At 46.4% G+C, this 282,549-nt stretch overlaps 4 protein-coding genes across 9 annotated transcripts; 2 read left to right on the top strand and 2 right to left on the bottom strand.

Moving 5' to 3' along the window:
* Positions 1 to 3,977: 3,977 nt before the first annotated feature.
* kcnh5b (potassium voltage-gated channel, subfamily H (eag-related), member 5b) lies at positions 3,978 to 63,786 on the top strand. Of its 2 annotated transcripts, XM_029258520.1 has the most exons (14): positions 3,978 to 4,212; positions 13,142 to 13,265; positions 17,329 to 17,435; positions 18,108 to 18,236; positions 19,540 to 19,655; positions 20,982 to 21,374; positions 24,485 to 24,496; positions 25,670 to 25,706; positions 27,539 to 27,582; positions 28,007 to 28,436; positions 40,292 to 40,491; positions 41,265 to 41,517; positions 43,162 to 43,358; positions 62,757 to 63,786. In XM_029258520.1, exons 1-14 carry the CDS (start codon positions 4,140 to 4,142, stop codon positions 63,720 to 63,722), a joined length of 3,081 nt encoding a protein of 1,026 aa, XP_029114353.1. In that variant the 5' UTR covers positions 3,978 to 4,139; the 3' UTR covers positions 63,723 to 63,786. The 2 variants fall into 2 exon arrangements, with proteins under 2 accessions (XP_029114353.1, XP_029114354.1); XM_029258521.1 differs by lacking the exons at positions 24,485 to 24,496; positions 25,670 to 25,706; positions 27,539 to 27,582.
* A 33,555-nt stretch (positions 63,787 to 97,341) lies between these two features.
* gphb5 (glycoprotein hormone subunit beta 5) lies at positions 97,342 to 99,728 on the bottom strand. Its single transcript, XM_018727391.1, has 3 exons — positions 99,700 to 99,728; positions 97,737 to 97,938; positions 97,342 to 97,533 (listed from the first exon to the last, which is right to left on the bottom strand). Exons 1-3 carry the CDS (start codon positions 99,726 to 99,728, stop codon positions 97,342 to 97,344), a joined length of 423 nt encoding a protein of 140 aa, XP_018582907.1.
* A 4,039-nt stretch (positions 99,729 to 103,767) lies between these two features.
* Positions 103,768 to 211,427, top strand: syne2b (spectrin repeat containing, nuclear envelope 2b). 2 transcript variants are annotated; one of them, XM_029258465.1, is made up of 127 exons: positions 103,768 to 103,859; positions 107,698 to 107,834; positions 112,160 to 112,221; positions 114,959 to 115,054; positions 115,159 to 115,236; positions 115,346 to 115,438; positions 115,793 to 115,980; positions 116,279 to 116,478; positions 116,620 to 116,720; positions 118,669 to 118,782; positions 118,897 to 119,034; positions 119,278 to 119,442; positions 119,559 to 119,671; positions 119,787 to 119,955; positions 120,308 to 120,404; positions 120,952 to 121,148; positions 122,021 to 122,185; positions 122,405 to 122,542; positions 122,872 to 122,973; positions 123,193 to 123,369; positions 123,649 to 123,807; positions 124,525 to 125,847; positions 126,019 to 126,153; positions 127,675 to 127,868; positions 128,585 to 128,663; positions 129,158 to 129,249; positions 130,222 to 130,345; positions 130,503 to 130,654; positions 130,743 to 130,893; positions 131,057 to 131,613; positions 131,907 to 132,074; positions 132,216 to 132,366; positions 132,605 to 132,763; positions 132,926 to 133,093; positions 133,392 to 133,493; positions 133,580 to 133,783; positions 133,877 to 134,084; positions 134,591 to 134,703; positions 135,091 to 135,293; positions 135,430 to 135,537; positions 135,668 to 135,947; positions 136,223 to 136,567; positions 136,741 to 137,085; positions 137,335 to 137,679; positions 138,150 to 138,494; positions 138,636 to 138,980; positions 139,235 to 139,579; positions 139,735 to 139,910; positions 140,032 to 140,347; positions 140,490 to 140,654; positions 140,881 to 141,228; positions 141,343 to 141,479; positions 141,599 to 141,740; positions 143,239 to 143,412; positions 143,684 to 143,746; positions 143,885 to 145,468; positions 146,704 to 146,883; positions 147,001 to 147,156; positions 147,371 to 147,612; positions 149,931 to 151,989; positions 152,247 to 152,581; positions 153,076 to 153,220; positions 154,203 to 154,403; positions 155,530 to 155,789; positions 156,321 to 156,492; positions 158,164 to 158,319; positions 159,342 to 159,482; positions 159,901 to 160,083; positions 160,350 to 160,487; positions 160,778 to 160,963; positions 161,066 to 161,371; positions 162,495 to 162,572; positions 162,662 to 162,808; positions 163,803 to 163,907; positions 164,347 to 164,445; positions 165,547 to 166,179; positions 167,117 to 167,278; positions 170,123 to 170,293; positions 171,095 to 171,205; positions 171,313 to 171,473; positions 172,239 to 172,344; positions 172,471 to 172,575; positions 172,800 to 172,955; positions 173,108 to 173,308; positions 173,724 to 173,825; positions 174,574 to 174,693; positions 174,825 to 175,025; positions 175,381 to 175,554; positions 175,897 to 176,028; positions 176,679 to 176,875; positions 177,258 to 177,390; positions 178,365 to 178,547; positions 179,215 to 179,364; positions 179,624 to 179,800; positions 179,965 to 180,120; positions 180,487 to 180,642; positions 182,024 to 182,194; positions 182,470 to 182,597; positions 183,424 to 183,628; positions 184,206 to 184,388; positions 184,482 to 184,601; positions 184,685 to 184,839; positions 185,077 to 185,224; positions 185,774 to 185,868; positions 186,268 to 186,499; positions 188,273 to 188,467; positions 190,913 to 191,038; positions 192,219 to 192,374; positions 195,035 to 195,193; positions 196,037 to 196,203; positions 201,855 to 202,017; positions 202,189 to 202,376; positions 202,489 to 202,639; positions 203,075 to 203,257; positions 204,143 to 204,280; positions 204,374 to 204,568; positions 204,806 to 205,076; positions 205,207 to 205,275; positions 205,883 to 206,013; positions 206,459 to 206,585; positions 206,731 to 206,942; positions 207,188 to 207,388; positions 207,806 to 207,934; positions 208,178 to 208,369; positions 208,578 to 208,661; positions 209,516 to 209,556; positions 209,898 to 211,427. In XM_029258465.1, the coding sequence occupies exons 2-127, from the start codon at positions 107,747 to 107,749 to the stop codon at positions 210,106 to 210,108; spliced, it is 26,388 nt and encodes an 8,795-aa protein (XP_029114298.1). In that variant the 5' UTR covers positions 103,768 to 103,859; positions 107,698 to 107,746; the 3' UTR covers positions 210,109 to 211,427. The 2 variants fall into 2 exon arrangements, with proteins under 2 accessions (XP_029114298.1, XP_029114299.1); XM_029258466.1 differs by lacking the exons at positions 103,768 to 103,859; positions 107,698 to 107,834; positions 112,160 to 112,221; ... (18 more) ...; positions 124,525 to 125,847; positions 126,019 to 126,153 and adding an exon at positions 126,881 to 126,936.
* A 6,312-nt stretch (positions 211,428 to 217,739) lies between these two features.
* On the bottom strand, positions 217,740 to 237,484 carry esr2a (estrogen receptor 2a). Of its 4 annotated transcripts, none has more exons than XM_018727563.2 (9): positions 237,185 to 237,476; positions 227,571 to 228,041; positions 227,016 to 227,194; positions 226,654 to 226,770; positions 226,104 to 226,418; positions 224,670 to 224,808; positions 221,978 to 222,111; positions 220,099 to 220,282; positions 217,740 to 218,935 (listed from the first exon to the last, which is right to left on the bottom strand). In XM_018727563.2, the coding sequence occupies exons 2-9, from the start codon at positions 227,987 to 227,989 to the stop codon at positions 218,743 to 218,745; spliced, it is 1,680 nt and encodes a 559-aa protein (XP_018583079.1). In that variant the 5' UTR covers positions 227,990 to 228,041; positions 237,185 to 237,476; the 3' UTR covers positions 217,740 to 218,742. The 4 variants fall into 4 exon arrangements, with proteins under 4 accessions (XP_018583079.1, XP_018583081.1, XP_018583080.1 ...); XM_018727565.2 differs by lacking the exon at positions 237,185 to 237,476 and adding an exon at positions 237,120 to 237,137; XM_018727564.2 differs by lacking the exon at positions 237,185 to 237,476 and adding an exon at positions 233,038 to 233,288.
* Between the last annotated feature and the right edge of the window lie 45,065 nt (positions 237,485 to 282,549).

Raw genomic sequence — 282,549 nt, forward strand, 5'->3', positions numbered from 1 at the left:
GTAAACAAAAAACCATCAAAGACCAGAACCGTAATGAGCATGAGCTGAAGCAGCAGGCTGTGCCCTGGTCTGAGCCGGCTTCTCGTGGCCAGGAGGTCCTGGGTTCGAGTCATGCTCCTGCTGTAACAGCTGTGAGGTCAATATGTGTTCTGAACTGATACAGGAGCAGTGTCCAGTAGTATATGTGTAAGAAATTACTGTTAGTTGTTCAGTAGACAGAAGCCAACCATTTGTAAGGTGGCTTGGTGTCAGATAAGTAGTACTAAACACTGTTGACATGCTGCTGCTCAGTGACCCCAGGCCCCCCTTGTTTGTGCGTGGCCTCCCCTATGCCATGCGGTTTGGACTCTCATACACAAGTGCGCCGTGTACTGCACACTTATGGCGTTCACTTCTCTTGCCTTAACTCTACCTGACCTGCTTTGCAACGCACTGTGGAAGCTCTCTGCCCTTCAGCTGCACGAAAGTAATTTCTTAATACATGATGACGTCCGTCATGGACCAGGGAAATAAACCACCCATATATGTATTATATGCTGTAAGTTATATGATATACACAAATTTTGACTTTGTACACATGTGGGCATGGATGTAGTCCCCAACACAAGTAGGCCAAGCCTCCTGTCAAGATGTCAGGATACAGAGTTTCCCAAGCTTACCAAAGTAATGCATTCCTAAAAAACCTTTTGTAAAATCAGTTCTCCCAACATGACATAATTACTGTTATCTTCAAATATTTAAAATCTGATGATCTTGAATCCCAAAAATGTCACCAAATTCCATTAAAATGAGCATAATTTCAACAGTTAACACTGGTTATCATAACACAATGTTACAACTACATGGCTGTCTTCCTGTGCTTGTTTGGCTCTTTTTGAGCTATTAAATGCTGTACACTTAACAATTGCTCGCACACAGAGTATGTATGATACTCAGCTGTTATATATTAATTTTATATTTAATGCAAAAACAAAACAATAAAGACAAAAGAAATCAATGAAAACAAGGCAAATTCAATCACACATACTGAACAAGCTGGTGTCACGGTGCCTAGGCTGTGTATTCAGATGTGGGATTAATCTCTGCTCAGCTGGCGTGGAGTTTGTATGTTCCTTCCATGTTCATGTTTCAGATGAATTGGTGACTGTAAACTGCCTTGAGTGTATGCGCACACACACGCAGCGCATTCAGACTTCCCTTTTTCAATGTTGCAGCCTTATGCTAAAATCTCACACTCACACAGTTTGAAACCACTTGTCCCGAGCCGGGCTGTGGCAGGCCGGAACCTAACCCAGCAACACAGGGCACAAGGCTGGAGGGGACATACCCAGGACGGGGTGCCAGTCCATTGTAAGGCACCCCAAACGGGACTAGAACCCCAGACCCACGGGAGAGCAGGACCCAGCCAAACCCACTGCGCTGCTGCACCCCCTCTATGCTAAAATCCTTTAAGTTAATTTTTTCATCAAGCTACCCTTAATACCCCATTTTGACAAAGCAAAAACAGGACATAAATTTTTTCTTATTGACATAAGTATTCAGACCCTTTATTTAGTACTTAGTTGAAACCCCATTGACAGCAATCATAGCTTCAAGTCTTCTTGGGTATGACGAGGCAAGCTTTCCACACCTGGAGTTGGGGATTTTCTACCATGCTTCTCTACAGATCCTCTCCAGGTCAGTCAGGTTAGATGGGGACCACTGGTAGACAGCTATTTTTGAGTCTATTTGGAGATGTTCGATTGGATTGAAGTCTGGGCTCTGGCTGGGCCACTCAAGGACATTCACAGAGTGCTTATGGTCATTGTGCTGCTGGAAGGTGAACCTTTGGCCCAGTGTGAGGTCCAAAGTGCTCTGGAGCAGGTTTTCATTCAGGATATCTTTGTACTTTGCTCCTTTCAGCCTTCCCTCAACCCCGACTAGTCTCCCAGCCCCTGCTGCTTAAAAACAACCCCACACCATGATACTGCTACCACTATGCTTCACCATTGGGATGGTATTGCACAGGTAATGAGCAGTGCCTGGTTTCCTCCAGACATGATGCTTAGAATTCAGTCTTGGTTTCATGAGACCAGAGAATCTTGTTTCTCAATGTCTGAGAGTCCTTTAGGTGCCTTTTTGCAAACTCCAGGCATGCATTCATGTGTCCTTAACTGAGGAAAGGCTTCTGTTTGCCCACTCTGCCATGAAACACAGATCAGAGGAGTATTGCAATGATGGTTGTCCTTATGGAAGTTTCTTCCATCTCCACATAGGATCACTGCAGATCAGCCAGAGTGACTGTTGGATTCTTAGTCACCTGTATTACAAAGGCCTTTCTCCCCAGTTAGGCCAGGCAGCCAGTTCCAGGAAAGAACCATGGTTGTTCCAAACTTCTTCCATTTAAGGATTATGGAAGCAACTGTCCTCTTGGGAACCTTCAATGCTGCAGAAGTTTTTTTGAAGCCTTCCCCAGATCTGTGCCTCAACAGAATCCTGTCTCTAGGCTAATTCCTTTGACCCTGTGGCTTGGCTTTTGCTCTGATACACGTTGTCAACTGTGGGACCTTTCCAAATCATGTCGAATCAATTGAATTTACCACAGGGGGACTCCAAACAATTTGTACAAACATCTTAAAAATGTTCAATTGAAATGGGGTGCATACTGGTTAATAATCATTGTATGTTGCTCTGCAAAATTACATCTACAAAATGAGAGGCCAGACACCAGAGGTGGGACCCAAGTGTAGGGCTATTTATGTTGGCGTTCAGGGGACCAAGTGATACTCGTGGTCAGGGACAGGCATGGATCCAGAATCCAGATGCGAATGTTGTTCCAAGGGATAATCCAAAGTTGTGAACGGTGAGGCAAGGAGAAGGCTGAAACCATAGGAAGCAGGGCTCAGGGACGAGGAGGTGAACAAGAAAGCAAGGAAGGGGGCTGTGCGGGTAAAGCTCAAGAACACAGGTGGGCCAGTTGTCTCAGACAAGATTCCACGAGTTGAGTGCGATGGAGTGACAGCCTTTATACCCAGTCCTGCTGATTACGACCAGGTGCTTGTGTTTGGGGTGTGGTTGCGGGCATGACAAGTGTTTCGCATGCAAATATCTTTACATTGTGTGTATGCTATACAGTTTTTAATTTTTTTTTAAATATATACAAGTTGGGGGTCTGGGGTTCAAGTCCCGCTTGGGGTGCCTTGCGGCGGACTGGCGTCCCGTCCTGGGTGTGTCCCCTTCCCCTCCGGCCTTACGCCCTGTGTTACCGGGTAGGCTCCGGTTCCCCGTGACCCCGTAAGGGACAAGCGGTTCTGAAAATGTGTGTGTGTGTGTGTGTATATACAAGTTACAGATATTAAATATTATATGAAGTTTTATACTGTATATACAATTGTACTTTGTGTTACAAATACATATAATTATCAAATAATACATAATTATATGTACATAATTATGTGTAGGGGGGTGTGGTGGCGCAGCAGGTTTGGCCAGGTCCCTCTCTCTGGTGGGCCTTGGGTTCGAGTCCTGCTTGGGGTGCCTTGTGATGGACTTGCATCCCATCCTGGGTGTGTCCCCTCCCCCTCCAACCCTGCGTCCTGTGTTGGCGGTTAGGCTCCGGTTTGCCACGACCCCCCTTGGGACAAGCGGTTTCAGACAGTCACAGTATGTGTGTAATTATATGTATCATGTAGTGAAAAGTCACCTTGGTGAAGGTGTGTGGGCTGATAACACTACATAGTATCCATTGGCAGTTGCTTTGGATACAAGCATCTGCTAAATAAGTAAATGTACTATATAATTTTCAAAAAGCTAGCCGTGACTAAGTAACAATGGATGTAAAAAGTGAAGCATTAGCCGAAGATACTGCGTTGACTGTGGGCCACAGGTGGGTTCCGAGCGCCGGACTGCGCGGAGAGGGACCCACAGCGCAACACCTCGGGTCGCGACAGAGACTCGCTCACTGCGCATGCGCGCCGAGCCGGCGAGCCGAGCTGATTGCGGTGCTTCGGAGCGCCGGTGGTTCGCAGACAGCGGAGCGGCCGCCGCGGCGACGTTACCATGAGCTTCATGCCGCCGAGAGACACCTATCCACACGGCTCCACTCTCAGATCCATCCGTAGGAGTGTCAGCGGCGCTGACCAACTCTGTACGACCGCACAATGCCCGGGGGAAAAAGAGGGCTGGTGGCACCGCAGAACACTTTTTTGGAAAATATTGTCAGGCGCTCAAGTGGTAAGAACGATCGCTTTTCACTTCGCGTACGCAAAAGAAAAAAAAAATAATGTGTGGAGAAAAAAACAAACTTTCACTTGGAAGTATTAGTCTAATTTTAGTATGTAGGGAGTAAATTCAGAAGGCAGGAGCAGGGGCAGGATGCGAGCCGCGCGAAGAAGCCCAGACTCACTCAGCTGTCTGAACATCATCATCACCTCGCCGGATGCTTGCAAAGACACAAAGTTGGCGTGCGTTATGAAATGATGAGTTTTGGGGCTTCCCATCGGCGGACTGTGCAGGTCAGTGGTGTGGCCGGTTCGAGAGGAGCGCCCGGACACTTTCCCGTCGCACGGCACGTCCTTCGGGTGTCAGTAGGGAGCGCAGCCCCGTCCAGCTGCGCTGTGACTGTCGCTCGAGACGAACACAGCTGTGCGTGCGCGCTGCGTGTAGATCGACTGCTAATCACCTGCTTCGTGTCTTCTGAGTACCATTGTTAAAAAAGATCAGATTTTATTGAACCAAATTATTTAAAATGGGGGCAGCTTGTAGTAGTGGTTGGAGCTGTTGTTTTTGGACCGAAAGGTCGCAGGTTCGAGCCCCCACCTGGCTGTAGTGTCCCTGGTACCCACCACGAAATAGCTCCAGTAACCTTACCCAGCTGTATAAAAGGGTAAATAATTGTAAGTAGACTAACATTGTAAGTCGCTTTGGAGAAAAGTGTCAGCGAAATGAATAAATGATCATGTTCTGTCAGTCAGTGTAGCTGTTTTTAACAACGTCAGCAAGAGAGGAGTAGAGTATATGCCGGACTCGTAGGCAGATATTTTATTTTAATAATCATACAGAGCAGACTAAGTTTGGCCTGATGAAGTGCAGTGTTTTCGAATATTAAAAAAGCGAAGTTTAGTGGTTCGCACTCATTTTGTAAGCGATGACTTCTTGAAAAAGGTGCGACGCTGCATTCCGGCTCGTCTCCTCATCCCGAGCGACCTGACGCGGACACGCGAAAACGCGCCACAGGCTCGTAACGTAACACGCTCACACACACAAGACCTCTTTTCTGCTTATTATTCTTTCACCACATTTTTTTTGGCCATGACTTCTAATTTATAGAGCAATTCTGAGTAGCATTTTCTTTCCACTCACAACATTTTTACCTGAAGTGCTCGGTGCGGTGACGAGTTAAAGCTCCTGCGCGGGTTTTTTGGGAAACAGCGCGAGCGCAGTAAGTGTCGTTCAGAACCGTAACCCACTGACCGCCAGTTTTTACTAAATAAAACTCTGAAGACACGACTTGGAGGGAAAACAGTCGGAAACAATGGCGCTAAATCGTCGCTATTTAACAGCAACTCGTACGTACACTTCAGCCACGGTTGTAAAGAGAACACAGACAGAGAGAGAGGACACTCGGACTTGTGCATTATGTTTCCTGAGAAAGACACTTTCTGCAGCAGCCTGGTGGCTAAACATGTCACGTTTCCGAAGGAAGAGACAATTAGGCGTTTCTCCCATTGAAGTCAACAAAGTGGTCATTTATTTTATGCTCTGCTTGTGTGAATATGTGTTCCGTTAACCCGAAGTCGGGCCGAAACGTCGTTGGAGAAACGGCTTTTCACTTCCAACACCATTCAATAAGTTTTACTCACGAGGCAGCAATAAAACGACTGCTTGTTATTAGAGTAGAGATAGTAAAATCAGTTGTTTTAGATGGTTTACTTTAGCGGTAAAGTAAGGGTCACTCAAAAAGCACACGTGGATGGCCGTATGTGTGCGACAAGCGGCCGTTACTCGGCCTTGCCGGAGCGGTATTGTGCTGTCGCAGTACCGCGGGGCCGCCACCAGGGGTCGGGTTTGCACAGAATCTTGGTAAAACAGCGCCGATAAAACTCTCTCGTGTACAGTGCATTGCTTTAATTTTTAATAGTATCGTTTCTTATGCAAACTAGAGTTTTTTTTTGTCGGAGCGTGGATCCAGATGGAATTCAAACAGCTTACAGTGCCTGAAAGTTATTGTACTTGTCTTTGTGTTAGCCTATTATAAAATCAGTTATTTAATTGATTGAAATCATGCATTCCCACGCACGCTTTTTTTTATCAATCCAAATTATCAACGCGAAAACCTTCTGGCTAGTTGTTACCTCAGTATATTTTAACAGTTCTTTACTTTGTGCTTTAATGAGGTTCCTGCTCTTTAAAAGTGTTATTGGGGTCTCGTTCAAGCGCGGGCCTCCTCTTGTGGCCAATTAACACGAGGGATCGTTCTCGCGCCGAAAAGAGCGGCCAGCACGCGCGGCTGGCGCCCGACTGGCGCGGGGCGGATATCGAGCTAAGCAGGGAAAATAAAAAACACAAAGAGGCGGAAGTGGATCATTACGTAACAGCTTGGCGCGCTCCCCCTCGGCCCGTGTAATGGCGCGAAGGAAAATACAGTCGGCCCGCCTTATCCGCGGGTTTGGCATCCGCGGTTCGAAAATATATATTAAAAAAATTCAGAATATTCTCGAAACAAAGAACACAATTTACGCATTTTAATTTTGTGTGTTACTAATTTTTTTCTTTTTCAGATGTTCTATTGTATGTCATTAATCATAATGTACTGTACATTTATGTGTATGTTGGTGTACAGTATTTTACAGCAGAGTAAATTGTATTCTTATGGTGGCATACAGTATGCTAGAATATATTGTAGTCAGTATGATTTATGTGGGTTTTAGCGGTTCTTAATAGTACACACACACACACACACATTTTCAGAGCCGCTTGTCCCATACGGGGTCACGGGGGAACCGGAGCCTACCCGGCAACACAGGGCGTAAGGCCGGAGGGGGAGGGGACACACCCAGGACGGGACGCCAGTCCGTCACAAGGCACCCCAAGCGGGACTCGAACCCCAGACCCACCGGACAGCAGGACCGTGGTCCAACCCACTGCGCCACTGCACCCCCTCTTAATAGTACATATAGGTGGATTTTCAAGTTATGAGCATGTATAAGGTAAAATTACATCATTTTGTATAACTGTCCTGAACATCTGTGGTTTTTCCACATCCGCAGGGGTCCTGGAGCCATATACTCGCGGATAAGGTGGGCTGACTGTATACTCGTGTTAGATGAGATTAAAGCACAAGCTACCAAGGGCCATTCAGTAGATAGATGTATTATACTGTGATGGGGACTTGGGACTCACACTTTGTGTACTTCCCATCATAGTGGCGCAGAATCCACTGGAGGGCTGCTCGAGCCCTAAGTGCTGCTTAGCATGTGACCAGTTATTCATTGCTGCCTCAGAGAATATAAAAGGAATATTACTGCTGTCAAAGTAGGAGTGTGATGAAAAATTACCGCAGTAGGCTACAGTAAAGGAAGTGTCACACTCACTATCAGTAACTGCTTATCCATGTTAGGCGCTGTGCTGGTCCAGAGCATATCCTGGGCAGAGGGCACCAGGCTAGTTAGGGTACACTCTGGATGGGACGCAGGTCCAGCGTAGGACTGGTACACCCCCATCCAGGCCCACTCCATACACACTCACACTACAGGCAACTGAGAGCCACCACCTGCAACGCAGGTGTTTTGGCGAAACACAGAAGCTCTGCTCTGACAGCTGGATTCACACCCCGCAGCTAAAGAGCACAGGTTCTGTGTGACTGCAATGCAACCCGCTGTGCAAACCTGCCCCCCAGCAAACCTCACTTAGTCCAAAAGCTCAATTGCAGAGAAAGGTGATGGCTTCACTTGTATTTGACCTTTCAGATCATTTTTATAATAACCTCAGACTAGCTGGCATAGTCTTCAGCATGTAATTTGCAATAGTGGGGTTCCAGTCAGAGCAGTCTAGAGTGCATGCTCTTATAATACAGACTATGGCGGGAGTCTCAGCACTGTAATCAGCCAGCAGTAAAGGGGCAATTTGCGATGCTGGAACGTAAATGGCATTGGGGTGGGTTTGGGTTTGGCTCTGCACCTCAGCGTGGTCCTGTGGCGTTCACTTCTGCAGCAACCCACCGTTGCAACGATACTTCAAACACGGTCGTAGGTGTCTGTTTCATCTTTTGTTATGGTTACAGTACGTTGACAACTTGAGATGACAGATTGGCAAGTGTGTGGAACTGCCCTTGTGAAATTAGTGACTGCTCTTTATCCTGTACGTTTATGACTGCTGAGCTCCTGTGCCTGAGTGATCAGGATCTCGCTGAGCGTAATAAGGTGAATTTTGCATTTTTGAAGAGCAAAAAAACTTTTTTTGCAGGGATATAAGAAAAATAATTTAAGAGAACTAAGTGAGTTGACATAGCACGTAGTTTCACAAAGCAGTTACAGTTACCAAACTGCAGTGCTATGCTGGGGCCTAAGAAGTGCTGATCAGAGCAAAAATTTTGGGAGCCAGTAGGATGGCAGACGTTACCCAAACAAAGTGTCCACTCTTGTGTGTGCCCTGATGTAGTCACAGTTGCGATGTCGTGTTTGTGCTGAGATCAAAAGTGCTGCATTGTGGGTAATCAGTTTCTGCTTCACTGCCAGCCTTTAGTGTGGACCTGCTTGCTGATTTCAGACTTAAACGAGAAGTGCGCTGGCCACAGACGACTGACTCCCAGCAAGTGAAATGGGCCTTTGAGTCGTACAACCTAGAACAAATAAAAAGGACAGGAAAGTTGGTACTCTGATTCCTACCTTTACAAAATTCCCATAATAAGCAGACCGATCATTCATTTCATGAATAATAAGAGTCAAAAGATGCGGAGGTCACTGACCATACAGGTCTGTTATGACAGTGCCGTCCCAGACTCAAGGCATCTTTTTGGTTTATGCTCAGCTAATTCTGCATCTTAGCAGGGAAGCTGTACAAGGTGTTTTTCAGACTGTGGTTTGTATTCTTTCTTCGCCCTCACTCCTTACCACATGCATTACAACATCCTGAACCGATACCATTGTTCAGTTACAGAGTTTAGGTTATGGAATTTGGACCTGCAACAATTTTGTACCTTGTCAAAACCCCTACTGAGCACTGCTGTCCATATCCATATTTCGCAATATGTGAAATCAGAGATTTTGATTGGACTTAATTGGATAGTGCATTTTTGCAGCATAAAGAGCATTTTACAAATTCCTGGCACCGGCACATTTTTCTGTCCGCTAATGCGTTGTTGGAAAGCGTGCTTTGTTTCTGTTGGTCAGAGAGACACTTCTGTCAATTGGATCAGCGTTGTGCACATTGAGAAGTGATGTATTTAACATAAATGCTGTTCAGACAAAAACTCGAAGTACAGAGAGCTTGTAATTGTCAAGTCACTTGAGTCAACAATGGCTAGTTCTCTCATGAACATCTCGCGCTGTTTTTGCTTTTAGTGTCATTGGGTGTCTGTGGAAAAATTATTGGAATATATGCGAGTTCTTGCTCAAAGTGTGTAAACCCTCTTATGTAAAGCCTTTTTACATGACAGTTGCAGTGACCTATCAGAAAAGTCTCCCTATGACCTTCTGGGATAGGATGGAAGTATGATTTTCCAGGTCTCAAGTTAAATATTTAAATTTAATAAATGTCAGGCTATTGAACATTTTATATGTACATGTATTCATTTAGCAGATGCTTTTCTCCAAAGTGACGTACATCTCATAGACAACACAACGTGTGCATTGCGTTAGGAGGAAGAGGGACTTAGATGAAGTACAGTTAGTTTGTTACTTTCCACCATATGATGAACAGGTAGATAACATTAAATAGGGTCTGCTGCAATCCCCATTTCATGCATTGTGTTAATCTGACAGTTTAACTAGCCGTCAGCCTTCAGATTATCAAAATCATCACTGCATGTAATCTTGTGCCTGTGCTGCCTGCACGGCAGTATGAACTGCGTATCCGTACGCCCTGCTTCTCACGTAGCGAGGCTTTCCAGTTCCAGCAAAGCCCTCGCCATGCTGATGGCTAATAGATTGCACTCATTGCCCATGAAAGCAGCAAGCCCCTGCCTAATGAAGCAGTCGAGGTACAAGTACGGCGCACATCAGGCTTCTGGCCACAGAAGGCAATTGGCTCTTTTAAGAGGAGAAAGGCCTAAACAGCAGGAACTGATGCCCAAGCACCATAGATGTTCTCCCTTTCTGGATTAATGGCTTTTAATGCTGACAGGAAGCAGGCCATGCTGTGCCACGCTGTAATGTTGAAAAGCCAGTCAAGGCAGTATTGAAATAGAGGACTGGCCTTTGCCAGCAGAGCATCCCAAAAAGCAGTGCTGGCTCACTATATCATGTTTGCCACTACAGATAATTACACTGCAAGTTTGCACGCCGTGGTTGAATCCCAGCCAGAGCCTGATCACCACTTTCCTTTAATGGCCACCTAAGCAATCGGTCTATTGTCAACATGTCACGTGCCGCAAGGAACACAAGGTGTTGTGGGGAATGTGATCTGTAAGATAACATACTCTTCTCAAAGTACTGGGGAGGGTATTTTTGACAAGAGAATGTTCTCTTACAGATCACATTCCCCACAGAACCTTGGCCCTTACACTGTGGCCACACACACACACACACACACACACACACACACACACACACACACACACACACACACACACACACACACACACGGTGTGCAACCACTTGTTCCGAGTGGGGTTGTGGCGAGCTGGAGCCTAACCCGGCAACACAGGGCGCAAGGCTAGAGGAGGAGGGGACACACCGAGGATGGGGCACCTGTCCACCGGAGGGCACCCCAAGCAGGATTCAAACGCCAGACCCCCCAGAGAGTGGGACCCAACCAAACCCCCCTATGCCACCGCGCCCCTCCATTGTGGTCACAGTGGAGCCATATTTTTATCAGTTTTTTTGTCCTCCCCATCCCATGTATCGCAACTTTGCTGCTTCAGCTTGGTCTGGTTTCATTGTCCTGTCATGTGCTGCACTTTGGGACACTTTGTCTTTCCTACCAGAGTGGCTAAAGGTTTACTGGGAGCATGGTGGAGAAAAGCATGGCCTGATTTTAGGATAGCTTTCTATCATGGAATCCATTTACATTTGGCTATTTTTTAATCTTTGGAAATTATCATTCAGGTCAGTTGTGAGTAATAAGAAATTCTGTCTTGGGTAAGGGTTATGTCAAAGGACACAGAGATGCTTTTGTGCCACTTTGACTCAGACAGGTCCACTAGACACTGGCTCTTACTATGATTCATCATGCTGGGGGTTAGGAGTCATGCCTTCTCGTGTCTGAGCTCGTGTATAAGCCCGAGACTCCAGGCATGGAACAAAAGTAGTGTGTTGGAGCTCACATTGACAGGTGGCTCTATGTGCTGGGCAGAAGTACGAAGTGGTGGTGATGTGTATGTAGCCGACAGGAGGTGGCAACACAGACAGCTGGTAGACACACCTATAACTGTCGAACAGATACCCACCCAAGACCACTGTGGAACTTGCAGAATGACATTAGCCTTAAGTGTGTGTGTGTGTGTGTGTGTGTGTGTGTGTGTGTGTGTGTGTGTGTGTGGGGTTTCTCCATCCCTCTGTTTTGGACAGCTTGTGCTTTGAAATCTAGTTCAAGGTAGCAGGTGTGACCTTGTGGCCATATCCATGGATTCTCGGGGTGACCAATTTGCTGTTCTCATTGTGAGTAAAGGAATGAGCATTTGACTCCTGATTTGTTGCCAAACAGCCTGATTTTCCCTTTTATACATATGCTCACTAATGAAGAATTCACTTATCTAGACTTAGGGAGAACAATGGCGGAGCAGGTTTGTCCTGGGCTTGCTTTCCGCTCAGTCTGTGGTTCAAGTCCTGCTTGGGGTGTTTTACAATGGACTGGCATCCTGTCCTGGGTGAGTCCCCACCCCTTCCAGCCTTACGCCCTGTGTTGCGGGGTTAGGCTCCAGCTCCCCGTGACCCCGCATAGGACAAGCGGTTCAGGCAGTATGTGTAAGTGATGTCTCATACACACACACAAATGTTTCTTAAAAATCTGAAAAGGAAGCTGCTAAAAATGCAAGCTGCTACAGTTTCCATGCAACAGAAAATTGTTGTGAAAATGTCACTGTACAGCGAGAATATCCATAACACACCTGATTCATTTACATCAATCTACGCTGATAGTGGAGCACTGTAAAATTTAACAAGCGGACACTTCTAGACGAGCAGAGCATTTTTGATGAAGATTAGAATAATGGTGTTAGTAGTTTTGCGTGTTTTATAGTGAACTTGTGTCGGTCCTTGGTGTGGATAATACACACACACACATTTTCAGAACCGCTTGTCCCTCACGGGGTCACGGGAAACCGGAGCCTACCCGGCAACACAGGGCGCAAGGCCGGAGGGGGAAGGGGACACACCCAGGACAGGACGCCAGTCCGTCGCAAGGCACCCCAAGCGGGACTCGAACCCCAGACCCACTGGACAGCAGGACTGCGGTCCAACCCACTGCGCCACCGCATCCCCCTGGTGTGGATAATAATTTTTCTCATATAAAATATTTAGGATGTCTTATTTCGGAATTGAAGGGGGTGCGGTGGCGCAGTGGGTTGGACCGCAGTCCTGCTCTCCGGTGGGTCTGGGGTTCGAGTCCCGCTTGGGGTGCCTTGTGATGGACTGGCGTCCCGTCCTGGGTATGTCCCCTCCCCCTCCAGCCTTACGCCCTGTGTTGCCGGGTAGGCTCCGGTTCCCCGTGACCCCGTATGGGACAAGCGGTTCTGAAAATGTGTGTGTGTGTGTGTGTGTATTTCGGAATTTGGTCCCCTTACAGTTAGATTTTCCAGAACAAATCAGGCTCAGGTGCTGGGGAATGGGTGTACACAGATTCAGGAATAACAATAATCATAAATTGTTCGTAGATAGTAGTCCGTTGGTGATTTTCTGTACAATGGAAATTTTGACCAGTCTGAGGTTTGCGTGCATGTGGGGTGGGCAGGGTGTTCCGATCACTCTGCCTTAACTCAGGTTTTAATTTTCTCCCTGTGTTGCAGAGACCAGCTTCATTCTGGGGAACGCCCAGATTGTGGAGTGGCCCATAGTTTACAGTAATGACGGTTTCTGCAAGCTGTCTGGGTACCATCGGGCTGAAGTGATGCAGAAGAGCAGCACGTGCAGGTAAGTAGGTCCTGAATCACATCCCTCTGTGCCCGTGCCCACCCAGCCAGTGCTTAATTGTTTAGAGCAGGATGTCGTCTGCTTTAACAGTGGGTGCTGTGCTGTCACTCTGTTAGTACACCAACATATTGCATTTGCAGTGAAGATGTATTTGGAGCTGATGGATGTACGGTACATCAAAGTGCATTAGACAAAAGGTTGGTCTTGGATAGCAGCAAAAATCTTGGTACGTAAATCCAATGGGATGTGCTCGGTTCTAAAGCTTCAGAGTGTAAAATAAAAAGGATCCACGTTATGAGCAGTGGCATCACTAGGGGGGTGCGGGGTGCGGGGAGGGGGGTGGACTGCACCAGGTGACACCATCAGAGGGGGGGGATACCAAAAGGACTCTCTATATCATTTTTGTGCAGTGTTTCAGCAAAATTCTTCTTTTTTTTAATGAAAATACCCCTGTAGTTAGTTATAAGAACAAAAACATGTATCAATATATCTACAAGGCTGAAACTCTACGCTCGTTTACTTTTTGAACCTTCTAATGCGCTCCGCTCAGAGCTCTCATTATTTCCCAATTACAGTGACGCTTCGAATCACGTGGTTTCGTCCGCACGCGCTCTTGTTTCCGTCACTGCTCCTGGTTTTGTCGTCGCTGGTTTTGTCCGATTTTCTGGTGTCTTAGCTACAGTATTGTGGTAATTAGTATTTGCGAACCTGTATCAATAACGTCAAAATAAACATAATTTTGATGTCGTTCTTAAACGTTTTTACTTTGAATTCTGTTGTTCTCTTATCCAATTTTCACTTTGACCACACGAAACTGTGTAAATGTAAATTCATTTTAGGTTGTGCGTATAATATTGTGATTTAAAGGTGTAATTTTAATTTTGCCAGTTGTTTATGTCGCTACTATTGCCATTACATTCAGTGATATAGGGGAATTACGATTTATGAGTAATATTAGTACAAAAAACATTACTAAGGATTCTGTATGGTCTGGTACGGGAAGAGGTCAGGGGTGACACCAGCCCTACTGATGCTACTGGTTATGAGAGGCATCTTGTAAGTCAGCCTTAAGGTGCAGCTTTCTAGATAACTGCTCCACAGCATTTATTGTCCTTTCCCACCCCTTTGAGCTGTGTTGTCGCTAATACTACACCTCCACCGCTCTTTCTCCCCTCGGAGATAACGATGAGTGTCTCGTTACGCACAATTTAATTGGCCCACAGAGCCGACACTCACACTTGCAAGAATAGTAACACCGCCCACCTGGGGACGCTGGCTGCTGGGCATTGCAGGGGTGAGGAATTATGGAGGCGCTGCATGCTTTGGGCTGTTGCTACAGGGGTGTTTTGCGAACAGTTACACCCCAGAATGTGAATGTTAAAAGCTAGAACAGAAGCACTCGATGTCCCCCCCACTCAAAGAATTGCACAGCTTTCTTGTGCTTCCTCAAGGCACCTCTTTACACAGTTAACAAAAATGACACATATGATAATATCTGATTTGGACAAACAAATGTAGAAGGCAAGAGAAGGGGAAGGGAAGGGACAAATGTAAAAAAAAAAAAAAAACATGAAAGATGTAGAGGGAAATTGTGTAAGATATGATGGCGTCATGGCTGTTAAGGAAGTAAACTTGTGACCGTGTGGTTGCAGGATCAGTTCCTCAGGGGGATTCCTGCTGTTTTACAGGGGCACAACCTTTCAGAGTGTTTAGAGCTGCTCCTCTAAGGGCCCAGGTTCAAATCCCATGCTATAGTAGCATTGGGCAAGGTACTTACCCTGTACAGCGCTAGTACAAATTACCCAGGTATATACATGGGTAAATAACTCTAAATACAGGTGGTCCAATTTACGATGGGGTTACGTTCCCCAAAACCCATCAAAAATCGAAAATATTGTAAGTCGAAAATGCATTTAATACACCTCATACACACCTCCTCGTGACAGACTGGGAGATGCGGATCGCTGCCGCTGCCCAGCATCACGAGAGAGTATCGCTCCGCATATCCCTTGCCCGGGAAAAAACAAAATTCGAAGTACGGTTTCTGCTCAATGTCTATCGCCAGCTCACAGTCATGAAGTCGAAAAAATCGCAAGTCGAACCATCGTAAATCGGGGACCACCTGTAGTTTAAATCACTGAAGAAAAGTGTCACCTAAATAAGGAAATGCAAACAACTCTGCTTAAGAATTAGAAGAGGGATTAGGTCTCAAATGATGTCACAGTTGGGTGGTTCAGATACTTCTGGTGGATTGTTGAAGTCAAGGGGGTGGGCAAACTCGGTGCCAGTTGTTTTTGCATCGGGTGCTGACTGCTCCTAGAATGGAATGGACCGCCTTTCTGTTGCCATGGGGATCCAGCCTGACAGTCTTGTGGGGGTTTTAATAAAAGAGTGAACTTTAAGAAGTACCTGCCACGTCTTAGTTCCTTACAGCATCCTGTCTTACTGCTTTGTCCCTGATGCTTGTTTTCCTATAAAGCGATTATTACGTTATTTTTGAAATAGGTTATTTAGTGTCGTGAAAAAGCATTTCCCCACTTTTGGATTTTTTCTGTTTTTGCATCATTTTGAAATTGAATTTGATCAGATCTTTTTGTTAGTTCTAGTGGTATGTGAAGGGAGCCCGCAAGACATAAAATGATGGCATTTTTAGTCTTTCATTTCTTTTTCATGCAAGGTAAGCAAATGTAAGGAGCGAAAATGTAGTAGAAATTATCTTTGTTTGTTGTGTTTACTGTTACATTAGTGAATTTGCGTTGAGACCTGGGGGATCCACCAAGTTTTGTGAGGCCTGAGATCGCTGCAAGGAAGATCCAAAACAGATTTTAATACATGTCCCGTTTCCATTGAAGGACTGACAACCTACTAAAGAAATTCATGCTTTGGGCATTTCGGTTACTGTTTCTAACTGTAACTTCCAGGCCCAAATCCTGTTCTTGTTCACAAAACTATTTTTTTTTGGACTTTGAGGGCTTTCATGAGGTATTGTTGACTGTGAAATCTCCCTGATTTGATTTGGCCTGGGCCTCACATGGCTGAACTATGGAAAAAATTGAAATTGGCCATTTGCATTGCCTTATGCTTCTCTATATTATTTTTTTGTATTAGTTTTTGTATTGTTTTGTACTATACAGTAATTCTGGCCTAATGTAGCTTCTTATGTTTTATAGCAGAAAATTTTCCACTGGGAAAGAACAATAGCTCCACGAAAACGGCCTGAATGAAAAGAAAATAATAAGAAATGGCTTCAAGCCATTCTTATGTCAGGATGATTTTCTCAGTCCGAGATGTTTCGAATGCGAAATAGAATTGGTTCTGCAGACTGACGTGCTCCTTTTGGCGTTGCAGGACAGATGTGTTCGGTATCACGTGAAAGCAGAAATAAGGCACATAGACTGAAATTACATCAAAAACATTTTCCAGTTCTGAGCCGTGCTTAAAATGCATAGTCTTCTGGAAGAGAGCATGTTGAAACTATATTTCTACCTCCTGGAAGCAGTTAATTATTTTAGCTGGAAGGTTCTTTCAGGAAGATTTTTGGATCCGACAGGTTCTATTTCTCACAATATCTGCTGCTGCCGTCACGGAGAGCTGGTGGGAGGCTGAGAACCAGGGCACTGTCATCTGGGGGTAGCTTTTAATTGGCGGATGCTAGTCTATAGGCAGCCGAGGGATTGTGTCGAGCACCTACTGTTTGTTCTGCGGTATTGTTCTGTAGGATTACCTGAAGCTTAGCATTACTGAAACTCAGCTGCCACTCAGTCGGAGGGGGAGAATGCAGCAGGGAGGGCTAGGCCCGTTGAGAGCGCAGCGATGGTCCCTTTCTCCAGCTGCTCATTTGAAAATGCCTGCTTCTACATGGGAATACCTGGCTCCACTGGAGGGACATGGCTGCACGAACTCACACTCTTTTTGTCTCTCCCCTCCACCCTTTCACACCTCCTGCCCCACACCACCTCCATCTGAAACCATCTCTATTCCTTTTGGCCTTTGCATGTGTTCTCTTCTCCCCTCCTACCCCTGCGGCCAACCACCCATCTCCATCCTGCTCATGTTCCCACAGTTTTATGTACGGAGAGCTGACTGACAAGAAGACAATAGACAAAGTCCGACAGACCTTTGATAACTATGAGTCCAATTGCTTTGAAGTTTTGCTGTACAGGAAGAACAGTGAGTATTTGAAAACATGTCGCTTTCAGCTGCTCAGCCTTAAAGGCTATTTCCTGGCTCGCCTTGCCACGTTTATGTCACCCTGTACTGTGGGCTGCTTTAAAAAAAGATCATTTTAAAACACATCACTGTTTAAGGGGGCGTGGTGGCACAGCGGGTTTGGCCTGTGCCTGCTCTCTGGTAGGTCTGGGGTTTGAGTCCCGCTTGGGGTGCTTTGTGATGAACTGGTGTCCTGTCCTGGGTGTGTCCCCTACCCCTCCAGCCTTACGCCCTGTGTTGCCGGGATAGGCTCTGGCTCGCTGCGACCCCACTTGGGACAAGTGCTTTCAGTCAGTGTGTGTGTCTGTCACTGCTTAAAAGTTATGTATGTATTTGTACATTTTTGTTTCATTAGGGTTTATGCTGAGAAATGTTCCACAGTGTCACATATAAATTAAAGTATACAATTATTGCACGCTACATTTATTTTCTTTGAGCCCCATACAGTGCAAGGTTTTGACCTGCATATGTTGGTTTGGAATTTTTGTTTTCATAGAAATTGTTATTGGAATACTCTTACCAGTGGTGGCTGCAATTTTAAAATGCTGTATTTAAATAAAATGACCGCAATTTACAGTACATAACACCCTGGTTCCCATGCTTTCTTCCTTCCTATATATCTTCTTTGTGCAGGGACACCTGTGTGGTTCTACATGCAGATTGCACCAATCAGGAATGAGAATGACAAGGTAGTCCTGTTCCTGTGCACATTCAAAGACATCACTGTATTCAAGCAGCCCATCGAGGACGAATCAACTAAGGGTGGGTCCCAGGATTTTCTGCTTCCCTGAAAGATAGCCCTATCTTTACAGGGCTTGGCTTAGCCAGGGAGCTCTGTGGATTAACTTGGGAAAGTGCAACTGTATTTTTTCAGGCTTCAAAAAATTGGTGACACACCACTAATAATGTCAGGAATACCAGCTGTCAGTTTTTATTTGGTAATGATCAATCCAGGCAGACAGAATTCTGATAAATATGCGTGTTATCCTCTCAAGTGTAATTGATGGGCAATGTCAGCCCTTTGCCCCAAAGGCCTCCGCTGCAACTCTGTCACTGTTGTGAGCTTGTGTGTTTGCCCTTTGACAATGGTTCTGATCGCAGAGCCGCCTGTAGGAAGGCACAGTGAATCTAAGTGCCTGGTGGGTGGGTGACCATTTACCTGTTTTTTGCTGACAGCTTCACCTTAGGGAGTATATTGCACATAAGGGGCAAATGAGGGGCTGGACCTCCTCCTTTCTGCTGAGGTGGGATGGCAGGAAAGCATATCCGAGACAGACAGTCGCATCATCTCAAGATATTCCCCGGGCGCTACCAGTCACAAAAGATTCAATCAGTGGAGAGAGACAAGAGCTTAACTGTGTCCCTGGTGCACAATCTTTTTGTTTACAAAACTGGCACTCCTGAAATGTGCCAAAGTGTCTTTACTGTCCTCACTGACTTACACATGCCTTGATTTGGGTGAGTGCTGACATGACAGTAAGTTTTTAAATCACATGAAACAGCACTGCTGAGGGTCATAGGCAGAGCTGTTATTACTCTACCCCATATAAAACACTCATCATCACTCACACTCAAACCTAGTCATGATATTCATAAAAGCTTGATTCTTCCAGAGTCGTTAGGTTAAAACTGTAAGCTGAGTTCCCAGAGAAAAATCTGAATTCCTCCTTCTGGTTTCTCTTACTTCAAGTAAAGACTTAATAGAAAGCCCCATGAGTGAGTGAGACAAACCAGTCTGCACAGGGGGTCCTTCTGCATAATCGGATTTCTCCTCGACTGCTGTTGCAGTAAATGGAAAATTACACTATTTTACTGAAAATGCCATTCATTTGTTTCTTCAAAATGGGCTCATTTGAAAAGTATGATCCTCGAGGATTAAAGAATGATGCCATCCGTGTCAACTATTAAACAGTGCTGGCTGGGTATGGTGAATGACACCATCTAACCCTTGGTCACTTAGTCCAAGTTAACCCATCCTTCAGTGTCATAATTTTTTCTGAATTTCAGTTCTCCATAATGACACTGTTTTCTGAGATGACAGTTATAAGTGGTTGGTCTGTGGCAGGATGGACCAAGTTTGCACGGCTGACGCGGGCACTCACCAACAGCCGCAGCACCATGCAGCAGCTGACAACCATGAGCAAGACCGAGGTCAGCCACAAGCAGTCACGACTGGCAGAGGTGAGCAATACATATGTCCGTTAATGTGAGGCACACATGAATACATGCATTTTCATACTTTATATTACAGAAAGTTACTGAAGCCTTGAGAAGCATCTAGATAAACCAATGAAAAGTCCCCTTGAGGTCCTTGAGCACAGGGTAGAATAAGAGAAGTGTCTGGTATGGGGTCAACCAGCAGTTGAGTGCCAAAGGGCATCACAGTGATGTAGTAGTGAAGATGTTCTGTTGGGTGGGCTTTATACTGCTCTGAAGATAGTGAGAAATTTCCTCAAGATGAAGGATGATGTGGGAGACTGTTCAAGGACAGGTAGAAGGTAGGGTGTCTGAGGACTTTGGCAGTGGATTTGGACATATTGCAAGAATATTACAATATGTAAGGCAAGAGGTCATAAAGCTCAGACCAAATATGCAGCATTGTTTGTATTAAGAAATGCTTGCGTTTGTCCAATGTTGCACATGTGGAAAAGCTTTTTTTAGTGAACAGGTCTATGTGGAGGTCAAAGCTGAGTGAAGGATCAAAGATGGCACGAAGTTTATAAATAGATTTAGAAGGTTTAACAAGAACACCTTTTATTTCAAGATAAACATTAGTATTTTTAGAAATCATAGTTCTTGGACCAGCTGTCAAGGTTTCAGTTTTGTCACTATTTGAGGAAATCTCTGATCAGAAGAACTCAGCAATCTGTGTTCAAACAGTAGAGTGAGCCCTAAGTGGAAAAAGAGTTAATGGTAACGACCTTTTCCTGCACTCGATTATAAAAGCACTCTGCTGTTTATTTTTATCTGGAATCAGACAGTAACACCAGTATAGACCCGTTGCCCTCAGTATTGTCTGTGGTTTGTGTGTAAGTATCAAATGTCTCATGTCAATAGGAATTAAAATCTTTTGTGCTGGTCTTCAAAAATCGATGCTTAAGAAGAAATGTAAAACAGCACCATCTAGCGTGGTGGTTACAAACCTAGGAATATGACTGAAAGGGCTTCTAGAGGAGCACTGCTGTTGTAGGGTAAATGCCACTGAGTCAAAGCTGACTCTTGTACCCACCTACATAGTTTTCAGAGTAGAAGAAGATACAGACAAGGTTTACCTTTGATTTCTTACTTGCATAATTTCTGGGACGAAGTCCTCGCAAATAGCTCCGCAATACTAAGCTCAATTTGAATTTGTAGCCAAGGAGCTGTACCAGGGTTACCCATAACTGCCAGTACTTGTGTTGTACCTCTGAGAAAGAAATATTTCACAATTACACATGTACAAGGCTCCAAAGCTAGTGAGGAAATGGTGGCTGACTTCCTTCTTTGTTTCTTTTTCCCGATCCTCAGGTTCTCCAGCTGAGTTCTGACATCCTCCCCCAGTATAAGCAAGAGGCTCCCAAGACACCACCTCACATTATCCTGCACTACTGTACCTTCAAAACAACCTGGGACTGGGTGATCCTCATTCTCACCTTTTACACAGCCATCATGGTGCCCTACAATGTGTCCTTCAAGACCAAGCAGAACAACATTGCCTGGTTGGTACTGGACAGTGTAGTGGATGTCATCTTCCTGGTGGACATTGTGTTGAACTTCCACACCACCTTTGTGGGCCCTGGCGGCGAGGTTATTTCGGACCCTAAACTCATCCGTATGAACTACCTGAAGACCTGGTTTGTGATTGACCTGCTGTCTTGCCTGCCCTATGACATCATCAATGCCTTTGAGAATGTGGATGAGGTAAAATTTTGAGCTCATTGCTTTTGCAATACTGTTACATGTTTTTTCTTAGCTCTACCTTTCACCTCAGGATTATACAATTGGTGTAGATGTGACTTCTAGCTGAACGACTTATAGAGGTCATGTCTGGATTTCAGTAATGAATAGACTTTTTGTGTTAAGACGTTTCATCTTGGCCTCCTTCTCAATGTTTTGGCTGGTATACACAACCTAGCAGCTTAATCATAGCCATTAAGGTCTTTGTCTTCTATTACTCATATAGTGACCATCAGCACATCACAGCACATTGTTCAGTATGTCTGTCAACCCACTCATACTTGCATTTACATTTATTCATTTAGCAGACGCATTTCTTGAAAGCAACGTACATCTCAGAGAAATACAATTTGTACATTACATTAGGAGAAGGAGAGACATAGTTGCAGACGTGTGATTCTTAAATAAACTTAGTTTGTTTCTTTCCACTTCATGCACCTACTTGTGTGATGAACATGGGTGCATGAAACTCAGAACAGACAAATATCCTGATCACCTTCCTACAATTTTTTTTAAAAGATAGACAAACATTTACGTATAGGAGTAGAGTAGCGGCTGTATAAAGGCTTATCTTGGCATGATCATTAAGTTATAGTGCATGAACATTTACACCATACATGAGCTTGAGAGATCATGGGTGAAGTGAGTTAATTAGAGTGAGATACTTAGTTAGCTAATGTGGCTGAGCCAAGGTCTCCTGACCCAGCGATTCAGGAATGATCTTATCTAAAGCCAACCAATCACCCCTCAGCCACCAAAAACATCACCTAAAGAAATGGTACAAGAATGGCTGTCCCCTCTGACCATGAATTTGGGTAGTTTGCTTGGATTAGCATGGTTTAAGGTATGGATGGATCTAATATGGTTCCTGCTGATGCGTCTCCACGGGGAAAGGGAGCTTAACGGAATGTCTCGTCAATGGCATTGAGGATGCACTTAATATTTTAGAATGAAAAGCAGGACAGGTTGATTGCCTTGTTGTACTATAGGCTTTTTTGGAAAGGATCTTGTTTTTATGTTGGATTTGATTTTCCTTTAAAAACTGACTTGACAGTTACTGATCTTGATTACAGGAAAAAGGGGAATATTCTTAAGAAAGTTTTAATCTTACCATATCTGTCATAACATGATAGGACATATTGTCATCTGGTTCAAAGGCAAGAGAAGTCTTTAAATCTGTCTTCTTGGGTAGGGAATGAAAATGCTAAATGGGACCTGTATAAGTCTTTACTAAGGGGGAATAAAGTTCTGAACTGTTTTATTCCTTTGTTCATTTTATTTGTAAGCATGAAAACTGCTGCCTTATTCCAGGCAGTGTTAGAGGATAATCTTTTTTTTTTCAGTCAGAGCTTTTTGAATGAGTCCTTCCAATTTTAAACCAAAACGACCCTTTAAAGCACGCATTCACTTGTAGTTCTTTATGTCGGGGAAAGAATCCCTCCGAGGATACTCGCGTACTGTACAGTGCGTTTAAAATAACGAAGTGTCATCGTGAGCGAGTGACTTTGGCAGTTTCCAAGGTTACACCGATTCGCCGCTCCACCACGCGCAGTCCCTGGCAACAAGGAAATCCAATAAGATGCTAATATTACACACTGGAAGGATTTCAATTATGTGATCTGCGGTTACGCAGAGCCCGATATATTGCTAAATCAATTTTGGTGTGCTGCGACTGCAGCATGTGTTAAAATATACACAGCAACCTGGTAAATGTCTGCCTGTGCTCAGTGGTGAATTTCTTGTTATTTTTGTAGAAATTACAGCCTCAGCAGGCAGGTAAAAAACACACTGGAATTAGAGAAAGGTGCACTGTTCCTTCTGGCAGGGTGTATTCAGGGCCGCTGTGTCCTGTAACCTCTTCTACCCTTGCTGGTGACTTATCTGATGCAGAATTCGGTGTCATACAAGCCCTTATTTTTAAGGGCTACACCTTGAAGTAAAATAGATTTTTTTCCTTTTTTTTCTCTCTTTTGTGCTTTTATAGTAAAAAAAAGCAAAATCTGTCACAGCAATGCAAATTGTAACGTATTGCATTACAATTTACATATTAAATATGTAAATATTCATATATGCACATATTGTAATGCAATAGAATATGAATTACCGCATCGTTTTTGTTAATTGTGTGGACGTAAACATAGTGATGTTTAAACTTTTTGTAAAAAGTTAAAGCAAACTTGGAGGAAATATTGCCGTGGCTTGCCGTGTGTGCACAATTCGGGAGCAACCGGGCGCGAGGCGGTAATGGGATGGACTTGCTGAATTTTAAACCGCAAACATAAAAGAAACAGTCGAACAAACACATGAAAGAACCATAAAATAGGAACGTCGGGTAGCATCTGCACGCACACCAGTACGAGCCCCGCGGTGTGAATGTTTCAGTCCTCCGTCTGTGCATTTAAATAGCATCACTGCACTTGACCCTCATCAGCTAGGTGTGGCTCATAATCCCAGAGGCGTGTGTGCTCGCGTGTGTGCCCGCGCTGCTGTGTGCCAGTGCCTTTTACCAGTCAGCACCTGTTTAGACACACACTAAAATACTAGGACAAGTGCTGTTAAATATTGAACATAAATAATAGCAAAGGCTCCTCAGATCGACCGTTCTGTCGATTGGAGTTCACCCTGTTATCTTATTAAGTTCTTGCATCTCCATAATCTCTATAAATGTACTGGCAGTGCAGGGATTCTGCGAATATGTAATTACTCAGGGAGGTGAGGTGCTTTCTGGAAACTGGCAGTGATGGAGTTAACATGCTGTCAGACACTGGCTACAGATTTAGAGGTGCGGGAGAATTCACAATTTTTCACCACCCTTCTATAAATGTGTCCCAGTAACCACCTTCCTAGGCTCTCTCGGGGGATACCCAGTGAGGTATTCGGGTGTTACGGTGTTCCCTTCTTTCAGGAGAAATCAGGGACAGGAATTTTGGTGAGACACCATCTTTGTCAAGGGGTGCGGTAAGGGTTCGGATTCCCACTGTTCTGAGATCTCAAAAAATCTGTAGAGAAGCGGAGAGGAGAATGTGGAGGTAAATGGCTGTATGTGAGTGTTGCCTTTCTGCCTCTATCCCCAGGACTCCTTTGTGGTGCAAGGTTTTGTCTAGTGGCATGAACCAATGTAAGGTGCAGGAGAGGCTCATGGGAAATCAATGCAGTCAAACTTTCAAGCACTCGAAATCTTTCAGCCCTGCAGCTTCCGGCTGGGGTTTCCCACAGAGCGGAGATTATAGGAAAGGGCAAGTGGGGCCTACGTGGTCACGCACACTTCCTCAGACCTGCTGTGCTAAAGCTTGGCCCTGTTTGGGGGTTGGAGGGGCAAAATGATTTATTAGGAATTTTTAAGAAATCTTCTCAAAAAGCAAGGGGGTGCGGGGGTGCGGGGGCGCGGTGGGTTGGACCGGGTCTTGCTCTCCAGTGGGTCTGGGGTTCGAGTCCCTCTTGGGGTGCCTTGCGCCAGACTGGCGTCCCGTCCTGGGTGTGTCCCCTCCCCCTCCGGCCTTACGCCCTGAGTTGCTGGGTTAGGCTCCGGTTCCCCACGACCCTGTATGGGACGAGCGGTTCAGACAGTGTGTGTGTGTGTGTGTGTGTCTTCTCAATAAGCTTCAGTTTCCTTCCAGTTTTTTCTTTATTTTTTTTATTTTATACTCACTGCTCCTACCTGGGGGGTGTGGTGGCACAGCAGGTTCAGCCAGTGCCCGCTGTGTGGCAGGTCTGCGGGTCAAGCTCTGCTTGAGGTGCCCTGCGACGGACTGGCATCCTGTCCTGGGTGTGTCCCCTCCCTCTTCGGCCTTGCGCCTTGTGCTGCCGGGTTAGGCTTCAGCTCGCTGCGACCCCGCTCGGGACGAGCGGTTTCAGACAGTGTGTGTGTATGTGTATGTGTATGTGTGCTCCTACCTGTGCTCATTGTTTGAAAGCGGATTTCTCAAACTGAGCTCTTGGAAGAGTTTCATGCCAGCTCACTCCTCTGGTTTCCCTCACTCAATGGCATTTATGTGTCAGCTTTCCCTTAAAACCACCGCAGTGAAATATATCACTTCCTTACTACAGGAGGGAAACATCTGCAGCGTCCACTTGTAATTAATTTGCAAAGACTGCGTGAACGATCAAAAGACCGCACTAATTGTCTTTGCTGAGTCAAGATGCTAAATTCCCATCATGCCAAGCAGACAGCCCATGCTGTGAACAGGATGCCTGGAGCCCAAGGAGCCTTCGCCCTCCAGTGGAGCAGTAAAGGTCACGGATTGAGCACAGCTTGTGAGGATGCTGAGGGAGTGGGTACAACAGCAGCAGGTGTGTGTTGGTGATCCAGGGTGTGTGTGTGTGTGAGCATGGGCCCATAGTGCTGTGAGGAGTAACACGAGAGCGCAGCCTTGGGGTGGTGAGTCAACCCGTTGTAATCGGATGCAACATTTCTGCTGCGCCGCATGCGGTGGTACATGGAAGAGCGGTCTGCGGCTGCTCCTAGACCTCGCACTTCCTCCCAGCTCAACCACAGAAGTTCAAGACGTCTTTGTCGGAGACACTTCATGTGAAGACCTATCACATGGGATAGATCTGTGTGTCTTTGGGGGAGGAGGTGTTACGACGCATTACGACAATAAAACACAACCTCGACCTTTTACAGTCCACGCAGACGCATCTAAACAGTCCTACAACCAGAGCAAGGACTGCTGTTATTTACGAGTATCGCTTAGACAGCTCGCTGTCTGCGGTGCTTACTGTGCGTTCTGTGCGTTTTGCTGTGGTTGTGGGGATTAAAAAAACAGCACCAAATCCACTTGCATAACTTCACAGCACTGCCTATTACCCATGGGGCAGTTTTGTTTACTTGCACTCAAGCGATGTGTTTTTCATGACTTGTGCAAGCAGGGCGCTCGCACATGGACACTTGTTTGCTCAGCGGCCTGTGATTTATGTGAGTGCCGTGTACCGCATTGCTGCTGGAGAAGCCTTTGATCCAGTCAGCAGTGAAGCAGCCGGTTAGATGATAGTCTTATAGCCCTTCAGCCATTTAGTCTCAGTGATATGGCATGATTGCATACGGTGCTGCGTAAGCCGTTTTTATGCGCTTTTTTTCGCACTTAAGCGTGGCAGTCGAGTCATTGTAGAGGCATGGTTATAACATTCATAACATTCACCACCGAGATCTTTTTCTAAGAGCCTCCAACCAGCGCCGTGCTCTCGCTAACGTGCTTCTCGGCCTTTGTCCGTGATTATTAATTAGTCATTAGCGCGGCGCTTTTTTGGAGAGCCTGAGCTTTGTTCGCTCGTCGATTTCACGTGGGACCTCGAGCGGCTTCTTTCAGGATCATGCGCTTTAAAATTTAAAGAATAAAAAGACCCTGGGAAGAAAGTGGGCTCTCGGTTACTTTGAGGGCAGGAATAAATGCATGGAAGGTAGAAGGTGGAGCTGGTGAGGATCCTCGTCCTTGCGCATGCGTAGGAGATGCTGCTGGAGTTTGCACCTCTTTGTGGTTTACCAGCATCTCAAATATTGTCAAAGGGACCAGCGTTATGCCCCGGTGGCTACCGAGGGTGCGTACTGTGAATTGAGCATGGCCACCATGCGGTGCTCTCTTACGGCTTGAGCAGCATCGCGGCGCGAGCAATAAAATTCGTCCAGAGTCGGGTTCAAATCCCAAGGGAGGTACCGATATTTTCACCCCCAGGCGGGGCACTGCAGCTTAATTGCTTCTGCAGTGTATCCAACTGTGTGTAGGGGCTGCGGTGGGTGGAGGGGAAGCTGTTACTCACCTGGGATAAAATCATCAGCAGAACAGTCTTCCCTTCATGATTATTTTGGCTGCGTGTGTTTCGACTCTAGTTTGCCAGACATCAGCACTTACTAAGAGGTGGTACATGCGCTTACTAGCCCACACAGTCAATAATAACAAAAAGCAGAGCTAAGACACAATGAGGGCACCTTGGGGATGGTTGCGGGGGGGGGCGCACTGTGCTTTCTTTGTGCTTTAGGTTATTTTAAGTTGACTTTATTCTATCGGGGACAATGGGAATTTCTGAGCTGTAATGATACCATTTCCATTCCATTTAGAGAAGCCCGGATCGCGCCTGTGCGTGCGAGTACGAGCGCGTGTGTGGGTTGCTGGTACGGCAGCATGTCTTAAGAGCGCCTGCATCAGCACGACAGCCCGGTGCCAGCATCCCGCTGCCAGCCAAGCAAAGGGTCTTTAAATGCTTCCAAAAGAGTGTGGGGCATGTTGGCACAACTAGCGGCAGTTCTGCCACACAGAAGAAATGCATGCAGGGTATTATGTTTTCAGATGCTTCGCTCTTTTCGACTGCCCCCCCTCCCCCAAACTTATTTTTAACAGTGTATTATTAGTGTATCTCTGAGTGTTTTTTTTTTAAACTTGTGCTTATGTTAAGTGCTCTTACACACGGGAAAGGCTATTATATAAAAATGCATTGAATTGGCATAGAGTGTAAACTGAATTTTCAGGTGTAATGTGAAAAGATGGAGGAGGTGTGGACTGTGGGCAATATGAGATGCATTCAGATATCCATGATGCGTGTTTATGTGTTGCCTTGTACGTGCAGCTGGCTTGTGTTCACCCTGTTCCTCCCCTCCCCCGCAGGGTATCAGCAGCCTCTTCAGTTCCCTGAAAGTGGTCCGGCTGTTGCGGCTGGGCCGCGTGGCCCGCAAGCTGGACCACTACCTGGAGTATGGTGCCGCCGTACTGGTGCTGCTGGTCTGCGTCTTCGGCCTGGTGGCTCACTGGCTGGCCTGTATCTGGTACAGTATTGGTGACTATGAGGTCATCGATGAGCTCACCAACACCATCAAGACAGACAGCTGGCTCTACCAGCTGGCCACTAGCATTGGCTCACCGTACCGCTACAATGCCAGTGGCTCCGGACAGTGGGAGGGCGGGCCCAGCAAAGACTCGCTCTACATCACCTCTCTGTACTTCACCATGACCAGCCTTACTACAATCGGCTTCGGCAACATCGCACCCACTACCGACGGCGAGAAGATCTTCTCAGTGGCCATGATGATGGTGGGCTGTGAGTGTCCTTATTTCTTCTTCCACTCACACCTGCTTGCAGTAGGTAGGGTTCAAGATGAATGGCAGGCAGGTTTGGCCAGAGGTATAGCCGATACAAGCTGCAAATGTGGAAGTGCACAGATAAGTCAACATCAGCTGTGAAGTTGGAGGCTTGGAGAACTGAAAGGCTAAGTGTTTGTCATGGTTTGATTAGGGTTTTGGGATGAAGGCGCCAGAAGGGGTGGGACACACATGCTCTAATGAGTCGAGCCATATGAGCTCTGCAGTTCCGAAGGACCCCTCAATTCCTCTGCCCTTTAAAGCACTGACCCTGAAACAACATTAAATGGACCTGATACGTTCTTCTAAACCACAGTCCTTCCTACACAGAATGATGATTGCGTAACATTAGACACACATAAAGCGGAGCGTTTTGGATAGCATTACTGAAATGAAACTATTATGTGGCCTTTTAAAACCTTTTTATTTTAATGGATTTCTGAGCAAAAGACTGGACAATTGATACTTGATTAGTTCTAACTGGATACAGAGCAATAGACCTCAATAGATGAACAATTATCACTGAATTACCTAAGCCTGACAATTACTTAAGCCTAATTAAGGAGTGTCCCTCAGGGCTGTTGGCTCGGGTTGAGTGGACTTTTTCTTGGAAAAGGCCTTTGGAGCAGTGCCATTTGAACACACCTTTGTTTATGTCTCCAAAATGCTCTTATCCCTGCTTATCATTCATGGATAGAAGGAGAGAGGGCGAATAATAATATTGAAGGCATAGCAGTCCTGTTGTGCTGTTCTCTGTGTGTTTGTGGTTCAGTGTGGGGATGCTGTAGACCCCCTCATTTCAGTGCAGTGCTCTTTGTTCCCCTGGCAGCCTTCCAGAGGAGCACTTCTGCTCATCAGTGAGGATTAAAGTTTAATTGAAACGAAAGTAAACGTGAAAGGGATTTGCGTGCGACTTGCTGTCTGCTTCGTTGAATGTGTGTGTGCGCGCGCATGTGTCGGTGTGTGTGTGTGTGTGTGTCCTTTGTGTTCCATGTGTTATCCATGTCCATGCCTTCTGGTGTGTTTGTGTCCTTGTGTCTTCGAACTGTGCTCCAGCCACTCTTTGCTGTGACTGAGCTGTATTATGACTTTATTGTTTAATCGGCATTGACTTGAGCAGGCTGTGCTGTGAACGAGCTGTGATTTGGCCTTGCTGTGACCAAGCAGTACGATGACCATACTGTGGCGGATCTGTGTAGAGTCTCTCCGACCTTCAGGCCCTTGGTGTCACTTGGCAAAGCTTCTTTCTTCTCACCCCATTGAAGGTGTCTTGTCTCCTCAGCCAGCAGGAGGCCGTTCACCGTCATTAGCAGTCTCCCCCAGAACGATGTACCTGTAATTTCCATCTCTGCCTCACAGCTGCTAGAGAGGAGCAAGAGCTGGACAGGAATGACTCAGCTACACAAATGAGCTCTATGTTATCTTACTTGTGTTCAAGCTGTCCCTTCTCAGGGAGGAGATTCTCATCCCTGGACTATCCCTGCATGCCCTTAGCACACAGGAGAGCTATCAAGAAGCTCTTGGGAAGCAGGATATCCTCTTATCGTGCTAGAATTGGCAATATTTACATTAGTCAAATACATTTATTTAGCAGATGTTTTTCTCCAAAGTAACTTCCACTGAACTCTCTGTAGTGTTATCAGCCCCCACACCTTATTCACCAAGGTGACTTGCACTGCTAGATAGACTACTTAAAATGGGTCACTCATCCGTGCAGCAGTGGAACACTCTCTCTCTCTGTGACACTCGCACACTATAGGGGAACCTGAACAGCATGTCTTTGGACTGTGAGAGGAAACCAGAGCACCTGGAAGAAACCCACACAGACTGAGCAGGGATCGAAACCACGTCCCCTCGCACCACCCAGGTGCTGTGAGACAGCAGTGCTACTCGCTGTACCACCAGACTATACACTAAGCCCTGCTATTACAGGGTCTGTGCAACAAAAAACCGCTATAATGGCTTATGAAAATATATAACCATTTTTCATACAATGGGTTTGTTATTCAATACAGTAGCATTTTTGTCCATTATGAGGTCATTTTATTTCCACAACAGGTATTTTATTTTGTTCAGCTACATTGTCACTTCTATTACGCATTTGTTGCGGACAAAGATACCACTTTTGTTCCTCTGTGGTGTCAATATTGCTACTTTTTGGATAAGTGTAGTGCATTAATCTCTATGTTACCGTGGAAACAATCACCAGCGTAGCTGTAGAATCTGAATAGTGGTTGAACTCTCTTTTAATATATACACGGTAGAGGCAAATATTCCTTCAAGCAGCTTATCAAAACAATTTCACTTGTTCATTAACAAAAATGACACACTTCTTGGTTACAACCAATAGGCGAATGCCGTATAAATCACAACTGAATTGGTACATTCAATACTATTAATTATACTGTCATTTTTCTCCAAAGCGATTTAATTGTACACTCATTTAGACATCTGGGTAATTTTTACTGGGACAATTTCAGTAAGTATCTTGCTCAAAGGTACTGTACTAGAGCAGGTGTATGATTCAAACCTGGATCCTTGCTATCCCTTACTGCTGACTTTATTAAAGTATAAATACTACTTTTCATTTAAAAGCCACATTTCATCCAGGAACCATTCGCCCCCCACCCCCCTTAAGAAATGATAGTAATTTATCTAATGGGGATTTCATGGAACAAATTAACCCTATTATGTGAGAAAGAGGTGTATTATAAATGGCAGTATTGCCAGATTATCAATAACAGCAGGTAAAAATGTTCAGGATGCACTGTTCACTTGTTTAAGCTGGAGACAGGTGAACAGAGGCCAAGGCATCGTTTGAATTTTTTTGTGGAACGTGGAATTAAAGTGGCCTCCTCTCTTCTCCAGTGTTCACGTGTAGGCCGTAGAAGACGCAAGGACCGTCCTTGGAGCTGGCCTTGTTAAGTGACCTCTCTGTTGTTTAGGCCACTTTTGACAGCAGAACCGGGGCACGCTCCTCCTTTCTGTTGGCGGAACAAATCCCCAGGGAATCGCTAAGAAATCATTTCAAAACCCACTTCATCCCGGTCCTGTATAATTATAACGCTTTACATTGCTGCTTTGCAAGACTGTGGTCCACGCTTTTGGGTCCACAGCAACTTCATACTGTATCTGAACAGGCAATAATGTGAAGTACAACATGTGAAACTGCAGCTGGGAATTCAGTTTCAATGAGGTTCTACAACTCAGTGGTTGCCTTTCATGCAATACATAACATTATTTTTTTTCCCCAGTTTTACAGCAGTATCCACTTTATGAAGGTTGTTTAAGGCACTTTGAGCAAGTGAGGTTCATGTCAGATACATACACAGGCAGAATCCCTGTGGTCTATATCGCAGATATACACCAATCAGATACAACATTAAAACCACTGACAGGTGAAGTGAATAACATTGATTATCTCATTACAGTGGCACCTGTCAATGGGTGGGATATATTAGGCAGCAAGTGAACAATCAGTTCTTCAATTTTATGTGTTGGAAGTAGTAAAAATAGGCAAGCATAAGGATCCGAGCGACTGCGACAAGGGTCAAATTGCGACGGCTAGACAACTGGGTCAGAGCATGTCCAAAACGGCGGGTCTTGTGGGGTGTTCTCGGTATGCAATGGTTAGTACCTACCAAATGTGGTCCAAGGAAGTACAACCGGTGAACCGATGACAGGGCCATGGGCACCCGAGGTTCGCTGATGCGCGTGGGGAGCGAAGGCTAGCCCGCCTGGTCCGATCCCACGGAAGAGCTACTGTAGCACAAAAATCCTGAAAACCTTAATGCTGGCCATGATAGAGAGGTGTTAGAACGCACAGTGCATCGCAGCTTGCTGCATATGGGGCCGCGTAGCCGCAGACCGGTCAGAGTGCCCGTTCTGACCCCTGTCCACCGTCAAAAGCACCTACAGGGGGCACCTGAGCGTCAGAACTGGACCGCGGGGCAACGGAAGAAGGTGGTCTGGTCTGATGAATCACGTTTTCTTTTAGATCGTGTGGAGGGCCGGGTCCGTGTGCGTCGTTTACCTGGGGAAGAGATGGCAGTAGGATGCACTATGGGAAGAAGGCAAGCCGGTGAAGGCAGTGTAACGCTCTGGCTGATGTTCTGCTGGGAAACCTTGGGTTCTGCCATTCCTGTGGACGTTACTTTGACACGTACCCCCTACCTAAAGATTGTTGCAGACCACGTACACCCCTTCGTGGCAACGGTATTCCCTGATGGCGGTGGCCTCTTTCAAAGCAGGACAATGTGCCCTGCCACACCGCAAAAAATTGTTCAGGAACGGTTTGAGGAACATGGCAAAGAGTTCGAGGTGTTGACTTGGCCTCCAGATTCCGCAGATCGCAATCTGATCAAGCATCTGTGGGATGTGCTAGAATAACAAGTCCGATCCATGGAGGCCCCACCTCTCAATTTATGGGGTTTAAAGGATCTGCTGCTAACGTCTTGGTGCCAGATGCCACAGGACACCTTCAGAGGTCTTGTGGACTCCCTGCCTCGATGGGTCAGAGCTGTTTTGGTGGCACGAGGGGGGACCTACGCAATATTAGGCAGGTGGCTTTAATGTTGTGGCTGATCACTATCAGCTCCATTTCTGGATCTGTTTGCTACCTGAAAGTATCCCAGAGTGAGACCTTCAAAACATTTTTGTGTTGCTTTTTATATCTTTTTGCATCTGCCACAGTGAAGCAAATTCATTTCTTTTCCTTGGAAAAGAACAGCAAGACAATAAGTGGCAAGCTTGTCATTACCATTTAGCACTGGGTGGACATGAGGAAATTGCTGTCCAATTGCAGACTCTGGCAAGGCCCGGGACTTCTCGTCTCAAAACCTCGGAGTGACTTTGGAGCTGTCCCAACCACCACCGAAACATTGCCCTCCTATCCTTCTTATAGTCATCCTGTCCCTGTGTTTTTCCCCACTTTCTCTGTGTCTATCATGTTGGTTCGGTTCAAATTGGCTGTAGGATACACTTCTGCCACTTTACTCCTGGACTGGTATTAGTTTTGACAGGGATGGACATAATGAGCACATTAGTGATCTAAAGCAACTAAAACAGTTACAATTGCTGTCCATTGTCTCTAAATTGTTTGACATTATAAAACTTTAAATTGCCATAATCGAAAGGATGGGTAGTGCAGTTGTTAGTGCTGCTGCCTTGCACTCAAAGAACCAAGGTCCATATTCCACGTCCTGCTGTAGTACCCTTGAGCAAGGTAAATTACCCTGAATGGCTCCAGTAAAAATTACTCAGCTGTTTGAATGAGTAAATCACTCTAAGCAGCTGAACAGTGTAAGCTGTTTCGGAGAAAAGCAACAAATACAGAAATGTAAATAGGAGGCAAGAGGTTGATTTTATTTGGATGTTTAAAGACATGACACTATTGTAGAGTGATGGGGATGCTGGGAAATTTGATAGGGATGTAGTTATGATGGCATGATGCCTGTTGGTTTGATAGGTGTTATATAGTGTGTATAACTGTCTATACTACCCATTACTGAAGTCTTGTCTTGCTATTCAGATGTTTAGAAAAATAAAAACAGCCCAATGACATGAACATGATTTGTTTTTGACTGACCAGTGTCTGCCCTTTGGATCTTAATTTACTTTTTCATTTAAATTTACATTCATTCACTTAGCACTAACACTTTTCTCCAAACTGACTTATAATGAATGGATACTATGTAGTGTTACCAGCCCACACACCTTATTCACCACAGTGACTTACACTGCTAGATACGCTATTTACACTGGGTCACTCATCCATACATGAGGGAAACACACTCTCTCTGTGTCACTCGTACACTATGGGGGAACCTGAACAGCATGTCTTTGGAGTGTGGGAGGAAACCAGAGCACCCGGAGGAAACCCATGCAGACAGAGAGAAAATACAAACTCCACACAGACTGAGCGAGGATGGAACCCACATGCTCTCGCACCACCCAGGCACTGAGACAGCAGCGCTACTTGCTGTGCCACCATGCCACCTTTCGTAGTGTTAGCCTTCAGTATAGTGTGGAGTGGTTCTAGTGTAGGTGGCAGGTGCACACGCAAGGCACTTTAATGACATTACCGCCTGGGTATGCATTTATGTGTACTCTGCATGTGCGGGCTGTGTGTGCGCACGTGTGTTAGCAGACTTCCCCTTGCCGCGCTCGATCTGGAGCAAACGGGGAGCACGTTAAAGTTTCTTTCCGTCTCCGCGAGGAGTCGGCCTCCTCCCACCCGTAGAGGGACCGGCTGCTGCCTCGCCTCGCCGCCACGCGAGCGCCGCACGGAGCCAACCTTGTCCGAGATGCGGCCGCGAAGCTTTGAAAAACATCTAAGGGGAGAAGTGTCTGATTGGGTATCAGACGAAACCGTTTTTGTCACAAACTAAAATGCTGGTCCGAGGGCCAAGGCGGCTGATGAGTCACGCCTCGCTTTCGCACGTCGGCAATTTATTCCGAACGGCCTGTTCGGCTCCGCTTAGCCGTTAGCTAATTAGCTTGAAGCAGCTGCTTCTTCGCGAGCTCCCCAGGCCTGCGCCCAACTAATGAGCCCTTCCTGTGCATCCGCACCTGCGGGGTGCCACCAGCGGAATGACCCTCGCGGTGCCGCGTTTAAAGCCGGGGATGCTGGTCGAAATTAGAAAGGGTGGATTTGTTCCGTTGAAGGCGCTACCTGTACGGAAGCTGCCGTATGACTAGAAAAGGGAGTTTCAGAAGAAAAGGCACAAGTTTTTTTTTTTTTTTTCTTTTTTTTCTTTCATACAAACGCTCGATTGCTGAGTCAAACTCAGATTTGCATAAGTTAACTTTGGTGAATCTAATTCTCAGGGTGTGTATTTGTTTCCCTGCCACAGATGACTAAGGGCGTTGGGGTACAGGGCAGCTCCTTGCAGTGGGATTCATGCCTGTTTTGTGTGTGTGTGTGTGTGTGTGTGTGTGTGTGTGTGCTGTCTCTCCAGCTCTTTACAGCTGAGTTTCCCTGCTGTCCCCGTGACGAAAGAGACCAAAACGCCGGCAGAATGGCAGTGCTTTGATTCGTTATACGAGTGCTGTTTTGCTTCTCTTCGGTGGGATTTGATTTGGCGGACTTCTTTCGATGACTGTCCCGTGCTTTCCGTCCAAGGCTCAAGGCCTGTCCTACTGTCCCCCCGCCCCTCGCTGGCCCTTCCCCAAACCTTTGTTCTTCTCCTGCTCGTGAGCAAATGTTTCTTCTAGATAAGGAGATTCTTTTCGCACGCGAGAGCGAAGCGGGATGGGGGTTAGCGGTCGTACACAAAGCGCCGTACCTAATCTGAGGAGCGGCTGAGAGCTCGAGTGTTTCGCAGACAATGCAGCAGCTTGCACATGCGGCCCACTGTCTGTTTGACAGTGGGGAGTAACTGCCGCAATCCAAATGTGCTGGAGCGATGAGCGAACGTATTATTTATGACCTTTGATAAATGAAGATCAATAACCTTGAAATTTTGCACTTATTACAAGCCGATATTACATTTAGTATCAGCAATATTGTGTGCAGGCATTGCTTGTTCGCCCTTATATTTTATGCTCTTAGGTTTAATGACTCAGGTGTTAGGTGATTGTAATTTATGGCTCTTTTTTTTTTTTTTTTTTTTTTTTTTGCCCTGTACAAAGCGATCCCTGCAAGTTGCCTTGGACAAAGGCGTCAGCATAGAATTGCAGAATTCTTTGAATTGCAGGTATTTTAGGCCCAAATGGTGGGGTAGGAATTTGCATAACGAAGACGGGACACGTTACAGCCGAGCCAAAATGGAATGGGATGCTTTAAGGGGATGATGAATGGCTGCTCTTTTCACTGCACAACTGGTCAGCTATCCATCCATCCATCCATCCATCTGTTCATATCAATCACTGTTTGTTCAGTGCAGGGTGGTAGTAATTAGGAGCCTATGCTAGAAGTGTAGGATGTGAGGCAGGGTGCAACCTGGGCGGGGCACCCAGTCCATTCCAGTGTATTAATTCACTAATCCATTCACAAATGTGTGTTTTAATCATGCAGTTCCTTGGATTATAATGTAAAGAATAGAGGAACACTGTTTACTTAACACGGGGGGGCGCGGTTGCGCGGACCGGGTCCTGCTCTCTGGTGGGTCTGGGGTTCGAGTCCCGCTTGGGGTGCCTTGCGACGGACTGGCGTCCTGTCCTGGGTGTGTCCCCTCCCCCTCCGGCCTTACGCCCTGAGTTGCCGGGTTAGGCTCCGGTTCCCCGCGACCCCATATGGGACAAGCGGTTCAGAAAATGTGTGTGTGTGTTTTTACTTAACACAAATATGTGAGTGTGATTTAAATTCAACTCCCAGCACACATTATTTGCATTTATTGTGTTATAGTGGCTCTGTTGCATTACAGCACCTGGGTTATTTGAGCATGGGTTCGAATCAAGGTCAGTCTGGTTTCCTCTCTCAGTTTCCCTTGGGTGCCCAGCAACTGGCTGGGTTCAGGGTTCGAGGTGTATGCCAACTAGCCTGACCACCAGGACCCAGACTTGGGCCATCAGTGACTGAAAGTGAGTGAATGTGTTACACACACACACACACACACACACACACACACACACACACACAAAGAGATAAGATTATAAAGAAGCACTCTCGTCGTCCAGGGGTTGGTGGAGATTGTAAAAGAAAAGGCTGCAACTGGAACAGAAGGTGGATATTACATAGTGCTTTGAAAGCACTGAAAATGTGAATCGTGTCAGATTTCATGTTCTTTGATTATGTTCATGTGCTGTAGCCTTTGTTTGTCGAAGTTTTTTTTTTTTTTTATTATCTTCTAATTAAATTTTTGGTGTACTAGGAGTTTTTTTTTTTGTAGGTGATGATTATTACATTTTATGTATTCTCCCCAACCCCATTCTCTCATTGAGTTTTATTGCTAAAATTACCATACTGCAATGTTTCATAGTAGCGCAACTGTCGCATTATAGCAGATCTGACCGTTGTATTGTTATTTCTGAACTGCATGAAAAGCATCGTTCAGTAAATATATGGCTTAGAAAAAATAATGATAAATTTCTTGATTTGACAAGTTACTTTTACTATGCGTACAGTCATGTTGGAAATGGCATAGTCCAAAATTTGGCCTTCGCTTGTAACCAGTGTCTTTTTTTTTTCTCCATTCCACAAGTTATGTTTCATAACAAAGCCAACTAATTTTCAGTCAGTTCCAGTTTTATAGATTTTTCTGAAGCAGAAATCTATCACCTGATACCGTAGTAACCGGAATGTCCAAATTTGATTAAGTTCAATCTCCTGAACTTGTGATCAGACTGGAAAAAGAGCTTTATATTTTTAGAAAAAGTAATCAAGACCATACAAATAAGTTTTGTGTTGGTGGAGCGCTGATGTCAGTTCTTATTAACTGCTCACTCCAGCCTGCCTGGAACATTCCGGCAACTATGTGGACATGTACTGTGTTTTTTATTTTCTTGTACTTTATTGTGTCCCAGGGACGTAACTCTGCTCATTTACAATGACCAGCTGCAGCTATGGTGTAGTTCATCTCAAAACCTTTAAGACCAGCTCACTAAAGTCCTGTTTGACAAGGGTAAAACCTCCCTGATGTCTATAGTCCACATTTGGACAAGAGATAACGCTGTGGAGGCTCGTGATCCGCTTGTATGTTCGTGGTTCGCAAAAGGTCACGTATGTCAAAGGTGTCTTGCGGTTCATAGTCGAGACCTGGCCACGGGATAGGTAGTTGGAGTTTGGCTCTGCAATTTCTTCCATGGTTTCATCATCTCTCCTCCCCACCACTTCTCATTGATATTCCAGAGTCCTTTGCCTCCCTATGAAGAGAGACACGGGTTGCCAGAAGAGCATCATTAAATGAAGCTCTGCTGGTAAATATTTAATGCGAGCTCAATATTTAGCTCCGCGTAATTACACGGGTATAGTTTTGTAGCGAGCTTTTCATTATTTTCATAATTATTACAGTTATTGTAATCGCCCTTTTCAATCTGCCTGACTCATTCGTCTGCGATCTTCTTCTATATCGACCCAATCCCTGTGTATGAAAAGCGATGAATTGCCGCTCCCTTTTCAATTCCTCTCTTGCAATTCCTGTGAACTTTCAAATCGGCAAATTCCCAGCGAGGATGACAGGGCCGGTAATTGAATTGAGCAGCAATGGGACTTGATGGATAGTTTCTCTGCATCCTTTCACCATTGACTATGTGATTCAGCACTTGGGTTGCGTGGGAGGGGTGGACGCCACGGCCCGGGGGCGCGCTGGCCGATGAGATTGCATAAGGACGAAGCGGGTGTTTCCAAAAATGAGAGGTGATGTTTCAGCCCCGTCGCAGTAAGGCTGTGATTTCTAGCATCCTAGTGGGAATGAGTGTGCCATTGTATGAGCTTTTAACTTGCTCCCTGTTTCTGCTTTAGCTTTGCTATTGTCAGCTGACCTTTGTGTAACAGGGCAGAGAGCATGCACTCCTTGTGACACACGCTCCGTTTGGCTGATGGGTGTCAGGCTGTTTCTTTAGAATACCGTGTTAAACTGATTTCACATGCTGATGTTTTGAACCTCATTAATTCCACATCCACCGCTTTTCGTTTACCCATTTTGACCTATAAATAGCGTAAAATTGCCTTTTAAATTGACCTGATGGAAAATGAATTCTTCAGTTGTAGAGTGGAAAGATGAAAATGATTGTCCTTCAGTACAAAGGTAACCAGCATGCAGCTATCCTTTTGAATTGATCAGTTTATGAAAGGCAGGGCAAGGACGTATCCAAGTCACGGTAATGCCGATGTCTGAACTGTAGGGGACGACGATACAGGGTTCGGAAGGTAGGGTCTGGTGTAGGGTTGGACTGCAGTGAAACTTCTGACTGGACAGTAGTGAGTGGATGGCGGCCTAGGTTGAGACCGCAAACTTGTTGCTCGGAGGACCCAAGGAGGGATGGCCACAGAAGGCTAGTGTGCTCATCATGGGGACTATGTTGTCCTTGCACATTCTGTCAATTAATGATCTTTAAAAGCAGCAGAGTCTTAATACGCCCACTGTTCTTGGGTTTATTGTCTCTATTAAACAGTATCCGCTTCCATGTCTAGTTGATATTTCCATGCACTCTTTCAGCGGAAGTTTTCACGGTACTGATTTCTTACTTTTTTAGATTTTTTTTGTTCTCCAATTTTTTCCTTTTTGCACAGGATAAGAGATTTTTATCTTTGAAAAAAAAAAAAACCAATTATAATTGTATATGATGTATGTATTATGTGTATTGCGTGTTTTCAATTAACGGAAACTTACTGTTTATGATTTGTAGCACTGCTTTGAAACATATTGCATTGCTGTGGAGGAATGTTTTTCTCCCAGCAGTCTTTTAGCAGATGATTAGATTTTAAACCAGCTATATGACTCAACTGTATGGCTAAGGCATTTCAGTGCAGCCTCTGGGAGTTACTCTTAAATTGTTAGTTTTCTTTTTTCCTCTGTTTGGTTGGAAGTGGACTGAATTATTTTGAGAACTATTTTGGGTCAGGTTTCCATGGTAATGTTTCATGGGGGAGCAGTGTCAGGCAGCCTGTCAGTAAACAGCACAGAGGAGGAATTAGTATCTCTTTTCCTGACTAAAGGAGGCGCTTGTAGCCACGGCTTTTCAGCTGTTGATGGAATGACTTCTTGCAAAGTTAGTAGTGCCCTTTTGTCTCTACCTGACCCATGCAATGACATTGAGCATTGCTTTTGCAATTGTAACACTTAAAACATCTCTGATTTTGATGTGCGCACCGGAATGCCTCTAAGAGTTGTAGCGAGAGGTTATCGGTATTCTTATGTGTTTTCATTCCAGCTCTCCTATATGCAACCATCTTTGGCAACGTGACCACCATATTCCAGCAGATGTATGCCAACACCAACCGCTACCACGAGATGCTCAACAACGTGCGTGACTTTCTCAAGCTCTACCAGGTACCCAAAGGCCTGAGCGAGAGGGTTATGGACTACATCGTCTCCACCTGGTCCATGACCAAGGGCATTGACACCGAGAAGGTGGGCATCACTGGAGAAACAGGTCAAGGTGTTTGACAACTTTCATGCAACATTTTTTAAATTAAAATAGAGAAAATTTTGTCTTTTTCAGTGTCCAAGTGTGTGCATTTGTATTTATGCAGCATGCTTATGTGCAATGGCATACGTGTGGAGATCTCATATCCACTGTAAAGCCTGTCCTCAATGCATTACCCATAAAAGCAGTTGGTATTTGACGGTATGGTCCGATTCATTGTTTCACAGAAGGCTGGTCTTCCGGAGGCCTGTAGGATTTCACATAGGGAAAAACAGGCTTGAGCGCGAGTGTGTTCGCAACATGAGGCCCTCCATGATTGCAGCATACCTAATGAGATTTGTGTACAGGGCTCTGCCAGATTTGGCATCCTTGGATCATTTTGAGTATCTTTGTTTGAAGCAGCATAGAAGGCTACCTGTGAAACCAACCAACCCCTCTTCAGAGAGCTGAAGGAACAGTAAACTTGTGCAAATTAGTGGTTTGTTGCTTATTTGTATTGAAGTGTGAATTGGTAAGGGATATCAACTGCAAATGTGCTACATTGGGTGTTCCCCCTTCATGAACCCCATCCCAACACTAGATGCCAATGCTACAGTAGATTTGATTGCAGTAGATGATGTTAAAATTTCAGTTTGCTGATTTTCTGTTTTTTCCTGTAGTGTACATGCTCCCAGGCAGGCATTTGTTGGGAGGGAGAGTTGTGCCATGTTTCTTTACCATCCCAACACCGGGCTAACTCTTCCCCACACCTCTCCAGGTGCTCTCAATCTGCCCCAAGGACATGCGGGCTGACATCTGCGTCCACTTGAACCGCAAGGTGTTCAACGAACACCCAGCCTTCCGGCTGGCTAGTGATGGCTGCCTCCGATCCCTTGCTGTGGAGTTCCAGACCATTCACTGCGCTCCAGGTGACCTCATCTTCCATGCTGGCGAGAGTGTGGACACGCTGTGCTTTGTGGTGTCAGGGTCCCTAGAGGTCATCCAGGACGACGAGGTCATTGCCATCCTAGGTAAGTGGCATGCTGGATCAAAAGTAAGGTGTTGATTGTTGCTATAGTTGCAGTTGTCATGGGTCCCAGTGTCCTTGGTAGGTTTTATGGACAGGGGGTTGTGCTCTTAGCCAACTATGACTTTCATTATTCCTTCATTAGATTCTCATATATCCAGTGCTTCTGTCTGCTAAGACATGTCCCTAAACCTGCTGCTGTTTTTGGGAACAGTTCTCCCACAAGGCAGGGAAAGTGACAGAAAGAGAGTGAAGGGCATGGAGAGTCTCTTTGTTAGACATGGGGCTCTGGGGTATTTATGAAGCGTTGTAGTTGTAATTTATTACACGCAGCTCTGCCAACAGTGACGTAATCGCGGCCATGTTAGCAACCGCATGGGAGGCAGACAGAATGGTACATTGATCAACAGTGCTAATGGCTACCAGCGAGGGGTCTGGCTCACTATGGGTGGCCTGCTAATGGATTAGGACATGTTGACCAGTGGGGGGAGACGGGCCATTCAGGGTCAGCAACTGTCATTTGTCTTGCATTAAAAGGCCATCGGGCATAAGGATGGCCTTTGGCTTGTTGATGTTGCCCATGTTACGTTCTGGGGGAGGGAGGAACGGAGGGGGGGCTTGTGAATTCATGGGAGATGTACAGTAGCCATCCAGGAAAGATCCTATTGTGTGCCTCAAGGTATCCTTGTCAATGGCTGCAACACTTCAGCTTCTGTAGCTGTTAAGTATTTTTGTGTTGCTCTGCCATTTAGTTTTTATTAAAAGCACATTTAAGTAACATGCTAACAGTCAGGTGTTACGTGTGTTATATCTGTCTGTAATTCATAATAACCAGTTTTGTAAAGTCCTTGCCCCCATAGGCATGCTGATGCTCTTGCCCAGTCACGTTCCACTTGAGCTGTGCTGTTTAGGCAGAGGTTCTGAATTGAATGCCAATGCAGCTGGCTGTGAAAGCCACCCTTACCTGCTTTCTTGGAGTTTCGTTAGCTCTTCGCCAGGGGTGGTAGCGAGGCATTTTTCAAGCTTCTAGATCTGACACCACCCTACTGAGTTACTCGCATTCTTAATTCTTGACTTGAGTGGCAGAGTTGCAGTCGTGTCAACTGGTGGAGAATAAGCGCCTCTGCACCTCAAAAATGTTACAGAACATGTTGAACTTCCACCCATCAGAGAGACGTCAGTCGCCGATCTTGGCTTTGTCTGAGATGGTTGTGTAGATGCCAGCACGTCTACCACTAAAACCAGAGGACTCATTTCTGCTGTCGATAGCACCAGCCCAGGGGGGTGCTGGACCCTGGCTCAGGTTGCAGTCATGCAGGTGATTTGTAGACTACAGACATCTGAAACATCCACAACTTTGAATGAGCCCCAGCAAGCCGCGGGCACCAGAAACAGGGCTGTCTTTCTCCTGCTGCGGTGTTATTCAGGACAGTTTTATTACCCACGTCGGCCATAAAGCATTTGCAAACCTAGCTGCAGAAAATGTGAAGTTGCATGCCTTGTCTTTTTCGCACTGGGAAATTAAATGTGTAGACTGAGAAGCTGTCATTAATGTCTGCTCTCAGGGCACTGATGGTGATAACATTTTAGCCTAGATCTCATTAGTTGATGAGCCTCTTCCTCCCCCATGTCTCGCCCTCTTCCCCAGGCAAGGGGGATGTGTTTGGGGATGTGTTCTGGAAGGAGACCACCCTGGCTCATGCTTGTGCCAACGTGCGGGCGCTTACCTACTGCGATCTGCACATCATCCACAGGGATGCGCTGCTCAAGGTGTTGGAGTTCTATACTGCCTTTGCCAACTCCTTCTCCCGCAACCTCATCCTCACCTGCAACCTGCGCAAACGGGTAGGCTAATCTGTTTCTTGCCTCCCCACACTGAAATGTTGATCCACCCCAGCAATGCATTTTTTGCATTGATCTGCTGGGGTTGTTGCGTGTCATTCTTGTAGCGTCAATGCATTTCGCTCCTTTTTTTTGTGCCGTTTTTGGTTTGTAGTCTGTAGAATGCAATTATACCGGCATGTCAGCACTTCATACCTAGTTCAAACCAGTGATAGGTCTATCTAATGTAATTACTGTCTTTTAAAGATGTATTCCAGGAGCCCTGTGTATCATACTCATCATAACTCAGGAGCTAGCTTACAAAAGCCTGAGTTGATGTCGGTTTTCCTTTGGAGTTTGAAAAAAGGCTCCCAGACAAGGCACAAGTCAGCCATCGTGAACAGGTCTGTAAATTGCAATTTTTAGGTGTGTCGGAGTGATTGAATCCCAAGCTTTGCCTTAATATTATTAGTTACACTTCTGGCTATAATAACTTGTCAAAAACTTCAGCCTGACTTATGAGCTGTGTTTAAGTCAGGAAAACACAAGCCAGCTGACTGTAGTAATGCAGGTGTAATTCAGACACTTTTTACAAGATTTAAGTGCTTCCTGAACATCATTCAGGGGGCGCGTTGGTGCGGCGGGTTTGGCCGGGTCCCTCGCTCTGGCGGGCCTGGGGTTTGAGTCCCGCTTGGGGTGTCTTGTGATGGACTGGTGTCCTGTCCGGGGTATCTCCCCTCCAGCCTTGCTTCCTGTGTTGCTGGGTGAGGCTCCGGTTTGTTGCGACCCCGCTCGGGACAAGTGGTTTCATCCAGTGTGTGTGTGTGAACATCATTCACATTGTGACTAAATGTGAATCTTACAGTAGGACTTGCCTGCCACACATTACATGTACAGAGAAACCCAAGCATGCTCACAGGTAAACTTTTCTCTCCGTCCACCTCTGTCATACACGGGGGGCCACTGAGCGCGTGCCCTCCCTGTCCCCCCAAAGCCCTGTCAAGGATGGTTAGCCGATGCGCTGAGACGTGCGGAGGTGTCTCCTTATTCTACGCAGGGAGGAGACACGGGGCTTGTCCGTGTGGAGCAAAGTGCATGAAGGATCCCTTTTGACAGGCCTTTGGGCAAACGTTTAGTGCAGGCTGAACGGGGGGTGTTTTTCATGCCTGGTTTGTATCCTGGAGTCGGGATAAACACCAACTCCACACCAATGCCTTCCTTTTTCACCCGGGACCCTGTCGCTACTTCCGTCTGACCCATTCTCCACCCACATACCACATAATGTCCCTCCAAGGCCCTGTAGTCCTTTTCATCTCATTAGACATTGTAATCAATGTCTTAGTTGGGCCAAGCAGAGCGTGAAGCAGGGCAGAAATGAAGCAGATTGTGACTTCTCAGCAGCGGCGCTAGAGCGGAGGGCTGATGCAGATTGGCGTGATTTGTGTCAATCAGTGTCCATCACACCGCGGGATTTCTGGGCGCAGGAGAACACGGTAATGACCTGTGCTTTGGCAGAGTTGCCATGCTTCTTAGAGAACTTGACTGAAGTTCCACTGTCACACATCTTTTTTTTTTTTTTTTTTTTTTTTTTTTTTTTTTTTTTTTTTTTTTCCCCCCCCAGTTGTTTGGGTCTCGTGTTAAGTTCTTCTGTCTGTCAGAAATGTCCTGCAGAGGAGGAGGGACCCCTTTGGAAGGCTCTGAAACCCCTAGCTTGTTAGAGCTCTTCAGAGTGGCACTTTGCATTCGTTTGCAGATTGACATTCACGTGATTTCTGAGCTCGGTTCCTGGGAGATCCATGGTAGCAGCTTCCAGCCCCGCTCATGGAAGGGAACGCTCCACACCTGCTGCGGACACTGAATTCTACAAATGAAATTATTCTTTTTGCCTAGTTTTTAATTCGGCTTTTGTCTTTTCCTATTTGCTATTGGACACTGTGCCAGTTATGTTTTTTCTTTGTGCAACTCACTCACAATCTGAAGGTGATGCATATTGTGATCTGAGCTACAGTCCTTTACTGCTCGCCCTCTTGGACGAAAACATTCTCATTATGGACAGGAATCCATGCGAAGGCTCCGGTTCTTAGACCTGGTGACCAAACAAAGCCCAGGTGAAGACAGCTTTTCCTGTGGCATGCCAGTTGTCCCAATATAAGTTAATACATACAGTAAATCAAAGTATTCATTAATGGTCTTGCCTGTCTGGTCAAATTTGCGATCCCCTTTAAGCACAGAATTTGATGATGGTGAGATTTGCTGAACATCAATCGCAATCAGGTTGAATAGTAATTGTGACTTTGTCCATCCTTCTCGAAAGTGGCAAGTGAGCATAATTTTTCTGAATGATAACGTGGGGCAGGACTGTGTTGCAACAGGGGGGGACTCCTGATCTGGCTGTTACATAAATCAGTCCTCAGTAGCTGCTAGTAAAACTGTGTGCTAAATAAGCCAATAATCCTGAGCGCAGAATCAGCAAACTGCAGTCGGTCCACCTCTCTCCTCTCTGCTTTTTAGCACTTGCCTGCTCTCTTTTTTTTCCTTTCTCTTTTCTTCTTCTTTACATTTATTCATTTAACTGATGCTTTTCTCCAAAGCAACTTACACTGTTCTTCTACTAACAATTATTTACCCATTTATTGCTGCTGGGTAATTTTTACTGGAGCAATTTAGGGTAAGTACCTTGCTGAAGGGTCCTACAACAAGACGTGGGATTCAAACCTGCAACCTTTGGGTCCGAACACTGCAGCTCTAACCGCTACGCTACCAGCCGTGCCTTTATTCCTTTCCTCTCTCCCTCTTGTGTCTGACTTTCAGGGCCTCCCTCTTTTCTTCTCTCCCTTGCTTTTTCATGGTCTCTCTCTGCCTTCTTTCTGCTTTCCTCCTTCCCCGATCCCTCTTTTTCTCTCCTGCTTCCTTTGTTTTCCTTGCTGACTTCAGCAGGGTGACCCTGTAAATAAGCCATGAGCCCATGCTGGTCCCTGCCATCTCTCTCTCTCACATTATAATGAACACAGATTAGTCAAATTCCCTACGACGCGTGAGAATCTATGCCCTCTCTAGTACCCATGCCACTGCTGCTACATTGTGTCCCATCCCTTCTGATTTGACCCCCCCCACCAAGTCATGAAATGGACTCGCTGTCTCCTGAAACTCTCTATAAAACCTCCATTTTGTGTTTCTGACCTCAGTTTGCGACCGACAGTGAAATTGCTCTTGTGAAAGCAGATGTTGGAGAGCACAGCAGAAGCCTTTAGACTGACCTTTTGCTAAGCATTCACTTATTCTTCCTCTTTATTGCGCTGCAGGAGTCGCTGTCAGTTATCCAGCTACTGAGGAAGTCTCCCAGGTACTTTACTTAGAGTGGAGCCTACAAGCTACAGATGCTTTGGACTCCAGTTAATGTTTCTGTTCCTGTGAGGTCCTCAGGTTGTCCACAAAGCTACAAGCATAAGTCAAAACACACACACACTCTGTTGGAAACCGCTTGTCCCAAGCAGGGTTGCGGCGAGCCGGTGCCTAACCCGGCAACACGGGGCGCAAGGCCGGAGGGGGAGGGGACGCACCCAGGACGGGACGCCAGTCTGTCGCAAGGCACCCCAAGCGGGACTCGAACCCCAGACCCACCGGAGAGCGGGACCCGGCCAAACCGGCTGCGCCGCCGCACCCCCCTAAATGAAAACGTATCCACAGTAATGTTTTAATTTAATTATTGCAGATGCTTTTTGTCTTACCCTCCTACTTTCCAAATGCTAATTTAAAAAAAGTCATCACCCATCAGTGGTTTCCTGGGGACTGAATTTACCCCTCTTCTGCTGATGTTCTTTGGTAGCTCATTTTGCAAACTTGGAGGTGTGATCGTGGTAAGCCATGTGGTGAAAAGGCTATAAGGGGCTAACTAGTAGTCCAGAGGGTACAGTGGAGCAGTGATTGATGGTGGAAGGGCACACAGTAGATGTGTCCTTTGCCTGTGTGATTTTCATACGTGACACTTGAGCTCCAGGTCCCCTGACCCTGATGGAAACACTCCATCCTTGGGTTTCAAGGTGAGGAAAGTGGTCTTTTTTTTTTTTGGCATTGTCTTTGCGGTCTGTGACAGCATGCACGCTGGAGATGCATAAGTTCCATATCCATAACTTCGTGGGTGCTCTATCCACCATCTCGCATTGCGTTTGTTCAAGCTATGTTCTCCAGTTGCCGTCAAGTAACAACTTCTTCCCCCAATTAAGGGGGATGATTCAGCTGCCACGCTCTTTCTGTGCTTGACGGCTCCTTAAGTGCATTAACGTAGTTGAAAAGAGAAAGTGCTTCTTCCCGGGCTCTTGTAATACTGTCATGGAGCAGCTCTGGTACCGTCATCATTACCTTGGCTACACACCAAGAGGAGTGGTGGTATGAGTAAATGTGTACTTTCCTGTATCGCATCACTAGATGGTGAATGTGAGGGTATGGACGACGGATGGAAGCAGCAGTGGAGAATTGAAATAGTGGACCAAAAGGTTTATTTTCCTTTACTAAAAAGTATTCTTCAAAACACATTACCCTCAACCAAGTACAAAACAAACATTAAGTTATAAAAAAAAAAAAAAAAAAAAAAACATGAGGCCAATGAGCCATGGGCTTAACCCCTTATATCAACATTAATGCATAACTCTCCTATTCACTGCATGAGAGTGTCTACATAAGTTTGCATCCAACTCCCTCACTAGTGCCCTAATACAAACCTATATAGTAATAGCTCCGCCCCCTGATTATACCATAACAGCCTCAATTTATTTCAAAATACATTTCCCCCAAAATTACATCTAAAATAAATACTAAAACATACAAACAATACTAAACATTTTTTACTATAAAAATCCCTACATACATCTTATAAAAACATTTCACACTACACAGTAAAACACCCCTGCCTAGTTGGTTGTGCCCAAGGACTCCCCCCTAGATATACCCCAAATAGTTCACTCCATCGGATTTCCAACACAAGGCACCAAACACAACAGAACACCAGACAGCTACATGGTAAGGAAAAAGTCTACAGAAATGTTCTTCTAAAAACAATAAATACATTCACTCTCCACAACAGTACATATACCTGCCATATCTTTATAAAAGAAATATTAATTAATGACAACCAGACAGATACCGGTAGGCCTTTCCCGGCACCCAATCTAGTTCAAACAAACAGTGTTAAATGGAATACAAAACCAGAACAAACAATATAACAATACAAGATAAAATACATGTGACAGGCGACAGCAACAAGGTTCAGCGTTACATTGACGGTACTTTGCCGGCATCTTGCTGATTCCTTGGAACCAACTTGCCTGTCACAGCTCAGTCTGTGACAGTGAATTTGTCTTTTATGTACACTCCATACATTGCATAAAAGACTAACCCCTTTAGGGAGTCCTGCTTCTTTTTCTTCTAGAAACTAAGCACAATGTTTTTGCCCCATTTGTGATTTTGGTTGTATTAATTACACAGTAGGATGCAGTTCACTGATTATTATACCCGCTGGAATTAGGCAAGGGAATACAGAGCTCCTTCTCCAAAAATCCCGATAAAAGCGCGGCACTCCCGCGGTACTGCTGCGCCGCGCTACGTTTCCGTGCGTGTGCCTTGAAGCTGGGTGATTGCAGTAGGGATGAACCGCAAGACGCGCTGCAGGCGGACCGTGTATTTGTAAGTGGGCCGAAAAAGACGAGAGAGAAAGAGGCGGACTCGGTAACGGAGGAACAGCCAGAAGGAGGGGATGAGGTGGGTAAATTCAGCGATGCAGAAAGACTAGTTTTCTCCACCGCTTTATTTTAAATAATGAATCGATGGAGCTGGAAGATAGCTGACCTAGTTTCTTGGTGAGGTTCCAGAACCGTAACGCGGCAGCGCTGGTTTCTTCAGGAGGTCCTAAAAGAGGTCAGTCATAAAATAAGGAAGCAACAAAGACAGCCTGCAGTATGTTAGCTCAGAGGGACTAGTTGTTCACTCCCTGGTCGTGCGATGTCCACACATCTGGTGGAAATACTACCGCTTTCGCGGGGAACAAGGGTTCTTGCAGGAAGGCAGTGCAGCTCCAAGTATGAAGCTCATGTAGGACCACCTCTTGGGCCAATGTGCCATTTCTTTTCCCTTTCTCCCCCCCAACAGCTCCATCAACTTCAGCACCGCGCTTGGTGTTACAGACCCTCGAGATTCTCCTCCGTTTTCACTGTCCACGATTTCTTCTGTAACCAACACGCAGGATTTTTCTCTACGTAATATTCTGGAAATGATTTCGTGTGGAGACGGACCGGGCTGTTACCCAGAGCGGTGACTGTAGCGTGGGAAACCGTGCAGAGAACAGATTTTTCGATCACGATGTTCCCGTCGGTGTCGAGTGCGTGGCTTCCCGGGGGACTCGTAACCTCGGAGACCACTCTCCGTTCTTCAGCTGCTTCCTGCGACCTTCCAAATGAATGAGCACTTTAATTGGAGGATTAGAGTTTTAAGTAAGTGAGACACAGCAGGACTTTTCTGCCTGTTCGAAGAATTGGACATAACAAATTACTGGAAAGTAAAACTAAGATTCAACTTGCAGCATCGTTTGCAAATAAAGGTATTTTACATTTCTTTAGCAGATGCTTTTCTCCAAAGCAACTTCCAATGAACTTTATGTAGTGTTACCAGCCCACACCCCTTATTCACCACGGTAAGTTACACTGCTAGATAGAATCCATACATCAGTGGAACACTCTCTCTCACTCGCACACTACGGGTGAACCGGGACAGCATGTCTTTGGACTGTGGGAGGAAACCAGAGCACCCGGAGGAAATACACACAGGGAGAACAGGCAAACTCCACACAGACTGAGCAGGGATCGAACCCACATCCTCGCACACCACCCAAGCACCGTGAGACAGCAGCGCTATTTGCTGTGCCACCGTAATTTTCTAAGGGAATTTTCACCTTTGCAGATCAGTCGGTGTGAAATAGCTTCTTGTTCGTTCTTTTGTGTGTCTTTCTTACAGTTAATTTAATGTATTCTTTTGATCAATCACAAATGCCAAAGAGGGGAAGAACAGATTTTTTTTTTTTTTTTTTTTTTTTTGAACAATAAATCCAAAGATTCACACATTTGGTATTGTGCTATCAGCTTTCGTTAGCAAGAATAAAAAATAATTTTTTTTGTTCTCTGCTCTACAAGGTTTTCAGGATCAATGGCTATTTGAATATTTAACACAAACGGCTTAATGCTTACAGTAACGGATGATTGTCTGTTTGATTGGGGTGGTTAACTTGCGGTGTTCCTTTCAAACGTTATACATTAGTTCTCTCAGCTGCGTGCTGCAATATTCCTCACGGAACTGCAGTCTGGAAGCATCTGCTCTTACGTCTATAACCCAACGCAGGAAGACAGGTGGCCGACTGTTTTTCCAGAGCAGGTGGATGAGGAGAGCGAGTTAATAACTTGCAGACAGACACACGGTCCCTTACGTGGTGCTAGCAGCAGCTGCCGTGCAGCACGGCTGACTTGCCGCCTTGAGAGGAGGTAGACATCTGCGTCTGCCGCAGAGAGTGAGCCGCAGCACTGCCCCATGGCCTCCCAGGATGTTCACGGTAATCCTATATCCCGTTTCTGTTAAACACACACGGCCAGGGACTGTTTGGCTTGCCCCTGGCGATGCAGTGAGCTCACAACAAAGTGGCTGGGTACATTAACAGATAATATTGTATTAATCATAATAAGAAAGGAGGTAATGGGTGTTCCCAAACTGAACAAATTGTATCATTGGGGTGGCACGGCGAGTAATGCTGCTGTCTCACAGCACCTGAGTAGTGTGAGAGGATGTGGGTTTGATCCCTGCTGGGTCTGTGTGGAGTTTGCATGTTCTCCCCGTGTCTGTGTGGGTTTCCTCCGGGTGCTCTGGTTTCCTCCCACACTCCAAAGACATGCTGTTCAGGTTCCCTGTAATGTGTGAGTGACAGAGAGAGTGTGTTCCACTGATGTATGGATGAGTGACCCATTGTAGGTAGTGTATCTAGCAGTGTAAGTCACCACGGTGAATAAGTTGTGTGGGCTGGTAACACTACGTAGAGTTCATTGGAAGTCGCTTTGGAGAAAAGTGTCTGCTAAGTGAATAAATGTACAACTGTGTATCAGACCTATATGGTAGGGCAGTAGTGTAGTGGTTAGAACATTGCCTGGCATTTGAATGACCTGTTTTTGAATCCCCCTCCTTCTGTAATGCCCTTGAGAAAGGGGCCCACCCATTTACAGTAGGGTAACACTTACTGGAGCAGTTTAAGGTAAGAGACTGTAAGTTGCTTTGGAGAAAAGTGTCAGCTAAATTATTAAATTGTGTTACGTATGAGACAACAATAGCTGTTTTCCTTCAGCTCTCTGCATGCCTTGTAATCATAAGGCCTTCCGAGAAGGAAAGGACCATTAGGCAGCCACATGGTAGCGAATCGGGGACTCTCTACCTGGCAGCAAACACCTGAGGGAGGGAAGCGACAGGCCTGATCACAGAGGCAGTCTGTGTGGTGGAGATGGTACTGAGGGCAGGGAGGATAATTTAGCAGATGGGGTCCCCAATGAGTAGCCTACTCTCTGGGGCCTCTGGACAAAGGCTGCCTGTACAGTTGGCCTGGGCCAGGGCATACAGACACGGGTTACAGTCTGCAGACCGTCGGCCAACTCTGTTCAGCCGATCGCCACCCTCCTCCGCAGCATACATGCACGGCCTGTGTTCTCACGAAGTTCTGCCCGGGGCCTGTTTCTCAGTGACGCAGCGGCCAGTGCAAGTATCTTGGGTCTATAAGAGGAAAGCAGTGGACCACAGCCAGGAGCAAATACGCAAACAGACAGAAATACAGATGGACATGTACGAAGTACATGACACAATACGATGTTAATGATCTCCATGGGGAAGCTTATTCAGTCCCATGGTGAATTTGCTTCTGACACTGAAGCTGTAGAAATATCCTGTATTACATTTATTCACTTAGCAGATGCTTTTCTCCAAAGCGACTTCCAGTGAACTCTATGTAGTGTTATGAGCCCACACACCTTATTCACCGCGGTGACTTACACTGCTAGATACAGTACTTACACTGGGTCACTCATCCATACCTCAGTGGAACACACTCTCTCTGTCACTCACACACGCTATGGGTGAACCAGAACAGCATGTCTTCGGACTGTGGGAAGAAACCAGAGCGCCCAGAGCAAACCCGCGCAGAAATGGAGAGAACATGCAAACTCTACACAGACCCAGCGGGGATCAAACCCACATTCTCTCACACCACCCAGCTGCTGTGAGACAGCAGCGCTACTCGCTGTGCCACCATGCTGCCACGTTTCTGTATTATGTATATATTTATGTATGGTGTATCTATAACATCTTGTTAATCATAGATTTAACTAATGTGTCTTAAAGCTAACAGTTATATAAAACACTGAATATGCATCTGCACGTGAGCATTACTGTGTATTACTTGCACTAATTACTGGGAAAGAACTGCTGATTTTATGCGTTTCATCAGTTTTGAAAATGAGCGCGAATGAGTTTGGTAGGGGGTATGGCACATTTTGTAAACACCCATGCCGTTTACAGTGGTAAGGCAAGCTGGTGTACCAAAGCGAAAGAGCTCAGGCGATTCCCAACTGTTTAAAGTTACATGGGAGACTCTCCAGGGAGGTGAGCAGCGACTGTTGCTCATTTGTAATCCCTTTCCCGGGTTACAAAGAAAAGCGGGAGGCTTTTGCTTGCCACTGTTTCTGGAGTCTTGCTGAAGCGTCTTCCAGGACTCTCGTAGCGTAGGGGGTACATTTACAGACTGGGTTCGGGATTGATAGAGATGCTGTTGATTTCCTCTTCTTGTTGCTTTTGCAGGTGGGGCTCAGTTTCAGGCCAGGTAACTGAGCATTTCCTAGGTGTAGCGATTTAATTTTATGGAAGTGGCTGAAGTCAGAATAGTTTGTAAAGCCAACAGACTTGGATACACCTTGGATGACGTGGAAGAGTGATGGGGGGGGAAAAAAAACCGATGGGAAAAGAGGCACGACAAACGATTTTTGTTCTAGGGAGCATGAAAGTGAATTATTTATGCATATAAGTAAGATGTAATTAAAATGCACCCTGGGGCATCTTGGGTCTTCGCTAATAATGTGTACAAGAGAAAACGCATTAGTTTTTCTGAGTAGCTTGCATGCCAAAGAAGCAACTGCGTTTTAGCAAACGGGGAAAAGGTAAGGATCGGCGCTCTTGCTGCAGAATTTTGGGTAACGGTGCTCTTTCTCCCATCCCTGGAGGTTGAATTGCCCCATCTGGGGTTGTGCTCCCCTTGTGCTCTCCGCATCACTGTACAAACCTCTACGAACTCCATTGATCCCATCAGAGCTGAGCTGTAAACGGCACAAGTGAGGATGTTTTCCTTCTCCTCCTCATTGCTTTTCTTCCTCTCGCTTTCATTATTACAACCTGGTGATCATCGCCAGGGATTCGCAGTCAAACTGTGTCTCAGACCAGTTTGAAAGCTCCGGCATGCATGGTGCGTGTGTTCACGATCGTGGGCATTCTGACAATTGCTCAGTGCCGTGTTCCGATCGCCGAACACAGAGGCTAAAGATTAAGCAGATACTTTCTGGGTACTGTTCTGACGTTCATTGTTTCTTCCCCATCCTCATGCATTCTGTTCAGTCTGACTCTACCCAGACTAGTTAAGAGGATTTCTTTCCGCGTTTTAATTTTTGTCAATACTGTCTTAAACTTTTTCTTTATTTGGACATGCAATGAGTTAAATCTCTCTGGACTGGCTCCCTATAGCTGCCCAAATCAAATTCAAGACCCTGGTAACTGTCTACAAATGCATCAATAGAACTGCTCCCAGCTATTTACAGGTCTTGATCAACCGCTACACCCCAGCTAGACCCCTTCGCTTGTCTACTTCTGCTCGCTTGGTGGTCTCACACATAAAAGGTAAAGCACGGAGGTTCTCGGTTCTGGCTCCATTGTGGTGGAACGACCTTCCCCTCTCGCTCAGAACTGCGGAAACTGTCTACATTCAAGAAGGGTCTGAAAACTCACCTTTTCCGGACCCATTTCGCCCAAGATCTCTCCAGCTCATGTACGGTGTAAATGTTCATGCACCGTAACTTCATGAGCATCACAAGACAAAGCCTTTTATCAGCCACTACTCCGGCATTGTATTTGCTTGTATATCTTAATATTATTTTTTAAAAAAAAAAGGGTAGGATGGTATCATGATTTGTCTATCCTGTGTTTTATGCACCTACTTGAACGATGAACCTCAGTGCAGCCAGTGGTAGGTAACAAACTAGGTTTACTTGAGTCACATCTCTGCAACTGTGTCTCTTTCTCTTAATGTAATGCATAAGTTGTTCTTTTACTGAGTTGTACGTTGCTTTGGACAAAAGCGTCTGCTAAATGAATAAATGTAAATCCAAATAAAGCAGAAAAATGAACAAATGAAAATAAGATGCACACAAGACCTAATGCAGTGTTTCACACAAACAGTAACGGAGATGGCATCTGCTCGGATTAGTAACTGCTCTGAGTGGATGTTCATTCAGTTCATCTGCTCAGAAGTTTTACCAATTTGGGAACACTTCAGAAATGAAAAGTATACGTAAGTGGGATGCTATCCTGGCATAGGAATGAAGGGAACAATCCTTGAAATCAGGATAAGTGAATGTTCGTGTAATGAATGCCCATGGAATGGGACTTGCCTGTAAAGTGAAGAACAGTTATCAGAGGTGGCAGTAACATCATGATGCTCATGTTAAACCACATATTGCACTGAGTCCTGATGGGTTATGCAGCTCAAATGAATTTTACCTTGTTTTTTTCCTATTTTCATTAATGTTCACACAGCTCTGTTTTTATGTCAAGCACAATATCCGTGTTTAAGAAGCTGGAAAGTAAATTATGTAATTTTTAGCCTTTAGTTATGTTTTGTGCTTGTTAAATGCAAAGGAAGAATTTTAGTAATTATATTTTTTCAATAAAACATAATTTGCACCTCTTGCGGTTTGAGCAGAAGCACAAAGTAAAATGGAGGTGTCACGCGGAACAGAGGACGTGGGGACGGATGGACCCGAGTGCAGGATCGTTTGTCAAGAACCGAGGGGTCAGAGTTCTCGTTTGTTGGGGACGGGCGAAGAGTCGGTCGATCGGCGGTCAGAGTGGGAACGAGGATCTGTGGACGTGGTCGGGAGACGAGGCGAATGGTCAGAAGCCGGGGAACAAAGAACTGGGACTAGGAATGAAGGAGACCAGCACATGACCGCAAAGGGGGCAGTTGTCTTACTTATTCCACGAGTGCAAAGAAGCTGAGGAGGGTCTTTAAAAGCCAGGTGCTCTAATTGTCATCGGGTGCTTGATCGGCGTCAGGTGCTGTCAATTGCGGTGCGGGTGTGGACATGACGAGGATGCAGTTCTCTCAGAAACTGTCATGCCAGTAATTCTTTTCCAGCTATATAAATGCACGTACAGATCTTCTGAAACCGCTTGTCCCAAGTGGGGTCGCGAAGAGCCGGAGCCTAACCCGGCAAAACAGGGCGAAGGGCTGGAGGGGGAGGGGACGCACCCAGGACGGGACACCAGTCCATCGCAAGGCACCCCAAGCGGGACTCAAACCCCAAAACCACCGGACAGCAGGACCCGCTCAAAACCCACTGCGCCCCCCCTGTAAATGTGTGCTATATAAATGTGTATTTTCTATTTATTTTTACATACTCATCTTTTTTCTTAGCATTTATTACAATGCATGTGCCCATCATATTGCATTGGCTTTTGAAAATCAAGGCGAGTAGAATGGAAGTCATGGGTGTTTATTCTCACTTAAAGCCCTCAGAATAGCATCTTAACATTTTCCTTAATGTGGGGACCTCACAAAGATGTGCTCACACCATTAGTTTCTGCTTCAGACAAACTAATTCATATCACACATGCAAACTTGATCAGATACTTTGAGCATATGAGCTCTTAATAAATGGTCATTCAAATGCCTCATCGAAATTGAAGAAATTACGTGTGATGAACATTGCTGCAAACGATGGAAAGGAACTATCTGTCCTTCAGAATCACACATCTCCATCCAAGTCTCTCTCTCTGGTAATGTAATGCACACATTGTATTCGTCTCTGAGATTTACATCGCTTTGGAGAAAAGCGTCTGCTGAATGAATAAATGTAAATAAATGACCTGCATTCATCTCAGCTTGAAGATCAACCAGAGGAAATAGTTGACAGTTTCAACGGTTGCACTGTGCACTCATCCCTCGCTTAACAGGGTTATTTCCTTCCCTGAAATGTCTTATTACTCTGGTGGACTGTCAGTGTGATCAGATGTTGTTCTCCCGTGTTCTCTTATGCTAAACATAGTTATAATTAAATGAATTTGTAGGCAAAAATGCTGCCGTTCTGAATTTGTAAGTCCTTTCTGCGGAAAAAGGTGTGCATTTCCCCAAGCCATTATAGTGATTTTATTTTCATTGTACTGGGAACCTGTTACATGGGTTGAAGGTGCTCTAGTTCTTTGAGAGGTAAATGAAGTTATGCTGACGGCATCCTACCATTTCCGAAAGGGCAAACCGGTTGTTTTGGATGAACCAGCTGGATGGAGTTTATGTTCAGAATGTCATTAAGCTTCCTGATATTCAACGTATCTGTGCGGTAAGGCAACCTCAAAGTGCAGTGCACAGGTAAACTTTCTCGACTAGTAAACATTGCTCATGAAATTTTAAGCGCTGGTGACCTTTAAAAAAGCTGCTAAGACAAAAGTGCTTCACAGTTATTAATGGCCTTTCACAGCAGTTGCACACATTCCTGAACTGCTCCCATCAAGATGACAGCTCAGAATGCCTTTGGCCTGAAACAAATATCAGATCATTTGTCCACATAATGCTTCTCGGTAAATCTAATTAATGTTATTACTTTATTAACCATGTGCCGTGATTATAGGATGGGCAGGGTTAATGTGTTAAGTGTGTATTTATATCTTGCAAGAAATTCATGGATGAATGGATGCAAAATTGTAATTAAATTCTTTTAATTACAATTAAAAGCAAGGGGTTTGGCCGGGGCCCGCTGTGTGGGAGGTCTGGGGTTCGAGCCCTGCTTGGGGTGCCTTGTGACAGACTGGAATCCCGTCCTGGGTGTGTCCCCTCCCCATCCAGCCTTGCGCCCTGTGTTGCCAGGTTAGGCTCCGGTTTGCCGCGACCCCGCTCGGGACAAGCAGTTGTAGGTAGGTGTGTGTGTGTGTGTGTGTGTGTGTGTGTGTGTGTGTGTGTGTCACGCCCACAACACAAGCAACAACACCTGACTCCGCACTAGCTCATGAGTAATCACTCATCCTATAAAGACCCTCTTCAGCTCCCGTACCGCTGCGGAATCTCGTTTGGGACAACCGCCCTTCCTCGCGTTACTTCGCACACACACTTGCTCTATTCTCTGTTCACGAGCTCCGGTTTTTTTTTGGCTCCTTGCTTCGTTCTCCGACCACGTCCACGGATCCTCGTTCCTGTCCCGTTCGCCGATCGACCGACCCTTCGCCTGTCCCTGGTTCCGAGACCTTGCCTCTTCCCTCAATGTCTAATGAACGACTCTGCACTTGGATTCCCTGTGTTCCGCGTGACTGCGTGTGTGCAGACTTCTATTTTATTTTTTTTTTTTTGAATGGCTGTGAACTTAAATGTAGATGGTGGTACCAAAGAAGTCTGCATTCTACAGACACTAAAGCGTGTTTCAGTCTGTTCTCTATTTTTTTTATGACACTGCAGTGATTCATAGGTTTTGTATTTTCATGACAAATTGATATTGTAGCGACCTGCATTACCGAAGGATGCTGTCTTTGAGCGGGAGCATTGTGAACAGTTGATTGTTCACAGGGGTTCCTGGGAAATGTAAACGTCTGCATCCATAGAGGGATCTATGTTGTACGGGAAGGGGGTGAGCACCAGATGGTTGATGTGACAACCTGGCTTGAGGTGCGGATCCTTAAGGAAAGAGGGTTCTTAAGACTGAGAGAAATCTTTCCTTGGGTACTTGCTTATACCTCTTGCTCTGTGTTGGTGTTTCAATAAACGTTACGTTAGATACAGCTTCCGCGTTTTTCCTTGCCCCGTCGGAGCCCAAACCTACCTTCGCTTCACCATGACTGCACCAGCGTATGAGATATGGCGCAATTAAGGAGCAATACCACTTGCACAAAAAATTAACTCGGTTGTTACTACAAAGTGGTGCAGATCGTAGTGGTCCAAGAAAATGTAATTTCATCAGATTGCGTGTTTGCTGGTTCTTTATGGGTTTTCAAGTAACTGTTGCTTTGGTATTGCAGTTGTGCGTTTTAAACTGTAGAATCACTCCAGTACAATCTTATTGACATGAAATAGGTAGTCATGTACATTCGTTCAGTTTATTTGTCAAACAGAAGTACAATGAGAGGGAAACCCTCAGAGATGCTGTTCAATACTGTTTGCATTCGTGTCCAGTGATGTGAAGTGCGAGAGACAAACGCAGGAGAGCCAAGACCACAAAGTGCAGAGTCCAGCAGTCCCAAAAAGCCTCTTGGGCTCAGGTTCTTATTTAAGGGCAGTAACCGCTGGTCCTTTACAAGCGTTGTAACCCACAGCAAAGGGGGAAGCGAAAACAGTCCCAACATCCTGAAGGGTCAAAACGCAACGAAAATCCGGTTAGGATGTGTGGCTGACGGCCTCCTTGCAGAGTCGGCTGGATCCCATCCTGTCTCAGTAACCCATCCATCCTTCGGTTGTTTTAGCGGGGCCTCTAGATGTGCCATTTTGCTGCATCCGACCCCCTGTTGCTGATCACTGACCAGCTACAACCGCTGTGATCTCTGCAGTTGTCCTGTGAAATCTGGCAAGGGGATTGAACAGAGGGTCTTAACTCCTCGAAGATTTAGCTCGGTCTCCCCTACCCTACCTTCCCTCGCTGCTCTTGGTTTGAGCTGAGGGGCCTGGAGCTAGGGAGCTGTCCTTGGTGCTGCCACCATATCTCCTCGCTCTGTGTCGCCCTACAAATGAAAGATAGATTTGTCATTGTTTCTGGAACTAAATTTAAGGTGCCCCCCCATGCTCACCAGGCACTGCAGCACACTTTCTAAATCAGTCAGGTGGCCCAGAGTCTATCCTGGAAAAACAGGGCACTTGGCTAGACAAGGGACCCCCAGGAAAGGACAGCAGTATAACAGAGAAAAGCTGAAGGTGGATCTGAGTGCTCTGTACAGAGCTCTGCTCACTCTACCTCACCCCCCTAGGGCCAGTCCTTTATATTTTTCTGTGATCTGTATTTTGGGAACTTGAGAATATCAGAAGGAGCTAATGAAGGAAGTCGAAAGCACACTTACCAACCTGAACTGCTTCATTAGACAGTCTAAAGTTGAATCTAAACCTGTTTCCAAAAATAGAAGTGAGCTATATGGAGTAAGTCACTGGATAAAAGCCTTTGCTTGGATAGTTGTGCATAATAATAACAAAGGTTACTTTCATCTTTATCCCTAGTTGCACAAAATACCGAGAAGGCCAATGAATTTGTCAAGTGATGTAATTCATTGAATGATCTGATTGAAGTTATTGATTAGGAAGTGGGAGGAGGGGCAAACCGGTCTGCCCATGTAAAGAATTTCGTTCGTGGTGCTCGGGTAATTTAGTGACCGATGGCCGAGTCTTCCTGTGGGTTCGGCGGAGCTGCTCTTTAAATGCGCAACAGGTCTCCTTTTGCAGCTGCTGTGATGACCCACAGCACTGGTGAGCTTCTCCTGCCCTGCGTATTACTGGTACAAAATGGGCACATGGGCCAGAGAAAGAAGTAACTGGGTCAGTGAGTAATTCCAATAACTGTCCCACTTTCCAGTCCGCTCCAGAACGTAGCACATGGACAAGTCCCCGGGACCCGTCCCCTGCCAAGCGATGGGCTGCGGGTAGCACGGACAGCTGCCTGCGCAGCCGAGGTGCCCGGTTGCCCGTGTTTCTGCGGCAAACGAGATGCCAAGAGGATGTCAGTGAGGCGAGAGCTAGCTGTGGCGTTGCATCCCACCCACTCGTGCCCATCTCTTATCCGTTCTCACCTCCCCCTCTGCTATTCTCTTTCCCGACGCATCCGGCATATGACAGTAATAGGTGCGGCCGCAAAAATAGGAACGTAATTGGAACATTTTGGACGAGCAAGCATTTTGTGTGTCCATCTGTGTTGCTTCAGCGTGCAGAGCGACACTCGGGTGGCAAGGTGCAGCGTCCCTCCAAGCTCCTTTAGAACCCATCCACTTAGAACCCAAGCTTATGCGCTGTGTCCATCCGAGCTAATGCTTCAAGAGACTCCTTGAATCAACGTCCCGCTGCTTGCGAGCAAAGTAACGGCAGATTTAAGTTCAGAATTATTCATCTGATTGACCTAATTTGAAATGTGTTACTTTAGCTCCTTCCCTCCATCTCCTGTAAAGACTCTATTTTATCTAAAAGTGCTTCTTGACCACATGCTGCAGGTCACTGCTTCACTAGAGTGCAGCGTTTCATGGCGCGTTTGAGAGCATGCAAGAGAGCTTGACCAGAGCCTGCAGCAGCACTTTGCACCGGGGCTCCTTCCAGGACGCGCGCGCCCACCTCGCAGGCTCGTCGGAAGACTGCGGAAGGAGCTCAGCTGCGTGGCGCTGTTGCAGAGCTTCTCGCCGTTTCCGAAAAGCAAATATCTGCAGAGCAGCGAACGGGGAGACGGCTGACGCCTGTTCCTCAAACAAGTGAGATATATCATTATGATACAATAGAGACTTCCACTGTTGAGAAATAGCAGCTGTAATCTACTCTGCCCAAACAATTAAATCAGTTTATTGGGTAAATGGGTTTCAGTATAACACAACCAGCTGGAGATGAGTAATTGCTTTTTAATGAGCAGCCGTTCCTTTTCATTAACCAAAGAAGTGCATTGTCTGTACAGTGGAGGCTCGATATAGGGGGTTGGGTCAGTCCTCTCCTCTGCCCTTGTTCTCCGAACGGGGTTCACATCTCTGTGATGTTAGCGGTTGTGGTCAGACACAGTGTTGGCAAAGGTACGGAGTCAAGAAATGGTCCTGACACCAGCTGATAGCCAGGTGGTGACAATGGAGCGCCGTGTCCCGCTCCGTCCGTTGCCGTTCCATGCAAGACTGATCTTCGTTCACCGGTGCTCGTTTGTTCAGGTGTCTTTGTTCCCTCCAAAGGTGTTAATAGAATGGTTCTCAGAGCATAATCAGAGGTAACTCATATATCTGCTGATGGCCAGGAGTGATGACTGATATTCCTCTGTAGCTATGATACAAGCGCGCACACAAAGCCGTGTTGTGGAGCTGTCAGATCCGGTTCCAGAAACGGGAAGCAGCACACTGGAGGCCCGCAAGGCACATCGTCAATAATGGAAGGAGGCGCAGGAGGGTGGGTGTCTAATGTAACGCTGCCCCCCCCTACAGGCAGTGCATGTGGGGAGATGCTTTGCCAGCATCACAGGCGTGTCACATGCTGATCCGTGAGTTATCAGCATCCCCACAGCCTGCCTGCGGTTAGAGGCGGAGCCTAATGGCTCAGTGTGGACAAGCGGTTACTTTCCACTTGCGTATCACGCTTGTGGATTTGGCACTGAAAGGTTGTGCATTTTCATCCCATCAGAGAATGTAGAACTTTGGAAGTGTATATGAAATATTTTGATCTCTAAAGGGAGGCAGTAACTGTACAGCATGGATCATTGTTGTTTTTTTTTTTTATATATATTTAGCTACCCTCTTTGTCCAAGGCATCGTACAATGTTATATGGACAACAGCAATTGCTAAGAATGTACGAGAAAATTTGTTCACTGAAAGTAATGTGAATTTACTGTGAACGTAGTGCGAAGGCAAAGTATTCCGTTAGGGTATACAATACGCGACCGAACTATCGATCAGGAGAGGAATTTGTGTGACGCAACCCGACTGCCCTCAAACTGCACGACGTGGACGTTGCGCAAAAGCTAATGCTGTTTCCAGCCCACTTGGGGACGACCCGGGGGCAAAACTAACTAATCCGACGACACCGTAACTGACATTCCGAAAACTATCGGAGAAAATATTCAGAAGTAGCAGAGAGAAGTTCATTCTTTAGAGCTCTGATCACTAGAACCTGGAAAGTTGTAGGTAATCCTGAAATAAGATGGGGGGGGGTGCGCTGTAAAAAGACATGCTCCCTTTTCAAACATGAATCACAGGTGTCTTTCATGAGCCGAAGCTTCTTCTAAATGAAGACGTATTGACCCTTGAGCTCCCTGGCTTCCGACTGAGGGTAAATATTTGAGCGGCCAGTACCCATCAGCTCCAGTGTCTGTCCTTTTTTTTTTTTTTGTGTGTGTGTCCTTTTCACACTGTTCAGTTTTTTTTCTCATTTCTTTTCTGCCCACTTCGAACAGATCATCTTCCGGAAGATCAGCGACGTGAAAAAGGAGGAGGAAGAACGTCAGCGGCAGAAGAACGAGGTGACGCTGACCATCCCCGTGGACCATCCGGTCAGAAAGCTCTTCCAGAAGTTTAAGCAGCAGAAAGAATTGCGTTCACAAGGCTGTACGTCACTGGAGCCAGAGAAGAACCAGCTGCACCCTCACCCTCACCCTCACCCACACCACCCACTGCAACATGGACACCACCCCATGCAGAATGGCGCCCCTCACAGCGGCGGCAGCAACAGCAGCAGCGTGGTCACCGTCTCGCAGATCACGCCCATACAGAACTCGCTGGCTTACATCAGGACGGGTGAGGCTGCCAAGCAGAGCAGCCGGGACATACTGGAGCTGAAGCCGAGCCTGAGCGCGGGCGAGCCAAGCTGCTTGAAGGCCCACAGCCCCACGCCTGGCAAGCCTGCCGGCAGCCGTGGCTGGATGCGCCTCCGCAACAACATGGCGCCGCCTGACGAAAGGACGGAGGGCTGGAGTAACGTGCCAAAGACTGGCTCCGCGGACCTGCCTTCAGAGGAGGCCAGGGGCTGCGAGGCGGAGAGCGGGGGCGGGAAGAAGAGCTCCCTCCGCAAGACAGACTCTTGCGACAGCGGCATCACCAAGAGCGACCTGCGGCTGGACAAGGCGGGCGAGGCGCGCAGCCCCGCTCCGCCCGAGGGCCGCCAAGCCTTTCAGCCGATCCCCGAGCAGGCCCTGCACGCCAGCCTGCAGGAAGCCAAGCTGGAGCTGAAAGCCGACATCCAGACGCTCGGCGGACGTTTGGCTGCCCTGGAAGCCCAGGTAGCCGAGATTCTCAGGCTGCTCTCGGAGCCCAGGCAGCTGCCCCCGGCCTTGGCCCCCCGAACCAAAACAAGCCGGCAGGACATTTTCACAGTCTCCCAGCCAGTCACGCCGGAGTCAGAGAAGGACGTGGGCCAGTTTTAAAGTGAAAACTTGATAAGTTATTTGCACATGTTCCTTCCACGAACAAATGAGAGGCGCGGGTTGGGGGGGGACGAAGCTATTTTACAGAAAAAAAATTGCGATGTAAATACTGTATTTGTCTGCATGTCCAGCTGGATTCTGGCCTGCCAAAGAAACATACAAACTCTAGTTATTGCTTGTACATGATGCAGTTGACTGCATGCAAAAGGAATTTATTGAATTTATTGATCTATACAGTATCGCTACAAATATGATTGTTTTAATGATTCACAAATCTACTTAAATCAAAGAAAATTCAGGGTTTCTGTACATGTTTTGCTAAACTTGGTCCTTTGAAATCCTTTGTCTGAGCCTAATGCTTTGCCTCTTCTTGTCTGCTATTTAGACAAAGTCATATCTGTATGACATGTTTTCCTGTAAGGATTTAAACACATATCATGTTACCTCTTTGTTGCATGGTCATGGTTCTGGGCATGAAATGGGGTCAGTCCTTTGGTCCTAAGGGGTTAGTAGCGGGTGATCGCTGCCCGATTGCTGGTGACGTGTGCATCGTTGTTCACGGACACGGCTACAGTAGGGAGGAAGGGTAGATGCACGTTGACCATTAAACCACACCGTTGGATGGGAAGATAAGGACTGACAAGAAGATAGATCTGCGTATTTCATATTCCCTCTCTGTAGTTAGGGGACTACTGATTGTCGTCTACGCAGCTGTTGTCCTTTAATGAGTAAACATATCATTCTTCATTAGTCCAAGGTCATGGCACCATGTGAAGCAAAACCAGGGGTAGAAAATGATTTTACTACTTCTGTTATGACTTCATTCACACAGCTGCGTAAACACATGTAGCCACAGATGTTTTGTAGTGTGTGTGTGGGGTCAACAGTACCCACCGCCCTCCGTTCATCCTCTTTTCTGATCCATCAAATAGGATGAATTTTCCAAGTATCTTCTGGAAATTTAGAAAAATGCACCTAACCAGCAAAGCTTAGGGAAACCATTGGACTGGTAACATCCAAGGAATTGTGACGCGAGTGAGCAGTTTGTTCGGGAAAGGTCTTCGGGACTGACCTTGCTGATCATTTTATTTCTTATGTCGCAAACTATGCAACTCCTTTTGATCTCCTGGAAGAGAAGTGATTGTATTCTCAGGCAAAGTGGGAGAGGCCCCCCCCCCCATGGAGACCGCGGTCGGCACCTGCTCGTATTTTTGTATAGAGGACAGCTGACGAAGTAAACCAGACTGTGCCAGACTCATTTGTAGCTCCCTAAAAGTTTCAACCAGAATTACGCAAGTGGAAAATAGCTGCTGCGTTCTGACCTGGTTCAAGTTTGCCTCGCACGCGGAAGACCCTCTCGCGCACTCCGCCCTGCATGTCCCCGGCTGTCGCTGCAGGACCCGCGTCGTTTCACAGTCCCTCGAATGTACGGTGTGGGACGCGAGCGAGACGCACTTGCAGTAGTGCAAGTGCGAACAACATGTGAACAATCATGTGAACGCGTGAACAATCCCCTTTGTCCAAAGCATGCAAACGTGCTCGGCGATGCCTCGCTAGGGCGCTACGGTGAGGCAGCCGCGAACAGCGTACTCCTACAGTGCCGGTCTTGTGGAAAGGGGGGCGATGTGCTCCTCTTTCCGTCGAAGTAGCATTTGCACCATGATCGTTGATGTGTCCCGCTGCAGCAGCACAGGCCTCGAGTCTGAGCACAATAAATTAATGTATGGGAGGAAAGTCTCTGTGGCTGGCTCTAATCCTTGTGTGGGCTGTGCTTTTGGAAGGGAAAACACATATCCCAAGTGCAACTGTTGATGTCCACTTTGTATCTGTGTTCTGCAATACAGTCAGAAGGGGAAAAAAAAAATGCTCCGATGTTCCTATTGCAATATATATAAGAAGGAGGATTTCCATCAAACTAACAGCGACTAATAGATAAGTAGGCCTTCTGTTTAATGTTGTATTCTGCTGCTCCCCTGTTTAATTTGTATTGTTGCTAAGGAAACTAAGTATCTAACGAATGACTCCATTTAGCTTTTTATTTGTCCTGTTACTATGGAAACAAAGAGGACATTTCATTGATGTGATGTGTGACTTGCTGATTCAGTGTGTGGTGGGATGGCTTTGTGACCCAAGAATCGACCTGCGGAGAGGGGTGCGAGGGGGTAGATTCTTGCCACAGCTCCGGTGTGGAAGGCAGCAGGTGGGGTATATACTGTCTGCGCACGCTGAGGCTAAGGGGCAAGAATGAACAGAATCCCGCATGAGTCACAGTTTCTCATTCGTGTGAAAGAGAAATGGTGACCTGTAGTCAGGCACAGGGATGCCCTTGCAGCTTTAGTGCTGTGAAAGCAGCAAGATCCACCTTCCAGACTGGTAAAACCAGGAGCATCAGAGGCAAGAGAAGCCTGGAGAAGAGCTTGTGTCTGAACTGGACACTCGCTCAGTGAGGTCAGTCGCAGAGTTGGCTGAAAATGAAATGAAGTCGGTAATATGGGTAAAAGGAACCATAGCACTTTAAACAATTGGCCCTATGAAACACACACACACACACACACACACAGAAACCACTCATCCAAAGCAGGGTCACGGCAGACCGGAGTCTAACCTGGCAACACAAGGCTGGAGGGGGGAGGGGACACACCCAGGACAGGATGCCAGTCCATGGCAAGGCACCCCAAGCAGGACTCGAACCCCAGGCCCACCAGAGAGCACCACCGCACCATCCTCCCTTTGAAATACCACTTTAACAGTGAAGATAAATACATTATTTTTGTTGAAAGCATATCAGCAGTTCACTTTGATTTCCAAAAATTCCATATATTTCCGTCAAACTGGACAAACCTGAAAAATGTCACCTTTATCTAAACATATATATTCTAACAGGTTAGAAGTGCAATCCATGTTTGGAAATGACACAACAACAGTGGAATCTCATAAAGTCTCACAGGAACAGGTGAATCCAAACAGTTTGGGGCACCGAATCCATACATGGGAAGTGTCACTGAAACAAAACTGTAATGCTTGAACGAAAAAGCAGCGTGTCCTGAAGACGATGCAAAAGAAGGCAGTTAAGGCAAGAAAGAAACGTAGGAAGAACACGAATGAGCCGTCTAGTTAGTGCCTTCTCAGAATTTGTTCTCAAGTTTTTCTATTATTACATAGAGAAATTTGTAAAATTTTTCATTTACATGTATTCATTCAGCAGACGCTTTTCTCCAAGGCGGTGTACATCTCGGCGAAAATACAGTTTGTCTATTACATTAGCAGGAAGAGAGACTTAGATGCACACGTGTGATTCGTAAGTGCAGTTAGTTTCTTTCCACCATATGAACCAATGTTCATGACATAATGCTGCATAAAACTTTATCTGAATATTGACGGTTCCTAATCTATTATATATTACTATATTTATATAAAGATTCAGCAGTTCTGAGTGAGAGGGGGAGGTCCTTCCACCACAACGGAGCCAGAACCGAGAACCTTCATGCTTTAATCATTAATATTGTTAATTCCCGATGGTTCTTCCCATTAACAGTGAGAGTCGTAAAAAGTGGTTAATGTAACTCCCGCAACTGTTTTCGTTAGTGACACATCAGGCTCTTCCCGAAGCAAAACAAAACCGCAGTCACTTTAACCGGACCTGTAAGAGAACCGAAAATCAGCCGAAGCGCTAAGAGAAGAAAGGAGACGCTCTGACAGAGACTGACCCCCCCCCCCCCTATTCCCCAGGCAGCACCAGTCGCCATCAGCACTGTCTGCCCATGACCTGCGGCAAACGCAGAAGTGGTGCCTGGTTTACATTGTGCTTTACCGCACTCAGATTCCTGCGAAAGATAGTGTACGTAGCTCTGTCGGACAGCTGAAAACAAATGAATCAGTGCCTGATACTGACCCGCACCGAGTACACGCCGAACCGGCAGCTCCGATTTAAAGTGACAAAAAAGCGCAGGCCGCAGGGTAGACCGAGCCTGCCTTCGACGCGCTCACGGGTCCAGACGATGGTGTCTCGCCGCACTTGCTCGGGCAGAAGTGAATTCCGTTGGCCCGAAATCGACAGGCTCCGAGCTCCCACCGCGCTCCGGAGTTTACGTAACCTCTAGAGGTATCGGCCCTGGTAACCAACGGTTACGTAACATCAAAAATGCATGTTCAGAGGAGCAGTCCTGCCCGGGGGTCTAGAATAACTTCCCACTTTGGCTTTGGGCAGGAACTGCACTTTGAAACTAGTTATAGCTCCGCTCCGCCGTCCTCTCCATTCGGGCGTCCGCAGATATTTCTGGAGAGGGGGTCTTGCGGTGTGCTGGTGTACTTACTGGTGGTGCGCTACAATTTTAGAGCTGCAAACGGCACCATGCGGTGTAACTACTACCCTAATCCAAAGTGGTCTTGTTGCCAGAATGTGTCCTCATATAAAGCTGGAGACTCTAAGATTTAAGGCTGAACGAGCGCTCTGCTCAATAGTGCAACAAAATTTGCTCCGGTATACATTCCAAGTGCCAAAAGGGGACACATTCATGTTGTGTATAACCAGGTATCTTTTATGCCATCTTTAAGTTCCTGGCAGTGATGTATTATTAATGGTACTGGAAATGTTGTTCGGCAACGATGAGGAGGAAATTTCTGCTGGTGCTGCAAGAGCGGTTGGAGTTCCTAATGCAAAGGACCAGCAGAAGTGAGCGAAGCAGCTACAGAACTGTGGGTTACCTTGTGGGATTACATAACGAGGGATTTACGATGCCGGGTGGTCCAAAGGTAAGCTCCAGTGGGTCTGCGACAGGCCTTAGGATAGAAGTGCGGAGGGCTGCCGTTACGTAACGCCCATCTTCCGCTCTCCGGGCCGCACCGCTGGGAGTGAGTAGCGTGCAGCTTTCGCATCGACGCCTAAGAATAGTGCCCCCCCCCACCCCATCACCACCAGCCTTTTCCCTCCCTCCACTGGACGCCTTGACAGGTTTCCCGGCCTTCAGCCGACACACGAAGCAGCAGCTGTCAGACGCGATTAGAGAAACCAGGAGCTAAGTAGCTGTTAACAGTAAGTACAGTAATGGTGCATTCGGCTCAGCCTCGGATCCCTGGGCTGCGGCTTTCGCTGCTAAACAATAAAATTCCCGCGTTGTCCAAACACTGGAAATGAAAAGTGCGATTTGGAAAAACGATCGACTTAAGTCCTCCGTCGGTGTAGCAGCGATTTTGTCCGTAAGCAGATCGTTGTGGGTTAGGAGCTCCTTTCTCTGTAAGCTGGCCTTTGGTTGCTTTTTGAGGACTTTCTATTAACTGCGTAGCGCTTGCAAGGACTTTCACAGAAGATGCGATACTCCATCGTGATACGAGTAACACCGGCAGCATGGTGGCACCGCAGGTAGCGCTGCTGTCTCACGGCACCTGGGTCGTTCGGACATGGGTTTGAATCCGGCTCAGGCTGTGCGGCATTTGCACGTGCTCCTGTGTTCTTGTGGGTTTCCCGTGGGTGCTCTCGTTTCCTCCCACAGTCCAACGACATGTGTTTCAGCTAGATTAGTGACTGTAAGGCATGTGTGCACCACTGGCACCCTGACCTAGACAAAGCGGTTAACGTGAGAGATAATAGGAACAGCCTTGTGACTGTCACGTCCACGCCCACAACTCAACCGACAGCACCTGACTCTGGTCCAGCACCTGACTAACTGCTCACCCTTTAAAAGACCCTCCTCAGCTCCCATACGTTCGCAGAATCTTGTCAGAGACAACCGCCCTCCTTCGTGACGTCCAGTGCACACTCGACACTTGTTCCCCGTTCTAGTCTTCCGGTTTCCGTCCCTTCACTTTGTTTCCCGACCACGTCCACGGATCTTCGATCCAACGCCGGCCGACCGACGTTTCGCTTCGTCCCCTGACCTCATCCATGGATCCTCGCTCTGACTCCGATCGACCGACCATTCGCCTGTCCCCGACTCCGAGAGCTTGCCTTATCTCCTGAATCCAGACGTACGACTCTACACTTGGGTCCTGTCGTCCCGGTTCTCTCGGCCCCGCGTGGCAGAGACCAATTCGATCACAATCCCCCGCAGATAGGCCGGTTTAATCTTTTCCCACTACGTGATAACAAGCAATGCGTTAATATTTCTGCGTTGCTGGGCTGTGCTGTGCAATAGATACAGGAAGGTTTTCGTTTTACTGCAGTAAACTATTCGATGGTGCTGTTGTGGGGATCTCAAGTTGAGCTTTGAGACTTTTCTACCTTGTGCTTACCGGTGCGTTTTCCAGGCCTTGCAGTTACACAGACCGTGTCGCTCACATCTATTTGGCCTCATGAATAAAACGCCACTAACGAGCGTGTGGGGACGTGGTGGAGGCAGTGACTGGGGCGACGGGGATATCGCAGAGAGATGATGACGCCGAGTGTAGGGTCGGCGTCTCAGACTCAGGCTAGTCGGCTGAACGATGCGAGCAGAGCGAGTGAGGATGTTGCTCTGTCCTCAGCGAGTACTGGAATTTCCACTTTAGACCGGAATATTTCTTTTTTTTTTTTTCCCCCAGATTCTCAGAGCACTTTTTCAAGCAAATGTTTATAGCTAGGAATTCCTCTGCCATCAGTGTGTTACACAGGCTCCTCTTCACACTCCTCTGAGGCACACTGAGCCCATGGCTCAGAACTGGTGAGTGAATCTTAACTTCAGAAGGTAGTCGAGATTCTCTTAGTGATGCAATATCTGGCTTTTAGAAAAGCTGATTCAGTTGGTAAAGAGTCACTGCTGCTTTAATCTCACTGTTAAGGCCTCTGCAAAATATGGCTCTCCTACAACATCTGCCTTTGTCATACACATGTAACTGGGGGCAAGATCACACAAATGTTGACTGAAACCACTTGTCCTGAGCAGGGGTTACAGCAAGCCAGAGCCTAACCCAACAACACAGGGCATGGGGCTGGAGGAGGAGGGAACGCACCCAGCAGGGGACGCCAGTCCATCACAAGGCACCCCAAGCGGGACTCGAACCCCAGACCCACCAAAGAGCAGGCACAGTCCAAACCCAGTGCACCACTGTGCTGGGGGCAAGATGAATTCCCCTAATCCTTGGGCTTTCTAGGAGAACCCTAGGGATGCCCCTGTTACTGCTCCTCAGAGCTCAGGTGCTGATACTGTTTGGGCACGATGGCCACTTCTTAAGGAATATCAAAAAACCTCCTTCAGATCAGCGACAGCCCATGGGAGCACGGGGTCATTGTCGCTGGCACTTCACCAAACGGGATTGCGTTCCGTAGGATACTATAAATCGTTTTTTTCAGCCCACCAATTTCCGAAGCGTTCGGTGCAGCCGACGGAGACGGTGAATCCCATCTGCTCCTGAGAGCACAGCATAGAGAAACAAACAATGATGATTTATTCAGGCGTGGATCTGTTTTACTCTAATTGCTTTGCTGTGAATATTGCATCCTCCCTGAGCCAAGAAATCTGGGCAGTTCATTTATTTACAGCCCACGAAGCAATGGCAGACAATATTTAGAGCAGGTCTGTGCACACATACATACAGATATAAATGTGTATCCGAAAATTATTTTCAGATCCTCAGATCACTTCGCTCGCATCTTATCTGGCAGCCAGTATTAATCGGCTCAGAAGAAGGCTGTTGCCATTTCTTCCTGCCTGCTGAGCCTCTGTGATGTTTGCCTTGAAAGATTTGTTCTCTCTGACAGGTGCATTCATTTTTTCAGCATGCAATGTCAAATTGTCATGAACAATTTACCCTGTTACAGGAGGTCACATTTGGCAGGAGGTTTGGAGGACTTGGAAGGCCCACAGTTCTCATAGTCAGTCTACTCCAGGCACCTAGTTTTTTTTTCCCCACAAGTCTCTCCTGGGGGTTTCCCCGGAAAAAGAGAGCTGTCATCCACCATTCGATCAACGTGAGACTAATGCTGCCATTGAAGAAGAAACTTTTCCCTGGAGAGCCTCTAAATGACTCTCATAAAAGATTCATTAGGCTCTGTGTTCCTCATCAAGTGGGTTTCCTCGTTAGGAAGAAGGTGTGAATTGGGATAGATGCTAAATGGGTTAGGAGCACGTGTCCCAATCTTTGGCTTTCCCGGTGGCACAGCAGTAGGCACTGATGGTTGACACAAGGGGACGCGTCCTGACGTGGCCAGGGTGACTGCGATGTGCTGGGGAAAACCAACTCCAAAGTGGTAAGTGGGGCAGGATACTCTCACTTTTAGCCATATATAATTAAGGAGATGCTCCTTTTAATGGATCACTGACGAACCCGAGCGATTGCTGCTGATGGGCACCTCACAGAACCCAGCTGTAAAAATTTTTCTGTTTTATGTGAAATCAGACAGGTTACGGTGTGTCCTTGGACCCTCTCGGTCATTTATCCACTTGACTTCAGGCTCTCCGCTGCTATGAAGACGTGCAGAATCTACCTTTTACTCTCTGTGGAGTAGAATCTCCCAAAACAGAGATTCTTCACCTCCCAGCTGGCCTGTCCTCCTGTCACGATCTATCGATCAAACTGGACAACTCACTCATTTCGCCTACCTCCTTGGCTAAGAGTCTGGGAGTAATGATTGACACGAGTCTGTCTATCGCTCAGCACATCGAAGCCACAACCCGGTCCTGCAGATACATCCTGCATAATTTTCATAGGATCCATCCCTACCTCACATTTGACTCTTCCCAACTACTTGTCCAGGCCACGGTGAATTCCCGTCTGGACTACTGCTCTCTCCTGTGTTGCCTTCCTACTACCGCCATCAAACCTCTGCAGCTGATACAGAATGCTGCTGCACAAGTTATGTGGGAACGCTTTGGCAAATCAAACCTCTCCTCTACTCATTTCTCTGCACTGGCTTCCAATAGCTACCCGAATCAAATTCAAGACCCTGGTTACTGTGTACAAATGCATCAATAGAACTGCTCCCACTTATTTACAAGACTTGATCAACCGCTACACCCCAACCAGACCCCTTCGCTCATCTACTTCTGCTCGCTTGGTGGTCCCACGCACAAAAGGTAAAGCATGGAGGTTCTCGGTTCTGGCTCCGTTGTGGTGAAATGACTTTCCCCTCCCACTCAGGACTGTAGACACTGTCTACATTCAAGAAGGGTCTGAAAGCTCACCTTTTCTGGACCCATTTCGCCCAAGATCTCTCCAGCTCACGTATGGTATAGATGTAAGCCTTTATACAGCTGCTACTAAGGCATTGTATGTGATTGTTTATCTTATTATAAAAAAATAAATTTTGATAGGAGGTTATCAGAATTCATCTATCCTGTGTTTTATGCACCTACTTGAGCGATGAACATCAGTGCATTAAGTGGAAAGTAACAAAGTAGGTTTACTTAAGAATCAAACGTCTGCAGCCATGTCTCTTTCTCTTAATGTAATGCACAAATTGTATTTTTTGCTGAGATGTACGTTGCTTTGGACAAAAGCATCTGCTAAATGAAAAAATGTAAATGTAGGTTTGCCACAACCTTGTTCACATGGTCATCTCCACTAGTACCAGTGCTGTCTTCCCCACTCTTACACCACAAGTCTTTGCTAACACCCCCTTTCGTTTACTGACCCCTCACAGTGCTTCTTTAAAGATTAGCAGTGTTACTTACTGGATCTCAGTAGCCTGTACGTGCTGAAAATCCACCTCTCTTACTGCTCTGAGAGCCGAGTGTTTGCGTGCATGAGGGGATTCTCACTCTAGGCCAAAGTGTGCAGCTGTCAAATGAGTGTTTCTCACCAGCAAGGTTGGTATCCCCACGAGCTGACCTAACAGATGCACTTAAACACTTGATCTTCTACTCCACCGGAGCATCACCAGCGCAACTGGTGGTGGTGCTCAACCTCCGCATTCCTGCCGTATGGCACCATGTGTTGTGACCCTACAGCCCAGATGCTCAACCCACGGTCATTGCTTTCTGTGTGGGAAAGTTCAGGTACAGATCTTTAAGGGCGTCACTTGCATGTCTCCCGGACAACCCTCCGAAAACCACTCTTGAGGTAGAAGTGTTTCTATCAGGTGTAATCAGTAGGCCTGCTGGCACAGTAGGGCAGCAGGTTTGCCTGGGTCCCACTCTCTGTTGGGTCTGGGGTTCGAGTCCTACTTAAGGTGCCTTGTGAGGAACTGGCATCCCGTCCTGAGTGTGTCCCCTCCCCCTCCAGCCTTGTGCCCTGTGTTGCTGGGTTAGGCTCCAGGTTGCTGCAACCCACCTTAAGACCAGCAGTTTCAGAGAGTGTGTGTAATCACTAGCCATGGTACCAAATGGATTGTGGGGAAAAAAATCTGCACTCAAAATTAGTCTTCTTCCTGCTTAAAAATGCAGAGTGGTAATACAATGAGCTGCTGGATATTGAGAAGCACAGTACAAGTTGGTGGGATGGTGGTGCAGCGAGTAGCTCTGTTTCGGAGTGCGAGAGGACGTGGGTTCGATCCCCTCTCGGCCTGCACGGTCTCCATGTTTGCGTGGGTTTCCTCCAGGTGCTCCAGTTTCCCCCCCCCCACAGTCCAAAAACATGCTTTCAAGTGAATGAGTGACTCTACATTGCCCATATTGTGTGTGTGAGAGAGAGTGTTTCTATTTGTATCTAGTGTATTCTAGCACTGTAAATCTCCTTGGTTGAAAAAAGGGGGCTTAAACACTACTACATAGCGTGCATTGAAAGTCGCTTTGGAGAAGAGTGTCTGCTAAATGAACTAAAATTAAATACAATTAGCGCTGCAGCGAATCAGGTCAGGGAGAGACGAGCGAGGGAGACGTTGTTGTTGTTGTTCTTACCCCACTCTCAGACAAAGGTGCCTGAGTGGGAGTGAACTAAAAAGTGACAAGGAGAACAGACGCAAGTTAGCATGTAACCGGTTCTGGCGGCGATATTAACTTTTTTTTTTTTTAGTTTCAGCATAAACAAGGCAAATCCAACAAAATAGTCATTAATTCGATAATGAACCCCGCACTTTCATTCAGCACAACCAACCTTTACCACTCCCATCTTCACTGTGCAGTTGCGCCGCTAAATTATTAATTTTAAAAAATTCACGCAAATCAACACATTTACCCACCAAGGCGTTCACACGAACACCAAAATAATTCCTAGTTTTTACACAACTGAAACATAACAGCACACTTCTGTGACTGATAATCACATCGGATTTATACTGCCTGCCTTACTATAGCATTCCAATCGAGCAACATTAGCCTAGCTAGCTTAAACTAATTTATAAAACAAATATTTTGGACAACCGATTGTCTCCCAAAACTTAAAATATGACGTACAACATTCAGTAAGTCACTTCTTACTCATTTCACGACATTTATGAGGTTTTAAACCGTTTTGCTAACCTGAAAAGTGACAAGGAGACCAGACGCGAGTTAGCATGCCACCCGTTCTGGCGGTGACTTATTTCTTTGACCTTTGACCCTTTTGCCAGAACCAGGGGTCTCGTTATCACTGCCAGCTCTACCTACAGGATCTATCGTTGAACAGCATTCACACACTGGTCAATCATGTACTGTTCTGCAACAACCGAGCGAAAGGCGGAAAGAAAGAAGAAAAAAATGTTTTCAGGCGCCGTCTCTTTCCTTTTTTTCCCCATTCAGTTTTGAACCCACTACATTGCCAACTCCCTTTCCTCAGCGTATGTGACTCCTGAGGAAAGAAGGGTTCCTCTTTTTTGCTCTCTCCGCGTCACTGCCTCTTACTCGAGGATGGGGCCGAGCTCAGCCGCTTGGCGGATATGGCATCTTAGAAGCCTCTAAGAGAAAGATGGCGCTCGGATGTTGGCGCCCTATCGTTTGTGAGCAGATACTTTTTACTCTCCAACGCAGCGTGTTATTAACTTCGGCAATTTGGGTGAAGTGCTTTGCTCCAGGGCACTTTAACATGGCTCTGCTAAGATTTGACGCTGCACTATTTCCACCAAATCCATTATTACTCAGCTGGTGTGCGAGACAAACTCGTTTTAGAGGTGAGGATGACTTTTAACATCCTATACTTTTGTTATCTTGCACGGCCGAAGACTTGGCCTGGACAGGAGAGTAAAGTCACTTTACGCAGCGGTTCCTGAGTCCATGGACAGGAGGTACTCCTCATCGTCCAACTCATCCACACGAGACTCTTCAACAAGGCCTCTGCCCAAGTGGCAAGAATCGGACCAGGAAACCACCGGTTTTACCATTCAGGCCTCTGATGTTGCGTATTAATAACAAAAGCGCTGACAAGAACCTCGGCAGGAGAGTTGGGTAGCGATGCGGGTGCTGCATGGAGAACCAGGAATGTCATATGTATGACAGTAGATTATTCCTGGCCACGGAGATTTACATTCATTCATTTAGCAGCAGATCTTCTCCTTAGGGTAGGTACCTTGCTCAAGGGTACTACAGCTGGAAATGAGACTTCAACCCGCAACCTTTGGGTCCAAAGGTACTACAGTACCAGCTTCTCAGCTTTCCTACTTACAGTGAGCCACTCATTTATACACCAATGTGTTCTCGCTTACTTACACACACACAAAAAACACAGGGAATTTAGCATCACCAATTCATTTGAAACACATGTCTTTGGGAGGAAACTCGTACAAACACAGGGAGAACATGTACGCTCCACACAGACCGAGCGGGGTTCAAACCACATTCTCTCGTACCACTCGGGCGCTGAGACAACAATGCTACCTGCTGTGCCGCCCCACACAAACCATCGACTCTTCCATCTGACACCCGTTCAAAAACCCACATCAGAACAATGAATGTGACCCCTGTGCTTGGGTCAGGGTGTTAACCCTTTGTCGGCTGACTATACACGGTAATTCCCTACACAATGCTGGTTGTTTAAAAGCAGCTGCATGTCTGGACTCTCGCTAGTATTTTACAGAAAATCTGATTCAGACGTAACACAGACAGCTATTAATAGCCCACAAATCAATATGCATGCAGTTTATAGACCATTATAGTCTGGCAGCTGAAGGAATGTGTTGCTTTTCTGTGCAAGAAGAACTAGATGGCAGAAAAACAAGCGAATGCGTCCATTTCCATTTAAGACACTGCGGCAAAGACCTAAATTAAATTTATGTGACATTTCACATCTTTATTCTGCTTCTTTTTCACGGGGCCAAGGATCACTTTAATAGAATGCCAGTGGGTATTGGGGCTGTAAACTCAGCTGGAGGAGAAGTCCAGATAAATGCACCAGAACTTGGGTGTTCCTGCAGATTTATTCAACAGCACCACTACTTTTGAATGTAACCTGCATCTGAAAGTAACTAAAATTGCAGACAAACAATTGTCGGCGGGGGGTGACGAAAATGCAAAGCTGCTGGGGAGTTTACTGTCCTCTTCAGATCTATTAACTGAACTGATTCAGTGTCAGTTTGGTACATGTGCACTTGTAACATACATCTTACCATATCTTTAAGAAGCCAAGAATCAATATGCAAAGCATCACGGCGGGGTTGTGGGGACATGTCCGCAGGGACAGGTCCACAGAACAATTCGTCGCTCTGCCTGTGCACTGCACCGCCCAACCTGTGTTACCACTTCTGTTTTTACCGCAGTGTCAGAAGGCGCCTATGCGAAGCCGTCCCTGGCTGTCAGAGACTCCGGCGCACATGAAGACCTGTCAAGAGGCTATAGGGACTCTTTGAAAGAGAGGAAGTCCAAATCCACCTCCTCAACCAAGCCCCCTGTCTTCCTCCAGAAGAGCTACCTCTGAAAGGTCTCCTGAGGAACAACCAGATGTCACTGAGACACAGCAACGCTGTTGTGATCCACCTGCAACTCTAGTGCCTCGTAAGCAGTAATTACACCATTCCTCCCTGCCGTCATGCATAGCTCTTTTACATTTTGCCCCAGCACACACACCTGTTTTTGGATCTTCCTCCCGCCAGTCACTTTTCAGTCCCACATTTTACAATGGGTGTGTGCGGAGGGGGATGCTAGCCCGTTTCCTTGGCAACAGAACAATGTCTACTAAAGAAAAAGACATCACTCAATTGAACTATGTCACCGTTCCCTCCAAGTGATGCATGCTGGGTCTCATGGAGAACACGGGATGAAAATGCATCTATCACAGCAAGTCATCTTGGACAAAGCCATAATTAATAATCATTAAAAGCAAGTGATATCAGTAATAGTTTTTCCCAGTTGCTTAGACAATTCCTGGAACATCTCACCATCTTCTCAAATGTTCACTCACAATTTTAAGAATTCACACCCAACGGTATGAACATCGAAGATCTCGGTCCAGTTCAAACTTTGCCCTCAGACAACACACACGGGCTGTCAAAAACATAGACTATATGACTGTTTGTTACACACTGGAGGGATTATTTCAAAACGCTGTTACCAAAATGTTTAGAATATGTTTCCAGAGAAATAATTCTGAACTTTGTAAAATCACAGCACTGACTATCCAGATTACCCTTTCAGGAGCATGCTGGCAAGAGAAAGTCAAACAGTACTGTAATACAGTAAATACCTCTTACATGAGTGGATCAGGGAATAATACTGTATATGCTGTTTTGCTCAATAACCTGACCTTTGCAATGTCATACTGACAACACATACGAGGAAGAGTCCATGCACAGTAAAATACCCAATTTCCAAAAGCTTTTATTTCCAAATGCAGTAAATGTCCTGGTTACTCGGCATCAGCATTCTCATCATCTCATCTCAGGTCTGGGTCATAATATCTTATCAACATCACACATTATGTTTTCTCTTGCCAGGCAGTGTGGGAAAAATGCCCTTGTGTGTCTTGTCCATCCTTGGATAGACTCCACAGACACATCACCACAGGCATCCTCCATTGCCTCCTGGAGGTTTTTTGCTGTGGATAGGGGTTGCGGTCCTACACTCTCCATACCATTCTGAGAAAAATTCCTCAATCAGATTCCAAAATGAGGAATATGCTGGCAAAAAAAGAACTGTGGACCTGGGGTGGTCATTGAACCAGATGCGAACCAGAGCAACCCAAAGGAAACTCATGTTATCCCAAATAACAACATATTGGGCGTGCTCTAGGTGCCCTGGCTTCCCTTCCTGCTGAAGAATGTTATTGTGCAGCTGATCTAGAAATTGAAGCAGTTGTGCCGTGTTGTATGAACCTACTTTGACGTGGTGGTGGTGGAGGACACCACAGTTACTGATGGCTACACATAGGGTGACATTGCCTCCCCTCTGGCCAGGAACTTGTATGATGGCACGGTTGACCAATGATGTTACGCCACCTTTTGTGCTTTTTTGTTAGGTTGAAGCCTGCCTTGTCGATGAAGATGTACTCATGTGGCTCAGCTATGGCATCCAGCTCAAAGAGTCATTACAAAAGTAAAAAAATAACACACATTTTACTACAAATACGATAAAAGAGTGTACCGTAATGCAAAGCACCAAAATGCAGTTACTGTAACACATTACAATATTGTGTTGATATGCAGCTACACTATACATAGTGTAAAAATTCTGTACAGTATAGCAATTACCTGCACATATTGGAATCGTTGCTCCTTAGCGCTGTTTGAATTCCTTTCAAAAGGCACACGATATAGCTGCTTTATCCTTATGTGGTTCTTCTGAAGGATCTGGTCAATGGTGGAAATGCTGATGCTGTCAGTTCCTTGGAAGACTACCTGCTCTTCAGCTGTTCGGGTTTGAATTTCACTCAAGCGGATTGTTAGCAATCACCATGTTCACCAGGGCAGTCTTCTGCTCAGCTGTGAGAAGTCTCCACCTATCTAGATGGCCACCTCTCAGTTCTGCAAAAATGAAACTTGACCATTACTGACTTATAGTCATCCATTACAGTACTGTGGTAAAAACTACACAGAGAACAAAGTGGAGATTCAGCCTATATGCACCACAACATCACATGTGTTAGAGTAACAACAAGGTAAATTACCTGTTTTTACTTCTGAGAGTACGGACAATAGAAGCAACCATAGAACGGCTTAGGTTGAGTTGCACTTGTCACGTCCACGCCCACAACTCAACTGACAACACCTGACTCTGCTCCAGAACCTGATTAACTGCTCGCTCTTAAAAAGACCCTCCTCAGCTCCCATACCTTTGTACAATCTCATCAGGGACAACTGTATTTCCTTGTGACTCCTTGCTCATATGCATCTCCAGTTCTCATTCTCTGGTTTTGACCCCTAGCTTTGTTTCTCGACCACGTCCATGGATCTTTGTTTCAACTTCCATTGCTGTTTGACCGCTTCATCTCTTGACCTCGCCCATGGATTCCCGCTCTGTCCCTGACCGCCGGTTGACTTCTTCATTGCCTCTGAGAATTATCTCCCTGACCAGTGTCACCTAAGAGATACAAACATGGGGGCATCTCTAACCACTTGTTTCCAGCCATAGCAGAACTGTTAAAACTTTTACTCTCCAGGAAACGACGGTGGATTTCTTTGCGATGCGGGTAAGCTCTCCCACCCCATGTGGGTTTACGCAGAATGGGGTCTTATAGTGCTTTGTCACACCGACCCAAGGCCTCTGCTCATGTGCTTTTCCAAGGCTACAGAGAAATGCCAAACATTTCAAACTTCACTTGTCAGTGCTGTGATGACTGGGGCCAAATTCTCCTCAAGGCTCACAGAGACACAGATCTGGCCAAATTATCTTTGTCACATGACATGTCTCTCTGTGGTTTCACAGTGAAACATCCTCGGCAGGAAAATGGTACCAGCCTCTCTCCCACCTCTGAAATACATTGTTTATTCTTAATGTGCACCTTTTCGGTGACATGCTCAAAGAACCGTGCAAAACTTCCTTTGCTCTGGGTCTGGCCACAGGTACAACCTTAGCATTACCAGTGGTATGGCTCATCATGACCTTGTGGGCAATGTTCTCCTGTTGGCCACCAGTTGTCTGTCTCGTCTCCTTAGGCGAACCTGTGACAAAGGGATTTGACATCGGCGTCAAGGATCAAACCTTGCAGACAGACAACCTTCAGACAGAAGGCAGAACCTATCTTAGGAATCCAGTGACTGTATTTCTGATGCTGCAAATGTTTGATCTCAATGCAAGCTTGTGTTCTGCTTGTGCAGTGAAATGTGATGCCGCCATGTCATTGTGGAGACAGCTACAGAGATCCAACTGGACTGGCGTGTTGGAATGTTCCACCTCAGGCAACGGTGTCCTCAGCTTAACTACAGAAAAAAACAGAGCTGTCAGCCTTGGGAAGGACAAAAGTTATGTAAGATGATGTGATCATGGCGAAAAGGCATGTCTTCCAGGGCACGGGTGCTTCTACCTGGAGTAGCCTATGGAAGCGGTTGTGTCCTTCTGAAGGCGGGAGAGATGTGCTCAGAGAGGCCAAGTTCTCATGAGTTTATTGGCAATTTTGGACTGGTCTGGAGGGGCCAGATTTGAAATGAAAGGAAGTGATTGCAGAATAACCAGGAATGACCAAGTAAATAAAGATTTAAAGCCCATCACTGGACTGAACAGCTTTCAATAACCCCATTATAATATAACTGAAATGTACCAAAGTAGCTCCTTTTCCTCGTTGTGGACGGATTTTTTTCGTGAACAGCAAGTTCTGCACTGACTATGATGTGTGTACAGTGAAGTTTAAGTAAAATACCTCTGAAAAGCAGAGCTGGGGAAATATACACACCTTAACGCCACATCAAATCACATTGCTTTTTACAGTCCCTTTAGTGTATTTTTGTCTACCATATTATTAAGTCTGAAACACACATTGACATTTGATCACTCCCTTTTGTCCCCCCGATCTGCTGGGAGAGAGCCCTTTCTTTCCTTTCATATTTGAACAGATCAATAAAGTTGCATAATAAACGGCCAGCGATTACAGAGGACGGGAACACACTGGCTTTTTAGTGAGTGGCATTTATCCACTGATGACTTGCAGGCCACAGGCAGCGGAGTGCACCCTGGTGTCCGTGCTCGCCGGGACACGGGGGACCATCTGGGGAGCGGGAGATAAAGGGTGAATTGAGCGATAACAGCCTGTCGTCCGTGAGCCAGTAAACTCCACAGGCAGCCGAGGATACGCAACATTCGGCTCTGCTGAAAAAAGTAGAGCGGCGGGTGGGAACTTCCAAATGTGAGGCTTAGCTAATGAGATCCCTGGAGTGTGTCTCACCCCCACCCCAACTGGTCTTTAGGACCATGCCCACAACGAGCACAGCAAGACCCCTGTTGGGCTACAGACATGGGCTGTAACGTCCAGTTGATCTCTGTGCTGCCTCTTGAGTTCCAGTGGTGTGCAGTGACCACGACTATGTTATGGTGAAACCACATATTTTTAAAATAAGTGTTTATACATAATTAATTTTAACAGATAATCTCGTCATAAAATCTGCCAAACATGAGGTTAGTGTGGCAGCACCTGCTGCTCAAAATGATTTGTCACACGACTAATCATCACTTATAAACATTGAATACCTCAGAATTTCTTGCTAAAAGCATTTGTGATGAAATCAAATAAATTCAGGTGATGAACATTAATTATTTCAAAGGTACACAGCTTGACCCTACCTTCCAACATTGTGATGGTCCCCCGTCATTGCTGCAGAGCCCCTAATTCCCAGCTCAATTCTAAAAGGATTGAGATGAACATATTGTCTGGACTTTGGGATGTTCTGAAAGTCTTTGTGCTTTCGCATAAACTTTGAGCTCCCAAATCCAGTTTGGTCTTCTATCTCATGAGCACCAGCGCTGCAGGGCGATGTGTCATCTGTGCAAGGGTATTAAGCACATTTGCCATCTCATGTAGCATAGAAACCCGTTGGATAGAAATTCTGCTGTGGATTTAAATTCACCACATTTTCCTTTTTAACATTATTTTGATAATGATGGATTAGAAGGAAAACAATACAGCATGGATGAGATTACATTAGGCTTTGTATCATGCATGGGATCCCTCACATAAGCACACTATGTTCCAAACTGCTGTTTGGCCAATTTGTAACTCCATTCATAGGGAGAAATACAACAAGGGGCAGCTCTGTGTTCAAAAGAGAGAGCTTCTCATAAAGGAGAGTAGATGAGGAGATATTAATTTAAATAAAAAAAATGCACTGATAGACAAGGCCTTATAGTTTTAGACACCATAGGTTAACCTCAATACAGCAGTGACCTATAGAGGGTTGGACAGTTTGGCTATCAAGACAAGAAGAATACATCCTTTCTAGGTCCCCTACTGCCTAAAAGTCTCTCTTACCAAAATAGCCCAGCTGCCTGTTTATACCTTCCCTGTTTTCCCTAATCGCAAACAGCTGGTCTTCATTCAGCAGAAGAAATGACATGAAATGGGGTAGGCACTGGGAAGCTGTCCATAATTTCAGCCTTGCCCCATGCTGTGATGCCACCCTCTGCCAGCTTAAAATTGCATTTATTACTTTAATCAAGACTAAGTGCTTATTGACTGCTCAATTGCATTAGACAAAATGATGAACAGCAGTTGATTTTTGCCAATTTCAGCCTCATTGTGACCTCACAATGCCTGGGCAGTGCATGGAGTTGTGCTCTAGTGTAGTAAGACATTCAAAAAGGCCTGCAGGTGGCCTGAGGAACACTACTTCCTTTTGTAGTCTTATAGTTAGGGTGTCATATGCTACCTACTACCACTAAAATCTTAATAAACAGCCTCAGAAATAATCTCCATCTGGAATACTAGCTCTCTTGCTTGTTTTGAGTCCTTAAGGTGAGTATTAAGCCTAGTTTTTTTTGACCTTCATGAGGGTTTTTTTTTTTTTTTTTTTTAAATTTAAAAAAAAAAAAAAAAAAAAAAGGCAATGGAGGTAATAATTATTGCTTTAAAACAAAGATTACATTTAAATGACTCATTTAAGTAACATTTTAAAACAGAAGTAAAACAATTAAGCCATTCAATTTTGAACCACAGGGAAAGGACTATGAGGAAGTAAACTTGGTTTTAAATGCAAAAAAAAAAAAAAATGGTTATTGGTTATTAAGCTAGTTTTTACATCAAAATAGAAAGAGAGAAATAAAAGAAACAAATGAGAAGGTCATGTTAAGAGGTTTCCTTGAGCTTCCTTTCTCCAGAGCAGTCTGTGTCAAAAGCAAGACCAAGGTAGGACTGCTTGTAGTCAGTGAAGTGTCATCAGAGCATACATGGTGTGAAAAGTTCAGTGGAATGTGAGGAGAACCTCAGGAAAATCAGAGAAAGGGCCCCTATGACCAAATGGCTGGAGCCCTGAGGCTCCCAAAGCTGCTGGAGTGGATGGATTTTGCACAAGTGAAATATCAAGAGTATCACAGATGAAGAGCACAGGGGAAGGAAGGTTGTACAGGCAGAAAAACACTTCAAAGTTGATCAGTATTCTATCAAACAAGAGGAAAGAAAATCATTCTGATGATAGTTGTCTGGGTGGGGAAGAACCACAACTGGAGATTTAAAAAGAGGCAAACAAATAAGACTGACGATAATGGAGGTGAGACTGGCGGAAAGATGAAGACACAGGGTTGTCTATCAGCAATATGCTGATATAAAATAATGTAGTGGAGGGCTGAGGTTACCAGAGAATGGGAAGATATTAGACTGAAGGTGATCTGGATCTGTTCCATCTCTTCCCAAAGGGTTATGAATTTTCTCATTTTGTAAGGAGCAGGAAGAATGACCACCTGGCAGGGGCTGGGGAGCAGAAGAGGTAGGATGTTGGATGAGTAATAGAGTCACCCTGTGATGAGATACTGTTGCGGGCAAGAAATCTATCCATATCTTTGCTTTAAAAACTACTTCTCTTGGTTAGGGTCACAGTGGCAACAGGCTGAGTTGGGGGTCCATACCTTAGTGTTCCTGAGGGATCACCAAGAGTTTCTAGATTTGACCAAGGGTATGATCTCTTTCTCTCTGTCTGCCAAGACATCTTCCAGTGGGATGTGCCCAGTAAACATCAAGGATTATGTTCTCTAGATGCCTGAATCACTTTAACCCTCCCAGAATAATCTAATTTTGGTAGTGGTAGAAAATGGGTAGTTCTGAGATGTCCAAGAAGATATGATAGAGAGGTGGAAACCTGAAGAGTGGCAATATTCCTGCAAGGTACCATCTAGATTGAATAGGAGTAAAATCACAAGTAGTTATTACGGATGACAAAGCTATGTTTGAATGAGTGATGTGAAAGACACATCCATAGGAAGGGGTGGTAATGAGAGGACTTGAGTGGCACAAGGCTCGTTCGCGCCATGTGGAGCAACGCCATCTAGAATACTCCATCGCTCGGTGAAGAGAAAGGCATTTTGCTTTGTGTCAATTGACTTCAGTCTCCATCTGATGGTGATGAGGAAGTACCACTGCTGTTCATCCTTAAAATAACTGCACAGTAGATTGGAAAAAGACTAAAATTGGGAAAACACCAATGAAAACAATGGTCTCTTTCTATAGTGAAGACTTTTTTCCTCCCCTTCTTGGGGTGCCATCCATTGCATAGGCAGTTAATGGCAATAATGTAGCACATACACTAGGATTAACTGTCATTACAGAAACTACTTGGAGGCAATTCTGCTGTTTGAGTGCCGCTTCTTTCTTTGTCATTAAAAGAGAGCAGCTGAGCCTCTGTTTCATTACTAGCGTCTGAGGTGAGACATGGCAAGAAGATGGCAAGAAACCTTGCAGCACCGGTCCAATACGTAGCACAGCCTGTAGGCTACAGTCACAGGGTGATGGGTCGTCCTGCCCTTGTGTCTCTGTGTCCATCCAAGATGGACAGAAAGCGTGCGCACACACATCCACACACTGGAGTTTTATCTCCCCACCTTATTAAGATAGTTGTCTCTGAGAGGTTGGAAGAGCCACTGGGGAACATTCCAGCAGGGCCTGTGCTCACTGCTTTTGGTGGCTTTTTATGCCATCTAGTGGTAATTTATTTAAACAATTAAATCTTTGTCCTCACCAGCTACTCTCTGTTGTCATAGCACTGATAGATTTGTAATATTAGTAGGGTTCATTCTATTCATGGATGATGACTGATGGGTAGTAAAGTGTTGTTACTCTGATGGTAATGCAGTAACAGCTTCCCAAAGCGCTGTGAGCACACACTCATTCGCTATGTCAGCAAAGTTCCTGGGATCGGCGGCCACGTGGTCACAACGTCTGCACTCCCTCTGTCGGGTGACGCGAAAGGCCCTGCCGTCCTGTTGCGGCAAAGACGCTCCATGCTGTTTGAAGGACAGTTGCTTCATGTTAGTGGTCCACATTGACCGCTTCCCACATTCCCTAATCGGTAATTGTCAGGACAGCTTTTATTTACTTTAGTTTTCAGTCTTAGACTTAGCGTATGATCTCCTGCCTTAGTGCAGGGGCTGCAGATCAACAGTCGTGCGCTTTACTGGCACAGGAGTGTAATGCTCGGAGTTCCGCGTGGTTTTCTTTTCAATGGGGACGATGCATAGTGAGGTGTCATCTGGCTGGTTGCGGGAAGGCGTCTGTCTCTAGCGACGAACAAAAACGGCTCCCGCTTCTTATTTACAGGTTCCACTGTGGAACTCAATCTGTGCAATCTTCCTTTTCTTACAAAAAAGTGCCTCCCCTGGGCTCTGGTAGGGCCCCCGGTCTCTGTTCCCAAGCAGAGATGCTCATCTCCTGGAAGGAGACCTTAACAAAGTGGTCCGGGCCACAGAAACCCTGAGTGAGGGCTGGTCGTCGCGAGACGAGGAGCTCCTACAGGTCCCACGGCTGCTGTGGGGCTCTAAGGAGACCTCCAGGACTAACCACAATGACATCCACCTCAGCCAGCTTCCGTAGGATACCTCCAGTGTCTCGGAGGAACGAGGGAAGCTGGTGGGTGTAGGTCCAGGGGGCCCAAGTACACTGGATGTCGTCAGGCTTTTCTGCACAGTGGGCTTCTGTTGCAGCGCCATGTGTCAGGGATTCGTCCGCAACAGCACGGAATACGATGCTTCATTTCAGTTCTCGGTTTACTGAATTAAAATCTATGTATAAAACATAAATCAAAGTTAGTGTGAACTTTCTAAAAAAAAAAAAAAAATAGTGCAGCGGAAGTGGGGGAGATGTGAGTCTCCCATGATGCATTGCAGATCAAGTTCCTGTACAGTTTTATACGTGTGTCTGTTTAATCGATGGTGTTTAGGGAGTTAATTGTCTGGTTAGGTTTTTAGTCACACTTTTGTTATGTTTTTCTGAGCCCTACGCTTTGTCTGGCCCCACATTCCAGCTCCATTTGGCATTTTATTTCCATTTAAAGGCAGGGTCACTTAGCTGTGCAGCAAACCATTGATGGAAATGGACAGTGGGAGGGAACACAACATTTTCAGTTCATATGTTTGTCTTCAGAAATCCTTAACTTGGGTATTTGTGACAAGGACAAAAGCATGCTGAGAATTCTTTTCAGATGGTATGATCCCCCCCCCCGAGTAAGTACTTGTAATTTTGCGTAATGTAAAATTCAGTCTACCTTTGTACACAGTCTTATGTTTTAAATTCTCATGAAAACCAGAAGAAAAATAAGCATGAACTGGGGGCGGGAACCCGTATTACAGCAGTCAGGCCGCGCTACTCGTCGTTGCAAAGTCTCAAGAGGTTTAATTTTTCCACTGCAGGGTGGCGCCACCTCGCGACTGAGATAAAACACTGTCTTTAGATATGAAACAGTCGGTGTTTTCAGGCAGTTGCAGTTCTAAACGTTGACCAGCAGGTGGTACAGAAGGGACGTGTGCAAGTGCTCCTCCGCTCCGAGGACTGAGGGGGAGAAGCAAAATTGCTCTGTAAAGTCACAGCGGTTCGCGGGTGATTCCTTCCTCGACGCGGTCTCTCTCTCTCGCTCTCTCTCTCTCTGGCGCAGTGATGCACTCTGGGAGGCACGCAGTGTGGCGAGGTCAAAGGTGACGCACTGTACGTGCCTACGCTCCTGTGCACCAGCGCCAGGGTCGTTCGGGGTTCAGTAATTTCGTAACTGGGGGGGAAAGGAGAGCTTTACTTTAAATGTGTGAAAACTGTTAAAAACATCCCTTTGTCGATTGTTTTAAGTGAAGTAACACTCTGATTAGTCTGCAACTTGGTGTAATAGGAGTGGCCACAGCTGTCAGGATAATGTTTTATGCCTTTCTTGTTGGAAATATGAGCTCTTTCCTGCTTCACTGGTTTTCTGACTGACGACATAAGTATGAAAAAATGTTAATTTTAATGCCCCAAGCTTTTTAAAATATTGTAACGGCGCTGGGGGGTTGTACATGTAAATCGTTGATAACCATCATATTGGTGTGTGTGTTGTGCTGATTGGTTGTCATTCTATTTATGTTCTGTATTGGAGAGGGGAATTCTGGGGAGTTCCGGGGGTAGCCCCTTAACCATGGGGCGCAGTAGGGGGACTGGGAGTGACGTGGGGGATTCTCCAGTATTCTGTACCATTTTGTTTCGTGTGAAGTGTGTTGGGGGGGGGGGGGGTTTTTTTTTTTTGGGACTGCTGATGGAAAACTTGTATGTGTTCAGTAAAGAGCAAGTTCCTTTTAACTGCATTCCTGAGGCAGTGTCTAGTAGCTCCTTCTGGAGATGCTACAATATTTTGGAAATTAAATATCTTTAATAGAGAAGAAAAATACTGTGAGCTCATTCCTACCTCTTTTTTGCAAATTGCCTGGTTTTTAAACAAGTCATTCCATTTTAGATTTACTGAATAGGACTGAAAGTATTTTACTTTGAAGTACTGTAAGTCTGAAAAGTCAGACTACATTATTATGGTAGTTTACCGTGAGAGCTGGTGGCCTATTATGCAAATGTAAACAAGAGATTTGAATGTAATGTAAAGAGTTAACTGAACAGAAGAGGAATGGAGGTGCCTTCATTTACAGCAGACAAAGCCCTTCCTTTTTCATGCAAGAAGTGAAAGTTTGCAGAAGCATGAGGAATTAGAAGCCATTAGCAATGACATGTGGATGATAAATTCTGAATCAAAGTTAACACAGCACATCATGGCAGATCTTGCCTATGAAGACCAGTCATGTGGCATTCCTGGCCATTAGCGTTCTAAAAATTTGAATCTGATTTAAAAAATGCAATTTCATGGGTTGATGGGTTGAAGACAAATGTATTCCTCTTCTGTTGTTCCGTGCTTATCGCTAACTGAGAGAAGGCCTTTGACATAGCTGAACCGCTTCACGATGAGCGTGTTGGGTAGCTTTTTTTTGAGCCCAAGTTGTTTATGCTCTGGCTCGTTTATATACAGAAATATGGGCACTTAGAGTTAATGGAGACCTGAATTATACTGTCCTGCAGCTTTCTGGTATTGAAGTTTCTCTTTGTTCCCATACCTATAATGTTTGTACAAATGTAAATTTAGCAGCTTCAATTTGTATATATCTAGGAATGGCTTCAGGTTACCTGGAAGAAGATTAAAGGTGGTTAATGGCTCCTAATAATATGTCACTTTATTTCTAGGATCTTATAGGTCTCTACAAATAGTCCTTGCTAAAGTGACGGATTTGGGAGAGGGGAAGCAGCTGGTGCAGTCCAAGGTATGTGTATATTTTGGCTATTGAATGAAATGAGATTGCTGAAGTAGGATTGACCCTCTCTTCATTCCTCTCTATGCTGGAAAGGAAGACTAATTTTTTTTTTTTGGACAAGCCTGCTTGGTATCCAAAAACAAGGAGGGTGTAGTCAAAATAATCCCCAGAGCCCTATCAACTCTGCTGTGTGGTTCAGACTGGGAAGCATCGCTACAACCCTGAAAGGGACAGCTGGTAGTGTAGTGGTTAGAGCTGCTGCCTTCAGACCCAGGAGGTCGCAGGTTTGAATGTAACCTCCAGCTGTAGTACCCTTGAGCAAGGTGTTTACCCTAAATTGCTCCAGTAAAATTACCCAGCTGTTTAAATGGGTAAATAATTGTAAATAGCTTAACATTGTAAGATGTTTTGATGAAAAGCATCTGCTAAATGAATCAATGGAAAGAAAGGGATTTCCTTTGGTACTCAGGGGGTTATTGGTTGGGAGAATGACTCTATGCCTGAGAAGGTCTTGGTGCTGCTCTGTCTCTCTTTACAGTTGCCAACCTGAGGGTAAACTATTGACATTATTCCCAGGGCTACCCTGCGCACATGGAATCTGTTGAGCTGTATCTTGTTCGCTAGAGATTGATGTTGATTTGTTTTACTGTATTGTACAGTGAGGAATCTTCTCTGATCAGAAGGTAAGCCTCCTTGTTGAACATTTGGTATAGCCTGGAGTGACCTGGGGAATATGGAATAAAGCTATTTGTCTACAATTATAAACAGCAGTAACATTTATTCATTTAGCAGAAATAACACAGATTAGACTCGGCATGACTGGAATCTTTTGCCAAGGTGACTGCTCAGTCATGACTGAACAAATGAAGGCATGTGTGGCCTCAATATGCTTCCTTTTTTCCTTAGAACACTAGTGTCTTTATCTCAGGCAGCCTTGTGCTCACTGCATCTCAGATATTTAGACATCCTGAGGCCATAATGGAATTTGCTGATGTGTGAAATTCACCTGAAAATACAGCCAGAATTTAGGATATAAATGTTCCCTGACTGATTTTAGAATTACCAAATGCCACTTTAACAGGCCAATGAACGCATTATGAAGTAGCAGACATAACATAGGCAATAATGTGAAACTAACCTTGTAGGTTCACGTTCATTAAAAAGGAAAGCCTCATTTTCTTTCATTGTTAATATTTATTGTCTAGTGAGCCACCCTACACTGTGATTTGTGCCATTATAATGGTAGTTGTGCTTCGCTAGGCAGAAGCTATGTAGAGTCAAAGCGTAATGTTGAGGCTGCTTCTTTTTTCAGTTTGCTGTGAACATGCATAATTATTCTGGCAGATATCCAACACTTTATGAATTTAACAGGTTTGGCAATATGTAGAATATGTCTGTATGCTCTTTCAGACACAACTTTAGACAGTCACATACATGATAGATCATCATTTCCTTTGGCCCTGGCTGAGGCCAAATGAGAGCTCTCCAGGCATCCCAGGTCTGAGCCAGTCTCTGGAGTTGTCTCCAGGTGTATCCCATCTCCTTCATGTCTGCCTCTATGTCGCGGTGCAAGCTGTTTTTTGGTCGGCCTTGATTTCTCTTCTCTTGTGGGTTCCAGGTGAGGGCTTGCTGTGTGATGCTGAAAGCAGGTTTTTGAAGGGTGTAGGGGATTCATCCCCAGCATCTTTGGAGTAATTTGTCCTCTACTGGTTGCTGCTTTGTTTGTAGCCAAAGTTCTTTATTGCTAACGGTCTCAGGCCAGCAAATCCAGAGCATTCTTCTGAGGCAAGTGTTGTTGAATGTCTGGATTCTCATCATGGTTATGGCAGAGGTTCTCTGGGTCTCCGCTTCATGATTGTGTTGAAGATCAACTGACCTGGACATCAACACCAAGATCATGATCTCCAGGCGGTCTTCAGTTGGAGGAAGGCTACCCTCATCTTGCTACTCTGTACTTTGTCAGTGTCCGCTTCACCTTTTATATCTACAGTGCTGCCAAGATATGAAGTTCTCCACCTCTTCTAGCACTTTGCCTTCTAGTGTGATAGGGCTTCTGTTGACAGTGGCATTGTTCTTAAGGATCTTGCTCTTCCCCTTGTGGATGTTGAGGCCCAGGTGTGCTGAGTCTTCTGCAACCGTGCTGATCTTCTGCATCTGTTGGGTGTGGGGAAAGAAGGGCCAGATTGTTGGCAAATTCCAAATCATCCAGCTGGATCCTGTTTCATTTTGGGCTATGGATGTCTTCATGACCCAGTCAATAGCAAACAAGATCAAGAAAGGTGACAGCAAACATCCTTGCCTCACTCCTGTCTATACCTGGAAGGCATCTGTAAGTTGACACCCATGGAGTGCTCTGCAGGTCATGCCTTTGTAGGAGTTCCTGATGATGTTGGTGATCTTCTCTGGCACTCCATAATGCCTCAGCAGTTTCTAGAGGATCTGCCTGTCCACACTGTCAAATGCTTTCTTGTAGTCAAAGTTGATGTAAAGAGGCAAGTTCCACTCAAGTGACTGTTCCACAACAATGCACAGTGTTGCAATCTGGTCAGTGCAAGCAAGACCTGTCTTTGTAAAAGTTTGCCTGCTGATCCCGCAACTGAGATCAATGGTGTGTTTTATGCTGCTGAGGAGAATCTGATTGAATATCTTGCCTGGGACAGAGCAGTGTTGTTCCTCTGTATTTAGAACAGGAACTGAGATCATCTTTCTTTGGAAGCTTAATGAGATGGCCTTCCTTCCATTCTGATGGAACTTGTTCTTCTTCCCAGGTCTTCCTGAAGAGGGGGTAGAGCATCTCGACACTAGTCTCGGCATCTGTTTTCAGAGCCTCTGCCGGGATTTTGTCTGGTCCTACAGACTCTCCATTCTTCAGTTGCTTAATGGCTTTGAGAATCTCTTCCTTGGTGAGCGCATTAGTCAGTCGGTGAGTCGCTGTTGGCAGGGAGGATATCTGCTGGGTCCTGTGGTGTTGGTCTGTTTTAATAGCTTGATGTCTCCCATGATGAAGATGATGATGTTGCGTCTTGGGAAACTCTGGATAATAATTGACAGGCTGCTGTAGAACTTTCTTGTCGTCCTTATCGCTGTCATTTGTCAGATAACACTGGATGACGTCCATGTTGATCCTTTGCTTCTTAGAACGGAAGGATGATCTGTGGTCCGTGCACCTCCCATCCAATGAGCTTTCCCTGGGCTGTTCTGGATAACATCAGGGCCGTTCACTGGGTGTGTGTTGTCGTCTTCGTGACCTGAAAACAGCAGCAGGTCTCCTGTGGTGAGTATCTTCTGGCTGGAACCTGTCCATCTTGACTCACTGATTCTGATTCTGGCAAGGTTGTAATTCCTCATTTCAGCAGCTACCTGTAAGGTCTTGCTAGTTTCAAACATGGTCCTGACATTCACTATCCCAACTGTGATAGTGGTGCTGGTTGAAATGATGGTCATCAGTTTGGTGGCTTCCATACTGATCTGGTTTTCACCACTGGGCTTCATACTATGTCCAGCTGGAGACCCATCTTCTCCCAGGGCAGAAAAGTCCTTTGAAATTCCCGTCAGCATTTCTGTAGCATTGCAGCTTTTTCCAGGGTGGAGCTGCTAACCTCATGCCCAACTCTCCTCCTTTTGCATCCGGGCTTGGGACTGGCATGGGCGGATTTGTACACAACAGACTTTGCAATTATTTTCAAGGATGTTTATACACACATCTAACATGAGCAGTCAAAATAGCATCAGTATTAGGTACCAATAGGTCTGTGATGGAGGACACTTAAATGTAACTATGGTGTGTACTACATTACAGATGAGTTAAGTGAAGTATGGCTAACAAAATAGGAGCAACTCACTGAATAACTGAGTTAAAATGTAATTTAGACCCGTATCTCCTACAAAATGAACTATTATGCTAGGGGAGTAAACTACTTAATGTGTTGAACTACAGAACCCATAAGTATCTTGTCAGGTGCTTTTGGGGGGGGGGAAAAAATTCTGATTATGGTATTGCATGCGCAAAACATAGAAAATCGCACATTTGACAAAGGTAACAAAATAATGTGCATAAAATACTGAAGTGTCCGTGTGCAAAAGCTTAAGCACATGCATAAGAAACCGAAAGGGTGTTGAAGAGAAAGCGGAACCTTTTAATACTTTGCACCCTCATTTTGAAAAAACTCCAATAAATTTACAACAGATATCATCTTTCTATACAAATGTACTCTGGTAAAGAATATCAATAGTAACTACTGTGAAAAGACAACTTCCCCAGAGTATCAATGTACAAGTAGAGGAATAAATGTAACTGTCTGCCTCTTGTTATACTGTATGTGCCTCTTGAACACTCCCCTTCATGAACACTGGGAGCGGTGTAGAATGACATCTTTTGTGCCAGTTAAAGGCGAAATGGTGTAGACCATGGTACAGTCACAGTGGAAAAATATGATGCCCTTACACTGAAGAAGACCCAACACCAGAAAGCGGTAACTGTCCATCTCTGTGTGTGAAAAGCTGGAGAACCAAGATGAGTCTCTCACCACTCCTGATCCCATGGGCAAGTGTCTGGTGCTAAGTGTGGTTCCTGTGGGCTCCGCTCCTCTCAGCTTCCTGAGAGATATTGTTAATTGGCATCATTTGCATTTATTCATTTAGCTGCCATTTGTCAATTCCCCGTTTCACAACAGTATTTTCAGTAAACATTTTCAACACCATCTGTGAGCTACTTAATAAAATCATTTCATGATAACATTGCTTTGTTGTGGTGATCTGGGGGGGGGGGAAAGCTGTTCAATAGGAGTGGTTAAAGCATTTAGCAGTTTCAAAAACTGAAAGGTTGAAATTAACCTTGTTCAAAGGTTTTATTGCCTTGTGCATTTAGACAGAATGTGGCCAGTGGCTCTGCTTGCACATCTCTTTGGTGTACTCTGCCATCAGTGAGAACCACCTGTGAGGCCTCTGAAGAGATCAGGTGAATTTAAGCCAAAGCATCGACTGTGACAGTAATTAATCAGCACAGCAGTCCATTCACTGATCAAAAAACTGTGGGCCTAACATTCACCCCCAGGCTCAAATGCAGTTTTTCCTGAGCCTTTGAAAGCTGATGACAGCTAAAGAAGATATGTTAGCTGTTGGTGAGTTCAGGCCTTGGGAAGCAAAGCATCCTGAGTGATGATTAAAACTGGCAACATGGCAAAGGATGACTAATCTGGATGTTTTCCTGAGGCTTCAGTGTTCCATCATCCCTTCTTGCTCTTGGGAGGCTGTTTGCACTTTACTTGATCAATATCTAATTCAAGCTTTCATCAGAACTGATGCACAGTTTGCTTGGGCCGTCTTACCCTGTGTTGTTCACTGTTATGCTGAAGTATCTTTGAAACGCAATATTTAGATTTTCAGCTTGCTGCTGTGCAACAAGAGCTTCAGTCCCAGGTGGTGGCATGGTGGCGCAGCAAGTAGCGCTGCTGTTTCACAGTGCCTGGGTAGTGTGAGAGAATGTGGGTTCGATCCCTGCTCAGTCTCTGGAGTTTGCATGTTCTCCCCATGTCTGCGTGGGTTTCCTCTGGATGCTCTGGTTTCCTCCCACAGTCCAAAGACACACTGTTCAGGTTCACCCGTAGTGTGTGAGTGACAGAGCGAGTGTGTTCCACTGATGTATGGATGAGGTGACCCATTGTAAGCAATGTATCTAGCAGTGTAAGTGACCTTTGTGAATTAGGTATGTGGGCTGGTAATGCTACATAGAGTTCACTGGAAGTTGCTTTGGAGAAAAATGTCTGCTGAATAAATGTAAATTTAGGTGTTGTTCAGCAAATATAAACAGCTGTCCTGTACTTCAGGCCATGAAGATTTTCATCTTCTGATGTTCAAGCACCAAATCAAAGAAAGAAAAAAAAAACTATACCAAAGATATTTAGCTTCAAAAATATGCTCTGGAAAACATGTCTAAGGGTTTCAAGGAACATGTGAGCAATTATTTTGACACTGAGCTTCAGTGAAGAGGAACCAGGAGAATTAAAGTTAATCAATAATGGAATTGTTGACTAAAAGCAAAAGAAACCTAATAGGAGGTCAGACCACACAATGCAAATCATCCAAAAGAGAAGCCAAAATCCAGTAGAGTAAGGACCTTTTGAAAGAACTGAGAGGCTGAATTTGAGGACTACCAGAAGAGACAAAAGGGAAGTTTCAACTGACAGATTTCACCATGTTTTTCTCCAAAGATGATATTGGCTTTAATGTTTTTATTCAACACCAAGTTTGGTAAGGTGCTAAGGAAGTAGTCAAGGAAACTGGGGGTTCAAAGTCTTTAAAAGTTGCTATGAATATATCCAAGTTCTAGCTTAAAAAAAAAACAAAAAAAACAATGGGCCTGTGCTGGGTGCCTCTCAAATTAAGAAGCCCATTGAGATTTGCTGTAGTAGAAGCAGAGTCCATGGAGGTGGAAGCTCACAACTAAGGTCTTTCCGGATAATGCATGTTGGATGAGAGATTGGTGCCATGGCCCCTCAGGATGATGGAAAGAGACCTTGGATACAATCAAGCCGGAGAACTCATTGGAAGCAAAAATAATGAGAGCGAGGCTATCGTACTTTTGGACATGTCTTTCAAACACTAGGTTTTCTTCTCACAAAGCTGAAAGTTTGTCAAGTATTGCCAGCAATTGTGTCAAAAGGGCTGACATACAACCCTTTGTGCTGAGACATATAGTAGCTGCGCTTCAGGTATATTAAAGTGCGTGCATTAAAATCTGGGCAATAAGGTTACTGGGCAAAACTCTATCGCAACATTTACTATAACAGCTCGCCAGGGTTGCACTAGCAACAAAACACACTGGATTGCTGCTTTCTGAACACGTTGTGGATATAGGGATGGACACATTTGATTACAGTAGAGAGCCTTAGGTGTGGAGGGTTGTGCTGGTTGGACTGGATTTCTGTGGGTTCTGCTGGTGTAAAATGTCAGATGTTATGAAACCTGTTAATCCTTTTGCGGATCTAAAAGCATGACCAAAACTTTCATCTTTTCAGCTCGGGTAATGAAACAGACCGGTTTTCTTCATCGTTTCAACTTATCCAGTACCCCCAACCATGACTACATTATCACAACAGGTAACACGCTTATGGAGAATCGCACTGTCTCAAATTCTCACAGCAATGTTGCACACTCTCTTAATTTTACTGTAGCTGAACATTTTGTTACATTTACCGATTCCCGGTGTGTCTTGCTCGTTTTCTAAACTGTTATGGGTATCCTGTTTAACAGTCCAGAACAGTATGCTGCCCTAATGCCTAAGTCTTTTTTCCTAGCATGTGATTTCTTAGTTCTAGGTCCAAATGTTCAACAATCTTGTATTGTTCCTGCTTAAATGTTATTGCGTTAGCAGTTAAACGAAGTGATGTGGACGTCAACGACATTATGCTTCCATCCATGGTCCCTGCTTCTCTACCAGAACTTGCAGCAGTCGTCCTGAAGACCGAAAGAGGGCTGCAGGTGGGCTGACTTCTGTTTATCACGGCCTTGGTGACCACATGCAACATAACACTTTGGAAAGTTCACCTTACCTTTACCAGTCTGAACTGTGGTACTGAGCCGACATAAAACCCAGACTACCGTACCCAGACAGCCTCATCCTGCAGGGCTACAGTGAGCCCAAGGAGACCAGCCCTCTGATGGCTTCTTTAGAACCAGGCCCAGGAGTCTGGGTCCTCTCACACTCAGATGCAGAATAAATGCGCAAGATGTTCTTTTCTTAAACACACCCGGACTGTTATGCTGTAAGAATGTGCCCATAAACTATTATACACAGTTTTAGCACATGTGATGAGGACTACAACGGGTATTCTTATCAGACTCAGGTTTATTGTCTCCCACTGTTGTTTGCACACTACAGAAAATCGGTTGAAAACATTTAACAGAACAGGCAATGTAGCGTAAATGAGACAAAATCCTGCCTTGATGCAGCTACTGGTAACTCATTCTGCAGGCAAGCTGTAACTACTGATGCATATATAGGGAAAAGTATTAAATTGTTTGTTTTAAAAGAACAAGGAAGAGAAACTGGAAAAGCAAATTTTCAAAAAAAAAAAAAAAAGCGACAAATGGAATGCACAATTACACATCTCAGCTGTTAAAGAAATACAAGCTGTGTCTATATTTGTGACAAAACTACTGCGACGTGATCCAGGTTGTTCTTGTCCAGCCAAAAGGAGGTGACGCCATCAGACGGAGGTGATGCACTCGGTAGTGCTGGTGACGCACATCCCGCAGTCGCAGCGCAGGGCCACTGGATAGGTGTAGAAGGGGCTGACCTTAGGCGAGCAGTTTGGAAGCTTGACGGTCACCAGGCGGGTCTCGTTGTATGTGCACACCCTCTGGTAGGACTCTATGAAGGGCGGGTCTAAAACTGGCTTCTGCATCAACGAGATGATTTTTTAAAAGTTTTAATAACCTAAATATATCAAAGCAAAATGAACGACCTTACTAAGAAATCACATTGGACACTATGGATTATATAATATGTTACTGTAATAACACAAACGAAAGGCTATCCAAGACTATATGGTTCTAACCTTTGATACAGAGATACTGCATCGCAGGTGAACCTTTTTCTCACCTCCCAGGTCTCGCAGCGCCCCCAGCAAGCATCGGTGGTGATATGCAGGCCTCCACAGCCAGGCTTCTTGGCCAGGAAGGTAAATTCTCTCACAGCACAGCCAATGAAGCGGTCCAAGTTGATGGTTGGGGCCTGACCGGTGACCCTGGGGCCCAAGATGGTCAGGAGCGCTGCACAGCACAGGAGACCCCATTTCCACCTCCTAACAGAGAAGGTAAGGAGCATAGGCAGAGTCTTGACTATTCCTAGCTACGCAGCACCCACCTGCCACGTGAACGGCCATTCTAATACACACTGTCACCTCTGCAATATGCGACATGTAAATACCACTCATTCAGTCACACCATTTAAATTTATTTAAGCAGATGCTTTTCTCCAAAGCAACTTCCAATCAACTATGTGTTGTGTCATCAGCCCACACACCTTATTCACTGCGGTGACTTGCACTGCTAGATACGCTACTTACACTGGGTGACTCACCCATACATTAGTGGAACACACTCTCTCTGTCCCTCACACACTAGGGGGGAACCTGAACAGCATGTCATTGGACTCTGGGAGGAAACCAGAGCACTCAGAGGAAACCCACGCAGACACAGGGAGAACGTCCAAACGCCACACAGACTGAGCAGGGTTCGCACCCATGTCCTTTTGCACCACGCAGGTGCTGTATGACAGCCGCACAACTTACTGTGCCACAGTGCTGCCCAGGTATGAGTACCATCTACTCAATCACAATAGAGGAACATCACTTATTCACATCACTTATTCACTCCTGTCCTGTATACAGCACCCACTGAAGCACCAACCTATGTCAGCAACCGCTTATCCTGAGGGAGGTCTCTGTAAGTCGGAGCCTATCCGGCAACGCCGGGTACAAGGCTGAAGGGGGAGGGGACACACCCAGGATAGAACATTAGTTTGCTGCAAGGTGCCCCATGTAAGGCTTGAACCCCAGACCCACCACATGGTGGGCACTGGACAAGCCCCCCCCCCCAAACCCCTGAGAAGCACACTATCTTAGTGCTAGTTCCAATACATTATACTGTATATAAACACCACCCACTTAAACCTGACTTTTAAACATCCCCCCCATCCTGACACTCCATGGAAACACCCAGACAATACTAGCTGGCACCTACTCAGCTACACAATATAAACACTACTCACTCATACATAACATATATAAATTCTAGCTACCCAGGCACGTCATATTCGAGTGGGTGATGTTTACATGACATCGAAACACCACAAACTCCGGTACACCATGTCCACATCATCCTTACTTGCCAGACATCATAATTGTTGATGAAACTTTACATTAAAAAAATGTTGCCATTTCAAAGGCATTAATGGCAATAATGCACTAAATCCACTATTTTTTCAAACCACGCTTGTTTGCTCCCACATAACCTGAGCGAAGCTGGAAATCAACTAACGTACGTCATCATCCCTTGTCTGTATTACTGATATCCCTGTATGGTGTATTAGTCTGCTACTTTGGGTGAATTAATATCTGCACTTTACATTTGATCGTGTCTGTAGAGAACTAGCTGCCTACCATTACTGTACAAATGAAAGAAAATTGGTGTAGAAATGAGAGGCAAAGGAACCCCAAATTTTGAAATGGCAGAAAAAATATGGGATTTCTAACATTGGTTTGAACGTGTTTTGCCTGTAGCTTATAATTGTTCCAGTGGATCTACAAACACATATATATGTCAGCTGGTGGTTTTTATACTTATATATTTATAATTCAGCTTGTACGGAAAGCGTTGCTGGCGTTAACTTGAGTCAGGTTTAAAAGAGATGCAATGTTTGTTGTACACCTGAGAAAGGAGCAGTTTACTTGAACAAATCTGTTTCACTGTATAACCAGTTTAAAATGTAAAAGAATAAACTATAAAATATGTGCAATGCCAGGTACCACATGGAAATGCTGTGGTTTCTTGGATGCACTCACCTGGCTGATCTTCTGCCCAGCACGTTCATCTCTGCTCTTTACCCCAGGGGAAGGCGCCGCTGGACTGGGGCTGTGTGCTGCACGTCTCTCCAGGAGCTGCTGAAGATGGGATGATGCGCCTCGCACCTTAACTCCTGAGTATGGCAGAGTGCGGTTATTTATGGGGGATGACTCTTGTCAATCAAGGCAAAGCTCAAGGTGGTGCTTCATGGACAATAATAGTTTTATTATTATCCAGAAAAACAGGTTGAGGTTGCAGGAACATGCCTGTGCCTGGGTGATCTGTTCACTAGCAGTAACCTCACTGCAGCAAACCACATCCGAGGCGTGAAAGACAGAAGGATGAAGTGTTGTGGTTCAAATGTTATGCATGGTGTGATACATCAATTTTACACTTCATTCCCTGAAGGAGTTTGTCCCAGTGAAGGTCCTGGGATTTAGACTTGCAACCTTTTGGTCGTAGCTCTCGGCCGTGCCCAATTGGAGAAACTGGGCTCAGCCTCAAGTCCTTGACCTTTCATTGATGAGTTTGTGTTCTTTTTTTGACACCAATCTTCTGTCAGTCAAGCAGCAGAAGAGATATAACTCAGAAGTTTAAAACTATATTCATCTGGGATGGTTTCAGAGGGGCATGTCCTAGTGTGCTTCATGTTTATCCAATGTGGAGCTGGAGCACCTGAACCCCAAGTGCATTCCATCTATTCCATCTAACATGAGCAGCCTCTGCATAGTCACTCATAACCAGGCTGGCCAGAACATGCCCCAGTACCCTTAGTGCCCCCAGATGTTCCCTAATTTCACTTAACCACCTAATCCCCCTGTCCTGGGCAAGGCCGTCTTCCCTGTCTAATCCTACCCTGCAGCTCTCCTGCCGCCAGGGTGGCTGTCCTCACCATGTTCCCTTCATAGCATCTCAGACACATAAGCTTTAATTGGGAAGAGGCAGTGCTTTTGTTCATAGCCAACCACATGGAATGGGTGCAGGGTAAGCGCAAACAACCAGACACATTCTGTCTGCAGCCCTACCGATTGGCGCCACCAATCCCAGAGATGAGGCTTGGTCCCTAGGGCAACTCCCTGCTATTTTTAGTGTTGTGTTGTGCACTCAGTGTTGGGTCACCTGGAGACGGCACAATGTGGGCAACCATTTGTTAGCACACATTCACGGTGAGGGGCAAGGCATTTGGGGAGAGATGAGCCAAGTTTCCCATTGGAGACATGATTTGAGTCATTTTCAGAGTGACGAAGGTCTTTTAGACCACAGAACGGCTCCAAAAGTACTTTGAATTGTTGATCGTTTGGATTCACCAACCAAAGTAAAGAACAGGAGGTTTAGAGTCACCAATTCACTTTTAAACACATATCTTTGGACTGTGAGAGGAAACCTGAGCACATGCAAGAACATACAAGCGGCAAAGACTAAACCAGATTCACTAACCCATACCTACCTAATTATTGCATTGTTACAGTCCAGTTGGAATCCTAATGCTCCTGGATAATGGCACCTTCCCTTAATTGCTCCAGTGGAAAAAATACCCTGTTCTATAAACGTCTATAAATTTGTGAGTCGGGGTAGAGCGGGGTTTCTTAATCACTGTTTAAGATAGGTAATAACTATTAGCCTAATTAAGCTTTAATATTCTAAGCCTTTGGCAAAAGTTACTACAAATTGTTTTCTGTCAGACATATTCCCTGCAGGAGGAGGTTCTCAATAAGGCTTTCCCCTTTTCTGTTTACACCTATGGCCAAACCTTTGGCAGAAGCTGTTAGAATCGAAAAGGACATATCTGGTAAAAGAGCAGAACAGGACCACAGTATTTCCTTGTACTCTGGTGCTGTATTCTTGTGCCTGAAAACACCAGAAACATTAGTCCCAGCAGTTAGAAAGGTGGTTTTCTATTATAATAAACTTTCATGTGATAAAATTAACCTCTCTAAAAGCTTTGGAAGTGTAATTATATAGTCCTCATTCTAAATGGGGCAACCTTTTCAACTAAAATCTGGTTTCAGGTCCAGCATGTGGGGAAATTTTGTCACTGCTGATCTTAATCACCTGCTAGAGACCAACAGTGCTCATTAAAAGGTCCGAGAGGATTTGGCTCTACTTTTAAAAATTTGGAAGGATCATTCTTCCAACTATTGAATCACTGCTGCTACAATGAATATTCTTCCTCATCTAGAATACCATACCAATATTTCAAAATTTACCTTACTTGTTGGCTGAATTCTTAATTATATTTTTAATATTTTATTTTTTTCACACATCTTGTGATGTGAGGTCATGGAGTATTTACAGCATTTCAGCATCTCTTTCTGTCTCTGTGCTGCTGAGACCCAGTGCTGTTCTGTTAATCTTTCACTCGCTGGCTGTTGTGAAGTTGTTTTAATAAGGCAGGGGTCCCTGTGGTCCAGAGCCTGTCCTGGAGCACAGGACATTAGGCTACACAAGGTACACCCAGGGTGAGGTTCCAGGCCATTGCAGAGTAGCCCACATTTCATACATTTGCTCAAGAGCCCACACTAAGGGCCATTTAGAGTCACTACTTCATCTGAGACAAGTCCTTGGATTGTGAGAGGAAACCCATGTAAGGCTGATAATCACGAAAAAATATCAGAGGACTTAACGAAGGGTGGGTGCAGAAGTTTTGAGTATAAAATGACCTTTGTATTGCTGAAAGTTAGTTAACCACCAAATACGTATTAAAGTTAATAATGTAATCAAATTAAAACCGACCAAAACTGTTGTTCCTCGTTCTGTTCGACAGGTGGTGCTGGTTTGGTGAAAGTGCGCAAAGCGCGAGAGTCCAGGAAATACAAGGAGTGCCCCCTTATCCGCAGGGGATATGCTCCAAGACCCGCAGCGGATCCCTGAAACTGCGGATAGTACTGAACCCTATATCTACTGTTTTTTCCTGTCCAGAAGAAGAAAGAAAACTAAGGACCAATGCCCAGGTCCACATAAGTATTGATTTTAAGTGGTTTTTTTTTTTTTTTTTTTAAAAATGAAGAAAAAGGGATACTTGAACACAAGTACTGCGATACTGCAACAGTCTGCTGACTGATAAGCGAGATGCTACTAGGTCACTAAGCCTTAGGGGCAGGTAGCTGATACAGCTTGGATAAGCTAGACAAAGGGCTGATTCACGTCCCGAGTGGACGGCGCAAAATTTCAACACGCTGCTCGGAAAGGCGCGCAATTTAAAAACTTGTGAATTGTTTATTTCTGGAATATCCCATTTAGTATTTTCGGATGCCGTTTGACCGCGGATAAGGGAGGACCACTGTAACTGCAAAGAACGACAGGTAGAATTCGCTTAAGGAGCATCGTACATGGTGACAAATGCGTATTTCCTAACTTGAGCTGCTGCAAGTGAAAATAGGGTTAGGGTAATTTGTGCTCAATAGTTGTGGTACTGAGACTACGGTAGCATTCCCCTACGGAGCTTCTGGAGAGGAGGTTCTGGAAAAGTGCACCCTATTGAGCGCATACATATCTTCTCCATAGCAGCCTTCACAAAGATGCTATAGACAGTAAGAGAGGGTCTGCTGAACCTTTTCAGCGAGCCCCTCCACCTGCACATAATGGTTAGGAGGTGGTCACCCCTTAGACCTCCCAGAATTCCCCAGTGGCAGACCGAGCGTCAGTAATGTGAGAGCCAATGAGAGAGGAGCACAGGACTACGTGCAGAAACAGACACCAACACCCACTATATACACACGAATCCACAGCAGCGCCCCTCAGCACCGCCACACGACTAAGTGCTCAGCCCGTCGTTTCGTCAAGCCTGGCGCTGCTGGTGGGGCTCCCTGCTCAGTGACGTCGACCTGTTGCGAAAAGCAGTTTGGCGACACACTTGCGAGTGTAAAGTGACCGAGGGTGCCCTGCATGTGTCGTCGAGGCAGCGCCGCTGGCCGCTATATTTAGCTGCAGCCTCCATTTGCAAAGTGACCCCGCGCGCCGTGCGATGTGGCCCCTCGAAGGTGTGGCCCCTCCGCGGACGGGGGCGGAGTCGGGCTCTCGGAACACACACACACACACACACACACACACACACGGTTCCCGTTCTGTCAGAGCCGCTCGGTTTGTTGTTGTCGGTCTGCAGTTGCGCGTGCGGGACACAGACACACACTTCCACACTTCCGACGCCCCCGAGTCTCCTGTAAGTACTACTGCGCGAGGAGAAGCGCGGTCCGCTTTGCGAGGCTCCGCTGCTCGTCGTATCCGAAAGTCCGAATGTTCTCGCGTTCGCCCGAGTTGCCGTAACGGTAGACGGCCACGTGCGCGGCGCGCGCTATTCCTGGAGTGACAGGTCCGCCGCGTCCGTGTCGCTCGCGCTGTCAGTCGGCCGGTGGGCAGCACTGACACAGATCGGGGCGCGTGATCCGAGCCGGTGCGTCGCAAAGAAAAGAAAAGAAACAGATTATGAACGGGACGAGAGTGCAGTGGTACGATCTCAGTAGGAGGGGGTGAGGCTGGCATTTGAGTTCAGTTGCTCCCCCCCCCCACCGGCGCGCGCACAGCCCCTACGAAAGGAAGGAGAGTCAGGGAGTGTGTGCTGGAGCTTTAAGCCACAAGGTGTGGTGTCTTTGTGAATATGCACTAAAGGACAAAGGAGAGTTCCCAGTGATTATGTGTGTGTGTGTGTGTGTGTGTGTGTGTGTGTGTGTGTGTGTGTAGTTTTGTGCCTGTTACACTGCTGTCAGCGTGCAGAGATTTGACACACAAGTGGAATGCTACATGGCACCTGTCTGAGATGTCAGAGTTCACGTGAAGGTAAGGTGTCCTCGCTGCAGCTCCGAAGCGCGTGCGACCCTGGAGCCCAGCGGCCGACTCCAGCCCGTGCCGTCTCTCGAGTGGCTCCAAGACAACTCCATTTATGGAGTCTTTAACTCACAAAGCAGGCAGCCGTTTATCTCAAGCGGCATGCTCTGATAGTGACTTTTACATTTCTGAGCTCTACAGCTGCTTTTGCTACTGCGTGTGAGATACACCACGTTCCTAAAGTGCTTTGTCTTTACGCCTTTCCACTCTGGTACGGTTGGCCTGTGTCGGGTTCTGGAGGAATCGCCCGAGCCCCGAGCTCGGCTGCGCTCGTTTACCGCACTTCACACCGGTATCTGTTGAGATTGGTTTCTCCACTAGTTCCACCCACAGCCTGTGGAGGCTGTTGGGCAAAGTTGAATGTGTTGGATTTAGAGCTTCTTTACTAAGGTCAGATCTCCTAGTCGAAGGGCGGGAATAGAACAAAGACGTTCTGGCTGGGACGGCGTTCGGCCTGCCGGAAAGAGAACCGGAATTATTTGCAGGCGCTTAAAGAAGTTCCACAGCCTTGGTTGCGCTGCGGTGTGACGTGCACATTTCTTAGATCTCTCTTTTCATTGCGGTAACATCCTCCTTTCTGAGAGAAAAGGGTCAATTAATTAAAACTGTGTCCACTGGAGCTGCAGGACCGGGACTGGTGACCCCAAGGTTGCAGGATCAGGTCTCAAAGGAGGATTTTTGTGTTTGTACCCATGAGGAAACACTAAGGATTCAATAAAACATCTAGCAGAGTAACTGGAAGTTTAAGGTAAAAAGCCTCGTTAAGTAATCGAATAAGGAGCGTACCATAGTACAGGCAGCTCTCCCAGGGTAACTGGGGGAAAGCCTTGCCCATCAACTACTGGGGGTGGCTGTCCTGCTCCGTGTTGCAGTGTGACCAAAGTCTCTGTGGGGGTCACACGCACTCCTCCAGGCCTTAGCACTCCGGCTATGTCCCAAGGGACCTTCAGGGTAAAAACAGTATTAAAGAGCGCGTTGCCAAGTCCGCCGAGTAACACTTTCACCGCCTGCATCGCGCTTTTAGACCAGCTGGTCTTTTATTAATGGGATCGCTTTGAGTAACGACTGGAGTGGCAGCATCCATCAGGAGGGTCTTCTGCACTCTCCACTCTGTGTACTGCTCCCCTAGCCTTTAAAAAAACACCATTGCATTGCTGTCTGTACTGAAAGGGTTTTGCCAGTGATGCATGCTGGTTTGTGGCATTTCCACCCATCGAACCCATGTCCAGCTAAGATCTCGCTTGTAGCTGATGTCAAACTGTTGTGGCAGCAGGAGTTTGTTTGGGTGAAACGTTTCTCTGAAAGATCGAGAGACTCAAGCAACTGTCACCCTCTTTGACCAATCAGATGGCTGAATATGCTCACCAAGACCAAAATTAACGCCGGAGAAAGTCGTGTTGTGTACCTGGTCATTCGGCGCCTGGTGGGCTTTGTGAGAAAGCTTGCATTGGCTTGGTTGAAAGGCTGATGGGGCCCGTTCTCCAGAAACCCCACGGCTCTTCAAGGGACTCCATGTGCTTACTTGCCCATGACATGGTCCAACTTCTGTTCTGCCAGCAATGCTGCTCTGGAATGGAGTGCTTTGTTTTCCAGTGTTTGTATTTCCAGTCCCTCATCCTGAGCACCAGGCCAGGCTCAGAGCGGTACTCTGTGACTTTCACGGTGCCAACGGACAGCCATAGCGCTGGGGATTAAACAGCTGACCTTGTGCTCAGGATGCCGTAGATTCCACACCATACCGGGATGTTGACTCAAGGTCACACGTCGCTGGAAAGCGTATTACTCTGCATATGTTGGTTGCCTATGATTATGCAATTTTGTTTTTCTCTAGGAGGTGCACTAGTTTTTTTTTTTGCTAGTTTGTGCATATCTCGTCCACTGGGTCCAAATAAGCGGTAGTGTTTGGAGTGGTCAGGTGTTATGTTTCTTTGGCTTCTTGTTTTATGCCATTATCGAAATCGTGATGTTGGAGTGCTTGTTATGACCTGTGTTTAACTCGGCTATTTTTGGGGTAGTGGGCTTAGGTAAGCTCTGCCGCTGAACTATTTCAGCGCGTGTGACTGGGCTGCACAAACGAGACGAACTCCTCCTGCTGTTTATTATCCTGGACCTTAATCCACAGCCTGAGTACAGGACACAGCACACATGTTGCTTGAAGATTGCGCTTAACTATGTCATATGCGTGAGGGCAAATCAAGACATGCACGTACCTCTGGTTTCGCAGCTACGGCTGACACGCCCACGTGTTCGGGAAGTTGTTGTAAAACAAAAGCATTGCAGGCTGAAACATCGCGAAAGAAACAGTTGAACCTGTATGAAGGCGTAACGGAGTGTGAAGGTTTTACAGTTAAAACCGTCCTTTATTTTTGGACAAAAACCCTTGCTGACTGGAGGAACCAAACTGGAAGCCAGAATCTCCGCCATCTTTCCTGCTCTGGCATTTTGTCGGTTTGAAGGTTCCTCTTCCTGGTAACACACACTTGTTCGGACACTTGCGAAGGGTCCAAACAAGGGTGTTACCAGGCAGGGGAGCGTGGACCTCTTTAGTATTAATTATCTTAACGGAGGTGATGGAGGTGTGGGGGGGTGTGGTGGCGCAGTGGGTTGGACCAGGTCCTGCTCTCCAGTGGGTCTGGGATTTGAGTCCTGCTTGGGGTGCCTTGCGATGGACTGGCGTCCCGTCCTGGGTGTGTCCCCTCCCCCTACAGCTCTACGCCCTGTGTTGCCGGGTTAGGCTCCGGCTCCCCGTGACCCCGTATGGGACAAGCAGCTTTAGACAATGTGTGTGTGTGTGTGTGAGAGATGATGGAGGTTTGTTTAACGAAGAGCAAGTGGATTCCATATAGTCCGCTCTACTGCAGCGTGTTTGGAGTCCTCGGCTGCTCTCCGCAATGTGTCCTTAGCAGTGTGTTTGTGTTGGAAATGTTTTCTCGTGATCAGCTGCTCGACATTCTGATCAGATTTCCCCTGTACAGTTGTAAAGCTGAGGAATGCTCAACAGGTTGCATTCAGATCAGACATCAAATGCTTAACTTTTGACTGCTGGACACACACACACACACACACACACACACACACACACACACACCCTTCAAAGCATTGTTTGTGTGTGATTTCTGAAGCAGCAGGACCGACTTTCTGCACCCTGATTACCGTCTATACCTCCCCATCCACAGCTCCACGATGCCGTCTGGACCCGTCCTGTGAGCCCCTCTCTCTGGAAGCATGGCATCAGGTAGCCAGTCAGGAGACGCCCCCACAGAGCCGGGGCACATGCCACTGGACATTGACAATGTTCACATGCTGCTTCAAGGTCAGTGTGTGTGACGCTAGTGAGGGGTGGAGTTACCGTGAGGGGCGGGACACTCCATGGCTGGGTCCACCTCCCTTATAATGGTTTTTCATGGCACCGCACTACTGCTACGGTCATACCATTGGCATGCTGTGTTTATTTACAAGAAAGTTCATTATACAGCCCTGTTTACTGTGCCAACATGAGTACTTTTACAGTTTCACTTGAGACCTGTGTAGCTTATTCTAGCACTTGATGTGGTCATTTTACTTCCACAACAGGCGTTTGACTTTCTACCACTTATTATGTCAGATGCTTTTGGCCAAAGGTAAAGACTTGGTGTCTCAGGCCCGAAAAGTTTTTGTCCCTTGGTGGTGTCAGTGTGGCTATTTTCCGATTAAATCTAGTATTAACCCTTTACTCGCTCTGGAAACGGCGATCGCTGGTGTACAAGTAGGATTTGAGCGGTCCTCGAGCAATTTTTACAGTACTTATTTACAATACATATTGTGGACCAAGATTGACAAATTAAGCTTTATATTAAAGCTGTATCTTAAAGGTTTTTGAGTCGTTAAATTAATATCTCTCCAGTAAGCGTGTAACCTGTCACATTCCAAGAAAAAAATGTATCAACACCCTTGCAGCAGCCTCGTCCTTTAACACTACTAAGGTGTCTAGGGAGATATCCTACGAAGATGAAGTGGAGTAAAGTAAATGCTGTAAATCAACTTTGAATACCCGGGTTATTCCTGTTAATTCAAACAGCACCACTCTGTTGTTGAAGCTAAAAGAAGTTAAGTAAACCCAGTCCCTTTTAAGTTTTGAATGTGCCGGTGAGCAGGCTAGGCATCCTTTCGTCCTAACAATATTTAAGTATATTCGAATCCTCCTGTTCTTAATTACACCGACATCCCAGGTGGTAAGTTTAAGGGAAAACTCAATTTTCATTTAAGAAATAATTGTGAGTAGATCTTTCCACAGCGGGAATTCACCTAAGGGAGTGATTTCATGCAACAAATTAACCCCGTTACGTGAGAAATGGGTGTATAGAGAAACAATCTTATTCACGTCCAGTCATGCACGCATAGTAAACAACAGCTGTGTGCCCTGTAAGCTGTTTCTCAAGGCAGACCCCCCCCCCGAGCTGTTAAAGTTTGACTCAGCTTAACTGCCCTCTTCCCTAACTTCAGTGAGTGGCCAGGCCTGCTTCTGGTTGCCGAAGTGGTTAAGGAATTCACAAAATATCCTAGTGTTCAGTGATCTAATATTGGCTTGATCAGAAAATTTGCCGAACCTCTGTCCCAGCTGTGCGGGCTTCGAATGTCTCCCTGTTGCTGTGTTGATAGATCACGAGTGGAGTTGCATATATGTCGAGCACGTTGTCCACGCATGGGCACCCATCCGTGCTGGGTTATCCCGGAGATATGACCTCGGCAGAAAATGGGGTGTAGCAGATTTTTGGAGAAAGTGGTCCCGTGTCCTTACCTCTGCCCCAGGCACAACAATGCGTGGCTAAATTGGGCAGAATAGCTGCTGATAGACCTGAAGAACCTGATTTAATGACATATCAGATTTCAAGTGCCAGCACGCACACATGAGGGGGAGGAGGAGGGTGTGGCTATTATAGATCAGTTATTCAACATGGGAGGATGGCGTGATGCCCTCAGACTTCAAGCACAGCACAGCTTTAAGGAAGACCTTCAATAACCGTGGTTACTCTACAACTGAGAATGTCTTCGCTTCTTCACTGAATAAGAGGAATAATAATTGCTTTCGCTCCTTAGCATTGCAGGCCACAGTGTGAGATGGTTTGGTGGTTAGCGTTAGAGGTGGCTGAGCAGCAGGGGAGCCAATAGTTAAGAACCTGAACAAATGACCAAAAGATTGTGGGTTCGGGGAGAAGGGTCCTGGTGCCATTTGATTTCACTGAATATTCAGTTGTTAAAATCAGCCAACCTTCTAAGTCTTTTTGGCGTTTTGTCTCATGTTCTCCAGTGTACTTTCAGGGAGTCCAAAAGACCCCCCCGCAAGGCCGGAAGTCTGCTATAACTCATTTCCCATTAAGCTCGTTCGTCTGGTACAGAAAGGGACGAGGTGTCTAGTTTCATGGCAGGACTGCATGAAAATAGCACCGACAGTGGTCCAGTACCGCACAGGTGGTGTGACTTATTGCACGAGGCAACAAGAGAGCTGAGGGTTGTGAGCGTGAAAGGTTTATAAGGCAAAAGGCAGCGGCGTGATGTTATAGCTACCGTTCTTCAGCGTTCAAAATTAAAAACCGTAATGTTATTAAAATGCTGTGCCTGCAGGCAGTTAAACAAAGCAAATCAAGTTCTCCCCTTTTTGTTGAACGTAATCTGTATTCAAGATTTTACCGTGTTCCCACAAAAATTTTTCATTTTTTTTTCATGGCATAGCAGATAGTCCTCTTTAAAGTGAAATACTTTTGTTCAACATCTGTATCGTAGTCTCATGACTCCGGCACAGCCCGCGGAGCATTTTTCATCTTAGGAATTGTAGTATGAACTTGCCTCGTGGTTTTTTTTTTTTTTTTTTTTTTTTTTTTTTTTAAACCGATGAATTTGGGTGTGATGGTGCCTGGGGGTAACGGTGCTGAGCAACTTGTATATTCTTGGAAAGGCGGGCCTATCCTAGCCTGTGAGGGTGGGGTGCTTCTCACCTTGTAATCTTTCTTGCAAATATGACAGCGTGCACCTGATCTCTGGGCTCTGGTTCATAGTGTCTTTTCTGGGTTTCACTATATGCGATTAGCGTTATATGTGCAGCGTTATTTGTTTTTTGATGCCAGACAATAATTCCCTATCTGTCTTGGCATTATGAGGTTGGAATCTATGTGTCAAACCCACACTGCATTACAAGCAGTAAAGCAACTGAGAGAATCAAACCCAGGGGACTGGACCCTGTTGAAAGCCACTCCAAAGGTTTTGGAGTTTGCAACCTAAATGCCAAGCTCGGCGAACAACCGAACACCTCAACCATCTACCCGAGCTACGAAGACCACCAGTATTCTGTGTTGTTATAGTATTCTACCTGAGACTTTATGGGTATCGACAAGAAACACCCAGTTCTGCATGTATGTGTGCCTTATACCTCTACAAAGTATGTTCAGACAATTTTCCAGCCTCATGTGCCTCTTGTAGCAGTGGACGTTTACATTCTACATATTTAGACTCTACGTCGTCATGTTCCTTGATTCACTAATGTCTGGGTGTTGTTGCATTTTTCATGTAATAAATCAGATCTTCTGATGCTCTTTGAATTTCAGGCACAGTCTAAGCTACCAAGTAAATAAAGACAATCAGTTCCGACTTGTTGCTGAAGTGTATCCAAGCTCTGTGCAGCTTTACGGCTGCAACAAGGGCTGTAATGGCAACGGTGTAAGCAGTGTTGTGTTTTTTTGTTTCACGGAATGGTTTTTTTTAAGCTTACCTCGGTTAAAAAAAAAAACGTTTTTGGCCTTGTTTAAATAAAATGTTCAAAAAGATGGAACCAAAGTGACCTTAAGCCACATTTGCAGGGGGCCTGAAGTGCCTGCAGCACCTCCTCAATCCCCCTGAGCTCCCTGGGGCCCCTTACTAAGTCTGAGTCAGACTCTTGGAGCAGGGCCTGCAGTTTAACATTAGCTGAAGCTCCAGCCTGCTGTAAAAAGCAGCCTGATGGGAGAATATTCTGGTCACCTACCCTCCCTCCCAAAAGAAAGCAGGGCTTGAAGAACCCTGCAAACGTGTCCTTCGCTTGCCTAGGTCCCGGGCTTGCCATGGTTCAGGTGCACAGGGTACAGGTCTGTCTCCCTTGGGTTGAACCGAGTACAGTACAAGAGTTTATTGGGGCAGTGAGTTCGGAAGTTGAGAAATGGATGTGGATGATCGGTCGTCACCAGATAGCCTTCATTCGCTCGCGGACGTTACAGACTTTTTCTGCTCTCACAGTGGTAAGTGAACTTGTTGAGGTGCTTATGGATCACACATATGGCAGGAGGAAGAGCGAAGGCAAAGCTCTTGGCTGTTTTAAGAACACAAAGGCTATTCTTAATAAAGATGCGCTTCAACTTTGAAATGAATGACAGAATCAGAAGTTTTTGTAAGGGTTTTCTGTGTTGTTTCCAGGTGCCAATGGAGGTTTTCAAAGAAAAGAATAAATGAATTTTAAATTTGTTAGAATAACCATAATGCAAAAAATGCACAGTATGTTCATTTTAATGCATTTCTGGGGTTTTTATCAGGTGTTGGAAAGCAATGATGAAGTTCCTCCTATGTGCTCTGGATGTTTTGCGTGTGGGTTGTTGTCTTGGAGATGCTTTACTCTCATGTTTGTGGCCTCCACAGTGGAGCAGGAGCAGATACAGAAGAGAACCTTCACCAACTGGATCAATGCACAGCTCTCCAAGGTGAGTCCTGCCCAGGGACAGGTAGGACGTAAGATACAGGGAGATGTACAACAACTAGCAATTGTATCAACAGTGAAAATGATTTTTTTTTTTTAAATCTAGTATTCTTAAGTACTAGAGAATACCACAGAAAAAGAAGTCAAAGAATAGGATTTGTGACCAAAAGGCTCCAGATTTAAATATACAAGCATAACCAGTGCTGTACCTTTGAGCAATGTATAATACCTGGATTGCTTTCAAGTCACACCCATAAACTGAACCAAACCCAGTTGTCCTAATGGATTAAAGTGCATACATTTCAAAAATACATTGTAACACTATAAAGATCTTTGACTCAGTGCTTGTGTATTTTAAAATACAAATCTTGCATTATGCCTCAGCTGATTCAGCTTGTCTATGAAATTGCATAAGTACCAACTCGCTGATAGACTCTTTAAATGCTTAGAGTTTTGCTGTGCAGACACTTACTCTTCCACTCGAGGCCAACGGAGCTGTTTCTAAAAGGCTGATTCATTGAGTAGAAGTGTGCTATCCAGCTTCGCTCCTGTGTTCACATGACTGGGGCAGGGATATTAATAGAGCACTGGGAGATGAACGTGCAGGTACACAGCAGTAACATTTCCATGTCGCTGTTGCCTAAACCCAGCTTGTCATGCCTTCTTCAAGTCCTCGGTTCTCTCTTCTGACCTTAGTCAAACCTGTAGCAACCATACTCTGTCCAGTTATAATCAAGTTCATCAGAGCCTAAATAATATACAGTGGATATCAAAAGTGCATATCCTTATTCAGATTTCAGCTTTTGTAGATCTATAGGCTGAAATCAAGGCAGATTGTGCCAAACCTTTTGTAATCAACAATTTTAAGCGAAAGTGAAATGGATAATTTTTAGGAAAAATAAAGATAAAAACTTAAATGCCTTGGTTGTGAGATCATACCCTTAATTTAATACTGCACGGATGTACCTTTCCTTTGATTACAGTAGTCTATTTACGGGGCTGTATTATTTTAGTGCACTTAGATTTTGAAGTTTTATCCCACATTTGCATAAGAGTTCAAGCTCTGTCAAACTATGGTGGGATCTTCTGTGCGAAGCCTCTTTAGGTCAGTCCACAGATTTTCAGTAGGGTTGAGGTCTGAGCTCTGACTGGATCACTGCAGGGCATCAACCTTTTTTCAGCTATTCTTCAGTTATGTTGGCTATGTGCTTTGAATCATGTTGAAAGGTGAAATTGTTCTTTACCTTCATAGCAGAAAACAACACGTTTTGTGCAAAAATATGCTGATATTTGGAGCGAATAATTTTTCCCTCTACCTGGACCTTATCTGCACTGAAGAGACACATCCTCATATCATGATGCTGCCACCACCATGCTTGACAGTAGATATTGTGTCTTTTCAGCCCAGACATTGATTTTGCACAAAACATGTCTTGCAATTAGGGTCTTAAAGTTCTTCCTTGGTCTTATTAGACCATAAGACATTTTTTCCACATGGTTTAGGAGATGAAATGTGCCTCCTTTTTACTTAGCTAGCTAATTAATTAATACAGGCTTGGATATTCTTTTTTTGGATGTACTTGCCACCGTACCTCACAGCTAAGACCTTTGGACAACATGCAAAATGGTTGTAATATCCAGTGAGCAACCAGGTATTATAATAAAGTCCTGCAGCTCCTTTAAGTTTGTCAGTAGCCTGTTTGTAGCCTACTTGGGGTGCCTTGCAATGGACTGGCGAACTTTTCCCTTACCTACACATCAGTTCTGGAATGATCTTTGCAGTGATCTTTTAATACTACACACACACTTTCTGAACCGCTTGTCCCATACGGGGTCACGGGGAACCGGAGCCTACCCGGCAACACAGGGCATAAGGCCGGAGGGGGAGGGGACACACCCAGGACGGGACGCCAGTCCGTCGCAAGGCACCCCAAGCGGGACTCGAACCCCAGACCCACTAGAGAGCAGGACCCGGTCCAACCCACTGCACCACCGCACCCCCTCTTTTAATACTACATTTTGTCTAATTTTTTTAGGATGGTTTTCAGGGTGTTTCATGGTACACACTATGTCTTCAGAATTCTTTTATATCCCTTTCTTGAATTGTTCTTTTCAACAGTAAGATGATAAAAATGGTAAATTTCTCTTAGCTTCCTGTGGACTATGGTTTTCTCTGCACTATGCTTCGGTAAAAATTCAAGGAAATCCTGCAGATGAGGGCTACTAAGAATCACTTTGCTTGATGTAATGTGAAGACAAATTTTACATGCTGTAGAATGCATCTGGTTAAATCTGAAGACAGTTAAAACCCCAGTTATAAAGAGTGAGCACACGTCTGAACCAGCTCATTGACAGTTTTTAAAATTTTTCTTGGAATTAATTGTTCATTTTCACTTCAATATTGTTAACAAGATCTATTAAAGGAGAAGAAACGTCTACTAAATTTCATAAACAAAACCTGAAATTTCAATAAGTGTGTTATCTTTTGAAATCCTCATAGAAGCACTCATCAGACTTTCTTTTGCTCGCTGTCAGTGCCAGATATTTGCTATCAGCTGGAATCCCTATTGTTTAGTGTATTTACTTATTAAAGCGATGATGTGTTCCTTCTTCAAGACAGTTGCATATTCTGTGAAGGGGCAGTCACTATGGTGTAGCATTTAATGCTGATGGATGTCTGATAGTGGCAGTGTAATGACTGTCTTTTCTCTTTCTGCATCATTTTCTCTACCACCATGCAGAAAAAACCACCCTGTGTGGTACTGGACCTGTTCAATGACATCCGGGATGGGTCACTGCTACTCGACTTGCTGGAGGTGATGAGTGGCCAGCAGATGGTGAGTCTCCACTACCAGTGTAGTGATCTCTCTGCAAGCTTCCCCTCCATTCTGGAGTTAAGGACTTTAAATTTCCAAAGTCAACCTCTGTGCCTCTTCCACAGAGTCGAGAGAAAGGCAGAGGCTTCTTCCAGCACAGGAGCAACATTGAGACGGCTTTGTCCTTCTTAAGGAGGAAATCAGTGAGTTTCTTTGTCAACTTGATGGTGTTTCTCAGAACTTTGACTCAGCTGGTGTGAGGACTCTTGTGCAGTTCATGGTTATTCATTGTGCTGTCTGGTGTGCACGTAGATCAAGTTGGTGAACATCAACGTTCCTGACATTATGGATGGCAAGCCCTCCATCATTCTGGGTCTAGTATGGATCATCATTCTCCACTTCCATGTGAGCATCATTCTTGAGCCTATTGCTGGCTTGCTTATTTTTTCCACTACTTTGTGTTCCCATAGTTCCTGTTCATTTGAGTAACTGTAGACAGTTTTCGAGACATGGACTATTCCCTGCCTTCTAATTTGATTCAGAATAAAATATCCCCCTCCAATCTAACAATACTCATTATAAGATAAATGAGATCTGGCAAACACTGAAGAACACTTAATTGTAATAATCGTTACGTATGTAGTTCAGAAGCTTTCAGTTCCCTGACGAAATCTTAATTGGTTTTTATCACTTGGAGGTCTGTATGTGAGTGTAGACAGTGCCCTGCTTTAGTTTTTTTTTTTTTTTTTCTTGCGACAGATCGAGGAGCTTGCCAGCACATTGTCCTTCAGCTCTCGCCAGTCTTCCATGGAATCCTTGACCAGCCTGGATTCACACTCCAGCACTTTTAGCAGTTCCACTCCCCGCCGGGGCTCGCCCCTCCATGCTCGCTTCCGAATCTCTGCCAAGAAGGCCTTACTGTTGTGGGTCCGGGAGCAGTGCCACAAGTGAGCCTCACCTTTGCCTTTCTTCATCATTAGTTGTCTCTTATTCTGAACTGTGGTGAACCATCCTGATGAGCCTCTTTTTCTCCTTCGGTCATTGTGTCTTGTCTCCAAGGTCACATAGACCTAGGGGCTGGACCACATGATGCGGGCAGTTCTCAAGCTGTGGTTCTTGTTAAAAAATGCAATATTGATGTCACTGTTCCTTCATTAACCAACACAAGCTCTGTTGCTTTCTCATTCATATATCCTATTTATATGTTTTTCTATATTTCTACTTTCTCTTCAATTTTCTCTGAAGAGCTGGTTGCACCCTTAATGTCAAAGACTTCAAGTCCAGCTGGCGGAGTGGTGTAGCTTTCCTTGCCGTCCTTCATTCCCTCCGTCCTGACATGGTAGATATGTCCAGAGCCAAAACCAGGACTAACAGGCAGAACTTGGAGGAGGCCTTCCGGATTGCTGAGCAGGAGCTGCAAATCCCAAGACTTCTGGAACCTGCGGGTGAGCTAGACAGCCAACACAGTGCTTGTTACATACTTCAGTCCTGGGGCTGATATTTGATCAAAAAGCCCTTCGCACTGTTCCTGATTTTTTTTTTTTTTTTTTTTTTCCCTCTCCTTCTTCTATTTATTTTCTTTGCAGATGTTGATGTCAGAGACCCAGATGAAAAGTCCATTATGACCTATGTGGCCCAGTTCCTGCAATACTCCAAGGACCTGCCAATGTCTGAGGAAGACATGCAGGTACACGTGGTGTCTCATGACAAGTACAGAATGTAATGAATGAAATATTGTCTTTACCTTCATTCACTGTTATGGGTCTGCTTATTCAGCCTCTTTGGGTCTTGTCCTTGCGCACTCATCTAACCTGATCTTTCTGCCTGTTGGTGCAGATGCACTACCTTTCTTCACCCAAGTGCTTATCTCCTGTCAACTTGCCTACTCACTTCACCCCTGCCATTGGTGCGTCTCCCTTTCGCCAGGTACAGCCTCTCCATGGATGCTGCTTTGTGACAGCAAGCATTAGCCTGCCCTCCTTATACCCCACAGAAACTGCTGTCATTCAGTAATTTTTTCACTGTGTTACCAGTTCCCCTTCCATTTGAATATTTCAGGTGCCATTATGTGCTGTAATTCTAGCTCTCTGTTAGTTTCTGCCAAACCTTGGTTTGTCTCCTTTCTTTGTGCTGGGAGAGGAGTCTGGGGTCTTGCTTTTGTATGGGTCATGCTGCTGTATAATGAGAAAGAAAAAAGAAAGTGCGAGGGGATCCGTTTGAAGCTTTGACATTTATGCTTGCATACCATTGCTCAAATGCCAAGATCATATGAACTATATGAAAAGAAGCCAGGGGTAATATCCTTGGTGGTCCAGTTTGCCCTGTTTTCTGTTCCAGCATTTAAGCTATACAGGTAGTATATCTCCAAGCTGGTAATGGTGCTCAGAACAGGTATGGTACCTTGCTTTTTTGGCTCAAGAATCAGTAGGCTGCACGGGAGCTGATATGTATATATGAACAACGCTACCAGCTCAGTGTGTCCCTCTCAGCTAGTCTCATATTACTGGGTGTGTTTCAGAAGGGTAATGTAATGCTGAGACATGTGGAAGCAAGACCCTAGCAAGGAACAGAATGCTGAGGTAGATGGTTAACCAGGGCAGAGAAGGTTTTTCAAGCTTCAGTAATTTGCACAGTCTCTTGGTGTCTATCCTAATTCCTTGCCTGACGCTAAAGGAGTCAAAAAGCATTACCTGACAGTGCATCCCATGACCAGGCCTGCCTGCTTCAATGTTCTCTCAGATTGTCCACTTGCCATAAAAGTGAGTCTTTGGATTCCAGACTTCCTGCTCGAGGGATAAACATTGTTTATACCCATTACTGCATCTGCAGCTCTTAACATGTCTTTCCCACCCATTACGATGTCTCCCTGCCTTACATTGTAATTCTCATACATGGATTTTCTGTAACCGCCTTGCCCAAGAATGTGGGTATACATTTGCTTTCACATTGCTTCAGAGTCACCAAGTCCTCCGTGGTAGTTTCTTGTAGGGGATGAGGGAGTGGGCCGCACCCACTGACACAAGTGTGTTGGTCTGTTTACTCAGTGTTTCACAATGTAAGTTAACCCCCTATAGTATACCTGCGTAGTGATAAAGGTAGAAACTTTGAATGTTTACTGTTTTTTTCATGCTCACAATTTATCAATATTATTTCTGCCATGTGCAGAGCAGATTCATTTCAATGTGACCACTTTATTAATTTAACTGCGGTCCGATTATGTCTCAGGTTCCAATCTTAGACATGAGATTGAGTAACACAGTATATAAAACATCACAAGAGTGCTAAATATTTGCTGAATGAAATTTATATACATATTTTGTTACATATTTTTTTGTAACATTCTTCATTTGTTTAAATGAGTTCAGTGTAGGATGTTGGGGATGTTCCATATTATGTACAGAATGGTTTCGGTTCAGCAGTAATTTAGGACAGTCTGCTATGTATATAGTCCATGGCCACACATAAAGCACTGAATATAGCTGCATTTGTGGTGACTCTCGTACTAAATTTAGTGGGGTTTCTCTGGTTAGTGGTAGTATGTTTTGAGACAAATGTATAGTCCTTGACAGTCCTCATCCCTGAGTTTTGTATGTACCATGGGCTCCTATTAACTTAATCTCTCCCCTTGACCCCAGGCATCCGCTGGTCAGAAGGCTCGGGAGGTTACCTGCTGGTTGGTGCAGGCTTACGATGAGCTGCTGGAGGGGTGGATCTCCACAGAGGGCGAGAGCTATGCTGAGAGATACCAGGTAAGCGCCATGTCTGCCACATACCGCGCATAGCTTACCTTCAGCAGCATCAGACCCAGATGCAATGCTACAATCCTGTCTTGTCAAGTTAACATTACGTATGTGTCGGCCCAGGTGTTCCAGACCTTCCTTGTGTCCTTCAATGAGCAGCGACGCCCAGTGATGCCCCTGCTCACCGCCATGCGCCGGACTCCCCAGCTGAGTGAAGAGCAGAAGGCTCTGAGGAAGGCGTGGGATGCTCTGGCTGAAAAGGTCTGCTTGCGGCTAATTCCAGCTGGGAGACTATAATCAATAATGACCAATTAATTACAGTAAAATCTATGTAATTAGAGGTATCATTGTCCTGTAAGTATTTCTTTAGATAGGAATTCGTTGTTTATGTGTGTATTTCATATTTGGCTGTATAGTATGTGCTTTGCATGTTTGTTTTGTTGTGCCTGCTTCAGTATTGTGTGTGTGTGACTGTTCTTCTGTCTACATTCCTTGTACCTACAGCTGCGGGAGTACAAAACGGAGTTGGATGTGAGCCTACCTGCACCCCTGGACTCTGTGGGCCGGTGGCTGTTACGTGTAGAGGGAGCCCTGGCCCAGGAAGAAAGGGAAACGGTCGATCATAGCCGAGCAGCCAAGGAGACTCATGACAAGCTGGACCTGCTGAAGGTCTTCCTCTTCTTCCCCTTAATACCATTTTCCTTTCAGTCATCCTGTCTAGGATGTTAAAGATGAGAAGTACATAATATAGCAGGAAAAAAAAGAGTAACGTTGCTCTTTAACAGACCTCCATGGAGGCGATGGGTGCCCACCTGAGAACTTTCCAGACGTTCAACAATATGGACGAATGTGGTGCCATCTTGGTGCCCACAGACAAGCTTGAAGAGATCAAAAGAAGGTTCTAACACAAGCCATTGTAGTCCTATAGACTATATATCTGTGCTTTATTCTGAATTCCTGAGTCCAGTCCCACAGCTGTGTATCCTTACGCTCCCCAAACGCATTACCTGCAGGTTCACCAGCATCCGGGTCACTGCCAAGTACCACAGCATTAAGCTGGAGTACCAGGAGCACCGGCACACAGTCCTGGACCTCCTGGGCCAGATCAACACTAAACTGCGCTTGTGGAGGAGGCCTTATAGCTCCCAGGAGGCTGTGCATGTTCTCCTTCAAGACTGGCAAGTGAGTAACCAGCCTTCACTGACCATCAGTCACCAAGACGTAGCAAGACAAATCACAATGACTTCTAATGCTGACCGTGTTTTCACCTATTTTGGGGTGACATTCTGTTACTATTCACTGGAAAAATTCTAAAGAACAAAAAAGGTTCACAGGCTGTCTTCCTGCTTCTCTTGTGTCGTGTTGGCTTTCTGATGGCTCTTGGGGGTCACTCCTCTTTGGCCACAGCAGTTGTCAGAAAGCAGAAATAAATAAAATGCCATGTCAGCATTTTGAGATGATGCATGATGAGAAGGTCTGTTTTTTTTTTTTTTTTTTTAAATTTTCTCTCTCTCTTCCCTTTTTTTTTCCCCAGGACACTGTGAATAAGAAAGACCTGGTTTCCCTGCTAGAGGCCACCCTTCTAAAGATGAAGCTGACAGCTGACAAATACACTAGCAAGTCTGCACTAGGTACCTTTGTGTGCACTTTTAGAAATTCATGATCATATATTCTTTCTAGCTTGTCTATCATGAAATTTCACTATTTGCAAAGTTACAGTTTATATCGATATTTGACAGACAAGAAAATTATGAGTTAGTTTTAAATGGTTTCTGTAATCCTGAAATCCTGATTATCTAACACATCAGGCTTTTCATACATAACGGTAACACAACTTGGGACCTAGACTGATGTTGTTGTAGATCTAGGCTGATTTAAAAGCTGGTGAAGTGTTTTCTTTTTTTTTTTTTTTTTTTTTTTTCTTCCCCCCTCCCCCCACCCTCTCCAGAGCATTGCATCTCATAGCTTGGTAGTTTGTATGGATATAATTGCAGAGATGGTGTATTTGGTATTTGGTCTGTGTTGCTCTCAATCAGGATACAATTATTAGAATGATATTCATTCACTGACCAGTGCTACCCAGTGCACTACTCCTATTGGAGTAACATTTTTTCTTTATTTTTGTTTTCTTCTGATGACATCCCTTGTCCCATGAACTCACACACTGCCACTTCCTAGCTGCAGACTCCAAGCACATCAGCCGGCAGGTGAAGGAGGCTGAGGCGGAGAGCGCCACGTGTCGTGAGGCCTTGTTAGCAATCAGGGTCTCCATGGGTCACGCGCTCTCAACGTGGGACTCGTACCAAGAGGATCTCACTTCCCTACGAGCCTGGCTGGAGCAGGAGGCCCAGTCCCACTCTCCTTCAAAATTAGAGGTAGCGCCCATATGCAAGTTTCCCTCATGTTAGATTGTTGCGCGTTAGAAAGCCACAACTCAAAAATCTAGGAGTAGTCTGGCAGATATCCAGTTAAAAAGATCCTAGTCCACTGAGTGCATTAAAAACAAGAAGGGAAAAAAAGCTTTTTAAATATAAGGGGGTGCCTATGTAATATAGCCAGAACAGGTATAATATGCTCTCTCTTTGGGTATTTAACATTCTCACTGTAGCATTTTGAACCACTGGTAATGTGTCGCTTGGAAGTCTCATAAAAAAGTATTTTATAATCTCAGCAGTTTTTCACTATGAGTCATTGTTAGGAAAATGTGACCTGTACAGTGCTTCTAAAGCAAAAGAAGAAAATTTTAGTCAGATAAATGATGTAGGAATTGAATCTCCAGTTACAGTTTTGAATAACCGTTAAATGCTATACTTACAGCAAATCCTGTAATCACTGCAGTGGCTCCTTTCTCCAGCAGTGGTCTTCTAAATCTTTTTATGCTTTTTTTTTTATGCTGACTAGGTTAAAGAAAGAAAAGATATATACTGTTTGCTAACGCATCTCCAGAACATTTCAAAAACAACATAAATAAAAGGACAACATGATCATCATTTAAAAGCTGGAAATTTCCGCCTTACATAATTTGCCACTTCATTACATCTTAAATTGTATAATCAAATATTTGTGCAGCTGTGGTTCCTAAGTATATAAACTGCATAAATATTTCTCACAAATTCCAATTTTGGTGAAAATTGACAGATCCTTTTAGAATTCCAGTCATGCAAGCCGTTTTGTTCAAAAATGCACCTTTTTTAAAATGAAATTAGCAGAGGTCCACCCTAATGCGTCCCCGCTGTTTGTTCCTTAGGTGACGCCTGAGACCATATCCGAGTGGTCCGCTGTCCAGACCCGTGTGAATGAGCTGGGCACTTTCTTGTCCAAAGTGACGGACGCACAGATGAGCCGCATTCTGTCAGATGAACTACGAAGGGTTAACTCCCAGTGGGCCGATTTCATCCAAAGAGCCAAACTTGTGAGTCTGGCCTTGTCCTTATCCTTGCATTACAGCCTTATCCTATGACCCCCCATGACTGATTTGCATACCTGGAGACACTGTTCATGTTTACTTTGCTGTGGAGTCATTAATCATAATCTTCTGGGTTTTTTTTTTTTTTTTTGGTAAACCAGTACCATTCCTAAGTTTGAAAGAAACTTTTTATTTATTTTTTATTTTTGGCCTCCTCTTGTCCAGAAAACTGTCTCACAGCCCAGCCATGGACTAATAAATCCTCAGGCTGTGCAGGCTCTGCTACGGGAGGCCGCCCAGCTGATAAAAGAACCTGTGGATGTGTTGTCAGGACCCCTGCGGACCTACAGAAAGAGGCTTCAGGTCTGTCTGGTGAACTTGAGAATGCAAGTTGCTGGTCTGTTTAGGACCATTTCTAGCTTTATATATCCTGGATCCTAGGACATTCTTTATCTGAGATGTGCGTTCCTTTGGAGAAAAGCGCATGCTACATGCATTAATGTAAATGTAGGATGAACCGTCAAGTATTTCTTTCCCCAAATCTTCTTGGTCAAGACATAAACCATGGGACTGATCTTTTCCTTATTGTAAACCACTAGCCATTCTCTTTCCTATCTACATGTTTGCTGGTATATAGCCATTTAATCTGAAATTGGTGAAGTAAACAGGGTAATTATCCTTCTGTGTTTCAGTTCATGATGAAGCGGATAGAGGAAGTGGACATGGATGCCCTTTCCCCATCCCCAGAATGCTCTGCTGAGCTGCTGCAGAGACTCACACTCTCAATCCCTGAGGTATAGTTCCTCTGGCAGTATTGGGAGTTTCTCTGTTTGCTTGTATCAGTCAAGGAACAGATAAGGTACCGAAGGACACATGTAGGAATGAACTGAGCTCATACACTTCTAAGTCTGAGATATTACATAGATATTTAAAAAAAAAAAAAAAAACCTACTCCTAAGGTGTTCATTCAGACACCAATCGCCCATGCGTGCCTTCTTACTCTGGATATGCAGGTAATGCACACCCTGCGGAGTGCAGAGAGTGTGTGCGAGGAGCTTCAGGTGAGCGTGTCTGGGCTGGACAGCCGACTGGCAGAGCTGCAACACTGGGAATGTGAGGCCAAGGAGCTGTACCATCTCCTGCGGGAAGAAGAGCACAGGCAGAGTCAAACTCAGGATCCAAGGGTTAGGGTGAGCATCCACATGTATCTTCATGTCTCATGAACCTCCAGTGATTTGCTGCTGGCAGCAGCGCAGGATATAAACTGCTACTCTGCTGTTACTCTATTTCACATTATTTTATCAACGAGTGCTTTTGTCCACAGCTAAACTGCTTAATATAGATCATATACAGTACTACATTTAACTGGAATAAACTTGGCAAACGTGGTGAATTGACCATAATTTAGACTGTTAACTGCAGGATCTCCTGGGGACCATACACATCACTGCTTCTGTGCTAACCCTTAGGAGCTGATCTCCCAAGCCCTGCAGTTGGAGGGCCAAGTGGTGACTGAGGAGCAGGACCTGCAGGTTATGGTGATGACAGCACAGAAGAGTTCACCACTGCAGTACCTGATTGCCACTGTGATGCAGGAAAGAGTGAGAGCAACAGTTGCTCAGTCTCAGGTGCTAGTGACAATCCCCCTCTGTCTGTGTTTGATATCTGCTTCGCTGTTGACACGTCAGTGTCTGCTTCAGTTACATTCATCCCCCGTTATTCGAACTCCTGATACACAGGCTTTCACGTATTGTATCCGCAATGACTAATTTTCCTTATAGTTAGTCTCTCTGGATTGTCATTTATATGATGTACAGCATCCAGTCTGGCCTGCAACATGATTGCCTTTGAAACTTGTGCCAAACAGCTGCATGAGAGACTGAAACGCATGGAGATGTGTAATTTTATTTTTAATAATTTTAAATGTTTTCATTTTATTGCTGTTTGAAATTATAATAAAACTGTTAGAAGGTGTGATTTTGGGATAGGCTCTGGATTCTGCAACTGTGCACTAGGTAAGAAGTTGTTGATGATGAATTAATACATAGAATTGTTGCAGTGTCTCTATTTGTTACAGTGTTATCTTTTATTTTTGCAAAACCTAACCTGTGAATATATGAAGGGATATCTATGTTGTCTGACTTTTATCGAATGTGACTTGATGGTAAATGTGATTTTGGAGGTATGAACAAATCAAGTTATTTCTAGTCTCTTATGTTTGTAAGATGAGGAACCAGTGTATTTGTGACATGCAGAGATTCTTTCTACCTCCATTGCTTCAGTTTGCCATACATGCAGGTATATCTGAATTGCTAGTCTACATAACTTGTAAACTTTTCCTCCAGGAGGCTGTAGGGATGCTCAGCTCTCTGGGTTCCAGACAAGCCCAAAGCCCCACTGGAGACCAAACTCTTGCCCAAGCTGTGCAACCCCAAGTTGAACCTCAACCTCCTTTTCTCCCTGAGGACCTCACTGAGCTTTGTACCCATGAAGAGGCTCAGCACCCACCCAAGATTAGCATAACAGAATATAAAGAGCTCCAGCCTCTGGTGCAGGTTTATAACAATGCACAGGATTTACCTCATGCCAGAGACAAGGCTGTCTTCCAGTCCCAGCCTCACCTTGATAGGCAGTCTGTTCACCAGCCCCCAGTTCAGGCCCATGCTCAGACCAAAGGCTACAGTCAAACGTCATCAGTACTCACTGAGCCTAATCCCCACTCTCAACCTCTTATACCTTCTCAAACTAAGGACCAGCGGCAGCCCCAAGCCCAATCTCAGATACAAGATCAACCTAAAAAGGCAAGAGTCAGCACAAGACCATGGGCAAATAAAAAATCCCAGGGCCAGGCCTCCTCTAAGCCTCATTATCAACCTGTACCCCAGACCCAAACTTCTATTCAAGACAAGGCTCAGCCTAAGGCTCCAGCCAAGACTTACAGTGAAAACAAGGTTCAACCTAAGCCCCAACCTAAAGCTCAGCCACAAATTAATAAGCATGCCAAGGTTCAGATGCAAGCTGTCATTAAGCCTAAAGATGAAAACCATCAGAAGGCCCAATCCCAGCCACAAATCTTGCCCCAGACTAGTGTAAGTATTAAGGTTGAGCCCACAGGCTACAGCCAGAACTTGTACCAGTCACAGACTTATAAACAGATTCAAAGTCCAACCATGATCCAGGTCCAGCCCCCACTATGGGTTAATACGCAAATTGATGCACCCTCTCAAGTGTCTTCAAAGACCCAAGTTCAGCCGCAGGGTCAGGGTTACCCTTGTTCAGGGGCTCAGAGCCAGTCCCAAATACAGTCTCCCTCTGGCACCCATAGTACAACTGAAACAGGAGCATCATCTTTCTTAAAGACCAAACATGATCCTAAAGCTGAATCTTTGCCACAGCCATGGATTCCAGCAAAGCCACAAGTTCAGTCCCAGGCCCAATCTCAGGTCCAGACTCAACTATTGGCCCAGCCTCTTATGATACCTCACACAAAGGTTCCTGTCCTTGCCCAGGCTCCGCTACAGGCCTATACAGAGGCCTACGCCAAAGCACAGGCTCTTGCCAGGGACAGGTTTGAAGAAGCCAAACACTGTCTGCAAGACCACATCCTAGAGACTATCATGGTGTTCAATGACAGAGGTATCTCTGAAGAGCAAGCCAATAAAAAGGAGGTAAGTATTAGACTTTTAGTAACTTTTATTCTTTTAAATACTGACAAACCTTTGATCATTTCAAAATGGCAAACTTTACAGCTAGTAGCTGAATACTGGAGCAACAAAACAGATCAAGTGCAACCTCTAAGGCAAAAAGGATTCAAACCCGAGTATGCTCTCGCCACCTAGGAAGCACTTAGGACACTGGATCCTGAGCTCCTGGATGAGTTTCTGAGGGCAGCAGAGGGCATGGAGGCCTTCTGTAGCCCAGCCCAACTTCGGGACATGGAGTTCTTCACCCAGTCGGTCCGAACACAGTGGGAGGTAAGAGAAGTTGTGAATCTCCTGCAATGCTAGTTTCATGGACATTAACAAGTAGCAATGCTTCTGAGAACTATCATGAATGAAACAGAGCACAACAATGTTTTGCTGATTGACCAGGAACCGTGGGGACATTTCTGTGTGCCTCTAAAATTGGAGGCTATGCATAAAAATGGTTCTAACTGCTACACAGTTCATACAGTATGTTTGAAAAAACCCTTAAATTAAAGCTGAAAGTCTACATTTACAGCACATGTTGGTCGTTTAATTTCAAATCCGTTTTGGTGACGTACAGCGCCAAAATGATGAAAATTTTGGCATTGTCCAAATACTTATGAACCTGACTGTATATGTTATATGCATGGGATCTCACATTTATCTGGTCTACAGTATGACTGTGATGTAAGTATAACCAGCTGCAGTGTTTTTTTTTTTTTTTTTTTTATTAAAGCTATGATAACACCCTCAAGATAGTTATTGAAAGATTTGTGACGCTGTGGCGTGTGCTTTTTATTTCAAATGTCACTAGAGTAAATGAATGAGAACAAAGTTTGTGTGAACATAGCCGTGCCTTGCAGTATCCCTTTGTGACATGTCCGTGTCTATGAAGGTTAAAGGTTTTTTTATTCTGTTATCCAGGCGGTGCGTTTAGAGGTAGCTGCATTTTTGCAGCACTTGAGGTTTGAGATTGAGCGAAGACACTTTAACAGAGCTTCTTCGCAGTGCGAGATGTGCATTAACACACACAGATCCTGCATGACCTCTAAATATGATCCCAAGCATCAGGTATAGTGGCCTCTTATAACTTGCTTGGATGCATGGGTGCATGGCTAGATGATATCATGCTTGTAATGGGTCTACATACAGAATGCCCTTTGAAGGTTACATTGTGTCTAATATGAATTAAATTGATTACTTTGAAATCATTAAGCGTTTTATTTGGTCAATCACCTAGTGTGTTAATGATCTAACACGATGCAGAGAGGATATTGTTTCTTAGCAGTCACAGTATTTTTGTATATTCTAATACCAACATTTCAGACTATTTGGTACAGTGTCCAACTGCTGTTACGTGATTAATTGCAAATTTAATTACCTTAGCCTGCAGTACATTTAAAGTGTCTTTAATCCTCAGCTTACAGCTGTCAGATGTGCTTTTAAAAAATTACATGATTTTTTTTTCTTTAAGGATGAGCTCACTCCAGGAGGCGAGTCCTATATGTGTCTCAACAGGTGTTTGAAACCTTTAAGGGATACAGTGAAATGATTTAGCTCTTTACCATAAGATTTTTGCAGGTGAACTCAACAGAAATATAACAGCCTCCAAATTGCAACTGGGGCTTTTTCTGGAAGGGAGAAAAACCAGCCACAAGGCATTCTTTGTGAAGGGGGCCTCTCAGGGTGTTTAGGGACGTGGCTTTGCTGGTGGAGGTTGGAGGAGAGCGGGTCTCACACATAGCTTGCCATGGGGTTCTCTCCCAGCCTCGTGGTGTCATGCTGCTTCTCTGATGTTCCTCTCTCTAGGCATGTTTCTCTGAGGAGGGCAGCCTGCTGCAGGCAGGACATCACCTGGAAGCCCTGAGGGAGCTGTGTGACACGTTGAGCCCTGAGGACGCACACCGCCTTGCGCAGGCCCAGCTTCGTGAGTGCGAAAGAAGGCTGGCGGCCATCCAGCGCCAGTTCAGCAGTGACAGGGACATACCGCCTTCGGACCTTGGGTGAGACCTCGTTTTGGGGAGAACCCATGGCTTTGGGAAAAGGGGCTTTGCGAGTAGGGTGGAGGGGAGGGTGTATTCTTTAGACTTCAAAGATTATGTCTTAATTATAGTACATGCGGGAAATCAGATCAGGGCCTATAGCGACTTTTGTCTGGAAGTGTCTACAGTTCAGTTGTTTTAAGCCTGCGGTGAATGAAGAATTGAACTTTTTGGTCAAAGGTTTCGGATGTAATGCAAGGATGTCCGCTGTGTTTGTTCCCTCAAGCGAGTCATTATCAGTCATGTGGATTAACTGGCTGCCAGGCAACACAGTAATTTAACATAAATAATGATTCATGTCCTCTCTTCAGCAATGCATCATTTTAGTTAAATTGTAAGTGCATGTTTTGATTTAGTATAATTTGGTCTAGCAAAAATAAGAGGCTCTCAGTTGCGTGACCTTGAGGAATTACAGTCATCTAAGAACTTGTGGAGTGGGTGATGCCAGAGATCAGCATAAGCTTGTTGAGATAAAGCATCAGTGATGCAAAACATGAGGCCTTTGCCTGCCCAGAGGCTTTGTGTGTCTAGGAGGATGCTGTGCAGTCTTCACGAGCAGTGTGAGGAGTTGTTCCTTTGTTACTATGGCCTTTCTCTTAATTATGGGATTCAAAAAGCTTTCGCTAGCCGCCTTTTAAACCTAGCATACTGCCATGAGTCTTGTTGTTTTTTCTCAGGTATTGCCCAGAACACGCAGAAAACGAGATGTATCAGAAAGAGTCTGACCTCCTCAGTGGTCCTCCATATGGCACAGAGGTACAGCAAGGCTGTCTTCAGGGAATTGTACATGTATAACATTGTTTAACTTTTTGCAGGTTTATTGTATTTGTCTTTATTATTTTAAACCTGTTACTGATCTCATTTTGACAAGCAGGGCAGACCTTGGGTCAATTGAACCTTTGTCACCCAATGGAGGGCCCCACACTAAGATTGCCATCTCCAGCTTTGAAAAAAGAACACTGAACAAAAGCATTGTTTTAACATGTTTTATTAAAATGTAAGATGATAAATGTTGTTTAGTTCTTAATACAGTGTAATTGCATATATTGATATCTAATCTGAAATGATCTTAAATCCAGGAAACCCCACCAAATGATCCAAATTGGGGCCTGCAGTTGCTAGGTGAAGGTCCTCTTCACGTGTGTTTGATCTGATTCATGATCTTTTTGTCAGCACAGAGATGTTTATGATTGGTTGTAAGTTATTTTGAAACATGTTCCTGATGCAATGCATGTTTATAAATTTTCCAGGTTACCTTCATGGAGGCTGGCTTAGAGAAGTCTCAGCTGAACGATCCAATAACAACTAAGGACATTTCCTCTAAAGAGGAAATGCTAAAAAGGTTGGGTCAATATTATTATTATTATTATTATTTATTTTTATAGAGCACTCTTCTCACGCAGTGACACAGAGCGCTTTAACACAGACATAAGGCAAGAAAAACAGATACAAACAAAGAAGACGGTCAACTAATGGCTACCATAATGAAGAACTTATTATAGAGCTATAAGTATACCTATTCTGCTAAAATGAAGCATGAGAAAAGAAGTTATTTTATCTCATGATAGTTCTGTATGAGAGGGGGTGCGGTGGCGCAGCTGGCTTGGCCGGGTCCTGCTCTCTGGCGGGTCTGGGGTTCGAGTCCTGCTTGGGGTGCCTGTGACGGACTGGCATCCCATCCTGGATGTGTCCCCTCCCCCCTCCAGCCTTCTGCCATGTGTTGCTGGGTTAGGTTCCGGTTCGCCGCAACCCTGTTTGGGACAAGCGGCATCAGCCAATGTGCATGTGTGTAGTTCTGTATGTTTATTCCCTGTTATCTGGTCATTATTTGTCCCTGAAAATGGTTGAAAATACAGATAATTAAATTACTTATTACATTATTTCTTATGGGGAAAAATTCCAGTTCGTTCCAATCTCAGTCAAAACTAACCAGAAAAAAAATTCCAATGTTTTTAATTAGTTTTTTGGACAGCACTTTATACAGGTAGAGACAATTCACTTGGAACTTCCTATTTTTGAATCCTCCTGCTGTAGTACCCTTGAGCAATATACTTACTTTGATTTGTTCTTGTGAAAATAATTCAGTTGGATAAGTAGCTGGACAATTGTAACTGGCTTAGTGTACACACCTAATATTTTAAGGTGCCTGGGACAAAACAGAAGCTAAAAGAATGAAGAAAATGAATGAATGAATGAATAAATAAAAAGTCAGAGTTTTCAGGATCAAGTTGTCAGGGGGAGTTTGAAGACCAGGGAAAAGGGAAGGTGGGACACGTGCTGCAGATATCAGTGATTGTGTGTTACTATTCTTCAGCTACCAAGACTCCAGGACTGCCCTTCAAGCCAAGCTGGCCAGTAATGAACAATGCATGCCTGTGCACCTTCCTTCAGACTCTGCCTCCTCTGCTGTTTTGCATGTCAAGTTACAGGAGTTGCAGGTGTGTCTTTAACCCCATCTACAGCTATTACTTCAATCCTCAGAAGCTTATTTTTAGCATATTGGGTGCAGGTTTCTTGGGGCTGATGTCTATGATAATGGCCAGCTTTCACAAACCTGTGACAGCAAATACATTTTACATTTTTTGTCTGCTGCAGCACCTGGAACAGGATACAGAAGTGCTGTGGCTAGATTTCAAACTTCAATGTTCTCAGTGCTCTCAGTTTAAAGATGAACAAAGAGGTGTGGAGGAGCACAAGGCTGAAATGGAGCAGAAGTGGGAGAAACAGAAGACCAGTCTTCAGGGAAGGTATGAAAGACCAAGTGCACTGCAACATCTTCTTCATTTGTGGGTCAACACAATGTGCTAAGAAGAGCTTTGCTGTATCTTTATCTAGTATAAAATCTCTCAAGGAGGCTTTGGAAGTTGTGGACTCAGTGGAGGACCACATCAGATGCATCTCGGAAAGATTTGAACACATCACTGGGAGACCCAGGGACATTAGCACATTCTCACCGAGTGACGCTAACACGCTACAAGATGTAAAGGTACCTAATTGGAACCTAATGTATCATAATATTGTGTGAAAAATTTGTTGAACCGTTTTCCGTGGTCTTTTTTGTATGCTTTCTGTAGTAGATCTAAAGTCCAAGTTTCCTGCTATGCCGTGCTGCTTGTTTTCAGTCAGAACTGCATTTTATGACTGAACAGGACTTGGACAAGAGCATCCAGCAAGAAATGGAAAAGCTGGTGGACAATCCATTGAGCTCCTTGGTGCAGGGCTGCAGAAAGTGTCTGGATGAACTGAGGCAGCGGGTGAGGAAGTGTGAGGCAGCCACTCAAGCCCTAGACCGCTTCCTGGTATCTTTGCATACCATGGAGCAGGAAATTGGCACTGCGTGGGCCAATCCCAGTGATGATGCCATCTCACTTCGAGACTGTCGCTCACGGTTGGCGTTGGTCCGGCAAAGTATACGAAGTGTGGCAGACAAAGCACCGCAGCTTGACCAGCTGTTGAAAGGAGCTGTTTTGGCCGTAACCCGTAATGGCATCCCGGCTTCCTGCGTGGATGTAGTAGTTGTGCTGGAGAAAAAGCTGGAGGAGACGGATGCTGGCCTGATTAAAAAGCAGCAGAGTTTTCAGAGAGAGCAGGAGGGCCGGGCTGTGGGGCTGAGGAGGAGGACTCTGCAAGGAGCTTTATGCGAGCTGCAAGCTGTTGCTGAGCGCCAGGGTTTGAAGGAGCCTACAATACCTGCTGTGCAGCAAAGGTATGATGGTTGGCTCTGAAGGTCCTAGAATCACTTACTGTTATACAATCTCATAATGTTCATATTCCATTACCTAATCACAATAAATATATGTATATCAATCTATAGTCCCAATGTGGGTCTACTGCTGCAATTATGTTGCTCTTTCTCAAATTATTTCTGAAATGACTCTTGAGACTGAAGATGCACAATCAAGAGAAAGGGGCTTCAACCAGGCAGTCACAACAAACTATACTACTGAGGGAGATTTGTCTGCTTCTTCTCATGTTCTGAGCCTCCCTCCTCATTTACAGGTTGCGTGCGCTGAATGACTTGCAGAACCGTTTGGATGCTCATCAGACAGAGCTACAGAATCTGCAGGATGCATCTATGCCGTTGACTCCTGAGGTCGGCCTGAGTTGCAACCCAATGGCTGAGCTTAATACCCAGTGGGAGGACTCTCAGAGAGCAGTGAAAGAGCGGTGAGAAAGGGCGTGGAGTGGGGTGGAAAAGCAGATACTTGAGGAATTTCAGAGCAAGGCTGATTAGAGTTCTGAAGTGATTGGCAAAAGTAGTGGTTGTCCACATAAATGACTAGAATCACTGGCTGCTTGTCGGCACAGGCTGGACCAGTGCTCTGTGCTGATGGAGCTTCTGAAGAAGTTCCAGAACTGTCGCAGTCATCTAAGCAACACTCTGCAGAGGGGGGAACAAACCATTGCCGAACAGGCCTCTTACATGGGCAAAGACAACCTGCAGAGACTCATAACAAAGGTATCGATTTTGAGTTCATGACGCAGTTGTACATTTTTTTTATACTAAACTCAAAAGAATCATGTAGCACTGATTAAAATGGTTGTGTTCATTCATCTTGGAGTCATGCCCAAAACTACTGAACTGTAGAACCAAAGCCTGGTTGATGATGACTTTGCAAAGTATAATTCTTATGGCCTTATTACGCCTATTGTAATTCATTCTCTCATATTATGTGTTTGGATGCCCATCAATCCAGGTGCAGGGGATCAAAGATGACCTGGCCAGCCTTGGGGATGGCGTGGAGGAGATCCGTGTGGTTTGCAGACAGCTGCAGTTGCAACTGAAGAAGATACCTGACTGTGTAGATGCTCCATTTGAGAGTGAGGCTAATGCCCTGGTGGACCGATGGCTGGATGTACGTTGCCTTCTTACTTCTGCAAATGTACAAGATGTGGATGTTGCTTTGCGCGACGGTGTTATGTATTGATAATACAAGGTTTCTTAGTTTACATTGCCAATTAGATGATGTGACAAATCGGAAGCCTAGTCTTAAATTGTTATGGCTCTGGGGCCACAGGTGTCAGAGAAGACAGACACCCATATGGACAATCTGCGGCTGGCATTGGAGGTGTGGGAGAAGCTCCTCCTGCTAGGTGGCGAGATTGAAAGCTGGGCAGGTCGTAAAATGGCCATTTTTGTAGAAAGTCACCCTTTCCAGAGTGAACAAGAGATCACCATCATGCAGGTAGAACATCAGCGTACCTACTTAAACATTGATGTCCACATGAACACCTTCTTTATTTGAAGTTTTCGTAAATAAGTAACTGTCCAGAAGAGCAAATCCAGATTTGTAATGTGAAAGCAATGTATGACAGCACAAAATGGTGGACTTTGTGAAAGTGCTACTTTCCCTGACTAGGAAGTCTTGTTATCTGCTTCTTTGATTAGGCTGTAACTGATTTCAGATGCATGTTTTCCATCTGACTCTAGTATTCTATGCAACTTCTTTTGGAATTGTTTTGGATGTCTTTTTCTGTCATTAGGGCGAAATCAAAAGTCAGGAAGAGAATATTGAGCACTTCCATAGGAAATCGACTGCGATCCAGGACGTTCTTCAAAGCAAGGAGTCTCCTCTGGAGCTGCAGGTTAGCACGGGGGGGTGTCAGATCTGGAAAAAAAATCCTTTCCACAAACGGCTTTGTTGCGTAACACCTTCCAACTCTTCCAACAGGTGATGGAAACTCAGCTGAGGAAGAAGATGGAACAAGTTAAAGAGCTCTTCTCTGACAGCAGTGAAGTTTTCCAGGAGCTAATCCTGGTGAAGGAGAGCATTTCAGAGAGAATGTCTGAATGCCAGGCATCTCTGCGGGTCATCCAGTACTCACTAAATATGCTTCATGCCTCGGACGAACCGCAGTTTCTAAGCCAACTAGAGGTACTGTTCTTTCAAAAATTGCAGCTAAACGACAAATGTGCTGTATTGATAGTTATGATAGACCTTACTTTCACATTTCCTGTTCCTTTACAGGTATTGTCAGCCCAACTGCAGGCACAGGCGGAGCATGCGGATGGTCTGCTGCAGGAGGTCAGCCTTCTGTCCAGTGTAGCTAGTCCTCAGGCTCTGGAGGCCCTGGCCGCGGATGGGGTTCGACTAAAAGAGACTGTGCATGCTACCCGTGAGCTGATTGGTCAAAAGAGAGAGCAGGCAAAAACAGGCTTCCGCAAGGGTATTCATGGTAAGCAAGATCCTGTATGTCAACAACAAAAAAAAAAGCTTGTTTAGAAAGTTTATGAAGGTTTCAATTACTAAACAGTATGTGATAAATAGTGATTAATAGTGCTTATCTGATATCTAGCAAACTGAAGCCTTCCATTTGTTTTGTATTTATATGGTTCGTCTGATAGATATATTTTATGCTTTCATTTAGTTTATTGAAAACATGTATTTCTGTAGATCCATATGTATTTCAGTGAGTTAAAACTTTGTATTTAAGCTGCCAACACTGCTAGGTCTCCATTGAAAACCTTAATTTGAATAAAAGTAACTTGATACTTGAGTAGTTTTTAGGTCTGGCCAGTCTTCCCACCTCTACTGAATTTGTGGTAGCAAATGTGCTGAAGTGTACACTAGCAGGACCTTTCCTAGGACCTGAATCCACCATCTGTTCCAACATTTAAATATCGTAACTAATAGCAACTGAACCCATGTACAAAGTTTGAGCATCAAGCTGTACTCTTCCAGAGGAGTGCCAGGCCTTTGAAGAGTGGTTCCAGGATCTGCAGTTGTCAGTGAACGAGTGTTTTGAGAACCCAGAACGGTGTCAAGACTTGCAAGTCTCCCTGGAAAGGTTGGCGGTGAGTCATGGGGCCTCCCATGTGTTGGAGTGAACATGCTGATTTTGCAGTTGTCTCTCATTTAATTTAATAAAATATTAGAAAACTACTTCTTTATACAAAGTGTAACTGCACTAGGCCTGACTTGGCATAGGTCTTTATCTGTGGGTTCCTGTGCTGGCTTATAACGGAATAAAAATACATGAATAGTGTCACCCTTTGTTTTGTATCTATCTGCAGAAGGGAAAGGCAAAGCAAAACTGAAAGTTGCATTTTCTGGAATATTCTTAAGAAAAGTTTACGCTTGCACAAATGATTTCACATGGATTGAATAGGTACTTTTATATTTTTTCCCACAGCAGTGTTGTATCTTAAGTAAGACTTCATTGCTTATCCTCTGTCTACAAGGCCTTTTTGTCATATCAAGAGGGAGAGACGAGGCTGGGTTGCCTGAAGGAGAAGGTTACAGTGGTACAGGAGCAGCTGTCACCACACCAGGCTGCTGAGCTTCACTCTTGGCTGGAGGAGCAAGAGCAGGAGTTGGCTACCTTCAGAACCCACTGCCGAGACCGACATAGTCAGCTCGAGGCCTTAGTACACACCCTAGACAGGTTTGTTCACGTGCCTTGTGAGGTGTAGAAGCACCAACAAGTGTCCTTAAGGCTTTTATAATGTGCAGGGTATAACATAATGGGTAGGGCAGGCTATGAGTACTTTAGCAACGGCATGGGTGTCTATGTGTTTCAGTCTTCAGGCAGAATTCAACCGTCTTGATACCTGGATAAAGGCCAGGGAGCATAAATTACAACAAGAAGAAGAATTTGACCATTTACATGAAGAAGTTCTCAAACAAAGGTAATAAATTCAATTTCAGCATTGAGATTTTAGATTGGTGAAAGTCATGATATTGATGATAATGAACATGATCATGGTGATGATAGCAGTGATGAGGATAGTAATGTGAATGGTCCCCCCTGTGGTGTAGTGAATGTCTGAATCATCTTCGAGGCCTGGTGGAATCTGTGCGAAAGCAAGGCCTGAGGAGTGAAGGCCTTCTACAAGACACTGATGTCCTACTGGAACGGTACAGCAAACTGCAGGAAACACTGCATAGCCAAAGAGAGGCCCAAAGACTTTCCAGAGAGACTCAAGCCTTTCAGACCCTTGCAGACAGCATCCAGGCCTGGGTCAAAGATCTGCAGCAGCAGACACAAGCTTTGGGAAGAGGTAGTGAAGACTGGCAAACCCAGATTGAGAAAGTCCAGGTGAGAAAATGTCCAGCCGCAGGGGTTCTTCCACACAAGATTTTAGGACCTATTTAAAGGGCATTAATACCAAATGGATACTTCATTTAGTGTGCTTTCTCACAGTTAAAAACATACAGAATTTGTATCATAACTAAAATCTTACACAAGTTTGTGTATTGCTTTGAATGAATTTGAGAGAGAGAATTTGAATGAAAAAACTTTACTAAGTTGCTATTTAAATGATCAGGGACAGGAACTGAGTAGTGTTTAATTTCAGTTCTTTTTCTCCTTAGGATCTCCTTAGTATCGTCAGTGGAGGAGATGCCAAGCTACAGGACCTGAGGAGAACTGGGGAGAAACTGTTGGAGCAGCGAGGCCTGGAGGACAGCAGGAGAAGAGAGGTCCTGCAGCTGATGCATGACATTGAGCAGGAATGGAAAGCTCTTGTGCAGTCTGCAGAGGATCTGTATAGCCAGGCAGAGGCAAAGAGTATCCTAGCCAAAGACAACCACAACTTTCAGAATCTGGCAGATAGCACCCTGTTCTGGATCCGAGATCTGCAGCAGCAGGCACAGGCACTGGAGAGAGGTAATGGGCACAGTGAGGCCCTGATTGAAGAGCGACTGCAGAAAGTTCAGGTGAGGGAGGCTCAACTACAGTAGTTTCTGCCTTAGAGTGGACTGTAGTACTTGTTTCATGCACATTAAACTGAAGATTTTATCCATTGTCTGCTGTGTTTGGAAATCTAACAGGCAAGATGTACAGTGTAGCACCTAACAGTGAAATATTGCCCTTTTCTTTGTCACTGTAGACCCTCCTTGGAGTCAGAACTGACGGAGACACAAGGCTACAGAACCTGAGGAGGAGTGGGCAGGAGCTGTCAGAGCAGCAGGTCCTGGAGGAAGGCAGGAGGGAGGTAGTCCTGCAAACAGTGTGTGAGGTACAGCAAGAGTGGAGGGCATTTGTGGAGTTTGCAGAGGAACTGCACAAACAGGTAAAGGCCCAGAACATCTTGGCCCAAGAGAGCCAGACATTCCAAGCTGTAGCAGATAACACACAGGTTTGGGTCAGAGATCTGCAGCAACAAGCGCAAGCCCTGAGCAGAGAGATTCAGGACAGTCAGACCCTGACGGAGGAGCTGCTGAGGAAAATTCAGGTGAGAGATCCTGTGTTCCAGCCTCCAGGATTCTTCAACATAAGGCTCATAGCTCATGTCTGAAGTGAAATACTAAAGTACAACTCAAAACTGTATCTGCTTTCTTCTTCAGTGTCTATACAGCTTAGACTTTCGAATGTATGAATCTTCATAGGGTTGCTGGTTATCACAAAGAAGTACTGAGTGATGTTTTCAGGTTAGTCACACATTGTGGGTGACCATCTCTAAACAATGTTCTTCCTTTTGCAGGTTTTCCTTAATGTGAAGGAAGAAGGAGATGTCAAGCTGCAAGATCTGATGAAAAGTGGGGAGCAGTTGTTGAAGCAGCAGGGTCTGGAGGATAGTAGAAGGAGTGAGGTCTTGCAGCTGGTGCATGATATTGAGAAGGAATGGAAAGCTTGCATGCAGTCTGCAGAGGATTTGCACAACCAGGCAGAGGTACAGAGCGCCTTCGTCAGACAGAACCAGGATTTCCAGAACCTGGCAGACACAACCCAAGTCTGGGTTAGAGACCTACAGAAGCAGGCACGGGCTCTGGGCAAAGGTGGCGAGGAGAGTAAGATCCCAAATGAAGAGCTGCTGAAGAAAATCCAGGTGAAGAAACTTCAATTCTTTTGATCGAAGTTTACTTCTGCCTGAACTACTTCTTTCCTTGAAGGAAAAAGACACAACATCCACATTCTAAAAAGATGATTGCCGTTCAGCTACAGGATAAAGCATGCATCAGACTTCCAAAATAAAAAGGCTACTCTAGAGACGGAGACTAAATATTTCTGTGCAATGCAGAAATGCAGAATACTTAACTAAAGTAGATAACTTGAATGATACCTAACTAGCTTTCAGTATTTCAGTTTGCTGAAATATATTGGCCAACCTCTCCTATCAGACTCAGTAGTTTTGAAACTGCTTTAATTAAGTGGCTTTAATCGAAACTAGTAATGCTGCTACAGGTTCAGTCAGTGAGAAAGACTTGTTTCCTGTGTGAACTCTTTTTCCAGTTCTGAAAAGTATTTATGAACACGAGGGCTATGTCAAAAATATACCTTCTTTGTTTGTCTCCATAGGTTCTTCTCCGTGTCAGGGTTGAAGGGAATGCAAAGCTACAGGACCTGAAAAGCTGTGGGAAGGAGCTGTCCGAGCAGCAGAACCTGCAGGAAAGCAGGAAGGAGGAGGTCCTGCAGGTGGTGCATGACATCGATGAGGAATGGAGTGCAGTTTTGCAGTCTGCAGAAGAGCTTTACAGACAGGCAGAAGCCAGATGCCTCTTGGCACAGGAGGTTGAGGCCTTCCAAGCCCTAGCAGATAGAATGCGGATCTGGGTGAGAGACCTACAGCAGCAGGCAGAAGCTCTGGACAGAGGTACCAAGGACAGCCAGGTGCAGATTGAGGAAGGCATACAGAAAGTCCAGGTGAATGTTCCACATACAGATTTAGCACATATTTGAAGTATCCTATTATCATGAAGTATTCAGAGTTTGAATTAGATAAAGGCTTGTTGTTGATAACATGCACATGGAGAGCATTTTGCCATTTATCGTGTTTCTTCTCAGGCTTTCTGTGATCTCAGGGATGAAGGAGAGGCCAAGCTGCAGGACATGATGAAGAGATGGAAAGAGCTGTCAGAGCATCAAGACCTGCAGGAAAGCAATAGGAGTGAAGTTCTGCAAACAGTGCATGATGTGGAGCAAGAATGGAATACCATTTTGCAGTCTGCAAAAGACCTGCGCAACAAGATAGAAGCCCAGAATCGTTTATTCCAAGACATCAGTGCCTTTGAAACCCTGGTGGATAGCACTGGAGCCTGGATCAGAGACCTTCAGCAGCAGGTGCAAGCCCTGGACGAAGGAGGTGAACGCAGCCAGGCTGAGACTGAACAACGGCTACAGGAAGTCCAGGTGGGTTAACCTCCATTTCAGCCACTTAGCAATTTATTTATTTTGACATGCCATAAAATAAAAATGGCTTCTCATTTTTTATCTCCACTGTGTTGTGGCTTAAAGCATGCAGACCAATAGTTACCGTACATGGACAAAAATAGGATTGCCGGACTGCTCGTCAGTTCTCACAGACAGACATTTAGGACACAGAGTTGTTTGTTTGACAAGCCTTTCTGGATGACCATCTCTTAGGGGATCTTTTTCTTTTCCAGGCTCTGCTTGATTTCAGAGATGATGGAGATGCTAAACTGAGAGACCTGAGGAAGCAAGGGCAGGAGTTGTCAGAACAGCAGGACCTGCAGGAAAGCAAAAGGAAGGAGGTGCTGCAAATGGTACGTGATGCGGAGCAGGAATGGAACACGGTTTTGCAGTATTCCCAGGATCTACAAAGCAAGGTGGAGGCCCAGAATCTTTTGGCCCAGGAGAGCCATGCCTTTCAGAACCTGGTGGACAGCACTCGAGCTTGGATCAGAGGCCTGCAGCAGGAGGCAAAAGCTCTGGACAAAGGCAGCGAGGGCAGCCAGGCCCAGCTGGAGGAACGACTTCAGAAAGCACAGGTGGGGGAGGCTGAAGTTCAAACCCAAGGATTTTTCCTCACTGGGATATGACACTTTTAAATAAAGCTCAAGTTGAGATCAATATTTTAATAGCTGGTATGAAGTGTCCCTGACTAGGCTGGTGCCAATACTTCTTCTCGTCTTGGTCTCCAAAGGTTATCCTCGGTGTCAGGGCTGAAGGAGACACCCAGTTGCAGAACCTGAGGAGAAGTGGAGAGCAGCTGTTGGAGCAGCACAGGCAGGAGGAGAATAGGAAGCTGATTCTGCAGACGGTGTGCGATGCTGAGCAGGAGTGGAATACAGTTTTACAGGCGGCAGAGCAGCTGTGTGGGTAAGTTGGCACATATTGCCATTTTTACGTCTTGAGAGTTCGATCAAGATTTTTGAAATGGAGTCTGAGACTTGTATAGAAACGTATTTCTCCGGTTAAAAAGTCTTCTCTGAATTGTCAGTGTCTTGCAGGGTGTGGTTGAGCGCTCCGTTGGCTGTCTGTGCCAGAAAGAGCAGGCTCGGGCTTGTGTGGAGCAGCTTCGGCACCAGACAGCCGAACTCCCCCTGTTGTTTCCGTGGCCTGGTCTAGGGGACCGGCGCCAAACTACGGAACAGGCCCAATGCTTGTTGGACCGTACTGCAGCCCTGGCTCCCACCCTCTCTGCTCTCAGGACGCAGGCAACAGAGCTGTTCCAGCTCACAAAGGACCCCAGTTGGATGGACCCCTGCTGGGCTTCCTTGGAAGAAAATGCCAAAGCTCTGCTGGATGACCTTGAGGTGAACACTCTCACACATCTGTTAATTAGAGCAGCTTCTGACTTCTGAATTTGCCGCATGGACTGCGGCAAAGCTGAAACGATCAAACATATCATGACATTAATTAATGGAATGAAAACATGCTTGTGCGCGCGTTGCCCAGGTGGTCTGTCGGCAGCTGGAGGAGGGCATCCAGATGGAGCGTCAGTGTGCCCAGCTGGTAGAGCAGCACAGCCTTGCTCAAGACTGGCTGCGGGACCAGGTGCACGGTATTGACCCACTGCCTGACAGCAGGCAAGATCTGCAAAACATTGTCAACACCCTCAAGGTAAGCAAACGCGTTCAGTGTTTCCGAAAGGCACGGACATGCCTGCAAGACCATACTCGGTATATGGCATGCGAAATGTCTAATAGAAAAAATATTTGTGAAGGCTACGAACAAACTGTTTCCAACAGGCAGCTGAGTTCTCATTGCAAGTTTTTATCTAAGTCTGTGTCTTTAAGTCATTATCTAGCTGTAACAGTGGACTCCTACACGGGGATGCCCCTTACAGGCCTTAATGCAGACTGCAGCTAGGGAGGAGAGAGAGATGAGGCAGCTGGTGGCAGCAAAGGACTTCCTGTGGAACCAATGCACGCACAGTGGCCAGACTGCTTTGGCTGCAGAGGTTGATCGCCTGCTCAAGCTGCAGGCCTCTTCAGACAGGGAGGTACGGGACCAGCTTCGGGAATGCGAGCTCCGCCTGCAGGAGCTGGATGAACGCCTAGCCAACAAAGCTCAGACCTTGAGGGAGGAGGCTGGAGGCCTTCAGAGAAGGCTTCTCCAGCTGAGTGAACGCCTGGCTTACAGGAGAGAGCGTGGGGACCTCAACCAACTCCAGCAGTACTGGGAAAGCCTCAAGGTACCCGTTTTAAATGTGACACTTGGAAATGCTGGTGCAGGTGAGAGAGCGTACCGGTGTGCACAGTTGTCTGGTTATGCGGTAGTCTATAGTGCTGTGTGGTTTGTCTTCCAGGAGTGTGAAGGCATGCTGACAGAGCTGGGAGTGCAAGTGGACAATCTGCAGCTGGCCGTGAGGACAGAGGGAACAGACGGAGAGCTCCCTACGGACATTATTTCAGCCACAACCACACTGGCTCTGGAGCGAAGCAGGTAGGTGGAGGCAGACGCATCGAAACAGCTGTAACTGAACGCGCAACACTGGACGTGTAACTCCCGTAGTCTGTTGCGCTGATGATGTGTTGTTGCTCCTCTGTGTGCTCTCCTGTCAGGCTGAGTTCCGTGCTCTCGGAGCTGCTGGGTGAGTGCGCCAAAGACGCTGTCCATACTCTGAGAGAGGCTCTCCAGGCCCTTCAACAGTGGATCCAGTCCACCCGCGTGCTGCAGCCCACCGAGTCGGCATATACTGTTGGGGTAACAGCCTTGAGACCCATCATTATCCTAATTATTTGGCATTTGTATACAAGTTGGGTAGTGGTTAAGGAACTTGAGGATTTCTGAGCGTGACTAAAGTTTCCAAGATATACACCTGACTGAGACATATAAGTTATTTTCAGACTTTAAAAGAACCATTGTAAAAGTTAAGAAATTAAAATTAGTAAGTGTCTTTGGATAAAATGACCTATGAAGCTGAGTAATGTTTTTTTGCATTTTTGCATGTTTTTTGCAAATTTTGTTGCATCTCAATAATTGCATTAGTGAGGCCAGTAGTTTAACAGGGTTTAACAGGATTACAGAGTGAGTTTTTTAACCCAAGAGAGGACTTCACTAAGCTATCGTTGCTATGGTGTTCCTGGTCAGTGAAAGGTAGGGAGTGCAAACAGGCATAGAGATCAGTACCAGGACTGAATACACTTTTCTGAATAAGTTGCCTCGATTGAGACAATTTTATTCTCTGTCATCGCTGTCTCTGGACAGACGTGACCTTGACGAGGACAAGCAGTTAACTTGAGTGAGTTAGTAAACGTGGACTCTTTGAAAAGAGCTAAGAACTCACAAAGAGCTAAGAAACTTTTTCCTTCAGTGTTTCCTCTCACGAGTGTTGAAGCAACACTTGCTCAGTTCAGAAACATAACACCTTTGATGGCTGCTGAGATAGGGTCCTCCGAGTCCAACTGTTTTAAATCGCTGAAAGGGAGTGCTTAATAATCAGACAAAATACAGCATGCGCCACACTTGCTGCACAAAAGGAGCCTTTTGGTAGCGATGTGTTTTGAAATCAGCAAGGGGAAGTCGGAACACTCACTGGTGAAGCACTTCAAAACGAGAACTGGACCATTTAAAGCACAAGCTGTACAGCAGTTGATTAAAACAGCAGCTTTCTTGAGTCAGAAACAAAAAGACAATATATATTCCATCAGAGTACATGAGACAGCGGATAGGGTGTGAGCCAGCGGGAACACAGCACTCTCAGAACAAATACACATGTACAATATACATTAAAAAACAATATACAAACAAACAATATTTTTTGGTAGAGAATATGTGTTAATTTCATGCATATTACATGTTATAATATGTTACATGTCATAATACGTGTTATTTTCATGCATAAGAAATACTTTTAATTTTACGTGACATTTTTTATCTGGAAATCAAATTTGTTCGTAAGAAACTACAGTAGTTCCAGTAGAAATCTGCAGTAGGAATTCACTTAATGGGGGATGTTATGGAACTAATTACCCCTGTTTGAGGAATGAGTGTATTCAAATTAATTGCTCTAATTACCAGAAAACATGTAATAGGAGGAGCATCATATAAACTGTGCAGTTCTGTCAAAAGCTGTCAATCCTAAATCTGTGCAGAAAAAGTAGTATGTGTGACATCAGTGCGCTAAATGTGATGTTTGGGTGATTGTTGGGGTGGAGCATTGTCTTTGGGGATTGACTGGCATAACACACCTCTACTACAGGTCTGCATTGAGGAGGGCAAGCAGCTCCAAGTTGCATTAAAAAAAGTCCAGTCACATTGCCCATTCTTGAGGGACAGTCTAGGAGTGGACCAGATGGACAGGATGGAGAAAGACTGTGAAGACGTCCTGAGTGAAGGGACAGCTCGGATTTGTGCTCTGACTCAGAGCCTGCAGGTGAGCTACTAGAGAAGTGTAACTTACTGGGTTCCCCAGTATCTTACCAACACTCCATGATGAGAGACTTGCAGCTGGTACAAAAGACATTTAATGAGAAATGAATTGTTTGTTAGGTGATATCAGTTTAAGTATCGGATATAATTCAATGTGTTCTCGTATGTCTGAGATACGTAAATCTGAGTTTAACTTCAGTTAACACAGGTACTACTAAAGTATCTTAAAGGCTTGATCTGTCGCAGTCTGTTCAAATGGTCATCTTGTCCCTTAGGACCTTGCTGAGAAGGACAAACAGGAACTTAAGAAAACTACATCTCCACCTCTGAAATCCGAGGTATGGTAACCTCCCCGTATAGTTCATTCCAGATACTCTAATCTCACTGAGAGAAAGCCATCTACCTTCCCTGAAATTTGTCTCCATTAGTAATGCAGTGCAGTAAGTGTAATTCTCTTGTTTTTGTGCCTCTTGTAGCTCATTGTTGATGAGGAAACGCATGGGGAGGCCGTAAAGGACCGGGTATCCCCTGCTGAAGCTATGGGAGATCCTCTGACACACCTCATTGCTTCAGTCACTTCACAAGCCACGGAGGTGGTCCCAGGAACCTATGAGCTCACTGAGTCACATCCACTTGACGCTTGCAGAGTCACGGATGACGTTGAGTTCTTACGCAAGACATCCAAGGTGTCAGACAAGTGTACTGTGGAGCTGCCTCACATTACTGTTGAAGAAACTGATGCTCATCACCTGGTGCCTGACGCTGTACCAACTCCTGTCATTTTAAATGCAAATGTACGAGAAGCCGATGTTCAGCGCACCCATGCTGCCGTTCCAGAGAAATGTGATAGCACGATACACCTCGCCAAGGTCCTAGAGCCTGAGGCTCTGAATACTGAGCAGCAAAGTCGAGGCACTGATCCTCTGAGTGCAGGCCATACAAGAGAAACTGATCAGGACGTAGATCTAAAGAAGCCTCCGTTTAGTGAGATGCAACCTAGTAGCACACATGAAAGCTTTGACACTGGTACCTCTCTCAGTAGCAATGAGATGGAGCAAAGTCTTGTTCCTGCAGCTGATACTTTTGTAACAGGTGAGAAGGACAACCAGAATCTGGAGTCAAAGAAAGTCACTGGGCTTGTTCTCGACATTGGTATGCTATACGTTCAGACACCAGAGACTTTGCAGCCAGTAAATAGCGAGACCATGCGCATTGTTTCTTGTGGAATGACAGGCTTAGACACCATTTGGAGTCAGTCAGAAAAGGAGGAGGAGACTAAGGGACAAGATGCTGACATTCCTGGACTAACTGATGCATGGGATGTAGATGCTGCAAAGCAACAGCTCTGCATTCAAAGCACTTCTGTACAGCACACTCAACCTATGGACACTACAGCAGTGACCAAGGATCAGATGCCACATGCAGAGAAAATGTCCAGTAGTGCCCCTCTTGAGGATACTGAGATGCTGCAGGGAAATATCCCACTCTCTGAACCAATCTTTGTCCAACCAGTAGAACAACAGCAGGAAGAGCATTTACTGGATCTGCCCACAGAGACAGAGAAAACTGACATTTCTCACTTTTGCAAAAGTGAGAGCATCGAGGAGACGGGGAGCATTTTGCCCCTGGATGTTCAACAAAGTTGCATTTTACTGGATTTAAAGGAATGTGATAGAGAGACTGGTATGTCTGAGGCCCTACATTTAGACACACCCAAGGCCGCCATCCAATGTTATGAACAAGAGAATGACAACATCTTCCCTAACAGTGATTCAGAGCCAACAGATGGAGGTCCTGTTGTCAGTGGGCCACCAACCAATGGGGTACAAGCTGACACAAAACAAGAATCGAAGCCGCAGTTGTTCGTAGAAGATACTGCACCAGAAAACATGAGACAGCAGACAAAGTGTGAGGCAGCAGGAATGCAAGACTCTCAGAACAAACTGATGAAGGAGCCAGACCCAGGGCCTGTGGCTCCACCTAGACGCCGACCTAAAGATCGGAAGGCCCAAGCAGAGTCCAGACAGAATGGAAATCAGGAAAGTCCTCATGTTCAGCAGGTAATATTGCCGGTTTAGAGTGGGACTAGTCTCTGGTAAATCTAGGGGTACACAATTTACTGTTGTATTTCTCTTCCAATGATGGTATGTTTACTGTATTGGTCTATCTGTATTACCCTATTCTCCTACTGTAGGCTATCATACTTATCAGAAGCACTTGTTTTCCTTCAAAGATGTAAACAGTGTATCAATCAACTGAGATCATGCCTTAAGGGAGAATAATTCCTCATGAGAGACCAATTTTTCCTTTAAGTACAGATTTTTGCTTTTGCTCAAATGATGTCATTCAGGGCAGAAAGGTGAGCCCTCTGAGTTTGGAGCTCCCTCCCTCTGTCTGGTCAGCGCACTTGAAAGATGCTTCAGGGAAATGGTTTTCTCCACAAGTTGATTGGTACTTTTGGAGAGAATATGATGGGGGAGGTTAACATTGGCCGTGGCCTGAGATACTCGGTTAATTCATGGACATCTACTGCATCCCATTAAGGCTGAGAGCTCAACGCTTTTGTAGCGATTATTTTGGGTTGTTTTTTGTGCTGCCATTTGCTTCTGATCAAGCATGAGAGCATGTGTAAAATAACTTGAGACACATTAACTTGAGCCTAATGTTCATAAAAGCAAGCACTGTCTCTGTGGACCATAAACAATTATTAAACTTTTCAGTGTCCTAAAAACTGATTAGGGGGTTTTACTTTAGTCAAATACTCGGGCGTGTGATTAGAGGAGTTATCTCGATTTTTAAAAGGGTTTACCTGCTTTTCTAGGCTTCATCGCAGTATCCAGGTTCAGCTGGAGTTTAGTGAACTTTCCAAAAAACCCTTACATATTTTTCATTAATTGTGGAGGTACAATGGCACAGCATATAGCGCTGGTAATTCACAGCTCCTGACCTGTGGGTTTGAGTATATGTTACAATGTGGCTCATCTGTGTGAAGTTTAGATGTTCTTGTGGGGTTCCTTTGGGTGTTCCAGCTTTCTTTCAGAGAAAAGGTGTTTTAAAATTGTTCTTAGAGTGTGTTTGTGAGTTCATCAATATGTGATTGTTGTATAATCGACTGACATCCTGTCCAGGGTTTTCCCTGTTTCATGCTCCATGTTTCTAGAGTAGGTTCTGGACCACCATGGCCCTACATTGATAGTTATTAGTACTGGGTGGGCAGATGGTTGTGTTGTTCTAGTTTGGATACAAGCGAAACCTTGAATGTGAGTATATTTACTTTTATCCTGTTTTTCTACAGTCAGGTGAAGTCTCCACAGAGAGCCCGTCAGCGAGCAGGGAGGAGGATGCAACAGAAGCCATGAGTGATGTGAGAAGTACAAATCTGCAGCAGGAAACATCAGATAAGTCTGCCATCCAGGAATTTTTCACTGGAATTCAAAGACAGGTGGAAATTGGACCCAGCCGCATTCTTATCTGGGTGGGTGTGCAGGCTATTGTTTTGACCGGTTAACCTGTGCCTTAATGCTATCTGCACTCATTACCACTACTGTTACCACAGCCTCTTTTTGTGATGAAATTCTCTGTGGAATTCCAGGGAGATGCACCCAAGGAATCTACTGATGGTCTGGGTGCTTCATGGAGAGACCTTGAGGCACGGCTGAGCCGAGCAATGCTCAGAGTCCTGCGCTGCCAGAACCGACCAGCTGAGGTCGATGCTGATGCTATGTCTCAGCAAGTAGAGGAGGCTGAGGTGACAGACACCCACTCTTTCATTTGTTTGTCCCAAAAGTTCATGTTGCATGTTGTAGTCCCTGATGCTGCTTTTTTTTTGCTCTCGCCAATATTTAACTGCTTATAAAAGGTGTTGATTCTGGAAACACTCCCAGTTGAGTGATGCCCTGAATATGCTAGAGTCAGATTTACAGGCTGATTTCCATTCATTATGTGCATTTCTGATGTTGCAGGCCTCTAGGTTATCTGTACAGGAGCAGGTAGTCTTGTTGAAAAACCATCAGGCGGCTGAAGGGTGGGCCAGCAAGACCAAGCAGTTGGCTGAAACTCAGTGGGATGTATTCTTATTGGATGCAGAAGCCATCATGAGCACCAAGGAGCGTCATTTGCAGCTCATAGCCCAGTACCAACAGCAGACCCAGGCTGTCAAGGCCACACTACAGAGACTACCAGCAGATCTAGATGCCCTGAAAGCGTAAGTCATAAAACCTGTGACAATGGTATTCAGTCTTGGTCTTGGAGAAACTCATCTGTATCCTCGATTTTCAAATTATAATTTTGCTTTACTTAGTGTTATAATTGAATGTATTGTGAATCAGTGAAACTCCATGCTTTTTCTGCTCTTGATAGTGTCATGTTAATTTACGTTCAACAAAACTGTGCTTTCACCTCCAGCAGTGAAAATATCAATAAAGATTTTCTTGAATAATTTTAGTAATTACATCAGTTAAACAGCTGTTAACAATGATTACATAACATCATTCTTTCTTAGCTGTTCAATAATTGAATTGAAAGGAAAATCAAAGTCAGTACTAATTGACTGTTTTGTCTGTTTTACAGACCAATATGAACAAAATATTCTTCATTTACTGTCACATATTCCACTTTTTTTTCTTTTAAAACCAACACAAAATTAATTGCACACTTTTGAAAAGGTGTAACAGTTTGGTTCGGCAAGGTTTGAGTTGTGTGATTCACTCCGTTGAAAGTTATAACAAATTAATCAAAAGCCTGGCTGCAACAATAAGTTGCTTACACAGGGAATCTGTCAGGACCAAGGTTGAATACCACTGGTGTGTGCAGAAGATTCTCTGTTTTAATTCTTTTTATACACATCTGTGCTTAATTTATTTTGTTGTTGTTGTTGTTGTTTTTAAAAAGGGCTTAGGGTTTAAATTGCAAATACCTCAAGGGGATTTGAGCACCCAAGTCCTTCATTACCTATTTTATTAATAGGTTGAGTGTGGGAGGCGTGGTGGCGCAGTGGGTTGGACCGGGTCCTGCTCTCCGGTGGGTCTGGGGTTCAAGTCCTGCTTGGGGTGCCTTGCGATGGACTGGCGTCCCGTCCTGGGTGTGTCCCCTCCCCCTCCAGCCCTACGCCCTGAGTTGCCGGGTTAGGCTCCGGTTCCTCGCGACCCCGTATGGGACAAGTGGTTCAGAAAGTGTGTGTGTGTGTGTGGGTTGAGTGTGTTTTTTCTGTTTTTAAGAGTCCATTGTACCTTCTTGAAAATTGTGCACTTGGATGCCTATTAACATTTAACTTTACTAAGGATTAACCAGAGTAACCCTGTAATTAAGTGCACCTAGATAGTGTGTGAGACCCTCTTTCATCTCTAGAATAGCATGAATTCAGCAGCCAGGTGCTGGACACATTTCACAGGGTTCTTGTTCCAAGCTGGCTTGACAGCTTCACTCACTTTTGCAGATTTTATGGTAGCACAGTCATTCCACTAACACCACATTGCACCATTGCATGGTCTAGTCCCTTGAGAGGTGGAGACTCTGCAGATCTCTGAAGTACATTAAAGGCACTGTCATATTTGTGGACATGGCACATTGTTCTACAGGAAGTGTCAGTACAAGAAAAGCAAGACTGGCCATGAAGGGATGCAAACTGTCAGGAATAATCTTTGGCACTTTTTGCGACTGAAACAGTTTGTACTAGCAACCATAACAAATGCCAAGAAAACTCTCTCTACACCATTATACCACCATCACTAATCTGTACCTTAACACCTAGGAGGGTGGGTCAGTGGATTCATCCTTTTTATCCCAGTTTCTGAGTTTGCCATCAGCATGTCGCAAAAGAACTGGGATTTGACAAACCAGGCTATATTTTTCCACTCTTCAGTCATCCAGCCATCAGTACCCACTGAAATCTTACATTCAGAGATGCCTTTCTGAACACTTGTATTGAGATCTTATTGCTGCACTTGTGTATTGTTAGCTTAATGGCTCTGGTCATTTTTCTTGGACCTCTCTTATTAACAAGGCATATCTACCCACAGAAGTATCACTGAATAGATGTTTTTCATGGGCCATTTACTGTAAACGCTAGATACTTTAGTACACAAAAATCACAGCAGTGTAGCTGTGTCCGAGATGCTAGATGCTACGACTGACATCAACAATCGTACCTTGTTCAGATTGCTTTGATCACACATCTTGCCTGTACTAATGCGTAATCCCACAGTTACTGAACCTCTCCACCCTGCATGCTTGCTTTAAATATATTGAGTTGCAGCCACATGGTTTGCTGTTTGCATTAATAAGCAGATGTACTGAATACATTCGTCAGTAAGTTTTTAAAGCATATTGAAATACATTGTGTACATTTCCTGGTCTTAAGTTAGTCCATGAATAACTATATATACCAAAGTATATACCTATGTGAAAGGTCATTTTGATGTTACCGTATGCCTGTGTACATATGTCTACTTTTTCTCTGCAGATGCAAAGTCCTGAATATCACGATGTCAGTGACTTAATCACCTTTTCTGTGTCTGTGTTCAGTAGGGAGATGGAGAGCAGCTCTTCAAAAGCAGAGGAACTGCAGCTGTTTTTGCGTAATATGGAGCAGGAGAGAATCATACTGGGAGATCTCCTGCAGACCCAGGTTCAGATCTTGCCCCATTTGAGCCATCCAGACCGAGTAGTGGTTCAGATACAATTGATAAGCCTGCAGAAGGAGTGGAAGACCATAGAGATGTCTGTAGAAGCCTCTTTGCACCGTTTCTCTGTTCTCAACCAAGCAGTCAACAGCCTTCTCTTGGAGACTCAGGATCTTCAACACCAGATGAAGACACTGAAGAAGTCACTGGAGCCTGGCCAGTCTGCTTCTAGCAAGTGGAACAGCAAGCAGGCTGGGGAGCTATTGATTGTGGGTGCTGACCTCACTGCTGTTAACCAACATTATCTTCACCTGCAGCAAATTGCTGAGGCTCTTGTCCAGGATTCTCTGGGTGAGCAGGAGATGAGGAGCATCTCCCTAGCCCTCCAGGGTGTGAAAGATGAACTAGACCAATTGCAGCTTTCGACACAAATGCCTATTAGCAGCAATACAACACTAGTTAAGATTATGAAGGTGATCCAAGAGGCGTTCACCTGGGCGAAGCAGATAGAGAGTAACATCGAGGCGGAGAAAAAAGTGGCCCTTCTTCCTGAGGAAGTCCACCGACAGATCAAAGGATTGAAGAAACTACAGGCAGACATAACTGCCAAACAGATTCAACTAGAATCCCTGTCTGAGGAGGTAAAGGAGCTAACTCCTGAGCTGGAAGAGGAAGATATTCCTATGGTGCAGTCCTTGCTCAAATCCTTGCAGAGCTTGTCCTGTTCAACTGTGGAGAAGTTAGCTCAAGCACTACAGGATGTGGAGTCAGGCTTGCAACTGAGAGAAAAGATGTCAGAGCAAATTGCTGATGTAGATTCCTGGGTGCTGGCTCATGTACGGTCAGAGGCCACCAGAGAAGACATGAGTGAAAAATGTGCAGCAGACTTGGAGCACAGGCTCCGACAGATACAGGAAACCCTCAGAGAAGCGGATAAACAGGTTGCTGTAACTGAAGCACTGATGATGAAGAGCAAAGACATTGCTCTGGAACTCAGCATTGATGAAAACTGCTACCTCAACATCAAACTCATGGGTCTCCAGAAAGAAATAAAAAGTATTATTTGCCGTGAGAAGGCAAACTGCATGGAGTTGGAGGATCTACTACAAGAAAAAGTCTCTTCATTGAGGAAATTGACATCCATTGAAAATAGTCTGACAAAAATGTTGGTTGACTTAAAGAAGTGTGAATTTCCAGTGACTAAAGACAGTCTTGTGAAGATGCAGCCTTTAAAACAAATGCTTTTGGAACAGAGGTGCCAAGTGGACCAACTGCATGGCTGCTCCGAGGACAAAAGGAGAGAACTCCTGTGCACCATGGTTGAGCTGCAGGACAAAATGGATGGCATGGCAGCAAAGTCTTCAGAGCAGGTAGGGTATCTGAGCTACAGGAGACGCATTGAGGAGCTGAGAAATGCCATCGAGACACAGGTCCTGCATATGAAGGATGAGAATATTGGACAGGTAGAGCGGTATAGTGCCTGCCAAGCTCTTTTAATCCAGTTCCCACTGATAAAGAGGCTCTGCCAGGAAGCAATGGACCAGCTCCAAGGAATTGCACTGGACTTGTACCCATCTCAGCTAAACTCAGAAAAACAGTGGATTCTGCAGGTCACAGAGGTATTCTCCACTTGGGAGCTGACCCTCTACAATAATGTCCAGATCCTGGAGTGGGCACTGCTGAAGGGGCTCCACTACCCAACTGAGCACAGGGCTGCACTGGTTTTCCTGGAGCAGGTTGACGGGAAAGTGCAGCAGCCCCCTCTGGTCTGTTGCAGTGTGCATACCATTGACTGGGAGCTGAGGAGGTGCACGGTCCTTCAGAGCAGTGTGGAGTCTAGGATGCGGGTGCTAGAGGCCCTGAAACACAAGAGTGGGGCTGGTCAGAAGGGGCCATGGCAGAGCTCTGGAGACCTGGATGCATTGAGGGGAAGGATTTTGAAGGCCTGTCATCAGCGAGTGGTATGTAAGCCACTGAGACATGATCCTGATTTCCTTAGCTCCTGATGGGGCTGGCACTGCACGTTGTCCACTGATTTCCGTCTCTTACTGGACTTCTGGTACTGTTTTATTGCCCTTAAGGTGCTTGTTCTTGTTGGGAGCACCCAACATATGAGGGAAACATAAAACGTAATCATTCCTGCAATTTTGTTCCATCATTATTCTTGATCAGTTTTACCTTGGACAGGGTGTGCCAAATAAGGGATTGTGTCTTCTAGGAGAGTCTACTGCAGGCACGGGAAGTGTTGAAGGAGTATGGTGCTGCTACCAAGGCCATTGTTGGCCTTCTACAGGATGCTGAGCGTGCTCTTCTGCCAGGTCTCTGCCATGCTGGGCCTTGTGCGGACAGACTTCAGGCTATCCAGGGGGCTATAGCCTGCCTTAATGAGGAATTCATTGGTCACATGACTCAGCTGCAGTCCCTGGCCCCCCGACAAGCGTGTCTCTGTCCTATCAAGGCTGAGGAACTTCACCGTGAGGTCCTCAGTCAGCTCCTTGTGTGGATTGCTATACTTCAGGCTCAGGGCAACCTTCACTTGGAGACCCTCCAGAGGTACAGTGTCACGTTAAGGACAGATATGACTCCCCCAGTACTGATGTTCCCCTCTTCCTCTTTTGTCTCTTTGTGTGTCCCTGATTCTGTTTCATGAAGTTTCACGAAATATGTTTCGCTGATAAACATAATTTTCCAGAGTTTGACGTTGTTTTCTTGTGTATTAAATTGTGGGTTTTTTGCTTTATGAAGGTAGCGTAATTAGGTGAGTTGGTGTTTGGTCAGTTGACTTGTGTTGCTATACTTTCCTGCTTGAGAACATTAACACAAGTGGCACATCAAAGTCTCTGGAGTCATTAAAACCCCACAGCAAGGCACGGCCTGTGGCCGTAGGTTGCCCTGTTGGCTCACTTGGCTCTGATTAACTCTTAGGTGGTGCATCAGCATGACCCTCAAGCCTCATTATTTTCTACCAGGGCAGACAGCGGTAGTATCAAAAGCGAGCGCTCAGGAAGAAACGGACTCGCAGCTTCTCTTCGGTTTGTCTCTTTCAGGTGTGCTGAGAAGCAGGGAGTCTTCAGAAAGCGCTACGAAGACATACTGCAGAAGCTGAAGCTCTCCGAGGCCAGTCTTTCAGAGAGAATGTGTGAAAAAGTGAATTCATTTCATGACTGCTTAGAGCAGCAGAGGAAGTTGCAGGTTTGTTCAGGAGTTTGCTGTATACCTGAATTCCCATTGACTTGCTGTTCCTGAAATCTCCACTGGGGGACTCTCTTCATACACAGGTCCAATTAATTCATTTGTAGCTGTCCAATTACCTGAAATTAATCTAACCTACTGTATAATTATTCAAAATTCCTAGGGCAATACCATAGGGAACCCTGGGGCAGAAATGTGTAACATACAGTATTCTAAGTATGACTGTTTATTTTATTGCTCAAAAGTATGGAAACTAGAGCTCACAAACTGCAAGGTTCACCAGTCTTCATTCCAGTTCTTCATTACTCAGATTTCATTATAATTTTGACTAAATTCAACACATTATTTCACATCCAGTTAATCTCAATTAATTTGACAATCTTTTTTGTTTTTCTAAACTTTGGGAAATTTACATGTTCATTTTTGCCGGTGGCACATTCCATTTATTTACAAAATTTAAAAAGAACCAAAAAAAAAAAAAAAAAAGTTTTTTGAATATTCATTTTATTATATTAAGTTTCTTTCAATTAATAAAAATTAACATTCATTTGGGGGAGAGAAAAATTTTCTATATTTCTGTCATTAGGGTACAGTGACTTATGATTAACACTAAATTGCTCAGCTAACATATGAGACTGAACTCAGTGAGTCTCAACTTTATCATTTACTGTATTTTAACCAGGGTAAACAGGTCTGATTTGAAGGAGGCTAAACTGCAGCTCTCATTCCTCCTTATTTGTTCAATGAAGCGCCCAAGGAATCTCATGGTTGAACCAGTCGCTGGTGGCTACGGCAAAAAGTTCTTTTGTGGTTAGATGGGGTTCTTTCTGTACAGTAAACCCACTATTGTTTGTACTTGTTTGCAAGCCTCTTGTCCAGGTTCAATGTTACTGGTTCCTTTTGAGGTACACAGTGTAATGTGTAAATCCATCGCTACCAGCAGAACGTGTCTCACAATGATCTCTTCACCTGCTTGCTGAAGGCTCTGGAGCAGGAGGTGGACTCACTGGAGGGCATGCTGGTAGGGCTCCGGGAGTGGTGTTCAGAGCAGGGCTGTGCTGGGGGCAGGAAGGAACTCATAAGCACCACGTGGAGGCGCTGGACCCGACTGCAGTGCTGCATCCGCAACCTGAGGGCACGCTCAGAACAGAGGAGCCAGGAGTGGAAGGATGTTGACAAGAGTGTGAGTGTCATGATTGTTCTTTGACAGGGTGTGGTGTCAGGTGTGCTTGAAGGCAGATGCAGTACAAGTAATGAGCAACTATGGTAGTTAGGACAGAACAAACTTAAAAAGTTCCCGCGATGCCTTCCTACGGCGGAACAGTTTTACGCTTCCAAACCAAACATCCTCCGCGTTCTGTTACGTGGACCTGCTACGGTATTTTAGTTCACTGGGTCAGATAAGTGAACCATTGAAAAATGTCTTGCGCCTTAATTTTTCTTTGTATAGCTTTTATGAATATTTAGAATTTGCCTCTAAGAAGATAGGCTTGTGTAGGGTCTTCAGCTAAAAACTTGGCAAATGCTGAAAAGGGAGAGGCTCAGTAACTGCCAGAAATGGAGAGCTGAGTCTCTCTGTGAAAGAGCTCTTTTCTGAAAAGGAAACCCTAGACTAGATGCCAGTCCTAATTATATGAGAGTAATCCTGAAACTTGGTAACACAAGGGATACACACATGCACGTGTGTACACACACACATTCTCAATATATGGGGCAAATGACATTGGCTGAAGTTTGTAAAAACAAAATCTTGGGCGAGAAATATTAGAAGTAGGTTATTGAGCCCCACCCCTGTTTTTTGTACAGTTTGTATCTCAGATGGAGGGTGGGGCTCAATAACCTTGCTCAACCTCGGGTGCGAGCCTTCCAGCAGACTAAGCCCACATCGAAAGTACACCAAGCGTCCGCTCAAGCACACAATTCCAGAAATAATGGTTACGTCAATGTCATATTTCCTTCTCTTCTTTTGTAGGGTCATTAGTTGTTGGGGATGGGCTTAGAAAGGATAAGAATCACCTGGGGATCACTTAAGCCAAATGAATACCACTGATTCTGCATAATATTCATGTTAACAAGTTTTGAGCCTGTTTCTTGTGTTTTCCTTTCTTTTCTTGTGTTTTTCTTTCCTTACGTCCTTATAATTATGTCATAGGCTGCTGAGAGAATTCACAGAGTAAGAATTTCATTGTATGGTGTAACGAACTGTTTACTGTACACATGACAAACTCTTGAATCTTCTGTGTTAGGACTCAGAGATGAAAGTGTATGTTCGCCTGTCTCTGTGTGTCTGCGCATGCCTGCTTCATCAGGTGGAGAGGGCCACCGTTGTGCTGGAACAACTCCAAGGGGAGTTCCCTGGCCCACCAGGGGATGCTGCTTCTCAGGAGGACCTGCAGGAACAGCTGGTACAGACAGAGCAGTACTTGGTGCAGCTGGACTGTGAGCACCGGGCCCTGGCAGCACTGGAGCTTCGAGTGGCACGTCTCCTGGGAGTCCCTGCCCACCAGGAACAGACCCCACCCATCCCTTTGTGCCAGAAGTTGCAGGCGATGCAGGATCGTTACAGAACGTAAGCGTCTCCAACGGATGCAAATAGTTTTTGCGTTGAACTTGATGCCTGCATTAGGCACGGTCTCAACAGTTTCAAAGTTGTCATCTTTGTAGGCTGTTCCCTAGGTAACCAGTTCAATAATCAGTTATGTTGTCATTGTGTAGATTTGTCGCTGTAATGGACACAGTCCATGAATAGTAGTGAACATCTTATACGCTTGTCACAGTACAATGGTTGAAGACAGAAAGGAGTTGGCTCGTGTTTATAATTCCGTCTCCCAGCTGCTCTGCCCCTCCTGGAAAAGTGGGTGGGTGCAGGACTTCGGTGGCCCACAGTGTGGACACACAATGAGCCTGTGCTACTGGGGACAGTGAGTGCTGGACACCACTGTAGGAACGGGCCTCCTCCTCCTCCTCCTCCCTGTGGCTGCACTTAGCTTAGTCTGCTCCCGCATTTCTCCACCTGGAGTTTTTTCCTCAGGGATTGTACTGTGTAGTCGGCACTCGTGCCTCATCTCTCTGACCCCATGACCCCACCTACTACCTGCAGCCTGAAGGAGCGCAGCATGCGGAGCCGTCGAGCGGCGCATATGGAATTGCAGGAGCGGGAGCGACTGAAGGAGGAGATCCAAGGCATCCACGAGTGGCTGCTGGAAGCACTGTCCCAGCTCTCGGTGGTGGACCAGACCCAGGACCAGACCCCCAGCAAGCAGGACCTGCAGGTGAGTAACCTTAAACTCTGTCACCCCTGCTGAATGAACAAAAGCACTGGCCGTCGATGACATACGTGTGTGTGTGTGTGTGTGTGTGTGTGTGTGTGTGTGTGTGTGTGTGTGTGTGTGTGTGTGTGTGTGTGTGAGAGTAACACAGGCTTCTGTCTGTTGATAGAAAGAGTGCAGTTCTTATAATAACAAAACCACATGCTTTGTAGTTTCAGCATCAAGAGACGCCAAGGGCATCCTTGCCCTTTTGTTTGAAACTTTGGTTCTTGTGCTGGCTCAGGAATGCTTTCTTATTACTGTAATCACTCTTTCTGTCACGCCACAATACACTGTGGCATTAATGTACTATCTTACGTCTTTGTGTTTTATTACCCACATGTGAAAGACTTGTCTCAGCACACTTCCAAGTCTGTATCGAAAGAATCTGGATATTGTTTAAGGAGAGACGCATAACTTGGGCTTGCTTTTACCAATTATCATGTGGTTCCCCCACCCCCTGTGTGGAGCGATGCATAAATAATGTCATTTTAATGAGGGTCGGGCCAGATCATCCCTTCTTGCGGCACAAAGCGCCATTTGTACCGTGTGTAACCGGTAGGGATAATCTCGGTCCCAGATCTCGCAAGGGACACTTACCAGCCCCCCACCCCTGTCTGTTGCTTGTGTCATTTGCCTACTTTGGAGAACTAAAAGAGGGTGGCAAAACTTTCAAGCCACACACTAGACTGCTCCCAACGTCTCGGGTGTCACACTGCACCACGTCGTCTTTGTTTAATGACAAGCATGTACAGCTAAAAATGACATCTGCTTTGAAGATGCCATGTTGGCTTTTAGCCCCGTGTTTTCCTTTGGTTAATTCCCCCCAATATCCACCCCCCTGCCATTGTACTACCTTCTGTATGAGAGATTTCTTACTGTATCCACAAGCTTCGAGTCCCGTCCAACATCGGCCATCACCCTTTCATCCTCTAGTAATGCCCCCCTGTCCTGAAAGAGCCCTGGAGCGCCTCCTTTTGTGTACCGATGTGTAAGTGGATACTCCAGGTTCTGGATCTCTTGCCCCCTACTAATGTCACACCCCACCTGGTCCCCTAGGGGAAAAAAAAAAAAAAAAAGCAGTCCATTTTTCTCTCCCCCCCGGTTCACAGCACACCTCGTACAATGTTTGCGTTGTGGGGCTCCAGTATCCCACAGCATAGTTCCTAACTTTTCAGAATCTGTGTTTCCAGCTCATGACTGTGTTGCTGTATTTGCTGTTGAAGAAGAGGGTGAATAAGAAGGGCAGTTCGTTAGCTCTTTGTTCTTAGCCAAGAGGTGGAGAGGATGGATGCTAAACAGCTGTGTCAATGAAAGCCTTGTTTGCTTGTGCGGTTGGAGCTTTGCCTGCTGGGCTAATAACCCAACCATGAGAGAAGGCAAAGTGAGACTTTCAGAAGTGCTACCTGTTGTTGTTTGGTAAGAAGTGTAGTCTGCTGCAGTTGATTGTGGTTGAGGGATGTACACAAACTGCTCACCATGTTGTGTAAGCCTTGACCACCCCTGTGCCAGAATGAGTGCTGAGTGGATGAATCATGAATTGTTCAGCATGTGCATGTGTGTGTGCGCGTGTGCGCATGTTTGTGTGATCTGAAAACAGTAACCAACACACTTAAGACCCTGTTCCTTTGGCAGGAGGTCCAGGCCAAGCTGGGCACCCAAAAAGCTCTGCTGCACGGCATCATGGATGGCTTGCGGATGAAGTACTCGGAGATGTACACTCTGGTTCCCTTGGAGATTGGAGGGGAGCTCCAGGAAGTCTCACACACTCTGCAGGAGGTGGAGAAGAAGGTTGTATGGCTGATACACAAGCATGCTTATTAAGCTTTCGTGCTCTTGGGAAAGTTACTTGAACAGAATTGCTTCTTTAATTTGTCTGGTTAAAGTCATAGGTTGGATATATGGTTTGGACTAAGTGGAGTGATAACGTAGAGCCATTAGAGTTAGTTAATTAAACACTGTTACGCTATGCAGTCGCACATTGTATTTTCTATGAGATGTACGTCGTTTTGGAGAAAAGCGTCTACGAAATGAATAAATGTAAATGCAATATCCGTGGCAAATTATGTTCATGCGAAGCACAGATTGTGCTGCCAAGCATCATATACCTGTGTATGTATCTATGTATCTAGTCTCCATCTTGCCAGCTCTGAGATCTTTCATAATGGAAGTCCCACTCACCTTGTTTTTAATGCTTGCTCAGTTGTCATGGCAACGCAAGAATCGCAAATTGTCATCATGTGATCTTCGTAAGGGTGGTGGCCTGCTCAATTCTGGATCGAAGGAAAAGATGATGGAAAGGGCAGTGAAAGCAGCGTGGGAAGTTTTTGCCGTTGGCTTGCTTTGTACCTTTGCTTTGGCAAACCCAGGCTGTAGAATTCTTTCGCAAAACTGATGACGTCAAAATTAAAGTTCCTGGGACTGTTGTGTTGATTGTTTAATTTGCAGGTTCAGTAATATGCACTGGGTCCTTTGTAGAACCCACACCAACAGAAACAATTTGAAAGGACACAAGTTACGTCAATTGTTCATTTGTTCAAAAGGGCTGTATGACCATTCCTGCTTACTACTGTAACACTTCGCCTTTGAGCTCTGTTATGTAGTTGTATCTGTTTGCATTGTCTTACTATATTGATTATGTCTTTATGTTGTTGTGTCACTGTTCTTTTCCTAAAAAAATATGAGGCATGTCAAAAATTCTTCTCAGAGAGTAGTTACTCGGCCCCAGGACTAAACAGCGTGGTACAGCTGAGTATTGACTGTGATCCTTTGCTGTTGATATTGAACGGGGGCTCCTTTCCTCCCTGCCGCAGGTGGAGGAGGCGGTGGAGAGAAACAGCCCCCTCCGCAGGCTGACCGACAGAAGGGCAGAGGTGCAGACGGGGCTTCAGTCGGTGCTGGGCCTCCTGGAGCAGAGGTGCCCCACAGTGGCAGAGGCTGAGAGCCTGCAGAAGGTACAGCTCATACACCAGTCTGTTGGACAGTGCTGGTAGAAGAGCCTTGTTGCTGCTGTTTGTGCTTATTACCGCCACTCTGCCTCCTGTCATCTAGTATTGTTAACATTGTTTTAGACTCGCAGCAAATACCACTTTAAGTGCCATTTACATGCTTCACGGCAAAGCTTCCTTGAGACAAGTGATACAGATCATGAAATCTGTTGCGTATGTTCAGCAGGAGTAGAGCAGAACACTTGATTTCGTTAACAATGCTTTGTGAAAGAGACATTGTTTGGATGACCTGGTCTTGAAGAGCAGTAATCCTAGTTTCAGCGGTAAAATATCACAGCTGTGTGTGTGTGTGTCCATTCTGGATATTTGTGTGTCTGTGCATCCTCACACATATTTCCACGCTCGTCCCCGTGTGCATGCGTAGCGCGTGTGGGACAAGCTGGACCACTGGCACACGTGCTTGGCAGCGCTGGAGGCGGAGGCACAGGACCTGTCGGAGGAGCAGCCTGAAGAGGCCCGGCAGCTGACGGAGAAGCTGATGGAGACACTGCAGCTCTACCAGCGCATCGCCCAGCAAGCGGAGCAGAGGACCTCCTTACTCAGCAAGGTGAGCGTGACTGCATTTTGCAGCATCCCTGAGCCACATCACCTGCTTGGTTTTGGTCTCCTCGAAAGCTGAATTGACCAGTTTGTGGAATGTGGAAAATGAACTCCTTTCTCATCTCAGGAGGCTGAAGTGTTTCTTCTGTTTCACATCATAGTTGCATTACTAATCGTTAGAACGGGGGTGTTTGTGTTTACGAGTAACTATGCCTGTGCATATCCATGAATGTGTTTATGAACTATCATGTGGCTCTCATGTTGGCCTTATAGATCCACACCTCCCTGAAAGAGCATGAGGAGATGATCCAGAGCTCCAACACGTGGTTGAGTGAGGCACAGTCCTGGATGGTTGCACCCTCCACCTACACCACTGCTAAGTGCCTTAGTAGCCATGTGTCTGCCCTACAGGTTAGTCTGATGCTCCCAGTCACCTGCTTCCCATTGGAGATGATCTCGGTATGGCCACCTTTGGAAGGTCTCTCATAGCTTCCGTTTTGGAAGGCAATTATTTTCTTCAAACGAAAGAAAAGAGGAATATGAATTATTGGCCCAGCATCAATGCTGTACTTGGTTTGTATACCACTGTGTCTGTCAGACTCTGTGGCGTAATGCGATTCTTCAGGGTGGATGATGCCCAGCCTGACAGGTCTAGTTTGGTGCAGTTACAGCCCTGAACACTGTATTTCCATGCCACACAGATGATTCTCAATGACTCGGAGCAGATGAGGAGGACTTTGCATGGCTTCTTGCCAGTACTGGAGGAGATGTCTGCTGTGTGTGATACGGCTGCTCTGGTGGAGCAGCTCACTGAGGCTGACCAACGTGTTGCTGCCATGCAGCAAAGAATTTTGGGTCCACTGTCGCAGCTGGAGCGCACTGTAGTAGTGAGTCACTCACCTGGAATCCGCGCACGCAGTAAGACTGTGACACCCGCAGCAGTGGTCCGGTTCATCTTGATCTTTTCTCTGGCATTTCTTTCTCTTTAGGAGGTGGAGACCTTTGAGAGTGTGGTGAAGAAGATGGAGAAAAGCCTGAATGAGATCAGGTCCACTGTGTCCACCCGGGATGTGGCCATCCTCTCCCCAGGGGAACAACTTGGGGATCTGCAGGCAGCCCTGAGCAGCCTCCAATCGATGAGGAGCACCATTGTGCGGATTCAAAGCGGCCGACAGGGTCTGTTCCTTCCGGTTGGTGCTGAGGAGACCCTGGGTGTCTTCCACGCAGCCAACCAGCTCCAAACACAGATCCAGAGCCTAGAGCTGGAAGTTAAAGAGCGAAGTGCTGCGCTGCAGGTACACGCAAACAAGAAAACCCAAACTCTGGTTCCAAAAGCAAACATACATACGGCGTGATGGTGAGAGCAAAAAGTCCATTCGCAACACTTTTAATCTTAGTTTAACCTGAACGATGAATCTGTAATCAAACATGTTGATATGTAGTGGGAGTTAGTGGTTAAATGACACTTGTGTCACGGTTCAGCATTGGCTGTGATGTTCGTGTGCCTTCATTTTGGCACTGGGGATGGGAAATTGCTGTCTAGTGTTAGGCAGCGCAAAAGAAGGCTTCATTAGTCTCAATCCTCAGTTTGGAGTTTTTTGGAGTTTGTACCTTTTTTGGTAAGTTCATGCGGTATGCCCGTGGCCCTTCATCAACGGAGCCTGCCGATAGCCGACAAGCTTGTGCTGTCACATTGAAAGCAGGGTCCAACCCTGGCGGAAGAACCGCCTGCCGAAGGAGAGGTTCGTCCCCGACGGGCCCTTACGAGCCGATGAAATCCTGTAAATTTCTCCCTTCTTGCTATACCAGCACTCCACCACTGTGCTCGCTCTCCCCAGCCTTCTTGTACCACATTTCCCATTGCCAAACCAGCTGGCTCCCAAACCCCAGCCCATCCTGGTTTCTCTTTTTAATTATAATACTGGCCTCCTGCACTTTGATCGTCCGGCGTGTTCCCTCTTACGATGCACTTGGGAGAAGGAGTTTTTCCTCCTTCGCATCCGCCTCGTCCTGCTGCTTTCATGTTGCCGGGGAGGCAGATCGCTCCGTACTGGGGAGAGGCTGGGCCTTTGTCTCTGTCCCGGTGAAGGTCAGGCCACCGGTTCGTGGGAGTAACAAATGGAATGCGCCAGGGCCTTGGATGGGAAGTGGAGAGAGTCTGATTTGAGCCCCAAGTGCTTCGGCCTTGTTCGCAGGGCCAGATTCACATGGAGGCGGTTGGGGGGGGGGGGGTCGGGGGGGTCATTTTGTTCTGCACATGACATCATCAGACCCGCATGTGTAGACTCATCCACTATCCTCAGCTTATTTCTAAGGGTGGTTAATCGAACGTAGAGGTTGTCTGTGACCTTGGCCCGCTCGGGATACAGCGGTAAAGCTTCCAGTCACGTAAGTTGTGTTGCTGCTCCCCCTCATAAGGCCACTGGACCACTGGAGAAGAAGAGCGAGCCAGCAGTGACTCCCAGTCAAACCCCTCCCATTGCTGAGCAAGTACTGGTGAGCTCCACAGCTAACATCAGCTGTACAGCATGGCTTATACCTGAGTTCAGGCAGAGAAGTTCAGATGGGGCCTTGCTCTGTTGCAGGCCGGCGACGCCGAGGAGGGCGAGATCCACGTAGTCCACGTAGAGGAGGACGCGCTGAAGAAAAGTGGGGCTACGCTGAGGACCGTGGAGGAGTCCACCCCCCAGCAGCGGCAGAGCCGGTTGGCTGAGCGGAGCACTCCGTTGCAGGTACCTAGTCCCCATAGCGGCTCATACGAACATACATCAGTAGAACAACAAGCACTTGATTCAGATTTGCTTTGCATGTGAATGATCACTAAAAAAAACACGTGACTAAAAACAGACTCGCTCCTAAATGTTTTCAGGACCTAGGTCTCCCGGTTGTCAGATTGCTGTATGAAGGCAGCCTGATTCCTGTAGGCCTGACATACTAAGTATCGTCACCTTTCCTGGTTAGAAAGAGCTCCCTTGCAGAGCTCTTCTTCACCTTCCTCTGCATCTTTCCCGCTAAAACGGTGTCTCTGGTTCTCACTGCACTCACCGTGGTTCTTTATCGCAGTACGCAAGTGCTCGCTGCTCTGCCAACAGATTTTACAATCATTTGTATGACGTTCGGATTTCAGTGCCCCCCCCCCCCCCCTTTGTGCCAAACCACAATAAAGCTCATTTTCTTCTGTTGTATTTTTCTCTTGATCTTAAATCTTGTGTGTTTTTTTTCTCCTCCCCCTTTTGTTGATAGTGCTCTCTTGTTTTGTTTTTGAAATTCATGTCATCGTTTTTCTTTCTGGCCATCTGCAGTCACCGTTCTGTTCCTGCGCTAAGTCCCTAAGTCCTGCAGGGGGCAACATATAGTTAAATTTTCAGCTGTGTTGCACAACAGGGCATGAAGTCATAGAACCCCCTTGATTTTCCCATAAAACTTCTTTAGTATAAAGCTGTCCACCTTTATGGAAGACTCGAAATTTGATTCCACAAGCAATGCGTGCAAAGTAAAAACATGATTTACTATTTCATGAGTCTGATACATTAAAGGAACTTAAGTTTTTCTTTGTTTCTTCAGTTCCTTCCTGTTTTTTGTTACTTAAAAATCCTTTTGAGGCTTGAATTCAGTAGTTGCCCGTTTCCAGCGTTGCCCAAACAGTGATCGCCTGCTAGAAGGTGTGGAAGGTGGGTAAGATGCAGGGACGTGGCCTATGATTCACCCCTTTTTACCCTGATCCAGGACATCCTGACATCGGCCTCCAGCGAGGAGCAGGCTGAGGTATCAGTGGAAGCTGTGGAAGATGGCAGCGGTGGGTTTGAACCCGTATCTGAGGGACATGGAAAGGTAGGAGTCAGACCCGTACCCTCATGTTGGCACATGCCTGACTTCTTTTCGTTAATACTGGAAAAAAAAAAATCATTTACATTTTACTTCCCTTGAGGGGGGTACGGTGGCGCAGCGGGTTTGGCCTGTGCCTGCTCTCCGGTGGGTGTGGGGTTCAAGTCCCGCTTGGGGTGCCTTGCGACGGACGGGCGTCCCGTCCTGGGTGTGTCCCCTCCCCCTCCAGCCTTGCACCCTGAGTTGCCGGGTTAGGCTCCAGTTCCCGCGACCCCGTATGGGACAAGCGGTTTCACACAGTGTGTGTGTTTACATCCCTTTTAATGGAGCGTTTCAGAATGTCAAGTCTTTATGTGTGTCATTAGGATTAAACTGTTCCTCCATTTCTCTGTGGCCTCAGCGTGGAGTCGGACGTTGTGCCCAAGGCTTTCTTTCCCTTCTTCAGGCCATGGTGGGTCTCTCTGTCCCAGAAGGAGTGGGCCAGGCAGAGGCACCGTCAGAGCCTGTAGCCCCAGACAGAGAAGAGCCCCCCCGTCAAACCCTGGTAAAGAATCCCTCCTTGGTAGCACTGTCCAAAGCATCCCCCAAACCGCAGCAGAGATGCGTACTCTCCTAGCGATAGTGCGTTTACATGGCAACAGAATTCTGACGGGTTAAACACTGCGACTCACCCAGACATGTTGTCTGTGTCCTGTTTACATGTATTGGAATCCCCTCATTCCGGTAACGTTCTGAGTTACGGTGTTAGACAACGGAACGCGCTCATGCTGTTTTAATTGCTTTTCTAAAGAGTAGTTTGAATCTGGTTTACTTTTCGAGATAAACCTTGTAATGTGGAATCTGTAATATGGATTTGAAAGCTCCACCAACGCAAACAAAGGGAAGGATTTATAGCATTTATAGTGTTTATAGTGTTTGGTGATATAGATACTGATTTTATTCATTTAAAATTAAGGGGAAATATTTGACATGTATTTTTTCAACCATAGAGCTATACAATATTTCAGTAATATTTGATCCAGCCAGTTAAAATCTTAATATAATACTAGTGTTATGTTTTATAGCATGTTTTAAGAACAAGTTGCAATACTATGCGTCCTGTTTCACAACTAGTATTATCATTTGAGCGTAAGGAATTTTGCTGTATGACAAAAAGTTTGTTTAATGTTACTAAGAACTTCAGTTTCTGACACATTGTTTACTGTTGAGCTGTTCTTTTTGTGTTTGCTTGTATCTGGGTGTTTTAATATACCAAATGTGATTTTTTTTTTAAAATGTGTATATACAGTAACTTGCTACTGTTCCGCTGCCTTGGGCCGGTTAACCAGGGAATATTTCACTCCCATTGCTTTCGATCAGAATATTTCTCTCTCTGGTCTGAATATGATTCATTGCTCATGGATTATACGTTCTGAATGAATGATATTCAGTGGTCTTACTGGTTGACCTTGTAAACGCGCTTGGCCGTGCAACAGATGTTAATGTAGCGACTACGTCCTGATTCCTTCTCCTAACCGTTTTGCATGCCAACTTTCCTGTTTTTCTCTCTGTGAATATTTCTGATTTTGTTCTTTTCGTCTGAAGGGAAATAAAATAAATCCATGGAGTGATCAACCTTTCCCGTCTCTCTCTCTTTCTGCGTCAGGAGCTCTTGGGACAGAGTGGGCTTGCATGGAGGGGGGAGGAATACCAGCCAACGGGGCTGAAGACGCGCAACTCGGGTGCACGTGCTGCCAACGAGTGCACGAGCGCCGCGCCCGCTACACGCACACACACAGGGGCCCCTCTTGTGGCTGGGAATATCCATGGCTCAGTCACATCGTTGGGCAATAGTGAACCCGAAGGCGAGGAGCTGCGTGTCGCACTCGGCCCTCCAAGAATAGTGCATGCGTTGCCTTGGGACATGGAAACGGACCCTAGACAGCATGCGCCATCCCTAGTGACACACAGACAGAACTCCATCGTACTGCCTACAGATCACATCTCCAAGCCCCAGGACACACCCAGCATGCATACGCTGCTTAGAGACACCTTGGACAATGCGTTCAGCATGTACGTGCCACCCAGTGACAAATATCATCACGCAGAGACCCCGCCTAGTGACACACTTCACACTCGCATGCTCCTCAGCAACATGCCCAGCACACACATCTTGCCCACAAACACACCTCACCCAAATTCACTGCCCAGCAACACACCCCAAACACATACCCAGGACAGTGGCGCACACAGTCTCTCCCGGGATGAAACTGATGGCATGCCTCCTACCGTCTCCCTGGTAAGAACCCCCTGTCGCACAGCCGTGAGGCCACCCTGGTCCCTCACCGCCGGTCCTGCTTTTGGGAATGAAACTCTGACTGCCCAGGGCAGCTGGTGCTTAGCCGCAGGAGCTGAATTCAGGGTTGGGCGGGGAACCTTTGACTGTTTGTTTTCGTGCTTCACTGTGCACCGTATCAGTCCGTAGTCCCCCCTGACGGCACAATCTACTGCCTTTGCATCAACGTTTCATCTGGCTCTTGGTGCAGCCTGGAGAAAAAAAAAAAAAACGTGATTAACTGTCAACGTCTGCAGTCCAAAGAGTACGTGGCTCCCATTTCAGCCCTGTCCTCGCTGCTCCCGTGTGCTGTGTTCCTCCCTGTCCGCTGCGTTTCCACGGCGCAGGTTTGCCGCACCAGAGACAGTGAGATCGGCGTTTGCCGGTGGGAAAATAACATAGAGGCAATGGTCTTTACTGACCAACACAAAGCCAGTTCACCGTCAGTTTCTCTCGTCTCCTTTTCATAGCATAGAAAACACATGTAAGTCGGTTGTTGGCTCCATTTTGACACGTTTCTATGAAATGAAATGGAACGGACATAGGAGACTGAGACAGGCGGAAGTGCGGGAGGACTGTGGGACCAGCTGCTGCGTGGACTCCTCACCCAGCCTGCTCCTCGGTCATCCCTGGCAGCCGTGGGCCTCCGCTGAGCGTAATTCCCTGTCACTTGAACTTAGCAACCTGGCGGCCATTTTCAGGAAGTTGTTGCAAGTGGGTGGGGCAGGTGGCGAGTGTAGCGGCGGGCGAGCGAGAGAGAGAGAGAGAGAGAGAGAGGAAAGGTGAAGAGGTTGATTTTCAGGTCCTGCCTTCCTGCTTAGGTGCACCTCGTAGTTGCCTGAATAGTCGGTGTCCAGGTCATTGTCTGTACTCTCTGAGTGTTGGCCTCTTCGTGACCCAGGGCCCAGCGGAGCGCTGCCCTACCCTAGAGGAGCTGCAAGCCTACCGCCACCAGGCCGCCCAGCTGGAGTGTTGGCTGGAGGGGGCCCGCCGCAGCTTGGGTGCCCTTCCGCCGGTTGCTGGCATGCAGGACAGCATTGATCAGCAGCTCCTCACTTGCCAGGTAAGCAAACTGGGGTCAGAGATAATCTAGTGAAAGCAGGGCACTGATAGGGAGCAAAGTTCGTTTCAACAGGGAGGCGTGACGCGGAAAAGAAAGGAGTGACGGTGTCGTGGAGATCGTCGACTATGTGTGCTTTCAGCCATGTCTGCTTGAACATCTTCGGTATGGTTCCGCCCACAGCGGTATCTGATTACATCCTCGCACCCGTGTCGCTTTCAAGGCATGTCTGTTTACTGGGTCAGCCTAGCCGGTCTGTGCCCAGTCACACCCTGCTCCATTATCTCGTCCCTTTAGTGAGCGGAGTCCCGGCCGCAGGCGCACGGAGGCCACCCCCTCGTTCCCTCGGGCCGCGGACGGGCTCGCTGGGCTCCGCACAGCAGGTTCCGTCACGTCCTTTCCATCGGCTCCTTTAAAGCGCCTGCTTGGCTGATCCGCGTGCTGCCGACGGTTGCAGTTTTGCGAAACGTTTGTGCTGCGAGTCGCCTTGTCGCTCTCTTTGAGCTGTCATGTTGGAGCGCTGCCCGGCGAACCTCCGGGAGACACGGCACGGTTGGGTAAACACAGGGCGACTTGCTCTGCTGCTGCTGCTGCTGTTTGTTCAAAGGGCTCGAGGGGGGCGGGGAAGCAAATTAGCAGCGGCGCAGCGATGCGTCTCTCCGAAAGCAAACCGCACATCGGCGCCAATACGTGCCGCACCTGCTGCTGTCACTGGCTAACTAGCTGTGATTGACACTTTGAAGCAGAACGCCTTCCTTCCAGAGACGATCGGGATGCTTCCTTTACCTGAATGTTCATATTGCCGCAAGACAAGTCTGGCTCATACGCACAGGAGCAGAAGGGAGCAAGCGAACAAGGAGAACGGATAGTGTGGTTGTTCGAACCCATGGGCCTTGCACTCCAAGGGCCCATGTTTGAATCCCACCCGCTGCTGTAGTACCCTTTAGCAAGGTACTTAACCTGAATTGCTCCAGTCAAAATCATCCTGCTGTGTAAATGGGGAAATGATTGCAAGTTGCTATGGAGAAGAGCGTCTAGACTCATTAAATAACTAAGCGTAAACAGAGATTTCCCTGCCGAGGGGGGCTGAGACTCCAGTGAGCGGTGACTAGTCAGTCGCAGGTCAGAGGGAGCGTACTCGTGAAAGGAGCTCAGTCGTCAGTTACGCGCCATTTTTATGCCTCTACGATGAGGCCGGTAGTAAAATATCCATCATAATGTTCTTGGTGTCAGAAGAGGCAGTGTTGTGCTCTATGACTCTTTACAGAAAGCACATTATTTTGGGAGCGCTTCCATGCTGAAGCTTCGGCAACGAATGAAACTACAAAGGTTCTGGTCAAGTTCTTGGCGCTTTTGTTTAATTTCATCATTGGCTAGGGTACAAGGGAAGTTAATATTTTCGTCACAGTCCAGTGTTGGGTGCCCTTCAGTACCGTTGAAGTCCATTGAGTGACGTTTAAAGCATGGACCTTGACCATCTGAACCCAGGGGAGCGCCGCGCACACCCAGCGCTGCTCTGGTTGTTTACAGCCGAAGGGTTGCAGGTTCCAGCCGCAGCCAGTGCCGTGCTGTCTGGAGCGAAATGGGAGAATCGGTGAACTCGGACTAGGTGTGTGGTTTAATGTTGGAGCTGAAACACTTTAAATACAGTGTTTACAATCTCCATATACTGCACACCTACAAAGAATGAAAGAAATATGGGGGCGGCTCTAGAGGGTATAGCCTGGAGGAGATGGCAGTCCATCTCGGTGTTGCCACACACATTTTTTCTGAACCGCTTGTCCCATACATGCATAGTTTAAAAAGCAATGGCACATTAGAGTTAGCCGTTTGCCTCGATCATGTGTCTTCCGGCTGTGGGAGGAAAGCAGAGCACTTAGTGGGAACCCATGTGAAAGTGAGGAGAGGAAATAAACTCCACACAGAGCAAATTGAGATTGAACCTATACCCAACTGCACTGTCCAGACACTGAGAAGCACCAGTGCTACCCGCTGCACTACTGTGCTGCCCAGTTACTCACACAGCATTTCTAATTTTAACATAAAATATATTTGTTGAAATATTTTTCGAACAGACTTCAATATCCTTGATGTTCAAACGTTTTAGCACTTTTTTAAAGCACCGTTTCTCAAACCAATAAACATCAATTTTATAACAAAAGTGGGCAGCGAGGAAGAAAGAAGTTAAAATAATGAGGTTGAGTACTGGGCTGGCCCACCTTTGGCCCACTTTAGCCAACTTCTGACACATACTGTTTACCATGTTTTGGATGGTTTCAGCAATCATTTGCTCAATGGGATTGGAAGGGCTATTTTAGTACTCTGACTGGTGAAGGGCAAAGATCTTCACCAGATGTGCAGTGTATTGAGATCATTGTCTTTCTGAAAAAGAGGTATTCATTCCGAACACAACTTCTTCCACTAATGGTATCAGATTTCTTTGCAAGATTCCTTTGTGTACTTTTTGTCATTAGTCCCTCAATAAATCCTCGGTTCCCAGCTCCATTCACCGTCACGCATCCCTGGACAACAGCAGAAAATCCCCGATGCTTCAGTTGGTCCGTTAGGAGAAGCTCCTCCATGCCTCGCGGTGCAGACTCTTTCCCCTTTCTGGCTCATTTCAGTTTGGTCAGCCTCTTTAAAGCATCATCGTCCCAACAACTGAATTAGGAAATTTATCTGTATGCTGCTATCTTGTTGCAATATTGGACAATTCAGTTAAACAGTTGAGATTCTCTGCCCGAGCTTTGCTTTGGAGTTCATGCTCTGTGTGTGTTTGTGTGTGTTTCTGTGAACATTTGTCTTGTCACATGATTGACTCTTAGCTCTGCATGTATGTGTCTCCAGGAGATGTTCCAGGAAATGGAGCAGAGAGTGGCCTGTTTGTCAACCCTTGGCCAGACCTCCCTGGCCAAAGACCGCAAGGAGGTCCTAGAAATCTCCTCCAAGCTGAAGCTGCTTAAGACCAACCTGGTCACCTTCCAGCTGCAGCTGTTGGAGAGACAGAGCCAGGAGCCGGTAGACCACACGTTTGAGTCATGTTCATAAACTCCCACACACACATGCGCATCATAGACACAACAGCCACATACGCTTAAAACTCTTTCCACACAAACACATTCTTTTAAAAATTTAGAAAGACGTACACCCAAACATCCAGAACTCCTTCGGTTTTCACCACGTTCGAAATGTACACGCGCAAACAAAATCACAACTCCGCTCCATCAACACTGAAAGTTCGTATCTGTGAAATGTGTATATCCATTATATATAGAAGCTTGCTTAAAGCTTTGAGTCTTTGCCCCGTGTTAGCGGGTCATCGGGTCACTAGGTTCTCAACATTTGGACTCAAGATGCTGAACAAGATGATTCCCTTATAGGTGTTTATTTTTGTGTCACTCTGACAGTTTGTAGGTGGAAAAACTATGTGCTTGACTGTATTGATGAATACCTGCTGCTGACACTGAAGGAACAGCTAAGCCACCATTGCATAAATTGAGATTACAACACTAATATCTGGCATGATTTGATTCGCTACAGTTTTTCAGGTCAGCACAGTCATTTCAACTCACACACACATAGTCTAAAGCCGCTTGTCCCATATTGGGTCACGGGGAGCCGGAGCCTAACCCGGCAACACAGGGCGAAAGGCTGGAGGGGGAGGGAACGCACCCAGGACGGGATGCCAGTCCATCACAAGGCACCCCAAGTGGGACTCGAACCCCCAACCCACCGTAGAGCAGGACCCGGTCAAACCCACTGCGCCACCGCTCCCCCCGTCGTTGCAACTGAGTACTGTTATTCTAACCTTCTCTGCAGGAGCAACTTCAGCATACAGAGGAGGACCTGAAGTGTAGTACCAGTCTGCAGGAGTTGTTGACCTCTCCCAAGAGCAAGCTTATACGACAGAGCAGCCTGCAGCAGCAGAAGGTACATCGTCTTCTGCGGAAGGAACTGAGGACCTTGCTTGTACCAGGGCTGGTTATGGAGTGAAGACAGGTTATCTCGCTTTGTCTTTTTGTGTGCCCTCCCCGAAGGAGCTGGAGTTTGAGCTGAGTGAGCAGAGACACCTGACCAGAGCCATCGCCCGCCACGGGAGCAGAACAGGCCTGCAGAGCCCAACACGGGAGACCCAAGTGCAGGAGACCCCGGCACAGGCTCTGCGACACGCACCGGCGCAGGAACCGGCACGGGCAGCGTAAGGATTTGAGTGGACCGACCACTCTTCTGCTGTGACTAGCTTGAAACATCAGTTGCCTCCAAATCTATGAAGATACATCTTAGCGTGCCAACAAAAAAAGAAAAACTCTGCACGTTTTGTGCAAATTTAGTAAGGCACGTGTACAGGCGGGGTTTGAATGCCGGTGGTTGGACTCCCCTCTTTTAATAGAGGCGTTGAATGGTGACAGAAACTTCAAGCAGTTTAATAACACACTTACACTTTTCCCCCATAATCATTACTACTTCCTCTTCATTATTTTGTCTGTCTCAACAAATCACAACAGTTGATTGAGGTAAATCTTAAAAGTAAGCTATTATCAACTATTACACACACACACACACACACACACACACACACAGAGAGTCTGAAACCACTTGTCCCAAGTGGGGTCGCAGCGAACCGGAGCCTAACCCGGCAACACAGGACGCAAGGCTGGAGGGGGAGGGGACACACCCAGGATGGGACGCCAGTCCGTCGCAGGGCACCTCAAGCAGGACTCGAACCCCAGACCTGCAAGGAGCACGTGGCCAAACCCGCTGCACCACCGCATCCCCCTATTATCAGCTATTATCATAACTGAAATAGTGAATTCTACTTATATTTACTTTGAAACGCAAAATATTAACACACACACAGTGATTTAAATCATACAAACAACATGAATACTCAGTAGGGTCCCCTTGTATCTTGCAAAGCAAACTTGTAAACTTGATCTGGTGGGAGTCAATATGTTTCTTTCAGAGTGACCGCTAAGGTGGTGGACCAGGACAAGTGGACACATCTTCACACCCGTCTGGCTGCCACTCTTCAGTCCCTGGAAGAAGTTGTGCAAGAGTCTGTCCCCCATGTAAGTCTGTCATAGGAACCGCTAGCAGCCAAGAACGGTCCTCGATTCAACCAGAAGTGGGCGTGTTCTCAGGGGAAAACGGTGTAGAAGGTTTTTAGGTGAACAGAATATATGTCCTGTCTGCAGAGGATGACCGTGGCAGTGGACAGCACCCAGAGTCCACCGCAGATGCAGGAACACATTGCCCAGATCCGGCAGCTTGGTCACACCGCTAGCACTTCTCTGGCACAGGTTATTAATGGTCTCGCTGTTGTCTCTTGCCTCCCGTTGTTCTTGTACATTTACATTGTGTTCATTCAACCGCCACGTTTGAACATGGTGACTTGTTAAAATCGATAAGCAGAAAAAAAAACACATGAGGAGCATGGGCACATATAAATACATTAGTACGTATAAATGCATGATGAGGTTGCTGTAGAGTCTCATATACTCACCACTGTGAAACACTTGTGCAGGCAAGCAAGGGAGCGGGGCTTGGTCCTCAGCAGGAGGGCGACCTCTTTGAAGCCCTGTGTGGGCTGGACCTGTCCCTCTGCGGAATTGCTGATATGCTGTACTGCCAACACGGACTGTCGTGGGAGGACCGTCAGTTCCAGCTGCTGCAGCTCCAGGTGAGGCTCCAACAGAAGTGGAGCTGTCAGCGTTCTTGTCGTTTTCAAATGCTCAGGTGCTCAGAGCCGCGCAGCGCGAAGGTACGGGTTCACATTTACCGAAGGTGCCGTAATCGAGGCTGGCTGCAGCAGCGCTTCTGTGTGATCGGCAGAGTTTGTACGAGGAGCTGGCCAGCCTTGCCGGAGAGTTGCATGGCTTCGGGTCTGGGGGCAGCCGCGCCCTGGCTTCAGGAGCACCTGGAACATCGCTCTGCCTGGAGAGTCTCCAAGACCGGCTGCCCTCCATCCAGGCCGCCCTCCTCTCCAAGCAGATCCTGCTACGAGCCCAGATGGATTGCACGAATCAATGCGAGGTCAGAAGCCCTATGAAATGTCATCTCTAGCATTTTTTCAGTCATTTTTCAGAGTTTCAGTCCATGAAACTCTTAGTGTTCTCCCAACACGCTAACCAGCGCGCTGCCGCTCTCTCGGAGGCAATCCTGCCGAAAGGCAACCGTAATGTGTGTGATGCTGACGCTCGTTCCGCTGAAGAACTCCGTACTTGACAGCTTTGACTTGATCGTCGCTTTCATCGATGCAGCTCGTCATAAAAACGTAAAACCTAGAGCTTGCTCGTGTGAAATTTCAGTAGTCGCTCGCTGGAGTTTTCGTACCTTGTTTGTAGCGCCGGACCGCATTAGCGGGCAAACCTTTCAATGGATAACCCCTCAACGGGCTGCATCTAAGACGGTCACGATCACTTGTGCTTCTGCTTCTCTAACTTCACAGAGAGACCTAAGCGCACTGCATGCTTCTGTGCTGGATAAGATGTCGGTTTTGCACGAGACGGTTAAGGAAGCCGCAAGCCACGACATTCACAAACAGCTCCAGGTACGCCGTTTCTCGCCCTTCGGGCCCGACCGGACACCTCGGTCGCCGGCATCAGAGAGCAGGAGACCATAGCGCTTGCCCAGGTCCTGTTTCATAAGCATGGGAGACGCTCTCCCTCCCACCTCCGTTCCCAACAACTGGTCTCAGACAGGGGACAAAGAGAACGAACACATCCTTCCCCATGTCCTTGAAATGTACCAAAATTACATTCGCTCAGTTCGTTTGAGAGGTTCGACTGGCAGACACCCTGCAAACTAATTGGATTTCTCTGTGAAATGAGCTTTTCCCTATTGTCGTGCTGGTGAGATTACCTGAATTAAACCAAACTCTGACTCAAATGGCTGTTAACCACACGTTATAGTGAGCGTCTAATATCGGCATCACTTTTGCTTGGGAAAAAAAAACCTCTGGAGAAAAGTCTGTGGGCTTCTAGTGTGTTACTAAAAGCGGTCTCTGAAAATTTTATTTCAATCCGGTAATATCATCATACCGTATTCTGCATTTACTTATTTAGCTGATTGTTTTTACTTAAGCTTTTTTTTTTTTACCCATTTATATAGTGTAATTTTCACTGCATCAATTCAGGATCAATACCTTCCTTAATGGTACTACAGAAGAAGGTGAGATTCAAACCAATGTCCTTCAAGTCCAGAGTTGGCAGCCATGATGTCAGGCAGGTTCTCATCAGTATTGTGGATTATTCCGCAATGGACTTGACCTTCTCAGTGTGGGTTAACTGTGTTTGTAGGTAACTGCGCAGCTGCAGTCAGAGCTACAGCTGCAAGAATGCGAAACATCTGCACTGAGAGAGAAGGCGGAGAGCTGTAATGTGACAGCTGGGCTGCTGAAGAAGGTGTTTAGGATGGAGGTACGGTCTTCCCGTCCTGCACACGTGCTCTGACTTGTCAACCCCTTGCCAACATGTGCCAATACTTGCTAACACTTGGTGACCTTCGCCAACACGTATGTGCTTTCATCTATGCATGGATCTGTCTGCAGGACATGCTGGAGGTGGCTCAGGTCTCGCTGCACGAGCACAAGGAGCAGTTGAGGGGTCGTTGGGCTCTGCAGCAACACCGGCAGAGGCTCCTCCGAGGCCTGTCCCGCCTCCTGGAGCTGGCCTCAGAGCACCTGGCCTGGGAGCGCAGGCTGGAGCTGCAAAGCCGTGCGGCACTGCAAACCCGCCTGGACCAGCACAAGGTGTCCTCCTTTTGCTGAGCTGACTTTGAAAGTCTGTTATGATCCAATTCGTCATGTTTGTTCTTAAAAACAAGGAAAATAATTGCTGCCATTGCTGGCAAAGAGTGATGATTGACAGACGTTTATAATTATTATTAATCTTTGTTTACCGAACCCCTTTCTTACAGTGTTATATAATCAGCTTTACACTGATTTGACCGTTTATACGGCTAGGTAATTTTTTTGATAGGCCATCTCAACCACACAACCCATTTAAATTTAACGTTTCCTGGCCTCAGCTTGGATCTGGAGGTCAAATGGCCCACTTGGCTTATTAATATCGCTTTGCGTTGGACCTCCTTCCTGTCATTCGCAGAAACTTTTCAAGGTCTTGGATTCCCACCTGATGGTGCTGCAGCAGCTCTTCTCAAGGCTTCCGGAAAGTGAGAGGTCAGGGCTGGAGGGTGCGAAGGCAGGGCTGGAGGAGGAGTTCGGCAGTGTGCAGCGGCAGGCCCTCAAGCAGGGAGCTCAGCTACAGGCCATGCTGCAGGTACCACAGACCCCATTCATCTCCCTCCCTTGAATCAGTGCAAGGATGTACTTTGCAGAAGAAGAATTTCACCCCGTATTCAGCCACCCAGCATACAATCCATGTGAAAATCACTCACTTTACAGTGCCATTTACATTTCATTTAGCTTTTCTCCAAAGCAGTTTATAATGTTAAGCTACTTATGGTTATTTACCCGTTTATGCTGCTGGGTAACTTTACTGTTTATTGTTGCAGTTTAGGGTAAGTACCCTGTTTAAGGGTCCTGCAGCTGGAGATGGGGTTGAAGCCCATGACCTCTGGATTCGAAGGCCGTACTAACCCATCCTCCTGCTTGGTTGTAGACCTGGTCACAGTGGGACGAGAGCTGTGACTGGCTGCAGAAGCTGCTCCAGGACATAGAGGCACAGCTGCCAAGAGTGCCCCTAGTGCAGGAGACGGAAGAGGAGCTCCGCGAGAGGCTTGCTCTCCTCCAGGTGCTCTGTGCCGTACCCAACGTCACCATTAAGGGGTAGAAGTCAGCAGCTGGAGATGACGTTTCCGAACCCTGCACCCCAACTCAAGCCACGTCTAGAAACTGCTTTCTGACCCGTTCTCTGCTCCTAGACTCAGAGAACAGTGCTTACACTTAACGGCGCTGCTGCTGCCGCTCTCTGTGCGGTTTACAAAGACTCCGGGTTATTGTGTTAATTCATATACATATGAGCTTTTAAGATGTTCTGCTAGACAGAGATAGAAGAGTGGAGACGGTTATCTAGGCTGGCTGGTTTTTGGAATTCATCGTTGGATCTTTTGCTCTCCGTACACTCCATTTCAAATGAAATTACTCCCAAAAATGGAGGAGATTAGGCAAGCACCGCGTGTTCCGCCTTTTGATGTGTGTTATCAGAACCTGCAGCAGGCCGTCATTTCTGCTCGCATTTCTCCCGCTCCGCAATTATTTCTCCTCCAAAGAGCGGGCTGGGAGCGGCAGCTCACCTGCTCCTGGGGTGAGCTCTTAGAAGATGCATGTTCTTCTCGTTCGGGAGGAGCGCCACGCTGGGGGCCTGTTGCCATAGCGCTGGAAGGGCTGTGGGGGAGTGTGTGGGAAGTTGGGGGCTAATTAGACCCCCTCTATTCATGGCAGCAATTGAAAGGGGTCCTGGACGAGAGCGGCCCGCAGCTGCACCTGGCTCTCGAGGTGGGGAGTCGACTGGCGGCCGGGGGGCGCTGCGGAGCTGTGGGTGTGAGCGCGCGGGATCTGGAGGCACGTTGGCGGGACGTGCTGGGAAGGGTGGAGCGTGAGGCGCAGCGCATCCTCGAGATCAGCACGCTGCGGAGCAGGTGGGGACCGCGCGCACGCAAACGCACAGAAACGCTCGAAGAAACCCGCCGCGCGCGAATCGATGGGAGCACGAATGGATCCGTGAAGCCGTACATCCGCGAGTGCGACGCGTGAGAGGACGCAAATGCACACTTTCATAAACGCATAAATATCTCTTGCTTTAACATCATGCCAAGAACTGCTGTTGCACTTCATATGCTTTCCTTCGGTAGAAATGGAGACTAGGAGTTGTTGTTAAGACATTTTCCCGACTCCTGACTTAACAGTGGTACTGTATGCTGCCCACACAGAGGAATAGGAAAGATGCTCAGAGACAGGTGAAACGCGTCTCTTAGCTGGGTCGGAAATGAGCTGCTGGGTGACCGCGCTCTGTGCGCGCAGGTTCGGCCGTGACTCGACGGCGCTGAGCGAGTGGATGGGCGAGGCCTCGGACCGCCTACGGCTGTGGAGACAGGAGTCGGTCTCTGTGCTGCAGGACCCCCGACTCACCCGGGCCCACCTGGCCCAGGTCCTGGTGAGTCCAGGTTTCGCCCTGTTAAAAGCACAGATTCATTTTCCCATCCGCTCTCAGAGTAGATACACGCAGCAGGTGCTGGACTGTGGAATATTCTTCTCGTTCTGCTGGACCACACCCCGTTAAGGGCAGAAAAATAGACTTTTGTTTAACTCAATTTCTAATATTTTATAAAAGTCATAACAATACGGTAGTGAATTGCAGACTATCAAAATAGATCAATTATAAACAAAGAGGAAAAGTATCTTAAGTATATTGTTAGAGTACCTTTATTTATTTATTTATTGGCATGTTTGTCCAAGGCAATTTACAGTATTAGGACTGTACAATAGTCATGATGGCAGTCCCCTCATATTTCAGACAGTGTGTCTTTCACATAAATTACAAGTAACTGAGGTTGTCAGGCTGTTAAAGGAATCCACTTCGTCTCAATTTTACAAGCACAACACTGACCCATCAGACAAGCAGTTATCGACAGTGAGTGAGAGTCACCGCAATCAGTCTTAACTTGTGATGAAAAATTCAGTGCTAAGGCAGCATTCTTTAGACTGCGGAACATTTTGATACCCAAGAAGAGCCTGCAACTTGTATGTAAGCTGCCAGGAATACCTCTTTCACAGGGTAGCTTTCACTACAGGCAATGTAGACTTATAATTCAGCTTCATTTGTAAGACTTTGGAGTGTGGGAGGAAACCAGAGCACCCAAAGGAAACTCATGCAGATGCAGGGAGAACATGCAAACTCGGCACAAACTGAGCTGGATACAAACTTATGCCTGAGCAGCCCAGGTGCTGTGAGACGGCACAAGTACCTGCTGCACCGTTGAATATATCCGTCGATACTGTCCTGTGTAGGCTTAAATAGAAATACTTTATTTTTGTACTGACTTATTATGATTAATAAAGACTTAATAGCATAGGCTAAATGTGAAAATGAACCTGCCTTGGTTTGTGCATGTATAAATTTGCCTATAGGAGTTGTCTAAGGAGGCAGAGGGCAGGTCCTCCCTGAAGGTATCTGTACTGAGTGCTGGAGAGCGGCTCCTGGAGCTGAAGGAGACTGACACCGCAGCCCTCCAGTTGCGCCTGTCACAGCTGGAGCAGTCATGGGCCCAGGTGCTCTGCGGCCTGCCGGCCGTCCAGGAAAAACTGCATCAGGTGAGGGTGAGCACATCGTGTGCATATACACTCTGATCTTCTGCATATTGGATTCGAGCCACCGATTTCATCCTTGCCATTATTGGTTTCATTTGTAGTTCAAAAACATGTCTGAGTTAATATATAGCAGGAAGAATTGAGAGATATGCCTTGTTGTAACTCATCTTAGGAATTCATCACTGGTGAATCATATTCAAATCAAAGGAAGGATTGCTCAGGGCCGGCCAGCTTGTCGCACCAAACGTCCAATGATGGAAACCACTAGCCGCGTTTGACCACCCATGTGTTTTTAATTTCACGGCAAGGAGAGTGGAAGCCTCCCACTTCCTGGCAGAGACTACAGGGCTGCGTCCCTGCCTTGGCTTGATCCACGCTTCCTGGTGCGCTCCTCCGTGCTTGGGGGCGATCGTTCCAGAAGGGGTCCATCCTCAGTCAGAGAAGGCGAAGTCCCATAAGATCTTGCTTCTTGCTTCATCTGTTCGGTGCCTCGTAGGCACTTTCAATCACAGCTGTTAGAAAACACCTTCCAGGATACATGGCTTTACCAAGAGATCTGACCATGGAGGCAGCATGGCCTAAAGCCTTTCTCTCAGGGCTCTCCGTGCCTCACTGATTCACAGGGTCTCAGTCAGTCGTGTTTTTATTTTCTCCTTTTTCTGTCTCTCAGCTACTGATGGAGAGGCTTCCATCACAGGAGGCCATGAAGGAGCTTCACGGCTGGATCGCAGAGATGGAAGCTAGGCTGAAGGAGATGCACGTTAGAGTCCAGGGGGCCAGCTCTGCAGCCAGCTTTGCACAGCTTCTGCAGAAGTATAAGGTGCAGCATCAACCACTTTCTCCCACTTACATATGTGAGGGCAGGACTTCTGGAAGAAGATGAGCATTCATCAGAGCTACAGTCCAGCTTGTCTGCTCAGCACTGATGGATGTGAAAAGTGTTTCTGGTGCTGTTGTGCGTGTTTATTGTTCCCAGAACTGGCTGTTTGTGTGAGCCTTTAATTTCTTAATGCTGTTTATAACGGGGATGACAGCATGAGATATACTGTTGCTCTTGAGGAAGCCTCTGTAATCCACAGGAGATGAAGATAGAGATGGCCTTTCACCAGCTCACTGTGGACTTTGTCAGCCAGTCAATGCTGCAGATGAGCTGCCCAGACAACCAGGGCAAACGATATGAGTGCATAAGCTTCGCTGAGCAGCTGGGTGCCTTGAGCCACCGCTGGATCCACATCCAGGGGGAGCTGGAGAGCCAGGTCAGCCTACTTTTAAATCATCTTTCATATATGTTGCAGCAGATTAATGGATAAATCGTAATCAGCATGTAGTTAAATCTGCAGTAGGTCTGAACGATTGCCTTCTAAGACGTGGACAAGCTTGCTGGAACCCACTACTCGTTATCATTTTGAATTTTCTGCAGATCCGTCAGGCAGAGCAACTGGAGCAGGTCTGCAAGAAGAGGGAGACCAAGCTACGGCTCCTGTGCAGTTGGGTCAGAGGTCACATGAAGAGACTGCCACTGTTGGAGGAGCCTGAGAATCTCTCTGCTGTGCTAAGGGCACTGAAGGAGTGTGAGGTGTGTGACTTTGACAATGACAAGTAAAAGTCACTGTAAAAAAACAAAAAGTTAATTAAAACCCACAGAATTCATTTAAAATAGTCTGATTGGGTTTCTTAGTAACTTTCTTGTTTACACATGAAAATTGATCTAATTTTATCATTTGCATGTCTTTTACGATGGAAATGTGAACATGAGATATACTGAGTTAATATACAGTAGGAAGAATTGAGAGAGATGCCTTGTAACTCGTTTTAGGAATTCATCACTGGTGAATCATACTGAAATCAAAGGAAGGGCTTCCCCTTGGTGCAGAAACTCGCATCGATCCCTGCTTTTCTGCTTGTTTGTGACTGTGTTGCGTGTTTGTGTCTTGTACCCCAGGAGATTGAGAAGAAGATAAAAGTGAAGTCTGCTGAGCTGCAGGATCTGAGGGCGATCCACATACCCCGAGGTGGCACTGAGCATTTGCAGCTTGATGGTGACTTTGTGGCACAGACGGATGATGCTGGCAAGGAGCTCCTTGTGCTGAGTCAGCAGGTAGCCTCCAAACCCTGTCTAATAATGGTATCTACACCCTGCTGCCATTCTGTCACCCAGTTTGTGTAGACTTCCCTTCGTGAAGCAGGTTATTACCGAGTATATTTTTTCCCAACAACAGCATCACCGGGTCACAGCAACATGCGCGCTAGATCATAGTGGTTGCACATTTTCCCAGGCAAACTGGACAGTGAGAAAAGATACTGTATTACTGGCAGAGATGAATTAATATTGACTGAATGATGCTAAGGGGGGTGTGGTGGCGCAGTGGGTTGGACCACAGTCCTGCTCTCTGGTGGGTCTGGGGTTTGAGTCCTGCTTGGGGTGCCTTGCGATGGACTGGCATCCCGTCCTGGGTGTGTCCCCTCCCCCTCCGGCCTTACGCCCTGTGTTGCCGGGTTGGCTCCGGTTCCCCGCGACCCCGTATGGGACAAACGGTTCTGAAAATGTGTGTGTGTGAACGATGCTAAGTAAAATTAAAATAACACAAGTTCTAATAAGTTTTAAATTTCAGAAAAGGTAAGAAAGAATTCAATGTGAAATGTGAACATGAGATATACTGAGTTAATATACAGTAGGAAGAATTGAGAGAGAAGTAATTAATTTCAGCATAATTGCTAACCCATACTTTAAATTATGTTAGCATCACGAGTAGTAATTCTAAGCAGAAGCACAATAATTTAGCCATAAGACAGTAAATTAAGGATGTAACCCTACTAATACAGTCTGACATATTATCCGGTTAAGAACACATGTCCCGGCGAAGTAGAAAGCAGAAGAAAAAAAGAAACCAAGACCCGATATCCAAAACCAAGCTATAAACGGAGAACAAAAAACTTTGTCATCTCCCACACCCTCCCTCAGAGGACGCTGTCAACCATCACTTTATTTACAGGTGCCAGGCAGGAAATGGACCTCTTTACTCCTAAATCTCTGACTGCACCTTCCCCTAGCATCCGCCACAGATAAAATATAAAGAATAGAGGGTAAACCATCAAACCGGTGAAATATCAAGCAGGAAACCAGGAAAGAAACGGAATAAGAACCGAGCAGAACGAAACTGAGCTCTACCAAATACCAGTAAATCAGTCTCGGTCTTTCAGGTTTGGCAGAGGCGCAGCAGTTGACGAAGGGTCCCCGACCTGGAGGATCTTCTCCCGTTCTCCCGTCCCTAGTTTTAAGGACATGTCTTTGTACTGTTAGTGTGCACGCTCTACGTTGGACCTTTTTGATGCTGTGTTATAGAAAAACATTTAATAGCCACACTAGACAGTTGCGCGCACAGCCGCTTAGTGCTTAGCTGCATCCCTCTGTATGTGTGAATTGCGTGACTGTGTTTACCTCTAACCCTTGAGCTGTCCTCCTACGTTTCATCCGTCAGCTCTGCAGTCTGAGAAAGGCCCTAGAGCAGCTCCGACAGCAATGGGGTCTGTTCCGAGACCAACTGGAAGAGGTACTGCTCAGCACAGCAAAATGCCAGTATGTCCTGGACTGCAAGCGTGGCTCCACAATAACCCTCCATGGCCTCCAGAACCACGCTAAGCACCTTGAGGTGTGTTCTCTCTCTCTCTCCCCCTCCATTCCACATCTTGGCACACAGAGGCAGTACGGAGGACGATATTTAAGAGTCTAAACGTCCCAAAACTTAACTATCTTAGTGGTTCAGATGCTAGTAGGACCTCTGCTCCTGTATGCTTGACCAAAGTCACTTCTCTTTACCTGAAGCTCTCCAGTAAAGCAAGGGTAAAACTGTAAGACGAGTGGCTTCTTTGAGTAGGAACATGAGCTAAACACAGGAGTAAACGATTATGTGATCTCAATGGGCAGGTTCTGCAGCATGAGATGGAGATGCGTGAGGCGCTGTTGGACACCCTGGCCGCGAACCTCTCGACGTTGAAGGTCAGCCCTCCCGTTGCCCTCCTCCTGTGCCAGCAGCTGGAGAGCGGGAGAAAGCGGTCGGTATCATCAACCTGCAGACAATGCAGTACACATCCTCATCGCCGGGGCCGGTGGAGCGCTCTTTTTTCCACATCTCTCAAAAAATAATGATTGTGTAAAGCCAGCTCACTGTAGGTGGTCTACAGGAAATTAAAAATGATCAACGCTAATAGCAGTAATTCACTCTGAGACTTTCTATAATACTTACTGCTGTGACTGAATTTAAGAAATAAGTATCTCCAGCTGAATGAACTCGTTTAAGGAAGCTCTCAGTGTAGGGGCTGGAATGTGTCAAAATATCATTTAGCCGTCATGACTTCCATAACGGATTAAAAAAAAAACAGATTTGGCGGTAGCTCTACACGTCTATTTAATCACAGATTTATATGAATATTCCAGACGAGGGGTGCGGTGGCGCAGTGGGTTGGACCGCAGTTCTGCTCTCCGGTGGGTCTGGGGTTCGAGTCCCGCTTGGGGTGCCTTGTGACGGACTGGCGTCCCGTCCTGGGTGTGTCCCCTCCCTCTCTCCAGCCTTACGCCCTGTGTTGCCGGGTAGGCTCCGTGACCCCGTATGGGACAAGCGGTTCTGAAAATGTGTGTGTGTGTGTGTGTGTGTGTGTGTGTATTCCAGACGATGTATTTTTTCCGCGTTAACTTTTTCACCATAGTTTTTATAGTTTGCAGTGTTCTTTTTCTGGACTTCTATCCTTGCATGTCAGCAAGGGATGGAAAGAAGGCAGAAGGAAGTTGTAGACCGTGCGTTGTTCCTTTTTACTGCTGAAAGATAACAGTCCTCTGTGCGTGTGCATGTCTGTGTTTGTGGATGTGTGTGGGTCCTGCCAGGTGGGTAGAGCTTGGGCAAGAGTTGGCAGAGGAGCAGCGGAGGGTCCGGGATGTGCTGCGCCGCTGGCGGGAATTTTCCCGCCTCTTGAGTGCCTGCTCACAGCGCCTGCAGCGCCACCAGGAGGACAGCAAACAGCTGCTGGGTGAACTGGGAGGCAGCATCGAAGGTGCCGCAGCACTTCAGGAGCTGATGGAGGCCGTCACTGTGAGTACCGCCCATGGGCTGCTCTCTCCTGGTAGCCCATTTAGCTGCCACTCCACTCCCGATGAGCTCTCTCCGCTTTAAACAATGCAGCGCTCCGAGACGGGAACATTCTGTTCCCATGCTGGATGAGAGGGTGGTATAGAGTACACTTTATAAGGACTAAAAATACCTCCATGCGACGTAGAACTGAACCTGCTCATCCACATCTGAGGCTCAGTGCTGACGAATGTTCCTCCGGCCTTCTGATGAAAAACAGTCTCGAGCTTTCTGATCCGTGATCTCGTCCCTTTTAAAGGTTTCGGCAGCGGAGGACGCAACAATCTTTATGCCTAGCATCTCCCTTAGGAATATTATGAATTAGAAAACAATAAATATTTACAGAGCCAGTGCCTCTATGTTGACTTCATTCTATATTCTGTGCATTTCCCCAAAAAACTGGAAAGACTGATTGCTTTCACCACTAACTGAATGGCTGTTCCTGTGCAATGATAAGCTGCACTGGGTAATACAGTTCCGCCGTGCACCCGGAGATGGTCTTGTATGAAGTTTGCTCTGAATCATCATATTTCCGTCCTAGGTTCTCCAGAAGAGCGTCAAAGACTTGCAGAGCAGTGTGGAGGAGGTCCTGGAAGCTGCTAAGGAGCTCACTAAAGACATGGATCCCCAAGCCGCTATCTTCATTCACACAGACACCCATGTGCTGTTGCGAGGTGCGATGAAACTGAGCGGCACCCTGTCTAGGAAGCGGGCAGAGCTACAGGTCAGGGAAAACAATCTTGCTATGAGCGTCTCTGTGCGTTGTACTACTGCGCTATTTACGCTCATATGTCTGTGCATTTGTGTTTGTGTGTAGGAAGAGCTGGAGCAGCTGCAGGGGTTCAGCAGCAGCTTGGAGAGCCTGGAGCAGCACCTGCAGGACTGCGAGCGTCGACTGGCAGCCACCGAACACTCGGGCTGCTCAGGCGTGTCCCAGGTGAGAAACTGCTCCTCCCAGCATTACGAGCCCCATTGAGAGTCCCAGGGGATAACCAGTCCCTCCCCCTCTTCCACCTGCAGCCTAAGCAGCTTGAGCTGAGCACCCTATCCCCTGACTTGGATGCCCTGAACGAGCTGAGCCACAGGGTGGCACTGAGCGAACAGGCAGCCCGCAGGCTGCAGAGCCTCAACAGGAAGTGGGCGAGGGCCTCCTTACAAGCTGTGGAGAAGTGCAGGTGAGGATATCTGCCCCAGCATCAGTGGGATGCCAGAGTCAGCTTCCTGCCAGTGAGCAGGAACTCCAGAGATGACCTGTAATTCTACCATGAAGGAAATAGTGCTGCAAGGACCCGTGTTCTTATGAACGTTGAGTGAAGTGCGGTGGGATTTGTACAAAACCATACCTGCGAGACATGGTGGTGTCGGTGCTTCATGAATGAGCAAGTTCAGTGCGGCTTGTCTTTGTGCTGCAGTGAGCTGCAGGCTGAGGTGCTGCGCTTTCAGAGCTTTGAGCAGAAGTGCAAGAGCTGGATGGACTTCCTGCAGAGCATGGAGGACAGCTTAGCGGTGCCCATCGCCGGCTCCTTTCCAAGTCTGCAGGCACAACTTCGTGTACACCAGGTAAACTCTCTCATGTCCCAGCATCCTTCTGTCTGCCTCTTGCTGTCCCAGTCCTTCCATGGCTATCGGCTCACATTCTCTGATGTCCTCTGTCTCTTACGGTACCCATGACACAATACACTCACTCTGTCACACACACTGTGGGGGAACCTGAACTGCATGTCTTTGGACTGTGGGAGGAAACCAGAGCACCCGGAGGAAATCCATGCAGACACGGGGAGAACATGCAAACTCCGCACAGACTGAGCGGGGATCGAACCCACGTTCTCTCACAGCGCCTCGCAGCGCTACTCGCTGTGCCGCCGTGCCACAATTAAACTGGGAAAAAAGAGCCATCAAACTGAACAACGAGTACCAGAAATGAAAGTAACTGACCGATTTTTAAGAAACGCTAAGAAATACTTTCAGGGTGCAACTGGTGTTGCCAAGTTAAATTTTTAACGAATTTTAACAAGTTTCTGAATTTGTAAACTGTCAGTACAAGATGTCCTCATAGACATTTGTGAACAGCAGTTCTGAACTTTGTCCATCTGTGTGATTGTATGACAGAGGTTTCAGGTGGAGGTTTCCATTGGTCACCAGATCCTGCACTCCGTCATCAGTGAGGCACTGCAGATGTTTGAGAGAGGAGAAGTGGAGGACAGGTGAGGGTTTGTCCCATCCTCGGCTTGGTCAGATGCGTGTGGTTGTAAGGCTGTGTTCCCAGGTTAGGTGCAGTAGGGGAACTCAGGTGTCGCTCTGCTGAAGGATGGAGTTGCTCTTTAAGCGGAAACTTCCTGGCTGCGGTCACCTTGTGGATTAGCGCGCTAGATCACTAGAGCAGCTTCGCTTCAGGCACCAAGTCAATCGAGAGAGCCAAGCACCCAGCAGCCACGGCTTGGGAAGACCGGTCTCAGGCTTAGAATGGAAACACTGAGACTTTTGTACCACCTTGTTGTGCTGCGTTTTCCAGCCCAGCTTCTCAAGAAAGCAGTGCATTGTGGGTGGAGGTGTTTGTGGAGCATGGCTGACTGGCGTGCGCCACCCTCTCTGGCTGTCTGCAGGAGCGACTTCCTCCTAAAGCTGTCCCAGCTACGCGGTCAGTTTCAGGCTGCAGTGCGTCGGGCGCAGCAGCGTGGCGGCTTGGTGGCGATGCTGGTGGCCCACTGGCATCTCTACACCCGCAGCCTGGCAAGGCTGAAAGGCCTGTTGACCAACGCTCATGACCTTCTGCCCCCGGTCAGTCCCGCCCATTGGAGCGTGCAGCAGCTCAGCCGCTCCCAGGAGGAACTCAAGGTAAGTACAGTCAGCGGTAGCAAGGAGTGTAGTGGTTAAGCGCTTCGAACTAAAAGTGAAGTAGGATTTTGCACTGATATTGCACACTCGATTCTACCAGAGGGGGGCGCGGTGGCGCAGCGGGTTTGACCGTGTCCTGCTGTCTGGCGGGTCTGGGGTTCAAGTCCCGCTTGGGGTGCCTTGCGATGGACTGGTGTCCCGCCCTGGGTGTGTCCCCTCCTTCTCCAGCCTTTCGCCCTGTGCTGCCTGATTAGGCTCCAGTTCGTCTTGAACCCACTTGGGACAATCATTTTCAGTGTGTTTGTGTGTGTGTGTGACCTACCCTGAATTTCCTCAATAAAATATCCAGTTGTATAAACAGGCAAAGGTGTACATTTATCTACGTCAGTCTCTTCAGATAAAATTTTGTGACGGATTAATTTTGGTGATATTAACATTACTATTGTTTTGCATTATTATTTATTAAGATTAATAATTAGAAATACAGATTTTTACACACACGTTAACCAGTCTGAATTTGTCCCTGAGAACTGGCTAAATATTGGAAACACCTTGCTTCGTATAAGGAACTTGTGTGATGCATTAAAACAGAAAGAATAACAATTAATAACAACATTATATATAGAATAAATGTACAAACAATGGCTTGGTGAAGTAACCTTATAATAGTAGGCCAGGGCTGGCTTGAGGAAGACAAAGGCGGTGGTGTTTTGCAGTTGAAAGCGAAGCTGGAAGAGGCTGCGATGAAGAGAGTGACATCGTTCAGATTTTTAAATTTGATGTCGTACAGAATAGTCTGTGGTTTCAGACAAAGCTAATGCAAGAAAAGTATCTTTCTTTCGCCGCACACTAAACTTTTTTTTTAAACATTTAGCTGACACTTTTCTGCAAAGCAACTTACACTGTTAAGGTTACAATTATTTACCCATTTATACACCTGGGTAATTTTACTGGAGCAATTTGGGGTAAGTACCTTGCTTAATCGTAGTACAGTTGGAGGTGAGGCTCGAACCTGCAACCTTTGGGTCCAAAGGCTCTAACCACTACACTACCAGCTGTTCTATTTTTCTCAAGCTATGAACCACTCACAGAAGTTTTGCCTTCTTCGCCGCTTTAGCTAACACTTTTATAAACTTATTTTTATATCACTTTTCTGGAATTCAGCTCTCTAATAAATAAATGAATAATTATAAATTGAAGCCACAGTGGTGCAAAGGAGGATACAAGCGCAAATAGGTGGATATGCAAACCAGACCGCAGATTGGCATCTCGTAGACTGTAACTGAGAGCACGGGTACGCAGTTCCCACAATGCAGTGTGTCGCAGTCTCTCTCACGCACCCGCTCGGTGCAACTTTCAAATGCCGTCTCACTTTATTGCGCCAGACCAAATGTCGCAGGCCAGAAGAATGAAAATCTGCCGGATTAATGATAAAAAGTAATACTTAAGAATCACATGTCTGCAACTATGTCTCTTTCTCCTAATGTAATACACAAATTGTATTTTTACTGAGATGTACGTCGCTTTCGAGAAAAGAGTCTGCTAAATGAATAAATGTAAATGTAATAAGAGCGGATTGGATATGTGATGAATGGTTATTGGCGAGACCAAACACCAGGGGATGAGTGTATATGTGAATAACATATTTTTGCTAGCAGTAACAAAAACTGTAGTATCTATAACAATATGTTGGAGGTCTGGAACTGCAGTGCCTCACAAAGTGTCTCCTGCACTAGCTTTGAGTTCTTCCACAACCTTCTCTGTGATTTGTAGCGAATGGAGACGCTCTTCCAACGCCACCAGAGCACCTATATGCAGACCCTGGAGGTGGGCCGGCAGCTGTTCTCCATGGGCGATGCGGAGACACAGGCGCAGCTCCAGACAGAGCTGGGATCCCTGCAGGAGGACTGGGAGAAGACCTGCGCCCTGCTGCAGAAAAGGAGGAACCTCGCTGACACCGTGCTGCAGGTCAAGGGTCAAGTGTTTGACATCAACACAGTACCTCTAGATCAGTTCCCATATATGCTTCTTCTAAGGGTCTACAGAATATATAACCAAGAAAGAGCCTTGAATCTGAATGCCCATCATGCATCAGTGGTTGTTTGGGTTGGCACTGAGTTAGATGTGAAAACTGACCTGATTGAGAGTGGGCAGGTCTGCAGAAGTCATTGCGGCAATATTCGTAAGGATTAACCTTCGTACTGGAGAGAGATTATCTCATGGGAAGGCTGGTTGTGGGCTTGTGTTTGATAATAGCATTTTGCTGTAACAGAAAAGTTTTGCCATGCCACACGGACTTAACCCTGACACAGTTTTGGGGAAAGATCTTTCTGAAATGTCAGTAGGGCATTGTGTTGGGTGGGTGATTATTTTTATGGCCTGCTAGTGGCCCCGGCGAGGATTGGAATTGGCTTCATTCTGGCGCACCTGCTCATATCCTTGACCCACATTCCCCAGTCTAGTTTTGATGAAGTAATAGGCAGAAAAAGGATCACAGAACTTTCGTAATCTTGTGGTGGTCCACATTTTGATCACAATAAAAACTTGCAGGCTAAATGGTCTTAGTCAGTGTAGAGGTCAAAGGGACAAAAAGAGGGAAGGTGTGTGACGCTCAAAATCCGGAGCCCAGATGCTTTCCGAGCTCAGAAAAAGCCTCCATAGGTCAAGGAAAACTTTAATGAGCTGCTTGTTGTGGACACAGCATACTCATCATTTCTTCTATATATCTCACTATGAAATTGTACCATAACCCTATCATATTAGGAACAGGGCATGGTATTGGTGTCTCATACTGCCTGACCTGCAAATCTGGATGTCAGGTTGATCCCTACTCAGTCTGTAAGCATGTTCTCGCTGTGTTTGTATGGCTTTCCTCCGTATGCTCTGGTTTCTTCCCACAGTCCACAGACATGTGTTTCAGGTGACACTACACTGCACATAGTGTGTTTATTTCTGTGCATGTTCTGATGTATAAATGGATGACTGATTGTAGGGACTTCAAGGTAATGCATCCAGTATTGTTACCTTGGGTAAAGGTGTTGGCTTAGTACTAGTAATAATTGTACTTTGTGGAGAAAAGTGTCTGCTAAATATAACGCAAATGCAAGTTACAGTCCTATGCATGTCTTTGGACAGTAACACTGGAGGTGGTTAACACTTGGTTCAGTCCTGTAGCCCTCCAGTCTCACACACACACACCCACACATTGTCTGAAATCGCTTGTCCCAAGCGGGGTTGCGGCGAACCGGAGCCTAACCCGGCAACACAGGGCGCAAGGCTGGAGGGGGAGGGGACACACCCAGGAGGGGACACCAGTCCATTGCAGGGCACCCCAAGCGGAACTCAAACCCCAGACCCACTAGAGAGCAGGCACAGGCCAAACCCACTGCACCCCCCTTGACCTCCAGTTGGCTTCTTCTTTAACTTACGGAGGCTTCATCCGCCGCCCTGTCAGGACTCTAGCGTTTGCCTCAAGGCAGCCAAAGTCCACGGCATCTCATTGCTGGAGGCAGAGCAGTCCGAACCACTGATGTCAGCGCCACAGGAAATCCATAGAGGAAACAGTGTGATCAGGACTAAGATAAGAGCAGGATCTTGTGATGACGGGCCTCTCACAATAGCAGCAATGTGGGAGTTGTCACTGCTAATTCCCAGGGCGTTTGGGAGGTGCGGCTGGTGATGTTGGTTTTAGGGCTCAGAGGCATGATACTGAATCTTAGCTTCATTCTCGCACTGTGATGAACAAGAACAAGCGGGTAAGCATTGCTGGGCTGGGCTGCTATGCTTCTTTCGACAAATATTTTGTCAAATATACCTGCTTGAGGTACATGTCCTCAGGACAGCTATGGGTAAGTCCCAACACTTTGCCCACCCACACACTAGATGAAATGCAGGCCTAATGTGATTTGGCTGAGGTATCCAGGGGCAAATCTGCCTGGGGTCAGACTATTATGAATCTACCCTACCCCTTACAGTTGCCTGATGATGACAAAGAAGTGTGAGAGTCCCTTCAACCCTAAAGCCGTGTGTTGGAGCTATCTCCACCTGTGAGAGGAGCAAGCATTGTATGGGGGAGGATAACGGTATCGGTAGATTTTTACAGAGTTCTTCAGATGGGGTTAAATGACATCTAAGAAATAAGTGGCGTAGCGGTTAGCGCTGCTCTCTTTGGACTTCAAGGACCCAAGTTTGAATCTGTCCTCTTCTTGCTGTTGTAGCTTGAGCAAGGTAATAACCCTGAAATTATGCAGTAAATTGTTGTACCCAGCTGTATAAATGGGTAAATCTGTGTAGTTCTCCCAGTGGAAGAAATTTGAAACGGAGGGCCTTCCGAAACATACGAGGAAGGAGCGGTGGGTGTGAAGGAGTGCGAGGAGGTTTTAAAACCGATGGTGCCCTTCATCTCTCCCACAGACCTGGGACCGCAGCGAGGCCGGGCTAGCCGATGGCGAGCGTGGTCTGGAGGAGGTGAAGCGCAGGCTGAAGCAAGCACCGCCGGAGCGTCTGGATGAGCTGCAGACTGAGGAGCGTCTCATCAAGGTGCCCCCCTGTTTCACACACTCTCTCATGCACACAATAGTACTCTGAAAAGCACCCAGTGCTGGTGCCAAGCCATTTACTCATCACCGTTGTGTAACTGATGCACACGCAATGACTGTGATTGCAGTAAGTAGTGCAGATTATTGCAGTTCATAACAGGATGTACCTTGGTACACAATACCGTGACATAGTTTAATCACGTTTTGAACTTAATAGCACATTTGGCACAATATGGGTAATTCAGAGGCTAGATTGAACCTCGCTGGGCATTAATGGGGCTAACAGGATTAATCCAGCAAAAAATATAAGGTTTCTGGGCCTCGTCAGTGTTCAGCAATCCCCTTAAACACACACCGGTTTACCTTCACCCTGACCTTTGTGAACTGGACTTCATCCCTGGTGTGCAGCGTCCATTTCAGGTCACCCCTGTTCACTGTACAAGCAGTTTGTCAGAGTTGAGTTGAGTTATGTTGAGGTGCCTAGGGGAAGGATGCGCTGCGAGATGGTGGATTTGTGGGAGGATTAAAACTGGTTCTTGAATATAGCTCTGTGTGGTGTGTTTTGGTTTATGCGTTTAGTAGAATAAATCACTGCAATTGCTGCGGTTTTGAAACAGTCCTTTGAAGATGGTAAGGGCCTGAGGTTTTGGGTACAACCACGGTGCCCACACTTGTTTGACATCACACTTTATGTAAAAAAAAAAAAAAAGAAAGCAACGTTATGTTGAAAGTTTACACAAGTTCAGTAGGAACACAGCAGTTTGAGCAGGCCAGGTGGTTTTTGTGTTCATAGGGTGACTGGATTTCTCAAAGGCTTCGCTGCTCGCTGCACTCTTGCATTATGTAGTGGCCAAGGGCACTCTTTTTGTTCTTGTGGGAGAGGACCGTTATCTGCTCCTCTGTCCCTCTGCCCCAGCCATGAGGAAGCTAAGGCACTGAAGTGGCAGTTAGGTACACAGTAGGGCCAAGCTGCTAACACGTTGGGTTTTCACACCACCCCCACCCCAACCCTTCAGAGCTCATTATAGGTTTATCCCCCTCCCTGCCCCCTCTAGCCCTCCCCTTCCCCTCCCCTGCTCCGTCCCACAGGCCTTAATCCTGCCGGCTGGAGCGGGGCCCAGGGAGAAAGAGGCGGGCGAGTGGCGGGGGCCGGCTGACTACTTGTGCTGTGTGATATGCAGGAGTGCGAGGGTGAGCTCGAGGACTGGGCTTGCAGGCTGACGGAGCTAGCCACCATGAAGACGGACCTGTCCCAGTACATCATGGGCGAGGACACGGTGCTGCTGGGCGAGCAGGTGGAAGGCTTGCACCAGCAGTGGGAAGAGCTGTGCCTGAAGGTAAGATCTCTGTTCAGGAACACAGTAGGAACTGTCTAAGCTGTCATGTATACTTCACCACTACAACATCTGACACCTTTCAGAGCTTGGACTGCATTCTTGTAATTCTGTAACGATTGCTGTTACGTGTGTAAATGCAGCTGCTTTACAGTAGGAGAAGACTGGCAGGCTGTCCGGGGGAAGGATGCGCTGCAAGGTTTTGGATTTATGGGAGGATTAAAGCTGGTTCCTTACTATAGCTCCATATGGTGTGTTTTGGTTTATGCTTTCTGTAGAATAAATCACTGCAATCGCTGCGATTCTTAAACAGTCCTTTGAAGATGGTAAGGGGAAAAAATTACTTGTCTACCTGAGTGCTTAGACAGTTGTCAGAAGGGTGTTCATTTTTCTTTTGACGGCAGACTCTCAGCTACAAAAAATTAGGGTCCGATTTCCCACAATTCACTAATGGAATGTAAATCCGAGGATTATTTCTGTTGAGTTGTTGTCAGAGAAGGAGTAAGATGGGGAAATAGATGCTGTGTTGTTTTTTGATACATAAACATAACAATTAATACATAAACATAAAGAAACATTATGCTAAGTGATGACCCTACATGTTAGGAATCTTTGCAGCTTAGTGAACAGTGTCAGCTGAGAGGAAATTGTACTGGAGAGACTGGGGGCAGTGGGTATGATCTAATCCTAAAGCCTGGTGAACAGCTTGGCCCTAATCTCATTTGGTAGAGGAGCTGCCTGTCATTTCTGAAGCCTGCTGGGAGATGCTGGGCTGTCGCTGGCATTCCCCGTGACTGCGTGAGCTTTTATGGACCCCCAGCCATTCGTTTGAGGGGTAGGGGTGGGAGTCGGCTGGTGCTCAACAGGTTGCAGAGCGAGACTGGCTCTGGAATGGGGGAGCAGATGGTGTAGCAACTGCCCTTTGTTTTTTTTTTGAGATGGAGGTGTCACGTTGGGGGTCACTTCACGATCACAATAGCTCGCAAAATTGCCGGAGCTCGATGCCTGCCGGAGAACACTCCAGTTTGGTGTGAATGGCCTCAGCAGTTACTACACTCTTATTTAGAAGCCAAGCTCATGCTTTCATTTCAAGTTACAACGTACGGTTGCAAACTTTGCTCAGTCATGTAGTGTGTTCTTTATTGGAACTGATCTAATGAAGTGTCCTGTTTGAAGAGCTTGCAATTTTTTTTTTGGTCAGAAATAATCAAAGACCTTTCGCTGAAAGGTTTGTTTTCCTGAGAACATAATAATGCAAATGTGCTGGTGTTAAATGCATTTGGGCTGGAACTTCTTGCTGGTTTCTGTTGTCATCTGATTTTTGGAAATTAACAGATAAATGAAGGCAGTGATGCTGATTAGAGTTTCACAAAGTACTTGAGTATTCCAAAAGAGAGACCATGTCCCAGTTTGTTGTATATGGTTATCATTTGACTTGTTCTCATCACGACATATTTCCTGTCATTTTAATAAGGACTCTTCGCCCTATGTCGTTTCGTGTTGCGTCGATTTCGACTTTCCGTCGGTTTTTTCTTAAATATAATGGAAACATACAATTTGTCTTCAGCCGGCTGACGCAACTTTACGTCGGTCAGCCTAAAACATTAAAAATCAAAAAGTATAAAATCAAATAAAAATAAATGTTAAAATATAGAAAATATATCTTAAAAATAAAAAAAGGTCTTATTTACCTGTCATTTTTTTGGATTTTTTTTTTTGTTTGTTTTTTCTTTACTTCAGCGTTAATTGAAGCGTATACACTTAAGGGGAATGCTTATTAGGGGTTTATAGGGGATCTAAATCGGTTTTTTAGGGGTTATTTCGTTTTCCAACGTTTTTCGACTTAAGTCGCGCCCTTTGGAACCAATGAACGACGTAGGGCGAGGTATTACTGTATACTATTTTTGCTGAAGCAGTTTAGGATAAGTGCCTTGATCAAGGGTACTACAGCAGGAGGTGAGGTTCGAACCTGTTTCCTTTAAGTGTAAGGTGGTAGCGTTAACCACCATGTTACCCACTGGCCCTTTGCTCATTGTCACATTTCACCTGAGCAAAACCAGGCTGCCAGTGTAAGAATTTTGATTCTTTTTCCCATATATTACGTTATTTACTAACAGTGGCTGATGTAGGTCACTCTATCAAGTAAGACCTCCTTTGCAATGTTATGCAACACATAAACAGGACTGATATGTGTTACTTGGGTTTGCATGGACTTTCTGAGCTTTAGTTTGCGAGAAAAAATTTCGCCACTCCGTTTTTGTTAAAGCTCAGTCCATTGAGTACTATTTCTAATATTTTTGTTCCCACAACACCTGACAAGTTATGCCACTGCTGTAAATTAAATTAGGTAGTGAAGACGCTGCATTTGGAAATAGTAGCGAGTCCTGCTTGCATTTACCTCCTCAGTAAGGTGGCCTTCAAGAGCAATATTCTCTGTGAGATTCACTCATGAAATCCCCACCTGTGGAAGCGAACAGTTACTGCTGTGTCACGAATTTCTCTCCTTGCCATGTCTTTAGCGCTTTGTGTTTGTACCATAACGCCACTGTGATCTTGTTGCAGTGGAGGAGTGGGCTTTCTTCAGTAGCGCTGGCTCCAGTGCTCAAGATCTTCCTCTCCCATCCCATCCCACCCCACCCCTACCCCTCCACCTGCATACCTAGGTGTCGCTGCGCAAACAGGAGATCGCGGACCGGCTCAACGCCTGGGTCATCTTTAACGAGAAGAACAAGGAGCTTTGCGAATGGCTGACGCAGATGGAAAACAAGGTGGCTCACAGTGCCAACCTCAGCATCGAGGAGATGGTGGAGAAGCTGAAGAAGGTGAGATGGTGTGATGCCCTGGCCATAATGAAGCGTCAGTCACCTGCTTAAGACACCATGTGTTTTAGACCCAAACAAAACAAGAGTAATAATTATTATTTGTATGAAATTTAAAAAAATCACTCTGGAAAAGTTACGAGTTGGTACTAATTTCATACGCTTGCTTCTACTTGCATATGAAAATATTTTTTCCTTTCTTAATGAAGGAATTGCCGTTGATGATCCAGCTCAGTGTTGATTGTCATTAGTGATCAACCCATATGAGTCCATTGTGCTTTTCCAAAGGAACGATCAAAAGCCAGTCTTGCAAAATAATCTTATCTTTTTCTTGAGCTCCGTGGATAATCTGCTGCACCGGTGTATCAGCACTCCTGTCACTCTGTGGGGTGGGGGGTGGAGGCGATTCAGTAAGTGGAAGCTTCAATGTGGAAGTTTACAGCTAAAGGTTGTTATTGTGGCTGATGTCACAAAGCACCGTTCCAGCTGATCAAAGTCTGTTTTAGAGAGAAAAGCAAACAGAGACGCTCCTGCACTGAATATTCAATAAATGGCAAACTGGCTGGTTCAGATGAGCGAGTGCAGGGGGAAAATCAGTGATTCTGTGTTCACGAAGGGGGAAATGGGGAAGGCAGGTCAACGAGCCCCAGTAGCCGCTTACCAGCTGTAAGATTTCCCGTGAATAGGGTGGCAGCTGTTTCATAGGAACTCTGCCTCATTGTTCGGAAAGTGTCTCTTTGTTTGTGCTACTGGCAGCTGGGTGTGCGGTGGGGTGGGGTCGCTGTGTCTGTGTGTGCTCAAGGTGACTTCTGACAGAATGGACCTGTCCTGCCCCTACTTCTGCAGGACTGCATGGAGGAGATAAACCTCTTCAGCGAGAACAAGACCCACCTAAAGCAACTAGGTGAGCAACTCATCAGCGCCAGTGACCGGACCAAGGGAGCTGAGGTCAATAATAAGCTGATGGATGTCAATGACCGCTGGCAACATCTATTTGACCACATTGAGGCCAGGTGAGACTGGGGGGGTGGGATGCTCATGCCACCACCTACAAAGCATGTATAAATGTCACTGGGGTTAACAAAGTCAAACCACGGGGATCACAACAAATCCCCCTAACTGCTACCAGCTTAAACATCCACCTTGCACTGTCAATGTTTGGACCACCCTATGAAGATGGAGGAGTTTGGTTACACAGACCCCTCCTTCCCCACTTGAGGTGATGATTTTTCACCTCACCTGGACTTTTCCGTGCTTGCCTGCTCGTGTCCAAGCGAGCGTCTTAAGATGCTATGTGTTAGCAGTATGTTGGGTGTGATCAGACAAGTGGAAATGCTTACAACTGTAACACATGGCGAACTACCTTCTCCACAGTCTGATAGCACCCCCGCAGCTCTCAGCTCAAGCTTTGTTTGTATCATGCCCCATAAGCAAAAGTGCAGTGGCTCCACTTTTTCTTTGCACTTCTCTGTTGCTAATGGAATTCAGCGGTGCTCTACCTTCGACAGAAAAGATCATTCAACAGCCATGACAGCCTGAGTGTGGTTTCTAAGCAAGATTTCTATTATTTTTTAGGCCTATTGTCATGTAAAAGTGAAAGGCCACGCTTGAGGTCCTTAACTAGATTTTTTGACTCACTATGCAGCTGTGAGCTGAAGGAAGCATGGTAGCTTGAGGGTCACAGTTGATTACGGAAGCATACTTCAGCTTGGGCCATATGGACAACAAGGCTGAAGCCCAAGACTTTTCAGACGCTGCCCTGTTCTCGTTAACGCGGTGTCTCACACTGGCCATATGGCTTGCTCACACACGGCTCAGCTACTCTTTGTGGCTGACACGAGGAGGGGTCAACCCCGCTGACATTAGAGCTAAGAGGCCAGAGAGTCTCAACGAAGGTGACGCCCTGGGCTGGATACTCACCGACCACAGACCCTCTACCTGCATAGTCTGTTGTCTGGTTCCCTAGAACATAGAGCACATTTTTGGTGAGACCATACAAGGAGGTCAGTGTAAATCCACCAGTGGTTCACCAGGGATTGGTGCAGTTCATACTGACACATACAAACCGCCTTCCTTTGTCCCAGTACAAGCTGGAGATTTATGCAACAAGCTTGGACTCCAGGATTGAGTTCTGCATGCAGCTGCAGCCTGCTTTCAGGCCATTGTGGTGGCCGCCTGCAACCCCTACTGACCCCCCAGTGTGGGGCAGATGTGCCCTTTATTGTTGCCTTTCTCTTCCAATGGAGCTGACTGAAGGGGTGTGGAATGGGGGGCTTCTCCAACACTCTCTGTAGTTTCGAATCTCAGCAGGTGTAGAACGAGCACCGACCCCTTCGATGCAAACAGACCAGGTTTGAGTTTCTTGTCACCGAGGATCTGTCGAGGACTCACAAAATCTCTTCTGGCTTGGCGTGTGCCAGCGATCTGTTTCTTATGTTACTGCTTAAGATTGTAAATCAAGGATTAGTTTTTGTTTCACGGTCGTCTTGTGTTCTGTTTAAGCTTTCACAACTTCGAATTTAAACAGTATGCCTTTCTATATTCTATATACAGCTGTATCAAATGTGAAGCATCAAAAGTTAAGCCCCTTTTGTTCATGAGTTCATGTAACCATAGTGATACTCTTGCGCCGGGAGAACTTGGGCATCCTGTTGATTGCTTGGTTACCATGGTGATTTGCGGAGCTTGGCGCAGGGGCCCCGGCGTGCGACGCCGCAGTGAGAGACGGAGGTTGTCGTCAAGAGTGGGGGAGTGTTTCGAGGCCCGGCCGGAGAGCGTTTCGTTGGACTGTGTCCAAAACATGTTTCATTATCCCAGCTACTCTCTGCCACATGGCCCGAGTCTGTGTGGGAATGCTGGACAGAAATTATAGGACAGATGTGCAGCAGGTTTTGGCTTTTTTCCGCACATTCTCATGGTGATTGTGCTGTGGTTGAATCCCCAAAAGGAGTAGCTCTTAGCAGATGCCCTCAGGACTGCTTTGGAATGAATAAATTTTACAGTGTTAGCATTTACTGTGTGTGTGTGTGTGTGTGTGTGTGTGTGTGTGTGTGTGGCCAGTAGTAGTATAACTTTTTTGAGAACCTTTTTCCCATTTCATCGCCAAAGGCAACAGACCTCAAGCCCCAGAGTCTTCTTTTTTCACCCTTTTCGATCGTATTATTTGGTGTGCGCTGATTTTCCTTCGATCAATGTTAATTCACACCATGAAATCACCATTAGACAAATTCTTTATATTACTTGTTGTCGGACAAAAAAATCCCAATCACCAAAAATTTAAAATTAACCACAATATGGGTTTTTTTTGTGTGACAACAACATATGAGCCAAATTATTAAAACTGGTATCATGAATTGTGTAGGAGAGTGAATCGAAAATTCTAGTGATGTTCATTCAGATAATATAGCTAAATTCTCAAAGTTAGTACTTTTTAGTTGTGAGTTAGGTTTACTGTATTCGTTGTGGTTCGGACTGGTGATAGGAGGTAAACTGTATAGTCGTTTGTTTTCTTGTGGGGGGAAAAAGCATCGGTGTGCTTTGATAAGAAAAGGCAGAGTAAGCAGTGAATGAAATCCGTGCTGTGGGTGTAGAATTGCTGTTATCAGGAAAAAATGCTGCTGTACTGAATAATTCTGTTGTATGAAAAATCGTGTATATTTTCTTAAGCCATTGTAGCAGTTTTTTCTTTTAATGTAGTATGAATCTTCCTCCTTGTTGTTGACAGTACTGTGATGTTCTACAGGCATCTCCTTCCTCTTATTGGCAGTAGGGCTGTTGGGTCCACCTGTCACTACGCTACATGTGCAGGTCCTAAAAGCAGCTTTTAGAGTCAAGTAATCCTCCTTACCTTGGACTGACTTTAACGGACTTAACCCTTGTCTAATCCAAGCTCTGTAGCTGCCTGTCAGAATCAGTTCTTAATATCATCTTCTTGCGCCACGTTCGTAGCCCCTCTGCCCACTGGCTGTGGCACGTGAGCTCCGTCTGACCTCCTCCTCCCGGACGAACGTCAGTTCGTTCTTGACTTGATCCAATGCGGGTCCTGAACGTGGTTTTGAGCCGCAACAGTCGTCATCACAAAGAACAGGCTCTCACAATAGCTGGACACCTCTAAAGAGAGTTGTGGTTGTTTCTGGACTTCGCAGTGGCTGGTATGCGGTATTTTGGAGGCATTTAATCCTTTTTAAATGGATGTGTTACTGACTTAATATCTGTTGACTGGATGCTGGCTCTCTCCCTTTGATTCTAGGTCTGCAATGTACAAACACCATGCTACACACACCTCTGTGTGCCTCCAGCAAAGTTCCTACTGTGCTGTGCCCTTTTGGCTGGGTTAACCCATTGTGGGCTGCAGCGACAGCCAATTGGGGGGGAGAAGAACACCCTGGTTTTTATTGTGTCAATTATTTCCTGCCCATGAGCAATGTGCTCCTGCTCAGATGGAAACCAATGTTGTTTTTGCTTTTGTCATTTATAAATTCTCAGTGCAAAGTGCAGAGTTTTAAGTAGGTGTTGCCCATGGCAACATTGTACACCTCGTTTAATTAAGTCTCGCGGACAACAATAAAGGTATATTTCTAATATGAAATGAAGTTAAAAGTTTCAAGTTTATTGTCATAGATACACAAGTACCATGTACGCGTATCATGAAAATCTTCCTGAATGCTTCTCCACAGACTATGGACAAAGACAGTAGAAGTACCGCACAAACCAAACAATGACAACGACAGTGAGTAGTGCAACAGCAATAGCAATAAATAATGGTAACAGTAGTAACAACAATGCCAGTTGACAGTCAGAGGACTTGGAACGAGGGAATGAGAATGAGAATGCTTAGAGTGGCAGTGGCAGTGTAATGTACCAATGTTCGTGGGAGGAGCAGTCCAACTCTAGCTACTAAAGGTGGCACATTGGTTAAAACTGGTGTAAAAATTCAGATGTGATGACATTTAATGATTGATAAGATATTAAAGTGGTGTTAAATTACTGGAAAATAACAACTGATGATTTGTTCTTATAATAAAATAAGATAGGATTTTGACAAAGGAAAATTTGCACTGTATCTAGATGGGGTTTGTGCAATGTCAGTTTCAAGCTTTAAAAAGCTTTCTTCTCTTGCATTATACAGTATAATAGCGTAATGCTGCATGATGAAGACTCAGCCGCTATAAGAATGTATAAGACACGCACATTGTCTTACTGAACTACTCATGGTGAGTGCTGCAGAGCCACTTCCCCCAGTACTGCCACCCCCCTCCAGAGGAATCCCCAGCTCTATTGTACGTGCGTGTAGGCTAATAAGAGCCACTGGACCAGCATGATGGAAGTAGGAGGAGGGGGGCTGTCAGGGGCAGGGGGAGGAGGGGGCACGCAGATCTCGGAGCCGGGGAAGAGGCGGACACAGATGGGCAGCACGGACTAGTCTCGCAAGGAGTAAGTACCGCTATGCCCTCGATCCTGCTTCCGACACGCTGCCTCTAGGGTCTGGGCATCAGAATGGCTAGCAGGGTTTGAGGAACGTGAAACATGTTTGTATTGAGAGAGCATGAGCAAGACAGGGACAGGGAGAGGGATATAAATGGAGAGAAGGGCAGAGGGAGGGGGGTTGGGCTGCGTTTTGTCGGCGTGCGTCTCTGCTGCTGATGCTCCGCATCCTCGGCTTATAAGCTGGGCTGTTCTCCTTCAGAAGCAACCTCTGGCCGGTGCACGGACTGCTCACCGCCGTCCCCGCTTCCTGGTAGCGCGTTCGCTGCGGGGACAGCAGGACCTCAGGCAGAGCCAAGATGGCTGTGCTGTTGCCGTGGATTCCTGATATCTGATCTGCGCTGAGCAGCTCCTGTAGGGTGTTGTGCTGTGTTCCTGCATCTCTTTGTCAGATGGTGGTTCTGTGTTTGTAGGCTCAAGAATCAAGGGAACATTAATGCCTCCGGTACAGAGTAACGTCGCATCGTGTTGTCTCACCTGGAGGGTGCTTTTAATAGCATCAGGTGACGGAGTATGGCTGGAGTAAGGTTCACCGTTCAGCTGGGCTTTGGCTAACATCTCGGACCTCAGATGGGAAATAAGATGGGCAATAAAAGATGGATTTTTGGCTTTATCCCCTTTATGTTATGCACCCAAAGCAAGAATCTGGTTTAAGAGTGTGTCATTAGGTCAGAGGTCAAATCCGCACAGTAGACTGGAGTAAAGAGGCTGCAGACTGAGGCTCAGAGTCTTTTAGGAAGATCGTGAACAAGGATGAGAGGATGCATCTTGGATCCATTTTTATTAAAGATCGGACGATAGTGTGTAGTTAGACGATAGTAGGACTTTGTGAGGTGACACAGCCTTTCATGATGTTCTCATGATGGTCTTTATGTAGATTACTACAAGCCTGGCCTCTGTGTGTGTGTGTGTGTGTGTGTGTGTGTGTGTGTGTGTGTGTGTGTGTGTGTGTGTGTACAATATGGTAATACAGCTGCATCCTCGCTGTGTGTTTCTCTGTGGTAACACGACCTTCTCCTTGTTTTATGTATGTTTCTCAGTGTGGCAACTGATTCTTCCCTATTATGTTTCTTTCTCTCTGTGTGGTAACATGCCTTCTTCTCTTTTCTATACGTGTCTTTGTGTAGCTCTCTATCTTTGTGTTAACGAGGCCTCTACCCCGTTCTGTGCGTTCATGCAGAGTAAGGAAGCTGAAGGACACGCTGGTGACGGTGCAGCAGCTGGATAAGAACATGAGTAACCTGCGGACCTGGCTGTCCCGAATTGAGGCTGAGCTGGCCAAGCCTGTGGTCTATAGCGTCTGCCACAATGACGAGATCCAACGAAAGCTGGCCGAGCAGCAGGTGAGCTTCCGACGGCCCGCGTCGGTCCAGGCACAAGGTTTTTGAGATGATGGATGTTTCTTAGCTCAAGTGTTTGAAGGTATGGAGAGGCCTTCTGTCAGTGATGGAGTTCTCAGCCAAGGATATGTGGGGAAAGCGCTGTTCTCAACTTGTTTTCACGTCCCTGGTCAGGATCTGCAGCGGGACATCGAGCAGCACACAGAGGGCGTGGCCTCCGTGCTGTCGCTGTGCGAGGTGCTGCTGCGGGATGGCGATGCATGCAGCAACGAAGCAGAGAGCGAGTCCATCCAGGAGACAACACGTAGTCTGGACCGCCGCTGGAGGAACATCTGCGCCATGTCCATGGAGAGGAGGATGAGGTGGGCTCCGTGCCATGGTTCTCTTCAGCTGGGCTTTACCTCACTTACGTACAGTATCACAGTACTTTCACAGTTCGCACTCAGCATTCCTCTCATCCATGTGCTGCTGCAGGATTGAGGAGACGTGGAGACTGTGGTGTAAATTCCTGGAGGACTACTCCCGCTTTGAGGACTGGCTGAAGACGGCAGAGATCACCGCGGCTAACCCCAACTCTGCTGACGTCTTGTACACCAGTGCCAAAGAGGAGCTAAAGAAGTTTGAGGTCAGTCTTGATGCCCGCACCCACCAATTGCTCCATCCGCTAAAACAGCGTGAAGATACTTAGTCTTAGTGTACAGTTCGTCACAAGTTTGAGTTCACCTGAGCAAACGGCAACACTTGTATGGGTTAAATTGGACAGAAGAGTGGAAGGAAGACGATCCACAGGTGTCCAACACCTTTGTGGATTGCTGTGGAAGACCTTGGATGGCACGTCAATTCATTTCCTGCTCGAACTTGTTAAACTAAAAGTAGAGAAAACCTCGCTCCCTGCATGTGCGCTCCAACTTTTGACTCGTAGCGTACCGCACACCGTGTTGTGGTTCTCTGTATAGCATTAGGAGAGGAGATCTACCCCTATCCTGTTTCCCACAAGTGCAAACCAAAAAGTCACTCTGAGGTCAGATGTTTAATGTTCTGTGTACCTGCTCTCCTCTAGGCCTTTCAAAGGCAGGTCCACGAGCGACTTACTCAGCTGGAGCTGGTGAACAAGCAGTATCGGCGGCTGGCCCGGGAGAACCGCACCGATTCTGCCAGTCGGCTCAAGCACATGGTCCAGGAGGGGAACCAGCGCTGGGATGTGCTGCAGAGGCGTGTGACCGCCATACTGCGCCGACTCAAGGTGAGGATCAGCGAGGATTATAAAGTCTGGGTGAGCCTTTCGTGTTCTGCAAGCATTCTGGCATGTGAACCATGCAAATATAGCTAATGTAGGAGGAAAACATTTGATCAAACAATCATTTTGTTGAGTATGTATTGTGTATTTTATCTAGTAGATTATTTTTTGCCATTCTCGTAGACTTCTGTTGGCTATGTTTGTGGTCTGTATTACGATACGCTCGGTATGATGGGGGAGCCGAATTCTTACTTGGGTCCGGCTCAGAGGAGAGGTTTTAGCCTGGTTGGCTGTAAGCCTCCAGGATGTAGGTCAAAGCACAACACCAAGGGGAGGGGGTGCTTGTGTCTCCGGCTGAGCGGTTATCGCTATTGTTACACACATCATGCCCAGATGGATGGCATTCGCACCCCTCGTCTTGCCATTTACGGAGAACTACATGGATCGCTTGGTTCGGCGGACTTATATGTTGAAACGGTCTTCCCACCAGTGTGACAATATGTTTGACCAGTGCGGAGAGCTAGACGACGTAACGTCCCGGTGACTGGATGTGCAATTCTGGATATCGTGTTAAAATAGCGTCGTTTCCCATCGGTTGACCTGGACTGGTTAATATTATTTCAGATGATTACTAATTCTCCAAAGCGTCAGTGTTGTTTACTCTGCAGAATAAGAACTGCATATAATTACTTCTTACCAAGTTCACTAATGAGCAGAAAAACAACTACATTATGATTACCTGTGTCTCACACCCTCTTCCAGTGCCTCATGCTCATTCTCCACCTCCCTCTTTTTCCTGTTTCTGTGCATCTCCCCGTTTCTCTTCCTCTACTTTTTTTCCACTTCTCCAATTCTCCTCTTCGACTCCCTAACCGATTGCTTCCTCTGCAGCATTTCACGTCCCAGCGGGAGGAGTTTGAAGGGACGCGGGAGGCCCTCCTGGTGTGGCTCACAGAGATGGACCTGCAGCTCACCAATGTGGAACACTTCTCTGAGAGCGACGTGCACGACAAGATGCGGCAGCTCGACGTGAGCCCTCCGCCCTTTCCACCGACATCCCACAAGGTACAGCCCCGCGCCACCTCCGCCCCCTGACCGCTCACCCATCTGTTCCTCTCACAGGCCTTCCAGCAGGAAATCACCCTCAATACTAACAGGATCGACCAGCTGATTGTGTTTGGGGAGAACCTGATCCAAAAGTCGGCCCCGCTGGATGCCGTGCTCATCGAGGACGAGTTGGAGGAGTTGCACTCCTACTGCCAGGAGGTCTTTGGCCGAGTGGCCCGCTTTCACCACCGCCTTACAAGCCGCCGGCCGGTCAGTGCTTCATGTTCTGTGTGTGTCTCTCAGAGCCTCTCTTGTTAGCTGCTGCGTGAATGTCTCCTCCTCTTGTTGTTTTTTTTTTTTTTTTTTTTATTACTAGACACTTTCACGAAAGGTCAGTTATGTGATGTAATTGCTTTTCTCAAGGGTACAGCATACAGTTGCTTGCTGTTGTGATCTGAAAGCTTCTGGTGTGCAGTCCAGTTCTCAAACTACGGTCCTCTCGTGCAGGTGCTGGATGAGGAGAGAGACCTGTCGGACCGAGACACAGATGTGGAGGACTCCGGGGAACTGGTTGAGGGAACCTGGAGGGATGAAGGTGGGGGTTTGGCAGGCCGCCAGGCCACGTGTCACCTGCTTCCCCCACCTCTTGAGAGATCAGGTCGTGAAACACCTGCAAGTGTGGATTCCATCCCCCTCGAGTGGGACCACACAGGGGATGTCGGTGGCTCCTCTTCACCAGAGGATGAGGATGATGTCACCTTCTACAGTGCCCTGTCAGGTAATTGCTCAAATGCTGCTGTTCCTTAGGGAGGTTGGTCACCTGTGGATGGCACTGCAGTTGCCCTCCCACCCTCCCTCACTATGGCCTTTACCCTCCAAGGCCAGATGCCTCCCTTCTTCTCTTGCAGATGTAGAAATCACTGAAAACCCAGAGTCCTTTGTAAAGGCGACTGCCAAAACGCTGCAGGCAGCCTTGGGTATGCACTATGCATGTGTCTGTGCCGTCTTGGTTATGGTCTGGCATGACACAAACCACCCACTCATATAACCATCGCAGCATCAGTGTCCCCCCTTAATCCTTCCTCACTTCCCTCCCACAGCCAATCCCCAGTCCTTTTTTCCTCACTGTGTCCACCTCCCCAAACCTGAAAAGGCAGTGAAGGGAACCAGGTCTCACCTTGCCTCTTGGCCATTTACATCCAAAGCCAAGAGTCACCAGAAGCTTTTTTCTGAACTCTGATCTTTTGAACTCTGGTGTCTAGGTGTGAAGGCTGTATTGACGTTAGGGCTCTCACCCCCAGGCGAGCAGGGGAATGCGGGTGCATCCTTTGCTGGGCACCTGGCGAATCTCAAGTGTCACTGTTTAGATGTTGCATGAATATACAGCAGAATAAGCACGTTTGTCTTTGATTCTAAAATTTGATGTGGTTTATCCTGCATGTGTTAACATCCAAGTTGAACATATCTGTGTATTAATCGTTCATCTGTGGCTAGAGGCAACACCTTTTTTGAAGTGTTGGAGTCAGTGTTGGACCACTAGTCGGGTCCACGGCTGGCTCTGATTGTCGGTTACTTTGGTTTCAGGGAAATCCATATCAGATCCTTCCATGTGGCATTCACCAGAGCCCCAGGACAGGAAGCATCCGCCCAGCGACAAGATTCATAGCCTTGGCTCATCACCTATGAATACCAGCACCCCTTACCAGCAGGGCTATGTAAGTCTGCTTGCCCCGCCTGTCTGGTTAAGTGATGAATCCCTGAATCTCATACTCTTCCCATCATCTGGATGCTGCTGGTCTCACAACGTAAAAGATCATGAAAAACAGAGAGTGACATCCTAAGGTACAATCTGTCTGATCCAATGATTGACCAGGTATGACACAGCAACAGTCTTACTCTTTGATTTACAGCTATTTGATATTTTTGTGATACAAGATGCAAAAAAAAGCTTGAAATACCTTGGGAAGATTCTGAAGAACACCAGCCTCTGTTCAACTCTGGTCTCCTTTTGCAGAGTCCACCGTAGACTTTCACTGGTCATATCTATTGCTCATCTCTTCATTTGGGGAGATGGCAGTTCCCCATGTGCTACTGCCTGCTGCGCAGACTTAGCCAGGCTGTGAGCTGAACTGTTCGTGATCTCGGTGCTTCCCCCTGTAGGCCAAGCTGATGATGGAGTGCAGTGGGAGCATTGACAGAGTGAAGCGGGTGAAGCTAATCCTGAACGATGAAGAGCAATCCGATGAGCAGGGGCTCACCGGCCTGGGCAATGCAGACAAGCAGTCAGGTACGTGTACTCCGTGCCCCAGGTCTCACCCAGGAGACAGTTAGCTGGTCATTTATCAGCTAATAGTCATAGATCACTAATGTAAAGCAGCATGGTGTGTCTGCATAGCCCATGTCAAATGTGCTGTGGCACCCTGGCCCCGCAGGTGTGATCGAGCGCTGGGAGCTGCTGGAGGCCCAGGCACTGAGTGACCAGCTGCGCATCAAACACAACCTGCAGAAGTTTCAGCAGCTCACCTCTGACCTGAGTGACATCATGGCCTGGCTGGACCACGTGCTTCCTCAGCTGGAAAGACGGCAGAGGCTGGAGGCGTGCACCAGCATCCAGGACGTGGAAGCCAGTGTCAGGGAGCTCAAGGTAAGGTCCTCACTGTCCAGTTTAAGATTATGCTAATTATGCTTCTGAGATCCTAATAGTTCATGGTCTGTTCAATTTATCTGGACAGACAATGAGTCTGATTAAAAAATCAAAATTACGCAGTGTTGTCCTAGTCGAGCATTTTGAAATCTTGACAGCCCGACAGCATCTGTACTTGTGTTTGTAAATTAAGACATCCCAGGGAAATGCTATTTCCTTCCTCTTCGTGGCTTCCTCAATCCCAGGAGATGCAGAAGTCCTTTGACCGATACAAGGTGGTAATGATCTCTGTGAACCTGAGTGGGCGTCAGCTCCAGCAAGGTGGTGCTCTGGAGGCAGGAGAGCTGCAGGAAGGCCTACACAAGATGAACCAGGGCTGGGCGCAGGCCTGCGCGGGCCTGGACAGCTGGGAGCAGCACCTGTATGCCGCACTCATGCAGTGCCAGGTGAGCTGTGTTGTGACTCAATAAGGCGCAGGAAAGCTGGAGAAAATAAAAAATGACAATTTTACACAAAGTGACCTAAATTGCTTGCAACTTGACCCAGTAATGCAGTGGGATGTTGCCCTGAAGCAGTTGAGTCTACATTCCTGCCTCCAGCAGCTGTTCCCTTCTAGGAGTTATTTTGGCAGCCCTCTAGTCATATGTTGCAGTCACTAACTGCCTGATTTGGGGCTGTTATACAAAAAGGACTGAACTCAGTTGAAAGATGATAATTCCAGGGGGTTGGTTTCAAAGATTAGGAGAGATTGGTAAGGCTGGTAGTGGGTTTTAGAACATTATCTGATTGTAAGCACACAAACGGCTTAAACACTAAGCACCGAAAGTGACTCTTAACCTTTGACCTCACCTCTCCCTTGCCAGGACTTCCACGAGACCCTGCATTCCTTGCTTCTATTGCTGGCCCGCGTGGAGAGCAAGCGCTACGCTGTGAACGTCCACAAGCCCTCCCTGGACCGCTCTGTGCTCGTGGAGCAACAGGCCACCCTTAGGGTGAGGGAAGCCTACTGGTTCCAAGTTGATGCTCTTTCACCCAGACATGCTGCCGCGGCTCCGCTTTAAAGAATTCCTTACAGCCATTTTTCTAAACCAAAGAATGGTGTGCATACTTCAGTATTTTCACTTTCACCACGGTAATGAGGTGCCCTCATACTCCGTGCAGTTCTAACCAGAAAAGACTCATTTTATGCTCCTCGGTGTGTGCGCTAACAGGTCTGTTGTGCCCCTTCCTGGCAGGGCCTGGAGGAGGAGTTGCTGGGGCGGCGGCAGCAAGTACGCTCCCTACAGGAGATCTCCTCCCAGCTCCTGCTGGAGGCGTCGGGCGAAGACAGCGTGGAGGCTAAGGAGAAGGTGCACGTCATCGCCAACAAACTCCGGCTGCTGCTGCGCCAGGTGGCCCATGACCTGCGAGTGTTGGAGGGGCGGCTGGTATGTTTTGTTTTCCAACATCGCTTTCCTACATTTCATACAGTATCTCTTCTCTTCTTCCAGAGATTAGCTCTTAATTTGTTTCATACCACCAGTTGGCACCAAGCGGCACATTTTTAGCCTAGAGAGATGGTGTTTTTAAGTGGTCGCGTGTGAGGTGCTGAAGCGTTTGGAGCCGTTTTAAACACGGTTGCACACCGTGTTGCAGAATTCCTGGTCTCCGGCAGCAGGAACGGTGGACGGGAATAATAGAGACCCAGAGTCGGAAAGCACCCAGCTTTTGCACCCTAAGGTACGCACCACCCGCATATCGGAGAAGCACGCGGCTGCATTTATTTGTGGACCTGGATGTATGTACTTTCTCTGTTACTAGGTCTTTCGATATCTAATGTCGATAACAATCTCACTCGTTCGATCCACAATTACTAATTTCCTCATATCATTAAGTGGTTGGGGTTCATTTATCTGGTGTGCGACATCCAGTCCAGCCCACGATGTTCGGTCTAACGTGAGACCGCATTTGCAATTTGCACCAAGATGTGCGAGAGAGACTGTGAGACGTGTTGCATTGTGGGAACTGCGTACCTTTGCTCTCAGTTGCATTCTGCAGCTCTACAGTCCTACTCACGTGTTTTTTTTTTTCTTTTTTTGCATCCTCATTTTTTTAATGTTAATTTTCTAATTATTAATATATGTAAGTGTGACATATTACCTTCATCTTCCTCAAGTCAGTCCATGCACACTATCACCATAAGTTTAATTTATAGAATCATTATATTTTTAAATTTATTTTATGTATCATGTTTTTATTCATTTTTATGTATTCTGTTTTAGTGAGTTACTCAACTTTCTTATTATTTTAGGCATCGTTTATGGCGATTTTGGGGTGAAATAGTAGAATAAATAATTTCATCATCCACAATTTCAACATTCTGTCTCTTTTAGGAGCCAATTAAGACTGAAAAACGTTCTGTCCATACTGGTTTAGTTGTGAGAATACCACAGTGTCCTCTAGGCCACAGCCCCAGTCTGAGAACCACCGTGGGGTCCGCTGTTCAGTTAAGAGGCTGAGATGCGACGGCCAAAAGCGTCTTTATATGTGATGCTGAAGGAAGGCGGCTACAGTGTTCTCGGCTTTGTTTGCAGGAGGCGTCCGAGGAGACAGGTGCTGAGGCGAGACCCCTGAGGTATGTTCTGCTTTTCTCTTTAGTATCACATCAAACCTGCCATCTGTTAGCTCAGCGTTTCTAAACATTGCGTGTGCTTATTATACTGCGGCAAACGCGGAATGGTAGAGGAGTTGAAAACTCATTAAAAATCGATGACGTTTGAGCTTCATCAGGATTTTTCTAGACTTTCCTCACGTTGAAACTGCGGCTCGTTGTTAAACGGATCAAAATTTTGCAGCGTCTTACTCACGTTGTGTATTTTATTGAGGATGACACACCGAAATAAAAATTCTCGGGAAAAATAAAGTGAGGTGCAGTGGGGCTTTGACCTTATGGTGGCTAACTTCCTGTGCGCGCAGGGTAGCGAAGAGGGACCCGTCGCCGCCGCGGTCCTTCTTCTGCCGCGTGCTGCGAGCCGCCTTCCCCCTCCACCTGCTCTTCCTGCTGCTGCTTGTGCTGACCTGCCTGGTGCCGCTGTCTGAGGACGATTACCGCTGCGCTCTCTCCAACAACTTTGCGAGGTCTTTCTACCCCATGCTGCACTACACCAATGGCCCACCGCCCACCTGAGCTCTGTCCCTCCACCACTGCTGCCCTCATATGGACCGCAAGCCATAAGTACCCCACCACGTGCTCTCTAAACCAACGAGAATGTGGACGTTGTCTCAAAAGGTCTATTGTTTCTAATTATGCATATTAGGCGATCAGGGGAAATATTCAGGCAGTCTAACAAACCTGTTTTTTAATCCAGACCCATACACAAGTCCACATATTTTTCTGCTGTTGATTTTTTTAAAGTGTATATTGAAGTGAAAATGATATTTTTATTCCTGTTCCTGTTTTATGCTCCTACTTTATATATGAGTCAATGACATCATTCATCATCATCATTGAATCCAGACATATCAATAGTTCTCTGTTGCCATTTCTCTTTTTACTACTTTTTGAATTTTTACATATTTTAAAGTTTTGGTATCCGGTTTGATTTAGTATTTTGCTGACCGTGAATTGTGGTTTTTATTGGAAAAAGGTATCGCGAGAACAACAAAATGAGTCAATGACTGCTCAAAATGAGTCAATGACTGCTCAATGAGTCAAACAAGACACGGCCAAGTGTTACAGAATAACTGAGAGGTCAAAGAGCAGTTTAAGCTAATAATTTATGAAACAAATCGTTTATTGATACAACAGTGTGTTCTATTTATGAGCGTAATTTTTAAATAATTGCAAAGATGCTGAGAGGAACATGGTCGGTTAGATCTAAGAAATATGGGAGAAGACACCTTGCTGACATACACATGCAGGCACATGTCACTGTACTGCTTGTGAGAGTGTGACGCCCTGCTGACTCCTGGAACACCTCCATGGATGAGGTGTGTCCACACACACATTGGAACACCTACGCTTTCCGTTCAGATTCAAGAGAACAAATGCAGAGCGACGCAGAACACAAACGACTCGATATGGTTTGCTATAGATTTACATGAAAAACCCAGCTTGTTTAGTGTAAATTTCCGTGGCGGTTTCTGCACTGATTAAGGAACAAGAAGCAAACTGGAAACAATTGTGTGTACAGTATGTGATTTATTTTTTAATTATTTATGAGATGTACAGTGTAAATCCTTTTTATTCAACAATAAATATTGCCGTGTTCACCGAAGTTGCACCAGTCTGATTTATGCCAAGGACTGCTAGGATATCTTCTTTACCTGCAAAACTCATTTAAAACAAAAAAACTTTCAAGTCCAAGTACTGTATGTCAGGTTCAAACTCTTGTTTAACACCATGGCAAAATAGATTTTGAAATTACCAAAATTTTTAAAAAAGATTGTGTTTTATATACATATTTTCCTGCCTTGACTTTTGGTCTGGAGTTCTTTGTTCTTTTCCTCTGTAGCCACTTAGCTCACTTACAGCTTTAATAATTACATAGTTACTGTAGTATTATGTGTAGCCAACGTTTTATTTGTGAAAAGTCCTCTATAAAAGTAGCTTGAACATATATATAATATTTACAATATAATTATGCAATTTATATATATGTATTGAATGCCATTGAAAGCTATGGTAAAAGTTAAAGCTTAATATTTTGCAGCTCTTACCCACTGATTTTGTTCCTTTTCACATGAAGGTTAACTGGATGTTTCTTTCTACCTGATGTTTAATGCCTGATGGTTGCTCAGTAACAACACATTCTATAACTAATATCTACAGTATTTATATTCATTCAGAATAAACAATATACAGTATCCTTCACAACTGACTTGGTTTATTACTTTTTCTTGCCTATTATGTTGTTATCAGAAAACTTTGGCTGCTTTTGTTGTTCCATGTTGTCTGAAATTTTGCTGTGCAACAGATAATTGTTTAAAATGTGTGGATTTTCTCAAGCACAGCACCTGCTGTCGGTGTCACTGCAGCACTGAACTCAACTCCCTACATTAGGTGAGTTTGAAATTTCATTTGATAACATTCGGCAGAATGACTTGATCGCTTATGGAACAGGGGCACTTCTATTCTTATAAAGTTGTTTGCATCAGCTGTGTGCAAGTGAAATACTTCACGAATGTTGTGAATCGGAAAAAGTACTAGGGCTTCTTGCCGAGCAGCTCAGCGTTCACTATTCAGTCGTGCTTTTATGTATTAGAACAATGTGTTAGAACAATGGCAAATTTGAAAAGAATACAATTAAGAAAATTCCATGCGCTATCGGTAAATATATATTTTCAATTGGTAAATGTAACTCTCACACACACCCACTCATCATCTGAAACTGCTTGTCCCATATGGGATCGTGGCAAACCAGAGCCTAACCCAGCAACACAGGGCGCAGGGCTGGAAGGGGAGGGGGGACACTCAGGACGGGACACCAGTCCATCGCAAGGCACCCCAGGCAGGACTTGAACCCCAGACCCACCGGAGAACAGGACCCAGTCCAACTCACTGTGCCACTGTGCCCCCCGTAAATATAACTTTATTGCAATAACATTTTTACTGGTTAAATACTGTGTCAAAAGAAACAATTTGTAGATGTAAATTTGAAATTTTGCATTTCACTGGAACCCTAAAACACGTACGTAGACATATCAAAAGAGCATTTTATCCATGATAATACCAACACATTTTATAACATTTGTAACAAAAAGATATTTATAACTTTTCTTTAAAAGTTATGTTTTCATTCATTCATTCATTCATTCGTTTATTATCAATAAGCACTTGTTGAATGTAGGGTTGCTGTGTTTCAGAGTCTATCCCAGAAGCACAGGGCTGATGATGTTTTCTAAAAATTGGATCACCATAACAGTGATGTTCCTTCACAGTTTGCTGACGTATCATAAATCCTCAAAGTTTAGTTATGATTATTATAGCTAATGAATTAGGATGATCTCAATCCCCTTGTTAGACAAGCCTTAGATTTAGTAGCTCTTATAAAAACTAAGGTAATCAGAACTGCTAGATTCTCTCCTTGGTTTATTAATACAACACACTTCCTAAATTTGGACTATTGTACATTAGGGAGCAAATGGAAATCTCCTAAAATGCAAATCTTCAAGTCAGCGTGGGCTTGACAGCATTGCAGATGACAAAAAAGCTTTCTGCACAGCACACCGCCGCTATTACGCCGAGATGTTAAGAAATAACAGGAACGGCCGTGGTCTCCTTTTCAGAACTGCGGCTGAACTCCCTGACAGGAAAATAGATATGAAAGTTAGTATTTCGCTTAATATCAGAAGCAATGATTTCATGGATTACTTTAACAATGAAATGGATTGTATTACGGCTCAGGTCCATCATCCATTCGCACTGTCCAGAGAGGCAGACAAGAGCAATTTTTGGACAGTTAAAGAGCAAGAAGTTGAAACGATCGTTTAAAACAAACCCGCCTGCTGCAGCCCATTCCAAATAAACTGTTCGACACTTTTCTGCTACTTATTATGTCTCTTCTGGACACGGCCTGGAGACTTGCTTTGCCCATGCTTAAGGAGTTTGCAACTTATTTGTATTAGCAGTGCAAACATCCTATTGTGGTACCCCGTTATCAGTGCATCTGATTAAACATGGGGTTCCCCAAGGTTCAGTGCTGGGACCAGTACCAGGGAGACTCACAGAGAGGTATAAAATTAATTATCACTTAATGAGACACAAATAAGGTAGACAGGTAAACGATAGTTTATTATCAGCCTGATCGTTTTAATCAGTGTTTGCATTGAGAATCTGGGCATTTTTGTCCAGGACCTTTCATTTAATGTCATGAATTCTCCAGCAGATTCTTTCTGTTGCATTACAATATTGAGAAATCAAAGAGATTTCTGCTGGCTTCATGTGCAGAAATGTTCTACAGATAAGTCTGGCTGACTGTAGTGCCTTGTCTTTATGGATTTTAAATATTACTGTTACTATATTACATGGAGTTAAGAATGCTGCAGGAAGGATTATAACAAGAACCAGAAAACATGATGTTTTACTTTCAGTAAAATTTAGAGCTGACTTTAATGTTTTATTACCTCCTTACAAGGCTCTTAAGGGGTTTTACCCCTACTTGCTCATCAAAACACATTCGTGTGTATGTGCCAGATGTAGATGTAGGCTTTTTGTAGTTCCCACAATGAATAAATCACCTGCTGCCACTAAAACGGACAGATTTGCAGAGTGCTGGGGTCCATGCTGTTGGCTGCTCATCCCTGCCTTTTTGTGCTGTTGCTTTTATGATTATGTCATAACCTTAAACTGTCCCTTCTCCAATTTCTCTGAGGCTTTTTGGCCCCATAGTACCCTGGGAGTTACATTTAATCCTCTGTTTCCTTCTGGCTTTTTCCCTGCATGCTTTCAACTGCACAACTTTGATATGATATTTGCTGCGTGTTTCTTTTAAGCCTTTTTCATGAGTCTTTCTGAAGGCAACCAAGTAGGAAGGGCACGGTACAAAATGAATTGGTCTGAGAAGAAATGTATTGCGCTGATCTGTATGTGTAGCAAGGTCGTACAAGAGCATTAAACAAAGTGGAAAGAAACTAAAGTATGACATGTCTTCATTTAAAAAACAGTTGCAAAACCACCAGAAAAAAGGAAAAAAAAAAGGGGGGGAAAGGCTGCCTCATATGAACCTGCTGCTTCCAGAAATTTGAGGGTATTTGGATAAGGTTGCCATTATTATTTCACAACTGATAGGATCGGCATCAATTGTTTAATAGTGCTTTACTTTGAAATGAGAAGATTGTATAACCTGTTGGGAACTATCCTTCTTGCGCAAATAGCTGCAAAATGTAATATGCATAAATGTGCTTCTTATAGCAGTACACTTAATGTGGCGCATGCTTTCAACTGCACAACTTGTACAGTTGCAAGGTGGCACGGCAGCCCAGTGAGCAGTGCTGCGGTCTCACAGTGCCTAGATGGTGTGAGAGGAGGTGGGTTCGATCCCTGCTCAGTCTGTGTGGAGTTTGCATGTTCTTCCGGTGTCTGCATGGGTTTCCTCCAAGTGCTCTGGTTTACACCCACAGTCCAAAGACATGCTTTTCAGGTTCCCCCATTGTGTGTGAGTGCCAGAGAGAGTGTGTGTGTTCTACTGATGTATGGATGAGTGACCCAATGTATCTAGCAGTGTAAGTTACCTTGGTGAATAAGGTGTGTGAGCTGATAGCACTACATAGAGTTCATTGAAAGTTGCTTTGGAGAAAAGTGTCTGCTAAATGAATAGATGTAATGTCTTTACAATGAGCACAACTGGAGCACCTCCAGCAGGGTGGTGACCATGGCATAAGGGATATAGACCCTTTCTGGGTATGCAGAGAGGCCTGTGGAACTGAGCCACTGCCTGTGTTTCCACATTTACCTGCTGTAAGGTGCCAGTTAGTGTAGTTCTAGATTCACTTAGAGACATTATGTGAAATTTCAACACTATATCAGTAATGCCTCTGATTCTGTAGTTCACACTTGCAAAACCCTCAGTATTTCCCTTAATGTCTAGAAGATATGGCCGTACTTTCAGCTGGCTCACTGTAACTCATCCTGCTTTAATAAAGGTCACATGTAGTCTTAGAAGATGCATCTATTGATCGAGGTCATTTTGCTGCTGTGTAAATTTTCCTTTTTTAATTTTTAGGTTTACTTGTAAGTTTACTTCCTTGATAGCCACAAGTCTTCTGACAAAGGACTAAGAGTGAATGTGTTTTTCAGCATCTTTACCGTGATGCTATGAAAAGGGTTCCCAAAGTGAGACTTGGGCTATCCCAACGCCGTTGTAAAGAAGTGGCTGTGTAGCATCAATTACTCTTCCCTGTTAGAAAAACCCGGCAAGTGGTAGGACCTCATGTGGTAATTCATGAATTACTGCCTCTTACTGATGAAACAGCTACCTGCTTTTTCCAGTAAATGAGGTATTGTTGTGGAGCTGAGGCTGGAAGAAGCTACAAGATGGAACATCGCTTCACTTGAGCATCTATGCCTTTCATAAAGAAAGAACATTAAGAGAAAAAGCTTATAAGATCCTTGTAAGAATCTTAATGTTATTTATGGTGCATCTGAGGAAGGACATGATCAACTTAACCCGCTTAGCTCCTGCTAGCGTCGGAGAACATTAGCTTGCATGAGCTAAACATTAGCTTGCTAGCGCATTAATGTTTACCTGTGAGATAGACCTGTATGACAATATTACTTTCTTCAGACACTGGTCAGAGAAGTGTAACTTCAACTTCAAAGTATACCACCAAGCCAAACCTTGGATTCAACCGGGGAAACACATTAACTGCCAAGGTGTTTTTGCTAAGCAAAGAGACTCGACAGGTCAGTCTCCCTCCTCCCTTTTCTGTCTAAAACTCTAGAATGTACTCACTTTGCCCATGATCTCTTAGGTTCATGTAAGGTGTAAATGTTCATGCTCTATAACTTTAAGATCATGCCTGGATAAACCTTTATGCAGCTACTCCTGTAATGTAATGTAAATGTTTTTTATCGTATGTGTGTAATATATATATGTGAGGGGGGTGCGGTGGTGCGGTGGGTTTGGCCTGTGCCTGTTCTCTAGTGGGTCTGGGGTTCGAGTCCCACTTGGGGTGCCCTGCGATGGACTGGTGTCCCATGCTGGGTGTGTCCCCTCCACCTCCAGCCTTATGCCCTGTGTTGCCAGGTTAGCCTCCGGTTTGCCACGACCCCATACAGGGCAAGTGGCTTCAGCCAACGTGTGTGTGTGTAAATATATATATTTATATGTATATATTACTGCCGTGGTTTTGTCCGGAAAGGAGAAGGCGGACTCAATCGCGGAGTGCACAGGAGTTTATTCATGGGCTGGACAGGAACCATAGTGAGGGACAGGCTTGGGTCTTCGGACTGCAAACATCCGTTTACCAGGAAATCCAGAATCGAGGTCGGTGAACACAGGCAACAGGTCAAACACGAGAACGCTGATCAGATCGCAGGAAGGGAAGAGGTTTCGGGAGACGGACTCGGGCGGTGGGACTAGGAACAGGGCACAAGGAGCAGAAGCGATAGGTAGGCTGACTCGGAATGAGTGAGCTGTCGGCGAACAAGGTTCCGCATCCTTCTACGTTTGCGTCTACCTTATAGCCTGCCGGGTCCCAGGTGTGTCTGATTATGCCGATGGTGGGGGTGTGGCAATTACTAGGTGATTTGGAACTGTGGATATTCAGATAAAGTTTTATGCAGCCACTCGTGTGATGAACATTAATCCATATGGTGGAAACAAAATTACTGCGCTTAATCACACATCTGCATCCAAGTCTCTCTTTCTACTAATGTAATACACATATTTTCTATGAGATGAATGTTTCTTTGGAGAAAAGTGCCTGCTAAATGAATACATGTAAATGTAAGCATTAATGGAAGGGTAATAGTTATAGACAGAAACCCTAATACCATATTACACCTTGCCATCAATGTAAAGAAAGTAGACACAAGCAACCAGTTAAACGTCCTCATTTTTTTAATGTGCAAACCAGTACTAAACACTGCTCACTGTTCTTCCAAACAAGCAGGCAGGCACATAAAACAGAACCATATAAACGAAGCACATAAAAATATTCACAATGTTCCAGAAAACGGCCACCGGTTTTTAAAAGTACACCAAGACACAGTGATGACGACACCCTGCTGTACTGCTGGATCGCCAGTCTAAAGTGGGCTTCGGGCATTTCTGAGGCATGGTGGCACCCACGAGCCTTATCAGTGACTGTGGTCTCTTTTGGTTCCGGACAGCAATGCTGGTGAGGCACATGGAAAAAAATCATTTTCTTAGAAGTGCAAAAACAACATTGACACCTGTCAGAAGCAAGTACTGTCTGCTGGTGGCACCTTCGATATGTGCAGTAAACTTGAAGCAAAAATTATGGTATCGCTCATCAGCACTGTTAGTGTGGTGTTTTTTTTTTTTTGTTTTTTTTTTTTTTTTTTTTTAACAGAATGTCATTGTGAAAAACACTTCATTGAAAAAAGTCACACGTGGTTGTACTGCTGCATGTATAAATGATATTTTCCTTGACCAGAAGCTGAATGACATTATGTCAACAGAGGGAAAAAAAATTGTTCCCAGGGTAATGAATTGCAGTTTTGTCCAAGACTTCCAGTCCTGCTGCCAATCTTCATGTGAAGAACAGTCACGCTGAAGGCCACCATGGCATGTGTTGCTAATCACTGCAGTCCCAGTCCACGGGTCTCTGGCTATGTTGACACTGGGGCTATCGGCAATGTCGCTCTTCCGCTGAAGAGCTGAAAACCCCTGACGCTGAGAAGAAGCATGCTGGTAAGGTTTGCGCAAATCCAAAATGGATGCAGACACAAAGACGGTAGTAGCAGAATCAGGGAGGATAAAGAAGCCGTGCCCTCTCTGGGGGGCAGTATTTTTCCAGACGACGAGTAGGTAGGTACTGCCGAGCCCAGCCTCTGAATGAATAAAGCAAGCCTTGCTGGAAAGGAACCTTCATCAGTCCCAGGAGGAAATTAGTTTGAGCTCATAAATCAGCTCAAAAGTTTAAAACGCACGCAGCCATCCGTGGGGCATTGATCCCTTTATGTCCATCCAACACCCATCTTGCGCAAACAACCATCTGCAGCTCTGGAATCTACAATAGAGTTGACGAGAATGCTGGAGCGCAGGGGTGTAAAGGGCGGGGGGAGGGGGGCGGTCACGATCTTTAAGGATGTCCCACTGCAGTTCACTGAGGGCCACAGCCCTGTCACTCGAGGCTACTGCTTCAAGGGCTTGTTTTCAGCCGTGGAGGAGGGCGAGGGCTCCTGGGGACTGGCTTCCCCCGGCTGGGGGCGGTTGTGCAGGCGGGAGCTGTGCATGGTGTTGGCGTCCAGCATCTCCAGGAGCAGGTCGTAAAGTGGCACAACATTCTTCATCTTCATGGTGGAGAGGTGCTCCATTCCCTTGTTACTGCAAGTAGGACAGCGTCACGGGGGTCAGCACATGGGTATCACCTGCCCGGATAAGCCCCGCCCCCAATGACATTGTCTGCATTTGCGCTTGAAGAATTTTTCATGGAAACGATCTCTACCAAGAAATCCGGATTCATGTGTGACGTTTCAATTTTCCCTCATAAAAGTTTTTTTTTTAAAATGAGGAAAAATTCAAATTCATTCCAACCCCATCCAAAGTTCACCCCAAAATCACCGTAAGTGATGTCTTGTGGCATAAGGAAAAACTAGTAGTTTCTACAAATGAGTTTTTTTCTCATTACATTCTATGCTTATCTTTTTTCCTACCTTAAATTAAACATAAGTAAAAGTTGTTGAACTGCATGTTTTACAGTTGCTATTTTTTTTGTTGGCCCCTTCACATCTGCTGAGGATGCCAGGACCCCCCCCCAGAACACACATGGGGTCACACGCTGAGGCTACAGAGTAATGATGAGCTATTTGTGGAAATTTCATTCAAGGTCCTAGGGTATGTGATTTCTTTAAAATGATGGTTTCATAAACTTAATTCACTGTGATGGTGTTCGTGACCTGGAAGCCTTCGCAGAGCGGGGCTTTTTGGCCCTGTTTTGATAATTACCTTTGTTACTTATTACAGTGGTGCATGTAGGATGTCAGTTCTATGTTAAACTAATATGGAAACTAAAATAAACAGCAAATAGCATATTTTCTAATTTCAGAAATTAAAACATAACATTTAATGCATGGGGGCGTGGTGGCACAGCGCACTTGGCCGGGTCTCATTGTGTGGGGGGGCTGGGGTTCGAGTCCCGCTTGGGGTGCCTTGCGACAGACTGGTGTCCCATGCTGGGTGTGTCCCCTCCCCCTCCAGCTTTGCTCCCTGTGTTGCCGGGTTAGGCTCTGGTTTGCCTTGGGACAAACGGTTTTGGCCAGTGTGTGTGTGTGTGTGTGTGTATTTAATGCATTAAAATTTAAAATAACTCTCTAACATGAAAGGAATATATGAAGGCACTGGCCAGACCTGCCACACAACCCCCTTACAGTAATCGAAGATATTTGATTTTCCTAAATAAATGTTAAGAAGCCTCAGATCAGGATTGCTCTTTCATTTGCAGCATGGGAACAGTGTATGGGTGCTGAGGACTGGACAGTAAGGGCTACCTGAGATGGCGGATGTGCGACAGCAGCATCAGTAGGTGAGCGAGGCGAGCGGACTGCTGCTGGAAGGTCAGGCCTTTCCTGGCGATGGCCCACACCAGGGCGTCCGTCACGGCATCCAGCAACCGCAGCAGTTTGGCGCGGCTCTCCAGCTCCTCGGGCGTTTCTGGGGCGCTCACACACATGTCTGCAAAGGAACACGGGCTGGTTAGGCTCAATGAGCTACGCGATCAAGCGTATTCACGTAATACCTCCCAGACAGCTGCGCTTGCTTCTTTACTTATTGTTTTATATGCAGCCTTATGGGTCATGTGATGGCACGGTGGGTAGCACTGGTGCCTCAAGGCTCCTCTGTTGGCGTTTAGACATTTTGCCTGTGTTTGTGTGGGCTTCCTCCCACAATCCAAATGTTTTTCAAAACCCTGGTTACTGTGTACAAATGCATCAATAGAACTGCTCCCAGCTATTTACAAGACTTAATCAACCGGTACACCCCAGCCAGGCCCCTTCGCTCGTCTACTTCTGCTCGCTTGGTGGCACGGAGGTTCTTGGTTCTGGCTCCGTTGTGGTGGAACGACCTTCCCCTCTCACTCAGAACTGCGGAAACTCTGTCTACGTTCAAGAAGGGTCTGAAAACTCACCTTTTCCGGATCCACTTCGCCCAAGATCTCTCCAGCTCATTTATGGTGTAACTGTTCACGCATCGTAATTCCATAAGCATCCCCAGATACAACCTTTAACCTTAACCTTTGGAAAAAAGCATCTGCTAAATGAATAAATGTAATGTAAATGTTGTCTATGTCTAAATTGCCAGTGTTGTCTATGCGCAAGTGAATGAGCGTGTGTGTCCATCCCATCCACGGTGTACCCTGCCTCGTGTCCAGCATGCTGCATTTCCCCACACCTGCAGGCCAATTCAAACCGCAAACTCTGCAATGTCATGGTATGAAACCATAATGGAAAAAATGCAGGCTGTTGTTCAAGGGATTAAAAAAGGCTGTTTGTGGGGAACAGACAGACACGGCCACAGCGGTACACCTGTATAACCTCCGTGTTGGTAAAAACGGCTGTCGCAAAGGAGACTTAACAGAATTCGTACCTTTCTAGCAGCCACTGTGTTTGGCTTGACCCTCACGAAACGCAACCTAAAGGCGCGTAAATGGGGAGGGTCTCTGTGTATCAGCAACACATACATCACATGTTGTTAAGACCTTCTCCAGGATGCTGAATTATAACCACATAATCCAGTTGCACAATCTGGCCTTCTCTGCCAGATGCTGAAGCTGGAAAAGGGTGAGAAGAAGGAAGCACACGACCAGAGTGTTGGCTGCATCGCTGCAGCTGAAGGATATCTCAACTGACAGTGAGTTCAGTCACCTCAGAGCAAAGGCAAAAGCTCCCAAGCCCAGACAGTGGGACTTGGGAATCGCTTTGGTTCAAAGTTTGCACGGCAGGATCTGGAGCAACAAAGGACTGTCTTCAGGACCAGTAAAAACAATATCAAAATCAAGAGGAGACTAACGTGTTTAAGCCCTTGTTACCGTGTTTTTTAAATTGCACTTCACGGTATCTATCTTCTCGCCGTAGTTTAATGGGGCAGCAAGCAGCATAGTGCTTCGAGCTGCTGCCTTTAAACCTAAAGGAGCCAGGTTTGAATCCCTCCTCCTCCTTTTGATCTTTGTATTTACCCTGATCTGATACAGTGAAAATTACCCAGCTGTGTAAATGGTAAATCATTACAAGTTGCTTAACAATGGAGGTTACTTTGAGGACAAGTGTCAGACAAATGTAAAAGTAACGTAAACGGCCAAGGGTCCTCAGAGCAGAGGGTCGCCGTTGGTGTCTGGGGGCGTTCGCAAAGCACAGGAGAAGTACGGCTTACTGGAGTTCAGCAGGATCAGCGCCTTGAGACAGACGTATTCTTCTCTCTGCAGCTTCAGCTCTCGGAAGCGGGCGGTGGCGGCCAGTAACATGTCAAAAATCTCCATGATCCCCTCGACACACCTGCCCTCCTCCCTGCCAGAGGAAAAGGTCCACATGACACACGTTCAACCTTGATGCGGCAGCATGTCCCACTCCTCCTTCTGTTATAAAGGGTCATTAGTGAGCCTCCTTCGGAGAACTTCCCCGTGCAACCGATCAGCATCTCCCTGGGGGAGCGCCGCAGCCACAGGTCAGAAGCAGCAGCAGGACTTCCATTTAAAACCCATGGTTATGATTACGTGCAAATTAATAGCTGCTGAGCTCTTAAGCAGGACTACAGATTTTCTCTGCAGTTTCATTTGGGCAGCCACGGGGTGTCAAGGACACACTGGTACACCAATGGATGGGTTAGACAAAATGATTCCTGATAAAACGCCAAACAATTCAGATGGTATGTGCGTGCTTTATTTTTCTAAATAGTCATTTGACTGAAAACACTGAAAATATGTCATTCCTCCAGGATTACACATGAGGCAGGTATTGGTGTGAGCTGGAGATGGACATTAATTATCTTAGGTTTGTTTTTAAGAGCCAGGAAGTGGAACTTCTCCACAGATAGTATACATGCATACCTTGGGCTGCCTCCTGGAAAAATACATCCATGTTATGAGTACATGCCAAGGTTAGTTAAGCCCATGGAGATAATCACCCTGGCTGTAGCGGGTGTGAAAGCTGATCGCTCCCCACTGGTACCCTCTACACAATAAGACAGGGTCACCCGCTTCCACAGCTCCCCGCTCCAGCAAGGCAGAGTCTGAAACGGCTACGCTGCCAGTTACTAACGGATCACTGCCATTAATCATTAACAAGAGGTACAGCTAATTCCCACAATCCCCGACTCCTACTCGCTCAAGGGTCCGCGTATCTTTGGCAAGGTCGTTAGATCCTTTGGCCACTAAAGTACCTCATAGTTACAGTAAACAGAAGGGAAAAAAAAAAAAAAAAAAAAAAACGATTCAAATGCACCACAAACCAGTCAACCAAAGCAGTCACAAAATTGTAGAAAATTACCCCTTGTCCTCAGGTTATTATTATAATACACAAATTGTTCCTAAGTGTCAGACAGCACTACTCAGTTTTTTGAAAGTAAATCGTTTTATGAGTAACCGCTCTAAGGATACCTTTGAATTAAAAGAACACTTTTAGATATTTCAGATACAAATGTAACGGAGGCAAGTGGTTTATAAAAAAAAATAAATGATTTGCTGCACGCACAATTTTATCCATCTCCCAATGAAGCTATGGCAAGTGTCTTCGAGATCAAACAGATTTCATAACTAAGCACACGGTAAAGTCCATCTCTCTATGTACAGACTATCTGAGCTCAGTACCCGCTGCCAAAAAAGTACGCAGACATTAGCAGAACATTAATTTTGCTTTCACCAGTTGGTACCTTTGGTAATGGATTGTTTCCTACCCAGAAAGCATGCAGTGTGTGTTGTCTGGAGCTCCAAAAAGCGATAAACACTGTGCTGAAAAAAACCGCGTGCTCATGCACCACTACAGCCTAAATACAGATGCACCAGGGAAAACAAAACACCTCTGTCAGTCTTATAGTTATGCACACATCTGTGAAGGGTGAGCGCATTCTTATAAAACTACGTGCAGTATTCTTCTTCGTCTTGTGATTTTTAGAAGAGGTCAAGGTATGAGCACGGGAACATTGTGTGACCAATAAAAAGTACATTCCTCCTAGGATGCAGAGGGGGGTAACACAAGTCTTGCCAAGTATGTCATTGGAAAAGAAAAAGCTTGCGGCTGTGGGAGTCTTCTGTGATGAGGACAGAGCTTGAGATTCTAAATCATGGGGCCTGTCCATTACAAATACTTCCGCATGGGCCCAGGACGGACCCTTGATGCACCCCTTTGAGCTGTAGGCTAATGTGATGAGGAGATGCTGAAGGTGGTGAATGTGTCAGTCACATCTCCTCCTTAGGAGCCCAACAAGCTGCTTGAAAATTAATATGTACGCAGTAGAGAAAATCAGCACTCCCCAATGTGTTCTTTACATTAAAAGTATTAATAGATAACTGAGTTTTACCAGGGATTTACCATCTTTTTTGCAAATGACACATATGATAACGACTGTCTGGGAAAAAACAAACTAGAATCATTAAAATATATAGCTTCTCTGTGGAGAATGAGGACTACGCCGTTCCGTCTAACTCCTTCATCAATTGTTGCTTTCAAATGTGGAACTTAAACCTTCTACGAGCACTGAAGTGAGGTTCCCTTTGCCAAAGAGAAATCCTGAGTGAGGGGGGAAAAAGAAAAAAATTCAAGAAACTTAAAAGTAAAAAGTTTCCATCCAAATGTCAGATTCAAATGACAGGCGAAGAAATAGCCGAACATTTCGCTCTGTGAATGCCCTCTCTAGGACTTTACAACTCCGAATTCAGAACTGACAAAAGCAATCTAGAGCACTACTTTAAGCCCTGCACAATGGCTTGAACCACCCGCAGAATTTAAAGGGAAAGTTGAGAGCAGACCCCACTTAGGCTCGAAACACCAGCCTTGGAGGAGTCCGTGGAACTCCACCGCTGAGAGATGGGCAGGAGGAGGGGAAGTGCCGCCAAGGAGCAGGGCCATACCTGTTGATCTTGAGGTCAGGGGAGAAGATGAGCTTCCCAGGGTGGTCAACGGACCTCCACATGAGACCCAGCATGAGCACCTCCAGCCAGCAGCACTCCAGCAGATGCACCTGATCCGACAGGCTGAGCTCCACAAACCCTGGAGAAACAGGCATTGGTTCTCATCCAGTGACACCAGCACACGGGGACTGACAAACGGACACGCTGAGATGGGTGTCCTGAAACACTCACTGGACTGCATTGCACAATGAACGCAATGTAACACACAGACAAAACGACAGTGAAATAATAAGACAGATACTGACACTACAAAACCGGACACCGTCCCCCAACGTCAACGTCCATCGCGCATCGATCTCAACGTAACTACTTACAGTTTTCTCCAACACAGTGTGCTCGGACTCTTTGAGAAACCAGGCCAAACATCGCGCAATTGTTTTAGTAAGCAGCACGATGCTGACGTGTTCGGCTTGCAGGCCGACGGCCATAAACGTGTTTGTAACCAGCGGGCAGCAGCCCTCTGCACCGCCAAGGTCTCAATCGGAGCCGCTGTAATATAACTAGCGAAGTTGCGCGTTCATTATCGGTCAATGAAAGTTCATTTTCACATCATCCAGCCTTGCTGACAGGAAGAGCTCCTCTGCAATTTGCAAGGTTTTCAGGGAGGCCGTCCCCTGGGGCTCCGAGACAAGAACCGTCATTTTTGTTACTCGCACCTGCATGTAATGGGCACTCGCCAGGCTCACTTTCCAGGATGTGCCAGGCGCGCTTTGTTATGCTCAATGGGGCTGGAACAATAGAGGCAGCAAGACGGAGTACGCCGTACATCCCCCGAATGCCACATTCACACTGGGTAACAAGCCCTTTGGTTGGCACTGAGGACTAACCCCCTGCTGCCCTCCCTGCACCACAGTACGAACACGGGCCTGACAGGCCTGCGGTCCAGTTACAGTTACACGCGTTTCATGAACGCAAAGTGGCCGTAATGCTTTGGACCGAGTGACGAATCCCGTTCGTAAAATGCGTTGCCTAACGTACAATTTCATCACGTCGTTTCACGGAGGAACACAGATTTAGAGCAGGAGATTGTCTGCATCGCCACCGAACGCTCCGTGTGCTTCGCTGGGAAGAGCTTCTTGAGAGGTTTTCCACAATTCCGTGCAGATTTGACATGGATTTGAACTGCGCTGTCCTTTGTGTTAGGGCAAATTCGTTTCGATTTTGAGTACTATTTTTGTTTCCCCCTCTTATTTTTACTGGACGATTATCTACAGAATAAGTTCTCACGGGAATACAACTATCGCATCAATAGTAGAGGTGGCTACGCTGCAGAGCCCGCCGTGCTCACTTAAGGAAAACCATGTCACACTCATGCCCGTGCAAACACGTATCTACATCGGCACGACACACACTTGGAAACGCAGGAGGATTCACCTGGGATCTTCTTGGCCCAGCTGATCATGAGGACCAGCTCCTTGTCGGCCAGGTTAGTGAGGGACATCATCATGGTGCTTTCGGTGAAAGGTTTCTTTGTGTCCTTCATCAAGTAGATCTCTGGGGGCTCCGCGTCCATAATGCGCGAGACCAACTGTTCGGGGGTTAGAGCCAGAGGTTGGAAGTTCTTCATGGGGGACAGGCTGCTTTCCAGTCGCCTCTGGGCCCTGGGGCACGGGCCCATGGCTGTGTCCCGGATCTGTGGCACACGCCGGTGTCGCACACCCCGGTAGCTGCAGCGCTCGCGTCTCACGCCTGAGGGTAGCGGGTGAAAAGGTCTCTGGTTCTAGCCCCAGGTTCGAGCAAAGACAATGGTATTATCCTGTAGTGCCTTTCATAACCGTACTGAGCTGTGGTATAAATGGGTAATACCTGCTTAAGCTTTGCAAGTTGCTGTGAACAAAATTTTAGCTGCTAAATAACAACACGATAATGAATCAGGGCTCTGAAAAACCACAAAAGAGCCCTATTAAACACAAGAGGTTCCTACCGCACTTCATCATGCCCACTTCGTAGCACTTTCGCAGGCGACAGGCCTGGCAGCTCTTGCGGCGGTTCTTGTCGATGGTGCACTGGTTGGTCGCTGGACAGATGTAGTCATTGTGTCCTGATGGGGGAAAGACCAGACAGGAGACTGTGTGGGATTTTTCTGATCCAAAAAATGCTCAGAAGGTAAAATAATGTTAAACGTTAGAACAGGACACAGGACACATCAGGGGTGATCTTTTACAAGCTAAAGAGTCACGATGCAAATGACGAATGGGCCTAGGAAGCAGTAATCGGACCCTCGTGACACCTGTGGGGACTCTGCTTTCAGGGGTGTATTGTAAATACCACACGGACGGAAAATACCTTGGATGCTCCTTTTAAAGAAGGCCTTGCAGCCCTCACAGGACCAGACGCCATAGTGATAGCCCGAGGCGTAGTCGTGGCAGACGGCGCAGAAATGCATGTCACTCTTCCCTGTTAAGCAGGCTGCAGAAGAGCTCAGCGCCTCGTCTCCTTCCAGCAGCCGCCGCCCCGTCAGTTTGCTGGGGGCGCAAGGGAGCAGGCACAAGCTGAAGTCTTCCAGTTTCAACGGTGAGTCGAAACTGCTCTGCAGAGATTTATGAAACCAACCTACTGCCACCGTTGAACGTTTTGAAGGATTCCTTCAACGCACAAAAGAAAGCGATCAATGAACCCATTAACCTAATCTTGGCAAAGTCACCGTTTTACCGGTTCCATGGTGGAAGATGCCAGGCCCCAAGGACTGCAGGGTCTGTATGTACTTAACTGTCAGTTAGTGACAAATGAACACGTGGGACAGCATGAGGCCACCCAGTGGGATGTGAGCAAGGGAAACCAGCTGACCCTGTGGCCTCTTGCTAAACGGTGGTCACACCCATTACGTCTTGGCTGTAGTACCTGCTCTCGACCAACGCGTGGTCCTGGGCCTTGGGCTCCACCCACGGGGTCCGAGGGGGCTCACCATACACCAGAGGCTGCTGACAGTGCAGGGTGAGCGGGGGGAGCTGGCCAGGATGACCGTGCGGTGACCAGTAGATAGCAGGGCTAAGAGGTGGCCTCACGGAGGGGCTGTCGGGGATGGAGGAGCCTGGGTAGTCCAGCACGGAGGGGTTGTAGAAGCTGAGGGTTGCGTAGTCACGGCTGCTGTCCGCATAGGGTGAAGGGATACATACTGCCCGGCTGTCCATGGCCAGGCCTGGTAGGGCGCCGGTGTAGACACCAGGAAGGGATACCGGGGAGCAACGGTCCCCCGTCTTGTTGGAGCCCACCTGCTGGAACTGTACAAGTGGCAGGTCACCTCCCGGGGAACCAGCCATGGAATCAGTGCGAAAGGCAGCTGCAGCGCATCCTTCACAGCTGAGCGAGGTCCTGCAGGAGGAGAGAGTAACGGCGGCGACGGGAGTTACACACGCAGCACCTTGCCGATACAGAGCGTAACACAGAAACACCGACAGCAGTCACACACACGCACGCTGCGTAATGACAACGATACAGAAACACACACGTAATCACTACCAGACCTTCAAAACTGCCAATATCCCTGCAGGAATTATTCACGTATCATCCTATCCAGTCCAAAGAACTATGCAGCGCATACACACACACAGGGACATACAGTATTTACATGTATAAATATTATTCACACAGCAACATGAACACTTAACTTCATTCGGCTGAGCAGGAACAAACCACGTGGGGTTCATATTTCTAAATCGGACATCATGGTACTTTCGTGACTGTCTCAGCCAAAGTGCTGCAGGGGATGGGATGGCCTTGAATAATGCTACCATGACTGCTCGCTGTAACCTTTGACATGTGCTTGTTTTCAACACTGAAATATAACCTATTTAAGAAAACTGAGGAAAAATTTTAATCGGTTATCCGATAAAAAAAAGCACGGTGTGAACGAAGAATATGAAGGCAAGCTGTAAAAGGCGGCTCTTCCCTTAAGAGCACAAACCCGTCGGGTTAGACAGTCTTAACCACCACTTCCGGCAGGTGTTCCGCAAAGCGAGTTCAATTAATTCAAAGCAGCTCGTCTCAGGTAGGATCATGAACGAGCTCCAGCGAGTTTCATTTTTGCTTCTTCTTCAAGGGCCTGAGCCAACTTTAATTAAGTGTACGAAAGCAGATCATTTTCTTCTGCAGGGATATTCTTAAAAGGCAGGTCAAAGTATGTCTCCACAGTGACGAACACGAGCGCTCACTTCCTGTGAGCAGAAATTTGTTCTTCAGTTACTTAAAAAAACAACAACAGAGTATTCACATAATGGGGGTGTGGCGGCGCAGCGGGTTTGGCCAGGTCCTGCTCTCTGGTGGGTCTGGGGTTCAAATCTTGCTTGGGATGCCTTGCAATGGACTGGTGTCCCGTCCTGGGTGTGTCCCCTCCCCCTCCAGCCTTGCGCCCTGTGTTGCTAGGTTAGGCTCCGGCTTGCCACGACCCCGCTTGGGATGAGCGGTTTCAGAAAATGTGCGTGAGTGTGAGTATTCACGTAGAAAGACCACCCAGTCAAAGTAGGCCAACCAGACCGAAGACGTGGCAGAAAAGTGCTAACTCTTGCATAATTCTCACACCATACGGTGATTCCATTACTTTTGTCAGGACTACCTTTGAGACATGTATCATCTAAGACAATAGAGGACAGCAGAAAGAGCAGCCCAGTGCACAGCTTCTCCATACCAGGACATGTTATGGTCCAGAGAACTGGACCCACTGGCGAGTGTGATTTTATACCCCTCCAATTAAGATCGTGAACATCGCTTATGTACATCTTTTAGCTTTTCTCTTCATTGAGGCTAGGGTTGCCTCCTTCATACGTTGAGCTTTAAAATATTTTATTTCAAAGCATATTTCATATTTTTTAAGTGATTTTCGTCAACTTTACGCTGTTTGGATTATAACTGAAGGAGCTGGTCATGAAATTAATTGCCTGGACATAATTTGCACATACAATGTTATGCTGGACTTAGTTGCTTCTCTGAGTCGGTTAGTCTAGTTGGGTTTGTTGCCTTCAGAGGCGAAGCTTGATTTGCATCGATCTCTCAGCAAAGCATAATTCTGATCAAAACCCAGTTTATTTCACAAGTTGTAAAGTTCATCCAGTAACCCAGCATAGTGGAATCCCTGTTCTAAACTTTTAAATCAACCTTGGCGACAAAGTCCTTTGCTAGAAATGTTTAAATGTTACAAAGCCAAAAGCTTCATCTGCAATCACTGCTCCGCTACCCGAGACAACAAACAGATTTAAAACAAAATGTGTGCAGGCAAAAATGATGAGCGAAACGATACGCTTTTTGAGCTGGTGAGAAGTATATGATGTTTCAGGAACGGCGTTCGCACTACGAGAGAAACCTGTGCGGTTGCCAAGGGAGTTAAGTGACGGTCATCTCCACACTCGCTACGAACTACACTTCAAAAAGCACATCCGCAGCATCGCTGCAGGACAACGGTAAAAATTGAAGTAGCGAGAGGTTTTCACTGTCGTCACGAGTTCCTACCACCAATCGTATTTATCTGGCCCACGAGTTGCTTAGCAACCGTGGCTCAAGTTGCAGGGGGTATAGCGGCTCTGTCAAGTTGGCGACAGCTTTCAAACACCCAAAATATCTGTTCCTAGAAAACGACCACTTTAAATACAACTGCACTGGTGTGAACGTTTATTTAATGATAATACGTCCCCCATTTTTCTCCCTTTCGAAAGGCTCCGAAGACATTTTTGAACGGGAGCAGGACGGAGCGAGGAACTATAGCAGCTGCCAACGCAAACGCATGGTCTATTCGGAACCACTTGCACCCCTCTGCCCTTGCTGCCTTCCAGCAGCACCAAATCAAGCGTTTCGATTCATCGAGTGGAAGAGTTCGCACATAAACACCTGGAAACCTAAAACTAAAATGACTTGTGGACTTAATGCTGGAGACACATAATGCATTCTGTCCCATTACATTTCCTTCGGGTCCATAATACCAACACTAATCTCAATGATTTTGTACTAAAGTACAAAAGTGCTTCCATTGCTCTACAAGAAGGTGATTCATAGCGGTAAGACAGCTGAGGACATGGGATTTGCAGAAGACTAGGTATAAAGATTCAGTTGTATAACTGAATAAACTTGTATAATGCGCAGATGGATTAAATATGCAGTTAAATGTCTTGCGCAACGGCTATTTCGGATTCCTGCCATTTCAAAAAGAACACGAGCGCAGTCTGCAGTTATTTTATCTGTGCCCAGCGGTAAAGGTTTCTCATTGCATGGCATCTTCTACCAAACCAACAGCACAAACCCAAGGAAGGAAAAAAGCACAGGATATCCAGATATACTAAAGCTTACATGTTAATGTCTATTTTTTAACATACAAATAGAAATAATACAGCGATTTTACTCAGCTCAAGAGAAAAAAAAACTGCATCAGAGGTGCTTGAGGTCTGACACTCCTCCTTAAGATCTCAGGCACGTTCAGCTTTGTGGACGGAAGCCTTCATTAGGGTACAAACTGCAATTAACAGGTTCAGAATCAGTGGCCCTGCATAACCCGATTCCAACAGTCGATAAGTTAATGATTCACAGAATCACTAAAGTAGCTGTGCACAATAAAGACGGGCTGAGGTAAATTACCGCGCAACTGAGCATTCCCAGAAAAGAGCTTTAAAGCATTTCCCGCCGAGTAAATGGACAGCTGCAGTGACGACTTGAGCGTTCAGAACGTAATCTAAGTTGATCTGAAGTTGCAGGGAGCGTGAGAATCATCGAGGTGCGGCGAAGGAAACTTTCTCGCACATGTTGGTACACTGGGTTGGAAGAACGCGTCCCTCTCTCCTCTGATCCCAAGAGCCCAGAAACACTCCTCTCTATCCACACCAGTGCCTTCTACAAGGCGAGGTTACGATTTTAGAAGAACAAAAATGGAGACAGATCAAACTTTTCGTTAAAGGTTTTCATTTTATTTTTAACTTGGGTGGCGTCATTTGAAAAGCGTGGTGCTGGACAGATGAGACCTGCATTCCCATACCTGCCTAGATGTGATCAGACCCCGACCCTTAACCCTGGGGGATGGCAGCTGTGCTTCAGCAGGTTTGTCAGGTTTGAACATCTAACCAGCAGCCACAAAGGAACCTCCAGCAACAGATAACGAAACACCAAAACCAACACCACCTGACCCCTGCCATGCATTTCCGGACAGTCATCTTCAAGCCAGAACGGTTAGATATTGAGCTCAGAAAAAAAGACTCAGATTAAATTCACATTTATTCATTTAGGAGAAGCTTTTCTCCAAAGTGACATACATCAATGTGTGCATCACATTAGGAGAAAGAGACATAGTTGCAGACGCGTGATTAAGTACAGTTTACTTTCCACCATATGAACCAATGTTCCACACGAGCAGCTGCATAAAACTTTATCTGAATATCGACAATTGCTAATCTTGTTCCTGATAATTTTTTTTTTTTAAAATAGACATTTACATTACATTAGACATTAACGTAAATCTGGACACGCTGGCCAAAGATTCAACTTAATCATGTTTACTCTCTCATGGTTTCAAAGGTCAAATCCTCCCCTAAACTATTGCCAGGACATTTAGGAATTACTGAATCCAGCGAATGAAATTATGTTCCGTGTGACGCTTTTTCATCCGTTTACACTAATACGGTAGAGACCCGTCGCAAGATTTATTAGTACCGATTTGAGGTTTGTTGTGAACCCGAACAAGCCGCTCAGGTCAATCTAACAAACTGCCACATGTCGTGATGACACAGTCTGGAATAGAAAAAAGGCAAAGTGAGGCAGGGTGCTCATGTGATGGCCCTATGCTGTGGTGTCTGGGTAACACCAGGGGCTGGGCACAAAGTCTGCGTACCGCCATACGTGTGCAACGGGTCACACTATACAAGGGCTGACGTAAGATCTGCTGCGAATCTAAAGAGAAAGAAGTCACTTGATGTCACAACTTGTAACTTGAGGGTCTCGGGATGAACGGAACGTTGACCTGAAAGTGAGCAGTATGTTGTACAGTGATCCGCGCTCATCTCGCACGAAGCACGGAGGCATGACACAGCCCCCAGACACCCTAACCTTTACTTTGCGGATCCTTAATGAAATCTCCAGCCTGGGGAATTCACTGCTATTTTCACACCTCTCTTCTAAAACACCTGTTGCTCCTCCTTGAAGCTTAAATGAAAATTAAAGATTTTATTGTGTACACCAGCAGTACCTTGAATCTACAACGACAGCATGGAGTTGTACATTGACACTCGAGGTCAATCCTGTAATAAACCCTCATATATATTCCGGATAACTCAACAAACAGATTGCACTGAAATATTACTCCACGGTACAACATAGCACAAAATGTCCATCTACTTACTTTTTCGATGCCAGGAGCTACTGATAGCAAATGCGATCGCCTTGATGAGTGGGAAGAGATGAGGCCAAAGAGCTTGTTCTTTGGACAGAAGGACACCTTTAGAACCGGCCGCCTGGCAGACATCCACAGCGAACTCCCACTGGCAGGTGAGAGACTCGTACGAGGCCTGGTAACGAGGCCATTGTGTCCTCATCAAGAACAACAACAGAGCAACCCGTAGGGCGGGGGGGGGGAGGGCAGTGGACTGGTGTGTAAAATGTCACATTACATGCATTCATTCAGCTGATGCTTTTCTCCAAAGCAACTTACAATGTTAAGGGTACAAGTACCACAAGTTTACAGTTATTTACCCATTTATACAGCTGGGTAAATTTACCGGAGCAATTTTGGGTAAGTACCTTGCTCAAGGGTACTGCAGTCGGAGGTGGGGATCGAACTTGTAACCTTTATATCCAAAGGCAGCAGCTCTAGCCGCTATAATACCAGCTGTACTGTGGTAAGCGTAAATGTTAGGACAACGTGTCTAGTTACTGTCTCCGGAAACGGGGCGTGAGGACCGTCTGCATCCTGACGTGTGCGGAAGGAACGAAAGGGTATGAGAAGCACACCGACTGATGAGAGACTCCCGATGAGCCTTCCTGCGATATTTTTCCATCTTGATCAAGCAGAACTTCCGCGGGGTCACATTCTGTGAGCTTCAAGTCGTAATCGATAAGGTCCTTCGTATCCTCACTTCTCGGTCGGCGGGAGCCTTTTTTGGCCTCGCTCACACAGCAGCTCATCCCAGAGCTGCCCGCCGCTCGCTCTGCATGTGCAGCTGACCCTTTGACACACTGCTCAATGCAGCAAAATCTCACCGCAGCCACCGGCAACACCGCGCATCTCGGAGCATCCCCAATTACTGCAACGAGTTACCGAAATACCAGAAGTGTGCCGGGTGCAGCGTGGACTCGTGCTCTGTTTTATTGGACAGTCCGCTTTTTTGTAGTCCTTATTCCCAGCGCTGCTAGAGATTGAGCAGGAAGATCTCGTGCTGCCCCCTAGCTGCCACACGAAGCAGTGGCCACGCGCCAGCTGCACATTCCTCCGAACAAAGGGCCAAGGCCGTGGCACGACTTCCCATCTGGTCTTTCCCTGGTTCCTTCAGCTTGGTCGGAAACGGATAAGAAAAGTCTCTTGCAGTCAGAGTGAGGAAAAGCACGCCCGGCGTGGGCGGTGGGGCGGTGGGACGGTGGGTGGGTTTAAGGCTTGGGGCTTGAAGGATCTTTCTGGAGCCCACAAGGAGACCCGATTATGGCAAATGGAACTGATGGCAAATGACTCGTCGTCAACGTTGGTCCACGGTGACGTGTGTCCACTTCCTGCATGGTCCGCTGACGCCGGAGATGCAAAGGTGAACCTTTTAAAGCGAGTACAAATTAATACAGATAAAAATAAAGCACGGTCCATTAGCTGTGTCCATGCAGACTGTACATTAAAAAGTTGAACAACAGGGGGAAAAAAAAAGAAAAAAAAAAATACTGCTTTCTCCTTGCTTGTCAAGCAATTTCTCTTTTGGTAGGTTACAGAATAAAATTTTCAATAATTTACGGTGTATAACTGAAGAAATGGCTTCTCTTTAATTACTGTAATTTCAGTAATTTGGATGACTATTTCGGGTGCAAATGCTGAGTGAATGCTTAATGCCATTTAATTTATTGACTAAAAGGTGGCTACATTTTCCACAGAATTGTGCAAAAACTTGTTTTCAGTTGGTGTCTAAATGCAGGAGATTGCCCAGCAGGATGGATTCGAATTTAAGTTTTGTATCAACAAAGGCATTTTTATGCCTAAGAATGAAATTCAGAGCTTAAAGTCAAAATCAATTGTTTTCCAGAAGCAACGAATTATATATTCACGACACAAACGGAGTGACTATAAAAAATGTCCGGTGAGATCGAAACGGCACATTTTCTCGCCATCATCAGAGTTCTTTCAGATGTTTTTTTTGGGACCGCAAGAGCAAAGTCCTACATCTGGAGCACTGCCACAAAGATCACATACAAGTAACAAGGGCCAGAATTCATCAGTCACCAGTCAGACAGGCTGACCGCTTCGTGGAAGACGTAGATCCAGCATCTGGAGCTCTTTCTCGTGAGAATCCTGGGTTTTCTTATGAATGACAAGAAAGAGCCTCAACTCCATACTGTACTAGTAATCCGTGGATCCGTCCCAGTGACCTGCAACGAGCTCACAACGCTCTTCCAGTCGGGCTGTTATGGTCCCTTTCCAGGTCATGACCTAGCGCGTAAGAAACTCATTGCATGACCAGAAACATGGTTGTAGGTTCTGCCACGGTGAGAAATACTGCATCTCATCCTGAATTATTCAATCGGCAGCACAGAAAGAGTAATGAATAATATTCCTGGCTCCTTGGTATCCCAAAACCATATCCAGCATCTCTACATTCTGAAATGCATATAGACAGCATGCCAACTGAAAGGTTTTATGCAATTGGATTTATTTCTGAAGGCTTGTTTTAGTTACATGGTGTACAGTTTTTGGATAATGGAATTGCGGAACAGCCGTTACGAAACCCTGACCTTGGCGTATTTGGGACTTCAAAAAAAACATACTGTGGTGCACAGACATGGACCATAGACTGGGGGAGGGACGGGGTGCGGTCTCCTGGCTATTTTCTATCAAATCGGCCATACGACCATTCCGAAACAGCTCTCCGAAAAGAAGGGCGCACACAACAGTAGCATAAATTTCGAAAACGTACGCAGTGAAACGCGGACGCTCACCGCGGACGTTCTCTGAGAACAGCTTTGAACATGAAATCTCACGCTATTCAAGTATGCAGACAGCCATGTGAGAGTATGACCAGCAGCTCCGACCCCAGAAAAACAAAGAGGAATAAACAGGAAACAAGAAGCTTGCCCCAAACTCCCATCCAGTGACTGTTGTGTGTGTGAGAAACCCAGTACACTCGGTCTACAGCCCAAGTGGTGCGTCCATAAACCCCTTCACACTGTCGCTCCATGTGTCACACCCTGAGGTCTACAAACTGCAACACAGGACACTGTCCTCTCATTTCAACACTGAACCGATCCTGCGACTAAAACGCCAAAGACACTCTTAGACCCTTCGTAGGAGGTCCCCGCAAGTGCAGCAGGACCTGATAATCATGCAGAGCTCCGCGAGGAAATGCATGAGCAGAGCCCATAAAGAGGGGCTACAGGGTGGGTGGTCTGCAAAGTGCTACATCGTACATCATTTGTCCTCTCCGACCGCTGCACTGTGTCCATTCCATGTGGTTAAGGAGCACACAGCAGCCCTGAGGTCACAGGGAGCAGCGGAGATGGACTGATGGGCACGAACTCGTACATCCAAGGATGGCGAAAGGAGAAGAAATGACTAGTGTTTCAGCAGGCAGAGAGAACGAAAGCAAAAGGCTCTGAAATAAAAAGACGCGCCGCAGACTAAGCTCCACTATGCTGAGTGGAGCGCAAAACGGCGAGGCGTTTTTTTTTAAACAAACCCCTGAGTCTCGAACCTAAAAGGCAGAACAAGAGGAAAGGATAACGGCGCATTAGCTGAGCCGTCCTAAGAGATTTCTCGTGAAATGCCAGAAAAAGCGGCGACGCCGCGTCCGTTCCGAAGCTACAAACTTTGAGCGCGATAATAATAACCACCTGCTGTCTGCTCAGTCCGATGCGAAAAGTAGAAAACAGGAATTCGAAGGCGCGAGTTACTGAAAATCAGAAATACTAACTAGTCTAGTAGTAGATTTATTTTTGAACGGGAGAAATGCAGAAACTAGAAAGAAAGAAAGACCCGACTAAGCAGGCTCGCAGTCCCAGGAATGCAAGAAGATCTTGAGATTCTCATTCTCAGCCCGAGCAACAAGTTGAAACTAAGGGGGGGGGCCGCCGTAACTCCAGCGGCCGGCGGCGCTCCTCCTCGAGACGCGCAACCGCAACGGCGCGGTCGGACGGACGGACGGACGGACCCGCGACCCTCTGCTCTGCCTCTGGGAGACGCCGGGGAGCGATCGAGCCCATCCATCCGATCGAGTGCGTCCAGCGGCGCAAACTGACCTGCCGCCTCGTTTCCCGGGAGCCCGCAGCCGGCGCAGCCGGACGGGGACGGAACAGAATAGTACCTGGCTGTGGCTGTGGCTGTGTGCGGCACAAACGCGCAGGTCCCCCGATCAGCAACGCTCACGCCGGCTGCCAGGCGGGCGCTGACAGCACCTGGAAACGAGACACCGACTAACAACTGCCCGCGCTGTGCGGCGACCGGGACGTGACGCGCATCTGGTACGAGCGCCCGGTAATTGTCCGACTCTACTGTAAATGAGTAACGGGGAGGGCGCGTGCCCGGGAGGCGCTCTCACGCGTCCGCTTCTGGATCTGCTCGCTTCTCTGGCTTCGCCCTCCCTCCGCTCCTGCGAAATATCATACTTAACGGACAGCGGCAGCCCACGTCAGCGACCCCTCCCTCCTGCTCGCCCCCCGCTTCGGACACACACGCCACGGTGACACTCGACTCGTCTGCTCGCTTTTTTTTTTTTTTTTTTACTGCGCTCGCGCTTCGTCTTTCATGTTCTCTGAGTTCGTTCGCAGTTTGGAGCGATTGACCAATAAACTTCCGTCTCTGGAACGTTTATTCCAACGGTCAGATCATATTATTAATAAGGTCGGTCGGTCAGTTTCCTTCCGCTTTTCGCGCCGCGGTTGTTATTGTTGTTTTCCCCTAGTAATTATTTGCAATTCTAATACCCCGACTGAAATGTGAAGTTTTATTTCATTAAGCGCTAAAAATGCACAAAGAAAGGCGCACTCACTGACTGGACTGGACAGCGGTGCAGTTTTGCGCCGTCGATCTGAACGAGATTCGAAAATCTCAGTTCCAAGTATATTAAAATCTTAAAAACATAAAGGGAAAATACTGCAATATTTTAAGAAAAAAAAATGTAATTATTCCTCCGTATGATTCTGCGCCGTTTTCATTTGTGCGCGTGACGTGGATGTTTTGCCAATATTTTTTGTTCAGGTTTGAGGTTAGCTAAAAATAATTTATTCAGTCTTTTATATTCTCGACATTTCGGCCAGTGCTATGATAGCTGTATGAAGCGTGCAAGTCGAACAGAATGAGTAAGTGCTGTTAATTCATTCTATTAATTCATCGTTTTCGTCGCCTTTTTAGATGATAATGTGCGGCCGTGGAGTGACGGGCACGCGCGCCTCGCTTCAGTGACCCTCCCACGTCAGTGAGGACAGTGACTGTGGACCCTCGGGGTCAGAGGTCTCCGACCTTCAATCTGGTCACACACTGATCAACATAAGGCCTTTACGCAAAGAGAAAAATTAACTTGTCTGCTCCCCCCCCCCCCAACCCCCCACACACTGCGTTTTAACACTGGAAGGTGTCGGACAAACTTTCCCAGCAGTTCCGGCCAAGATATGAGGGATGGAGGGTTTGTAAATCACGCCGGCAGAAAATACCAGTACAGGTAGTGTAATTTTACCACTGGAAAAGTACAGAGTGAAAAGAGGCTGATGTGAGATGATGTCGGATTACAGCGGAACACTGTACGTACGTACACTGTAACGCAGCGTACGCCGCACAGCGCCAAAAAGCAGAGCTCGGGAAGGCCGGCGCGCTCCATTGGCACGTCCGCTTCTCGTTAGCGCCCGTAAGCATTTCTCTCTAAGGACCTCGGGCAGCACTTGCATTCCTTCTTCGTGCACTTCTCTCAAAGGAATTCATCGCCTCCACCCCAAACCCGCAGAGATAAGTAGCTTTCTTCCAGTTTAGTTCCAAAATTGCTGTCTTTTACTGCTCGATACCTGTGCAAGTAGCATCAGCGGTGCCGCCGTCACCGGCGAGTCGTGGATCTTTGGACGGTAGCGGGCAGGAGGTATTATATCTCATCTCATTTCATCTCTTTACAGGGCCTAGTCCACCAGCGACAATATACCATCACTAGTGGAATGGATCTCATTTAGATTCGAGGGGGCAGTGGTCGGAGAGATAGACCTGCAGATCCAAAAAACAGTTCTGCGCAGATGACAGTTCTCATGCACAGACTTTTACTGCATCTTAATTGTCCACTTACCGAAAGGTCAGTTTGGCCGCAGTTGTGGGAGTGCTCAGACGCTTATGGCTCGTGCAAAATATTACTTGAATTGAGTTTTAAATTAATTCAATTACTTCTAAACTGCGCTGATCGCTAACTGATTCCCATGGCAAAAATTTCTCCCAACTGTTCAAAAATGCAGCACGATCTGCAGCTTTCAGAGAACGACGCGGTTAATAGAAATGAGGTTGCTCAATGTTTTTTCCCAGTTCAGTCTGAAATAAGTAAATCATCGACACAGAGCAAGCTGCCAAATATAACTGGCTTTTCTTTTCTCAAATAGTCCACAACATTCTAAGCTGAACTGACCTTATTGAAATAAATGAGCTGGCTGAGGGGTGTTCTACAATGACTGACGAGTTATTCGTAGAATCCACAAAGCAAGCAGGGCAAAGTCTCTTTTATACTGGACATCTAACGACGTTTCTATGGTAATCAGAAATGACAGACGGGATCAGACCTCGATTGGGGAGGTGGAGTCAGTGCCCGTGGTTGAGGGTCCGTGGCATAGTCTGCCATTGCCATTATTTATCAGGAAAATATAATTAGCCATTGCTGTTGGTTCTTACCTATTTTGCCAACAATTAAACCAAAGACAAAGATATTATGGATATTTATTTTACAGTAAAATAAGTTCTGATTATGTATTTATTTAGAGATGTCCAATATTTGTAGAAGTCCAAACTATTGGGGATATTTATTTAGCGTAACTCCGAAGTTGTGTTAATGTCCAATATGCTGTTGACACACATGTGTAACGTCAGTTTTTTGTGTTTTACTTTCACTGACTCACTAGCTGACCAACCAACCGACTCGCTCACTCACTCAGTCTTGTTAACTGGTCAGAGTTGAACAGGTCTAGAGCCTATCCTGGAATCAATGGGTGAAAAGGGGGATGGTACACCGGACAGGATGCCAGTCCATCACAAGTTTTACTTATAATGTACACTGGACATAGTGTAATAATTTTTATCAAACCTTCCCTCTCTTGGACATTATCTACTGCCCAAACTATAGACGTTCTGCTCCAGAGAAGTTGGGATGCACTCCTTTGGTCTTCTTTTGGGAGTTTATTTGATTCCTTTGGTTGATTTGTTTTCTATCTGGCCAAATGAGCAAAGCAACATGTCACATTGTGAGTCCTCACTTCCACCACTTCACAGCAGGTTGTTTCTGGAACATTCCCTAAGAAGCTGACTTATAGCCTATCTGTAACTCATAAGACTTCTGCAGACTGTATGAACAAAAATATTATTCTGCTCCATTAAATAAATCATAGAATATGATGCAAAAATATTTATTTACATTAGTTTATTTGCACTTTGTGCTGAAATTGGTTGTCTTTTTCTCTCCTTGTATTAAAATAGCTTGTACTTGATTCCAGCATGAAATAAAGGGGCAGGCTGTAACACAGGCCTCCTAGAGCTCAACTCCATCATGTTCGTTCCCTTAAGTCGGATTTATTACATTTAAAACAACTCTTACAAAGCTTCTGGAAATTAGATGGTAAAAGGGGACGACGTTCTTAACCCAAACAAACCTTGTGGCACACGGCCACAGCTGACACCGTGACACTGGCAGGGTGCGCTGCACCTCTCTACCGTCTTGGCCTCATCCCAGCGAACGACTAGTGTTGTCACAAACCTCTTTTCAGAAAATGCAGGAAGCCAGAGTGGTTTCTCGTAAAATAGGCTCTAATTAAGCAGTCTCCTCACCTTATGTTTTCACCGTCCGTGTCTTTTGGTATTGACGAAAAATGGATGTTATAATTGACTCAGTGATGCGAAGCTCACAGGATGTTCTTGCCTTTTGCGTTACACAAAACATGTAGTTATAAAAAATATTTTCCTGATTTCTCCGAACATATGAGTCCCGATAACACGGGAGGACAAGACGGCATTGATCATTTCAAAGCCTGCGTATGAATTTAAAGAGAGATGTTTTTTTTTTATGAAGACACGGTGCACGGGATGGCGGGAAGCGCGCGCGGGCGCGCTGTCGAAGGGGGACCGTCTGTTCCCACTTGTACCCACTTCATGGTGCCAGCGCGGCTCTGCTCGCGGAGGGCGACATTTTGAGAAGCGAACTCATACCCCTACCCACCCCGACGCTGTCTGAGCCCAGACACAGAAGGCGCGTGTCCTGCTCGTGGGTTTCCTCCACACTTTTGCTCCCTCAAGCTGCGCGGGTGCGCGGTAATGGCGGCAGTCCGTGGCGGCGCTAATGGAGGGTATTCGGCCCACACGCCCGGTTCCTCCAGGAGAAAAACGCCTGATTGAGGCATATGATTCATGAGAAAGCAGAATTTATCCATTAAAGATGGTCTAAGCACTATTTCCTTTGTACGCGCTCCTCTATTGGGACTCGTGGGTTGTACTGAAGTTTACGTCTGTTTTTAATTCAGACGATGAGAAGCGATCCGTTCCCAGTGCCTGTAAGGACGCCCTAAAACGAGACAATGAATGCAGGCACTTCTCCCGCCAACAACACCGTAATTAATTAATAATGGTCAGTCTCAGCAAATAAACTTATGGTTTTTCCTAAGTTCATACGCAAAAGTAATAAAGCCAAAGTCAACTTTATTGTCACTTCCACAATATGTTTAGAACGCACATCGGGAGCGAAATAGTGTAACGACCCGCGTTACTTGTATTTACGTGGGAAGATGTTTTGTGGAAATAGTTGCATTGTGGGTAACTTGGAAATAGCGTGTGTAACCACTGGGGGCACCGCTGGGGGAAATGATGAGGTAGCTGTATCTGGAAGGGTGGGAAGAGAGCCTGAGGGTGCTAAGTAGACTGGGAAGGCAGGCTCTAGGTATAGGTCTTTGGATCAAGTCCATTAATTCCCTGGTGCTGGATCATGGTGTGATATAAAGGACAGCATATACAATGATGTAGTCTGTAAACACAAAATACAACCAGAGTCTACAAATTCAAAACAATCACTCTATACTGGGGTAAAACAGTTATCCAGTACTGCATATTTAGCAACAACACTGATACTTTCTAGGTTATGGAATATCCGACATATATAAAGCGGGACTTGGGTAAAAAGTGCTGTAAGATCAATGGCGGGAATTGCGAGCTATGGAATTGTTGTGCTTCTCTTTGTAGCGTCTCTTTCTGAAATACGCTTTTCTTTACTCGAGCCTTGTTCACCTCACTGGAGAAAAGCGTGGACCGAATGGATAAACGTACTGTCATTTTATTTACTGTTGGTTCACAATTTATGTATTTCTTTCGTACTTGTTTGTATTACAATCAATTAATTTTTTAAAATGCTTTTATATTATGTCTCCCAATATCTCTTTCTTTTATATCTCCAATATACAGGACAGTACTCACTCACTCACACACACACACACACACACACACACACACACACACACACACACACACACACTTTCTGACCTGCTTATCCCATAGAGAGGTTGCGGGGAACTGGAGCCTAACCCGGCAACACAGGGTGTGAGGCTGGAGAGGGGGAGGGGACACACCCAGGACAGGATGGGATGCCAGTCTGTCGCAAGGCACCCCAAGCAGGACTCGAACCCCAGACCCACCGGAGAGCAGGACCCGGTCCAATTCACTGTGCCACCGCACCCCCTGTGAAAGCAAGAAGAAATTACATTTTAAATGACACTAACATTGTACTAACATATAGGTAATCTGCGAGGTGTGATTAATGGGTGTGGGTGCGGTCTATTCCCATCAACCTGAGTTTCGACTTACAAAAAGGTTTCCCAAACGGAACCGTTACGTACATCGGAAACTTGTCCGCATTTGCTGGGATATATGAGCATTAACATGTCCCCTGTCCCCCTAGTCTGTTTCCAGCCACTTGTGACCACACCAAGGAGGTAAATGGAAGGTACGTGTCCAGTAGGGGTGAGGGTCCAGCTGGACTTTCCATACAGATAATCCTCGATTTACGATGGTTCGGCTTACGATTTTTCAACTTTACAATGGTGAGCAGGCCGTAGGCATTCAGTCGAAACCGTACTTTGAATTTTGATTTTTGCTCGGGCAAGCGGTACAGGGTGCGATATTCTCTCGCGATGCTGGGCAGCGGCAGCGATCCGCATCTCCCAGTCTGTCACACGGTTGCTATACAGATACCCCCCCGGTATCTACGTTGTGTTTTGTGCATCCATAATGTCACAGAAACACCCATCTGTGTCTCCTGCTAACTGGTGGGGAGAAGAAGAGGAGGGCAGTTATTCTTGAGGAGAAACTCAAGATAATTCCCCAGCATGAAAGCAGCAAGCCCGCAATGGCCATCGCACGTATGCAAAGCTATGATGTTCAGTTGGTTAGGTGTATTAAATGCATTTTCGACCTACGATATTTTCAACTTACGTTGAGTTTCGTGGAACGTAACCCCATCGTAAGTTGGGGACCACCTGTACTTAAAAAGTATGAGACTTGTGAGTCCACAGCATAATGGAGAGGTCCAGTTAGAGGTTCTACCAGGGTATGCAGGCTACAGTTGGTGCTGAGCGTGGAATCCAGGCACCCGAAACGTGTGGAAACACAGTGAGATCATTGTCGCAATGCTGATCCTGCCATCAAATGCTTGTGAGAGATCAGCGCTGCTCCAGAGAGCATGCAGTTCACACACACAACTCTAAGCAGGAGAAGACTCTCAGAGACCAACAGCTGCAGTGTGTTTAACTGCACCAGGATTTGGGACATACCAGCACAGGTAGCACCTTGTGTTCAGTCAGGCCTGGGAATGATTCCCAAGTGAACATTACTTTGTCCTGCTCGCCTTACACTCTGTAATTGTATTCTAGTCAGGGCAAAATAAATTAACGAAAGAGATGTAAAAAAACATTTTTATACGCATTACAGTCTATCTCAAAACAGATGTGTAACTTGAAACTCGGGAAGAATTCTCACGAACTTGTGGGCAGCTGGTAGTGTAGTGGATAGAGCTGCTGCCTTTGGACTCAAAGGTTGTAGGTTGGAGTCTCACCTCCAGCTGTAGCACCTTTGAGTGAGGTACATAGGCTAAAATTGCTCTAGTAAAGCTTCCCAGCTGTATAAAGGGGTAAATATCTGTTAGTAGCTTAACATTATAGGTTGCTTTGGAGAAAATTGCCTGCCTATCTGGCATCTCTGCTTGGATGTCTGATCACCACTTACAATTCAACCTTTCCAAGACAGAGATCCTCCACCTCCTGGCTGGTCTTCCTCTATCAAACTGGACAACTCACTGATTTTGCCTACCTCCTTGGCTAAGAGTCTGGGAGTGATGATTGACTCAAGTCTGTCTTTCTCTCAGCACATCAAAGCCACAACCCGGACCTGCAGATACATCGGCAGGATCCGTCTTTACCTCACAACAGATTCTGTGCATTTACTTGTCCAGGCCTTAGTGACTTCCCATCTGGACTACTGCAACTCTCTCTTGTGTGGCCTTTCCGCTACTGCCATCAAACCTCTGTAGCTGATACAGAATGCTGCTGCCCAAGCTGTATTTGACTTGTCAAAGCATTCCCATGAATCTCCTCTACTCATTTCTTTACACTGGCTTCCCATAGCTGCCTGGATCAAATTTAAGACCCTGGTTATGGCCTACAAATGCATTAATGGAATTTCTCCCAGATATCTACAAGATCTGATCATTCGCAACACCCCAGCCAGACCGCTACGCCCCTTCACCTCTGCCTGCTTGGTGGCCCCACGCACAAAAGGTCCAAAAGTAAATGCACAAAGGTTTTCTGTTCTGGCTCCGATGTGGTGGAACGACCTCCTCCTCTCACTCAGAGCTGCTGAATCTCTATCCAGATTTAAAAAGTGTCTTAAAACTCATCTCTTCTAGACTTACTTCTCCCATGATCTTGTAAGTTCATAATGTGTAAATGTTCATGCTCTATAACTTTGAGATCATAACAGTTGAATAACGGATAAACTTTCACACAGCTACTCCTGTAATATAAATGTTTAACAAAAAAAAAAGGAATATGATTAGGAATTGTTGACTATTTGGATAAATCTTTATGCAGCTTCTCGCTTGATGTACGTTGGTTCATATGGTAGAAAGTAACTAACTGGACTTTAGAATCACATGTCTGCATCTGTCTCTTTCTGCAGATATGCACACATTGTATTTTCTATGAGATGTATGTTGCTTTGGAGAAAAGCATCTGCTAAATGAATAAATGTAATGTAAAACTGTCAGGTAAATAAATAAATGTAAAACTGTCTTCTCCTGTCAGCATTATTTTTGCGTCCCCGAGCTGACCGGCCCACCCTATTCATGTTGTCTGCTGTGTAGAGCAGCCTTGGGTCAAGTTTTCTCCTTGAAAACAAGCCCTGCTCCCATGAGCCACATGGCGTGCTGAAGGGTGCTGTCAATGATGTTTGCACACAGATCATGCTTGTGTTTTAGGGTTAGTTATCAGTCCTTTTCACCCAGAACCAGTGGACTGGTATGGTTTTACTTCACATCCATTAATGCATTGTTGTGATTCCTGTCAGATGTCATGGTCAATGGTCAGCAGGATCTGTCTTAGCACTTCACTCAACCCAGCCAACTGAAAAAAAATGTAGTTTTATGAGCCAGCTGTTTACTTAATTAAGTAATTAATAACAGAAGTACCTTGCGGATGAATACAACAATAGGATGTCTTTCCGTGGAGCAGCAAGATGATTTAGGAAATGTATTCTTCTGAATATTACAGTGGGCATCAAGTGTTGTTGATGTGCTGTGTGAATGTTGCTCGCCAATGCTTTTTAACCTGTTACCGGTTCCTAACCCACTAATCACCCCTAGCTTGTTGCTATGGGATCTTGCCATATTCTTTACACACTGACTGCTGGGCCATAAATAAATTTCAAATTGGACAAATGAGGAAGACTATGCCAAGCCAGTGTTTACCGCACCAAATCCAGGACAACAACCTTTGCTTTCGATTGCTTTCCAGCGTGAATGAATAGCAGTAGATGCTGGCTGACATTGTTGACTTAAGGATTCTGCGGTGCATAATTTCTTAATCACTGAATCCCCCAACAAACCCTGCAAAGTGGGAACCAGACTGTCTAGGTGAACATACAATCGATCATTCTTTTTCTATTCTGGTTTTAACATGCTGGTATTCCTTCTGCTATTTAGCAGACAGCATTATGAGAAAGACAGTAGGAGACTAGGAGGAGACCATCATGGCGCATAATGCTGTTTAACACGTAAATGTGCGATTAGGTTTCCACAGCATGGTCACCATTTGCCTGCGGCAGATCCAAAATGTTGCCCCGTGCTGTAGCTCTACTCAAAGTCTGCTGCTATGGTGACCCAGAGGCCGACTGCCTGTGTTGCAGTCAAGGCACAAAGACAGGACCAGCTGTGCAGAGTGAACAAGAGAGTCTGTAGTGGTTAAGAATCAGGACCAGTATCTGGGAAAGATGTGATGCTTGGGGGGCTTGGTGGGATGCATTTTGCTTCCAAGCCACTGAATTTTATTGCCTTGCAGAAAATACTCATCTGCGTAAACGCTGAAAAGTCTAATTTAATGCAACAATCCCAGATTAAACTTTTTAACCTGTTGAGCATCCATTTTTTGACCAATCTGTTGTACTAGCATTGCTAAAGGACACTATCAAGTGATACCCAACTTAATCTAAATCGAGATGGTTTGTTCATCCACTGAGTAACCCCAGTTGACATACCTCTGAAATATGAACTCTTATTTTCATGAACGTAGAGAAATTGAGAATAGGAGGACATATTTCATGTTCTGTGTGATCGAAGTAGGCTCAGTTATCGATACAACAAAAGTCGTGGCCACTAAATGAACTTGGTGGAGCTGGGAAATGTGTGGCACGAAATGGCTCCGAATGTATAGCGTGCGCTGAACATTTGCGCGATGTCATGGACAGGAACTGGGGCAAGGGCCACGGGAACGTCAACCAGTCAGCGTTAATGGGAAGTGAAACCACAGCGAAGCCTGGGAGGATATTTATTGCACCAAAGTACTTCAGACTCTGTCCAGTTTGTCTGGGGGAGGATCTATATATTGCAGGAGACCAATTAAATCATCCCCCCAAAAAGCCGTTATTCATCACTATCAAAATTAATTTATCACCCTGAAATTATCACAAGATACATTTTTGCTGTGCTCTGAAGGCCAGGGACTGACGAGATTAGGAAAGCCTTGGCCGGCTATTGCGACCATAGACACGTGCACGTACAGGCTGTTCTCCGCTCTCACAATCACACGCATTCCTCCCGTGATGCCTGATCCGCGGCGGCTGGCATTGAGCGCAGTCCCTCTCTGATGTTTATCGCCACTTCTCAGTACAGCTCCTCTTATTACTTTGAGTGGACGCAGCTTTAAGCAAATGCTGCGGCAGCCCAAGGAGAGCACGATAAACCAAGGTACACTTTTCACACTCTTTATCAAACACCTTCGGAGTGAGGGGTAGCGCCTGGTTTCGGGACGTGTCCAGTCGCCAGCCTGGAATGACTCCTGTCTGGAAATGAGAGGAAAATTGCCTGGAGTGTATGGAGGGGGAAACGAATCGTATGCGAACTTGGCTGACGCGAAAGTAGTGAGCGGGAATGAGCATGTCCAAACACTGAAAGTGTACCGAGCACGCTGGCGCACCCTCCCAGAGTAACCGATCGCACGCTCCGAGAACTACATTATCACACAGAGTGCTCTGATTCCAAACACGGTGTTCACCTTTTATCTGCCTATTCCCAACGTGGCACTCCTATTCGGCGATTACGGCAAGGCGGTCGGGGCTTCACGGCGCGAGCACACCGTGTGCTTGAGCGATGGCGGCTGAGGAGACCCTGACCTCTGGTCCCAGACCGGCACTGCTGTTACACACGGAGCGCCGCATCAGCACAAGAGTCGCGGCTGCAGATATAAACGTGCAGAGCGGACCGGCTCTCTTCTCGCCTTCGAAACCTAAATATGACTGGTGGAACATGGGAACTGGTTCAACATAGATATTCAGTCTCATTTCCGTTAAACCCATCTGATGATGTGGATACAAAACCAAACCGAGGGGGGCATCTTAATGAGGGAAGAGCCTTATTAAAGGGAATTCTCCCTCACATCTGTTCTTGTTCCTCCTTGACAGATAGAAGGGCTATAAACTGTTGGACGGCGCTCAGTCCATTTGGAGGCCTTGGCGCCCGACCCACACGTGTAGTGGAGACACAGCTCAGCTCCTGTCTTAGCTCAGAGACCGAAGGGTCCCGCAGAGAGACCACGCTGCCAATAGCAGGACGCATTTGCATCCTTTCTATATGTTGCGGCAGGCACAGAGGGAAACGGACAGAACCTTGTACCCTTGGAAATTTCATCAGCAAAGTCTGTTAGCCGCTTGGGACCATCAGTCCAGATGGAGAAAAAAACTTGCACCAGAAAACAAAGTTAAAATACGTGAACCTGGCGTTGTCTGAAAAAACAGTTGACGCCTAAGAAGACAAAAGCAATGGTTCAGTCGCACGTTCGTCCACTGACAGCAATAAGCACTAGGCTGTGCTTTTTCCATCCAGCTAAACTGGTAGGATAGCGGATAGCGGCTAGCGGCTAGCAGCTAGCGGCTAATTACACCCCAAAGAAGAGAAACTAAATGGAGGCCCTGATGTTCTTCCAGCAGGTCCATTACCAAAGGCAGCAGAAGAGCCAATGAAGGCGTTTCCTGCGAAGCAGAACGCCACAAGGGGATGTCTTCCAATACTGCAAAGAATCAGAATTACGAGTCCAACTTGTCTACGCCTGCATGAACACAAACAGAGGGATCCGGCTCTCGCACACCACATCCGAATGCGTACGTCTCAGCCCTGCGAAATCTCTTATTAGACAATGCGCACATCGTTCCACAAAGTTTCGATCTGCAGTTTGAACAAGCTGGTTTAAAACCACTTTAAATACGTACAAGTCCTGTACTAAACCTGCAGGAGATCGGCGTACGTTGAGTTTTAAGCCATTAACTTGTACCAGTTCAATCCGGGTGAACTGACGAACTCCCCAAACACGGCTTTATTACGCTTGGCGATTATAATCTGAGGGGAGTATTTTTTTAGTTGAACCAGATGCTGGTCTGGTCCATTAAGGGTTTATTCCTCTGCTTTTGGGAATGTTGGGTATTTACAACGAGCGAGACAGCAGAGAGCCGCACTCCTGCTCACCCTACTTCGGCACTAAAGACAGATTTAACAAGTCTGATCAATTTTAACAGCTGCGCTCGGGCACAGAAAGAAAGAGAGATGCATCTTGCAGCTTTCTTCTACCTCCTTGTAAGAGCCGAGAGATGCTTAATGCACCTCGAGACGTCTTTCCCTGATGACAGCGATGTGCTATTCGGCAGACGCGTCTCGTGACAGAGGCTGCGCCGCCAGGGACAATAGACGGCACCGGAAAGCTAATGTGGGTCCCGTCAGCGCATTGTGAGCCCAGCCTGGGCTCCTGTTCTCCCCCGTACGTGCCTTGCTTCTTGGGGCCCAGATGTAGTGGAAATTGAAATCTCCTAAATCTAATCTGGAATTGTCCTGGACACAAAGGGCTGTCTTTGTGGCGAGCTGGATGAGGCACTCTCTCTGCCATTTGAGGCACCGTTCCCTCCCTCGCCAAGTGGATAGCACACCCAATTTAGTCCTTCTCTTGCCGCCGTCCTCTGCCCTCTTCCAGGATGCATTTTAAAACGCTCAGCCTTTAAATACATATCACCGTAAATTTCGTAGTAGTCGAAAGAGATCGGACTTGCACGCGTGCATTTAAAGCACTCTAAAACCTCTAAAACATCCCTTTCAGCGTAGTTGGCAGCACCCATGGAGCTTTTAGCCGAGGTGAAGCAGTATCTCCACCCGCTGCCGTGAACACGATGACACGAATCGGCACCGGCGTGAGCACAGAGACGAGTCCTTTCGGATCAGCGCTCTCCGGGCCTCGATCGGAAGGCAGAAGAACAGCTCTGAGGGGTCACGGAGCCCTTTGGGCGTAATTTGCGCAGTACGAGCTGTTGATGCGCCGGATGGCTAGCAGTGGTTTCTCCACATAGGACTAATGGCAGGTAGAAACTCTTTGCAGAGCTGCAGAAGGACATTGCGGAGGCTCAAACCCCAACAAGAGCTACAGCACCCTGGCTGTGACTGGGGGAGAGCTCTTCCTCTGGCTCAGCCACCTGGGGCCTCCTGCCATAAGTGGCTTTGTGCACCTCCCAGTGAGATTCACAACACACACACACACACACACACACACTTTCATTACTGCTTGTCCCATATGGGGGTCACGGGGAGCCGAACTCAGCAACACAGAGCGTCAGGCTGGAGGGGGAGGGGACACACCCAGGACGGGACGCCAGTCCATCACAAGGCACCCCAAGCAGGACTCGAACCCCAGACCCACCAGAGAGCAGGGCCCGGCCAAACCCGCTGCGCCACCGCACCCCCCGCACACATTAAATATCATTTTGTAGCACCGAACTCCTCACTGGGAGGGAGGTGAGTTCTCAGCCAAGAGTAAGCACTGGCTGCCGTGCAGGAGCACCTTCAAGCGCTGCCGTGAAATAACAACGGAAAAGAGATTACTGAACACTATAGATTAACATGAAGGCTCCAGACACCTGTGACACAGAAACATGGCTGGAGTATTAATTTATTCATGCTGACGACACAGAAACCCCAATATAAACAAACATAAATTCAAAAGTGAGCGCAAGCCGTGCCTTTCTGCCTCCCATAGCGAGTCCACGGCAGAGTCCACTGGTGTCCTGGTATATAAGATACACTACCCTTGTGCTCATGGGCTCTAGGGAGTAACACAGCAGCAGATTTGGTGGCATGGATGGTGACAAGGTAACAAGAGTGAGAATCTTGGGGCAGCAACCAAACCAACAGGACAGGTAGCAAAGAGCACATGTTCCTTTGAAGGAGTAACAGCGCCCTCTGCTGTCACAGTGCGGGATATTTTTATTTCTGATGTAATTTTTCACATCTGATGTTGTTTTTTCATTTTCATATCTGATGCAATTTTTCATATCTGATGCTGTTTTTCATATCTGATGTAATTGCTCAGCTGTATATTCAGTATCTGGCAGCAGTTTGTCCCTCCTTTTCGGGATCCAGTTCTCATGCTGGTGCTGGTATTAGAGTACTGTAATCAATATGTCAGTGTATTTTACGAGGCATGGAAAATATTTCCTCGTGAAGCAGCACAACCAAATGCTACATCATCAGTAAATCAGGATTTCACATTTGTAGCACGTCCTTAAGTCCTGTGTTGTTTTTTTTTTTTTCTCCATCCTTCCAACCCTTCCTGCCGGTCTTCAGCGGAACCGTCCAATTCCAGAATGCAGACACCGTGGCGTCCCACATGTGACCAAAAACAGGCGACATACCAGAGGAAGTAAACAGAAAAGCTCCTGCTTTAATTGATGGCGTATTTATTAGGACTCTGCACTAGCTGTTCCTAGCTGTGGGAGGCCTTTCTGGGAACCATGGGCAGAGCTTCCCGGAACTGTGATTGTGCTGCTCCCCTGTGTCCATAATGATCTACTATCAATGAGCTGCAGCGTGGCACTTGTGTGGCTGCAGGTACTGTGTCTCATCTGGGACAAATCATGAGGCAGCACTACAAACATTAAGCCTATAAGCGCCTCTCCAGCAGCTAAGTCAACCCGGGGAGCTTTAGGCTCAGCGTCCGTACGTCTCCCACGGCAACGCAAACAGGAGCGGCGAGACCGAGGACATCGGACGAAACGGTTAAACAGCTAAAGGCGCACCTGTCTTTTCCCTGGAGAGGATGCAGAACCAAAGGGTACATTCAAATTCAACACTAGAACTGAAGCGCAACATAAACCCTATATGCACAAGGCATGGACTCGTCCACAGCCCGACCCTAAATTCTAGACCGATTATATTCAGTTATTATGCAATCAGTATACTTTTCTATGGTGCATTACAGTATCCAGCTCATCTTAAAATGCCTTATGTCACTACACTAAGGACATGGATAATTAGGGCAAAGCTTGCCGCTTTAAAAATAACTTTTAGTATTTTTTTTAAAAATTTCACATCAGTGAAACCAATTCAATGTGAGGAGCACAGATAATAAATTGGACATCTACAGGGGATCGGAAATAATCACACGTATTTTATTCATAGTCATAATGCTGCTGCAAATATTCAACATTTGTATTACTGATATGGTATCATTAGCTTCATCATAATCACCATCATCAGGAATACCTAGGTGCTTTGGTCTTTCTCATCTGTCCATCCATCCGTCCATCCGTCCATCCATCCATCCATCTAGATGGCAATAGGTACAGCAAGGTAAACCATACTTCCCTGTCCTTTAATAATAAGGTAATACCTCACCTGGACTGAGGAAACCAGGACCCACCCCTGGAGGCCTCGGGGTGGTTTTTGCCAAGTCGGGGGTTCGAGGTGAGGTGTGAGGGCCGGGTGCTTTGCTCTTGACCAGAGTTTAAATATAGTGTTTATACTTGTCCACTTGCTGAGTCCTGGGTGTCCTCCTTTCTTGTGATGATTCAGCCCGGCGGCTCCTAGTCAGCAGTCTAGTTCCTTTCTCGTAATGCTAACTGCTTGTTCAACAGGTGCTGCTGCCCAAAGCAGCTTCACGCTACGGTTGCTACAGCAACCCTCAGGTCTGCACAACCTCCCGAGCGCCCATATCCAAACCCCTCTGTGTGTGTGTGTGTGTGTGTGGAGGGGGAGTAGTTCTCACTGTGCAAGGGTGGGTAGGCTTCCTATCAGGGCTCCTCTGCTCACTCTTTCCTCCTTGTGCTGTGAAAGTAGCACATGCACAAAAGGGTTTCATGGCAAGCTTTATGATGTTCAGAACATGTTGCTCAACCATGCAGGAAAACATCACAGGTAAAAAGATAGGGGAAAAAAGACAACATCCTCTCAAGTAGCACAAGCTATAAATAACACAACGGACTGGAAAGTTTGCCTGAGGGCCTGTATTTTCTCTGTGCCTAAAAAAGTTGCTTCCTGTTGATCTCTCCGCACCGGCCCACACCCCAGAGCCGCTTGGTCCCATCAGCCCCGAGGCGATGGCAATGAGCCGATGACAAAGCGACCATGCCGACTCAACCGAGGTCTGCTTTCCAAACTCTTGCATTATTTAAGCCAGTTTAGAAATAAAAGAATTGAAGAAATGTGTAAAGGTAATGTATATTTGTTTCACGTAATCTCCTCTTTGACTTTTTTTATAGGCTTTGATCCCACCCAATCTCATCGTGCTAGGGTAGGTCCTGGGATGCACTAGACTACAGGTGAGCACCGATCGATGAACAAACAGGAAGGAACGCCTGATTCTGACCTCACTCTCGCTGTATCTCAAGGGCATCCTCACCGTCTCACTCACCTTGCCGACATCCGATACCCCACGGAAGGGCCCTGATCCCACGGTCATTACCCTGTGACAACACTGGGAAGGTGATTTCAAACTAAACTGGGAAGGTGCTGCAAACAGCCTCATTCTCGCATGATTTAGGATTTGACCCCACAGACACACGCACACACACCGAGGCCATGCTGGGTCTCCCCCGGAGTAGTGAGGGGTAGCGCTGCTCAGGTTCATAAGAGAAAGGAACCACTGGTTTTCTTGGCCTTTTTGTCACATCACAGTTAGAGCAGGCAAATCAAGCGGAATTAAATCTGTGTGCTGTCTTGCAGTCAGCAGGGGGCAGCATGGCCATGCAGCTCATCACAACTTCCAACAATGGAAGCTCGGTTCGAGTGAAATACACACACCATCTGAAACCGCTTGTCCCATACAGGGTGGCAGGGAGCCGGAGCCAAACCCGGCAACACAGGGCGAAAGGCCGGAGGGGAAGGGGACACACCCAGGATGGGATGCTACTCCGTAGCAAGGCACCCCAAGCGGGACTCGAAGCTCAGACCCACCGGAGAGCAGGACACAGTCAATCCAACTGCGTCACCACGCCCCCTGCTCAAGTAAAATATTTTCCTTTAAACATTGTCATTGTGTTGATGATCCTTCACCTCAAGGGGGCAGCGTTCAATTTCACTAAGTGGCGTTGCGCAGTGGGCGGGTCAATCCAGAACCTCAAGTGCTTTTGAACATGTGAGGGCCCCTAAACACAAATGGCTAATTGCGCGCTCTTAGGGAGCGGGAGCACGACTACATTCTGCAGCTGTCGTCCGCGTGGCTCCAATCCGTTGCCATGGGACAGGCTGCGTCGTGGCACAGGGGCGAGGGTTGCTTTCATGCCAGTTTGCCAGGACCTGCCAACTCCAGGGCTGGAACCGAAGCCCACCCGCTAGTGCTCAGGACACACGGTGTTAGCAGCTCGGCCACCGCTCACACACCCGTGTTTCACAGACTCCCATGGTACCAGGCCGGTCACAATCGACGTATTTGTGCATTAAACAAAGGCTGACCTGACCTCCTTCACTGCAATATGCTCTTAAATAAGACCAGCATGTTTGTCTGCTTCAACAATCAAGCTAAACTTATTTTTACCTTCCACTTGGCCCTCATGCGCACAAGAATCCATTAAAATCGATTGGACTGTGAGATTGTGGAGGACCCTACATTTAATAACCTGTGGTGAGGACCAGTGCCTATAAATAGCAGCTCATCGTGCGCTGTTACCGTGTTGGGTCTCTTCTGTTACAAGGGAGGTAAAATGTCCTGTGTGCGGGCTGGCGATAATATTGTGGGTTTGGCTCGTACCAGAACAGCTCGGCTACCTGGTACCCTGCCCAGCACATTCTAGCGCCGCGGTTCCTGCTGTTAGCTTACCTTGTTTTTCACGGTCTTTAACTGGAAGCTTGCAGTTTTGTAGTGTATTTGCCTGCCTGAAGCACATAGCCTGAGAACGATGAAGGGTACAACAGAAGGACCCCTGGTGGGAGCAGCGCCTGCTACCTGTTGATGTTCGATAACTTTTGCTCCAGAGGTTCCTCAAATGGATGATTACCAAGAACTGACTGTCTATGCAGAGTGTGTATGAAAGCTCTTCCAGTCAATTTCTGGGAGGTCCCAGCACTTTGTTTTTTCAGTTAAACTCTCATTCTTACATAAATCTCTTTTCTGCTGTCTTGCTCAGTTATGTAAATTGTTTTATTAATGCAAAAAACCTGGAATTGTAATATGACTTTAATGGGCTTTGCCAACTCCCCAAAAACTACTCCACACCCATGGATAATGAAGATGAATTGAGGGTATAATAAAAGACAGCTCCCAGGGAAACTGCGTGATGATAATTATTCATTACAGCCATCTATTCAAACACTCGCTGCGGTATGTATGGGTTCGAGAGGAGCCGGTCGGATACACACGTGCAAGCATCGATCGGACGACAGAAGGGCAAATGAGGATCCAGCCTGTAGGGTGTCCTGTAGGATGGCTGAAAATGCAGCGCTGCCTGGGGGGGACAGCACGGAGGGTGGCGTCAGTGAGATAGAGTACCAAGAAGGAAGGAGATGCAGACCAGCAAGCGGTTGCACGTGTCTGTGACCTCTTTGTGCTCGTGTGCTCTGGCAGTCCATGAAAGGAGGAAGGCGGGGGGAAGGCAGCCATGGCGGCACCCGTCTGCTCTCAAGGATTATTATTTGTAGAGTAATGCACTTTGAGCTCCTGGCAAAGCCCACCAGCTCTGCATTGGCACCCGTGCAGCACTGTGTGTGTGTAGGGTGGGGGGGGGCACCGCAAACCAGGCATACACGCTCCAGGCGCAAATTACCCATGACAGATTTGCGTGTTTGGGGCCCAATATCCATGGAAGGCTGGCTGCTTCCAGTCGCCTGGGAGCCGTTTACAACAACGCGAACCACTCGACTGTGAGGCATCTCAAGCGCGACCACTTTGGTTCCAGTCTGCAGGAGTCGGCGAGAACATTCAAGGATGGGGTGTTCCTCCCCTTACAGTGGAGACCTCCTTCTGATGCTGTTCCTGGTTGGAACATGACACAAAGCAACCCACACGGACCCTGCAGAATAGTCACTCTTTTAAAGGGTTGTTATGGATACACAAAATAATGTGTCCTTGAAAGGCTGGTGACTCATCGAGCGCTTCCATCAGAGTATCTCGGAGTAACTCAAGTAAAGTGGCAGTAAAACTGACAGATTTTATAGTGACGTTAATAATTCCATGTGTTTGTATACTACTACATTAAGGGCATACACAGTCTTTGTGGTAACAAAAGAATGTCAGGAAATAATTCTGACCTGTGCTAATGTGTGTGTGTGCAAAAACCCTGCGACTTAACATTTTTTGTTTAAGAAGGCTCTTGAATGTCTTACATCAAACCTAAATCTGAAGACCAAAAGGTACTAGCAGAACAGCCGGTGGCACGAAGTGACCGTTTCTTCAACTTGTACGACGTGGATGTGTTTCGGCAAGGAGTCTTCATCAGCATGCTTTTAGTTTACGTAAGGAGTGACTTATAGACAGTGTATAGACCATCCGATGACAAGGCATGACATCGTTATTCTTGGAGCAACAGCTGAGACTAGTAATTAAATGGTAACCATAACACAAAGGTAGCACAACTAAATATTATCATTGCAGCAATAAAACAAGTAAAAATGATAGAAAAGTAAGGTGAGGACAATGATTAAAAATAGAAAGAAGCCAAAAAAGACAAAAGATATTGATACGGAACTGAAAATCAGAAGATCAATGGGTGAAAAAATTGAGTTAAAAAAACCGGGCTGTTTTCTACCTGTTGTGCTCATCAGCCTCCACCATCTCATTGTGAGCTACAGTCCAGGTCCAGGTTCAATCCAGTAAAACAGGGTAAGATTCCAGGCTCAGCCAGGTCCCTGAAAATGTGATTTCACACTTCAGAAAGTGCTCTATTCCGTTGTAGATGTCATGTGTCTCTGATTTAAAGAGAAGTGCAGCTAAGCATATTGATGCTACTGGAAGAACCCAATGAGCAATCAAGCTTCACCTTGTTCCTCCTCCTACTTCTCTTTCCTACATGGGTGTATAAGGTACTGCACAAGACCAACAGCAGCACTGATTCCAAAACAGTGAACTGGCTGTATCATACTGGTGCTCTTCTCAGGGTCCATCGTGGTGCACGTCTTTCACACGACTTTCATACCATTTAACAGAACATAGCAGTCAGAACCAGCCTATTGTTTGGGAGCTTTACCGTTGAGCAGTGTGGACAATGCTTCAAATGCTCTACAAATAACAAGAGCAATACAGCAAACCAGTATGATCAAGAATTTCCCTGCTTCACTCGTGTGGTTGAGGGCTCATCTGCTCTGTGGTCAATCAGTGTGATGAAGACATCACCTGCTGTACGGTAAATCTGTGTTACTGACTAATCGATTTTCTCGTAAACTACTGCTATCAATAACTTAACTGGGGGATCAAACTGAATGCAGGTAGAATGATTTCTGAAACCGAGCTTGAATATAATTATTAATCCTGCAAAGGCTGAGCTTGGAGGGAGTCAGACAGAAAAGGTTTTTCTTCCTGTTGAGTCAATCACTCCTGTCCTAGTCCTGCACGGTCGCAGTGTACTCTGTTAAGGAGCCCGAAGGAGCCTTTGCAGTGGAGCGAAAGCTGAATTAGGGAAATAAGCTGAATTATGGAAATAATGAAATCTCTCAAGTGCTTTTGTAGGAGTGTAAAGCTCCACATCCAGCAGGCCTCCAGCACCAGGACTGAGAAACCCTGCTGCCAATCACTGCTCATCCACCAAGAGGACAAAGCATATTGCATCGACTTCCCAAATCCATTTAGCACCACGAGGCATTTTGGATTACCCTGCGACGATGAATGCTGGAGCACGCTACTCCTGGTCTTCTGTGACAGTGCCATGCGTCAGCCCTGAGGTCCAGCATCCTAATTCTTCATCTGTGCCACAAGGGTTGCCTGAAAGCAGATGCTGCTCGCACTTGCTAATTAAATCACAGGTTCCCACTCTCCACCTTCACCTGTGGACACTGCATCAATCCCCCCCCCCGGGAGGTCCAACCTACAAGGTTAACAGCTGACAGATTCCTGGGAGCTCTTGCTGCACAGGGGTTAATGAGTGTAAATGGTTTCCTTGGAGACATCATGATAGCATCTATCTTCTCTATCTTCTGAGATGTGCTCTGCCACAGTGTTCATGTTGTCACTGTGTTTTAATGTACCTACTAGACTTAAGAGCTTCGTTTGATAGCAGTCCTGCTGTTCATATTAATTTCAGCCTAACTTTCAGTCAAGAGAATGAAGTGTTTGCCATCCATTTATTTCTGCATGAAGTCAAAAGCAAGAGCAAAAATATAAATTATCACAAATTACAGCAATATTGATTTCCTTTTTCTATGGCACACTTTCTCCAGTGCAGTACTTACACTTAGGTATTATTGGCTTAGGTGGCTTTGTCTTCGACAGTGAAACCGTATATCTAGAGGGTGCACTTTTCTTACTGTTGAAAAGAAAATGAAAAATATGACTTCAACATTAAACAAAACTGTTGTGGCACAAACCTAAACCCATTTTACTTTTTTACTTTAAATAGGTGCCTTTCTAAACACAGACCATTTAAACTATCAGCTTCCAACAAAATCCATTTACTTAAGTGTTGTTTGGTAAGAGTATTTAAATACGTTCCAGAAAATACTGTCTTGCTATATACTATATAGTGCTTAATGGAAGAAACACCAATTACCCTGTTAATACTGTTTTGACAAAAATAACAGTTTTTCTAGGTGCTGTTGACTTGCTAATTAAAGTGGCAGAGAAATCCATCAAAATGCATGGAATTAAAAGTTTTATTTCACTGCGCCTTTCTTTCCAGTTGGATCAAATAACATGGTAATCTGTGGCTATAGCAAAAAGAGCACTTTTAGGTTTGCACACATTATGCTTTTATTAGGTTATTTTAATCTTATATTTTTATCAACGAAATGCATCATTGTTTTTACATCTTTGTTGTGTTTCTTCAGTTCTTGACGAGGACTGTTTGCTCACATCTACATCGCATCGAACACATCTTCTGTCACAATTTTATTGCTTTAAACTGTGATTATGAATAGTAAGGATTCACCAGCTGATCGACGCTAAGAACCCCTTTGGATTCTTTAATTGGGGAAACAACAAAGGGGGTAATTTGCCACGAACAAACCCCCCAATCACGTATGATTGGCGCCACCCACTACTTACTGTCTGAAGTGGTACTGAGACCAGTGGGATTCACCTGAGTGATACAGGGTCTTTGTCTCAGAGTGGGACCACCACGCTGACCCCCGGGCCATCTCCCACACCGGCCCCCCAGAACAATGACTCTCCACTGGCACCCCAGCAATAAGGAGCTGCACAACTGTGATGATGCCCCCAGCCCCTTAAAGACTGCACGAAACACAGCAAAGGGCGAGATCCCAGGGCACTGGCTTTCATATAACGGCCCCGGAACACCGTCACACCCGCTCTCGAGCGGTCTGTCCACATCTCACGCCTATTGTCTGCCATGCTCCTTTTCAAACCCACCTGCTGCCTGCTCCCCCATCCCCCTAGAAAATCTACGCAGCGACACACACAAACATGCGCACACGTACTCGGTGCCCACCAGCGTGTCACAGTGTGCTGTTGCTAGTCCTGCTGGCAGGCTCGCCTCCTGGTGCCAGAGCATCCCCGACTCGGGCGCTTCTGTTGGAGCTCCAAGGGCTTTGCAGACGATGCCCTGCCTGCCAGGTTCTGGTTCCTGCAACGGCTCTAATCTTTGTGTAAAAATCCTAAAGGGTCCAAGAAAGATGAGTGGGGTGTCAGGAAATCCCAGCTTTTAGAGGGCTTTCCCCCTGAAAGGCATACAGCGCTCATGTAAGGTGCGAACACACTGTGAACCTGAGCGCACTGGGCCACTGCAGGCCTCAGGAAGGAGGGCAGCTGAAGGTACTGCTATGGAGAGAGGCGCACACAGCAAACGCAGGATGGCCACGGGGCCCCCGGCTCAGGGGAATTTCACACTTCCTTCCCCATTGTTCCCGATTTTCATTGTGGTGGAGCCCTGCTGGGAAACGGGAGCACGCTGAGATCTCGGACCCCGTTCCTTGGCTGCACGTGGGGGATGTCCACAGCAGGTTTACTCATAATCCTCAAAGCCTTGCCTTACTTGGCACATGAGCTCACATGAGCCTCCAGTCACAGCTCCATGGCTTCCTACCCCGCTGCTTTCCAAGACTGTGACAAATCTTCAATTACATATTGGACACACCAAGTCGTATAAATATGCATATAAAGGACTTTATTATCACCCCCGTCCTTTCTAATGTCTTCCACGCAGGCTAAAGGTGCAATCGTTGCGGCATGATGTTACCACATAAAAGATTCCTCTGCTATTCTCACTTAGGGAGCAGAAAGGATCGTTTTACTCCTCCAGGGACAATGGCATCGTATCAGATTGTTCTCTTCCTGTTAAGACAGTTGTTTCGGTTCTCCTCTCCTTTCTGGCCTTTGTGAAGACTTGCTCTGTTGTCAAAGCAGTGTCAGAATATTAAGATGCCCCCTAGGATAATAAGGTTCTCTGGAAGGGGCTGGAGCTGAAGGGGCCCATACAGCCTTCTTGCATTTTCATTTCAGTCCTCACTGACAAAAGATGTTTTAACTCTTACGTAGCTATCTTATTCTTCGATTTAACTGGCTACCCTGAGTTCCTGTCTCGTTGCTCACTGTGGTGTCTGATGCCCATCTATAATCAAACACACACTATACAGCTGCTTGGATTCTTGCAAAACTGTCTATTAGCAACCGATGTCATGGTATTCATTGTGGTGTGTTTCATTACATTTGTTCGCTTACATTTACATTTATTCATTTAGCAGATGCTTTTCCCCAAAGCGACGTACATCTCATAGAAAATACAGTTTGTGGATTACATTGGGAGAAAGAGACATAGCTGCAGACGTGATTCTTCAGTACAGTTAGTTTCCTTCACCATATGCACTGATGTTCATCACACAAGTAGCTGTGTAAAACAGAATGCTGCCGATTCCTAATCACCTTCCTAGTAGTTTTTTTTTTGTTAAACATTTACGTTAACATTTACTTTTTTTGTATAAACATTTACGTTACGTTGCAGGAGTGGCTCTGTAAAGGACTGATCTGACCATGATATGAGCATGTATACCTTACGGGCATGAACATTTATAACTTACACGATCTTAAGAGATCAGTTCGGAAGAGATGAGTTTTAAGACCCTTTTTAATGTGGACGAAGATTCAGCAGTTCCGAGCGAGAGGAGGAGGTCGTTCCACCACAGCGGAGCCAGAACCGAGAAGCTCCGCGCTTAGCTAACACTTTTCTCTAAAGCGGTGTTAAGCTACTTACAGTTATTTACCCATTTATAGAGCTGGGCAATTTTACGGGAGAAATTTACGGTAAGTACCTTGCTCAAGGGTACTACAGCTGGAGGTGGAATTCAATCCTGCAACCTTTGGATCCAAAGGCAGCAGCTCTATTAGCTACACTAGCAGGTTCCCCCAAACATTCACTAATTCACTGAGCCTTTAGCACAGCGTTAACTCCTACACTTTCTCCAGCATTTCTAGCAAACTAAATAGTGCTAATAGTGGTGTAATAGTGGTAATAATGACAAAACTGCAGTTGCATTAGTTAAAAAAAAAAACATTCCTACAGGGGAACAGCTTGCTGATGTCATAGGGGGCCGAGAGAACCGGGACGGCAAGACCCAGGTGCAGAGTCGATTGTCTGGATTCAGGGGATAAGGCAAGTTCTCGGAGTCGGGGACAGGCGAATGGTCGGTCGATCGGCGGTCGGAGTCAGAGCGAGGATCCATGGACGAGGTCAGGGGATGAAGCGAAAGGTCGGTCGGTCTGCGGTCGGCATTGGAACGAAGATCCGTGGACGTGGTCGGGAAACAAAGCGAAGGGACGAAAACCGGAAGAGAACGGGGAACAAGTGTTGAGTGTGTACTGGACGTCACGAAGGAGGGCGGTTGTCTCTGACAAGATTCTGCAAACGTATGGGAGCTGAGGAGGGTCTTTTAAAGGGTGAGCAGTTAGTCAGGTGCTGGACCAGAGTCAGGTGCTGTCGGCTGAGTCGTGGGCGTGGACTTGACAGCTGAGGTGAAGCTACTACACGTACTTAGTCTAGCGTACTGAATTATCCACATTGCCTTAGTTCGGCTACAGGCTAAAACTGGATATTCTATCTCGAGTCTTCCAGAACTTTAAGGATTTATATTATGATATCTCCTAAAGGGATTTAAATCCATTTACTCATTTACCCTTCCCTTATTTGACGTATCTGCTTTTCATGGGACACCTTGACACTATCAAAATCAAAGACTTTTAATTTCTACTTGGCAAACATTTCAGCAGTAATGGGCACACTATAGAGCTTTTTTTGTAAATATTGTGCGCTGTTGCTATGGAATCCATGTGAAAAGTAAACAACAATCATATGCTTTCCACTTAGCAGGAAATTCACGGCTCTTAAGTCTCCCGCTCCGGATCTTTCCAACGCTCACGTACTCAAGACAGTCTCCCAGTTCTCGGGGGAAATTTTCAGAGTTTTAGTAAAATGTTGGAAGTGGATGGAAACCACTCAGATAAACTGATTATTATCAGACAAAACTGACCAACCTGTAATCACAATTACTCTGAAAATACCATTTTTATACCCATGGTGCATTTTGCATTTTAGAACAAAATACAAGCAGGAGTAGAAGTGAAATGCTGAATACTGTATATATGTGCTAGATTCAGACAGCAATACTATGTCCCAAGAGGCACTAACTCTTTGTCAAGCAATCCTGGCTGCTAGTGACTTTGGTCTTTCTAGGTATCCATGGCAATATGATGAAAGCATGTCTCTTCTTCAGTACATTTTCTGCTACTGCTGGACCTCAGCTAACCACAGAATCTAATGCCACCAGGTGGGGCTCTTCTCCTGGGTGTGTACAGTGCTTCCCAGCCCACCCCAGTCATCAGCCGGAAAGGGACCGCATGAAATGCAGTGGATCGATTCTGCCTGATGCTCTAATGATCTCCGGTGGAGGAGTCATGTTACCACTTGTTTCACTGATGCAACCTCGCAGCCCCTGCCGCCTCAACATCATACCGCTCGAAGAGAAAAGAGACCTTCTGGGCGGTGTGTGTTCACCTTCAGCAGGATGTGCGGCTTGTTTAGCTCCACCAAAGGCCCAAGTACCCTGTGAGAGCTGGTCTACAAGGCAGCCAATTAAGGAGATTAATAAGATTCGGTTCAAGAAGTTATTTCTGGAAAGTGCAACACATACGTGTGTTTCTGACTGCCGGCTCCTCAGCTGTGTCATTTGCAGCGATTTTCAGCTGCTTTGCCTTGCTTGGCAGTGTGAAAAAGATACCGCACTTTGTACCACACCTTAGCCCTCACACCCCCACCCCATTGTGTTTCTCTCACTATCACTTAGTCATCATAGGCTTTGACGGTTGCTTTTAAGTCCCACAGTGAAACTGTTTGAGACAGGAGTGTGACTCCTGGGAGAGGATCCAGTCAGAGGCCTTTAGCCTCATGCTACCTGTACACTCAGCAAGCGGGTGGTGCAACTGGCATGCTGGCAGCAGGACTGGCTACCCGCAAATGAGCGGAAGCATCAGGGACATGGTTGAACACCCGGGGATAAAGACGTGGCGAAGATGTGAATCCCATGGGAAAAATGAGTGGAAGGCCAAACAACAGTCCAAAGAAGGAGAACAAGAACAAGAGTAAGAGATAAGCAGGAATGATCCTTTAGCACGTAGAGGCAATGACATCACCGTCGTAATGAAATCAAGGAAATGGGAGAAGACATGCCAACCAGTATGAGTTTGTTTTGCTTACAAAGGGTGCCAAATAAGGCAGGAAAGTCCAACCAGCGGAAATTTAGCGTCCCGAACCAATTGTGTGTTGAACTGACTTCAAATGAACACCGTTAGAATTCACCGTTGCCCCCCTACACATCCTATGATGTGGAGGAAGAACAAAGAGGAACTAGTTAAGCTGATGCCTGCTGGTGCTTGTGATCATTGTGAAAGCGGATGAAAAACAAGCAGAGGAAAAACATTCTTCTGGGAACTGCACAGAGACCCGGGATGGAGGTCTATCTCAAACGTACTTCGCTGTTGGGCGCATTTATTTCCTCACCTTCTCCCCATCTCAAGAGCAGATGACAACCAGCGATAGACTCTAACCCCAGGCAGACATAAGGTCACTCGTAACAGTAATCATAACAAAGTTACAAACAGTAATTTTTTTTATTCCAAATCTTGCGAACCATACAGTTAGCAGATGCTCGGCGTCACGGCAACTGTCTATAGAGAATTAAGCCTTGAGCCTCAAAGAAGCTAACATTTTACACAAATCATTTAACTACAGCTCCGAGACAGATAATGTGTGTTTATGCCTTCCAGCATCTCGCTTCGTCTGTGAGTTCGGACCGCGCCATCTCGCACGAGGCCATGGTTGTGAAACCTGAACGGCCAAATGATAAGCGGTGACTTTAGGGTTATTTATTGAGGGTCATTTATCTGATTTGGGCTTCTGTTGTGTCAGTTATTCCTGACTACCACGTGTACTCCAAAATTATATTTGTCGGTTGCTGAAGATATGACTGACCTGTCTAGTCGTGCGCTGCATGTGTGCCTCTTTGGAAAATGTCGGTCTGTCCTTTGCAATAAACATATGCCATTTCAGCTGAGCCCACCAGATTGCGAACGAACAAACAAATATGAAGGTATCGCAGTGACAGGATTGCAATTATCTTCCCTCCTGAGGCAAAGGGGCTAGGAGATGAGGAAGACTGTTAAGGGCAAAGTGTATATGGTACCAACTGGGAAACGCCTGTCCGACCGAGGCAGCCTCATGGCTCATTGGGGTGGATGTGGAAAGAAGCGAATTAATGTCATCCACAAAATGCTCTTTGAGAGGAGCACCTTCCATTTGACCAAATGCTACCACACTTCCTACAGGACAGGCAGAAAAGGAGGAATAAATTAGGGGAAACAGAATGTGGGCAGTGGAAGGTGCCAGAATCTGTGCTAATTAGTGCGGAGCGATTTATGGGCTGAGGTTGAAAGGTCAGATGCTGGTCACATAGAGTCTTGAGCCAGGGAAGTGGGGGCAGAGCATGAGAACAATGTCTGGGGCATTGGGGGCAAGGAGAACCCTTTTGGGGAGGGGGAGGTCTTTGCGTCTGTGAGAATGTCGAGAGGTGCAAAAGGATGGAGGAGTGAAGGGAGGAGCATATCAGAGATTAGAAGAACACAGGGGTCCTGGGGGTGAAATCCCCATCTGTCAATCTATCAAGTGTCAGAGAACAATGACAGTGACCATCTCACTCCAGTGGCTGAGCAGCCCCCCTGCGGCGCCACTCCGCAAAGCCCACTTGTGTGTGTGTGTGTGTGTGTGTGTGGGTCTGCGTATGCGAAAGTATGAACACGCGTCTAACAACATGGTGTGCGTGAGAGAATACTTGCCTCGCAAGGCCTTGAAGCTGCTCTCATATTCCTCCCGTGTCCATTGTCCATCCAGGTGTCCAAAGTCCATCTCACCAGGGGAGGGTCTATGAGGGACCAACCAAGATGTTTCACTTCCAGAGTTACATTTTCAAATGCTTTTGTTTTGTGGATTTCTGAGAATTATGCTTCAACATACGCACCCTGATGCAGCAACAAATTTTGGTGTGTTTAAAATTTACCATTTACATTTACATTTACATTTAGGGGGCGCGGTGGCGCAGTGGGTTGGACCGGGTCCTGCTCTCCACTGGGTCTGGGGTTCACGTCCCGCTTGGGGTGCCTGTGTTGCCGGGTAGGCTCCGGTTCCCCGCGACCCTGTATGGGACCAGCGGTTCAGAAAGTGTGCGTGTGTGCGTTTACATTTATTCATTTAGCAGACGCTTTTGTCCAGAGCGACGTACCTCTCAGCAAAAATATAAATTTGTGCATTACAATAAGAGAAAGAGACGTGGCTGCAGACATGTGACTCTTAAGTAGACCTAGTTTGTTACCTACCGCTTGATGGACCGATGTTCATCGCTCAAGTAGGTGCATAAAAGGCAGGACAGATGAATCCTGATGACCTCCTACCAAATTTTTTTTATATAATTATAAGATACACAAAATCACATACAATGTCAGAATAGCGGCTGTATAAAGGCTTGCATTACAATGTAAAAAGACTTAAAATACATGCAATAATACAAACATGTTGGAAATTAACATTTGTCAAGAACATCTGTAATATTTGTATGTTTGTAATGAATATTTGTAATATATGCCTTGATTACAGAGATCTGAACTCAGTGGCAGGACCGCTGTGGACTCAGAGAGAAGAATATAATATATGTTATCAGTACTTTCAATGGGAGCACATAGTTGGAGCAGGTGCTGATGTTTCCTTTGTGTCACCGACTCGCTGACCTGAGAGGGAGCGCAGACAGCGAGCGGTCATTCCGAGACAGAATGTGGGACCGACTCCAGACTGACAGCAGAGCAGCAGCGAGATAGCGTGACGTTGTCCCAGCAAGCCCGGCGCGGACTGCCAGCAAGGGGTTGCTCAGCAATGGGGCCGGGTCAGTCAGACAGCAAGACGCTCACAGTGAGAGAGCGAGAAACACAGAGATGGTACAGAGCTGATAACTTGCAACCACAGTAGCGCCACACGCTGGCCAGTCTTAGAACTTACTGACTGCGCCGTGTACAGACGGCTACTCAGGGAGGGAATGGGACGCCCTCTGCGTTAAGCCTCGGGTTTTCCATCGTGAAGTCATAATTCAATCCGTACAATTCACACTGAAAAACTAACAGTTCAAAAAGCTTCTGATGTAAACTTTCCATTTTGCTTGTAATACAGGCCATTTACTCTGGTGACAGCAAAAGCTACATTATTAAGGCAAAATCCCAGTTTCCATCATTAATCATTAGATTTATTTTTAACACGGTCAATGTTCAGCAGGCTTCATCTCAGAATAGTTATCTCGCCGGCATGTACTTTTTATGGATGGTTATTAAATGTTTCTTTGTATTGAAGTGTGTCGTGTTAAAATCCCAAAAAGCGCCATTAATTTACAGGTATTTGTGAACCGTAGCAGAATTTCCAAGCGAAGCACAGGGTTGCTTACTCACACGTTCGTCCTTTGCCATTCGTCTCACGTGGCCTTTCTGCCACATGCCTCCCAGGCAGGGCCACGGAGTCCATCTCCCGTGCTTCTCTGGTGGTACATTTTTTTTCACCACGACAAATGTCTTTGGCTCTCACTGGACGATGTAACAGCTTGAGATTGTAGGGTGAAGGCGGAAGGGCTTCTGGGGCATGTGGAGCAGAGGACTAAGTCTCGAATAAACCCTTGGTTCTTGCGCCCAACTGGGGGGAAGGTATGGGGTTTCGGGGCATGTGCGGCTCGTTGGCTCCCTTCCTCTCGGCACATCGCTGGACATCTGACCCCAAAGACTCCCCGCGAGCAACCTCCCTCTCCAGGGCAACAGACGGACACACTCCGACACACCACCCAGCCCACGCAGTGGCCGCAGGAGAGTTTTCCCCTCTGACTGTGGGGATGGCAGGTTGAGCAGCCCATCGCCGGGGTGGGGGGACGTAGTTCAGGACTCGGCACTCCAACCACTAGAAGGGCCTCCGCACTGCAGATATTTGATCTAAAAATGATGTCTCATGCTGTTAATGCTCAAACAGTTTGTGTTTTCTGGTTTTGTGCATCTCACGTTAATTATTAACGTGCAGCGTTCACCTCTTCCGGACTCACGTCTCCCACGATCTTGTAAGTTCACGTAATGCGTACATGTTCATGCTCTGTAGCTTTGAGATCATACCTGTTGAAGAACGGATAAACCTTCTTGCAGCTACTTGTGTAATGTAAATGTTTATAAAAACATTTTTTTTTTTATTAGGAATATGATTAGGAACTGTGGATATTCAGATAAAGTTTTATGCAGCTACTCGTGTGATGAACATTGATCCATACGGTGGAAACAAAGTAACTGCACTTAAGAATCACACGTCTGCATCTAAGTGTCTCTTTCTGCTAATGTAATGCACACGTTTTCTACGAGATGTATGTCGCTTTGGAGAAAAGCGTCTGCTAAACGAATAAATAAATGTAATGTTTGCCCCTTTACATTTATTTAGCCGATGCTTTTCTCCAAAACAGTGTTAAATGGCCCGCAATTACCGACCCATTCATACAGCTGGCCAACTGTTTACTGCAACGATTGAGGGTATTTTGCTTGCTCATGACTACTGCAGCTGGAGGTGGGATTCGAACCTTGGTCCTTTGAGTGGAAAGCAGCGGCACGTACTGCTACGCTTCCTGCTGCTCGAGGATACAGTGACAGTTGTAAATGCAAAGTGTTGTCATGGGTATAGCAGCAGCTACTGTCCTGTGACTTGGACAAGAATAACTCCTTAACCACTATGCTTCCAGCGCAATAGTGATGACGAGAGAAGCAGGTTGGAGACAACTGGCCCCAGGCTCACGCCTTCTCTTGCCAAAGAGCTGCTGTGCTTGCCTTCCACTCCCCCACTGTCCCCAGGCTGCTGTCCATCCCTAAGCCCCCTGACAAAGCTCCGATTCACCCCCCAAGCTGACCCATTGCTCAGCTGTCCAAAGGGCTGTGGGACGGCCTCATTCTCCCGCTGGCACGGTGCAGCACAGCCTTGGTGTGGGTTAGGCATGGAGGAGGTGATTGACAGATCTGGACTTGGTGCCCTACCAGGCCAACAGCTCACCACCAGGTTCCTCTGGCTGTCCAAAAGAACACCTTGCAAGGGAAGTCGACCTCTATGTGAACAATGTGTGCTCCCTGCTCCCTGCTCCCTGACTGAGGCCATCGCTCACAGGTTAAGCGAGACGGTTGCAAGGCGCTGGGGGGTGTTGGAAGACGCTGGCCAATTAACTCACCCCCTGCCCCCCCCCACAACTGGCTGGACTCACCCTGCTGGGCAGCACAGAGCACGATGGCTGGAGCCTCACACTGCCGCATTGTCTGCAGTGTCACGGTCTGGCTTCGCACCATGATTCATTTGGCCACATGTCAGAAGGACCTTTGTGTGCCCACTGAGGTCCTAAACACACACTGCTGCCCTGGGCGGCTTGTCAGCATGGCCTTTGCTCCGGACCATTAGGGATGGTTTAACTGGGCCCTCCCCGCTGCTCTTCCCCAGACGCACTAGAAAAAAGACCTTCGGTCTGTACCAGCCGGTTATAAATGACCAAGTTCTCGCCCTTCACGTGTCTTGCGCAGAGAATATACGGAGAAATGACTGTCGGTTTTTCGGGCATCATGCCTACCAGTTGAAGGTATGCACGGGGAAACTGGTCCAGGGCACCGAATCCCACGACAGGTGGCATCACCTCTTGCTCCCAGGCATAGACTCGTGCAACTCAAAGGGCTCTTCAACGTTCAGGGCAGGGTTTCCACCGTCTATCTGCAAGCGATGTTTGACAGGGATTCCTGCCAGTGGCGGTTCCCCTTGGGGCTGTCAGCAGGGGGCAGTCCTGATATAGCACACATTTAGCCCCCCTGGCATAATATGTTCACGCTTTTGTCCATCTTTCCCAAGTCAGTTTGATTATTTACTCAGTTAGCTTTCAACATTATGACTCGGGAACGGCAAGCTGGCCCTAAATCAGCTACGAGTGGCGTGTAACCCGATCTTTACCGGTGAATCCACAGCTTGCACCCTCCGGTGTGAAATGCAATGCTGCGGCACACACGCGCAAACACACGTACCTATGCAAGCAGACGCACACAGGTTCTCATACACACCACAGGGGCTGGCTGCTGTACTCTATAGCAACCTTCTAAACTTAACTTGCTTGATTATTTCCCTGTAAAAATTCATTGTAAATCACTTTGGGCGGCATTGTGCATTAAGTTAGCGAATGCTGTCGGGCATATCCGCTAAAGATTTACATTGTTTTGCGATGAACGAAGTTTCCGTGGACCAAAGTCATTGACAGCAGGCGTTTTGACCAAAATGGCACGTTTTCAAAATGAGAAAACCTGCACAGATCATAAACATCCATTTGGATTCATTGATGAGCTTTGTGTTTGCCTGATGGATTCACCACAGGCAACAGAACTTAGGATTCTGCACAAACTAAAGACTGAAAAGTGCCTCCTGTTTAAACCATATGCATAAAAGTTTGCCTAGACACCAAAAAGAGAGTAGTACCAAGTCCGGTGGGAATAACTTGTGAGCCGGAAAGGAAGCCAGGCTCCCACCTACAGTCATGGGCCTCTACGATCATTCTTGCATCTCCTGTGTTGGGCCTGCAGAATGTTCTAGAATTTCACTGCCAAAGGACATAGACCTAGAAGACTCACCATGACATTTTCCATTCCCATCTCCCAGAACATTTCACTGACGGTAAACAGGTAATTCGTTTCAGTTATTCTTTTACTTGTCCAGTTCTGGAAAGCCTCCCCCCTGCCATTACACAAAAATCAGATCCCGCCCTGAAACTCCTTGCTCAGTGCCGGCTGTGGACCTCAGCCCCTCCTCGCCTTGGACATCCCTTCACTTCCTCTGCTGGCATGCACACCAGCACTCCACCTGTTCCTGCAGTCCAGTCTTCCACCAGCATCGCCCCCACTACCCAATCTCCGCGTTTACCCACCAATCACTTCATGTAGTCACCCAGTCCCTGTCCTGGTTCTCCAACATGTTTTCTCTTCTGGTCTTGGCCAGAGGGCATGGGGCGGGGGGCATCTTCCTGCCAAGACCTCTCACCACGTCCCTGGGTGAGGCGTTCTGAGGCTTAGTTTCCGGACATGCCGGGTTATTTTTCTCAGCTGTCTGATCGGAGCTCTTATTTATTATACAGTATTATTCACCACTATGCCCATACTCTGCGCCCCCTAACATCACCAGGTACATTTTGTGGAAGCTCCAATAAAATGCCCCACTGCAGGCCTCGGACCCTGGCACTCATTAAGTACTACATGGCTACTAAAGATGGGGGTGTCAGAACGTATCTTACAGATAGGGAGTGGGTTACACCACCCTGTGCCTGCCTACTATTTCCATTCCAAATATAACCCTTTTTCAGTGTGTGTGTGTATATTATATATATACAAAGCACTGCAAGTCAAATCACGGGTTATGTAAGTTTAATTTTAAGTACAATGAAAGATTTAAATAGGGGTTATTTTGTTGAAGCAAAAACAAAAATACGACTATTACCAAGAATTAGTACGGTGCATTTCGTGAGAGACCTTTCCATGCTGGAGCTGAAACAGTTAAGACCGTCTTTTGCTGTATCTGCTCAGCAGCCTCTTCCTCCCGTTCTGCTTTACATCATCACACACCTCCCCTCGATGCTAACACCTGTGCAACAGCGTGTAACCACCTCCCCCCTTCCCCAGGTTTCCAACAATGGCGAGAACAGGAAAAGATGTTCTTCAGGGCAAGGGGTTCACATGATGTTCTTCTCCAGGCTTGGGGCAGAACACAGGTCTTACCTGTGAGAGCTGCTTCACGTCAACGACCCAACCAGCCCCACTGAGATGTCACACACTCAAGTAGGATGTAACACTTCTCAGGCTGAGCTCAATCGCACCATTAAGGAAAAAATAAACCTTGATATTAACGTCAAACTAAATCCGATCCCGTGGTGTTAACCGCGCTGCAGGGCTGACTTTTTCGTCTCGAGGGCGGTGATGCAATCACGAAAACACGTGAATCCCTCGGCCCGCTGTTCAGCGGTGCGGCTTTTTCCCGAAGAAATAGCTCCGAGTTATGTAAACCTCGCCAGAAGGTTTTCGGATCCTCCGGCGGATTCCTGACCCACATCTGCCGGGTGGCCCGCGCAAATCTGCTGAAGCATCAGCGCCAGATGCTCACCTCTTTCAGGGCTCTTCCCTGATACCAGGATATAGTACAGCTTTCAGCACATGCATCCTTGCCACACTCCCGTGACAGTCAGCCCTGAGCACAGAGGAGTGCTGTCACAGGCATTGACCCGCACTCCGCATCAGCGAGCAGGCATCTCCATTCTTCTTCTCCATCTACGAAGGAACACGGTCATGCCTCCTGTACACACTGAGCTCCAGGCAACATGGTCACTTCCTAGTGACGCCAGGGCTGGTTGATTGCCCTTGGATGGCAGCCTTCTGAGCCCTATCAGGACTGGTGATGACTGTCATTTCGCCTCTCCCACCATCTAAGGTCCACCACCATATGAGGAGCTCCACATGTGGTCTGCAAACACTTTCAGGCCTCACAGGCACACCGCAGAGCGCTGAAAGCGGGTGGCCGTCAACCTTCTGTAGTTTGCCCTGAGGTCAGCCTGTCTCCAAGCACAGACAGCATCTTGAGCCATGTGAGCGACACGGGTTCCGTCAGCGACTTGTTTCTCTGAGTGGCATCAGCACTGTTGAGTGTTTGTAGCATTTCTCCTCCACCCCTCAACAAGTCTGCGTTGGTGGAGCTGATAGGAGGGTGTCTCCAGACTCCAGGCCCGGGTCGATGCCATTCTCAACACGTTCAAGAAAGCCAAGGCCATGCCCTTCAACTTGCCCCTTAGCCTCATCTGCCACCTCTGTGCTGTCACTTGCAGGAGTGACCTCCCCCATGCGGTACAACATGGGTTGATATGGTTGAAATGACACGAGCAACTGTAGCAGCAGACAAGGGCCGCGGGGCATCGTGCCGCGGGGGAGGGGTTGTGCACATACAGTCGGGGGCAGCTGTGGCAACACACAAACACAAGTGGGGGAGCCTTTGGGTTAGGACACTCATTCGGACCCCACCGACAAACATGAGCCAGTCTTGACAACTGACACTGTAACCGAGTCCAGACGGCCTGTCTCCCAAGTGGCGTCCCGTTACAGGATGAGCAACCACGTGTCACCAGTGGAATAAGGGATGGCGCTCGTCATCTCTTTGACCATCTTACTTTTCTGTTACTTGCATTTTTTTAATACTTCTCTTGATTACAGCGAAAACAACACAAGTGGAAGTACCTTCGGGCTAGGCACTCCAACAGCAGGTGATAAATGATAGCACATGATAGCACATATAAAGAATAACAAAAAAGGGAAAGCACCAACACGTCGATTGAAACCACTTGCCTCGAGCAGGGTTGCGTTGAGCCGGAGCCTAACCCGGCAACTCAGGGCATAAGGCTGGAAGGGGAGGGGACACGCCCAGGATGGGACGCCAGTCCATCGCAAGGCACCCCAAGAGGGACTCAAACCCCAGACCCACCAGAGAGCAGGAGGTGGTCAAACCCGCCGTGCCACAGTGCCCCAGCGCCCCCTACAAACAGTGTAACCTATGGTTAAGGAGCTGGACTTCTTTCCCTTTTCCCAAAGGGAAAGCAAAACATTTAAAATTTTTTTTTTTAAAATTGAAAAGACCATATGTCTAAGCCTAGGAAACAAGTGTAACAATTACAGAGATCTTCTTCATAAGACGTGTGGTTCAGATCGCTCACAGGCAGTTTTTGTCATAACCAGCGTTTTCATAAAGATTGATTACTTCAAATCAATTGTTGCATTAGCTACACTTTTCTAGTACTTTGACATTGGGGTTTTGTATCATCACTGGCAGCCAGGGGCTGATGGAGAGCCTCCGAAGGAGATGAGAGTGCTCTAAAAGCTTGAACTTGAAGGAAAAAACTCATATCACTCCTTGACCGTGGCGATAGAGTAGAACCAAAAGTGCAGTTGCAGGGATTATGGGATTTTTTTCTCTGACGTCCACTGTGGCAGTCAATTACAAGAAACAAACATTCACGATGTTCATTCCAGCCATCCTGGTAGGTCCTGTGAGGTTTTTCCAGCTTTACAGGGTAGTAAGACTTAATGGACCTCTGTGTTACCCAGACCACTTATTGACTATGTCCAGCAGAATGCTGTTGTCAAGGAAACGCTTTGTTGCTCATTTTATATGTTCACTGGCCACATGTACAGTAAAGAACCTTGAGCCAAAGTCGTATGCCAGGTGCTATTATAGAGGCATTCATGATGGCCTACATCCTTTGCATCTGCTGGCCTCCCTTGCTGCTGATCCATCGAGGAGCACATGGAGCCCGACACTTAACCCCCATCAACAAATGTATTTCTGTCTGCTTCGAAGAGGAGACACTTCAAGCCCTAGACGAGATAGTCCTTTCCGGGTGGGCGAGGTTCTCAAGGAAGAGTCGAGAGGATCCTGTGAAAGCAGGCTTACCAGAAACTAACATCAGCACTGAACGAAGAGGGAAGGAGACACAAGCTACACCTTGCGAAGAACTTCTTCAGCGGTGCCTCGATGGAGCATTACATTCTACGCACCGAGGAGTGAGGCTCAGGAACGCTGACTGAATATTGCGGACTGAAATAATCAAGACTAGCTTGAGTTACAAAGAAGATGAGTCTTAGTAACCCCTCCCATAGGTGAGGTCCATTTGGGAGGAGAGTTTGGGATCATGTAGGAGCCTCGTTTCAGCTGGGATTTGAATTGACTTGTCACCGTCTGCCCAGGAGTCAAGCAAAAATGCAGCCATCTGCTGCGTGGGTGTTTAGCTGTGATGGACTTTGGGGGTTTACCTGTGCCATTGCTGAAAAGTATGTCATAAATAATGCGTTGATCCCCAGGGACTAGTAAGGAATTTTGTTTCTTCACATCCTTTTCGTTTTCATCTGTCTAAACCGTTCTGACTCACAGTGAAACCGTACGTGACGCCGCTTCAAATCAGTGCGTACGCATCGCTATACATTCCGAAGGAAATGTCTCTCTGTGATTCAATGCAGAGACCTGCTGCTGATTCAGATATTATTCAGTCACGAGGGAGGCCCATATGGCCGAGCGAGATTCACGTACCTGTTTTTCACGGTCCATTCCGGGGTCTTCAGCCTGAAAACTTCAGGTTATCATGTAACAGAAAAGGAGTGTAGAGGAAGCAGCCCAACGTTTAACCCTTTCAATCAAAAATTATTTATGGGGGAGGAGGGCAGTGATCTGATGAGTCTGTATTGTCTAGCTGGAACTGGTTTTTAGTGGCCACCGCACCAGCGAGCATAACCATCACCAGTGATTCTTCTTAGATAGATATTTACATCTGTTTATTTAGCAGACACTTTTCTCTAAAGCAACTTCCAATGAACTCTATGTAGCGTTATCAGCCCACACACCTTATTCACCGCAGTGACTTACACTGCTAGATACACTACTTACACTGGGTCACTCATCCATACATCAGTGGAACACACTCTCTCTGTCACTCACACACAGTATGGGTGAACCAGAACAGCATGTCTTTGGACTGTGGGAGGAAACCAGAGCACCCGGAGGAAACCCACACAGACACAACATGCAAACTCCACACAGACTGAGCAGGAATCGAACCCATGTTCTCTTGTACCACGAAGGCACTGTGAGACAGCAGATCTACTCGCTGCGCCACTATGCTGCAGGCAGCATCATACCTGAGCTAACCTGTCTGTCTGTGAGCAAGCTTTCATGAAATAAATCCACTTTCTCTTTTAACTGTGCCTTCAGTGACTTTGGGGGAATAGTCAAAACCCTATACTTACAAGCGACTGATCTACCCATCTGACTAACCCCCTGCTATTACCCACAAATATTTTTATCAGCATGTGTAAACCATTCTGGAACATGGCATCGCATCATTTAAAAACAGACAAAAGCATCTAAGGAGAGCATCTTCTGTTCCGCTGTCACGCACCAAAATTTATTAACAGTAACTATAGTGCCCCGCTCTGAAATGCCTACAAATTACGGTCTCTGCCAGGGGCACAAACCACAGAGCGCTGACAGTAGAATGGCTCTTATGATGATGAGCGCACAACGAAATGAATAAGTGAAAGAAGAGTAAGGCACTACAACACGGGGTGCTAACAGTTTAGAGGCAGCGTGTACATCGTGTGCTGTATCACGCTACATGTGAACGGCTCAGTGAAACCATGGCACTGTGCAGGCTGTGAGGCCTGTCTTCGGCTTACATAGCTGAGAGAAAGAGAGACACGAGGCTGCTTTGATGTGCTCTGTCTGGACACGCTTGCACCACACGATCTGCTGTGTGCTCAGTGGGCGGGGAGCACTCCCAGTATTAACAGCACGTGGCAGAAGCGTGAGGACTTTGGGAGGTAGGACTAGGGTCACCAAGGAGCCAAGACCTAGCACCACACTGCATGCGCTCACGCACACGCACACTGCGGGGTCGTGGTGAGCCAGAGACTAACCCGGCAATACAAGGTGTAGGGGACACACCCAGGATGGGACGCCACTCCATCACAAGGCACCCCAAGCAGGACTCGAACCCCAGACCCACCAGAGAGCAGGACCCGGCCAAACCCGCCACGCCGCCGCGCTCCCGGCAAACAGTATAACCTATGGTTAAGGAGCTGGACTTCTGATCTGTGATAAAGAACTGCACATTCAAGGGCTTTGAGGGGGACCCTGAGACTAACCAGCTGAAGGAGTGAGTTAACCAGGGTTTCTCCCATGAAATAGCAAGCTGGACAAATAGATAAGTGTTAACTTTGCTGAAGAGTACCTGATTCATGACTGCTTAATCTAGACTGACAATGTAGGTCAGTACAAAGCAGCTGGTGCAGTCTATCCTGCCATCAGTTCATATTTTTCCCATGATTCTGTCTTGAGGCCAAGTACCGTTTGCAGTTGCTACAGCCCCAGAAGCAGGCCAGCACGGCTGTCATCTCCAGGGTGTAATTCCCACCAGGTGTAAATCCCCAAACGTAGTCGCTTGTTCTGCTCAAATTTCCTGTCCTAATTCCTCTAACTGGAAGATTGCTCATTTTCAAGTCAGCTGCTGTACTTGACATTTCCTAAATGCTAACGTTTTACACCACCGAGTGCTAATTTTGATGAGTCGGCGCTTTCCCTTAATTGGGCAAATCACCGAGTGCTCACGCTTCACCACGGGGGGTTAACTTCTGCACTCCTGGGGCGACTAAGGTTGTACTGGTGTGATGGGGTGTGCACATTTAGACTGGAATGCGTGGGGTGGGGCACTGTGTGGGGGCAATAGAATGTGGAAGGCGGGGCAATGAGCTTTGTGATCCAAAAGCTGCCCTGCTAAGGCAGACCTTGGGTATTACTGAACCCCAGAAAGCAGCTTTTTTTTTATTAAATGGCATTATTTTCATGGAATATTCTAGGATCAGCTTTAGAGCAAACCTGCACATGCACAGATAAACTCGTAAATACACTCGCATACACCCTCAAAAGAGGAAAGGTACCACACAAACACACACGCTCTCGCTGAAACCACTCGTCCCAAGCAGGGTCGCGGCGAGCCGGAGCCTAACCCGGCAACACAGGGCATAAGGACACACCCAGGATGGGACGCCAGTCCGTCACAAGGCACCCTAAGCGGGACTCGAACCCGGGACCCACCAGAGGGCAGGACCTGGCTAAACCTCCCGTGCCCCCGCACCCTCCAGAAGCATGCCAGCAGACAGGTAAACACTGTTTTACAGCAAATCCACTGGAGACTGAACAGGCATTCAGTGATCACGAGCCCTCCGCATAATAAATGCAAACATTCAATGTGTAGCCCCTCACAGCTTCAGGCCGGTAAAACGGCACTTCACGAGCTGTCAGAATATGGTGACTAAAAGGAAACGCGGAGCGACGGGAAATGTTCGCCAAAAGGAAACGGATATCTAACAGGACACGGATAGCCGTCAGGAATAGCGGTTAACGGGAAATGGATGGCACAAAAGCAGCCAGCAGGAAATAAATGGAAAAGGGAGAATGGATGCCGGCCAGTAGGTGAGATCTTCAGGGCACCAGACAGTCACCTGATGCAGTGAGGTTCCCGAGAAACCGCATGGGCAGGGACCCGAGCCTCCTGCCACTACACTACCTCCGCCGTGTTACTCGATCTGAGCGGCTGTGCAGCCCAAGCTGGAGCACGGTCTATTATTAGTGTTGGTTGGGTACCGAGTTCCAAAACATGCTCTGTACCTTTGCCCCATAGGGAGCACGCAGTCCGTGCGCGCTGCAAAAAACGGGGCTGGCGAAACCTTCATCGGAAGTGAACGGCTGTGTTGGAACATCATGTGCACAATCTATAAAAGCTGAGCAAATCACACGTCGCTCAGTTTACTACAGATAAGCTTCAGTAGACATCCTGGATACACACACACTTTCTGAACCGCTTGTCCCATACGGGGTCAGGGAGCCTAACCCGGCAACTCAGAGCATAAGGCTGGAGGGGGAGGGGACACACCCAGGACGGGATACCAGTCCATCGCAAGACACCCCAAGTGGGACTCGAACCCCAGACCCACCGGAGAGCAGGACCTGGTCCAACCCACTGTGCCACTGCACCACCATGCCTCCACTATGCCCTGGATAGGGCTATAGTAAATAAAAATACGTCGTGAGACTTTTTTGTTTTAATTATCTCTGGGCTATATTAAAAGTAAAATTAATTCAAAAATGACTGAAAATATGAACACATCCTCAACAAGGACCAGACACTGCAGAAAAATGTTAAAGTAACTCTTTATCAGACTGGACAACTCAGCTGGCACCAGACTCTTAAAATGTGGAATTTCACAAACACACACACTGGCACACAGAGCATAACCACCCACAGGAGGCAGATAATAAAAAAGCATGTAGAAGCAGCCGGAAGACAGAATTAGGAAAGGCAGGCAAGGAGTCAACGGCGGAAGTCATTCGAACGGGGACGGGTCGAGGCGGACAAGTTTGAGCAACCTCTGTGGACCTAGTGGATCATGCAAGACAGGCTTCCCTCAGCCAGTTACACACACACACACACACACACACACACACACCATCTGAAACCGCTTGTTCCATACGGGGTAGCGGAGAGCCGGAGCCTAACCCGGCAACACAGGGCAGAAGGCTGGAGGGGGAGGGGACACACCCCGGATGGGATGCCAGTCCATTGCAAGGCACCCCATTCACTCGAACCCCAGACCCACCAGAGAGCGGGACCCGGTCAAACCTGCTGCGCCGCCACGCCTCCCCCAGCCAGTTTCAGTGACTGGCAAGACAGTTCAGCCTGTGAGCAAAGGTGGAGCCTCACGGAGCAGCTGGAGAGACTGAAGGGTGGGTCTAAACTCAGCCCATCTCTCCTTGGAAACTGCAGGCTACACTCCTCTTCCTTTGAATTAGAGCCACGAGTATTGCTGGCACATCATCCGCTCCCCGTCCACCTTCGCCAGGGGCTGACTCACCGCTCAGACCTCCACGGTGTTTCGGAACGGAGCTCAGCTCACCCTCAGCACGTAAAAACTTTTTTTTGTTATTTACCAGTTATAAGCCAATCCTTCTGCCTCCTACGTTTTGGTCAAACATAGAGCAAAGCGAGGGGGAAACCCGCAGACAAAACATCGATCTCCGAGGAGTCTCTCCTGGGCTCGGCCTGACAGCAGCCCCTACCGCAGCTGCCTTTGCTTTGTATTAAATTGTATTCCACAGTGTTGATGGTGAGAGACAATGATCCTCTATAATTGTTGGGCTTCTGCGCACATCACTTTGTACCTCTTGCCCTCTGCCCCACCCTCCATCTCTCTGACGCATGACTGGCTTTGTCTAAAGCCTAGGGCACATTCGGGCAACGTTTTGGGGTTAGTGAAGGGTGTTTCGCTGAGACGGTAGCACTTCTCTTAGGAACACCTAAAAATATATAACTTTTTAAAACTGGTTTGGCCATTTCAGCCGTCGGCTGAAGACGAAGCCTTTAGGATCCGTTTGGTGGACATCCGCCGTGCTGGTGTTGTGACGATGTTGCCATGTTGCCCGTGGGTGAAGTGACCTAACAGGTGAATCTCTGCTCTCCGAGAGAGCCAAGGTGTGGAGCGACGGGCCGGACAGCTGCGTCCAGCCCATCCGTGGAGCCGCCCTGTCCAGCCAGCTACGTAGAGAGGAACCATCTCCTGCCTGATGACCTCCAGCCGACGGCGTTACTCCTCTGCCTCTTGGAGTCAAGAGCTGGGGTCCAGTTTTCTCATTTATCCAAGTTCTTCCATACCTGACAACTTATTTTATCTGTGACAACATACAACAGCCGCTGGATCTTAGCTCGTGTGCCCCCAGGATAAGAGTCCTTCCTTGTTTCTCAACCACTAGTGGGGAGGCGCAACCCGGCTGGAAGACCAACAACCAATGGACCAGCCTGTGGTTAATTTCATTCTACATTTGGACCGGAACTTGCAGCCTGGTTCGGAGCAAAGAGCAGACATTCACTTCAGGCTGGTCCAACACCAGCCAGGACAGTGTCAGCTCCCACCCCCACATGTCTGTTGTGACCGAGCTGTTGGGAAATCTTAAAATAATCACCACGAATGTCTCCGGTGTCACCTGGCGGGGCACCAGAAGACAGCGATGGCCTTTCATAAGCAGCAAAAAATGACAGCCCCCCCCCCCACACATACCGCCAACTATATTTAGCCCCTTAGAAAGGTAGCGTATCCCCATCTATGCCTGGGGGGGAGCTGTGTGAGTCACCTGACTCTGCCAGCTGCAAGAGGTGGAGCGGCTGTAAGGGGTACCTTGTTTGTGGGCAACAGCAGTCCTCTTTCCCCACAGCCACAGAGGTGCTGCCCCAAGTCCTGCTGCAAAGGGATGCCACAGAGCCGCAGTGCTGCCTAATACTGCACTGTCATCATCTTTCCTGCGGCGACAAAACAAACACCTGCTTCACATTCTCATTCAAATTTTTCTATTTTTTCCTTAGAGGGTGCAGTGGCACAGTGGGTTTGCCTGGGTCCTGCTCTCTGGTAGGTCGGGGGTTCGAATCCCACTTGGGGTGCCCTGTGATGGACTGGTGTCCCATCCTGGGTGTGTCACGTCCCCCTTGTGCCCTGTGTTGCTGGGTGAGGCTCTGGTTTGCCATGACCCTTCTTGGGATGAGTGGTTTCAGACAATGTGTGTATTTTTTTCCTTTAGCGGGTGCTTTTCTCCAAGGGGGGTGCGGTGGTGCAGTGGGTTGGACCGGGTCCTGCTCTCCATTGGGTCTGGGGTTCCAGTCCCGCTTGAGGTGCCTTGTGATGGACTGGCGTCCCGTCCTGGGTGTGTCCCCTCCCCCTCTGGCCTTATGCCCTGAGTTGCCGGGTTAGGCTCCGGTTCCCCGCGGCCCCGTATGGGACAAGCGGTTCAGAAAGTGTGTGTGTGGGTGCTTTTCTCCAAAGCAATGCACAACTCAAAGTAAACACAAGTGTTTTCCCCCGATAACGCGCCGATAGGTGCAGACACGCAATTCCCGAAGCGCGGCGAACGCCACCGTTTTCCGGCGTACGTTACACAAGTAGACGCAAACAAAATTGATCGGAACCACAAAGGCGATCGTGACAGACGATGAAGTGAAAGTTCACGGAGAAGTTAGATCAGGGGAGAAGTGGGTCTGTTTTGAGACCCTTTTTGAGTGTTGAGAGGGATCCAGCAGTTCCGTGAGACAAAGGGAAGAGGGTTTTCTGCACGTCCAGTTTACGAGTAGCTGAAGAAACGAGGAGATGCACACTACAGTGAGGGAAACTCTCAACACACATAGGCAGAGACTTCATACCCTAACCCCACGAGAGGGGAACTAAAGAAAAGACTGATACAAGTGTAGCAGCATTGCTTTCACGCACATATACACACATGGACACACACATTAAAAACATAGAACTAACAAATAGTCATAGTGTTGCTTGACAGTATGTGAACCCTATAGGATGGTCATTATTCTTCTGTAAAATATTTAAATCAAAGTACAAAATCTAAACTTTAAAATGAAAGAATATTATGATTTACACACCTGATTCTACTTACCTACTTGGTTCAACCAGCGCAACCGGGATGGAGTTCGCTTATTTTTGCACCTGCACTACTTCCCTTTTTCTACCACTCGCCTGATTTCCTCTCAAACAAATGATACGGAGCTGGTAATTACACACCTATTACGTCAGATGAGAAGGACTGCTTCTGATTCAATAACTGTATTAAAAGTATAAGACGAAAGGGCTTTGCATACTTTCAGGCAACCAACGTCTACAACCACTTGTCCCAAGCGGGGTGAGCCGGAGACCGACCCGGAAACACGGCACAGGGCCGAGGGGGGAGGGGACGCACACTGGACGGGATGCCGGTTTGCCGCAAGGCGCCCCAAGCGGGGCTCGAACCCCAGACCCACCGGGCACCGGTCAAACCCGCTGCGCTACCGCGCCCCCCTACTTCCAAGCAGTACTGTGTGTACTGACTCTTTCTGAGCTCTGAGCCCATTTTTCCTGTCCCACTGCAACCAAATCATTGGAGTGAGGCCACAGGAGTCCCACTCGTCAGCATCATCATACATAAATTCCCAATGTCACACTACCCTTACAGGAATAATCACCAAGTAGGATCAAATTTACCAGCCCAGTCACCCAAGTGGCTCCACCACCAGTCCTCTTTGTGCCGGTAAACGCTCATCAGCGTGGCAAACAGCTG

Source organism: Scleropages formosus, chromosome 15 (assembly GCF_900964775.1).
Source record: "Scleropages formosus chromosome 15, fSclFor1.1, whole genome shotgun sequence".
NCBI lineage: Eukaryota > Metazoa > Chordata > Actinopteri > Osteoglossiformes > Osteoglossidae > Scleropages > Scleropages formosus.

Bases quoted from the DNA above. Each gene is read 5' to 3' on its own strand.
- kcnh5b (XM_029258520.1), top strand. From the start codon at position 4,140: ATGCCCGGGGGAAAAAGAGGGCTGGTGGCACCGCAGAACACTTTTTTG. The intron at 18,237-19,539 runs GTGGGTCCCAGG...GGTCTGTGGCAG, and splicing joins CGAGGACGAATCAACTAAGG to GATGGACCAAGTTTGCACGG. The intron at 40,492-41,264 runs GTGGGCATCACT...ACACCTCTCCAG, and splicing joins AGGGCATTGACACCGAGAAG to GTGCTCTCAATCTGCCCCAA.
- gphb5 (XM_018727391.1), bottom strand. From the start codon at position 99,728: ATGAACGTGCTGGGCAGAAGATCAGCCAG. The intron at 97,939-99,699 runs GTGAGTGCATCC...CTTCTCTGTTAG, and splicing joins CTGGGCAGAAGATCAGCCAG to GAGGTGGAAATGGGGTCTCC. The intron at 97,534-97,736 runs GTGAGAAAAAGG...TCGTTGATGCAG, and splicing joins GGCGCTGCGAGACCTGGGAG to AAGCCAGTTTTAGACCCGCC.
- syne2b (XM_029258465.1), top strand. From the start codon at position 107,747: ATGGCATCAGGTAGCCAGTCAGGAGACGCCCCCACAGAGCCGGGGCAC. The intron at 180,121-180,486 runs GTGTGTGACTTT...CTTGTACCCCAG, and splicing joins GGGCACTGAAGGAGTGTGAG to GAGATTGAGAAGAAGATAAA. The intron at 208,370-208,577 runs GTATGTTTTGTT...ACCGTGTTGCAG, and splicing joins GAGTGTTGGAGGGGCGGCTG to AATTCCTGGTCTCCGGCAGC.
- esr2a (XM_018727563.2), bottom strand. From the start codon at position 227,989: ATGGCTGGTTCCCCGGGAGGTGACCTGCCACTTGTACAGTTCCAGCAG. The intron at 227,195-227,570 runs GTACTACAGCCA...TTGCGCCCCCAG, and splicing joins CACGCGTTGGTCGAGAGCAG to CAAACTGACGGGGCGGCGGC. The intron at 222,112-224,669 runs GTATGGCCCTGC...TTCCTCTGGCAG, and splicing joins CCTGACCTCAAGATCAACAG to GGAGGAGGGCAGGTGTGTCG.